Below are 225,081 nucleotides of genomic sequence, written 5' to 3'. Positions count from 1 at the left end.
GCGTTTGCTGACAAACCAACGTTCCCACCTCCCACGACACGGAGGCCGCCAACACGATGAGACGACTTCAATAAATACTAATGAATTCACAATGTTAATGAAGATCTACAATATTCTAGTTATACAAAGATAACTCCAAAACCCGGTGACAGGTTGGTCGAAACAACTGTTCTAGCTTGAATAACATAATTCTTGATATAATTTTATATCGCGTTCGTCATAGTACGTTCAGTATCAGCACAACGTATTCCGACCTTCGAACAGCGGAATAACATTACATCAAAAACATAGTGTACGTTTAACAACCTGGTACATACTTTGGTAACTCAAAATTAGATTACAATAGCTACCTAAACTTACTTTGAAGATAGAAAGTTTGAAGTGACAGATATTTCAATGTAATAAAGGAAAGTATAGCGAAGTATGACGTAATTCTCCATTTAAACATGTTCCCCGTTAAAATTCCACTAAGCGACTACGCTAGTGAGGAAGCTACAAACTTGAAAACTTTTTATATTCTATGTACTTGTTACATACACATAAGACTTCAACAGCTATTGCGGTTACAATGCAGAAAAGAATACTGAGTCAACTACATAATTGTTTACTCGTTTCGGTTTCAATAAATAGTATATGATGTTGATGTGTATATGTTATCACTATAATATACATAATTCTCTATAGCGAGGTATGCACAGCATACCGCTCTATGATTTAATTATTGACTTCTACAACACTAGGTAGTTTCGTTCGTTACACTACGTGAAGTTGGCAGTCGAATCACACCGCTAGTCAATCAGATACTTCTCATAATAGGTATATAACAAATATAATTTTAGTATAGTAAATAATATTAATAATTATAAACAATATTATAATTTACAATACAATATATAAAGTTAAACAATAATATCATCACAGAAATAAGTACACGGGTAGCAATATTTGCTTACGTTTAACAACAATTATAATAATTATAAATTCAAACAGCAATCAAACAAATGCATCACTTACTCTTACTACTAGATGAAATAATAAATTAATACAATTCTAGGTGATTGATTTCTGATCTGTGACGCCGGACGCGCCGGTATTGACTATCGGGTTGGGTGTGAATCGAACTGTTTGTTCAATTCATAGGACCGAGCGGTCGTTGTGAATCGTTGGTGTGGGGCGGTTACTTGCCGAGCTGTTTGATCAGCATGTCGGTGCTGAGGGACTTGGGCCGCTCGATGGGCAGGCCGAGCGCGCGCGACCACACCATCTGCGCGAGCACGCCGAGCGCGCGCGACACGCCGAACATCACCGTGTAGTAGCTCATCTCCTTCAGACCGTAATACTGCAACACATACATTGTCATTAACACTCAAACATTATACGTCATTTTGCTTATAATCTATAAGTAATCTAATCTATAGCATAGAGAAATATAGTAAGACAAGAGTGCTCACTCCATATATCAGTTAGACTATTAATTTCAGTGTCTACATCTAGCATCGAGTAGCGGAACTATGAGTACTGCTACTTGACAATAGATGTAGCACCGACCGGAAAGTCTTATGCTGTTGAGATAAGACTTTCCGGTCGGTGCTACATCTATTGTCAAGTAGCAGTACTGATAGTTCCGCTACTCGATGCTAGATGCTAATAGTCTTTTTGGTACTAAAACTGATGTATGGAGTGAGCAATCTATGTATTTTTTCTCTATGTCTATAGTAATCTATAGTAAGTCATACGTTCTCATCGTGATTTTCCGACATTTTTGTATTATTTTGTCCGCCTTATAGGTTGACTGACTAGACTAGTAAAGAACTGAAGACTTCATGTACATTTCATTTCAAGCTTGAATGGAATTCACGAGACGAATTGAATGGCATGGCATCTATCCATTGATATCAAGTATTTGTTTATTTTTAAACAACTTCCGCCCTCGCGCATATCGAACCATCAGCATTGAAGATAACGACAGAAGTGTTTCAAACGTTTGAATCAGAGGCGTAGAAGCCAATTAGGTTGGCCGTGTCAATTAGGTTGACTCAATCAAATGTATAGTCCCCTGACTTGATAACAACGCTAATCACGGTCACGGTAGAATGTAACATCACACGATCGGTTTGATGAACGACATCTATTAATTTTTCATATTATACAGAGAATGTTTCAGTTGTTCAATTATTTACTAAAAATTATCAATGCAAGTTCTGTCCTTGACAATGGGCTGGATGAGTGAGTCCACTCAAGATAAGGAAATATTGTAATATGTACTTATGTACAATTTTAAAACCATGACACGTTTTGTGGAATACATATAACAATTTAAATAGGAGGTACTTCACGGCTTGTTCCAGTTGCGATAAATTATGTTCCCCTATTGCAAACAATACATTTACATATACATTATGTATTGTTTACAATTTTGTGTTAGCCTCTTAACCTTTTCAACGCCGTGTCAAACACAAAAGCTGTCTCTCAGACGCCACGTCATCGAAGTGTCAAAACTGAAATTGAACTTTATGCATATGCACCTAGGTCTATGTTGCTCTGTGGTCTATGACCGATTAATACGTCTTTGGCGTTGGACCCGCGGTGCGTATATATCGGTCATTGGCGTCCAAAAGGTTAAGTATGTCGTCGCCCGTGATTACGCAAGTCATGGTAAGCGTTCAGAAACGTACCTCGTTTTTCCCATTTCTTTTAATAACTTTATTTTCTTTTCCTTTTGTAAGAATTTGATATGTTTTCTGAAAGAGCTACGAATTTGTATGATTCCATGTACATATGTATATTTTCTAAATCAAATTTCTATTACACCTTATGTGTATAATTGCATGAATTCTATAGTGATTTAAATTGTATTTTTTTTTTTTCATTATTTTCTCGTAATGCATGTTAATTATAAGATGTAATTATTTTTGAAAAGATGTGTCCCGCCGAGTTTGTTGCCGGTCCCATAATGGGATACCCTCCTCCAATTGAGGGGGGATTTAAATCTTCTCGGGGCAGAGGTGTAGGGTTGGAGCCGGTCTACCTAGCTTTATTTGACGTTCATAAGCGCATTGTAATTATGCCTACTGGAATAAACTATCTTTTATCTTTTTACCTGTAGAAGGACGCCAGAGTGGGAGTCCACATTGGGCCACGGGTTCTTGACCTTGCCGAGCTCGGTGAGGATCGGGGGCACCACCTTGTACACGCCGGCGACCAGTTTGAACAGGGGGTCATTGGGCAGGTGCTTCAGGGCGAACTCGCGTTGGCAAGTGTACCTGGTAACAATAATTATCTATTTACTACGCAACACTTTATTTCTTCAGTTTAAATCCTTTTGGGGGTGACTACAAAAGTGAAAACTTGTCAAGTACGGAAGAGAAGGATCTCTTTCTCAAGTACAAATAACTATAATCTCGGCGAAGTGGAATCCAGAATTAGTAAAGAGTAAACTAACGTTTATGGGCGTGTCATTAATAAGATTACAATCGCGTTATGGTAAAATAGTACTTTTTTAAATTCAGTAATAGTACAACTTCGTGCTTGTTAATTGTACAATTTGTACCTTAATTTCGTTAAACCCATTCACCAAAATTACCTCCGATAACCTTCCGTACGGCTCCTGGCTTAAGAGTAGGTATTTGATGGTTTAAATGCCTCGCCTTGCTGAAATTTACGTCCTAACAGATACCTGAGGGAGGTGAAACTCAATCTAATATTAAACAATAGCAATAATAATACTTAATCTGTTTGATTTTAAGCTACGCTGTGACTCTATAACAATATGTAAATTTAATTTATTAATTATAGGTTATGAAACTACTATTCTGTTATTTACAGAATAAAATATTACGTTTAAAGTTTAAAGAAACAATATTAAGCTTAACTGCCGTACTGTATCAAATGTCAAAGTACATTTAAAGGACATCTAGATAATCATGCTCTTTAACCTTATGCTAACATATATCAATCGGAACTACATACTTTAACCCCTCGCTTCTTACCGATATTGAGTTAAAATATCGGCTCAGCAAAGCTAATCGAAATTCAATTTTAAATTTTAAGGAATTTTTAAAGGACGGCAAATGGTCTATATTTGGGAGATAAACGTGGGAGTTGAAACGTTAAGACGCGGTGTGACAATAAACTCATTACTTTATATGCCGATATTAGTAAACACTCGCTTTTCGTACTTTATACGCATGTATTTGTAACATGCTAAGATGAGGCCATTTCTAGGCATTTTAATCTTATTTTGTGTTTTCTTTTATATTATGTATTATCTCGTTAGTTTGTGCTTACGAATAAATTATATTCTATTTTATTTCAAAAAAGATAAAACTATGCTTTCCATCCGTACGCAAAGTAGCTTTCTTGGGTCTGTTACGAGTGATTGATTATAAAAGGATTTCGCGTGAGTATGCTGTGCTCACCTAAGGAGTGTAGCGAGACGATGCATCGCGCGCTAACGCTTCTAATAAAGAAAATCCGAATATCTCCACCATAAATTTAAAGGATGCACAATTTTTTCACCAATTAGGCTTAAAAAAAGGTTGAGAAACCCTTATTTAATTGGTAATTACCTGGGGTCAGTCTTCCTAAGTACGGCGTGTCCGTAGCCAGGCACGACCTGGCCAGACTTGAGCGTCTTCCAGATGAACTCTTTGAGTCCCTCCTCCGTCCAGTTGTCGCCAACCTGTTTGCGAAGTTTCTCCAGCCAAACAAGTACCTGAACAAATACAGTTTATGTTATAGGAAACCGGCGAAACTTTGCCGAGTGCTATGATGTTACACCAGGCGTGGCTCACTCCGCGATTTCGTCGCTTTGCTAAAAGTAGCTAAAAGTACATCCGTTCCACACCAATTTTGGTGGCTAGCCATAGCCGCGCGTGGCGCTGTCGCCACCTAGCGGCCATATCTGTCCTGATCGTAACAGACGCGTTTTGTTAGAGAGTGAGTCTTCTGTACCTAGTACTATTATTTATTATGTGGTTACACTTAGAGAAAAAAGGTGTGTTCACAATCTTGAACTACATATAATAGTAACCTTGTAATATTTACTTAACTTCATCCAATCTTACAGGTCAAGGACTTAACTGGACAGAATCCGGTATATTTATTGCGACCGTACTACGTATATAAGCTGATTTAGTATATCGATTTGTAATCATGCATGTTCTCCAAATATAATACTTGTAATTATGCTACAATACGGCAACCAGCGATTTATTAATAGCAACTAGATTTATAATATTGTCCTTGTAAAAATACGCGTGTTTAAAACAAATGTTGATAACCGATTAGAATAGATAAGATACCGAGTAATATAATGTGACTGTTGACGCAAGTTTCTTTCAGTTTCACATCTCATACAACATTTATCCAAGTATTTCTGCTATTTTCATGTACCTACTAAAATATGTCTGTAATGAAGCTGTTTGATGTATTATTTTCGCCGAGTTGCCATATCAGTTGATCCGTCAGATCCGTGTCGTACTATGTACATACATTATCTAATCAAATATGAGACAAATGTATGTTTATCTATGTACGTGTAAGTCTCAAAGGTTACATTCATCTACGATTAAAATAATTTTGAGTTATATCAGTAAAGTGAATAAATGTACTTTTTAAGTTATAGGAGCTATTATGTAATCAAAATAACGTCGCTAAAGGGTTTATCATATTTTTAGAAATACCAAGATAAATAAGGTGTTTACCTAAACCCAGTTATTTCTTTATAATTAGGTCGGTACGTTTATGTTATGATTATATCTAAATATGCTTGTGTAGGTGGGATGGTTAGACGGTTTTTTGAACAGGTTCGTCCTGAAACCAATGATATTATATAACCATAGATAGGTTATACTCATACTTGAGAAGCACAAAAAATACTTGCATATTATTTCTGTGCCTACGAAGGAAACTGTTATTTTTGATTAATTTTCTCATTCCATCCATCTTTATCACACTCGTTGTTATAAACATAAGGTCGTTTCTTTCTCTTTCGGTGTGCGGGAGCTCGTTAGTACGTGCACTTTTCTCGCTTATCCAGTCGCGTCTAAAGGCAACTTGTCCAATTTGTCACAAGGTAAGCGCTTCAATTTTGGAACGCCTATAACTTATCTTGTGTTATAAATCATTGCCTGAAACCATAGAGAAAAAAATACATAGAGTGCTCACTCCATACATCAGTTTTAGTACTAAAAAGACTATTAGCATCTAGCATCGAGTAGCGGAACTATCAGTACTGCTACTTGACAATAGATGTAGCACCGACCGGAAAGTCTTATGCTATTGAGATAAGACTTTCCGGTCGGTGCTACATCTATTGTCAAGTAGCAGTACTGATAGTTCCGCTACTCGATGCTAGATGTAGACACTGAAATTAATAGTCTGAACTGATGTATGGAGTGAGCACTCTATGTATTTTTTTCTCTATGCTGAAACATATTAATAATTGTTACCTCTTGGTTGGCGAGTCCGTGCAGGGGTCCGGCGAGGCCGTTGAGGCCGGCGGCGAAGGAGAGGTAGGGGTCGCTCAGCGCGGAGCCGACCAGGTGGGTGGTGTGCGCTGAGACGTTGCCGCCCTCGTGGTCACTGCAGAACAACAGCTCTATTATACATCATACATATGTATGTACTTTCTTTTCAGAATACAGTGTGTAAGTCCAATACGGGCAATAAATTAAACCAGATATAAGAATTTACCCGTCTAATCATTAATTAAGAAGTTTTTTAAAGTTACACTTAATATGACTCCGTAATGAATTTTTTTCACATGTACCAAGCAGCAATGTACTGCAAACATTAAGAAACAGAAGATGACATGACATTACGAGATACGAGCTTTTTATTGTAACTGCTAACAAACGTTGACAGTTACTTTAAAAAGCTCGTATCCCGTAACATGTGGTGTATTACATTGCGGGCCGAATTATTTTGTATGGTTAAAATTTTCATTGCATTTCTAAGTAAAATGTATCTCAATATACTTTTTAGGTCCTATGCTAACCACCGTTTAAATATTCGCCCGTATTGGATTTACACACTGTATAATACGCTACATGACTAATTTTTTTTATGGTATCAATCGATCGGGTTTGTTTTTAGGATCAAATGTCTATATGGGACCCACTGCATTAAGGTAAGACAAAAGTCAGAAATTGTAGTCAAAGTCCGACAGTCGCACTTCACTCGCGAAACGCCCTATACAAAACGGCCAGAGGCCGTGACGTCATCGCCCATCTTGTAGTATGGACAAAACAAGAAAATTGCGTTTTTGTCGGTGAAATATTGCGTTTATGTATATAGTTGCTATACAATATTTTTTTGGATGAAATGTAAGGAATCGAATGGTACCCTTACTTTTATCGTTTTTGGAAGTTAATAAAAACTTAAATTTTGAAACTTTCAGGTCCTGTAATTTTGTAATTTTTCAATATTTTATTTTAATATCCACATTATTGTGATAAATTGCTCGTTTGCTATCTATTTTACTAGATTTTGTTATAAAATTCAACATGTGTCATCATCCCTATTGTAGTACAAAACACAAGTCCATATCTATAGGTACTAGTTTTTGTTAGAGCTGGTTGCTCCACATGTATGTAAATACCGCAAATGTGTAATTTTAACTACAGACCAGCCCTACGGTAGCTAGGCTAAAAATCACTTTAGTTACGGAACATTCGCAGAGGATTATGAAATGTGTCCTTTGAAACAAAAACGGTCGCTAAAGCTCAAGGTTGTTAACTCTAACAAAAATATTCTAGACTTAAAATTAAATGGGCGTAATTACATTTTCTAACTTATCCCGTTTAGATTTTCTAATTAATCGAAAACCGTACAAATTCACTGTTATTAAAGGTTGTCTTAATGACATGTTAATTATGTACGTCATTGCGGTTTTCCAGGCGTCATTATTTTATTATACAGATTTTTACGATACGATTAACATGGCATAGTTCCTAAATCTATTGCAAATAAGTCTTTTCAATTTCTTTTAAAAGACAAATTTATAACTACTTATTACATCCTAAGTACTAGTTATTTAATTATAACTAAACGGGATTTATAATCATAAACTTTATTTAGTTATTTATCGTGGCATTGACTCTGTCTCTGAAATGATTTATTTTTTATGTTAATTTAAAAAGATATAAAAAGGAGAACAAATGATCGAATTTATAATATTTCGCATTGCATCTGTTTCATAGAGGCTAGGTACTGTACAGAAGATAATAAGTAGATAAGATAACAAGCAGTTATAATACGGCACACAACCAACAGCGGTGATGAAGTTAATGTCAGTAACATTGAAGGACAGAGCACTCTTGACTAGGAGCCTTATAATTTCGCATGGCTGAGTAGACACGCAGCCGTCAGGCACGCTACGACAAAATGCATGCCAATTATTAACATTTTTTCTATTAATGGTTTACAGTGTTAACCTTTTGGACGCCAATGACACATATATCCGCACCGTAGGTTCAACGCCAAAGTATCACAGAGCAACATAGACCTACGTGCATATCCATAAAGTTCAATTGCAGTTTTGACACTTCGGTGACGTGGCGTCAGCGTGACAGCTTTTGTGTTTGGCACGGCGTCGAAAAGGTTAACACCATTTCTGATAAATGCCAGTACATAATTGCTTTTTTCGGTTTAAGTATTAGTAACAACGGCTAAGCAAAATAAGGCATGTCGTAATGTTTATTACTATATTATTTACTACAAAGCGAGTTACGTAAGATTCTTAGTTCTTTCTTTTAGCAGTTGAATGGGCACTTATCGGAATTGTTTGGTCAAGTAACAACAATGACAACTATAAGATTATCACACCATGCTTTAGGGGCTATTCATAAATTACGTCATTTCAGATTCAGTCATGTCTGGACATCGGATGATGGTGGCCTGACGTAGGAGGAAACGGGGTCATTCGAAGCATGATTTTTGGATGATTTTAGGGGGGGGTCAAAAATCGATGACGTAATTTATTGACAGCCCCTTACCCACTGTGAGTGAATCACCGTCTATTTTTCTTACAAGTCACAACAGTGTAACATAAACAAGCAATACATTTTTATGGTTTATAGTCGTTTTGTCTCACGCGGACGTACGTGACAATAATGAACCCTAGCAGTTAAGTGGAACATTATATTAATTGCTAAGCGTCGTAAGTCCGGTATCTGATGCAAAACGACTTAGTCCACGTCTGTGTTTAGTATAATCACACAAAATAAGTTTCTGGAATAGTACCGTACCTAAATTGTACGGGAGAAACATACGAGGCCTACTAGCATGTTTAGTACATGTCTAGTACGATACTGTGCCATGCCTTTGTTCTGACATATCGTCGGCTAAAGTCGAAAAGCTCGTGACTCTATTAAAGAAAAGCGGCCAAGTGCGAGTCGGACTCGCCCATGAAGGGTTCCGTATTTAGGCGATTTATGACGTATAAAAAAAAACTACTTACTAGATCTCGTTCAAACCAATTTTCGGTGGAAGTTTACATGGTAATGTACATCATATATTTTTTTTAGTTTTATCATTCTCTTATTTTAGAAGTTACGGGGGGGGGACACACATTTTACCACTTTGGAAGTGTCTCTCGCGCAAACTATTCAGTTTAGAAAAAAATGATATTAGAAACCTCAATATCATTTTTGAAGACCTATCCATAGATACCCCACACGTATGGGTTTGATGAAAAAAAAAATTTTGAGTTTCAGTTCGAAGTATGGGGAACCCCAAAAATTTATTGTTTTTTTTCTATTTTTGTGTGAAAATCTTAATGCGGTTCACAGAATACATCTACTTACCAAGTTTCAACAGTATAGTTCTTATAGTTTCGGAGAAAAGTGGCTGTGACATACGGACGGACAGACAGACGGACAGACAGACGGACAGACAGACGGACAGACAGACGGACAGACAGACGGACAGACAGACAGACATGACGAATCTATAAGGGTTCCGTTTTTTGCCATTTGGCTACGGAACCCTAAAAATGAGGGATTGGCTACTTTACTCAAGAATACAAGTTACAAACCTCGTAACTCATGTAAGCTTGCGACTTTATCCGAAGCTATATCTTGTGGGATTTGGGCGGACCAATCCTTTCTGTCGTCAATGACGGCACGGCTTAAGGTAACCAACCTGTGGATGTGGCACGGCTTAAGGTAACCAACCTGTGGATGGTGAGGTAGAGGCGCATGAGCTCGGTGAACTTGGGGTCGTCGAAGCCGAGCATGGTGCAGTAGTTGGCGGACCAGTCCTTGTTGTCGTCGATGGCGCCGATGCCCTTGCCGTCGCGAAAGGTGTTCCGGTAGATGGTGGCGGCGATCACGGGCAGCTTGGCGATCAGGTTCATTGAGTCCTCGTACACGTACTGGCGGGAGAAATTATAGACTGTATATTATGTATAAATGTACAGTCAAGTATAAGTTTTTTGTCAAAAATACCACTTTTCATATAAGCTTTTGTCACTGACTCCCTGACTCTGAACGGCCTCCGTAGCCTAGTTGGTAGTGACCCTGCCTACGAAGCTGGAGGTCCCGGGTTCGAATCCCAGTAAGGGCATTTATTTGTGTGTTCATCACAAATATTTGTTCCTTAGTTATGGATATTTTCTATGTATTTAAGTACTTATATGTATCTATATATTATATATATCGTCGTCTAGTACCCACAACACAAGCCTTATGAGCTTACCGTGGGACTAGGTCGATTTGTGCAAGATTGTCCCATAATATTTATTATTATTATTATTTATTATTATTATTTATTACTGACTGTTCTTTTTCTTTCAACAGGAAAACTCATCGAGACAATTCTATCAAACCCAAACATTTGTTGGCGTTGTTTTATTTCAGAGTTCCTATGGCCTCCTCCTGTGTCCATCATCAGATCAGCTCGATGGTACAATAATATTGTATTGTCACTTGTGTATGTGAAGTTTTAGCTCAGTCGAGTCGGAAAGTGACGGACTGATTTGTAACCTAGAAGTTACAGTTAAAGTTAAAACAGTCAGGGGATCCAGACACGAAAAGTGTAATTCCTTACCTCCCAGTACTTGGACTTGTGTACACCCTCGGAGTAGGCTTTGGCAAAGGTGGACTCGCTGTTGAGCGCGGTGACGGCCGCCGAGAACTGGGACATGGGGTGCAGCTTGGCGGGCATGTTGTTCAGCATCGTCACCACGTGCGCGGGCAGCTCGGCCCTGCCAACAACAAGGTAAAATAAGTTTTTGGCAAAAATTTAATTTTTGGCACAAGCTTTTATCGCTGACTGTACTTTTCTTACGACAGACAACTAATACTCATCGAGACAATTCTAAAAACCCCTAACACAATTAGGTTGCGTTGTTTCATCACAGAGTTCCTATGGCCACCTCCTGTCTCCATCATCAGATCAGTTCGATAGTACCATATTATTGTATTGTCATCAGAACTAGATACAGCTGCCAATTTTCATGACGCTACGATCCTTGGAAGATGGTTAAATTAGTTACCTTAGATTCCATTACATGTTAGTTACATACAGGTCGAGAGTTCCTATGGCCACCTCCTGTCTCCATCATCAGATCAGTTCGATAGTACCATATTATTGTATTGTCATTAGAACTACATACAGCTGCCAATTTTCATGACGCTACGATCCTTGGAAGATGGTTAAATTAGTTACCTTAGATTCCATTACATAGTTACATACAGGTCGACCTAATAAAAGCCTGTTAATTACTGACGATTCACCGTATTGAACAATATTTCTGTAAAATTTAAATACTCGGCTATGGTCAGGCTCAGGCAAGCCATTATAATATACAGTCACTTTCACAACTGAGATGAATCTAATGAAAATGTATACATTGTATGTAATGCGATTAAAGGTAAAAAGAAAAAGTCTGGTAAAACAAGGTCTCTTCTGCCGTATAAATGGAGCGTAATACCTACAGACTTGTTTTGTTACTGATTATACTCGTAGTTGATGTCGATCAGACGTAAATAATTTGTTCTGATGCGTGATTTTAGCACACCCGGAAAAAAAGCAAATTACACCTAAAGTGAAGTGAATTAAATTTTCTGGAGAAAATAAAACAAACATTTTACCTTCCGTTGTTTTCTTCAAGTCAGATAAAAAAGCAAAAAGTTTCCTTCGAACCGGATTTGAACCAGTGACCTATGGATGACAATTGATACCTCTACAGTCCACCGCTCTACCAACTGAGCTATCGAAGGTGTATGTGTCTGTGCGAATTTAAGCTACAGTTGGTATCATTTGTTATTCTTAACCCATTCAGGGCCAGCGACTCAGCGTATGGGTCATGCTCAAACAGTTCCGCAGGGCCAGTGACTCACATGTGAGTCCTGAATAAATTCTGATTTAAACTTAAACGAAACGTAATTTGATGTAATAACGTAAGTAACATATAAGCTAACAATCATTTCTATAAGGCATATTAGGATAAAAATTATAAACACGTTTTTTTTAATGAAAACAGGGTCTCGAATATTCAAGTTCGGTTTACTATCAGTGCAATATAGTAAATATACTGAAATTCTAGATACATAATGCGATGCAAGCAAACAGAAAAATCTATATTGAAAAAATACAAAAAATATATATATTTCAGAAGTTATTGACAGGGTTCAAGGTATGGGTCACCGTGGCCTGGCGCTTCTTGTAAAAACTGCTAATGTTTCCGTAGCAGGCTAAAATAAACTTTATTGGCTGGTTTTAAAGCTTATTTCATGTTGAAGCTGTTTGATATTGTACCATTTTACAACTGATTACTGTTTGGATGATGGTAAGCAACAATTTGTAGGAACCAAGCCGTAGTATAATAAATAATATTTTGTTTTGTATGAGGGGTAAGGCAACGAGGATTTTTTCCCACTGTACTTTTATGTCATAATATTTGGTGATCGTTGTATTGTATCTTAGGCAATTACCTACTAACAATGATGTTAAAGTTAATTTTTTTTCGTTTCAATATAGAACAAGGCGGTTGAAACAGTCACCACTAACTAATATGTATTGTATAACAAATAGTTTGTGACAAATATTTACAAGTTTTTTCAAACATCGTGGTTTCTACGGCAGATTAGAAAGTAAGTACTATAATACATTTTAAGTTCTCTATTGTTACTAATATAATGGCGTTTACCAAAACAAAGATAATGACCGACCAGGTGTAAGCTTATCGGACACACTTGGACAATAAACAAGGAATGCATCCGAACGGCGGCGGCGGTATTATCTTTCATGTGGTATTTGTCACAAGAGTTCAAGATGTGATTCATCCCATCCCCCCTATTAGAGATGTATTTTGGAGTAACATGGAAATATTATTTAGTCACGATTTATTCGTTGGCGACTTTATACTCCTCCTGTGCTGTTTAGCGATTTCGTATTTTGTTCATCATAATATTGCATTCGATTTACATACGTATGCAAAATTTCATCTAAATCGGGAAACGGTTCTAATTTAACTTCCAAGATTTGCCCTAAAAAACAACAACAAAAAACACGGCAAGTTAAATAGAATCAGACTAAGCTAAGTTGGCAGCGATTTTGATGGCACAGGCTGAGTACCTAAGTGTAATTTAAATGTCATACTTATATGAAATTATGACGTTTAATATAAATATATAATATAAAAAAAATAATTATAAATAGGCACAGAAAATCGGTGGTTAGTAAAAATGTTGCATAATGCTGTCCAACTGGCCGGCTTCATAAGCGGCGATTTATTTACCGTTCGCGCCAGGCTCGAGACCCATAAGCTGAGTCATGCGTTTTAGCTAAAACGATTTGTATGGTGGCCTGGCGTATTGTGTACGCTCGGCGTTTCGTGGCCATGAATGGGTTAATTTTATTAATAAAGATGCCGACGAAAAAAATACTTGATACTCGTACGCGATGAAATTATTAATATCTATCATACATAATAAATGTAAATTAGTCATTTTGGAAAAAACAGGATACGTTTTATTAATATAAATGAGCGTATGATTGATATTGCGTTCTAAAACCACAATAGTTAAAGCCATTTTCATAACTGTAATTTGTGTCTTGATTCTTCAACTTGAAAATATATTCAAGTTGAAGAATCAAGAATCAATCATTCCGAAACCAAGGATGCACCGATTTGCATTCAAAGTTTGTCTGCATCTAATTTGAAGGCGTACTGCGTTCAAATACGGCGAATACATGCAGTCAGGTAAAACCAAACCTAAAATACGTGTAGGATGTAGTTACCTACTATCGTTATCCACCTTGTTTTAGTATCCACTAGAGGTTATCTGGTCAACCAAAATTTTCCATGCATATTTGATGTTAAGAATGCATGGGGCATACTCTATCCTAAATACCGGTACTAGAGGAATGACGTCAATTGTTTTTTTTTAGTGCAAGTTCACGTAACAATGTCGCCGCTATTTCCTTCCAGAATTTCCTGTTCGCCAAGTAAAGTCATTGTAAGGTTAAGTGAGCGTCACGCGATAGCACCTCTGACCGAGTGTAGCGATAGTGTTTTGCACGCACGGGTCATTCGTTCCCAGAGAACACGACCCGACCATGGAGACAGAGCACGCATTACCTATTATCGCTTTATTTGGCAGTGACATTTTTATACTCACTTCGCTGGAGTCAAGTATTTAACCCAGTATTCAAACGGACTTTGGTCCATGAGTCAAAGCGTATATCGCGCTTAATAGCAGAAATATTGATCTGTTCATGATCAAACAAATAGATGATTACTAAAATACAAAGGTCTCTTCATAATGAAAATAAGGACTATAGCCTAATAAATGTCTTCATGTCTCTATAGTTTAACCACCTCATTCATAAACGTCTGCTAAGTTAATCAGTCGATGATCGTCGTTTGTCCCTCTCTATGGCATAGCGACAGATAGGGACAAATGACGATCATCAACTGATTAAGTTAGCATTAACAGCCGTTTATGAATAACGCCATAAATCTTTTGTTTCTTAAGAGTTCAAATATGTGTTCGACTCCAAATACTGCGCTGTGGAAAATGAATACAACAAGTAAATAGGTTAAACTAAGAGAACACTATTCTATGGGCGTTTTTTTTGTTGTCTCCTACACTTTATAAAAAAAGCGGCCAAGTGCGAGTCGGACTCGCCCATGAAGGGTTCCGTATTTAGGCGATTTATGACGTATAAAAAAAAACTACTTACTAGATCTCGTTCAAACCAATTTTCGGTGGAAGTTTACATGGTAATGTACATCATATATTTTTTTTAGTTTTATCATTCTCTTATTTTAGAAGTTACAGGGGGGGAGGACACACATTTTACCACTTTGGAAGTATCTCTCGCGCAAACTATTCAGTTTAGAAAAAAATGACATTAGAAACCTCAATATCATTTTTGAAGACCTATCCATAGATACCCCACACGTATGGGTTTGATGAAAAAAATTTTTTTGAGTTTCAGTTCGAAGTATGGGGAACCCCAAAAAAATTTTTTTTTTCTGTTTTTGTGTGAAAATCTTAATGTGGTTCACAGAATACATTTACTTACCAAGTTTCAACAGTATAGTTCTTATAGTTTCGGAGAAAAGTGGCTGTGACATACGGACGGACAGACAGACGGACAGACAAACAGACAGACATGACGAATCTATAAGGGTTCCGTTTTTTGCCATTTGGCTACGGAACCCTAAAAATGGGATTTTTTATGTTATTTCTACTCAGAATCACGAGGTCTTTCTATCCTAATAGGAGAAAAAAAAGTGTCCTAAGGTTTTTATTTCCATTACGTCACCATTTTTCATAGACTTTGTACGGTGGTCGCGGAATGGAAAGATCGAAAAATGTATGGAAATTTTGGGACACTTTTTTTCTCCTATTAGGATAGAAAGAGCTCGTGATTCTGAGTAGAAATAACATAAAACATCCCAAATTTGAAAAAAAAGTATATGGGACAACAAAAAAAAACGCCCCTATACTTCATATACGACTATATATAATATTTGTATTGATGTAAAGGCTTACCTCTGGGCCCACTCCTTGGAGATGGCCTTGACTTGCGCTTCTGTGGGAACATCGCCGGTGACGAGCAACCAGAACAGACCTTCAGGCAGCGGCTCTGAGCCGCCTTTAGCCTTGGGCAAGGCCTTTTGGCACTCGGGGATGGACATGCCGCGGAAACGGATACCCTCGTCGGCATCCAGAACTGAGGTCTCCCACACTAGACCCTTGATGCCACGCATGCCTCCGTACATCTAACGAGAAATATACGTTGTTTTTTAAATAAATCTGAGGTGTCTATTATTACATATTTTTTAATACATACATGGAAAACCAACGGCTATAAACATGTCTAAGAGCTACAATAGATTTACAGAGCCAATTACAGGTACACTTATAAACTAATTATATATCATGGTTTAAGGAATTAAATAGCATTAAATACAATGCATACGAGAGACGTGCGAGACGGCTATCAGCACACATCTTAAGTACTTAATTTTCGTTGCAACGTTGATTGAAACTGTGACGCACATGTCACTCCACTCACGTTGTGTACATAATTGCAATGGCTGGATATAAAATAATTAATGGGAAGTTCTAATATATTTTCCTTTATCCACAAGAGAAGTAAATCTCTAAAAGTAAAAGAAGATAGTTCGCGACGCATAAATCTTTCGCAGTTTCTTTACGTATGCGATGAAGCATAATGGAAGACAATATGTGAATTTAAATTTAGTTTTATTCACCCGTGTAAGTATAACACGATTGTAAGTGCTTTCTCTCAAGACTTGCGGATGTCAATAACAGATGTCATCGGTGAATCATCGTAATAATGTGAGTTTCAGCTTCGTCGCGGCCAATTGGTGTTAAACCACATTCCTTATGATTTGACAATTACTTGATACTGCAGGACACACGAAACAAATGCGAAATATACGTAAAAGACGCTGTAAGTCCTTAATCGTAACTTTTGACACGGAATCTAAGTACATATTTATACATTATGAATATTTATGAATTTCGGAGAAAATTCATAATAGGTACAGAAAATTTGATATCGATTCTCGATTTTAATAAGTACAACTTAGGGCAAGATTTGAAACAATTGAAATGCAACTTATTAACATGTTTTGAGTCAAAATCAACTCTGCTGCTGAACTGCTGCAAGAACATTTTGTCTTGCCTACTACGTCTCAGAATCTAGCGAAAAGCTTAGCGGAACCGTACCATTTATCTAAATATACTTTTACTCTCCCTTATTAGTTACTAGCGACTCGTCCCGGCTTCGCACGGGTTAACAAATTATACATAAACCTTCCTCTTGAATCACTCTATCTATTTATCTATTTAAACAAACCGCATCAACATCCGTTGGGTAGTTTTAAAGATCTGAGCATACATACCGATAGACAGACAGGGAAGCGACTTTGTTTCATACTATGTAGTGAAGTGTTCCAGTGAGACTGAGACTTACCATATCGACGGTGACCTCGCCGACTTTAGTGCTGCCATGCTTCTTGCGGAACTCGCGGATCTTCTCCTGTTCCTTGGGGATCTTCTCCTGGAGAACGCTCTTCAGGTTGGTGCTCTCGGCGCTTAGGCCCCGGAGCAGAATCGATGCCGTCGGGCATGCTTTCTGTACGACAGAATAAATACAACTATTAACCTTTTAACCGCCGTAGACTGATATATAAGACATACAAAATCGGGCTCATTTCGCCGCTGTCTGATAAATGAGACAAAACTTCGTGTAACTTCGTACCCCCCTGCGACCCCAGAACGCTCGTGAACGTATTCTATGACGGTTAAAATGTTAATATACGACGTTTTGTACAGCGTACTGACACTCTTTTATAAATATGTATAAATTTAGTAACACATAATTTGGCAAATTCCGTTCATTCGTAGCTTGTAATAAAATAATAAAATTGTAATCTGTCTTGTTCTAATTGTTATTGTATTGTATCTATTGTTTGAAATTTCAAATTCTAAATTCTAAATTAAAAATTGTGCTTGGTAATTTCCAAATTCTAGATTATGCTTGTTATATTTTTAATCATGCTCGTTACTGAATGTTACTGTTACATTCTACTTTTAAATTCAAAATAATTAATAATTGTACTTTCTTTCTCGGAGCAAAGGAATTTTGTAATAACTATAAGTGGAAACTGTTTTGGCTTATGTTCTAACTATATCTTTTACCTTATTGTGTTATTATGTGCTGTATGTTTCCCGAATAAATAAATAAATAATAAATAAATAGTCAGTGACGTTTTTGTGTGAATTGAATTCTGTACCGTCCCGTCAGCCAGGCGACAATAGTTAGCACAGTTTGTCAGAAATGTTATAGCACGTTCTACCAATATGCTCAATAGATGACCCATTTTATGGAAAGAAACGGCCAAAATTGTTTGGTTATTTTAAAAATACAGGCAATATCAGGGCAATTAAGTGACAGTTAAAAGTTGATTCACTATTTTTATAAGTTTTACGTGGTTTTACTAAGTGTTCATCATTATATTTATTCTGGTGTAATCCTTATAAACCTTCAAAAGGGACGCTTTCATAGACTATGATGATCGATGGATCAATCGTGGAACAAAAAGATCGAGACTATCGAGACCTACAACCATTACAATTCAAAGTCAGGCAAAAATGGAATCCAAATGCGGTGGCATAACACCACAATCCACACGCTGGTTGATACCTCAAACAATGCTCGAGCCGTAACCTTTGGACCGACAGTAATTTAATCAAACCGTGATATTGAACCGTTCAAGGTGATCACCTGCCGGAGCGTTGCGATTGAATCAATGAGGTAACTCGACTGATTCGTTAGCGTAACTCGATCAGAGCAATTGTGGGGCAGCGACTCAATCGGTGGCGCCAGGCAAGGGCCGCGCGACCCGCTAATCAAATTGAACCCTACTAATAGATCACTTACATGTTACGGGGCATTCGTATTGTAATTTGTGTTGTCTTTTCTCATAACAATTTTTAGAGGATTAGAAATGCGTTGGTATGGTTAAAGATTTGTTCGTTTTGTTCTCGTATGATAAAAATAATATGATAACAAAAATCTTTCCATTCGAATATTCGTGATGATAGGATGAAAAATGCCATTTTCAATATACTCGTAATATGTACTTAGTAATACCTAAAATATAGAGGTAATAAACAAACTGTAAGTACTTCTTACTCGGTTTTTTTCATGTACATATTAGCCTTGGTTATTTAGAGGAAGTAACAACGCTATGTACAATAGTAGTTTATGCAACAGTGATATAATAAGGGTTCTTAAAATTCAAGGGTCGAAGTTACAAAACGAGACGTAGTCGAGTTTTGTAAAAAAAGACCCGAGAATTTTAAGAACCAATTATGAGCTGTTGCATACATTACTTTTTCTATGACAGCTGCAGCAAAAAAAAAAAAAAAAAAAAAAAAAAAAAAAAAAAAAAAAAAAAAAAAAAAAAAAAAAGTTATTATTAAAAAAAAAGAGTTATTATTAAAAAAAAAGAGTTATTATTTAAAAAAAATTGAGTTATTATTAAAAAAAAAAAAAGAGTTGTTATTGTAAATGAAAACATACCTCTTTCAATCAAGATGATCGGAACTTGTATCTTTAAAAAAAATAAAGCAGTTGTATTATACTCATAAGATGACTGCTAGCAGTCATCTTATGAGCCTATAGACAAAGCATTCAAATGACATTGCTTTAGATATCACTGTCAGTCATTTAATTGACACATTTAAGTGCTGGAGTAGAAAAAATGTATTAGTTCTCCGTACAAATCTTTGTTAACGGAGCACTTATATGTATAAGTATAAAGTCGTGCTGCGAAGGTAAAGTGCAAGCGCTCAATATCAATGTGGCAATCTTTGAAATCGGAGATTTCTCATGGTTCCTCTACACGTTGGCCCAATCTAGTGGTCCAATATGATGGGCCAACGTGTAGAGAGGGTAGTGGTGTCGGTTGGCTTATGGCGCGGCGAATGGCGATGGGATGGCCGCGGTGTCGGTTTTTTGGCACACATCATGGCTCCTCTACACGATGGGCCAACGCCGGCCACTGCAAGGGACGCATCCATGCAGTAGAATGAGATAGCAATATCACACCTTTAATGAAATAATGGCACTGCCAATGACTATGTAAAACATGTTTTAATTTTTTTTTTTTTTTCTATTTTGAATAGTTGACATTACTATGTTGTTTATATTTCAGTTGAAATACTCTGTAATGTGGAATTTGTATGAATATTGTACAAAATTGTATCTGACGTGTACCTGTATTGTACCAATAAAGATTATCTTATCTTATCTTATCACTTGCTCCCTCTAACGCATAAATGCGTCCCTTGGAGTGGCCGGCGTTGGCCCATTGTGTAGAGGAGCCATCAAAGGTAGTGGGCCAGCGATGGCGGTACCCATCTACACGTGGTGTGGCCCAATCCACAGTGCGCGCTCGAACGCGGTCGAGTGTGGACGTTTGCGCTCAGTATCAATTTACGGTTTTTTTATTAAAAATGACGAGTACGTGGCCTCATTATGGAAGTCATGAAGGAATAGGAAATTTACGCAAACAGTACATTTACAATTTAAATAAATAAATATAACAATACATACTAAATAAATGAATATTAGATACATATCTAACTATGCATAGTAAGTACCTACACTGCACAATTTGCACAGCTATGTTGGTAAGCTAGTAACAAAATTATAATATAATCTAAAATAATTAAAGCAAATTGTATGGTAACATGAAATTAAAAAAGATATTTAATTAATTTAATTCTTTAAAAAAAATCTAATATTCATTTTTTTCGGGAAGTATGTATCATCCAAAAACTCCTGCAGCTTCTACGCCATTTTTTTTTAATTATACTTGAAGAAAATATTGGTACGTGGCGTATAGATAAATTGCTGCAACGGCTAATGCTTCCACGTCCATCTTGGAAACCGGATAGATCACAACTGAAATCGTGTAGTTGCGTTCCAACCATCGCATGGCCAACTCATTGGCCCAGCGCTGGCCCATCGTGTAGAGGAGCCATCAGAGGAAAATACGAACGAAACAGCACTAGTAAAACCATGTATTTAAAACGCACATTAACACAGCAATTTACATACATACATACAATTATAATAAACAGTAGAAATAAATAGCAGGTAAACGCATTTACGTAAGAGCCGTGAACCATTTAACGTGTATGTTGCCATGTAACTCGGTAGGATCCTAAAAACTTAGATTACCCTTATTACCATTTTAAACAGGTGCACATATAGTCAATACCTACATGGAAGTATCCGTAGACAGAGTAGCAGTGGCCACAATATTTAATTCAGCCCACGGCTACTCGATCGATGCACCCGACGGCGCTATTCTAATTCGATCGTCTTATGTAACTAATATCACACGGATACGGAGGCCGCGTAAAATATTGTATCACTAGCGTTTTGATACACAACTCTGTACGTCTGATCAGATCCTACACAAGTCTCTTTTAAACCAACTTCCAAAAAAGGAGGTGGTTTCAGCAGCAATAATAGTTGCTAAGCGGGCGAGGTGTTCAAAATTATCATGACGCGACTTCATTGTTAAGAGAATAAGGGTGGAATCACATCTGTCAGCATCGAGCCGCATTTTATATATGAGAAGTTGCTCGTTAGTATGAAGATGCGTACGCATGCTTTTAGCTTTCCGATGCGTACGCATCTTCATACTAACGAGCGATTTCTCATATATAAAATGCGGCTCGATGCTGAGAGATGTGATTTCACCCTAAGAGCGCGTCAAGGTAATTTTGAACACATCGCCCGCTTAGCAACTTCTGATGCTGCCTGTACCACAATATGCCGTGATTTATAAACTGATTTGATTATTTTTAAGCTTAAACCTTCAATCTTAATGATTCCTCTCCACAGAACTGCGATCAAGTAGGTATGGAAACGGACTTTACAGTGCTCTTGGATTTTAAAACTCCTCCACCAACGGCGTCTTGTAAACTGTTATTCCATTTCTCGGTTCGATATAACCAATCAACGATCAATCAAATCGGGTGCTACCGAGGGTGAGCCGCGACGAAGACTAAGTACCATTTGTCTCGTTTAACCCTTGACTTTAATCAAATGTAATTCGCACTTCATCCGCATCCATCCGATGTTGTTAGTGACGTCATGACATGGCCTCGCCAAAAGTTCCGACAACGCTGCCATTTGCCTACCTACTCGTACTTAACTTAATCCAGAAGACATTTTTTCTCCAGTCTAGTACATATAAATTTGAAACCGAGATCCGTTGCCCACAATGATACGCAACGCAATCAAAGATCACACATTCTGTTTTCTACTCAAGGTAAATAACTACTTAATCGATTTTCTCTTTAACATGTCAATTAGTAACGTTTGGTTTGCATTTGCACAACTAGCAATATTCACATGGCTTTAATTGTAAGCCTAGTGTTCTCAACAATAGGCCCAATAGGGCCGGTTCTTTATCAATTTGTCACCATGGCTGTTACGTTCCAAGAAATATGTAAGTGCAAAAGTGACCCATAGCATGACAGGTGATAAAAATGCGACCATAATAGGTGGTCTGGAAACTGGATCTGGAAACGTGACTTCAGTGTGCTCGATAATTCGCTACCTGCGACCGTACCGTACTATCAACAGTACAGTACGGACATTATCAAGTTAATAGGTTCAGTCACCTACGTGAGCGACCCAGTAAAATTATCTGTTATGCGCTTAACTTTTTAACTGTCTAGAGATTGCAAGAACTCGTGTCTCTGAGTCTAAATTAAAGACTTCAAGATGACAATCGTTGACAGAAAACGCCAATTAAAAGCTTGATTTATACAGTTAAAATATTGTTGAATAAAGCACTAGCTAGATTCTTTTTAGGTAGGGAATGCAAAATATGAAATAATTCATTGCCAACACACTATTTCGTCACTTTGTTAACGCAACTTATGACACATTAGTATAAGGTCCCTAGGGACTTTTATGTTGATTGTCACTGTGACAAGGTACGAAATGGTACCGGACATTACATTCTTTGACTGTACATCCGATCCTAAAAAAGGAAATGGGGTAGGCTTCCTGTTATATTTTGTACCTTTTCTAAGCATTAACAATTAAATGTATGTAGACTACTAAATAGGCATTTACCTACTAAAAGTGAACATGAATGACGCGTAGGAAGCCATAACCGCCTCGGCCTTGACATTGAGAGCGTCATATCTTACGACTAGTTAGGGGACGACGCTCGGCGATCATGACCGTTTTTTGTGCTTGACTCTTGCTTTATGTAAACCTTTAGATCGTCACTACCTGCTTGCATTTTGTGTGCAAGTACGGCGAGCCGCAAAACTACATAAACGAAGTAGGAATTTTTCGTTTTTAGGGTTCCGTACCTCAAAAGGAAAAAACGGAACCCTAATAGGATCACTCGTCTGTCTGTCTGTCTGTCTGTCTGTCCGTCCGTCCGTCTGTCACAGCCTATTTTCTCCGAAACTACTGGACCAATTAAGCTGAAATTTGGTACACATATGTAAGTTTGTGACCCAAAGATGGTCGTGTAACGTAAATAAATGAATTTTAAATATGGAGGCCATTTTTGGGGGGTAAATGAGAAAATTAAAAAATAAAGTTTTTCTAACTATATCGTGTTACATATCAAATGAAAGGGCTCATTGTAAGAATCTCAAATATATTTTTTTTAATAATTTTAAAATAAATAGATTAGCGGTTATTCAAGAAAATAGGCAAAAAAATGACCATTCCCCCCCCCCCCCCTTATCTCCGAAACTACTGGGTCTAAAATTTTGAAAAAAATACACAAAATAGTTCTTTACCTATAGATGACAGGAAAACCTATTAGAAATGTGCAGTCAAGCGTGAGTCGTACTTAATTACTTAGTCTTTGACCCTACCCCTACGGGTTTTTTTTATGTTTTCTCCGAAACTACTGGACCCATTAAGGTGAAAATTGGTACACATATGCAAGTTTGTGACTCAAAGACGGCCATGTAACGCAAACAAATGAATTTTAAACATGGGAGCCACTTTTGGAGCCACCTAGCGTTATTGTTTTTGCTACAAATTAACTTCTCTTCTCTTCTCTATTCTTGCTTTTCTCTTTTCTTACTCCTGTGAATTTCCTTCCCTTTCGTCCTTGGTGGTGACGTGGCCCTTCCGGCCACGTTACCAATCTTCTCCCAACAAGAGCAGTCGCTGGTCACAAGGTCGACCAAACTGCATACTAATTTAAAAAAAAAAAAAAAAAAAAAAAGGGAGCCACTTTTGGGGTGTAAATGGGAAACTTAACAAATAAAGTTTTTCAAACTATATCTTGTTACAATTCAAATGAAAGAGCTCATTGTGAGTAACTCAAAAATGGAGGGAAATGCCTCCGGCGCGCCTCACTCTAAATTTTATATCTGCATACATCTAGCAACTACATATATCAAGTTTGGTGTCTTTTTCGTGTAATTCGAGGATAAGGAATTCATTTCTGTGACTAAATTTTCACTCACCCATACAAAAAATACGAGAAATTCATAATTCATAAAAAATCTTTACACTTTTTTTACGAAACTCCTCGACAGAATTAAAAGTATGGGGATTTGCTCTAGAAAAAAAAATACCTGTGAATAGCCCAATTATCCTACTATATATAATAGTAAACTTATCAAACATTTTTCTTTTATAACCCTCTTAAATAACCCTCTTAAAAAATGTTTTGTGTCTCACGGCGTACCCGCATTGTAAGAGCGGTAAGCAGCCTTTAGGATTTTTAAGTATGTTTAGATGATTTCTGATAAGTTGTTATGCTTCTGTACGGCTACCATCAGTTTGGCACTGACATAAACGCCATCGAGAACGTAATTTACTTTCTATGCATCTCGCTCGTACTCGCATATTAGTGCGAACGAGATGTATTATAGAAAGTAAATTACGTTCTGGATAGCGTATATGTCAGTTTTGACACTGTCAGTGACTCATGGTACGGGCTCTGGTTGTAGATAACATTAATAAATTACTTCTGGACTTGATATATATACACATACAAATTTAATTATTTTTTTAAGAAGCAGAAATGTCTGCGACCGATGCTATTATGCTCAGAATAAATTAAAAATTGGAAAAAATACTGTCTTGGGTGACACTTGAACTCCAGACGCCGTGAGTTCAAGTCTCACCCAAGAGAGTAATTTTTCCACTTTTAAATTCATATAAATAAAGATGTTGGGAACACTTTCGCCAGTAGAGTTATTATAATTGTGATAAAATAAACATATTTAGTTCTTAAGATATGTCTGACAAAAAATGCACATAGGTCCGTGCAAATGTGCAGTCAAGCGGGAGTTGGACTTAATGGACGGAACCCTTAGAACGCGAGTCCGACTCGCTCTTGGCCGGTTTTTTGAACTAGTACATATTATAAACCGTAAAACCCTCGTCAAAAATACCTGAGTAAATAGGTACGTATGTAGTGAGCTTGACATCTGTTTTTACGTAAATTTCACTACCTGAGGGTGTCAAAAATCGTCAAAAATAGATGACGTAATTTATGAACAGCCCCTAAGTTGCGAACAGTGCGAACCGAACCGTGCTCATTACCGTAGGCGAGATATTGGGATTTCCCTGCCGTTATAGCAGTAGGTAATCTAATAAATATGAGTTGACCTTACGTTCACGGAAAGCCATTTCCACCGGTTTTCCCCCACTTAAGGCATTAATTTTAAATAGTTAAGGAAAATGTTAGCTGAACCGGCTCCAGCTTGCCTACAGAAATGTTTTAAGCCCTGGCACTAATAGCAATAGGTAAAGGTTTGGACGACGATTGTACTGAGTCTGTTTCATAAACTGATATTGTTATTGACTGTGGAGTCTGTGGATTTTGTAGAAAACAATGTAAAGTGTGATTTTAATTTTATATTCTTAAAATATTTACTTAACCTCAGTGTCTGAAGGCAACAGAGTTGTATCTTACCTAATTTACGCGTTTAAAATTCTTGGCGCAGTGCCAAATTATGGAAGAAAACAGCACAAGTGCGTACCTTTGGTAACGAATGCCGTACTTTCCATTATTGCATGAATAACGGAGTTACGTAACTAATCAATTTGCGTTTATTTATTTAAATTTAATTTATGTTTATCTGTACACATAAGTGTGTACAGATAAACAGTCAGAATATTCGTAAAACTTAAGAAGGCATCTCTACCTAAGTCTAAAGGCATAGATTTCATTTAAACTCATTGACTGTATGGGTTTTTCAGACTGTCATGAAGTTCAAAGTGCACGGTTAGCGTTCATGTTGGTAACTGGTCAACATTTGGGCGCGTGCCGAGCGCCGCACTCACGAGCGTTTATCTTTAGAGCAGGGGGCGAATCAGAGGACACGCATTGCAAATGAATGTCATCGTATCCCAGTCGAGATAGCGAAATCGGAGACTTCTCGAATACATCAGCACTATCGTGATAGATGCTGCGATAATCCCGTGTTATCACGTGGTGCCGCAGCGATGGCACGTGACGACAGCACTGTTGCCAGCTCAATCACTTTTGAAAGGCAAGTTAAAGGAAGCGTTTCACAAGCAACAAAGAGACGACCAATCTTTGATTGTCACGTAGCTATGCTATGCTTACAACAGTTTACGATTAAGTTTGGATTAAGAAAAAGAAACAGTTAACACAAATGCCTTCAGCTCACTTTGACAATTATTTTTCAATTGTTTCCGGGTGACCTTGAAAAATTAGTCTCGGACGTCTATGTAAAGATCCTTGTCACTGGCAAGATATTGTAAGGCAAGTCTTCCGCCTGGCATCGTGGTTTTTAGAGTTCCGTACCCAAAGGGTAAAAACGGGACCCTATTACTAAGACTCCGCTGTCCGTCCGTCCGTCCGTCCAGCCGTCCGTCCGTCTGTCACCAGGCTGTATCTCACGAACCGTGATAGCTAGACAGTTGAAATTTTCACAGATGATGTATTTCTGTTGCCACTATAACAACAAATACTAAAAACAGAATAAAATAAAGATTTAAGTGGGGCTCCCATACAACAAACGTGATTTTTGACCGAAGTTAAGCAACGTCGGGCGGGGTTAGTACTTGGATGGGTGACCGTTTTTTTGCTTGTTTTGCTCTATTTTTTGTTGATGGTGCGGAACCCTCCGTGCGCGAGTCCGACTCGCACTTGGCCGGTTTATTAAAACAATGATTGTTAAATTAGGTACCATCGCCCACACTGTCAACTGACAGTTCATAAACCTTATTACAAAAGGCATAAGGTCCACCGATGGACAGTTAAGAGTGTTGCTGTTTGTACCTATCTTAATCCTAATGTTATTCTTTAGTTCTCCGGCGCTAAAACAATTAAACAAACCTATTTTTGGTCTGTTCAGTATTTAAGTATTTCTAAGACGAGTCCTAATTTTTAACACACACAAACTAAGTAGATAGTTCTCAGCAAAATGTAACCGTCTATCAAATGGGATTAATCGTGATGACACGTGCCAGTTATCTAGTAAGCGCCACCGTGCATGACACTGACACAGATCGCCACGCAAGGGCGCCGGTTTTGAACCACTTGCTGTAAACGTTGTGCGGGTCGGCACGGCAGCTAGTTGAAAATGTTTAAATTTTCTTAAGCACGGCGTTTTCAACTAAATAACACGTTCCAACACCGACCTCGCGCCTTTAAGGAAAATTGTTTAATTAATAACGTTTACTTCACTAGCAGTATCCTTTAAAGCAAAAACGGCACGGTGATAGGCCAAAAAACATGTACTTAGGTCATACTGAAAATTCCTGTGGACTGGCCACTTAGAAAAAAATAAGTTTTCTCATATATCACAATCCAGAAACTTTCAGTATGACCCACGTGTACATATTACACAAGTACACGCTAAATTTAAACCTGCTTTTATTTTATTTGTAATATTATTTGTCTTAAGAAAAGAACCGCGCCCAGAAACTAGTACCTTACTTTTTTCTTACTGTAAATTGTTTTAAAGTGTAAATTATGCACTAGAAATTTAAACTTAATGTACATGCATTCATTTTTACAATAAATCCATTCACTATAATTAATAAAATTTAACAATGCAGGTGCCTAGTTCATGTTTTCATTTAGATATAAACCTAAATAAAAATAACATAAATTTATAAATTGTGACAAAATATAAATCTTATAAATGAAATTTAAGGTAAGGTAGCAAAGTAATCCTTTAAATTACTTCCTTAAAGCTCTACTAACTTACTTATGTATTTATGTACCTATCCAAAACTATTAAATATATCTTAATTAGCAGGGACTGATTAAATTCAACATTATCTTTGTTACCTACATCTATGACTTGTGTAGTAATGCGTAATAATTAATTAATTATCAGCATTGTAGAGATAAAACCAACATAAAATATCTATCAACTCTTTTAATTAAATTTTCACCAGTTTCACCTAAATGAGTATGTTTGAATAAGTACGTATAATTCTTAAGGCAGTTATATCTATTAATAAGGACTGGTGAGAGGAGAAGCGCTGGTGGCCCAGCGGTAAGAGCGTGCAACTTGCAATCCGGAGGTCGCGGGTTCGAACCCCGGCTCGTACCGTTTTTCGAAACTTATCATTTGATATTTACCAGTCGCTTTTTGGTGAAGGAAAACATCGTGAGGAAACCGGACTAATCCCAATACGGGCCTAGTTTACCCTCTGGGTTGGAAGGTCACATGGCAGTCGCTTTCTTAAAAACTAGTGCCCACGCCAATTACTGGGATTAGTTGCCAAGCGGACCCCAGGCTGAGCCATGGCAAAATGCCGGGACAACACGAGGAAGAAGAAGAAAAGGACTACCTAGTTCAAGAAATGGAAAAATACCAGAAATCTTATCAATCTTATCATGTCATGTGCAACTATGGTGATATTTCAAAATTGTTTGTTTAAAAATGTTAAGCAAGATTTTTTTTTCAATTGAAGTAATAGGCAAGTACTTTTATTTTTTTATTAGCATTGCATGAACAACCCTATAAAATCAACAAATTATTAATGAACTGGTTTCCTCATTGGCACCTAAATACAAATAATCCATTCTCTTTTATACAAATGTTTTTTGCATTCTGTTTAATGGCATTTTCTTAAATTCAACTCAATTTTAACTCGTCTCGAGAAAAAGTAAAGATGAATCCTTTTAACATTTATGTAGGTATGTGGATTGATTGTGTGGTGTGTTTCATGATAGCGTCGAAAATGTTAAGCCGATTTTGATGAATGAGGCTACAAACTACGTTTAATGAGACCCTTCAATTTATAAAAAAAAAGAATAACGTAAATATACCTAAAAGAGTTATGTTGGTAAATAAACTTTTTACTTTTTCCTGGTGATCCTGTATGTACTTATAAATAGCTTCTTAGGAGAATACAATTTGGTTTAAAACGTACTGTATATATGTAACCATCGTGATGAAAACTTCACAAACATAACAACGAAAGATAAATTACATAAATTTTTACAAAATAAAATATATAAATGTGACACAGACCTAAACCGTAATCAGCGGTTAAAAGAAATAATTGTATTCGAAACGTGTAAGGTTTTTGATACAAACTGAACGACACTCGAGATAGGACACGCCACCGAATGCCTGACCGGCAGTCGAGTGCTGCTCGCTAAAATGGGCCCGTGGCGCGGAATAATATTGTTGAACCTTATTCATATTGAAGGTTCACTAATTAGCCTAGCATACCTGTGAAGATTCATTAAGAAAGAATCCTATTATTACATAACTTCAAACTCAAAATGTGGCCAAGTAGGTTATATAAAGTATGAGATAACACCAAAAACAGTAACGAAAAACACGGTATTTGCGTTGTTAAGATAAACTTAAATGTGATATATAATTATTTACCTGCACTTCTATTAATTTCGTAGATGTAATTCTGAACAGAGCCATTTTTGAACCCGCCGAGCGCCAAATCTCACGTACCAACCACGCACAACTACTAGAGTAGTTGCAGTTGCAGAGCGCGCGGAACGAACGAGTAATCGATCGCGTTCGAATGAATGGCCAAAAAGACAAGCAACATCACACGACCGGATCTGTCACATGTGTCAATTAGTTGCATTTTGTTTGTATTGTGTTTAAGTTTTTGCTATTCTAATAGATTATTGATTTATTTTAGGTTTGTTCTAAAATATTAACAAATTGTGTAGCATTAGCAACTTCATATTATATACTGAGTGCTAAATATTACACTTTCAATCAAGTCTTTACGTCTAGAGTAGCCTTTATGTATCGATTCCGAACTAAACTTACTCGTTAAAATAGTAGTTAATCACAATAGGCACATATTTTCTTTTATTTGGTAACAAATCATTTTTATATAATTATATTCACCAACTATTTGTAAATCATTTAAAATCTATTTTTTTATTCGGTAGACTGAAATGACAGTTCATAGTATGAACATAAAATGTCATTTCATACTAAGAAATGTCATTTTAGTCTACCGAATTAAAAAAAAAAATAGACTAGTAAAATCAATTAATTAAACTTCAGACTTGTATTTTGATCTGTGGATTGGCAGATCAAAGAGTAGTATAATATATATATATGAGATATAGTTGGTCAACCAAATCTTGTCAGTAAAAAAAGGCGCGAAATTCAAATTTTCTATGGGACGATATCCCTTCGCGCCTACATTTTTCAAATTTGCCGCCTTTTTCTACTGTCAAGATCTGGTTGACCAAGTATATTATACTACTCTTTGATTGGCGGGTCAAAGTTTCATGTGCAATTCGGACCTGACTTAACTGTCACTGTCATTTAATGAATGCTGCCAGCACTAACAACTTTTCTTCAAATTTATGGAATAATGGTCACCACAAACTACAAAGAAGGTATAGTCCGTCAACCAAATCTTGTCAGTAGCAATGTAAAGCAAACTAAAGTAGGGCAACACTCAAAGAGCAGTATTGCGCTAAGAAAAGCAGCAATGTACATCGAACCAAAATATTTTTTTTTCCGCTGAGCGCGCCCTGCGTACGTCAATTCAAATTGTCACTCGCGGTTTATTGAAAAAATTTGAAACATGGACGGACAATTTAAAAGCGATGTTAAAACAATGTTAATCAAAATGATGAACAAATTTGAAGATATCAAAAAACAACGCCCTATCTTAGTGCTTATATTCTCTTTGTTCCCTATCTATGTCTTCTAAAGTTTACTAAAATAAAATCATATCAAAATGCAGATAATTAGATAGTGCATATATTTGTTATTTACAATATAATATGCCACTTGTTAATGAAAATTAGTGTACTCTTCTGGATGAATATGACATACCTGTGTAATTTTTTTGATTGGTATATATTGTACAATAGGATTACATATTAAAAATAAAACAACTGATATTTGGGTGTTTATTTAATTGAAAGGTAAATAAGATAAGGGTCACTTTAGCTTACACTATAATTCAGGTCATTAATTGAAAAAATATAATGAAGTTACCAATGTTACCGGGTCACTTCAACCAAGCATAATACTCTGTAGTATTCTATTGCATCTTTGTAAATAGTCACAACTGATCGCTGAAAATATTAGACATGTGGGCCTATGGACGGTTTCCAGGACACAATTTATGGTCTTGTTGGATAGATTTAGGCATACGTTTTAATTTTATTTATGCCTTTTAACCCTAAAACAAAAAAACTGAACATAATCTTAAAAGTTCGAAAGAGTTCTTCCAGTATGTACTTGTCATAACCTCAATTTTTAGTAATGTTTACCATCAACGAGCATGATTGTACATTATAGGCCCCTTAGCTTTGCTTATTCTTATTTAATGTATTGGTATTTAATGGTGACAGCAGAAATATCTCTTGAAACAGAAACGATTCAGAATGAAAACCAAATGAAAACAAATAAGGTGACGGCTGTCATTCACGGTCCACATTCCACAGATAAAACACAGATGACACGCATTTTGGAATTATTCGAACACAGTGTTGCTAACCCGCGATTTTTCAAATTTTCCGCCTTTTACTACTGACAAGATTTGGTTGACGGACTTTACTATGTCGCTATTACACTACTTTATCGGGTAGTCCATGGTACCGACATGATAAAGTATAAAAGCCGTAAATTACTTCGTACGATTAAAAAAAAGTATTATTTGTCGATATTTTAGCAACACCCCGTGTTTTAAATGTAGGCGCGAAGGGATATCGTCCGATATAAAATTTGAATTTCGGGCCTTTTTTCACTGACAAGATTTGCTTGACCAGCTATATATATATATATATATATATATATATATATATATATACATATATATATATATATATATATATATATATATATATATATAGTAGAGTCCAGGCGAGCTAGGCAAATCGACCGATTTGATCAGGAAAATAATTGGCGCCAATCTCATCTAGCGTCCACACATACACAAAATAAACTATACTCATCCTTTTCTTTTGGGTGCTAGTACTAGTGTAAGACAAAGATAGTATGATTATCTCTGTCTACGTTTGAAAAGAGACAGTCCTTTGACAAACTATAGTACTTTATTTTTTCCGTACATTTGGAGGGTTTTGTGGGGGCGCCGGACGGGCTGGTAACTCACATAAAACGTCAACTGTCATAAAAAAAAGCGGTTATCGGTTTCATGTTTTCATAATTTTCGTTTCGTATCAACAGACAGATAAACACTGAACAAAGGAACGTCGTGCAGCAACAAATATTCGTATTTTTTTATTATCACCATGCGTTTGATTTACTTTATAAGTATACTTATTATCCAAGCGGCGTGTGCCCTGCGATTTCGCCTTGGACGTGACAAAGGTGGTAACTTGGGCGCACCGAATGTTAAAAATGTGGAATTACCCAAAGCGCAGTGGTTTAAGCAAAAGCTTGACCATTTCAGTCCAGCCGATCAGAGGACTTGGAAGCAGGTAAACTTCATGTTTCATTTATTTATTAAGAATTGTGGGTAATATTGTATTGTGTCTGCGAATTCGTCTGCGTAGAATGACGATTTATTTATTAAAAACTATTTTCCGCTCTTCCTCGGGGCTTAAACTATCTCTATACCAAATTTCTTCTAAATACCTACGCTGTTTAGGCATGAAGAGGTAAATAGACATATGTCAGGATTTTTGTTGTTAACTCTTGTATGCTTTACAAGAAAATAAGTCCATAGCCATAGTCAAAAAGTTTGGAGACTTGCTTGCCCCTGCCCCTGCTTCATTGAAAAAAAACAAGACAGTTATGTAATTTTTATTGATTACCTATTTCTAGATGTTCTAATGTTTCAGCGCTATTTTGTAAATGATACCTTCTATGACTTCTCAAACCCTGGTCCGGTTTTCCTGATGATAGGGGGTGAGGGCCCCGCAGACCCCAAGTGGATGGTCCAAGGAGCTTGGATAGACTATGCCAAGAAATTTAATGCTCTCTGCATCAATTTGGAACATAGATATTATGGAGAAAGTCATCCTACTGAGTAAGCATATACATTTATTTTAAATATATTAGATTAGACCACTAACTACAATAGATATCAAACAATTGGTTAAAAATACAAGGTGCAATTAATATTGGATATTACGATCTTACACAAATATGGTTCAGTACTGTTAACTGAGTTTAAATATTATGTCCTGTGAAAAATAGTTATTGTGGAAATCTAAATATGTGCCAAATTACACAAATTTAATTTGTAATTTAAATGTCAACAACTTTGAGTGCTGTAATTGTTAGACCACTTACTATTTCTGGACTTGTAACAGTTGTAACATTATTTACTATATTTTACTACTAGAGAAAATGTGTCAATTTGTGCATTGATTAGCATTTTACCAACTAATCTTCACATTTATGGTTAATTGGTATTAACTGGTTGTGTCTTTATGGCGCTGCTTCACTCTTTGAACTGACTTTTGCAAAGAGTTTGTGATAATCTTGAATTTCTGTGAAATGTATTTGTACAGTCATGCTCCGTGATTGTTACGCCATTTAGGGATCTAGCTAAATCGGACATTTCATAGCGTAAGTATGGAACAACCAATTTAGCTAGAACCCTAAATAGCGTAACAATCCCGTGTGGTGATGAGAACCGTCTGGTACTAAAAATCATTAGGAAGTATGAAGTAGTAATCTACTGTTTTAGTTTTTGGTAAATCCAATAGAAATAAAAAATAACTGTATCCTTTGAGAATCAATCATTTATTGGCTATGATTAATTGATTTTACAAATTAACTTGAATTAGATGACCTGGCCACAAAGAAAAGGAAATACAATGTTCTTATGGGTCTACAAATAATATTGGGCAAGATATTTTTGCTAATGTCTGTTCAGTTCTACAACTTCTTCTTCTAAATCTTATGATTCACTACATTTAATACAACAAATGCGCAAAATGTTTAAATACTTATGCCTTTGGAATTCCTTATTACAGTTATTTATTTATTATTTAATTATTTAATTAATAAAGTACAGTGATATTATTAACTATAATCATAGCCCCGCAAAACTCAACAATGAGTTTGACTGTGGGGTCATCAGTCTCTGGTTAATATGTAACTTAATGTAACTTAAAGTAGGTAAATTAATTACTACAATGTATCATGGTAATGTTTTTTTAACATAGATTTAAATTTGGACTTCTTGTTTTCGCGTCTTATAGCTTCAGGCAAACTATTGAGTAAGTATGGAATTCTTTTTCTAAGTGTTCTATCCCCGTAGTAGTTATTAATTCTAGGAACGGATAGTTTGCCTGAAGTCACAGCCTTTGTGATGTATGTATGATTAACTGGTGTTAAGGAATCCGCTGAGGCATGTGGCATATCTCTGCCCTAGTTAACAATTTATAACAAAAGAACAGTTAAATGCTTTCTTATCATGTTTACATACCTACACATGTGCCATGTGTTGAAGATAATAGCGTATGTAGGACGTAATGCCACAAAGCATATTGTGTATTGGTGATCAAATATCAATTAGCCAGTCACATAAATATAAATTTGTACTTTGTAATAAGTTGTCCAGATTGTCAAAAACCATTTGGATAATGGTTAGCGACCTACTAGGCACGATCGAGTTCACAAACATCTTTACACGCCAACATTCCAAAAATATGTACACTATCTTATTGTCGGAGTCTTAGAGGCGTGTAAATATATTTTTGGAACATTGGCTTGCTCAACCTAAAAAGGCGGCAAATCAAAAATTTTCGAGTCAAAGTGTATTTGTGTGACGTCCGTGTCTTTGAACGGACCAATCACGGCATGGGACTCGCTCACCTCGTCCCCCGCACCCCAGTATTTTTGGCAGCATCGGTTTCATGAAATAATTGCTCTAAACTCCGTCTAGAGGATTCCTAGTCTATGTTAGTTCCTACAACTAACCATTTGTGTCTGGTTAACTAACAAGAACAAGGGTTATCTTATCATAAATACCTACCGTACCATGGGTAAACAACACTGTCACAAACCTGAATCATTAAAATACATATACTTGGTCAAGCAGATCTTGTCAGTAGAAAAAGGCGGCAAATTTGAAAAATGTAGGCGCGAAGGGATATCGTCCCAAAGAAAATTTGAATTTCGCGCCTTTTTTTGCTGACAAGATTTGATTGACCAGCTATACCTAATTTATTTAAATACATACAATACTTGAAACAATAATCAAGTACAGTCACCTGCAATAATATGTTACTCTTCGAAGACCGCAAAAATATCTGACACGATCTTATTTGTAGAGCCATAATTTTCTCTTATCTCTTATTTATATTGATATATGAAAAACTGTCACTGACATATTGGATTTATTTATTACCAGCCGTCCCTAATCGTATCAAGAGTTATCGTGGGTACAAACAGCAACATTCTTAACAGACCATCGGTGGACCTTATGCTGTTTATAATAAGGTTTACGAACTGTCGGTTAACAGTGTGGGCGATGGTACCTAATCAACTCATCCCAGTGGACCCAATGTGGCTTCGCTTTTGTTCCTTGGTTACTTGGGGTCTGTGTCACACACAGTATGACCCTGGGCTCCTTGGCAAGCCAAAATATTAGAAATTTATGGCATTTCGTTCATGTACGCGTATTAGGCCCATTTATAGGTAGATCCTCACGAGCGAGGTTACAGAATTGTTCCATGTAGCACTCGAGAACGTTCCAAATTCCAAATTCCAAATTCCAAATTATTTATTTGTTAAACATAGGTATGTACAACAGTAGGTCTTACATATAAAATATAGTAACACTATGTTTCGCCACATGGCACACAAATACGTCAACATATTGCATTCATATTTTCAGGGACATGTCAGTAAAGAACTTGCAATACTTATCATCGTCGCAAGCGCTGGCCGACTTGGCTTACTTCATACCCGCGATGACCAACAAGTATAAGTTGGCTAAAGGAGTGAAATGGATAGCGTTCGGCGGCTCGTACCCCGGCTCGCTGGCCGCCTGGCTCCGGCTCAAGTACCCGCACTTGGTGCACGCCGCAGTCTCCTCCAGCGGCCCGCTGCTGGCTAAAGTTGACTTTGTAGGTAGGTATAAGGCGTTGGACTAGCCCGCGCTCAGGTGCCAATTAGAATTATACGACCCTTTTTTCGCAGGTCCGGTTTACCTCCTCCTCCTTTGGTTTTGGTCCTTTGTCAATACAGGAAGCATCGGGGCCAGCTTCAAATCTACGGACTATACGTCACATACTACAACTGCTTCAAGCAAGCTATAGTACCTAGTTAGACGGATAGCGTTCAGCATATCGTTCCCGCCGTTAAGTCGATTTTATAGCTACGTCACACTGCCATAACTAGTCCCAAACGAGTAGAGTAAGTTAAATCAGGTAGGTATGAGCAGAAAAATGAAGAGATCTGATAGAACTATAAAGTAATGTTAAGAACACTGACAATGTTTTAGCGCTGATAACATCAAGATCTATAACACTACTAAGTTCGTTCAGTCATTAAATAATTGCTTGTTCCAGAATACTTTGAAGTCGTGATCGATGCGTTACGACAGAAAACTGGGAAGGACGACTGCGCCTACGAAGTTAAACAGGGCCATGCGGAAATCGTTAAACTGATGGAAACCAACCCCACTCTTATTCAACACGAATTCAAGTACCTATATTGTCTAATATACTATAACTAGCGACAGTAGCGACCCGCCCCGGCTTCGCACGGGTTAATAAATTTTACATAAACCTTCCTCTTGAATCACTCTATCTACTAAAAAAAACCGCATCAAAATCCGTTGCGTAGTTTTAAAGATCTAAGTATACAGACCGACAGGTAGACAGCGGGAAGCGACTTTGTTTTATACTATGTAGTGATTATGAGGCCATATTGTTGTAAAATAAAAAAGTGTAAATTTGTTGTAATATGGTTTGAAAGATATACATTTTGGGCTTTTTGGATTAAAGGGACAATTTTATTGTCCTAACAACAATTTTGTTGCTACAAACAACAATAGTTCTATTGCAGCAAGTATAACTTAGTATAAGTGTTTTTATCTGGAACTTATGCTCTTTAAACCCCGCGTACAACATTTTGTACATACTCGGAAATATATTTAAACTTATCTAATTATCTCATTTCCCAAGCTCAGATGGTTATACGGCGTATACCAGGACATCAGGCCCTTAGGAGTGATAAGTTGGAGAAGGAAGGCCACAAATAGATCGGACTGGAGAGACTTGCTTGGCCAGGCTAAGGCCCACCCGCGGCTATAATGCCTCAGATGATGATGATATCTAATTATCTCATTTGCAGAGTCTGCCAACCCTTCGACCGAGCAACAGCGAACGACTTGAACAATTTCTACGACACGCTGGCTAACAACTTCGCGGGCGTCGTGCAGTACAACGAAGACAACCGCATCGGCAGCAACCCCAAGTACAGGAACGTCACTATTAACACTGTAAGTGTAAGGCCTGAGTGGACGCTCGAGTTGGGCGTGCAGCGGGGCGGGGCGTGCGGCGTGCATGTCAAACATTGATATAGTATAAAGAACTGGATACCCAATCAGCCGCCAAAAATGGCCCCACAAAAGTAATGTCAAAACAGATCACGCATCACTTTTTCGTTTAGTCTTGTTTGAAACGCTCAAATGTGAAGTTGTCAACAATTACGAAATGTGCCGTTAAAATATGTAAAAATAACAATGATAAAACAAGGAAAAAGGATGGAATGTATTTCTTTCGGTTAGTTCTTTGGATAGCATTACATAATTTATGTAATCTGGTGGTAATTTTATGGTTTTGAATAAATTAATTTGTTAGTACCAAAGAAGGGATGTCAAGGAACAAAAATCTAATGAGTCGATGTGAGGTCAATATTTTTTTATAATGTTTATATGGAATTCATAAGGAATAATATTATGTTTAAATTCAAGATTTCCAAGAAAACCTATGCGACGTGCAAAGTGGCAGTCCACTTAATTTAATTATAGCAAGAGATAGGAGTGATGCAGTTTTAAACAAGGCAAAACGGCACTTGTGTGTTCGGCCTATTTCCCTGTTTCCGACATATACACCACCAATAAGGGCTACTAATTGTAAATGCTAAACCTGTCTGAACACAGTGACCACAGGATTTTTTTATAAAGTATAGGTAGACTTTACAAAAAAAATACAATCAGTACCTAAATGTCCCCGTGCACCCGTGCTATGAGTAAATGTAGATCTTAAATACACAGTTATTTGGTACTACTTATTAGTAGAATTTATTTCAAGGAAATTAGTATTTAAAGACGTATACGAATTAAAAATTTAATTTGTTTGAATTTGAACCACGAATTAATTTTATTTGAGCTCCCGATTAAATTAAATTTGTTTTATTTATTACTTCAATTGGTTTTCCTGTACAGTAATACATATTAAAGTGTACCAAAGTGACTCCATTCGTTCATTATTCTCGTTTGACGTTGTTTGACGTAAATACGTTACGTTTAGTGCCATCGGACTAAATTTTTTAACAGTGTTGGTACTTATGTTTGCAAATTTGACACTTAATGCTTACGACATTAAGCTCTTTTCTGTACGAAACATTTATCTTGACTCAAAATTTACGTAAGCGTTTTTATCATCAATGCAAATGGTGCGAAACGTCATTGGGATCCACATTTGTTGACGTTTTTGTTCTGCTTTGTGTGTCTATTTCTTTTATATTAAGTCAGTGATGTCAAACAAATGCAAACGTATAGGAGCGGCCTTAGTGCACGCTGCTCACATCACTTGTGAGCCCGACGCCACGCTGCACAACCCGCCGAACGCTCCGCTTCGAGCGTCCACTCAGGCCTTACACTTACACTAAGAAACGTCTGTATGTTCAATTTTTTTTTCAGTCATGATTCATCGGCATCATAGGTGTAAATCTTACAAACATTACATTTAAAATACATTAAAATTAACTATAAACGAAATTAAAACTAAACCTTAGTCAAACTACTCAATTTATTCAACAGGTTTTGGGTGCCAAGTTTCAGTGCCAAGCCCCTCATCTCAAATACAAAATGAACACACCTAGGTTCTTGGCAGTGAATGTGCTAAACGTTCTTGTTGTTGCCGCACATTTTAAGTTTTAGTTATTTTGCTTTAATCGAGGTCCGTAAAATGCCTGGAGTATACACTTGTCTTCATTTGATCTTCAATATTTTAAGGAAAGTGTCAGCAGTTCTAATGCCATGTAGGCGCTTTTTTATTCGTTTTTTTTAACGATGTATATATTTTGCACTAAAAATTAGGGCTTTATTAATCAATCTAGTAACAAATCTCAAACAGTCATCGATTACTGTATTCATTCGACTCATATTGTTCTAATTAAGTACCTCGTCATTTGTTTCAAAATGCCCAAATGCAACTCGGTCACCCAGATTATATAACATTTGTTACCTGGGGCCCGTTTCTCAAAAGCTTGTAACTTGTAATACAAGTGGAAGTCCCTTTCTAACAAAAGCTGTCAAAAAGTGACATCCGCTTGTATTACAAGTTACAAGCTTTTGACAAATGATCCCCTGCTATTTGCTCGTTACAGATATGTAACATGCTTACGGAGGAGACCGCTCGGCCATCACACATGAAGTTGGCCGACTTCAACTCCGTGATACTAGAAGTGGAGAACCAAACCTGCCTGGACTACAGTTACGACAACATGATACAGGAGCTCAGGAACATCTCGTGGAGCAACGAAGGAGGTATGAATAGTTGATACATAATAAATATCACAAATATGTTGGTGTTAGCTAGACCACCCGGTCATCACACATGAAACTGGCCGACTTCAACTCCGTGATACTGGAGGTGGAAAACCAAACCTGCCTGGACTACAGTTACGACAACATGATACAGGAGCTCAGGAACATCTCGTGGAGCAACGAAGGAGGTATGACTAGTTAATCACTTCATTGTATAAAACAAAGTCGCTTCCCGTTGTCTGTCTGTCCCTATGTATGCTTAGATCTTTAAAACTACGCAACGGATTTAGGTGCGGTTTTTTTTAAAGATAGAGTGATTCAAGAGGAAGGTTTATGTATAATTTGTTAACCCGTGCAAAGCCGGGGCGGGTAGTACATAATAAATACTTATCACTCATTCATTCCAATCGTGCCAGCTCTTGTGAATCGACCTACAGTGTCTTCAGTCAAACCCCCACTAAAAACGTTTTGATTGAACTAAATTCTGATTCCTGTTTATATACGAAGTATTTTGTAGAGGCGCAAAGCCGCAAACTAAGACATTTGGAAGCTGACACAAATGCTTGGTGTGTGTTCCAGCCCGCCAGTGGATGTATCAAACGTGCACCGAGTTCGGGTTCTACCAAACCTCTACGGGCACCACGCCATTTTTCGGTGACAAGTTCCCTGTGGACTTCTATATTCAGCAGTGCCAGGACATATTCGGAAAGAAGTTAGTACTGTTTAATGGTTTATTTAGCTTAGGCTGGCAATTTTTATTCCCAGTAGTTACCACCAAAATTTTGTTAGAGTTAAATTCTAATAAAAACAGTATTTAAATAGTATAATATACACTGACTTAATATAAAAGAAATAGACACACAAAGCAGAACAAAAACGTCAAGAAATGTGGATCCCAATGACGTTTCGCACCATTTGCATTGATGATAAAAACGCTTACGTAAATTTTGAGTCAAGATAAATGTTTCGTACAGAAAAGAGCTTAATGTCGTAAGCATTAAGTGTCATATTTGCAAACATAAGTACCAACACTGTTAAAAAATTTAGTCCGATGGCACTAAACGTGACATATTTACGTCAAACAACATCAAACGAGAATAATGAACGAATGGAGTCACTTTGGTACACTTTAATATGTATTACTGTACAGGAAAACCAATTGAAGTAATAAATAAAACAAATTTAATTTAATCGGGAGCTCAAATAAAATTAATTCGTGGTTCAAATTCAAACAAATCAAATTTTTAATTCGTAAGTATACGTCTTTAAATACTAATTTCCTTGAAATAAATTCTACTTATTAAATAACTGTGTATTTAAGATCTACATTTACTCATAGCGCGGGTGCACGGGGACATTTAGATACTGATTGGATTTTTTTTTAAAGTCTACCTATACTTTATAAAAAAAATCCTGTGGTTGTCACTGTGTTCCGAGAGGTTTAGCATTTACAGTTAGTCGATATAAGCCCTTATTGGTGGTGTATATGTCGGAAACAGGGAAATAGGCCGAACACACAAGTGCCGTTTTGCCTTGTTTAAAACTGCATCACCCCTATCTCTTGCTATAATTAAATAGCAGTCCACTTTGCACGTCGCATAGGTTTTCTTGGAAATCTTGAATTTAAACATAATATTATTTCTTATGAATTCCATATAAAAATATAAAAAAATATTGACCTCACATCGACTCATTAGATTTTTGTTCCTTAACATCCCTTCTTTGGTACTAACAAATTAATTTATTCAAAACCATAAAATTACCACCAGATTACATAAATTATGTAATGCTATCCAAAGAACTAACCGAAAGAAATACATTCCATCCTTTTTCCTTGTTTTATCATTGTTATTTTTACATATTTTAACGGCACATTTCGTAATTGTTGACAACTTCACATTTGAGCGTTTCAAACAAGACTAAACGAAAAAGTAATGCATGATCTGTTTTGACATCACTTTTGTGGGGCCATTTTTGGCGGCTGATTGGGTATCCAGTTCTTTATACTATATCAATGATAATATAAATATAGAGTGATTTAATAAATAATTATAAGTCGATAGTGTTTTAGTAAACTGCTTTAAAAGTGACCAAAAATATTGAAAGTTTAGCCGGTACTATTACAAAAACTATATGTAAGGATAAATTAATTAATCCATGTAGATTATTTTTCAAGTGATTTTATTAGGTAATTCAAAATCACTCTATATTTATACTATACAATTTATACTGTTTTCATTAGTATTTAACTATAACAAAATTTTGGTGGTAACTACTGGGAATAAAAATTCCCAGTAGTTACCACTAAACCGAGTTGGTGGTAACTACTGTGAATAATTTTTCCCAGTAGTTACCAGTGGTAAAAGGTGGGAAAAAAATCCCAGTAGTTACCACTGGTAACAACTTAGTGGTAACTAGTAGGAATAACCCTGAATCATAGACCGATTGCATTTTAAATACCTACTACAATCTCTAAAATACGAGAATTGTTTTAATTTGTTGTATTCTTCTTCCTCGCGTTGTCCCGGCATTTTGCCACGGCTCATGGGACTGCCATCTGACCTTCCAACCCAGAGGGTAAACTAGGCCCTTATTGGGATTAGTCCGGTTTCCTCACGATGTTTTCCTTCACCGAAAAGCGACTGGTAAATATCAAAAGATTTAATTTATTGTAGTATTAGAAAAATATGAACGGACGAAATCTCCACTATTTGACAGGTATCATCTGTCAGATAACCGCGTCAGTACACAAAGAAGAATTTTATAACAGCTATTTATATGTCAGGTTCAACAAAAACTTCGTGAACGCCGCCGCCGCCTGGACGAACAACTACTATGGCTCGCTGGACATCAGCATAAGCCGCGTGGTGTTCGTGCAGGGCTCCGTCGACCCGTGGCACGCGCTCGGCGTCACCACGCCGCGGGACAACGCCCCGGCCATCTATATACACGGTTAGTGTTCGATGTATAGTTTGTAGCTTTCTAATAGACCCCGAAGGCTAATCCTATTGTCTACTATACCTGTACTACAAAAACAAAACACCTGAAGATAGAGCAAACTATAATAAATATAATAAAATATTAAAAAAATGTATGCATACATCTAGGCAAATATCAAACAGAAATTACATAAATAATGCCAAGAATATTTCAAAGGCTAGCTGGGACATAATTAAATTAGATACAAAACAGAGTGATAGTTTTAAAACTAGAAAGATTAATGAAATTGATTACAATAATAAAATAATAAATAAGCCAATAGATATTGCAAATGCATTCAATGACTATTTCATTAGCATAACTCATAAAAACGCAAACTCTGACATAAACTTAAGACAATATAATCATGTCCTAAAACATAACAATTCAAACATGTTTCTCTCTCCTACTGATTCAACAGAGGTAGCGAAAATCATAACAAAACTTAAGAATACTCAATCTGTAGGCTACGATGAGATTACGACAAAAATAACAAAGTTAACAGCTGATATCATTGCTCCAATACTTTCTCACTTAATAAACCTAATGTTTGAACAAGGCATATTCCCTGAAGTGCTAAAAGTGTCTATCGTAAAGCCTATTTTTAAAGCTGGGGAAAAAATACAACCAGGTAACTATAGACCAATTACCCTTATACCTATATTTGCAAAAATAATAGAGAAAGCTATGTTTACTAGACTAATGAGCTTCTTAGACAAATGTAACATATTATGTGATCAACAACATGGCTTCCAAAAAGGGAAGTCGACAACTTTGGCTACATTCAACATAATTAATAAAATAGTGGATAATGTAGATAAAGGAGACAATACAGTTGCAGTTTTCTTTGATATGAGTAAGGCGTTTGACCATGTCTCTCATAAACTTCTATTGTACAAATGCGAGAAATATGGCATAAGAGGTTTGGTCTACTCATGGCTAGAGAGTTACCTAAGCAATCGACGTCAAACAGTAGAAATCACAGATCTAGACATTGATAAAATTCAAAAACAATACAGGTCAGATACAAAAAACAACAAAGTAGGAGTACCTCAAGGAACCATCTTAGGACCCTTGTTATTCCTGTTATATATTAATGATCTGCCCGCGATTACAGAACACGAGTGTACACTATTTGCAGACGACATATCTGTTGTCATATCTGATACCTCAACGCTCAATTACAACCAGGTCATTAATGAAACTATCGCTACCATAATGAAATGGCTAAATGATAACAGATTACAAGTCAATGTCGAAAAAACCAAATATATCCAATTTATTAATCAACGGGGTAAAAAAGAAGAACTTACTTTGACTTATAATGACCAAACTTTAACAGAATGTGATAGCACCAAGTTTCTAGGTATTGTTCTAGACGACCGTTGCACATGGAGCATGCATGTGGATAAAGTCTGTACCAGCATTAATAAATTTTCATATGTTTTATTGCGATTATCAAGAATATCTGATAAAAACACTGTCCTTAAAGCATATCACGGATTCGTGGTATCCAATTTAAGATACGGAATATTGCTCTATGGCAATTCTCCGCATATAGATCGTACCTTTATAGCCCAAAAAAAGTGTATCAGGGCAATGTGTAGCACCTCGCAGCGGACATCTTGCAAAAACTTATTTGTTGAATTAAAGTTGTTAACAGTACATTCACTGTATATATATGAAGTCTGTGTCTTTGTAAAATTGCACCCCGACATGTTTAAAAAAAAGGGGGAAATAACCCACTTCAATACAAGATACCCCAACAGATTAGTCCTACCAAAGACTAACACAAAAATGAAAAGTAGCTGCTGCTACGCGATGTGCATTAAAATATTCAATAAGCTGCCTGAGGACATTAAAGAATTACCCCTTAATAGATTTAAAAACAAATTGTACGACTACCTGACCCAACAGTGTTACTACAGCTTAAAAGACTTTTTAAATTGCGATAATGTACAAACTGACTATTAAAGTAGTTTACCTAATTAATTTATTAAGTAAAACCTTGTATATTTTAATATATATTTCATTAGTGACTTATTGTTCTAACTGATTGATTTAATTGTAAGTATATTTAAAATTTCTGACATTTTCATTCTTTGTAACCTACTTATAAAGTTTGTATTTTAATTCAATTTAACGGTTGTTGTTATAATGTTATTATTCTCCTTTTATATTGAAATCTTTTTATTTTATGAATTTCATTATATTTTAAATTATTATATTATAAACTTGCTAAATTATGTTAATTTATTTTGAATTCTATTTTTAAATTGAAAATAGATGGTTCTCTCTTGCCTTTTCCTTTCTTATCTGTTTACATGTAATCTTCGTTAATGTTTAAGCTACATATGTAAATAGTAATTATAAGTTTAGAAATAATTTAGCTATTAAGGAAATAATTTGCATGACTTATTAAAGTCTGAATGTACGCTCACTCAACCATTGTAACACCACAATTGTACTACATTTAAAGCAAATAAATTACTATTACTATTACTATTACTATTACTATTGTTAAGAAAAACCGCTCGTGCCACGTGCCACAACCACCTGCATAAAAAATCGGTACTTCGGTTACCGAGTGCCGGCGAGTCGAACGCTACAGAACCAGTCTAAAATGTGTCATCGAGATGCGTAACAAAGGCGCGTTATCGGAGAGCGCACCTACACTGGTTTTTTGAGCGTCGGACTAGCCCGCGCTCAGGTGCCAAATAGAATAATTAGGACCCTTTTTTGCAGGTAAGTAGCACGTGCGGTTTTACTGAACAATAGACAATAGGATTAGCCTTCGGGGTCTATTAGAAAGCTACAAACTATACTCCTCTTTTAGTGTAAGGCCTGAGTGGACGCTCGAGTTGGGCGTGCAGCGGGGCGAGGCGTGCGTGTTAAACAAATGCAAACGTATAGGAGCGGCCTTAGTGCACGCTGCTCAAACTACTTGTGAGCCCGACGCCACGCTGCACGCCCCGCCGAACGATCCGCTTCGAGCGTCCACTCAGGCCTTAAGCTTTGGATTCCTCCGGAAACGGTGCCGTCATATTACGGCCGCTATATACCGTTGACTGACGTCACTAGAACGTTGTCTATGTAAACAAGATGGCGCGGTTTTCTAGACGGCGTTACGTTACGTTGATTGTCAACGTAACGTAAGATGACGGCCGTCATGACGGTGTCGATAGTTTCGTGAACGTTTTATTAGATAGCGGTGACGCCATTTTGAATAAATGACGGGAGATTTGAATAAATGATTCCGTACTACGATTATTTTCCTCTTCTGATGATATTTCATCCTCCAAGTAAATTATAGATGATCAAGCAAATCTTGTCAGTAGGAAAAGGCGCGAAATTCAAATTTTCTATGGGACGTTATCCCATTGCGCCTATATTTTTCAAATTTGCCGCTTTGACCTTGGTGGCTGACGGTGTGTTATGACGCCGTGGTACTTTCCACATGTCGCCACCGTAAAGACGGCCCTCTTTTGCGGCCGCTATATGACGGCCGTCATATGACGGCACCGTTTTCGGAGGAATCCAAAGCTTTACACTTAAGCTTTTCTCATGAAGAATGAAGGAACTCCAGGATAGTACTAAACTTAAAGGGCAAGTGTCCGTAGGCTTCACTAAGGTCACCAGGGTATCCTGACCCATGTCAAGCACCGTCGTGGTATCAAAACCTTATTACAAAAACAATCCATTTAATCCAATCCAGGCACAGCACACTGCGCGAACATGTACCCTCCCAGCGACAAAGACCTGCCAGAGCTAAAGGCCGCCAGGGTCAAAATCGAACAGCTGCTCTCCGAGTGGGTAGCTTCGTGATCGCGACACGTCGACACCAATACGCTCTCTATTTACTGAATACTCATATTTGGTTTCCTTGTTATCGATAGTCGTGCTTTTATCGTGATGTATGTGAGATATGTCGGGCTAAGATGGCCGGCTCTTTATTTATCATTTGTCGCCATGGCCAGGCGTGGCTCACTCCGCGATTTCGTCGCTTTGCTACAGGTAGCTAAAAGTACATCCGTTCCACACCAATTTTGGTGGCTACCCGTAAGCCGCGCGTGGCGCTGTCGCCACCTAGCGGCCATATCTGTGCTGATCGTAACAGACGCGTTTTGTTAGAGAGTGTGTCTTCTGTACCTAGTACTATTATTTATTCTGTGCCATGGCTGTCACGTTCTAACAAATATGTGAGTGCGAAAGTGACGCATGACATGACCAGTGATATAAATGCGACCATGATAGCTGGTCTGTAGGGCTAAGATCGTCGGTTTTTTATCATCTGTCATTATGCCTGTCAGGTTCTAACAAGTTTGTAAGTGCGAAAGAGACGCATGACATGACAGGTGATAAAAATGCGACCATGATAGCTGGTTTGTAGGGCTAAGATGTTCGGTTTTTTATCATTTGTCATTATGCCTGTCACGTTCTAACAAGCATGTGAGTGCAAGTGACGCATGACATGACAAGTGATAAAAATGCGACCATGATACCGCCGCTGATGTTTGTCAATTACGTTTATATGGCCTTAATGTTAGGCAGGTCTGCATTAGGTACAGAACTATAACCGCGAAAGTCGAAGTTCGCAAATTGCGGGCATCTTTCTCTGTCACTCTAATAAAGCCTTCATTGGAGTAAAGGAGAAAGATCCCCGCAATTTGCGAATTTCGGTTTTCGCGGTAGCCCCTCTGACGTGCCGTCGGAGAAAATTGCGAAATTTTGACTTACAAAAACTTCGCAGTCTTTTATTTTTGTATGGCAAATGGCAATAGAAAGTATCCATTTCTACAATGAAAGTTTCCCTTGTTTCCTGTGAAATTTTTGGAACCGGCTAGCACGAGTTGTTTCTCACGCGCGAGTCCATACTTGAAGTCACGTTAAATGTATCTAAAGTCGCCATCAGATATATCGGAGCGGCCAAGGTGCTCACAAATATCTCAACACGCCTCTATTGTTAAGGCGCTAGAGTGCGTGTTCAGATATTTTTGAGCACCTCGACCGCTCCGATATATCTGATGGCGACTTTTCTACATAGAAACACACTTAATATGTTACCAGTGATAAATTAATAACAACCTAAACAGATGAGATATTTACAAAAACCAGTACTTTACTCATGCGTTATATCGTATTTACACATTTTTGACCATCTCGGGCCTACAGGAAATGAACATATCGGAAAAAATGTTTTAAAAAACACCAGGACATGTTAAAAATATACTTATAAAAATATTTCCAAATAAATACATAATATTGCTTGTTAGCATGTTGTAAGAATGGTAGGTTAGTTAGAGTAATATTATTTCGTTCATCGTGATTGTTGATCAACCTAGACAGATTGGCTCTCTCTCTCTCTCTCTCTCTTGTATTATTTAAACGATTGTTGATATCAGCGACAGTCATTTGTTTTTGTATATTCTGCAACATCCTGATTATTAACTTTTGCAAGTAATAAGAACGGAAGCAGTCTTTTGTTTTTGTTGATCAGATTCCTATTAAGAGTTTGTTAAATAGATAATAAGTAAAGGCTTATATCCAAATAAATCATGTACTTATCTGGCACAAAATGACTTTTCTTTCTTGACTTCGTACTAAAATATATTTTCGCAGTGAATGTTGTAATGTATGGTACAGTCAGCAGCAGAAGTTGCTAAGCGGGCGAGGTGTCCAAAATTATCTTTATGCGACTTTATTGTTAAGAGAATAAGAGCGTGTCAAGGTAATTATGAACACCTCGTCCGCTTAGCAACTTCTGCTGCTGACTGTACGAGTATACCTTTGAATGCAACGCATTTTAAGCGAGCAGAGCGGTAGTGATAACGGTTTTAATCGGTTTATCATATCTGTTATAGTAATTTGGTGTACGATACATACCTATTTTTATTTCTCGTGTTTTGAGTGTAATGTACTTAGATAAAAACACATGACACAACTGATTTGCAAGACCGATGTGATCCCATAAGTGTACTGCGAACAAAGTTTGTGCGGTACACTAATAGTATTTTATGCAAGCGTTGTTTAAGAGGGGTCAAAAACGGCGAGTGGCGTGAGTAACAATTTGAGGCGTAGCCGAAAATTGTTTAAAGACGCCACGAGTATTTTTTGACTCGGTTAAACAACGTTGCATACAATACTTTTTCTACGACCAAACACTTACTTTGAAATAAAATTGTAAATTTAATAAATATTTTTCATGTCATCTAGTGGACTTCTACCTACGGTATCTACCTGTTTTTAGTGATTCTTGTGCTATTACTGATATTTCTTCAGGCGTAGACACTAAGTTTTTGTCTTCATCCATTTTAACTTGAAAGACACACTGTTTTTTATTTAACAAAAAAGTTAAGTTTTCATTCGACAGGCACAATAGTATTCATAATATTCAAGATTCACAATATTCAAGAAGTAGCAAAGAATGGAGGGTACGAGCGGGAAAAGAATGAATGTAATTAAAAAAAAAACGTCTATGGTTCACTTATTTGTCAGATATGACATTCACACCCATAAGCGAGAGCGAGAAAGATATATTTCTTTCTCGCTCTCACTTATGGGTGCGACGAACCAAGGTCGCGTTGCGGTGCGACAGTGTGTTATGACTATAAGGTTGGCAACAATGTATTTTTTAAGTGCCCATTACACGAAGTTTTGTAAGAGCCAAAAAGATTCTGCGTGTATGCACAAATGCTTTTTTAGGGAATAGACTAAAGACTTGTCTTGACAACTTTAAGATAGGGTTTTAAAGATGTGTGCACGACCCTTTAAATGACAAATAAAAGTACGGGAGTAGAAAAAAATAAATAAAAATACAATAAACTGTAACAGTGGAGTTTAATAATACCATAAATAACAAGGGAATACCACCTCGTCTAACAATAAATTGTGGAATTGTTCTGAATATTCACAGAACTTGACATTCATGGCTACGATCATTAAATTCATTTAAAAAAATAGTGTATAATTGTATATCCTTAAAATTAATTACTATAATAAATTATGATAATTCGCTTGAGCAATATGTGGAACAACTGCTTATTAATACATCGTTCATAATATCATTGCATGTGCCCTCGATATAACATTCGCTTAATTACTTAACGAAGGCCTAGTTTAAGGTGCTTAGCACTCTGGATACGATTCGCACGTCGATCCGGTGTGCGAGCGGGATGTCGCTATTATACGTTCACAGCGTTGTCTCGCTCAAACATCGGTGGATCTAAGAATAGGGTTCAGGTTTATAACCCCATTAATTATTATACCAGTAAGTACAAGAACAAAATATTTAACTTCATCTAAATACCTACGCTAGAATAGTCATATTTAACAATCGTCCTGTAAAAACTTAATTAATGATAATTCATTGCTACAGGGAAAGCCTGGTCAATCTCAAATTGAAAACGAAAGTATAAAAGACATCCATAACTGAAGGATTTGAACCCGGGATCTCCAAATTTGTAGGCAGGGTCACTACGATTCAACATTCACTGCAGCTAGTAGATGACACCAATGCCTTAATAAAAATGCCGACCTCCTAGCCTAGTCGGTAGTGACTAGAGATGGGCCGAATATTCGGTATTCGGCATATTTTTTAATATTCGTATTCGGCCGAATAGTTTGGTTCAAACTGCCGAATATTTACCGAATTAACAAATGTTTTTTTTAAGGGCGTCCGCTAGTTAGCGCGGATCGATCTGGTCTGAGACGTTTCCGTTTCTTTTCATAATCATTCTTGGTTGGTCGGGAGGAGAAGGGTCGTAAACACGTTATGAGTGCAGTTGCAGTGCAGTGCTGTTGTCAGCGTTTTAGCCCAACCGAATATTCGGTTTGGTATGAGCTGAACGCTTGCTTTAAGACACTCGCAAGTAAGCGAGCCAAGCGTCATCAGCCCGACACCTGTTCTCCACGGGCACATTACACCTGCCAGGCCTGTGGTCGTGTTTGCCGCTCCCGTATTGGCTTAAGCTTTGGATTCCTCCGAAAACGGTGCCGTCATATGACGGCCGTCATATAGCGGCAGCAAAAGACGGCCGTCTTTACGGTGGCGACATGTGGAAAGTACCACGGCGTCATAACACACCGTCATCCACCAAGATCAAAGCGGCAAATTTGAAAAATGTAGGCGCGATGGGATAACGTCCCATAGAAAATTTGAATTTCGCGCCTTTTCCTACTGACAAGATTTGCTTGATCATCTATAATTCACTTGGAGGATGAAATATCATCAGACAAGGAAAATAATCGTAGTACGGAATCATTTATTCAAATTTCGTGTCATTTATTCCAAAATGGCGTCACCGCTATCTAATAAAACGTTCACGAAACTATCGACAAGGTCATGACGGCCGTCATCTTACGTTACGTTGACAATCAACGTAACGTAACGCCGTCTAGGAAACCGCGCCATCTTGTTTACATAGACAACGTTCTAGTGACGTCAGTCAACGCTATATAGCGGCCGTAATATGACGGCACCGTTTTCGGAGGAATCCAAAGCTTTACACAGCCACGAAAAACGTTGTCGCTCTACCTGACACTGCTTGTATAGTCTGTAATAGACTCGAAGGCCAATGATGATGATGATGATGATGAGTTGAACCGAATATTCGTATTCGGCAAAGTCAATATTCGGCCCATCTCTAGTAGTGACCCTGCCTGCCAAAGCGGAAGGTCCCGGGTATCCAGCCACAACACATGCCACATTGAACTTACTGTGGGACTAGCTAAGTCGATCTGTGTAAAATTAACCTATAATATTAATTTAAATAAAATTATATTTATAATTCGAGCTTAACGCATACAGATAGCTAACACCCTAATGTGAAAGCAAACTAAAATATGCCTAAATAAATGCCTAGCTCACAAAATGGGTACAATTCGAACACCGACCCAGGCCCGAACAATCTGGACGCGACAATCGAACAAGGCTTGGTGTGTGGCGTTATAATCATACCTTTGCTAGATGGCGCTGCCTCTGCACCAAGTATTTTCTGGTGCTTATCGTGCGTTTACAGACCAGACTTTGAAACATGTTTCGTATGTTCGGGTAGCAGCGTCAAGGAAGAAGATTGTTGTCACGAATGCTTATTAAATTCCGCACCTCTAGGTCAGTTGATAGCGGCCCTAAGAGACCGCGCCGATATCTCTCTTTCGTCCTCCGGTAACAGTGATTCGAGCCGCCGGCCCCTTAAATTTAGCTCCATACAGCTGAAAATAACATTTTGGTTTTTATTTGCTGGTTATTGGCTATGTGCGAAGTACGTGGTTGGGGAAATACAAACGACGACAACACACAGGATGAGAAAAATGTAAACTTACATGGGATGACATTGCCATACTATTTGACAGCTGTAAACTGTCAGATAAGTAATGCTTACTGAATTCATGCTAGCAGAATAGGGAGTATTACTGCAATGTTTTGCCGCCAGAGTGCAGCACTAGTGACTTAAGTATACCATAGAGTAACTTATACATACTCTACCTTAAACTGTTTTTGACAAGTTTTCACAGACAATCAACTATGACATTGATACATCAAGGCGGTTTGCACAAAGGGCCTACCGGGGAACGCGAAATCGAAACTCAGCTATCTGCCTCTTTATCGCTCGAATATGCAAGAGTGTTAAGCTTTGGATTCCTCCGAAAACGGTGCCGTCATATTACGGCCGCTATATAGCGTTGACTGACGTCACTAGAACGTTGTCTATGTAAACAAGATGGCGCGGTTTCCTAGACGGCGTTACGTTACGTTGATTGTCAACGTAACGTAAGATGACGGCCGTCATGACGGTGTCGATAGTTTCGTGAACGTTTTATTAGATAGCGGTGACGCCATTTTGAATAAATGACACGAGATTTGAATAAATGATTCCGTACTACGATTATTTTCCTCTTCTGATGATATTTCATCCTCCAAGTAAATTATAGATGATCAAGCAAATCTTGTCAGTAGGAAAAGGCGCGAAATTCAAATTTTCTATGGGACGTTATCCCATCGCGCCTACATTTTTCAAATTTGCCGCTTTGAGCCTTTGACCTTGGTGGATGACGGTGTGTTATGTATGACGCCGTGGTACTTTCCACATGTCGCCACCGTAAAGACGGCCGTCTTTTGCGGCCGCTATATGACGGCCGTCATATGACGGCACCGTTTTCGGAGGAATCCAAAGCTTTAGAGAGCTTAGATAACAAAATGTTGACTCTCTCGTTTGCGGTAGACCCTTAGATTGTTTACTTGTTGTTGATGTGGCGCCCCCTACGCAGACTTTCGCGTAATATTCCCTATTAACCGCCTCACGTAAACCGTAAACATATGAAGTACGTATCGGTATGCGTGCGCGCACCGGTGAAGTATATCGTGGAACGGTTTTGACAAGTTAACTATATGGCGCTGCATGGAATCAAACATTTTATGGATTGGATTGTCAAAAGTTATATAATACTCGACAATGTATAGTTACCACAAAATATCTATTATATGTATAGGTAGCCTTTATCAAGAGGAACAACATTTAACAACAGGAGTATGCCTATGCCTACGCTAAGTCTGCACGCTAAGCGCTTTAGCGCTACGTCAAGTATGACGCGCCCATACATTATCAGTCAAGTTATAGTCATAAGTGCAAACAGCATAGACGGGCTATATCAAATGAGTTTAATTCTTTATACTTTCATAAAAGGTACTTACAGTGAAAATAAAAACACAACGGCTTGCGTCCCGATGGTAAGGTAAAAGATGGCATTCAGGAAACTGGTGCCGAGCGTGGCATTATACACTTGCGAGTATATAATGGAGGCGAACATAGCCACGGCGTTCTCCATAACCGATAAAAATGTATATGCCACACCTGAAAATGAAAGCACCGTACAGATGTCGTGAATTTATTACACACTCGTAATTGTACACATACCCTGGGTTACGTATTTTCACGGAAACGCACGAACGTGTTATGCTATTTCAGTCAGTCTCAGTTCAAAAAGTACTGAGGTTTACTGAATTAGCATGACATATACGAACGTTTCCGAGACAATACGTAACCCAGGGTATGTGTATAATTACGAGTACAGACCGATGCAGTGAACAATCCTTTACCAACGTATTTTCTTGGAAAGGTTCGTATTAGTCATGGTACATCAGTCAACATCAGTACTTTTTGTACTGAGACTGACTGAAATAGCATAACACGTTCGTGCGTTTCCGCGAAAATACGATGGAAAAGGATTATGCACTATATCTGTTACATCTGTATCCAGCGCAGGCCCGAGTGTTCGATCAGGGTAGAGCGAGATTCAAGTTTTGGCACTCCATGCTCAGTATTAGGTTCCGTAGTTACAGGTCCGTTTTTTTTTCAAGATGTTTGTTTTCACAGTATTTGCCATTTTGGCGCCCCCCTACCATTTGGCGCCTAGAGCGGCCGCTCCACTCGCTCTACCCTAGCCTCCTAGGGCCCAACGAAAAATTGAGTATGTAGTCAGTACGGCCCGTAGTCCTACCAGTAGTACTATTGTTTTATACTCATTCAGACCCAAGTACTTAAAAGACTTTTTTTAATGTTATTGTACTTATACAGCACCTTGTACAGCACTTTGATTTTTTTTTACGAACTTGTTAAAGGGCTCACAGACAAAACAAAACAGTCCTTTAGAATTTCGTACACGCCAATTTCGATAAGCGCAAAATTTGAAATGGGTTTTCTATAGGGCATGCAGTACCGGTCCCGGTACCAAGAATTTCATTTCCCGGTTATGGGTATAGCCGGAACCGGGATTCCCGGTTCTTCCCGGTTCTCTAGGCATCTTATGATTATTTTTAAGAAATTGTGTTAGCGTTAATGATTTATTTTCATATAAATTATTGCATAAATATTCGTAAATGACTATTTTATAAAAATAATAACACTTTATTAGCGTTCCAACCTATTTTACGAAATTAACCGGCACACTTTGCCTCCGCCTGGGCTTTAAGGTGTACGAGCCACACGGCCGTCGTTGATGCACACAGCACTATGACGGCACAGATACGATAGAAAAAGATATAATAGAAGGGTCAGAAGGTAAAAATTCAACCCGAGAACGGAATATTTGCATATAAAACCAACTTACTAGTAGAATATTCGAATATAATATCCTAAAACTAAACTAGTAAAAGATAACTACTATTGAAATGGGAATAAATACGCAAACTGATGAGAACCGGGAAGTACCGGTACCGGGTCATCAGTACCGGTTCTTTAAACACTATAAAATTCCCGGGAATCCCCGGGAATTTGAGAACCGGGAATTCCCGGGAGCATGCCCAAGTTTTCTATTAAGTCCTACTGGTAGGACCGTGGTACGCTATGACTACACAATTGTTGTAGGAGCTGGGTCTGAATAAGAAAGTTAATAAGTACTATGGGTAGGACCTTGGGCCTTGGGAGGCTAGATCCGGCCCGGTCTGTATCAAAGTAACGGTAAGTATATACTTGGTCAACCAGATCTTGACAGTAGTAAAAGGCGGCAAATTTGAAAAATGTAGGCGCGAAGGGATATCGTCCCATAGAACATTTGAATCTCGCGCCTTTTTTTACTGACAAGATTTGGTTGACCAGCTATAGTTATCAGTACCTCGTTCACCAGACGGCAGGACCTTGGAGGTCATAGAGCGGACGAGCGGCGCGACACAGGGCCCTAGTGCAGCCACTGCGCCGCCGACGTACAGGGTCTTGGCAGCGGTCGCTTGCGCGTACAAAAAGTGACCGGCCATGTGGGAAGTGGCTCCTAGCATCACTATTACCTGTGGACAAACTATGGATTATCAGCTTGGTTACTCTTGGTTTTACCTATTGATTTTCATGATAGAATAATAATTTAAAAGAAAAAAAAATACTATTTGACAAAAAGTATAAAAAATTGTCAAAATTTGTTTGTTAATTGTTGTTTGTGAAATGTTAGGTCACCATACTATTTTACTAATTGAAGGGATGTTTACAAAAACAACATAACTGACTACACTGGTTGACACCTGAAACGATGTTCTTAAAAAAGTGTCAACCGCTCTAAGCAGTTATGTTGTTTTTGTAAACATCCCTTCAATTGTAGTTATAGTCAATAAATGTATTCTCATTCTTTCTATAGTTGGTCAAACCAAATTTGTCAGTAAATAAGAACAAAAAAAACTAAACACATCCTTTTCTTTTGGGTGCTAGTACTAGTGAAAGACAATGATAGTATGATTCTCTCTGCATGTCTATGTTTGAAATGAGACAGTCCTTTGACAAACGATATTAGCCAAGTAAAAATTAAAATGATTTAATTTGTACTACCTACCATCAGTCGTGCTAATAAATTTAGCCACTGTTCGCTCGAAGAGATTTTTTTTTAAATACCTATCCATCCATTTGAAGGTCCTTTGTCATTTATGCAGAAGAAAATATGAAGATGCCGCGTGCCGTAATTGCATTCAACGTTTATGACTATTTGATATGGAACCTCTATGTCAATACTTTCGTATAGAATAGGTAACGGCGAGAGACTGGCCAGTTGTAGCTTAAAACCGGGACGAGTGGAAAGAGGGGGAAGGCCTTTGCCCAGCAGTGGGACACAACAGGCTCGTAATAGTCCCAATCAGGGATGTCGCGAATATCCGCATCCGCATCCGCATCCGCATCCGCAATCGCGGAACTTCCGCATTATTTTCAACATCCGCATCCGCATCCGCATAAAATCAATGCGGATTTAATGCGGATGCGGATGTGGAACAGGTTGGTACAGGAACGTCTTAGCATCGGCGTAAGTGCTAGACTGCTAGGTAATTTAGTCATTAACCAAAAAAACCTATTAGAAATGAGCAGTCAAGCGTGAGTGGGACTTAATGTACGGAACCCTTGTAACGCGAGTCCGACTCGCACTTGGCCGGTTTTTTGAAATAAAAATTACTAAAATGTAATATTTGACGTTTTTTATGGTACTATCTTGACATCCGCATCCGCGGATGTGAGCCTTTAAAAATCCGCATCCGCATCCGCATCCGCGGATGTCAAAAAATCGGCATCCGCAACATCCCTGGTCCCAATGCCTGCTGCGACCGGTTCATGGGTGTCTATTGTTGCGCCTGTGAACGGGTTCCAGCAGGCGTTCTACATTACATCAAATCTCTCCAAAAGGCCTCCACTTGTTGGATCTATATCCCCACGGAAGCCTATCAAAAGACCAGGATTTATAGGCCCGTGATTCCAAATAAAAAAAACCGGCCAAGTGCGAGTTGGACTCGCGCACGGAGGGTTCCGCACCATCAACAAAAAAGCGGCCAAGTGCGAGTCGGACTCGCCCATGAAGGTTTCCGTATTTAGGCGATTTATGACGAATAAAAAAAAACAATTTTCGGTGGAAGTTTACATGGTAATGTACATCATATATTTTTTTTAGTTTTATCATTCTCTTATTTTAGAAGTTACAGGGGGGGGGGGGGGACACACATTTTACCACTTTGGAAGTGTCTCTCGCGCAAACTATTCAGTTTAGAAAAAAAATATATTAGAAACCTCAATATCATTTTTGAAGACCTATCCATAGATACCCCACACGTATGGGTTTGATGAAAAAAAAAATTTGAGTTTCAGTTCTAAGTATGGGGAACCCCAAAAATTTATTGTTTTTTTTTCTATTTTTGTGTGAAAATCTTAATGCGGTTCACAGAATACATCTACTTACCAAGTTTCAACAGTATAGTTCTTATAGTTTCGGAGAAAAGTGGCTGTGACATACGGACGGACAGACAGACGGACAGACAGACAGACATGACGAATCTATAAGGGTTCCGTTTTTTGCCATTTGTCTACGGAACCCTAAAAATAGAGCAAAACAAGCAAAAAAACGGTCACCCATCCAAGTACTGACCCCGCCCGACGTTGCTTAACTTCGGTCAAAAATCACGTTTGTTGTATGGGAGCCCCACTTAAATCTTTATTTTATTCTGTTAATTCTGTTTTTAGTATTTGTTGTTATAGCGGCACCAGAAATACATTATCTATGAAAATTTCAACTGTCTAGCTATCACGGTTCGTGAGATACAGCCTGGTGACAGACGGACGGACGGACGGACAGCGGAGTCTTAGTAATAAGGTCCCGTTTTTACCCTTTGGGTACGGAACCCTAAAAAGGAGATACAAATAATAATACCGGTGTTATAGTGGTACTGACCGTATCCCTCCAGCGGAACACTTTAGTCATCAGTGGGATGCCGATGAACATGAGCAGCACGTACGCTGTGCTGCTGTACGTCCTGAAGTTGCTGTAGGCGGTCGTGTCCCATTTGAACACGTTTTGGACGTACAGGTACATGAACGGCCTCTCGTCTGTAACATTTACATACTTAACTAGAATTAATCTTTAAATCTCTATATGCATAAGTATATTGTACGTTAATGCAAAAGTAAGTACCTAACAATGGCTGTTTCCTTTTTACGGCTAAACTACGAAACAAATGAACATATGCTAGGAATGAACATATTTTTTTATAATCCAACACACTGAGGGCAGGGAGGAAATAAATTAAAGGGAAAATTTGAGGGCTTAAACAAACCGCTAAGTACTTAGTTCTTCATTTCTTCCACGGTAGTGTACCTATCAATTACGTAACTAGTATACTTAAGTGTATTAATCTACATTTATATTTATGCGATTCGAGCGATAACACCAAGTTTATTTATATTATAAAATGTAACTTGCTCTATAATTACCTCTCTGGAACGTATACAGCGCCATAGATATAAGTAGGAACCACAAAAATACTGTGCGGTGGTTACTCCTCTTTTTAAACAGAGTGAGCATAGTTTGCTTCACATTTTTGATGTCAAAGAAGTCCGCCACCGGGTTAGTGACGCCGGCATCCCGCAGCGACGACTGCTCGAGCCTCGTCTGCCATCTCAGGAACAACAGACAGTGTACTGTCGCCAGCAACATGAGAATACTGTTGATTAGGAACATTATTGTGAATGACCTGTTCACGACGTGCACGTATAAAATGTTACCTGCAACAAAACATGAGTTTAGGAAAGTAGGAAACTTTAGGAAAGTAAAATATTAACCAGGAAAACTGCAAGTCCATCTATAGTTCGTTTTTTTAGCATTAGAAAAAAGGTAAACAATCTTGATGTGTCTTTTATACGTAATTAAAAAACATGTTTTAAAAATAAGTCACGGCAAATATGTAACAATTATGAATCTAATACGATCATTTATATTCTTCTGCTTTCATAAGTATAAGTTACTGATTTTTAAAAAGCGTTATTAAATTAAAAGACATGTCAAGATCACTTACCTTCTTTCTAATGCTAAAAAAAGCGGCCAAGTGCGAGTCGGACTCGCCCATGAAGGGTTCCGTATTTAGGCGATTTAAGACGTATAAAAAAAAAACTACTTACTAGATCTCGTTCAAACCAATTTTCGGTGGAAGTTTACATGGTAATGTACATCATATATTTTTTTTAGTTTTATCATTCTCTTATTTTAGAAGTTACAGGGGGGGGGACACACATTTTACCATTTTGGAAGTGTCTCTCGCGCAAACTATTCAGTTTAGAAAAAAATGATATTAGAAACCTCAATATCATTTTTGAAGACCTATCCATAGATACCCCACACGTATGGGTTTGATGAAAAAAAAATTTTTGAGTTTCAGTTCGAAGTATGGGGAACCCCAAAAATTTATTGTTTTTTTTCTATTTTTGTGTGAAAATCTTAATGCGGTTCACAGAATACATCTACTTACCAAGTTTCAACAGTATAGTTCTTATAGTTTCGGAGAAAAGTGGCTGTGACATACGGACGGACAGACAGACGGACAGACGGACAGACGGACAGACGGACTGACGGACAGACAGACAGACAGACAGACATGACGAATCTATAAGGGTTCCGTTTTTTGCCATTTGGCTACGGAACCCTAAAAACGAACTATAGTCCAGAAACACGTCGGAAAACAATAGAGTTGTAATCATTTCTATGATTACCTACATAATGACGTAACTTTGGTCGGAGAAAAAAAACTAAATAAGTCTACAGCGACTTTATACCTCTTAGTAGGTACTTTAAAAAGTTTAGGCACTTTGCAGCATTAAATATAAGCAGGATTTGCATTACAATGCCGATTGTTTCATAATATGACTGACGCAAGATTCAACAAACAGAACAAATCTGATAGTGTACACTGTTATTGATGTTCAAACTGTTGATATAGCATATACCTACTTCACGTATTATTACAGTAGGTTATAATCTAATACATTTAAACGAGCAATTCTTGTTTATTTATATATATATATATATATGTATATATATATATATATATATATATATATATATATATATATATATATATATATATATATTAATTAATTAATTGAGAAGGAAATGTCAATTTCTAAATGCTGATTTAATAGTGCACGTATAGAAAATAAACTTTTCACACCACCTATTCGGAAAAGAGCTTTTTCTTCCCTGCTAGGATCCCTCCTAAGTGGCACTTTTCCTCCCTGCTAGGAGGGATCAAAGTAACACTTTTCTAGCACACTGTTCTAGCACACTATTTTTACATTATTTTGCACATTTTTTTTAGCTTAGTAGTAATCTGTTTAAGCATCAGACTGTGTCAACACTAAGATTTTTTATTTTCCTCATAGTTGATGTGAAAAGCAGTATGTGTCACACGGTATCAAAATTATTTCGTCTTGGACGTTAACATCCCTCATTACGCTCAAGATTCAATGTACGCCCTTGACGGAAATATATCATTTCGATTCCTTGTAATTGTAACACAAACTACTATTCCTGAAACTGAATTTTGTATGTCGTGGTCATGATCAAGTCCCAAGAGATAATTCTGATATACGTGGGATAATCACTCTTATATTATATCTCTTGATTAACTATTGAATAACAAAGCGTGATTGAATCTAATTCATCGTGTAATGACATAATATTATCTTCAGATTCAAATATAAATTACTTACCAATAAAAACTCCCAAAGGCATAGTGCTTAAGTAAACAGCATCTAATATCCCAACTCTTAGGGTTCTATTTTCGGGCGAAGTGACGTCAGCTATATACGCGAAGACGCCCGCGAATATTGCCAAGTCCGAACCGGTTAAGGCACTAGGAAAAGTGGCCGTATATATCACATAATTTAACGGCCATGCTGAAAATGAAATTAATAGCATTAGCATCGATTACATCCTAATATGTAAACTTGGCTATACTTCTTTATCTGGGTGCACGCTGCTAAAATTGCGTATGATCACAGACAAGACATCCTCCAGACTGAGCATAGTAGCGCTACCCCCTCTGCCACAAATATATGGTAGTTTTACTCCATTTTAGAGTCGAAAGTGTCTTTGTGTGACGTCCGTGTCTGTGAATGGACCAATCACGTCACGGGACTCGCTCGCTCGTCCCCCGCACCCCAGTTATTTTTGGCAGCATCGGTTTCATGAAATAATTGCTCTAAACTCCGTCTAGAGGATTCCTGGTCTATGCGTATGATATATGTATGCTCGTAAGATAGATAGATAAACTAACAGTCATTGGAAATAAACTTATTCAACTGATATCGCGTGAAAATTTCCAAATTCAAACTGGTTATTCAATTGTCTTATTCTAAATTTGTTATCCATATCATAATTAACGTATTAAAAATCAATTAATACTCGTAGTGTCTTACACATACAGTCAGCAGCAATAGTTGCTAAGCTGGCGAGGTGTTCAAAATGATCTTGACGCGACTTTATTGTTAAGAAAATAAGATCGCGTCAAGGTAATTTTGAACACCTCGCCCGCTTAGCAACTTCTGCTACTGACTGTACCTACATCTCAATTATCATTAACATCTCGATAATCATATGTACATATAACTGAGACGCAGACTCAGGATTTCTAAGATAAGAAACAAATATTGTCGCGGCCAGGTTGGTATCAGTCTGACGTATGCCACGCAAAACTTAAATGTTTATCTAGTTTCTAGACTTCATATGACTTGCCTTCCAAAATTTTGCGGATTCGGACAAAAAACTCGTGATAAACGGCCATGGTCGTCCACTTTTCTATAACCCGAGGGTGTTGGTACAAGTTTCTAATAAAATACGAACTATACTTGCCATTCATAGTATTAACAGTAGCCATTACGGAAAAATACAGTTTCCCGAGTAGCCCTGCCAGCAGGATGCACTTTCTTCCTCTCTTGTCGCTATAGGAGCCTAGGAAAAACGCGAGGACAAAAGGCACTATGTGCCAGGCCACGCCGTTCCATTGGTGGAACGTGGAGACTGTCACCTGTAATGTAATTATTATTCGTAGCATACTAATTATTAACCATTAAAAAAAACCGGCCAAGTGCGAGTCGGACTCGCGTTGCAAGGGTTCCGTACATTAAGTCCGACTCACGCTTGACTGCACATTTCTAATAGGTTTTCCTGTCATCTATAGGTAAAGAACTATAGTGTGTATTTTTTTCAAAATTTTAGACCCAGTAGTTTTGGAGATAAGGGCGGTGAATGGTCATTTTTTGCCTATTTTCTTGAATAACTGCTAAACTACTCATCCTAAAATTATAAAAAAAAATATTTGACATTCTTACAATGAGCTCTTTCATTTGATATGTAACACGATATAGTTTGAAAAACATTATTTTTTAATTTTCACATTTACCCCCCAAAAATGGCCTCCATATTTAAAATTCATTTGTTTACGTTACACGTCTTTGGGCCACAAACTTACATATGTGTATAATTTCAACTTAATTGGTCCAGTAGTTTCGGAGAAAAAATAGGCTGTGACAAACGGACAGACAGACAGACGCACGAGTGATCCTATAAGGGTTCCGTTTTTTCCTTTTGAGGTACGGAACCCTAAAAAAGAACAGCCTTTAATATCAATCAATATACCGAAATCGGCATAGGTGGCATGCCTGTGATGTTTGAAATCTTTTCTCGATTACTATTCGGTGAACTTAGGACCAACTGAGTAGTATAACTTACACTTATACAACATTTCATACAAAAATAAATTACCAAATCGTTTTGATAGCCATCTTCGAGAAATCGGTGAACATATTTAAGTAGAGTAAGATGTAAAGATGGGCAACATTTCGACTAAGTAGTAAGTCGCGAGTCGCTACTGTAAAAAAAAAACGAAATTACCTGTTTTAGTATTATAAGCAGAAACGTCGGCAAACGAAGCTTAGAAATAAATTAAAAGTGGAAAAAGGGCTCCTTAAGGCTCTCTATGGTGGAAATATTCGCGGTCCTTGGTGTGGTTTCAGTAGTTCAGTTGGCAGAACACGGACTAAGTGATCTAGTGTTGCGGGTTCGAGCCCCGCCTAAGACAGTAAATTTTTCTACTTTTAGTGTAAGGCCTGAGTGGACGCTCGAAGCGGAGCGTTCGGCGGGGCATGCAGCGTGGCATCGGGCTCACGAGTAATTTGAGCAGCGTGCACTAAGGCCGCTCCTATACGTTTGCATTTGTTTAACATGCACGCCGCACGCCCCGCACCGCTGCACTCAGGCCTTACATTTAATTACCTGTACTTGTTCATTAATTTCTTTGTAACTTGTTATGTTGTAGCAGATCTCTTCGCTGTATCCGTGGTCGACGTTGCAGGCGCGGAACACGTAGAATGTTTGTTCGACGACATTGGTGATCATGTAGGCCATCATGTATAAGAACATGGTCGGTTCCACTGACACGTATTTGTACCATGGGTTTCTTATGGGCTGTAGCAAAAATTAAAATAAGGAAGAGTCGTAATTATGATTGATCTTGCAAATTTTCCAAGTCTAGTACTACTACTAGGTCAATGGGGTATCATTTGAAAGAGCTTGAGTTGTAATTAATAATTATTTTAACTGCTGTCAAGTTACGATTCATAATTTTACTCTATATCATTTACTTATTTAACGAGCAATGTATATAGTAACGGAAAATAAGAATTATTTTGTTCGCAATTTACTTTTTCTAATTTTGGATAATACTGTAGTAGTTAAGTAGATCAAATTCGATATTGATCTACATATTTACCTATAGGCATCAACCATCATCGTCATGACTCCGTGTAAAAAGATATGGAATATTTCATATCACATGATTATATAATCTTTGGTGAGCTATGTGAGGATGCTGGGAGGCCTTGACTGTTTATTAAATTTCACTTCGTGCAAGTGCAAATATACTCGATGGATTTATTTATGGATGCCGTGCCGCTAATAGGTACACGAAAATGGGCAAGAATTTGGAAAAAATGTAGGTGCAGTCAGTTGAGTGACAAAATCTTTACTTCGGACTTTTTTGATGCCAATCGAATCCATTTCTTTTTGGGTTAATAATTACAGAACGACACGCGTTAGGAAGGCCCCTAGAAAAGCAATAAATCATACTCTTGTATGGAAAAAGTAAGATTTTTCATATGCTTTTTTTCTCAAGATCGGTTTTCCTAGGATAGCGGTGCCGTCATATAGCGGCCGTCTCCATACTAAATAATACGGCTAAATATAATGTCTTAGTATTTGTATGGAGACGGCCGCTATATGACGGCACCGCTTTCGGAGGAAACCAAAGCTTTAGCAAAAACTGCTGTAATCATCATCTGAGGCATTACAGCCGCGGGTGGGACTTAGCCTGGTCAAGCAAGTCTCTCCAGTCCGAAAACTGCTCTAAGCAAGGTATAGGTAAAAAGTTTTTGGCAAAATTTAAATTTTTGGTACAGGGTAAATTTTCAAATAGGCATTTTTTGCTGTCCCACGGCTAAAACTCGAAGTCCATAGGACTTAAAGACTAGATATGTATATATTTTCATTCAGTGTATTATAAACTTTAAAAATATAGTACAACTGTACCTTAAATATTATTTGTTTCTGACAAAATCGCATTTGAAGGTCCAAAAACGGCGAAATTTGCCGTTTTTCGCGTGTCCCAGTGGCGGCATAGCCCAATAAAAAAAAATCATAACTTTGGATGTAGGCAACGTATTATTAATAGTTTTATATTTTTATATAGAGCATTTTCTAGAGAATTTATTGAATCATTTTGATAATTTAATGCGTTATTTAATAAAACAAGGGAAGCCTTTTTATCGTTGTCCCACGCGGCACTGTTTTGTTATGACTTAAAGATACCCCCCGAAAATCTTCTTTGTCTATTGAATAACGATTAGATTAACTTTACGACGCAATAGTGCGGTTAGTTGGGCGTCTATCACCATTAAGTATGCAAGCGGAAACAGTTTTATATATGTAAAAACAGGTAATAATCTCTTTCGATATATTTTGGTACGACTACAATGACATTGGTATGAACGCTTCATATGTTGGTACACAGTCGAAATAAAAATGTGTATTTCATAATAATAGTTGCAAATACTGTGTTAAAATATATAGTAAAATAAATAAGTGAATCGGTTATATGGTGTAGGAAATTTCGCCAAAAGATATTATTGACGACATTTGTACGGCTATTTTGACCGTACAGATGTCGATTGTGGCATACAAATGGCGACATAGTGCCATACAAATGTCGAAAAGGCGTCATACAAATGTCGTCAGGGTCTTACAAATACCACAAAATTAATTAATAGTGACATTAACATTTTGATACTGCCATAAAATGACGAAAAAATGCCATATATATGTCAAAAACGCCTTAAAAATTGCTAAATAGTGCCATACAAATGTCCATCTTTAGACGTCCATATCTAGCTAACTATAAAAGGTAGAGTGGTGCCTCGTACAGTATATTTATTGTTGTAAAGAATCCTTCCTAAATCAATTATTATAAATCAAAATTTCCAAAAATAAAAAATTGCCATACAAATGTCGAAAAATCACCCTCTTCAAAAATTGACCCTACAACTACAAGCTTTTTATCGCTGACTGTATTTTTCTTTCCACAGGTACTTTCGAGACAAATCTAAAAACACAATTTGGTGTTTTTGTTAGTTTGCGTTGTTTTATCACAGAGTTACCAGAGCCAGATCTCCATCATCAGATCAGATCTATATCACCATAATCCACGCATGCATTGTCATCCAATTGACATATGTATGCAAAATTTTACTTTAATCGGAAATCGGGAAGTGGGTCAAATATAGCTTCCAAGATTTGACCCACTAATTAACAGGGCAAGTTAAATAAAAACTTGTAAAAAGATATTGTAACAAAAAAACAAACACGGAAAATGTTGAAACCTACATAACAGGATATTTTAAACAAATAACAGTAATAAGCCAGTAAGTGTTATTGACAGCTATGTGATAAGAAGTTGTAACTCTTATCATTTTATGATACAAAGATTATTAGAATGATGCTGGATGTTATGAAACGGTTGTGAATTGGGTCTACGACATGGGTTGTTTGAAATTATTTAGGTACTTACCTACAATGTATACAGTGTGGATCAATTTCCAGGATTCAGGGGAACTATTTTAAATAGCTTAATTGGCTGAATCAATTTTTTTTCTAAAGAAGAGCAAAATATTTACCATTCTTTGAAAAACAAGGGTTAGCAAAAATATTTAAGGAGGAGTAGGTGAAGTGAGGTAGTCCAGAAATAGAATGAAAAATAAGCATTCACTTTTTCAGTGCATATGTATTCAAAATGACATTCAGTTTTATACAAATACACAGTAGGTCATTATTTTCATGGTAGGTAGGTATATTTGTCAGTTTAAAATGTGTATTTTAATGCACCAGTGTTTGGTTTAACAAATCCTAAGTTGGTGCCCACTGAAGAAAACGTTGGACCTGGGGCCCGTTTCTCAAAAACTTGTAACATGTAATACAAGTGGATGTCACTTTTTGAGAGCTTTTGTTAGAAAGGGACTTCCACTTGTATTACAAGTTACAAGCTCTTGAGAAACGGGCCCCTGCTCTGAAGACAATTCACAGCCTACAGAGAAATGAATATGAGGCATGCATCCAAAGTTAATACCCACTACCCACGCCAGTTACTTTTTGAACATTGTTAAGGAAACTGCTCTAACTCCATCTTGTATGTACCTATACATAAAGTTTATCTTATCTTTAAGAGCCCTTTAGCAAAAATACCACGTGCTGTTGTACCTTTCCTTATGTAAAACATATCTATACATTTCTAGGTTTTTTCTGTTTGAGGTGTACAACTAAAACACTTGGGGATTGTCTTGATTAACTAAGTTTTTGGCAAAAATTTCATTTTTGGTACACGCTTTTATCACTGACAGTACTTTTCTTATGACAGACAACTAATACTCATCGAGACAATTCTAAAAACCCCTAACACAATTAGGTTGCGTTGTTTCATCACAGAGTTCCTATGGCCACCTCCTGTCTCCATCATCAGATCAGCTCGATGGTACCATAATATTGCATTGTCACCCGACTTACATGTGTATGCAAAATTTCAGCTCAATCGGAAACCGGGATGTGGATCAAATTTAACTTGCAAGATTCCATTACATGTTAGTTACATACAGGTCGACCTAATAAAAGCGTGTTAAAAAGTAACCCAACCTATTACAAAAAAAAAACAAATATTAACATAGGGAATACTTAGTACAACTTAGCACACATGCATAAACACTTTAAACTTGTTTAGATACCACTACGAAAAAGTTAAGTAGAAAAGTAAAAGTTAACGCTTACCATTTCGATTTCACTAACGTTTTCATCCTGTTTTTGATCCATTATTACATACAACGCCGAGTATTTTATATACAGACGAAAGTACCTACTTCAATTCATTTTAATATTAGTATAATCAGCGATTATTTTAATGTTTCTCTGCCGTTGCCGCCAAAGAGGATAATAACTACTATGGTTGCCGCCAGCAGTGAGCAGAGTGGCATTGGCATCTGGAATGAAATGAAGGAAACCATCAAACCACATTGAGTATTGAGTAGTGTCATTGTGACATTGACGGATTAGCTAGTGTTGCTATTCTACATTACATTTGCTGTAATACGTTCCAAAACACATAGTGTAACCCATGATCATGAACCAAGGTCGAGTTTTATAAAAAAAACAACCGTAGAACGTAGAACCAGAGGGGCTACCGCGAAAACCGAAATTCGTAAAACGCGGGGATCTTTCTCTTTTACCCCAATTTAGGCAAAATAAGAGTGACAGAGAAAGATGCCCGCAATTTGTGAACTTCATTGTTCGCGGTAGGCCCTCAGTTGTCTAGAATAGCAGCCCTTGTTTTTGACGCTCAATTTTAAAAATTTAAAAATTTGATAAGTTTTTATGATAATTTTCCCAAAATCGGAAGTGTCACTCCTTTGACTTGTTTAATTACACCGTAACTTGGATGGTGGTGTTATAAGATTCAAGTAATGTAATACCTTTCTAATAACGATGTAAGGAAACGCCATTTCCAGGAAAAATCCTAAAGTCTATTTTTTTATTCGGTAGACTGAAATGACAGTTAATAGTATGAACATGAAATGTGATATTGTGAACTACCTAATTTTTGCTACACCCTTTCCAGGGTCCATGTATGTAACATCTATACAATGGTATGCAAATAAAGATCTCTATCTCTATCTCTATGTCATTTCATACTATTAACTGTCATTTCAGTCTACCGAATAAAAAAATAGACTTTAGTGTCGCCTATTATACTTTACACGAGAAGAATTCAAGACGATTTATTTACACAAACATCGATTTGTAGCAGCGATACTACAGGTACATACCTATTTTAAATCGAGTTTTAATTAACGGATGGTCGAATTCAGTTATAACTTCCTATGCTGTGCTCCAGTTCCATCAGCAACGTTAACCATGATTTATAACTCAAGATAGGTTATAGGCGTTCCAAAATTGAAGCGCTTACCTTGTGACAAATTGGACAAGTTGCCTTTAGTCGCGGCTGGACAAGCGAGAAATGTGCACGTGCTAACGAGCTCCTGCACAGAGAAAGAGACGACCTTATGTCTAACAACAAGTGTGACAAAGATGGATGGAATGAGAAAATTAATCAAAAATACCAGATTTCTTCGTAGGCACTGAAATAAATATGGAAGTATTTTTTGTGCTCCTCAAGTATGAGTATAACCTATCTATGGTTATATAATATCATTGAACGTTAAGTGAATACTTACCTAATACGTTTAACCAGCGTTCCACTATGTTAAGACCCAGACGTTTATTTTCAGGATATTTTCTCCAACACAATGGAAAGTATATTGGACAGATGCCTCACCGCCAAGACCTTCTGTTTCTGCTTGAGTCCTCGGATCGGCGCCTTCATAATTTCCATTCTGGGGGTGATACCTTGTGTCTGCTATACGCTATTTTGCTCGGATGGTTCCGGCTACTTAGCAATGTACGGCTTACCTGAGCATACAGCTATGGTAATTGTTTATATTTTTAAAACTCTAGGAATTGTATGTCTACTTGTGCATGTATTGCTATTTGCTTCTTTTATCTTTCCTTTTGAAACACTCGTTTTAATGTATCAATGGTTTATAATAACATATCTATTTTTCGATGTTGTTCTCATATGTATAATAGGGCTAATAGCTATGCAAAAAGGTTATCTTTTTTTCGCTATGACTCTTGGTTTTTACGAAATTATTACTTGGCTGATTGTGGGCCTAATCGTTTTACCAGTTGTGAATGGTTACAGACGTAACTTGAACACTGTGTGTTTAAAAAATAAGTGTTTGGATAACAAGGACAATAATTTAAATACATGTGAAAATGTTTAGTGCAATTAAAATGTTATGATTAATTATAGTTTTGTATATTACCTATCCACCCTGTTTATCCATGCACACTACCAGAGACAAGGGAAATCTACTTAATTCTCTTTGACACTACTCACTTAAGTTACAAGATTTGAAGCACACATACCTACTACTAATTAATTTTATAGCGCTTGAAGAGTACTTAGATAGTTCAGACGAGCACCTAGTAAGTAAGTACCTAGGTACATATTTTAATAAATAATAAACATAGTACAATTTAATTTGACAGATTGTAAATAAAGGGGTAGGTAAAGTATGACTCGGTGTAATGATTTAATAAATTTATTGAAGTACTAGCTAGGTAGGTAGTCCTGTATTACATACTTTTTAACTATAATATGTTTTTTGAATATTGACTAGAAAAAAAAGATCACATAAATTTCGATTGAGCATAATATACTGCAAAAAAATATAAAAGCAAACTTAAGTCCCTAACCCTAAAGTCTATTTTTTAATTCGGTAGACTGAAATGACAGTTAATGAAATGACATTTCATGTTCATACTATTAACTGTCATTTCAGTCTACCGAATTAAAAAATAGACTTTAAGTAAGTCTAATCGGCCAACGGCCAATGTTTTAAATCTAACAATCTAAATGCTATCTACCCTCATATTTGTTTTTTACATTGTGTTTATAAACGAAAGCCCAATTGCACGTGTGCAGTAGCGTATCCAAATATATACATATTTTGTATATTTAGGTATATTACCACGCAATACCTAGGTACTGTCCCTTTTAGAGACCTTCACTTATTTCACGTTTAAATGCATGGCTGTAAAAAACTCCCGTGGAGTCTACTTAATTTATTAAGCAAGAGAAGGTTTACTCAGCGAGTAGACTTCAGGTATTTACCTAAATTCGAAAACAGTGAACCAGTTCCAATACTTCCAATCGAACCTGTGTGTCAACCCTTTTACTTTAAGGGCTTGATTTTCATACCTACTTATATATTTACAAAATTACCCTTTGATTGTGAAAATAAATCAAAATAAACATATAAAACCAATAGTTATTTACAGTACTTAAATCAAAGTGGCTGCATACCAAATATACCACCATTATATTGATGTGTACATTAGAATACGAGTAAGAGTAGAGTGGATAGCGTCAGTGGACGTGTCAGGGAAGAGTAGGTCTTCAAGGAAGCCGTGGTTGGACAGGCAACATATGCTGGGCAGCAGCAGCATTAGGCGGCCGAAGCGGGCAGAGTCCTTCCTGGAGCAGTGACCTTGCAGTAGCTGCAACGTGTGCTCTTGCAGAAGCTCGAGATGCGACGAGGTGGGGCCCTCGAAGCAATCTGGAAACATTTCTGCATTCAATCCATCCAATCCAAAGCATCAGTTGTCAAAGCATCAGTTGTCAACTGTCATCCTAGCCATTCAACAATATCAAATAAGCCATCGATTACCTACACTTTTTAGGGTTCCGTAGCCAAATGGCAAAAAACGGAACCCTTATAGATTCGTCATGTCTGTCTGTCTGTCTGTCTGTCCGTCTGTCTGTCCGTCCGTATGTCACAGCCACTTTTCTCCGAAACTATAAGAAATATACTGTTGAAACTTGGTAAGTAGATGTATTCTGTAAACCGCATTAAGATTTTCACACAAAAATAGAAAAAAAACAATAAATTTTTGGGGTTCCCCATACTTCGAACTGAAACTCAAAAAATTTTTTTTCATCAAACCCATACGTGTGGGGTATCTATGGATAGGTCTTCAAAAATGATATTGAGGTTTCTAATATCATTTTTTTCTAAACTGAATAGTTTGCGCGAGAGACACTTCCAAAGTGGTAAAATGTGTGTCCCCCCCCCGTAACTTCTAAAATAACAGAATGATAAAACTAAAAAAAATATATGATGTACATTACCATGTAAACTTCCACCGAAAATTGGTTTGAACGAGATCTAGTAAGTAGTTTTTTTTTATACGTCATAAATTGCCTAAATACGGAACCCTTCATGGGCGAGTCCGACTCGCACATGGCCGCTTTTTTTTAAGTGAGCGTAGCTAATTCCGTCTCCTTACCTTACCTATCAATAGTTACCTACTCACCATTTCTGTATAGCAGCGCTGATTTTAACCAGTCGTATTCTGATTTATCTAATCTGCACTGGGCTATCCTTTTTATGAGGGCTGTTAGTTTTTTGGACTCTGCTTTCGGGTTGGCCGTTCTTGTAGCCTGTGTTGGTAAATGCATATCTTCTGTAAAAAAGAGTGTAAGTAAGTAACAATCTTCTTCTTTTTATTGTGTAATGTGCAATGATGTATGTCTCATACCTTCATCGAAGTAGTATGAGTATTGTGCAGCTGCGATAAGAAAGAGTTCTCGCCAATTATGGTGTAACAGAGGAATTTGCTCCGAAGTCTTAAGTTGCGTAAACGACGGCACTCCATGGAGCCATTTGATTGAGGCCACAAGCAGCTTCGCCGCCGGATCGTGGATCTGTTCTCCTGACAAGGTTAGGCTGCTATCGAAGTGGATCCTCGACTTCTGAGCTTTACTCTGTTGCCGTGCACACTTCTCTTGTTCTTTTATAATACATTCCACTGAAATGTTCTCTGCTCTGGTGGAGTCTAGGTGCACGCGGGTTTCCCCTAGTTTTGATACGACGTGAATCACAGGAGGTTCGCAGTTGGTCGGGGAGCATGGGGCCGTGTTCCTGGTATCTAGAATAGTTAATATAGACAAATACTGTTTATACCTATCATAATATAGCTATACAAAGACACGCACTTAACGCATAAGTTATACATATGTACACCTAATTCGCAGAGAGCCATATGACCATTGGCGTGGGATCCCACTCGCATTGCATTTATAAGGATAATCAGTACAAAGTAGGAAATAAAAAGGTGAAGTAGGTAAGCATCTCGTACTTAGGCTAGGCATTTTAAACGGTAAAAAAAAATTTCATTAAAAAAGCTGAATTAAAGCTGGTCAACCAAATCTTGTCAGTAAAAAAGGCGCGAAATTCAAATTTTCTATGGGACGATATCCCTTCGAGCCTACATTTTTCAAATTTGCCGCCTTTTTCTACTGTCAAGATCTGGTTGACCAAGTACCTATAGCAAAATATGACGGTGGTGTTACAAATTTCTACCTTCTTTGTCGACATTCGCCAAGAACCGATTTGATTTAAATGCTTCCTCCGAACTCGAGACTTCATCTTCCTTGATTTTGTCCGGTAGTTGCGAGTCTGGCTTTTCTGAAGTTGGATGCGGTAAGGATGTTTTAAATTTAGGAGAATTACGCTCATGGTCTGTAAAAAAAACATATAATACGATAGGTTTAAAACTAACATACTTAGTCGTCCATATCAATCAAGGTCGTGAGACTTTAAAAATGTATGTGACTAAATATTATAATTTGGGTGAGTAAAGTTCGGTATTCACTTACTATTGGTAGATGCCGGAGGCGTCATCGATCTCTCAGTTGAGATTACCGGAGGATAGAATATGTTTGCAGGGAAATAACCACTATGCGGGATAGGGTAATGCAACTGACTCGGGAAAAGCGGAATTTTGAACGGATTTAAAGAGCTCAGTGAGCTGGGTTGAGTGCTAAAGAACGGACTTAACTGCGGAAGTTCGGACGGAATCGCTTCAGGAAGTCTTGAGAAATCTTGAAAGGATGTGTCTAAAAACGAAGTGGGCATGACAAGGTCGGGCGGCGCAGGGGTAACGCTGCTATAAGTGTTCAGTTGCGGTAAGGAAGCGAGAGTTAGGGGGGCGGAAGGGGGAAAGAAGTTCGTCTGGCGACTGAAGTTGTATCCTAGCTTATGTAGGGTCAGCTGGTGTTGGGTGGCGACCGGCCGGGGCGCGCGCTCGTGCTGCACAGCTGTTACAAAAAAATATTTGGTTTCTAGTCTGTACCTCTGTATGTTACAGCTAAATGAGTGAGTAATATTTTTACTAGGTTTTGTTGTTCTATATACACATACATTTATTCTCATTCACTCTCCTAATAAAAAATAGGGTAATTCCGGGGTAGTTGGCCATAGTTTTTTTAGGACTCGATAAAAAAATAAGTTTACATGTAATTAAAGAAATATTTACTCCTTCATAAACTTTGATTAATCGACTTTCGAAAATGAAAGAAACAAAAAAATATTTCTATTGCGAACAGCTTGAAAAAATGTAAAAAAAAAAAATTACAATTGGCCATCTTTCCCGAGGTATCCGGGAGTGATGATCATACCATTACAGGAGAGATGGCCATAACATAACTCTTCATTTGAGTGTAATTTATTTTTCATTTTCATTCCCCAAGTCCCTTTTCTTCTCAAGAGCCCGTTTAGGCCACCTAATACCAGCAAACAGTGCACTCAACGCAATTATGGAGGAGAAGAGGCACGTGATATTTATTCCAACCCCTGCAATAGTTATGTTTCTAAATGAACTCCATTTTCCTTTTTTTAATCGTTATCATGCATAGGGGGATGTTGTCACTGATATCTGATAACCTTTGGAATACCTAATTCGTGATAGAAACATCTTCATCAGTTTCATCACTGTGTGCCTACGCGGCCATATGGCCATAATAACCCAGCTTGAACTGGCCATCTCTCCTTTTCCTCCGGGAGAGAAGACCACGCCTAAAATCAAAACAAGTTGATACTCGAGCTTCATTCTTATTTAGGTTAGAACAATACTACAACCGTATACTTTGCACCAAAAGCATCAAATAACACCATTAGAATACGACACTAGCATCACCACCATGTAAAATATGAACCCTCTAAGAAATATTTGCACTAGTCAAAACAATCAACAATTTTACAAGTTTTTCCCCCAAAATTTTGGCCATACCTTTGCACGGGACGTCATGCTTGGGACGTGAAGCGTAGGTACTAAATAAGAACTAGCGACATGTAGCCATCAGAATCATGAAATATTTGGATGGGCAATCTCCCTCTTATGGCCATCTACTCCGGAATTACCCTATCACAAAACGGTTTGTGTTATACAACGGCGGGGTTTTACGAATCAATTAAAAGGGATAATTGCTTGTCGCCACTAACAGCCCTTGGAAGTGACGAAAGCAATCTTATTAACGTTTGAATAAACGTATAACGTTACAAGTGGTTGGCAAACAACAGCACATTAGGGAAGAAAAGTTAAAATGGCGGGCTAGGAAGCGACAGCGAGGGGTTCGATTTGATATGTAAATAAATATGGGTGCGAATGGCGGCTGCGGGCGACGGCTAAGTAAATATTTATGAACCCTCATAACAGGTCAAGATTTGCGCTATTTGTTGTTTTGGCACGTCATCCGTACCTTGGTTGCCTTGAGGTCATATTAAATCTTCGTAAAATTGACAAAATCCTTAGGTAGTTGGTAATGCACAGAAGTTCGGTTTAGGAGGAATTTCATTCAAAAACAGATAGATCCTTAGGCTTGTAATAATAATAAGGCAATAGGTGTATGTTTCTTATACAATTTACCTACATCTCTACAACATCTCTTAAACAAACAATTACCTACTTACATCTATGATAACAAATTATTATTCAGTTCTACTCACAAGACCCCGTTTTCCTTACAACTAAGTAGCAATTAAGTACCTAGGTGACCAACACGTCACCGGCATATTTTCTCATAGTTATTAAGCATGTGTTATAGAATTGATTGAGCGTTTCAGAAGGGAACGGCGAAATGCCCTCGCGTTTTTTCCTCGCCACTTATCGCTTCTCGTGTACCGCAAATACTCGAATGTTTCCTAATGGAAAAGACATGCTCGGAGGAGGCGCTGGATAAATACTTTATTGAGACAAGGGCTCGGCCATGTTCACTATTGATTGCTGTCATGCGCGACCGAAGGTTCATCGGGAACAAGCATCCGTCAAATAAGAAACAGGGAAATTAAATTAAGTTAGAAAACAGGAACCAAAATCGGATTTATAGCTTGATATACATGTGTGAACTTATACAGCCAGCAGCAGAATTTGCTAAGCGGGAGAGGTGTTCCAAATTACCTTGACACGCTCTTATTCTTTTAACAATAATGTCGCGTAAAGATCATTTTGAACACCTCGCCCGCTTAGCAACTTCTGCTGCTGACTGTACAAGTTCACACACCACTTTCTTTCTTAATTCCTATTCTTATGATTAATATAAGTAATTATAAATTTTATTAATGGTAACTCGTGATGACCATGACCCCCGCGATACAGGCCATGCCTAGTGCGGGGTTCACTGTAATGTCTGTAATTCCTGTAAATTGTCAATAAAAATATTGTTATTGTTTTTGCCCCCTGCGTGCCGAGTATTAGTTAATTTGTCTTATACCTTATACAGGATTATGTTACAAAAAGAAACATTCAAAAAAGGACAACATTTTTTTATTTTCGGAAATTCTTAACAAAAATTAAAAGTTAAAAAAATCATAACTCGAAAACTACGAAAAATCGGATAACATACATGGGGCATATTCTGATAGCCCACGATGTGAGGAATCTAAAAAAAAATTTTGGACGTCGAGGTTTGGACCACCCTGTATGTAACGCACAAACGCACATATCAATAGTTAGTTTCGGGAGCAAACAGAGATGGTGCTTTCAAACGAGTTTCCATAAAATGTATCAAGAGCGCTCTCGTGGGGCTCTCATTACCTAATATAGTTTGTCAAAGGACGTCTCGTTTCAAACATAGACAGAGAGAATCATACTATCTTTGTCTTACACTAGTACTAGCGCCCAAAAAAATAGGATGAGTATAGTTTTCTTTGTTCTTATTTACTGACAAATTTGGTTTGACCAACTATATAGTGTACTTAAAGTAAAATACTCTTTGGTGTAGGTACGTCGCCATAAAAACAGAATGTCAAACATGAATTCAAAAGTGTAATTTGATATGAGCCTATGAGCGCATTTTCTGTAAATTAAATTTATTATGTTTAATGTTTATATAAAAGTGTAATATTATGTACCTACATACGATTGACATGTTGTCTACGGGGCCAGGTCTTTAGGAGGTCCATTGGCCTATCACTGTTTTCTAATGAGAATGTTTTCTAATAAAATCATAATAGCAGGAGACTGACTTACCATCTTTTTTCATGTTAATACGCAGGTACTCATGATGAATGAAGGCTTGATAAAACGTTAAACTGCTTCCGAGTATCTTGCAAAGTTTATATTCAGCAAGCTACTTTGAGAAAACCGGCGATACCCAGAAGTTGTCGATTTGGAAGATGTTTTGTGTCGGAGAGTCATTAACAATATTGACAGTTGTATCGCTTTTGGCTTGCCTACCCTCTTGGCGTAAGGTTTCCAAAGATATCCAGTCAAAAGATTTCCTCAAGCGTGTAGTAAAGAAGATAAGGAGATAGGTAATGTCATGCATTTCGTTTTTGATATACATTTTAACCGTCAGTTGTCTCACCTGTGCCCCCATAGTTTTCCGCAAATGTTTTACGAAATGCCCTTTAAAATTACCAAAATGTAAGAGCCAATGCTGCCCTCTCAAAAGAGAGGGTAATACCTACCCTTAAAGTAAAGAAAGTACATGTACGAGGGGCGTTCAAAATATTCTCGGTATTGATATCTTACGACCTCTTCTAAAATTTCTTTCGTTACTGGCCGCTAAGGTTTATTCATTGACATTAAAAAAAAGTATAATTCGAACCGAGATAGTCTTTTGTTTTTCTGCAATTGCTGAACAAACATGAACATCCTGTGCGAATTGACAATGTTAACTAAATTAGAACATCGATGCGTGATAAAATTCTTGACAAAACAGGGTAAAAATCAAAAAACCATAAAAGAGGAAATGGATTGTGTTTACCGTGAGTCTGCTCCTTCTTTATCTACCATTCAAAAGTGGTCAAGCGAGTTTAAACGCGGAAGGGAGAGTATTGAAGATGACCCTAGACCTGGCCGGCCTGTAGTAGCTACTTCACAAGAAAATATTGATAAAGTGGAAAAACTTATATTGGAAGATGGTCGAGTGAAGGTAAAATCTATAGCACAAGTAACCAATCTCTCTATTGGTACCGTACATGATATTATACATGACCATCTTAATATGTCAAAAGTAAGTGCAAGATGGGTTCCGCGAATGCTGACTCGGCTTCAAAAAGACATGCGTGTAGCTTGTTGTTCCGATTTTATTGACCTGTGTGGTGAAAATCCTGATGAGGTGCTGCAAAGAATAGTTACTGGAGATGAAACCTGGGTTCATCATTATGACCCAGAGAGTAAACAAGAGTCCATGCAGTGGCACATTAATGGTTCAGCTCATCCCAAGAAGTTGAAGGTCATCCCTTCAGCTGGCAAGGTCATGGCCACGATATTTTGGGATTGTGAAGGAGTATTACTAATCGATTATAAAGAAAAAGGTGTAAATATCACAGGACAGTACTACGCTAACATTCTACGTCAATTAAAGGATGTAATTAAAGAAAAGAGGCGAGGAAAGTTAACCAAAGGTATTCTGCTTCTGCATGACAACGCCCCCGTCCATACTGCTCATATTGCCAAGGCAGCTATTGTTGAACGTGGGTTTAAAACTGTTACTCACCCACCGTATAGTCCGGACTTAGCCCCCAGCGACTTCTTTTTGCTCCCCAATCTTAAAAAGGATCTGCGTGGAAATAAATTTTCTGACGATGAAGCATTGAAGGCGGCAGTGGAGGAGCATTTTTACACGAAAGATAAAAAATATTTTTACGAGGGAGTAAAAAAAATAATTGATCGATCTTTTAAGTGTATGAACATAGGGGGGGAGTATATTGAAAAATAAAAATATCAAACTTTTCGTACTTGTTTGTTTTCATTCTCATACCGAGAATATTTTGAATACCCCTCGTATATATAGAATAAATACAACACAGACAGCTATAAATTTAAATTAAGGCCAGTCAGCGACTTGATGGCCTTTTCGCTAAGCGTGATCAGGCCGCGTAGCCAACGTGCCAATCGCTTACGCTCCGTAGCGATCGAAACGCAACTGTCCCTGTCGTACTAATATGGAAGAGCGATAGAGAGACATAAAGCGTTTCGTTGTCGAAGCGATAGCGATGCAGGCGGCCTAGCCAAGGTGACAGTCGCTTGCGCTTCGCCATCGAATCGCTTTGTCTCTCTTTCGCTCTATCTCTCTAGAATGCTTTTTAATAAAATCTTAAAAGTAGGAGACTGACTTACCATCTTTTTTCATGTTAACACGCAAGCACTTGGAGAAGCGGCACGCCTGGCACTGGTTCCGACGGGTGACGTCCACGACACAGCGTCCGCTCTCCTTACACACGTAGTCTAAATTTCTGCAGGCGACAATTGAAAGTTTACACTATCTACATATACACAGGTGATACTGAAAATTCTTAGATTGGGCCACTTAGAGATCATGCATGACAAAGAGGCACATGTAGCAAAATTTTAACGATTTAACCGGTTGTCATTTTGTTTTCGGGATTGCTGGTAATTTGAAAATTAAAAGTCGGGCGTTGGTAGAATAGGTAGAAATATGATCATAGATATAAGTACAAGTCGTACAAGTGGCACGTCATGTATAATTAAATAAAATGTCAGTCAACATGGTCATGTCAACGACCAATTTCTAACCATTGTTTGCTGGAATGTTACGTAATGTTTCGTCCTTTTGTTGATGTCAATATTTAATTGTACGGCGTCGATATTAGGGCTCATTTAGACGGCGCGCGAACACGCAGGCGATTTTAGTTACACCTTGGACCATTGTGGTCTACAACAATTCAGCCGACCGATCAAATGACGCGATGTACTGAAATTCGAATGCGAGTTCTCGCACCGTCTAAATGAGCCCTAAAGAGATGAAAGCCAAATGATTGTATACCGTCGTATGCTTCGTTTGAAAAAGCCTCTGCACCCGTCGCAGGATGGTACTCCGTAGTGCTTTCCTGAAGCCTTGTCGCCACACACGCGGCACATCGCTTCTGGCTTACTGCCCCCGTCCATCTTCACCTGTCAATATTGATATGAGCATAGCGTATGAACATGACTGTCATTTGTTATATGTACCTATAGCTGGTCAAGCAGATCTTGTCAGTCGAAAAAGGCAGCAAATTTGAAAAATGTAGGCGCGAAGGAATACCTATCGTCCCATAGAAAATTTGAATTTCGCGCCTTTTTCTACTGACAAGATTTGCTTGACCATCTATACCTACTTATACAAAAGCCGACTACAAAAAAGATGACTATACAAACGAAAAAAAAAGAATTATCATAATCGAACTACTCTGTAAAAAGTTATGCGTGGTCATACATAAAAAAATATTTATACGCGTCGACTTGAGAACCTCCTCCGTTTTTTTCGTCGGTTAAAATAATATTAAAATGTAGGTATAATCTTGATCTAATATAGTAGTTTATGCAACAGTGATATAATAAGGGTCCTTAAAATTCAAGGGTCGAAGTTACAAAACGAGACGTAGTCGAGTCGAGAAAAAATAGCTAATAAAAGACATATACCATTCAGAGATATATATATATATATATATATATATCACCGTACCGTAAAATGTGCCTAATTTGCTCCGAAATTCGAAATTTAATTTAAAATTATTATGTTACGATAGGTATGTTAATATATCATGTTGTAACACAATGAAAAAGGTTGTGGTATAATTTTCAAAACACAATTTCACCCATTGGGGACAAAATAGGCACATTTTACAGAACGTGTTGTCCGTCCAACCCGTGTCGGACCTAGCCAAGGAGTTCGCTTAATTTCATTGTATGGGAAGTTTCAGATCTCTGCTGCTAGAGGTTGATCAGTCTGTTAATTGTGGTTGTTAATTTTAACGAACGGACAACGGAGTTAATTTTAACGAACAATGAACATGGAACTAATATGCATAAAACCATTTTTGAAAAACATTTGTCTATGTGCATGTAATGATATAGGTAATCAACCAAAATTAAAAACCCCAACATTATGCGCATACCTAACACACCATTTTCACCACAATAGCTCAATCAAATTATCCGCAAACGTGATGACGGCAAAGAAAGGATAATTTTGAAAAGATATTGCCTCGTCACACGGGGTATTGATAGTCGATTGATTATTCAAATATGCCGTCAGATGCGACATTAGGAGCTAAAATATTAAAAAGTGCTTACGTGTGCTCGTTGTTTAATACGGCAAACGGGAATTTGATATTTGCACGTTATATTATACTCATGGTTGAAAGGTATTTAAATAGGTGGGTACAAAATAAATAAAGATTTTGTTTTCATTGCTATCTGTTGACACGAATAGAGTCGGACCAAGTTAACTCTGCATAGCCTTTGTAATGACAGAGTGTGGCCATGTCATCATTAATGTCAAATTTCTATGAAAATATGCCGTTTATAATTATAATGACACTGCATTTCTTTGTTATGTTCAAGTCGGTGCAAAGTTAGCTTTAACGGACTCTGATTAGGTACACTCTACGTACTTATAGACATACGCCATGACGAATTTACCATATATTAAATAAAATTTTCGTTCAAGAAACTGATTATTATTTTTGTTTCAGTATAGGTATTCCCGTGTTTTCTCTCCCTGCTGAAGTGGTTTCCGCGTCGTTCCGGCGCCTTATGGCGACTTTCCCACGGAGTTCCTGGGGGAACGTGCCTTACGTGCCTAAGCCATTATTTACCAATTACGCTTTCGAGCCAAGTGTGCGTACAGACTTTTTCATTATTTCGCAAGATAACGTATAGTGTAGGGAAAGGTTTCTAAATTTTTCGTCGATGTACTTCAAAAATCAAAAATGGAAGTCGAAAAACTCATAAGAAACTTTCAAGTTTTTTAAAATCCTATCCAATGATGTGCTACTTGTAGATAAGAATGTAAATAAATGTTTTACCTTTACTTTTATATTGTATACCGTTACTAGCGTACGAAATATCCCACTTTATTTATATCTACAAAACTCATAAATGTGCTCAATAATTATTAATTAAACTTATATTTTTTGTCAAAAATACAACGACTTATAGACAGATGAAGATTTTTTTCTACCTTCGAATGACAAAGTCAACATAAAATGAGCTCTATTTTTTACAAGCCCTATAAGTATATTTTATACCCCTAAAATGTAATAGGTGCATTATCTATCTAGATACCGTTACTGTGTCATGGCATTTTTAATAACAATGGTTTCGGGAATATCATATGGCGTGCGCTAGTCACGCGTTAGTATTTAGTGTCATAATCGTATCGATATCGGAATATCGTTCGTAACTAATTGTCAGCAAAATGTTAACATGTTTTCGTAAGCGTAGCGTGACTTTGGCCCACAATTACGCCGTATGTGATGAATTGCGGTAAAATACAACCCTACTATCTTATCAAAGCCGTGTCAAAGTTCTAACCCCATTGACATAAAGTCGATTACCGCTTGATCTAGGACAGAGATAGGTGGTTCAGTATACGTGGTTCGAGATAATTATCTATTCATGTGACGCGTGGCGGACCGAAAATCAGGTGAATGACGGAAAATAAAGGAAATGATAGATTGTTGGATTCCCGTATGGTATAATATCTGTACAGTTCAACTATGACTATTATGACTAGATATGATGTAATTTTTTGAGTCGAAAGTAAGTTGTAATCGAACCTAGAAATAATAATAAAATCTCTTTTTTCATGGCAGTGTTCGGGAACAAATTTTTCCCTTAGGTCGCATGGTCCGATTGACTAGTCCGATCAATCGGAATACGAATATTTTTTTTTCCTGTTGGCTCGATTGATCGGACTATAAGAACTTCTCAAATCCTGTCAGTCCTACTATCGGAGTAATGGGATTTTAAAAGTTCGTCTAGTTCGATCGATCGAACCACGAGGTTGTTTTTTCTTCCTGTTGGATCGATTGATCGGACATAATCGTAGACTATTAAGCTAATTCATATAATAATATATAATAGCATATTTTGCTAATTCCGGATGACACATAAAGGTTATCTAATCTTAACTCATTACTAGACACTGGCATTTGATAAACTTTTCTATATTTTATTTGATGCGATGTCAGTTCATAATGTCAACATCTGATCAATGTTGACGATTGCTTCGCGGTTGAAGTACTCCCGATTCCATATTTGCAAAAAGCCATGATGTTATCGAAATACAACTTTTACCTGCCACCAAATTCACGAGTGTGCCGCGAACATATGGATGCCGAAAACTGGGACTGTATCATTAACGCTAGTACTGTTGTCACGAGTTTCAACGAAACTCACACATCACTCATCAGACATAGTACAAATATATAAGAGTGTTCTGAAGTTAGCACAAATCACTGTAGCATCTGCCTTAGAGTAAAAATAAACTATTATCAAAGAATATGCCTATTATTACAATATATAAAATTTACTAATTCTAATTCACACCGAAAACAGGCTAAATCCATGGCGGTTTTTAGAGAATAAGGGCTCTTAAGATTATTTGTTAGATATTTCCCTCGAAATCACTATTTCGTGGTAGTAAAATTCCGCGTCGAAAGTGAGAAAACACTTTTGAGATGTTGGTAGAATACAAAATTAACCATAAAACTACCGGTCGGACAAACAGGAAAAATAAAAATTGTGTGATCGGATTAAGAGGACTTTTCAAGCTCTCGTGGCTCGATCGATCGAACTAGACGAACTTTTAAAATCCCATTACTCCGATAGTAGGACTGACAGGATTTGAGAAGTTCTTATAGTCCGATCAATCGAGCCAACAGGAAAAAAAAATATTCGTATTCCGATTGATCGGACTAGTCAATCGGACCATGCGACCTAAGGGAAATTTTCCCTCTATTTCTTTATTTAGGTATATTAGTACCGCAAACGCAAATGTACGGTTACTCGTAAAGGTATGTACATTCAAGAGCAATGATGACAGGTTCTTTTGAGCTCTTGTGGAAAAAAAAGATACCAACATGAAAAGTGAAAAAATTACACTGGGACTTAGGAAGCAAGCTAATTAATAATGCTTAGTATTTATAAAACTGACAATACGCGTCAATTAAAACAGCGAACACTTGTCAATAATTAGTAACGTAACAACCACAATACAATTAGGGCTCCTCTAGCAAACATATTGTAGGAGTTATTAAATCGCTGCACCTATTATTATAGGAAGGGTCTCCGTTGCGTGCGGGGCGAAGTCAAAGGGCGAATGTGTGACTGTGACATCAAAGTTGAACCCCGACCCTATCGCCGCAAGTGTATGGAGAGGTAAACATATAGCTTTGGGGATGATTTTTGGCAAAAGACGTTCTGTGTGATTTTCTGCGGGTTACTATATTTACTTATGAGATTGATTTGAAAAAAATATTTAGGCCAAAAGTGTCTGAAAATATAAAATAAGGGTAACGTTTTGAAAAAAAAAACACAAAAAATCATATTACATGGAAATGCTTCAGTGCAGCTGGATTTTGTATTTGAGGGGTATTATTGGCCACGATGACTGATGACATGTTCTTTGCTGTACCTACTTATTTAATAAAGTTTCGGAACATAGATAGCTAGTAGGTACATGGTACAGTCAGCAGTAGAAGTAACTACGCGGGCCTAGTGCTCAAAATGATCTACATACGGACTCTAATGTTAAGAGAATAAGATTCTGTGTAGATCATTATCAACGTGTTATTCTGCTTAGCTACTTCTGCTGCTGACTGTACGAATGAAATCTCTAGTGAATCCTAGTGTAGGCAGGTATATCTGAGATGCTGACTGTACATTGTTTTTAGGAGTTTTGAAGTCAGATTTAGTAATAATGTATAAAATTGTCTCACACGTTAGACTCCGCCCGTATTCATAAAACTTTAAAGGGCCTGATTTAGTTTTAAATTATGTTTTATCCCTTTCTTACATAGGTAAGTCAAAATTACAGATACATATACAAGACCAACGATCCATAGCTAAGTCAAGCCAGTAACGCATTTGTCTGACTAAAATACTAACATGGATAAATATTAATTTTTTTTTGCGTTCTAGATTATTAAATTCTTGTCTAATAATAATATCTGCAGAGCTATCAATTTGATCTTGTCAAATTGGGAATTACAAGGATAAGAAAATATAGAAGACTTATGCCTATACCTAATACCTATACGAAATACCTATACCTAATCTACATACAACGCAGCCGCGTCTCATTAATCTCATTATATGAGTCTTAGGGTCCCGTAGTTAGCTAAGAGCCTTTACATATTTGCTATGTCCGTCTTGTCTGTAGTTTTTTTTTATACAAAATATATATAAATGGGCCCTACTCATGGCCACAGCTAGCCGAGGCGAAGACGTAGCCTACGATGGAGTGAGTCTGCCTAGAAAGTGCCTGTTCACCCTTGATTTGAAGGTTGCCGGGTTATATGAGCTCGGAAATATAGACGCCGGCAAGGAATTCCATTACTTGGCAGTGCGCATAAGAAAAGAGGAAGCAAAGCGCTTCGTGCGAATTGGTGGAATATCTACGACTATCGACGAAGTGATGAAAAAAAATGTAATTAATAATTCGAAAAAAACTATGGTTGATATACAGTCAGCAGCAATAGTTGCTAAGCGGGCGAGGTGTTCAAAATTATCTTGACGCGCCTTCATTGTTAAGAGGAGATGAACGCGTCAAGGTAATTTTGAACACCTCGTCCGCTTAGCAACTTCTGCTGCGGACTGTACATCAAATAGTGTGAAAATATTTTCTATAATAGGTATTCATACCTATCCAGTGAGAAAAATGAGGACTACGTTTGTATTTGGAAGGTGATTTCACGCGGGTCGTCCATTTAAATATTCCTCATATTTAAGTGGACGACTAGCTATTACCACAATAATTTAAGTAGGTATAGTATGTTAAACGACACATTGGTAGGCATAAAAATATAAGAGGTAATTAATTTAAAATACATTCCGATGTTTTGAGACCTATTCTAGCTATCGTGGTCAGAGGTACCTACCCTCGTCAGAGGTTTACCCTGTACTAGGTACCTATTATAAACATACATCGGGGTTTTCGGTGCGGGAATGTTTTACACTAGCCAAATAACGGGTAAAAACTGTAAAAAACGATACTAATTTAACATTTCTAAGCACATTTGGACCTTACTACCTACGTTTAATTCACAGTTTGGTAATTATTTTACAATAAACAAAGTTATAAATACATGAAATCATTCCCGCACCGAAAACCCCGATGTATGATTATTAAATTTATTATAGGTACGTAAAATAATCAAATAGGTAATACATAGTTTTATTTGACTAAGTTTCGGTTCGGTTGCGTACGCGGCCGAAGGGAACTTATCAAAGAAGACAAAGAAAAAGATAAAATACACGAAATTACATAAAACTCGCATTCTGCTCTTAATTGATTATCGTAATTAACTAGATATAGTTAGAAATTTATGAATAATTCATAAAAACTTACCAATTAGGTGTCTTGTATGAAGGTAGAATTCCACACGAATGTACCGTTAGCCGAATGGAGACCGAAGTGGGTGGCCGGGGTAGTGGGCGGGGCATCCACTTACCCCATTGCGGCTGCTGTCATTGGCTTCCCTTTGCCGGTAGGCGTGGTCACCCTTTACTATTCAGTTAAACTTCAGGTCCTCATCGATTAGTCTTTCACATAATTCTGTAGGACTATAATAACTCTGTCTTCTAGTCTGCATTGAAAATACTGGGTTAATACTTACGGCTCAGTTCTGACAGTGTTAATAATAACATTAATAAGTAAGAAAGAAGAATGAATGATAGACGTAGGCAGAACTGGGTGTTAGATTATTCAGAGCTGTATGTAATTACTTTTTTGCATTGAGTAGTTAAGAGAAAAGTGGGCGCAAATGGTGACTTTGGCTGACCGGAAAGTCTAATGCTCAACAACATAAGACTTTCCGGTGGGTGCTAGGTACATCTATTGTCAAGTAGCAGTACTGATAATTCCATGCAAGATGTCGACACTGAAAATATTAGTCTTTTTGGTACCAAAAGTGATGTATGGAGTGAGCACTCTTGGCTTACTTTCTCTATGACCTTCCTTCTTATTGCTTTAGTCGAGAGTGTAGGTCCTAAAATACGGCGTTGCGTGAACAAAAGATTTCCTTTGGCAGGATTAGTCCTTAGGACCAAAGGATAGATTTAAGAAGTGGAGCTACCAAGATTTTTGATGTAAATATTCTAGGGGGGGGGGGGCTCTCTATCTTGATATCAATATCATTTTAGTTACTAGGCCAAGTTTGGTATCGTTTTCGTATAAATCGGGGATGCCGAATTCATTTATGATATCATAAATCATAATGACATTATTCCGAAGTAAAAACATATAAAATATGAAAAAAAAAACTTTTTTCTTAAATTCCTCTTCACGCTTAAACTATTGAACCAATTTAGTTGAAATTTGGTATAGAGATAGTGTGAGTCCCAGGGAAGAATATACTTTTAATCTCAAAAATAATTCCTTAAAGGTGTGAAAAGGGAAGTGGAATTTGTATGGCGAGTCAATAATCGCTGAACTGATTAAGGTAAAATTTGGTATAGAGATAGTTTGAGTCCCGGGGAAGAACATAGGATAGTATTTATCCCAAAAAAATCCCTTACAAAAATGACATATTTAATTAAATAATACATGAAGGTACAAATGAAACAATATTTACATAAAACCTAAAAATAACAACTAAAACTAAATATAAAATATCTCTCCAAAGCTACCCGCTTCTGGAATGGAACCTAGAATGCTGGCGGCGTTGCCCCTTTAAACCGCCAGACACCTATAAGTCTGACCGAAAAGGAAAGGTAAAGTGTAGGATTGTATGGGGAATCAGTAACCGCTAAACCGATTTGAATGAAATCTACATCTACCTACATCTTTGATTTACTTGAAAATTATACTAAACTTGACTTAGAACCTAAACTTAAGGAATTATTAACCTCAGACGACACAGACGCTTAATCCCCCCCCCCCCTCCCCCACCGCCCACCTGCATCAAAAATCTGGGTGGCTCCACTTGTTAAATCCATCCTTGGGTCCTAAGGACCAATCCTGCCAAAGGAAATCTCTTGTTCACGCAACGCCGTATTTGACCTTTTTATGCTCTGAGCACACTCGACTAGAGAAGTTGAGCAGCTGGCTGCTCTGGCTGGCTGTCAGTTTTCTTTTTTAAATTAATACATCTATGATCTATGATTAACACAGTCGACATAAATCAGATTATTTCAAATTAATGTCATCAAGCCATCATGAAAATTTATCCTTTGACTTTCTGATGGTTTAAACACGTTGTCAGTCGAAAATTTATAAAGAGTGCATTTTCTGTAATATGTAATTATTACAATTTTCAGTAAACTAAGTATTACTGGTGGAACAAGCCAGTTTTTATATGTCCTCACTGTATTGATGACAACCAAATTTACCGTTTTGTGGATGTACGGTTTAGAGGGCGCAAATTGTTGTGTTGTCCGGTAAGAATTACCTAAATGTTAAATGTCAAATTAAATTTGTTGGTGTATAATTCAAGCCAGGAAATTAGGATGTAACAAAAGATGTGGCCATCACGCGTCCATCGGTTTATCCCGTTTATCTCGTGCCAACAAAGGTTTATGGTTATTCCAAGAACTTAGCCGCTACCATACAATCGATGAAAATGGAGAGGCAAGCATTCTGCTCGCTCTATATTATTTGTAGTACAAATTCAAGCAACAGAAACTAATAGGCACCCATACAGGGTGGCCCATTTAGATCGGTCAGTATGGGAAAATCTGAAACTATAAGACATACGACGATCTCTTCTTAGGAACCATGTCATCGATTTTAGTAACAAGAAAAACTGCATTCATACATTTAAAAAAATGTGTACTCAGCTCGGGAATCGAACCCGGACGTTTTGAAAAAAAAAAATCTAAAATTATTTCTATTTAGATATCGATTGTGTAGGTCTTAAGCAGTAAATGTTACTATGAAACATGATGTCTGAAATGAATAAAATGCATTGTATTCATATCCTTTAATTTATTTTAGTATGTTTTCGAAATGGCCACCATTTTTTTCAATAAGTACATTTTACATAAAAAAATTTAAATGTATGAATGCAGTTTTTCTTGTTACTAAAATCGATGACATGGTTCCTAAGAAGAGATCGCCGTATGTCTTATAGTTTCAGATTTTCCCATACTGACCGATCTAAATGGGCCACCCTGTATACCTGACATAGATGTATTTATAAACTTGGCATGAACATAATTAGATAGGTATACAATATGTTCATGCCAAGTTTCATGCTATTGGCATGTGGGCTTAAAGTAAGTAACTTCGATTGTATCACGGCGGCCAAGTTCTTGCGACGCGTATTTTAACCGGTGCCGGTATAAACTAATCACTATTATTTATAATGTTTTCGTAGGTTTCTTTCCTAAACGTTGTTATATGGAGTCACGTTAATTTGTAAGTAAATATGAATATATTTGTTTGTAACTGCCTTTTAATAGTTAGAATGTCTATTTCACTGACAGTCGTAGGTACTTTCTTGTGGTTCCTTGTGGTCAGTTAACAGTTGGATGGCTATAACTAATTAATAATACGACAAGAGTAATTAAATACGCGTGTTACCATTTCATTGCGTATTTTTTTATAAATTAAAATAATACATAAAACCTAGAGACTAAATTAGGTACCTACTAAATATATACAGTATTTAAAAAACATGCAACGAAATGGTAGCTCCTGTTACTCTTGGCATGGAATTACCCAGATGCTTTTTATTGCGTGTCTAGAATAGGTACAGTCAGCACACGGGATTGTTACGCCATTTAGAGTACTAAATTGTTTGTTCCATACTTACGCTATGGGATATTCCATTTAGCTAGAACCCTAAATTGCGTAACAATCACGGAGCGTGACTGTACGAGACGTTACATTTTTTTCCTCTGATCTTAGCAGAGCCCTTAGTATGGTCAAAGGGAATTGATTATAATAGAGAGGTAAAATCTAAGAAAAAAAACCGGCCAAGTGCGAGTCGGACTCGCGCACGGAGGGTTCCGCACCATCAACAAAAAATAGAGCAAAACAAGCAAAAAAAAAACAAGCAAAAAAACGGTCACCCATCCAAGTACTGACCCCGCCCAACGTTGCTTAACTTCGGTCAATAATCACGTTTGTTGTATGGGAGCCCCACTTAAATCTTTATTTTATTCTGTTTTTAGTATTTGTTGTTATAGCGGCAACAGAAATACATCATCTGTGAAAATTACAACTGTCTAGCTATCACGGTTCGTGAGATACAGCCTGGTGACAGACGGACGGACGGACAGACGGACAGCGGAGTCTTAGTAATAGGGTCCCGTTTTTACCCTTTGGGTACGGAACCCTAAAACGTACCCCTTAGTTTGATATCTAAAACAGACTGCGTTGTACAGTCACCACACGGGATTGCCATTTAGGGTCCTACCTAAATTGGTTATATCATACTTGCGTTATGGAATGTCCAATTTAGCTAGAACCCTAAATGGCGTAACAATCACGGAGCGTGACTGTACTTACTGCCCCATATGTTTTGCGGTCACTGAATTGTGAAACGTCAACTTTTGACAATCAGAGTGACCGCAAAATTCATGGAGCTGTCGTACAGCGCGATGCCATCTCGTCTACTTGTCAAATTGGAAGCACGAAATCGTCTTAGATTTTACGCATCTTACCTACTCAATCAATGTATGAAATCCATTTCATTTCCAGTACCAATAATGTCCGCTGATTTAATGGCTGGAAGGTACTGTAAACATCAAAATCAAACAAAAAAGTTTCTTGAGGAAGCCTGCACTTTGATAGAACTTGGTAATATTGTGGAGAGTTTAAGACTGGGACACTCGAAACTTTGTGAATCTTGCATTTGTAATGATAATATTGATACATGTAAGAAAGCGGGTAGAGAGTCGGTTGACGAACACGCCTTCACCGCGTGGCTAAAGTCGGAAGTTCGGCATCAAGCAGCACGTCGATCCCCACCCACTTTAACCCACTCGCGCGCTGCTGAATGTATAAGAAAAACCAATGAAGCAAAAAAAAACAAATGCAAACTTCAATGTCTACACTCAGAGGTGCATAAAGATAGTAACCGTTTAAATCGGGAACCAAAAAAATGTTCACGTAAAAGACAAAGTGTACCACCATGTTCTAAAAAGGATAAAAATGTGCCCACTAAAGTGAAAGATAGACGAATAAAAAGACAATCTGAAGCATCAAACATAGATATGGCCAAATGTATGCAGTACCTTTTAAAAGATTTATCAAGCCACGTAAATTCTGGAAAAACGTCAATTGCTCTATTACCGAATACAGAATACTCAAAGTGTAGCTTAAACACTAAAAAGAAGAATAAAGTCGATGGAGTCAGTAAAAGACAGCTCATAAAATCGGCAGACTCAAGACCGTCACTTCAATTAAAGATGAATATAAGACTAAACCCAAATTCGAATGCCATGAATTTACTAATCAAATCAAGACAAAGGACATGCGGGTCGGCGAAAAGTAATACGGACGCAATCCATTTCCGTTTCCCTTCTCAATGCGACTTATCTGTCAACAAACTATTGGCCAATTTCTCAAGCTCATTGTTAACTGAGCGGTCGGTACAAACTCCCTCAGCGCAGACGTCAAAGAACCGAGAAATACAATTCCTGAAACCATATGCGAAAACGCAAGCTGTGTATCAAGTATACGATATTGCTCCATATCAGCAACCTACTGGTAAGTTGAAGGGCATTAGGTCGCATGTAGCTTTCAACATTAATATCGGCGGGCCACCGCAAACCACCCAAGGACGCATGTATACAGACGAAGAGCGCCCATTAACTGCACCTCCATCTGGTAGATTAGCAGCCAAACGCCAAGTTCTCTACAACAATAAAGTCAATATTGGCAGTGGATCGACATCCATGCAACAATCTTTTTCATTAGGTAGGAGCGATTCAGAGTTAGAGAGTCCATATGAGACTGATAATGTATGTGATTGTGCTAACAGTGGCCGAAGCAGTGAGTGGGGCACACAACAATCAGAGTCACCGGTATGCGACACATGCTGCCATGCAAACGCGTTTCAACGAACCAGACAACGAATTATTGATCGAGTCGGGACCGACCCTTCTTTTGGCCGTTCAATGATTTTTTCACCACTCGTCTTTCTCAAAAAATGTTACGATAAATACATATGCAATAAGGTAGAAGAACAAACAAGAAGTGTGGGGAGTTGTACCTGCAGTCCGTTTATTGAGACCGAGAAATTTACTGTTCAAGAAGGAAATGTTAATCCTGGATGTTCATTTCTCGAGAGGTGTTTTGGTCAGTTATTTTTCAGCGATAAGTGTGTAGTATGCACTGAAGAAAAAAAAGTTGGGACGAAATACCGCCCTTTAAAAGCGTACGAGTGTGAACCAGGCACATGTGTTGAAAAAAAGGATTTCTTGGCCTGTTTCAAAAAGTGGTGTAACAAACCCAAACGTGAGGACAAAAAAAAGGCTAAGGAAAAGGCTAAGAAAAAGGCAAAAAAAGCAAAGAAGAAAGCGCAGAAAAAGAGGATTAAGGACAAAAGAAAGTGCGAGATACTCAAAGGTACAAGCCGTTCGAGTTTTATTACTTCAGTATTTAAGAACCCAGAAGAAGATGACGATAGACAAAAGTTGTTGTCTAATGAAGGTAAGCTTTTTAATCCGTTGCACTAAAACGCGTGCATTGCAATACCCACATGTAACCAAGACTTATCTATATATATAAATGCAAGTGTCCTGACTGACTGACTGACTGACTGACTGACTGACTGATTCATCAACGCAGAGCCGAAACTACAAAAGCTAGAAAGTTGAAATTTGCACACTAGGTTGCATTTGTAAAGTGTACAAGAGATAAGAAGCGATTTTGAAAAATTCAACCCCTAAGGGGGTTAAAAAGGGGATGAAAAGTTGTATGGGGTTCAAGTTTTAGTTTAAGCTAGGAATTTGAAACTTTGTGAAAATGTATTATATTAAAAAACAAGAAAACTAATTTCAGCGTTTTCGAAAATTCATCCCCCAAGGTGGTGAAAAAGGGGTTGAAAGCTTGTATAGAGATCAAATATTTTTGTGAGTGTGTGACTTTAAACTTTGTATATGGGTATATTATTATAAGACAGGAAAAGTAATTTCAGCGTTTTTGAAAATTCATCCCCTAACAGGGTTAAAAAGGGGTTGAAAGTTTGAATCCATTACAAATGCTTTGAAACTTCTTAGAAAGGCATAATAGCCGATTACAAAAAAAAGTAATTGCGACGTTTTAGGAAATTCAACCCCTAAGGGGGTAAAAAAGGGGATAAAACTTTGTCTTGGGGTGCAAATTTTATTTTAAGCTAGGACCTTGAAACTTTGCAAAAAGGTATTAAATTAAAAAACAAGAAAACTAATTTCAGCGTTTTTAAAAATTTATCCCCCGAGGTGGTGAAAAAGGGGTTGAAAGTTTGTACGGAGATCAAATATTATTGAGAGTGCGGGACTTGAGTCTTTGTATAAAGCCATATTATTAAAACTCAAGAAAAGTAATTTCAGCGTTTTTAAAAATTCATCCCTTAAAAGGGTTAAAAAGGGGATGAAAGGTTGTATGGGGTTCAAGATTTATTTTAAGCTAGGAATTTGAAACTTTGTAAAAATGTATTATATTAAAAAATAAGAAAACTAATTTCAGCGTTTTCGAAATTTCATCCCCCAAGGTGGTGAAAAAGGGGTTGAAAGTTTGTATGGAGATCAAATATTTTTGTGAGTGTGTGACTTTAAACTTTGTATATGGGTATATTATTATAAGCCAGGAAAAGTAATTTCAGCGTTTTTGAAAATTCATCCCCTAACAGGGTTAAAAAGGGGTTGAAAGTTTGAATCCACTACAAATGCTTTGAAACTTCTTAGAAAGGCATAATAGCCGATTGCAAAAAAAGGAATTGCGACGTTTTAGGAAATTCAACCCCTGAGGGGGTAAAAAAGGGGATGAAACTTTGTCTTGGGGTGTAAATTTTATTTTAAGATAGGACCTTGAAACTTCGCAAAAAGGTATTAAATTAAAAAACAACAAAACAAATTTCAGTGTTTTTAAAAATTCATCCCCCGAGGAGGTGAAAAAGGGGTTGAAAGTTTGTATGGAGATCAAATATTTTTGAGAGTGCGAGACTTAAATCTTTGTACAACGCCATAGTATTAGAACACAAAAAAACTTATTTCAGCGTTTTTAAAAATTCATCCGATAACAGGGTTAAAAAGGGGTTGAAAGATTGTATAGGTTATAATTTTATTTAAAGCTAGGAACTTGAAGCTTCGTAAAAAGGTATTTTATTAAGAGGAAAGAAAACTAATTTCAGAGTCTTTGATAATTCATCCCCCAAGGTGGTGGAAGGGGGTCGAAAATTTGTATGGAACCCAAATATTTATTGGAGTGCGGGACTTGAATCGTTGTATAAAGGCATATTATTACAATACAAGAAAAGTAATTTCAGCGTTTTTAAAAATTCATCCCCTAAAAGTTTAAACAGGGGTTGAGAGTTGGTAGAGGGTTCAAATTTTATTTAAAGCTAGGAACTTCAAACTTCGTAAATAGGTAGTTAGGTAGTAGGTTTTATTAAATAGTAGACTTGAAAATCTTCTTGGGGTTGAGAGAGATTATATCGAGATTATCGAGAACAATTTTATTCAGTTAGGGGCTTGAAACTTCGTAGCCAGGTTGTGAAAGACAAATCTCAAGCGTTGTATAATAATTAACAAATGATTAACAGTCCCTACTGCTATCTTTTGCTGCATAATGTTCTAAGCTAATGTAAAATTTATAACCACCAATATACAAATCCACGCGTACGAAGTCGCGGGCAACAGCTAGTTTATAATACATCTACCAAGGTCTGATTTATTTATGAGTATACTGTCTAATTACATAGTTATAATAATTAGATTCGATAGGGAAACAACGTTTGAATTGAATTTAAAAAGCTTACTTTATATTTATAACTCATCGCTGTGGTGACTGGTGTGTGTGTGTCATTCATAATATGTCTTTACTGTACTTTAAAAAGGTTACTCGCGCCTGGTAACGTAATTTGTATACTGGTTTTTTTAATCCTGTCCCATACGGTAGATGATACATGAAACTATGTGCCCACGAAGTATTTACAGGTATTTACAGTAAAGTGGTTTTTTCTCCACCAGGGGTGGTTTTTTTTTCTTTTCTGTATATACCTACACCTCGAATTGTTTTATTATTTTTTCGTATAACATTCAACGGCTAAAGCAGCAACAATTTTCAACCACCAATACTTATACAGTGTGTATTGGTTACGGGCGATAAATTAAACCAGATATAGACAGTGGCGTAGCGTGAACTAATCTAGTCGTGGGCGAAATCGCATCTGCGAGGCCCATTTCTTTCACTGTGCCCGAAGGGGCCTCGCGCGAGGCCCCTCTTGAGGCGCGAGGCCGTGGGCGACGGCCCACTTCGCCCACGCCTAGCTACGCCATTGGATATAAATTAAATCCGTGTAATAATTAATTAAGAAGATTTTTGACCTTTTCGCCGCCATTGACTGCATATAAAGTTAGTACCTACATTGCGTGTTAGAATAAACTTTAAAGTGTGCTAAAAATAACATTACAAGTTATTTTTAAAAGTCGCTGAATAAATGTTGGTCAGGCTCGTATTACAGGCCACACCGGGTATATCCGTCATTGGCGTCGAAAAAGTTAAGTAAAGAGAAATATAGTAAGACAAGTGTAAGAGTGTTCACTTCATACATCAGTTTTGGCACCAAAAAGACTATTAATTTCAGTGTCTACATCTAGCATCGAGTAGCGGAACTATCAGTACTGCTACATCCCTACACTTAATTATAGCAATGTACCTACTTGCAACTTAACTATACCCGTTCTTCACTACATATGTAGTATAAAACAAAGTCGCTTCCCGCTGTCTGTCTTTCCCTATGTATGCTTAGATCTTTAAAACCACGCAACGGATTTTGATGCGCTTTTTTTAAATAGAGTGATTTAAGAGGAAGGGTTATGTATTAATGTGTTAACCCGTGCTAATCCGGGGCGGGTCGCTAGTAATACATATTATACATGCAAAAGTAACTCTGAGGTCTGTTTACCTCTTTACTTTACTTACGCTTTAAACCGCTGACCCGATTAAGATGAAATTGGTTTTGAAATAGTTCGAGGCCCAGGGAAGGACTTATTATGGTAGTTTTATATCAATCACATCATTCCACGTAGAGTCGTAGACGAAATCGCGGGCAGAAGCTAGTTTAGAATAAGTATATTTGGATTTATTGGGATAACCTCCAAATCCTCCAATAAGATTCAAAATTGATTCGGCCTAGAAGAAGGTTAATGAGGAATAAATTGTTCATTATGTTGCCATATTTGTTGCAGCTTTAATCGTTCTTATTACAACTAGGTAATAGCTTAGGGGTACACGAAAAATTGGATAAGGTGAAAAGTTAATTGTAGACGGCGCTCTTCTAGATTTCCACCAAATGGGACCTTTTTATAAAACTTTTACACAAGGCGTACATTTATTATAAAAGTAACAACTTTAACAATTAATGTTTTTAGGAATAAAAAAGTGCAAGACTGGGAAAAGTGCAAATAAAGAGAAGAAAGAAAAGGAGGGAGCGAAATCAGAATTGGATGAAAAAGCAAAGAAAGGTTTTGCCGTAACCAGACGTGGTTATAGAAGGCTTACTAGAAGAATTAGAGAGAGATACTATCGTAATAAAAAACTCGCGGAAGAGCAAAAAGGTCAATATGCATGCGATTTTTACTTAATGTCCTTAAGAACAAAACCTTGTTTGTGGGTATATTATATGTGTCCAGTGTGCTATCCGTACTGTTTGCAAATGCTGAATCTTTGGAGGCAAGTGTCAGATCTTTTGCTGTTCTTCGTGGCGATTATAGTGTGGAGTCCGTGCATCCTCTGCGCTGAATGTCTCAAGGTAGTGGCCTGTAACATGTGTGTGTCGTAACAAAATTGTCACTTGTTTTTAATTAAATTGTGTGAACATGTTCTGTTTCTAGTTTTATTAGTCTCTCCCATCTTTGAGCAGGTACAGTCAGCATCAAAGTAGCGGTACGCGTCAAAAGTACTACTATTCTCCAATAGCTTATCAAAAATACACATGTCTCTATACAGGATGATTCAGGAGACGTGAGCAGGATCAAGCCTATGCATACAGTAAGTTATAAACAACTGTTTCGTACCAGTATTTGTGAGATTAACTTTAATTTATTTTACACTGTTAAAAAAAAGTTTTAAATTTATTTACGACATTTATGGTCACCCTCTTTGTTTTATCCATAACAAGTGCCAAATTGAATGTCATCGGAGTCGGGTTACTTTTGAAAAATCGTATCTCAGGTGTGACATTTTGTTTTCTTCATACTCAAAGTGCTGTCATAACGGTTAAAAAGGGTTTATCTTTGTTATTAAATGTTGTAGGGTATCCATGATTGTAGATAATTAAATTTGTCCTTACCAAAAAGCAGTGAACGCATATAAACCATGGAAGTATTCTGTCCGCTCAATTATGACCCAACGTAAAGTATTCGATTGTAGGCGGTGCTTACAGACTGTTCGATTGGCAACTTCAGTTCGGCCGAGATGACAGTCAGTGACGGATGGCTAAATTGGTTTATAAAAACTACGTTTTTTTGTAATTAAAAATGTCTTCATGTGTCGTGAAGTGGTGCAGAAGTTATTTTAGTTCATATCAAGGACAGTGGAATCACTTTTCACTTGTAGTAAACAGATAACTTCAGTAAAATTTGGAATAAACATGACGACATTTTTTCAATACTATCGTGCTAAGCTAAAACGTAATAACTGCATACGACTTTCATAACAACATACGACTTTTTAAATTGCGAGGATAATAGGGATGGTTTTATGCCAAATGAAGTAGACTATTTTATTAATTTATGTTTGGTTTAGGTGTTTTCTATATAATTATAAATGTAGTAATAAATTCCTTCGTACAGATTTGTATTTTCCTTTTTTATTTCATGAGATGGAACTATAAAAATACTACCTAGTTATTTCAAATTAATAATCAAATTTGGTATTGTCATTTTACATTACTTTCCATTCAGATTCCCACAAGATGCTATTCGCAGAGAACTATGGAAAAAAGCTGTCCAATTAGAGAGACATGAAATTGAGTGGATGCCTGGCAAGATATCTAGAATATTATGTTCTATTCATGAGATAACCCGTGAGATAATCATACCCGGTCTCCTATATGTAGATACATTTTTTTCTATCACGCTTTCACTGAATTAATTTAACAAATACACACATTATCTGAAAATGTTGATCATTTGAATCCAGCCTCTACTGTCACATATATGTAGGTTCTCTCTCAAGCCATTTCCGTCAGTAGAAAAGAGCGGCAAATTTAGAAAATGTAAGCGCGCGAACGGTTATGGTCCCATACAAAATTTTGCGCCTTTTTCTACTGACAAACTTGCTTGACCGGCTATATACATATAAAATATTTCCATTAGAACTGAAAGTGGGGATTTATTGTGACTCCGCCTGTTCAAATATTTTTGACCCGATTCGTGTACCCATGTAAATTTTGCAGGCTGTATAGCCTGTCCGATTTCTAAGATCAAGTTCGCCATACATTTACTATGGCGTACTTGATCTTAGAAAAACGGACAGACTATACCAGTACGGCTACCATCAGTTTGGCACTGACATAAACGCCGTTGAGAACGTAATTTACTTTCTATACATCTCGCTTGTACTCGCATATTAGTGCAAACGAGATGTATAGAAAGTAAATTACGTTCTCGATAGCGTAAATGTCAGTTTTGATACTGTCAGTGACTCATGGTACGGGCTCTGAACGTGACTTCGCACTGCCATACAGATTGATAATAAAATATACAAAATACTTATTATAGCGGAATACATTTATACAACAATGAATATTTAATTATGTTGAGTTAGTCTGTCATTTAATTTTATAACAACATTTTAACTAGTTATGTTTTAATCTGCATTAAATTATTATACGTGAATTATTTGACTGGTTCTTCAATGTATGGCATAAACCTATCCCTGTCCAAGTCATATTCTAATCAAATATGAACCGCGAACTCTCAGCGGCCAGTACGTACAGTAAGAAGGTTATTAGCGGATTAATGTCGCTGATTGGTAGTTATTGACATTATATGCATTTCATCTACACTTAGCTGTGTACGTTAGTGTAATAGAGACAGGCTCTGTAAACGTATCGTCTTATTTAAATGTAGGCGTAATTGTGTATGTGTGCTAATTTGGCCCGAGAATTTGAACGGTAATGTTCCCAAAGGCGGTTTCCAGTTATATGCTTTCACTGCCAAAAAGTATAACAACAGAGAAAAAAGCGTGATTGTTTTACTTAAATATTATGGTGAACGATTCTTTTACATTTACTGATTGTGTAGGCTTAGTCCTGCTCACGTCTCGTGAATCATCCTGTATGTAGAACAATTAGTCAGTAGAATAAACATATATTTACAACCGAATTGAGATCCTCCTCCTTTTGTAATCTTGAAGTCGGTCAATAGTACATTACTACAGAGGCTGGGAAGTAAGGGGTTGCCGGCCGAATGCATATATGCTTTTCTTAAACATGCAAAGAAATAATAATAAATATTGATTATGATGATAAATTTTTCCTTTGTTTTTTTTTTTTTATAATAATTAGGGGTTTCGTAAAGAGGAACGAAAAGATTATTATTTTTGCACTACGACGCACGTTTTAGGAGATACAGCCCTATAAATATATTTCTTTCCTTTTTTTGTATTTTTATTTCCTTTTTGGGGTTTTTTTAAATATGAATTAGGGGTTTCTTACAGAGGAACGAACATTTGATTATTTTTGCGCTACGACGCACGGTTTAGGAGATACAGCCCTATAAAGATGAAAAAAAAAAGAAATCGAACCAATCGAACGAATAAAGCAAATACTACATAGTTTCTTTAATGGCTGTATGCCACGATGCTGTGTCACAAATATCTGTAAAATTAAAAAAAAATTGTACTTCCTGGCCTAGGACTTCAATTTTGTATTATAGCTGGTCAACCAAATCTTGTCAGTAAAAAAAGGCGCGAAATTCAAATTTTCTATGAGACTATATCCCTTCGCGCCTACATTTTTCAAATTTGCCGCCTTTTTCTACTGTCAAGATCTGGTTGACCAAGTATAAATTCCTTTTTACAGTCTCTCGAGTCGCTCCGCCCGAAACGTGATAACCTATTTCGAAGCCTGTACGGTTACCATCAGTTTGTCACTGACATAAACGCCGTCGAGAACGTAATTTACTTTCTATACATCCCGTTTGCACTAATATGCGAGTGCGAGCGAGATGTATAGAAAGTAAATTACGTTCTCGACGGCGTTTATGTCAGTGACAAACTGATGGTAACCGTACTGTTATATCGCACGTAGCGACGACATTTCATTGCATGTTTGAGAAAAAATACTTTTACTTTTCCTTTTCTCTTTTCCGCACTTGTATCGTAAATAACGCGAACTGTACTGATTTATATCTACTTTGTAAAGTATTAAAGGGTAGGTAGCGGATACTTTTGGCGCGTTGTTTCATACGCATACGCATATATAGGTATGTACTATAAATGCTGACTGTACATCAGTATTGTTCGGTATCTTTATCACACGAACATCATTCATTGAAAGCTTGAGGAATGAAATCCTGTAGCGTACGAATCTGGGGGCACGGCAGTGCCCCCGCTAAGACGAACAATAAAAGGCGGGGCGGGGGCAGCAGGCACTCACCTACCTACCTCTTTTATCGAATCGTTTCGTCTAATTTTTATTAAATATCTGGGAGACCGAGCTTTGCTCGGAAATATAAAATCCCAAAAATTAGCGTTTTCCCAGAGATAAGACCTAGAGCTAGATCGATTTTTCGCCCCCGAAAACCCCTTATATACCAAATTTCATCGAAACCGTTAGAGCCGTTTCCGAGATCCCCGAAATATATATATACAATATAAATAAATCAATATACAAGAATTGCTCGTTTAACCTTTTGCACGCCAATGACCGATATATCCGCACCGTAGGTTCAACGCCAAATACCGATTAATCGGTCACAGACCACAGAGCAACATAGACCTACGTGCATATGCATAAAGTTCAATTTCAGTTTTGGCACTTCGGTGACGTGGCGTCATTGTGACAGCTTTTGTGTTTGACACACGGCGTCAAAAAGGTTAAAGGTATTTTTTTTATTAATTAAACTAGTAAGAAGTATTACGTAGTTGGTCCATGAGGAAAGCATGGTTTTACAAGAAAATCAGAGCCAGCTTACACTAGCGTCTCCGGAGCGTCGGCGTCTACTCAACTCTATGGCTGCTTCTCGACACAACGTTGGCGCAACTGCGCAGGGGGGCGAAAACCGAATTTCGCAAATTGCGGGGATCTTTCTCTTTTACTCCAATGGAGGCGTAATTAGAGTGACAGAGACAGATGCCCGTCATTTGCGAAATTCGATTTTCGCGATTATAGCCCAGCGCCGTTTTTCATACCGCTGACTCGCCACATTAAAATCTTCTCTACGCTTCAAGATTGAAAAAAAAAACAAGTGTATTCATTTTGTTTCACACACCTGTATTTGGGATTAAATGAAAGGGCACCATTATCGCTTTACAAAATAAGCCGATCTAGCGAAAAAGCAGTAGTAAAGTAGGCTATGCTTTAACTATGGCATAATAAAATAATTATTAAATATAGATCTGTTAACTAATAATACAATAAACTTAACTACATTACGTATGTAAAATTGACTTTCTGAGAAGTAGGTAAATATACAGTCCGTGAAATGGAATGCACACTGGTACCTTAAGGCCCCAGTACACAATGGGCCATCGCCGGCCACTCCAAGGGACGCAGCCATGCGGTAGAATGAGATGGCAATATCACTTGCTCCATCTAACGCATAAATGCGTCCCTTGGAGTGGCCGGCGATGGCCCATTGTGTACTGGGGCCTATGATATGCGAAAAAGTAGCTTACATTTAGAATTTATTTTCAATATTACTCTTGCTACAACTCTTTAAAATAACGCCTTTTGGATCTGATTGTTTTATAAATTAATACATGTTGAAGCTAAATGCGAGCAAATTGGCTAGGTGGTATTTATACAAAAGCACAGAATAAGTAATAGTATTATCATACAGAACGGACACGCACCGCCCCGCCCCGACTCGGATTACCTCGCCCGCGACTGGCCGCGACATGAATGTGTGCGTAAGTCGCTCTACTGAGAGCATGTCAGGATTCCGTCAGAAACTCAATGACGCGTGTACAGACGTGCCGCGCACAGATATAAATGCAAATCATTTTTGATGTATGGCGTGTCCGCCCTGTGACAAAAGTTATTTTTAAGAAACAAATATGAACACGCCAGGCTCAGTCGTATATATATTTTAACAAATTTTCTCTCGCACTCGCTTTATCTAGAACGTAGAATACGAAAGTAGTAGAACGTAGAATCTCTCTCTCTCTCTCCGCCTAGCATTATCCCATTTGGGGTCTGCTCTCCTAGTCTTTCTTCGCCGGGACGCTGTCTGTCCGTCCCGGGTTGTTTCAGATGTGATATGTATTTGCAATTTGCATCTTTCATGTCCTTGTTTGCCCCTTCCTCTTTTTGGCGCCGGACTCTGACTTTTTGTTCGGGCGGGCGACGCATTACATGCCCGTACCATCTGTCACGTAGAATATTAAAAAACCGGCCAAGTGCGAGTCGGACTCGCGCACGGAGGGTTCCGCACCATCAACAAAAAGTAAAGCAAAACAAGCAAAAAAACGGTCACCCATCCAAGTACTGACCCCGCCCGACGTTGCTTAACTTCGGTAAAAAATCACGTTTGTTGTATGGGAGCCCCACTTAAATCTTTATTTTATTCTGTTTTTAGTATTTGTTATAGCGGCAACAGAAATACATCATCTGTGAAAATTTCAACTGTCTAGCTATCACGGTTCGTGAGATACAGCCTGGTGACAGACGGACGGACGGACGGACGGACAGCGGAGTCTTAGTAATAGGGTCCCGTTTTTACCCTTTGGGTACGGAACCCTAAAAACGAATAAAATCGAATACTTCCACAACAGTATCGAAAAGAAGAGATATGTTTACGAATTTACGAACTGTACATCTACCTATAGCCTGACCAGTAATATATGATAATTGTCAAGAGGGCGCTGTTATTCTCATGTATAGGGTGACAATTCAGTGTAGTATGAAAAAATTAGTTCCAGTGAAATTCCGCAACATGGCGCACCCTCAATAGATCCTGGTTCACCTATACAATGGGTAAAGATATAACTATATCGCTTTAAATGTTAAATTGTTAGCACGATATTGCAGTTTCGTGGTTTGTTTTATCACTATCACTTGGGCTGTACGGATATGATGGTCGTTCTTGTCTACGTGACAGCGTGATAAAACGGTGTCCGTCACTTTCTTTCCCACGGTGTTAAACAGTGACAGTTATTTTATCACGTGGATAAAGATGGATAAAGCTATCCATAATAGGCTGGCTGATATGAGAGTTCAGTACGGATATGATGGTCGTTCTTGTCTACGTGACAGCGTGATAAAACGGTGTCCGTCACTTTCTTTCCCACGGTGTTAAACAGTGACAGTTATTTTATCACGTGGATAAAGATGGATAAAGCTATCCATAATAGGCTGGCTGATATGAGAGTTCAGTACGGATATGATGGTCGTTCTTGTCTACGTGACAGCGTGATAAAACGGTGTCCGTCACTTTCTTTCCCACGGTGTTAAACAGTGACAGTTATTTTATCACGTGGATAAAGATGGATAAAGCTATCCATAATAGGCTGGCTGGACGATATCATTCGCTGCATTATGACGCTCAATTGACGCTAACGAATCGTGATTGCCAATCCTTGTGGATCCCTACTAGTCGGTTTGCATAGGTGAACGTGGAATAATACGTGTCTAGTCTCTGGGAAAACGATATTATAAATAATGAATCGGATATACCTAGTGTGCAAGGAAGCGTGAACAAAAGGAACGACGAAGATGCTTTCGGATCTTAGGTAAATATTTTTATTTTATTTTACTCATGCTATGCTCATGTTTACACGGCAGATTGCAAAGATGTAGAGAGGACTTTTGCGGTGATTAAGTCAATAGATTTTGTCGCTTTCCTGAAATTCATTATTTGAATATGCTGCGCTATTTATCATTATCAACATACATCGGGGTTTTCGGTGCGGGGAGGTTTTACACTAGCCAAATAACAGGTAAAAACTGTGAATACATTTACTGACATCTTTCGACAGAAGATTAAAACTGTTAGTACGCCATTTGACATTGATCCTTTCACTGATATGTGTTAATTTGATAAATACTGAAATTAACGCCATCTACTCGACAGGCCAAAGGTATTGTGCAATCTTTTCGAGCGTTGGCGCCATAGTCTTTGGCCTACTGTCGAGTAGATGGCGTAAATTTCAGTATTTAACAAATGAACACATATCAGTGAAAGAAAAAATATCAAAGTCAAATGGCGATCTACCAGTTTAAACCTTCTGTCGAAAGATGGCAGTAAATGTACTGTGGCTTCGTAATTTACCATGACAGTAACTCTGTTCTCTTTGACCGAGTTACATCCCTAGATATGTTCAGATTTAGGCTTTGTTTAGTTACTAGGTACATACACATCTCTTAGGTATAGGCCTGCCTGAGGCCAACTGAGGCTTATTTATTCAAGTGCGCGAGAAACTTTACACTCTTTATAGGTGATATAAGAATTCTACTGTTATATAAAAAAGGTTACCACTAAAGATATATTATTCTCAGCTCGCACCTATTGCTCGCACGAAACTACTCAACTAATTTATCAACTCGTAGCTTGGTGCGGTTTACAGAGATGTAGTTTTAGTAAATCTATTTAACGAGATCTTGTGTGTCGAGTGACAAATACCTTATTTGTCATATAAATAGGGTAGAATATTCAAATTACGAATAAATATTTTTTTTACCACACCAGCTAATAAAGGTCCTCTTGATTGTTCAAAAACTGATGAGACAGTTGTATTTTATCCACATGTGGGGCAAAGTAATCAGATGCAAATTTTGGGTTGTTTCCTTATGTTGGCTGGTAGAATTTACTTTTATATGATAAATACTTAATAATATTCATTTTGAATTGTTTTGCTTTGATTTTGTTTGATGTTTAACCCTCGTGCCTTGAAACCCTCGCAACGCTCAAGATTCCATTTTTCGAATCCAATTTTGGAATTTTACGCTTGCTCGGGTATCAATATTAGCACGAGAGGTTAAACAAGAACTTTTCCCCCTTGTAAAACAAATAACTATTAACTTACAAAAATACAATACCTTGTTTTTCGGCTTTTAGATAGCTCGATTTTTTATAAAAAAAGTATACTTACCTACGATATTAAATTGTAAAATTAAACAGAAATGATTGATAAAATGACTATTATTTCACGTATCAAGCTACGACAAAACAGTGTAAAGAATAAATAGGTACAGTTTTCAAAACATTTTCCCACACTTTATTATGCAAGGTAATATACACAGAACAAGTTAGAATGGCGATGCGAGCAGGGTACGTGTCGCCGCCGGTTTTGAGCAAACGCTCGCATGCTACTCGCCCGCGCTGACCGAAAACGAAGTAAACATGCCTTTTTGCGCCACAATAACTTTCAGATTAAGAAGCCAGACATCAAATCTGTCTAAAGGAGGCGTATCCATTCACCAGGCACACAAGTTTTTACTACCGTTGGGCGAGTGTTAGTAAATGTGGAGAGGAACGAGCGGCGACACCGGTTCCGATACTAACTGCGCGCGATAGCCATTCTAACCTCTTTAATAATGTTCTATGGTAATATAGGTACCTAATTATAATGAACCAGATCCAATAAAATATTGATGATAATGTTAATAATCATCTGCCATTGCAATATACATTTTAATTAACTTTTGTTTAGTGATTGTGGAAGTGTGATTGGTAATTTTCCTTAGTCGGTGTTTTTTGCACTGACACAAATAAAAAACAGTACATTACATACCTAGGAGGTGAATTCGTGAATGCCCCAGATCGCAGGTGTTTGTTAATAAATTTGCGATCTGGGGCTTTACGAATTACGACCGTGGTTGGTCTAAAGCAGTGGTTCCTAACCTGGGGGTAATTACCCCCTTGGGGGTAAAAATGGTATTTTACGGGGGTAATAAGCTAACCTAATATAACAAACAATAATACAACAAACGTACACGTTTTATTTTTTTATTACCATTGGGAGGAGGGGTAAAATCAGGTTCCCTAGTTAAGTTATAGGGGTGACCGGACTGAAAAGGTTAGGAACCACTGGTCTAAAGTTTTACGTCTTGCCGTGGTCAGGAAGTGAGATTTTGCGTAGCGGGGAGAAAATCCCACTTACGGGCCTAGGGTGACATAAAATATATATCGTCACTACTAAAAGCAGACTAGATTCATTTATACATATTTACCTACACTACCATGTTAACATAAACTATTCTTGTTTTAAAATCTAATTAATGACTTGTATAAAACTATGACACGCAGTCTTTTATAAGGGCAAGATAGAAAGAAAGAAAGTTTTTGCCTAACGTGCTTTGCCTTTGCGATGAGCGAAAAAAAATTCGGGACAAGCGAAGCGCTATATACCATCACGCTCCGCGATTGTTACGCCATGTAGGGTTCTAGGTAAATTGGACATTTCATAGCGTAAGTATGGAACAACCAATTTAGATAGGACCCTAAATGGCGTAACAAACCCGTGCGGTGGCTGTACTATGACAGCAATCAGCGTACTACCGCGACCAACGAGGGTTAAATAGTTATTTGTACAACAAGAGATCAAAGTTTGATATTTCTTCGAGTGCTTATTTTGAGTCCCGTGCAAGCGAAAGATTCTATAATAGATTCACGAGCGTAGCGAGTGAATCTAATTTAGAATCTTGAGCGTAGTAAGGGACTCAAAAGCGCACGAGATGTAAATAACTTTGATCTCGCGTAGTTCACAAAACTTTTCACCTCAGCAGTGAGAACATATTACAGAACCCGAAAAATGTATTCCTTCTTCATCACTTACCTCTATTCACTCATGTTTTCTTAAGATATACCAACAATTAAATTTTCACCTCAGCATCTCGAACAAGGGTACTTTGCAACTTAAAAACAGTGAGCAAAATCGCATTTTGCGCACTGTTTTTAAGTTCCCTGCAAAATGCGATTTTGCTCACTGTTTTTAAGTAGCAAAGTACCCTTGTTCGAGCTGCTGAGGTGAAAAGGTTATTAATTAGTGTTTCTGTTTCCGCACAATAAAACCCTCACTGGAGCTATAAGTTCAAGAGCTTGTGCTTTCGCCTCCCCCCACAGATCGAGAGGTCTAGCATGACATGAATCAAATCGGGGCGTCCGGACGATCACAGTAAGTACAGATGAAAAACCCGTCACTTAGCAAAACAGAAATTTACCCTTGGTTTTATAAAAGACTGGCGTACAAAAGTTACCATCAGTATAACTAGTTTTGTTGCAATTAGCATCATAAGACCGTTTGTTCATAGTGGCACGTGTGACATTTTAGCATCACGCCATCACGTCAGATCTACGTACTTATGCCATGTGTACCTACTTATGACACTGACATATTCCGTAAGTGTGCAGAGATGTGACTTATTTGAAATACTTGTATTTAAAATGCAAATACAAAATGCAAAATACCTATTTTGTATTTAAATACCTTTTGAAAAAAACTATTTTGTATTTTATTTGAAATAGTTTTTGGGACCTATTTTCTATTTTCAAAATACAAAATACTTTTATCACGACGACGTTTTTATCACACTAACGAGAGGCATTATACTAGCTGTAAAACATTATAAATCTAAATTAATGCTTTTAAAATTTGTCCGTTATAAACCATCATCCTTCCGGTTAATATGAGCAAACAACTAGAAATTTTCACTTTAGATAGAGGACTGATTGACACACTGTTTTCAAAGAATAAAGAGTCTTCAATTCGGATATTCTGAGTAATACTTTTTAATTCAGACTAGGTATTCACTATTCAGAGTACCTTTTATCGCAAAGTATTTGTATTTTTAAAAAGTATTTTGAAAATACCTATTTCGTATTTTGTATTTTAAATACAAATTCAAAAACTATTTTGTATTTTGCATTTGAAATAGTATATCAAGGAAGTATTTGTATTTTGTATTTAAATACTTTTTATAAAGTATTTTTCACATCTCTGTAAGTGTGTATCCCACTGATTTCCTTGGGTTTGCTGCAGACGAAGCTTTCCGATTTTATTGTTAAAGACTGACTATCCACTTGGCGCTGTCACTAGTGTTTATGTGTATAATCGGTTAACTAATGATGCTTTCTTACAAAATATATATCCCAGTTTTTAATTCCTACCGAATTCGGATGAAAACTTAAAATTTTCAGTATAAACTTAGCTAAACTATAAATCTTTTTGAATTTTTTGTTTTAACAATTATCTGACATAAATTATAATACATAATAAAGAAAACTTATTACTAAAAAGAGAAAACAGATAGTTTGGGCGTGGATTTCATGAAATTAGCGCGTTATCGTATACTTAATACTTTTTATAAATTGAAGTTACTTTTATTTACGTATAATTCGTATTTTTTACATAAATACAAGAGTACATAAATACATTTGTACAAATGACAATTTGTACAAATGACAATTTGTACAAATGTATACCTACACACTGATATTCAGAATCAGGAACAATGAATTGACAGCAATTTGAAAATTGTTTTTTTTTTTAACTCTTGTATTTATGCAATTGTTTTTTCACGGAAACGCACGACTTGACTGAAATAGTTACAATTTTTTTGCTGATAGCGGAGTTAGGCTTAGAACGCACTGCGATTAATTTCTTGCGGTTGTAAAGTGTAACGTATGTGTAACGTACGGCATGCTTCATAAGCGCACGCACTTGCAAGACTGAAACCGCAAGAAATTAATCGCAGTGCGTTCCGAGCCTTACAGTGGTTTTCAGAGTTTTGGCAATACCAATACAGTAGTTGATAAAAACGAATGAGGTATTAAAAATATATATATATTATAAAAAAATGAAACATACAATATGCAGCGTATATGTTATAAATATAGGTGGGAAAGTCGAACAGATACCAGTATATCTACATGCACGGATGAAAAGTTCTAAACGTTCATACTCTATATTTATTTTAATCTGCTGCTAACTGTCATTTGACTTCGACGTTCAGCACAGCATAACAGAATACGTACGTAACAAGTGTCATGCTTGACCAAAAAGGAAACAGAAAATAGTGAAATCATGTTATTCAAATAGGAGTTTCTTCATCCAATTACGGCGACCAGCAAGGCTTATAGACACGAGATACTTAACCCTGTGTTTTTACTTTGGGAAACCGGTATTTGATAACTTGACAACACTATTTTGCTGTAGCTGTCCACATTATTTTGTCTTGTCGACCTGTTATTTAAGTCTTTCGGATATAAAACAGACTTAAGGAAATGTGTGTTCGCATAAGAGATCCAAAGTTTAGACAGGCTGCCCTGGGCTACTTGGAATTCTGCTAAGCCGAAAGCCGTAAGTCGACGCTGATTATCTGACTTCACTGTATGCCTTCAATTACATAATATATTATAAGGCAACCAGCGCAACCAATAAGGCTTTTTGTAATGTAAGTTTGAACTTCTCAGCGACTTTCTTATCTTTGGCTAAATACCAAGACAAGGTGTTTGTAATATAAATAATTTAATAATACTTAGGTACTAAATACATGCTTGGAACTTTTAATTATTTAATCTATACCCTATCACACGAACACTATACAAAGACCGCGAGGCATTTATGTCCTCCATACCCTTAGCACCATTATTGTTTAACAAATATAATGCGGTCAAGATCACTGGCACCGAAGCAAGCGTAAGGGCTCAATTAGACGATGCGAGAACTCGCATGCGAGTTTCATTACATTGCGGGTTTTGATCGGTCGGTTGAATTGGGCGTAACCAAACAGTCCGCAATGTAACTAAAATCGTATGCGATTTCGCGCGCCGTCTAAATCGGCCCTAACAAATGAACAAGGCTCGGAAAAACGCGCGTCATTCTGAAAACAAATCATAATTTAGGATCCATTTACGAGTCGAAAATGTTCTTTTACGGTCTACGGATGTCATTGGGACATATTTAATCGTTGACATTTGTATAAAATAAGTCTGTGTTGTATGGAACAGGGTAATGTTTTCAAAATCAGGCGTTTTTCAGAGCCTTGCAAATAAATGAGTAATTATTGGGAAAAGGGCCTTGTGAATCAGTAGAACTTTTAATCGCAACTTTTTGCGTGTTATAGGTACAACACAAATAACAAAGTAGTATATATATTTCCTCAGAATTACATATCTATTTATTATAAATATGTACATGTCTTATACAGACATTAAAAAACCGGATATTTTTGACTTGATACTTGCTCCGATGTAAATGACCCCGTTTTACGTAGCTAAACTAAAGTACATGCTATAAAGTATATCTTTTCAAATTCCTACTAGTGGCGCATTCACGACGACTACAAACCTGTTGTACCAATCCTAATCAACTATCGATATCTGCGCGAATCCTATTAATGTTTTGTCATCAAATTGTTCATTAGGTACGGCTGAATTCTGAAAAAAGAAAAAAAAACCATGTCAGCTAACGGTTTTGATAAGCGTACGCATGCCTAAAGACTAGGTAGAACTCGATTAATATCATAAGTCATAACATTCATAAGTGCAACTCATAATGGTTTTAAATGATATCTTAAACCCTATTTAGGCCCGCATTTGGGTGAATCAACTTTTTCTTGTCACTCGTAGCCATGGTTACGTTCTCCTGGGTCACTCTTTAAAACCTGATTTTTAAGCGTTTAAATCCACAAAACACGCTTTTTGTGATACTTATAAACCCTTTCCATTGAGGGTCGTCTCTATCAAGCGCGTCAGAAGAAGGTGGTGTACAATGTCTTCTAACAAACTGTGCTACTATTGTCTCTTCGGCTGACCGGACAGAATAACAACAAGTAATAGTTGATCCACCCATTTTAAAAATAACAATGGAATGTCAGTCATGGTAGACCCCCTGTTTGTGCTAGTAACGCCCCCTGTGCAGAGTTTTACGTAATATTTATTCATTGACAAACTGGTTACTTTTAAACTGCAATTCTGTATGGCAACATTTAGATAAAAGCGGCCAAGTGCGAGTCGGACTCGCCCATGAAGGGTTCCGTATTTAGGCGATTTATGACGTATTAAAAAAAAACTACTTACTAGATCTCGTTCAAACCAATTTTCGGTGGAAGTTTACACGGTAATGTACATCATATATTTTTTTTAGTTTTATCATTCTGTTATTTTAGAAGTTACAGGGGGGGGGGGGGGGGACACACATTTTACCACTTTGGAAGTGTCTCTCGCGCAAACTATTCAGTTTAGAAAAAAATGATATTAGAAACCTCAATATCATTTTTGAAGACCTATCCATAGATACCCCACACGTATAGGTTTGATGAAAAAAAAAATTTTGAGTTTCAGTTCTAAGTATAGGGAACCCCAAAAATTTATTGTTTTTTTTCTATTTTTGTGTGAAAATCTTAATGCGGTTCACAGAATACATCTACTTACCAAGTTTCAACAGTATAGTTCTTATAGTTTCGGAGAAAAGTGACTGTGACATACACGGACAGACGGACAGACAGACAGACAGACAGACAGACAGACAGACAGACAGACAGACAGACAGACATGACGAATCTATAAGGGTTCCGTTTTTTGCCATTTGGCTACGGAACCCTAATAAGGTTAGAAAGTGTTAGCTCACCAAGTGGAATGTGACCGTCTTGGGCGCGGCGGGCGCGAGCGGCGCCTGCGCGTGCAGCAGGCTCTCGAGGTGCGTGGAGATGGGCACCGAGTCGCGCGGGTCCACCAGCCCGGCGCCGATCAGCTCCGCGGCGATACCCTCCGCCGAGTCCTTGCCATTTGGCTACGGAACCCTAATAAGGTTAGAAAGTGTAAGCTCACCAAGTGGAATGTGACCGTCTTGGGCGCGGCGGGCGCGAGCGGCGCCTGCGCGTGCAGCAGGCTCTCGAGGTGCGTGGAGATGGGCACCGAGTCGCGCGGGTCCACCAGCCCGGCGCCGATCAGCTCCGCGGCGATACCCTCCGCCGAGTCCTTGCCATTTGGCTACGGAACCCTAATAAGGTTAGAAAGTGTAAGCTCACCAAGTGGAATGTGACCGTCTTGGGCGCGGCGGGCGCGAGCGGCGCCTGCGCGTGCAGCAGGCTCTCGAGGTGCGTGGAGATGGGCACCGAGTCGCGCGGGTCCACCAGCCCGGCGCCGATCAGCTCCGCGGCGATACCCTCCGCCGAGTCCTTGCCATTTGGCTACGGAACCCTAATAAGGTTAGAAAGTGTAAGCTCACCAAGTGGAATGTGACCGTCTTGGGCGCGGCGGGCGCGAGCGGCGCCTGCGCGTGCAGCAGGCTCTCGAGGTGCGTGGAGATGGGCACCGAGTCGCGCGGGTCCACCAGCCCGGCGCCGATCAGCTCCGCGGCGATACCCTCCGCCGAGTCCTTGCCATTTGGCTACGGAACCCTAATAAGGTTAGAAAGTGTAAGCTCACCAAGTGGAATGTGACCGTCTTGGGCGCGGCGGGCGCGAGCGGCGCCTGCGCGTGCAGCAGGCTCTCGAGGTGCGTGGAGATGGGCACCGAGTCGCGCGGGTCCACCAGCCCGGCGCCGATCAGCTCCGCGGCGATACCCTCCGCCGAGTCCTTGCCATTTGGCTACGGAACCCTAATAAGGTTAGAAAGTGTAAGCTCACCAAGTGGAATGTGACCGTCTTGGGCGCGGCGGGCGCGAGCGGCGCCTGCGCGTGCAGCAGGCTCTCGAGGTGCGTGGAGATGGGCACCGAGTCGCGCGGGTCCACCAGCCCGGCGCCGATCAGCTCCGCGGCGATACCCTCCGCCGAGTCCTTGCCATTTGGCTACGGAACCCTAATAAGGTTAGAAAGTGTAAGCTCACCAAGTGGAATGTGACCGTCTTGGGCGCGGCGGGCGCGAGCGGCGCCTGCGCGTGCAGCAGGCTCTCGAGGTGCGTGGAGATGGGCACCGAGTCGCGCGGGTCCACCAGCCCGGCGCCGATCAGCTCCGCGGCGATACCCTCCGCCGAGTCCTTGCCATTTGGCTACGGAACCCTAATAAGGTTAGAAAGTGTAAGCTCACCAAGTGGAATGTGACCGTCTTGGGCGCGGCGGGCGCGAGCGGCGCCTGCGCGTGCAGCAGGCTCTCGAGGTGCGTGGAGATGGGCACCGAGTCGCGCGGGTCCACCAGCCCGGCGCCGATCAGCTCCGCGGCGATACCCTCCGCCGAGTCCTTGCCATTTGGCTACGGAACCCTAATAAGGTTAGAAAGTGTAAGCTCACCAAGTGGAATGTGACCGTCTTGGGCGCGGCGGGCGCGAGCGGCGCCTGCGCGTGCAGCAGGCTCTCGAGGTGCGTGGAGATGGGCACCGAGTCGCGCGGGTCCACCAGCCCGGCGCCGATCAGCTCCGCGGCGATACCCTCCGCCGAGTCCTTGCCATTTGGCTACGGAACCCTAATAAGGTTAGAAAGTGTAAGCTCACCAAGTGGAATGTGACCGTCTTGGGCGCGGCGGGCGCGAGCGGCGCCTGCGCGTGCAGCAGGCTCTCGAGGTGCGTGGAGATGGGCACCGAGTCGCGCGGGTCCACCAGCCCGGCGCCGATCAGCTCCGCGGCGATACCCTCCGCCAAGTCCTTGCCATTTGGCTACGGAACCCTAATAAGGTTAGAAAGTGTAAGCTCACCAAGTGGAATGTGACCGTCTTGGGCGCGGCGGGCGCGAGCGGCGCCTGCGCGTGCAGCAGGCTCTCGAGGTGCGTGGAGATGGGCACCGAGTCGCGCGGGTCCACCAGCCCGGCGCCGATCAGCTCCGCGGCGATACCCTCCGCCGAGTCCTTGCCATTTGGCTACGGAACCCTAATAAGGTTAGAAAGTGTAAGCTCACCAAGTGGAATGTGACCGTCTTGGGCGCGGCGGGCGCGAGCGGCGCCTGCGCGTGCAGCAGGCTCTCGAGGTGCGTGGAGATGGGCACCGAGTCGCGCGGGTCCACCAGCCCGGCGCCGATCAGCTCCGCGGCGATACCCTCCGCCGAGTCCTTGCCATTTGGCTACGGAACCCTAATAAGGTTAGAAAGTGTAAGCTCACCAAGTGGAATGTGACCGTCTTGGGCGCGGCGGGCGCGAGCGGCGCCTGCGCGTGCAGCAGGCTCTCGAGGTGCGTGGAGATGGGCACCGAGTCGCGCGGGTCCACCAGCCCGGCGCCGATCAGCTCCGCGGCGATACCCTCCGCCGAGTCCTTGCCCGTCACGAACTCGAACCGTATGTCGTTCAGCTCGCGATGGGAATTTCTGCGTATTATTTTCGTATTAATTAACCTGTCATATCCCAAGGGCTCAAATATGAGCCGTAAATAAATTTTCCAGATTTCCCACGATTTTCAAAACCTCCCACTTCAACTCCCAGTGGCTCAAATGGGAGCCATACTGGAAGACAACAACAAAATTAGTTTTCGGGTCGCGGGATCGGGCAGGTTAATTGTTGTAGGTATTAAGTAATTAATTGCGTATTAATTGTTGCAACTTCCATTTCATACTATAAACAGTATAAACCTAACCATTTCTAAACATCATGAAAACTATACTATAACTATATCCCTATAACATTTAAGAGAAAAACAAGCAACAACGGTTGCACTCCGGGAGTGCCGATAGAAGTGAAAACTCACCTCACTATGTTACCGACGCCCGGTAACACGATACATACGTTTAGCGTAGGTATTCTATTTATTTATTATATATTATTATCATTCTCAAATAAGATCACACTTTTTCATTGACATGTTTATTTACATACTGCCATGACAACGTCAAATTATTCGAACATAGGTAAAGAGTCTCGAAAAGGAATCCGCAACATAAATGTCAAATAACATTGAGGTTTTCTTTATTGATTTAAATGCCATCTAAATGAACCTAACCTAACCAAACCTATCCTATGGCGCGCGCGGCACCCTACCGCTCGAGCACCGCGAGCCGATTATGAGTGGCCATCTAAACCTTACGCCTTACGGTCCTTACTGTCACGTGATCGCCGCGACGCTGTCTCGAGTTTATCATTTTTTTCCCACCTCAAAAAGTGCCCAGGGCCGCTAAAGAAGTTTTCACTTCAAAATATAACGATAAAAGACGTTGGACCATAATAAGAAGTAATGAAGCTTACCTTAATCTTAAAACCAGGTTGATAGTAGGTGGTTCATCAGTAGCGGTGGTGGCCGCGTCGGGCGGAGTGGCCGCTTTCGTCGTGGGCTCCTGTAAGTGATACAATATATTCAATAACGACATTACCTACTGTACCTGTATACGTTACTATTTCAAGTTACAGCTTTCTTTGAACTTGGTTTTATAGCAGAACCTTAATGATTACGTTAATGTAACTTTTTTGTAACAAACTGTGGCGTTCGATATTGGCCGTTAGCATAAAAATATGAATGCTTGACAGCTAAGAGCGTGTGACCAATTTGATCATCAATTCATCACTACATAGCATAAAACAAAGTCGCTTCCCGCTGTCTGTCCCTATGTATGCTTAGATCTTTAAAACTACGCAACGGATTTTAATGCGGTTTTTTAATAGATAGAGTGATTTAAAAAGAAGGTTTATGTATAATTTGTTAACCCGTGCAAAGCCGGCGGGTCGCTACTAAAGTATAATATCTGGGTGACCGAGCTTCGCTCGGAAAACATAAAATAACTCGAAAATGCGCGTTTTCCCAGAGATAAGACCTAGCTAGATCGATTTTTCGCCCCCAAAAACCCCCATATAGCAAATTTCATCGAAATCGTTAGAGCCGTTTCCGAGATCCCCGAAATATATATGTCGAAGAGGGAGAAAGGGAACGCTAATTGTGTGGGGCTATTGATAGCGGGTGGTGGGCATGGTACCTCGATGTATTACTTCACAGCCAAAATAGTAGGTATGCTACCAACGCATGAAATAAACATTCGGACTCGATAACCATACTAGTGCCTACTATATTTCAGTACTAAATAATCAAAACGACCAATCACTATTTGGATTTGATTTAAAATAAAAAGATCACATGAAAACGTTCAAATCTTTATTTCAGTCAAACTAAACCGGTTCCAACCCTACACCTCTGACCCGAGATGATTTAACTCGGCAACAAACTCGGCGGGACACATCTTTTCAAAACAACACATAGTTTCTTTATTTTACAAAAGTAAGCTTCTAATGGCACATAAGAAATCAAAATAACACTTGGAATAAACACTTAGCGAAACGGTTAAAGAAAGTTGGAATCTATAAACTTTCAGAATAATCCTTCAGGTATAAGCCTTCAGGAACGTAGCGAATTAGGCACGAGCTTGGCTAACGTCCGATCTCTAGCGCGGTCCGATCAAGAAGAAGGAAGCCAGTTCCAGCGGCGGAGCCAACCGCTCCCGCCTCCAATTCAAGTTGGTCAACCTGCCTGACCAGTCTACCAACATAACGACAAAAATGCCCACTCGTGCCTACGTTCACTCAAGATACACCTCTTGACGTTCCAAAGCCTTCTACCTGTCATCTTAGTTTAACAATACGCCAATAGATGGTGGCGTTATTCACTACGCAACTTTATTATTTCGTTACAAGCAAATAATACGTAGCCAAACATTGCTAATCGACTTTATACAGGCGTCTAACTATGAACTGTAATGCTGTAATACGTCTTTCTGGTGTCTCGCTCCGACATATATATATATAAACAAGAATTGCTCGTTTAAAGGTATTAGATAGGCCTCACCTCCTCGGAGTCGCTCCCACTGGAGTCGGCCGGCTGGAGCCGGTTCATGGGCCGCCGGTCCGGCGTGGGCGACGACTCCTCGTCGGACTCGTGCGGCTCCCCCCCCTCGTCCTCCTCCTCGCTCCACACCCACTCGCCGGTGACGGTGCGGTGCAACCGGCCCGACGTTCCCGGCTGCCTTTTGCTCGCCTGAAAGCCGCAACAATAGTACATTATTGCAGAGGCCGGGAAAGGGCAATTCGTGGATGAGTTTCGATTTTGTTGGACGACGCGAAGCGAAGTAGCGACTAACTAAGAGAGGCAAAGGACGCCCTAGAGATCGCTGGGTTAATGATATTAAAAAAACTGCCGGAGAAAAATGGATACAGAAAGCCCATTCAAGGTCAACTTGGAAACTGTTGGAGGAGGCCTTCACCCGTCAGGGGCCTTAATTACCACTAATATAATTTACAATTAATATTCATTATGTAATAGTTAAGGTAGATTAAGGATGAAAATAAAGGCTTAATTAATTATCGGCAGGACGCCTAGAGCCTATTCCATTTTTTTTGTAAGTTTTTGGTAAAATGGTTTATAATTTCGAAATCTTATGGTTTTGTTTATATCGGTAACATTCGATGACTTTCAACGTCTGTTGTCAAAAATTACTCCTTGCCAGGAAATTAAAATAGTACCACTGAAAATCCGCAACATGGCGTCTGGCGAAGGCTGAATAGAATCTTGTCAGGCTATACATATGTAAGTATTTCTATATATCTATTAAGCTTACTGTGGTGGTGTGGTGTGGTTGATTTGTTCTATTCTTTTTTTCTAATGTCCATTCATACTCTTATCAAAGATTCAAGTATTTTTTACTAATATTTCAAATATACTCAAATTTATGAATCCCCTTTAAGCGGAAATAGTTTTAATCAAATAAAACCACATACATAAATAATTTGTTTATTCGATATCATTGAGAAATTACAAATTATAAGAAATATAAATAATAATAAGGAAGCTTCAAACAAGAAAAGTATTATAATAATATAATTCTTAGTAATAATCAACTGATTAGCACTAGGTTTTTTACTCTAGACTGAGCATAGTAGCGCTACCCCCTCTGCCACAAATATACGGTAGTTTTACTCCATCTTCGAGTCAAAGTGTCTTTGTGTGACGTCTGTGTCTTTGAACGGACCAGTCACGGCACGGGACTCGCTCACCTCGTCCCCCGCACCCCATATTTTTGGCAGCATCGGTTTCATGAAATAATTGCTCTAAACTCCGTCTAGAGGATTCCTAGTTTATGCGATGATGGCCCGGTATGATCCTTGCTCCAGTTAGCCTCCTCGCCTTTGCTCTCGAAATCTTCTACCGCTTCCGTTCTTCGTGCGATTTTTGACGGCGCTTGCAAAACTTAACACCTCTTCAGAGTATAAACTTTGCCGGATGGCGACACTGCGCAAGCCGAAGAGCATCTGATCACGAAGATTGCTTTCCGCGACCTCGAATCGACAGTGACAAGCCAGCTTCCATAATTCCACTATGTATTGAGAAATACTTTCTCCTCCGAGCTGCTGCCTCTGACGAAAACGGAGCCTCTCGATCATATACAACGGCCTTGGCTGGAGATGGTCCTTCACAGCGTCCACTTGCCCTATAAAGGATGACTCACGTTAGCCCGGACCGTGTCCGGGCTGGAGCTTCCGGAGCTTCGTTTTCTATGGAAAGCATCAGGTGATCACTTGTCATGTGTCATAGAAAAGTAAGCGCCGGAAGCTCCAGCCCGGACACGGCCCGGTCTAACGTGAGTCATCCATAACTCATATAAGCCGGCTTCTGAGGGAAAGTAAGGATGCACATCAGTTCGAAGGCTGCGTCACCTATACTAGCGATCAGCATCGGCAACCACAGTTCTTCTTTGGTGCCGTTTACCTTGAAGAACATCTCCAAGTGGTCGATGTAAAGAGCCCAGTTTCCGGTGGTTACCGAAAATTCACAAATTTTTCCCAACAAGATTTTCTTGAGTTGATTTTCGCACAAAAAATAAGTTATTTATTATGTTTTTGATTTCTATGTAAGGATTAAACGTGTCAAGCCTAAGTCGGGTAAATTTTTGCATAAATGGTGCAGCCGCTTTCGATATCCTGGCCGCTTTATTAAACCACATCATTTTCGTTGAGCTTAAATATATAATAGCCGTTTTCAAAAACAGGGGCGTTTTGAAATGCGGCGGTTCGACGATTAGCCGGATTGAATGCGGCTGAATGAGAATCCGCCGGAATGTAATCGGCGCCATACGTTCTTCAACACAGCTAGCCGTAATGTAATACAGCGAGTCATTAGCCGCCGCTTTGACAGTTTTTAGTTCCCATTTTTAACACTCGTGGCGCTGCCTGACATAACAACAACAAACTATGAAAAACGCTGGGGTGTCCATATAATCTGGAGTTCGTCGGACTGTTTCTTTTCAAAAAACATTTCCATCGCAACTTAACTAGACCGCGGGGCTCCTATTTCTGAGCGGTTTGCCCTTCGGGCATCTGAAGGTACCTAACGAACCTGACCTACCTACCTATTGATTTAGCGAGACGTCCGTGAAAACATTACACTTTGGGGAAAAAAACGTAGGTAGGTAAGTAGGTTAGGTTCGTTAGGTAGCTTCAGATGCCCGAAGGGCAAACCGCCCAGAAATAGGAGCCCCGCTAAGCGGGGCTCCGTCTATTTAAGTTGTGAAGGAAATGTTTTGGAAAAGAAACACATGTAGTGCGGTGGGACCATGGTAAAAATAAATAAAATTGCAAATTGCCTTATTGAAGAACGTATCGCAATGACAATCCGGCTAATCGTCGAACCGCCGCATTTCAAAACGCCCGTTTTTGAAAACGGCTAGCCGTAATGTAATACGGCGGATTATACGATCTGACTACGACATATATATCACGGGATGCACCCACTTACCTTATGGACTCGTGTTTCCATACTGGGACCAATCGCGACTAGTGTCTGGGTCAGATACTTCCTATCTTTAGCCTTCTTGAAGAAAGGGTGTTTAAGCAGCTCCGTGGCAGTGGGCCGTTTGGACGGATCCTTTTGTAAACAATCCACAATCATTTTTCTGAATGTTTTTCCGTAGGCCTTGTACTGGTCTTTTTCATCGGCTCCTAAAAATAACCAACAATAATTAAAAAAAACAACGGGTTGCACTCCGGAAGTGCTGGTAGAAGTGAAAACTCAATTACTACTGCAAAATGTCTGCAGCACTATGTATAATTGAGGTTAACGCCATCTAGCGTTATTTGGTCGCATTACTTGAAACCCCTAAGCACATCACTGTTAGTACTCGAGTTATATTAATACCAGTTAGAGGGAAACTCACTAGATGGCATTTAAATCAATAAAGAAAAACTCAATGACATTACATGTAACAGGTCCGTCTTACGGTCACGTGATCTCTCGCGAATTTAACATTTTTTCCCCACCTCAAAACGTGCACAGCGCCGCTAAAGAAGTTTTCACTTGAAAAAAAGAAAAAATAGGTCAATCTACTCTCTTCTTTTTCTCCGACCACGAAATATTGCTGGGACTCGCGGGCCATGAAGATGCGCGAGTGCGATATCAGTATAATTATGAAGTAACAACAGATATATGCAATATAAAGGTCAATGAACGAAAGGCTTATGGGTTATGTAACAGCCCTATAGAAGTTATTATTCTGCTACGTAACGCAATGCAAGTGGCAGCGACTCTATTATATTAAATAGGTATTTATTGTAATGAAAATCTTAGGGGCAATTTTACAGACTTTTAATTTTAATAAAATGTATCATTTTATATAACTTTACACTACTTTCAGCTATAGTTCGTTTTTTTAGCATTAGAAAGAACTTGAAAGAAGGTAAGCGATTTTGACATGTCTTTTAATTGAAAAACACTTTTTAAAAATCAATAACTATTACTTATGAAAGCAGAAGACTATAAATGATCGCATTAGATTCATAATTGTTACATATTTACCGTAACTTATTTTTAAATTGTGTTTTTCAATTAAAAGACACGTCAAGATTGTTTACCTTATTTCTAATGCTAAATAAAACGAACTACATATAGATATGTAGGGGTACATAAAAGCTTGTTTTGAGAATGATTTAACCGCAGATCGTAGCATCGCGTTCAAACGAGGTTTCAAATTGCCACACACAATTAGCCGTTCCACTTTGTGTTAATCACAAAGGCAAGACGGTCCTATTGATTTTGCCGGATGGTATCTCATTGACAGCGTTGACATCAATTATTTATTAAGCAATTGTCGTCGCGACAGTATCGAACGCACGCCTGTTCATTTTCAGGCAAATAGGTTAAGTGTACGGCCTGAGTAGACGCTCGAAGCGGAGCGTTCGGCGGGGCGTGCAGCGTGACGTCGGGCTCACGCGTGATGTGAGCAGCGTGCACTAAGGCCGCTCCTATACGCTTGCATTTGTTTAACATGCACGCCGCACGCCCCGCCCCGCTGCACGCCCAACTCGAGCGTCCACTCAGGCCTTACACTAAGAGATAGACCTTTCCGATTTTGATGTTACGATGTAGTATGTGTAGTATGCCTCACCCACACACGTACGTAGTGGTAGTATATAATAAATAGCAATACGCGCAATAATAGCATGTACGCGTTAGTTTAACAGAATATATTCGTATTTAGACACCAACAGTTGTATCATTGACGCCACACCTTACATGGCGATCCTGCCAGTGCGGCCTCGCGCTGCACTGGCAGCGCGCTGCGCTTGCCAGTCAAGGACGTGGACAAAAATTAAAATTTTAAGCTAAAGGACTATGTTAAACAAAATTGTGTCGGACATTTGTGATTAAATCAGAACAAAGTGAAAATGGGATAAGTGAATATATTAAAATCGTGCATAATTGGACAGTAATTGCCAGGACTGGATACATATTATTTAAAACGAACTCTACACGCGGAAGGTTGTTGTAAAACATTGGTGGATGACTTTATTGCGGATTAGTAACATAAAAACGGTAAAAGTGGACAGTTTTGATACTTCAACAGAAAGAATAAAAAGTAAAATGCTGACGGGGGCAAAGCTAGTAATGATGGTTTGCAGCAGGGAGTTGTTGGTATCCTTGGTCGAGTGTGGCGTCTGGAGGTCCAGGGACTACAAGGAAGGAGTAGGTTGGTGTGTGGAAAAACGATAAAGTGATAAGTGTAGTTTAGTGCTGTGCCGTGCAAAAAGGGACATTTAATTATTTAAATTGTTTATTTTTTATGTTAGCTCCATAGTTCAATTTTTTTTTAATAATACTTAGATACCTACATTTTAACGTTTTTGTTGGACTTTATATTAAAGGTCCGTATGTTAGTTTTTTAATGTGACTATTGAATAAAATCCTATTTTAGTAAGTATAACTATGCCGCTTGATGACAAAACCATAATATATGGGTGGTCTAAAATACATATAGGGATTGCAGAACCGGTACTGTTTAAAAGAACCGGGATTTTCGGTACCGTGCAAAATTGGAACCGGGATTTCCCGGTATTTTCGGTACTTTCGGGACTGCCTTCAAAAACCAGTTTTCACATCAATTTTCAGTAAAAAAAAGCGTAAAACGACCACGAATCTTTCTTAAAACAATAAAAAAGTAGCACAGTGAAGGTACACACTTCTTTTGTACTATAATATGTATATTTAACTCACACAATCATGTTTTTTTCCTAAACTACATGATAGTTTTACTATCTTTGTTGATTGGCAAAAACTGAATTGTGGCTCAGTATATCATCATTTTTTTTAAATATGTAAGACGTTTTGTGAAAAAGGATAAAAAATTTGATAATTTTCGCATGCGTTCAAAATGGGCTGTGGACCTTTGAACATATAATAACAGAACTATCAATACGACAAATCAAGAAATTATTCAGCCAGAATTATTAATTCATTTAAAATATCATTATCATATGTGAGTTTCTTATACCGTGTTTGAAATTGAATTAAAAATAGTATTTTATTAATTACAAAATTGTCTCTATTTTTGCTTCTAGTTAGTATACAAATATGAAATAACTAATTATTCGTGTAAAATTATTTATCGTACAAACATTTATGCCCTTAACTTAAGTATTAAATTACGCAATTTTATATTGTCGGCATTGTCAAACCCATTGACTTTTTTTTTTTTAATGTAGTGGTCAGCCGTAAAAGTATTACCATCAGTAGATATGAGCGCCGCGCCGGCGCGCCGCCGCCGCCGACAAAATTTTCGCGCCGCCGCCGCCGACGCTGCGCTATCGGCGTGGCATCGGCGTGACCTTGGTAGTTACTACTACTTTCGGAATCAGATAATATATTTTTAATCGAGTTTAGATCATTAACGGCGCCACTTCGAATAGTTTATAGGCATTCAAAAGGTATTATAGGCCCATATAAAGTCTATTTTTTTATTCGGTAGACTGAAATGACAGTTAATAGTATGAAATGACATTTCATGTTCATACAATTAACTGTCATTTCAGTCTACGGAATAAAAAAATAGACTTTAATTAAAAAATATCGAAGGCAAATGCAAACTTATATGTCTAGTAACCGCGCTAGTAGTCTTGGGGAAACGAAATTATTTAATATCAATTTTAACATCAATATGCTTGTAATAAACATACTGATTTCCTTCAATTTTTATTGTGGAACGTTCCACATTACAATTTATATTGTATATATACGAGTACACTAGACATATGTCAATCACAATGAAAAAAATAACTGTGATCAACTCTGGCTAACGTGAGACTCGAACCCATATCTTTGGATTACCGATCCAATGCATAACTAATTTTGTCAGCTAACCATCCGTCATTTACCGCGAATTTAACCATTGCAAGCATGGTTAAACGTCTTTAAAAGGTATTAAATGGGGTTAATTTAGAGATATTAAGCGTTTCCACGTCCAAATGTCCGGCCGTTGGCTTCGCACGGAAAGGCGTCGGAATCGGGTCTCAAATATACTTGGCCACTGTTCAAATTTCAAGCTTTGCTCTCTCGCAGCTCAATCTTTGGCCTTGCATCGTTCGCATGGAATTAAGCCGCTATCTGAACCTGCAAGTTTTTGGCCCTGTTTGGAGCTCAACTTTCGGCCTGTTTTAAAACGCTTGAGCATTGGTCCTTATGCGATCTTAGCTCCATTGTAGCTCGGCCTTTGGCGTCGCACGAATGCGCCCGCAGGAAAGCTCCAGATCTTTAACACTATGGCTTCAGTCTTTATCGGCCTGCGCCCTCGCTCTGCTCTCTTGCAGCTCGGCCTCGCACAGAAGCGCGCCGCAATCAGCGCTCTAGGCGTTCGGCCGTCAGCCAAGCTTACACTTGGCGTTCGATTCTTAGCTGTATGCTTACCTGCAGCTCATCCTCTGGCCTCGCATTGGGAGGCGTCGAAATCAAGTCTTCGGTGTTACATGGAGCTCGGCGTTGGGCCTCACTTTTTGACATAAATTGGTTTTGATGAATCGATATTGGTTAATGACGGAGCTCGATTTTCTTTGGACTGTCGACAAGACGTTTCCCTGATACAGTCAATCTGCAATTTTTAACTTAGCACAAAAGATAAGGGCCTCGCTAAGATCTTCCGGCCAGAGCCTCGCCAAGATTAAGACCGCCTCTGATGCCGCGCGATACCGCTTATCCACAGTTTATACGATATCAATTTTTTTCGTACCATTATTCAATAAATTATCCTTGAAAATAAAAAATGCATTTATTTCATAACTTTCTTACAGCAAATACATGTTTTTTCGGTAAAATTTTGGTTTGAATTCTTTTTTCATTAATCGAAGGTGTTTCAAGGCCACGCCGCCGATTCGCCGCCGCCGCCGACCAATTTTGACCGGCGCGCCGCTGCCGGCTATATGCCTATCGGCGCTCATATCTAACCATCAGCCTTAGATTGATAAAATATATTTATTTTCTTTATAAAACATGATATTTCATGCTAAGTAACAGAAAGCAGTCAAATATTGTACCGGAAATTTTAGTCCCGAAAATCCCGGGAGTACCGGGATTTTAATTTTGAAATCCCGGTTCTTTGCTTGGCTCTAAATCCCGGGAATTCCCGGTACTTTCGGTACCGGTATTTCCCGGGAGCAAACCCTAATACATACATGTGATAGTTTCGTTTTATTATATTTCATATATCTTATACTTAGTAAAATGACATGCTTTTATTCCTTATAACTTACAAATATGGCACATAACATAACGGCGGCGCGTGCACTCCTTAAAGGGATCGGTATGCGGCGTCTGTTATTTCATCTCTAATTTCATAGTTCGTGCACTGATTTAAATTACTTAAACATTATTGTAATGTTATAATGATATTAAATTGAAAGAATAAGTAGTAAGTAATAATTAAAATATTTCAAATCTCAGATCTTAAAATATAAAAGTATGTCAGTACCGACTTTTAACCATAAGTACTTTATTTTTAATTAGAATTCGAATTGTGTTTTTTTTTATGATAGCGAGTTACAATTGTATCGGACAAGACTTTTTTTTTTAATTTACGGATCTGACATATTTAACAAAGAAAATAATGACCAAGTATTATAATTATGGATATTATGACTTTTAAAGTAAATAGTGGTATTGCAAAGAAGATCTGTGGTATTGTAGGTATGGGCTTGTTTAATAACAGATTTAACGTTGGTTTTTAAAGAGGGCAAGTTTCGTATAAATGTTAGTAAATGAATGTTTGTGGTAAGTTTAAGAAAGGTAAGGAATGTGAAATAATGGATAGCATGGTTGTCGATTGTATTATTAGTAAAATGGAATTTGTATGTTATTGGAAAAGTGATAAAATATTGATGTATGGGAAAACTTAAACACGTAAGTTTTTCAAAGAACGATTAGCCTGATCAACTAAGAGTTGCTGAAATTCTTATATGTTAAAGTTTTCATGGTGTTTGAGTTATTATGTGGTTGCATTTTGAGTGATGGTTTATTTTGAGTGGGAAATGAAAGAAAGTCATTGAAAAATAAGTAATTATGTACCTATCGCATCTTCGGTGGCCCGAGAGGCGGCCTTGAGCGATTAGGTTAGCAAGGGTACGCCAGGATACAAGGCAGGCACGGAATCCTTGGAGGTCTGACCATGATTCGGTCGAGTATCAATCGTGGAGACTCCTTGGACACACGGAATGATATTATATATGTATGTGTTAAAAGAACTGCCTGTATGAATAAATAAATAGTATGTGTGCGCGCTTACAAATAAATATCCTTGTATCCTGAGCAAATAAATAAATAATTATAGTAAGGTCGGCCGACCACGTATGTAAAAGCGTTGCGTACCCTTGATCTTTGATTTCAGTGAAGCATAAAATATGCCACTATAAATGAATAAATTAAATAAAATAAAACAAAGAAAATATATTTAAATGAATGACGTCATAATAAAATAACTTGCAAGGAACTGATAATGTACAATAAAAAATTAGAAATGATATTATAAGGTACCAATGACGAGTAACAAACCTATGTTTGTAACTAAGTAAGACTTAAAAGGACGAAGAAACGAATTGTATTGACGAATACACTCCCAAATTTGGAAATAGTTCTTGTAATTTTTTGAATTTAGTTCAATAAATATGTCTAGTGTAGTTTTTAAGTGTTTATCTTTTTTTTTGTGTTTTCATTTTTATTAGAGTTAACATATACATATTAGTAGTTTTTTTTAATAAATTTTGTTTATCATTAATTTGAATATATATTTTATAAATAAGTAAATGAAGTTATTTTTGTGTATTTAAGTAGGTATATTTCATAGAGTAAGTTATATAACGGTAATTAAAATAAAGTGGTTCGATTCGTCATCAAGGCATTCATAAATATTTGCTTATATTATAATTTTGTATGCCATAATTTTGCTAACAATTGTATGTTTTGATTGTAAGTTAAATTGTTTTGATTTAATAAGCACATTAATTTCATCTGTGTCTAATTTTCTTTTAAATTTGAATTTATCTACTTACTGCTTTGATTGTTTTCATGTACAATCCTTTTTTTTTGTAATCATTGTTTTACTACAATGTATTCAATGCTTACGTAAAAAAAAAAAAGATTAAGTTTTATATTTTAATCATTTTTTTTTCTTCAAGGGGGGAGGTGTAGTATGTGTAGTATGCCTCACCCACACACGTACGTAGTGGTAGTATATAATAGCATGTACGCGTTAGTTTAACAGAATGTATTCGTATTTAGACACCAACAGTTGTATCATTGACGCCACACCTTACAACGATAGGACGAACAATGATAAATATCATATTTACTAGCAAAGGCGGAAAATGTGAATGCCGATACAACAATGCTAATATGGTTCAAAAGGAGTATGTTCCTATTGATCTGTACAATGCTTGACTTCGCACGTGAAATGAAATGCACTTCCATGGGCGTAGGCAGGGGGGAGCAAAGGAGTTCAAATTTCACGTACAGTCAGCAGCAGAAGTTGCTAAGCGGGCGAGGTGTTCAAAATTACCTTGACGCGATTTTATTCTCTTAACAATAAAGTCGCGTCAAACTCATTTTGAACACCTCGCCCGCTTAGCAACTATTGCTGCTGACTGTACAATGTATGCCTGTCTTCTCTTCCCCTAGGCCTTTGGTGAAATCAACTTGCTCCCCCTATAGTTCATTGGTTGGCTACGCCCTTATGCATTTCCAGGGCTAGATAAAAAAGCTAATATGGTCAGGCGTGTCTCACTCCGCGATTTCGTCGCTTTGCTACAGGTAGCTAAAAGTACATCCGTTCCGCCCCAATTTTAGGGAAAGCCATAAGCCGCGCGTGGCGCTGTCGCCACCTAGCGGCCATATCTGTGCTGATCGTAACAGACGCGTTTTGTTAGAGAGTGAGTCTTCTGTACTTAGTACTATTATTTATTCTGTGATATGGTGGATAAAGTTATTTGCTCCTGTTGCTCTAATTTATACGTGCACTACATTTTACTTTTACTTTAATATTAGTCTAGCAAACCAATTTTGTCAGAAGCCTCCTTGAAAATGTAAAATTTCACTCCCATAAAAAAATTGAAATTCGTGCGTTTTTCTACTCACAAATGATTTTCAAAACTAATATGTAATAAAATCTTCAAAACAAAGTGTATTTATTACCTGTGTCAATGTTGGGCGGATCGTTCTGTAGAGTAAGCATTAGTACTTTCATCGGAGGATACTTGTGGTACGGGGCAGTGCCAGTAGCCATCTCTATGGCCGTTATGCCGAACGACCAAATATCAGCTTTGAAATCATATCCATGATCCTAAAAATTACACTTCTTTAAACTGTATTCATAAGTATCATCATCATCAACACCAATAGGTACTTATAATAGGTTTTTCTTTGCCGTATCTAACCCCTTAAACTTTATCGAAATTGTTAGAGCAGTTTTAAAACAAAATTACAAATATACTCGTATACAGGCTGTCAAATCTATAAGGCAGTGAGGCCCCCTAGAAAAGATAGTTAATTGTTATTTTCACCAGCCAGTCTAGAGCTCCATTAAGCTAAAAATTTAACTTAATTTGGCGGTTTTCAGCGTTTTTGCCACTTTCTTATAGATTAGTGAATCTAGTTCGTAAGGAGGCATTTAAACCAAATCTTTATTTACTGCACTAGAGGTATTAATTAGAAGTAACATTTTTTTTATTCGCTAAATTAAACTCTTCTCCTTTTTAACCGACTTCCAAATCTAAAAGGAGGAGGTTATCAATTCGGTTGTATGTTTTTTTTTATACTTGACTCTGATGATACTAACTTGCTCCATAACTTCAGGGGCCATCCAGCACGGTGTTCCCACGAAAGTGTGCCTCACTGGCTGCCTTGAGAGGTCTCTGTCGGTGGCCAGCCAGGCTGAAACACCGAAGTCTGCTATTTGCACGGTCCCATCCTCGCCTAGTAAAATGTTACCAGCTTTTATATCCCTGCAAATTCAGGTAAATCTTTCGTAATATCATTCTCTACCTAATTTAAATTGACTTTGACACCAGAATGCTTACTGCTACTTTTTGCTTAGTCTATTTAAATAGAAGTTTCTGTGGAAAGGTTCAATCAAGTTACTTATAAGTATTATTTGCATAGCCAAAATTATATATTTTTCTCATATTTCTGTACATTAAGTATGTTTAGCACAGTGTGACGTCACAGTTACGATATTTTGATTGAGTTTCCTGAGGCTTAATTTTCTTATTGATTTAATGCAATTATATACTAAGATATAAAAACGTGCACTGTACAGCTCAACCAATGTGGTACCATTTATTTTTAGTAAACACAAGTAAACATTAATAACGAGTGATGCTGATTAGCTATGTGTTTTGTGTACTGCTATTTTTAGCAACCAAAATGCCTACATAACATACACACAATGCAAGAATCAGCAAATCTCTAACATAAAATAAATGCCAGCTTGAATACTCAAAATGAATAGCCGGGACATTGATAATATAATATAATAATAATAATGTGAGCCTATATACGTCCCACTGCTGGGCACAGGCCTCCTCTCATGCGCAAGAGGGCTTGGGCTATAGTCCCCACGCTAGCCCAATGCGGATTGGGGACTTCACATACACCTTTGAATTTCTTCACAGATGTATGCAGGTTTCCTCACAATGTTTTCCTTCACCGAAAAGCTTGTGGTAAATATCAAATGATATTTCGTACGTAAGTTCCGAAAAACGCGACCTCCAGATTGAAAGTCGGACGTCATATCCACTCGACCACCACCGCTACTAATAATATTAATAAAATATATTCGCTATTGATAATATTAATAAAATAAATTCGCATAAGCAGCTGAGCTGGTAATGGTTTTAAGTTCGCAATAAGTTGCTAGTCAAAATAGTCTTTCGCTTAGCCTTTCATTTACCAATTTTAACCTCAATCCAAGATCAAAGGTGAAAAGTAATACTAGAGATGCTGACACAACAGAATATTTGATTACACAAAACAAAATCATGCTATTGTCAGGTGTGGCTCACTCCGCGATTTCGTCGCTTTGCTACAGGTAGCTAAAAGTACATCCGTTCCACACCAATTTTGGTGGCTAGCGGCCATATCTGTACTGATCGTAACAGACGCGTTTTGTTAGTGAGTGTTCTGTACCTAGTACTATTATTTATTCTGTGCTATTGTCTTATAAAGCTAAGTTCTTGGACATCTTTTTTATTTATATGCTATAATGTTTGATTTCCAAAGTTTTCAATAATTGCCGCTCACTGGAGCTATAGGTAATACTTTTTGCTAAACTGTAAATTCGAATAGCAAACAGCAAAACATATTGCAAAAATAACTACTCGCCAAGCATATCAAATGAAATATTAAAATTAAGTTAATAAAATGCAATTTTAACGATTTGTTTTGAAGCTTTAAGCCAATTACGAGTATTACAATGTATTAAAATTCAGTCATCTGGAAAATATGTGATAATAAATAAACTTTAATTGTAATACATATTGAGCAAAGCACCATTAAAGCAAAATAATTATAACGCTACGTAAGGCAAAATAATAAATTTGCGCTATTCATTAGTAGTTTAGTGGCTCTGTGAACCATAGAACTATTAAAAAAAAAAACAAACTGAGTTGGCAAAAAAACTCTATACAATTATTGAATGTGGTCACCAAATTTCATGAGAATCTATTGAGAAATGCAAGCTGTATGAATGAAATTATGCCCAAGCTAAAAAAGACACCTTTGCTTTCGCTCGGTCATTTATTTATTTCACTGATAAGTAACTGGTAAAACATATTTTTATTAAACAGATTGGCACAAGGAGTTCAAACCCACAAACTTTCAAAAGTCAAAGCCGCACACATTCCGGCTGCAGTGCTTGGTGAAGCATAAAATAGCCACAGTGTCTGAGTAACTAAGTCTTACTGTCATGGGTTGTAATCACAACACTGGTTGAAATAGAATTATCAGAAACTGCAATTACCTGTGAATCTGCCCGTTGCTATGGAAGTACTCCAAGCCTTTCAATACTTCCTTGAGCACGGTAGCAATGGTTGCCTCATCAAATACTCCATGTTTGCAGTTTGTCACTTTCATCTTATGCTTTATTACATCCAAAAGACTTCCTCCTAAAAGCACTTGTTATTATTGAACATAATATAGATGTGCATAATATTTCATCATCATTATCATTTATTCAGTAACAATATTACATTGTGTTTGAAATCTTAAATCTAGGCACATGCATACAAAATATATTACAAAAACCAAACATCATAGCCACCATTCATCATTCATCTTCAACAAATAAAAATAAAATTAAAAAGTCAACAAATTAAAAGTCTCCAAAATTAAATAAACATGAATGAATAAATTAAAAATAATAAAGAAAAATGTCAATGAGTAAAAAGTAAACTGAATAAATAATATAATTAAAAATCAATTACATGTCAGAATAAGAAAAAAATATTAAGTAAGAAAAAATGACAAAAAGTAAATAAAAAATAATAATAATTAAAGTTTCCAAAGTTATTATTTTATAAACTTGAAACATATTTCTTAAGATATTATAAAAAGGAGAGAAAAATAGATACAAAATAATTAACTAATTGAAGTTAGCATTAGCATGTTAGCATTTAAATATTATTATTAATTCCCTATGTCACAATGAAAGAATTCTTCAAGTGTAGGTATACAAACATTTTTGAAGTAAAAATACATTTAAATGTATCGGGGTCACAAATAGATTTGAGCTCAACTGGCAATTTATAAAAAACTTTAACAGCTTGGTAGCGATATTTAGTCACTTCAGCTTAGTTTGTTAGTGACCATGGCTATGAAAACTTGTGATCCTAGAATGGAACTATCCGGTGGCGAATGCACTAGTCCCAAAACGCACTATTAGTCAATACACTCTAATTTCGAAAGCCCCTCTTCTCATAAGAAACTAGGCCCAAAATACCATATTTCCAAAAAGGCTCATTCTCGATTTACACGAGAACCATTGAGAACTAGTCCCAAAATACACCTTTCCCAAAATACCCCAAATTGTGTTCACCTGTGCGTGGCGTAATACTTTATTCTCATAATGCGTAGGTCTCAAAACACTCTAGTTCCAAAATACCCTATTTTTTTGGAATGTCTCTTTGTGACTGCTTTCAGCCGTCACAAGTCATTTATGGCATTATTTAATTATTTAATGCCATAAATGAGGGTAGTTTCTCGCCCACCTAATTATGATAGTTCCATACACTGCTTTATCAACACAGGCATTAAAACACTCGTGTGTATATTGCCCTTCACTTTCACTATATGCACTTTCGATATCAATTTGAAATTTTCTGATATCTGCTATATTTACGGAACTATCGCCGAGCAACACTTAACGATTACACCATGTATAGCTCAAAATAATAATTAAATAAATCCTATTTTTGAAAAAAAAATTTTAGGCATCAAACGGGTAATGATTACGGCTGAAAGCAGTCACAAAGAGACATTCCAAAAAAATAGGGTATTTTGGAACTAGAGTGTTTTGAGACCTACGCATTATGAGAATAAAGTATTACGCCACGCACAGGTGAACACAATTTGGGGTATTTTGGGAAAGGTGTATTTTGGGACTAGTTCTCAATGGTTCTCGTGTAAATCGAGAATGAGCCTTTTTGGAAATATGGTATTTTGGGCCTAGTTTCTTATGAGAAGAGGGGCTTTCGAAATTAGAGTGTATTGACTAATAGTGCGTTTTGGGACTAGTGCATTCGCCACCGGATAGGAATGGAATTACATTATGGGTGGGTATTTGTGTGATTAATAAAAATATTTTCTCCTGAGCTATTGGTGTTTTGTTTGTATCTAAGTATTTTATTATCTTATAACCTTATTTTAGTTCGGGACTAGGTTAATATGTATAAGATTTCGATCAGAGGGCCTACCGCGAACCACATTTGACGTGTTGCCTCTCTGTCGGACTTGTAAATCGTAAATAAGTGTGACAGGGAGGCAACACTTCAAACGTTCATTAGATAGCTGTGTTCCATATTTTAAAAAACTTAATCTGTTGACTCTACCGTGCCTCTTCATATTTGAAACTGCTGTTTTTGTAAAAACAAATCTGCATTTATTTAAACAAGTGTCACAGATATTTAACAGAGATACCTACCGTGCCGACAACCTTTGTACAGTATTTTCACGTACTGCATTAATGCGAAAAAGTGTGTTTTGTCTGGCAAGCAAGATCTTTAACAAAATTCCTATAGCTCTAAGAATGAAACCATTGCACTTGTTTAAAAATGACCTGAATAATTTATTAATTTCTAAGTGCTATTATTCGTTGCCAGAGTTTCTTGGTGACACTTTAAATTAGCTTGTAAGTAATTGGTGAATGGAAGTATTGTATATATGCATGACTTTTTTGACATAAAAATATGAATAGATTTTAATAAATAATTATGAATTTGTAATACGCGCAATTATGATTAAGTTATTGTATAATTGATTAATTTCTTTAGTTAAGTATATTTGCTTGTAATAATGTAATTTAATTGGTATGTGTATACCTAATTTCAAATTTGTATGCCGGCCGGTGAAACATAGCGTTCTCAAATACTTTTTGTACCTATCCAACACTGTTACCTATGTTTACAAATAAATTAAAAAAAAAAAAAAAAAAAAAACGTAGTTCGCAGTAGGCCCTCAGATTGCAATATGATTGCCTAAATATTTACACCTAAGTAATGTTGAAAATGGTCTTACCTTCAAGGAGTCTCAGCACAAGCCATAATTCGTCGTTCACAACAAAACTAGTATAGTATGTTACTACATTTTCATGGTTGCAGCTTGACATTGCCTAAAACCATACCAAGGCCATTAATATTAAAAGGCATTAATACATTTTAACATGAACCTAGTATTTTAACTGGACCAGGCATGAGGGGTGGGGGGAAATGACCGAACGGGATAGTATGTATCTTTCAGTAGGAGTAGCAGCAAAAGCGCTATTATTGTTTGTCCTTGTCAGTGTCAGATTTTTTTTTATTCCCCAACATGTATTATGGTGGGCAACAAATAAATTCGACCAATCATAGTGTTGCATTGCCTGTTTTGTCCCTCACGGAGGCACGCGTATACCACTTCTATAGGATCCTACCTTCTATGCATTTAAAAAAATATAGTCAAGAATGTGAGAAATTAAGGACCTGTATTTCTTTAAGCAGTTCATCCATTGACGTATTCCATTTCTCCAAATTGATTCTCTTGATGGCACATTTCTCCTGACGCGGTATGCAAAAGGCCCCATACACAACGGCGGTAGCACCGACACCTTTGGAATTAACAACATATTTAAGAATTAATTATCAGTTTACTAATTTAATAGGCGGCCGGAGTTCAGGCAGACCGAAAAGGAGATGGCGGGACGACTTGGACGCATTCTACCCCAAATGGTGGGAAAATGCCGATGACAGGGTTGAGTGGAGAAAACGAGGGGAGGCCTTTGCCCAGCAGTGGGACACTAAAATAGGCTAGAGAAAAAAAAAAATTCATAGGTAGCTGTTTAATAAAACATCTGTCATCTAACAACTGCAATTTGACAAGAACTAGGTTAAGAATATGATTATTGGAAAAAGTAACATTCTAGCTCAACTTCGTTTTCTTATATCGGTTTCATAGTTAGATTATAAGTAGAACATAATGTAGTCATTGAAATCTATTATAACAATAGCAAAAAAAGTTTCTGAATCATATGGGACTCGACTCATTTGACAGCTCGAGAGATCACTTGCCGACAACAGAGAAAATTGTGCATTTATGAAACAATACGATAATTAAAAGATCTTAAATTAACATTATTATTCAGGTTCTTTGATTAATGCTTACCAATAACGTCTCGCAATTCATAGTCAGCCTGACTATTCGGCCACAAACTTGAGCTATTTGCACTAGCCGCCATTTTGCGATTGAATAATGTGCAAAATTTCGTTGAAGAAAGGCGCCGTGCAACTCGCGCATACGATGACAGTGTGCGTGACAGCGACGAATTGTGCTGATCGCACGATCCAAATGATTTCTGAAATTTAGTAATGATTTTTTAAAAATATTCAATATAATTCAGAAAATCATTTATGATTACATTTTGTAGGCATCTGTACGAATTTTATAAAAACAGATCTTGGTCAAGCAGATCTTGTCAGTAGAAAAAGGCGGCAAATTTGAAAAATGTAGGCGCGAAGGGATATCGTCCCATAGAAAATTTGAATTTCGCGCCTTTTTTACTGACAAGATTAGCTTGACCAGCTATATTAAAGACTAGTCCAGACAGCCGTAACACACTCCCGCACCGCACCAAAGTCACGGTGAGAGCGAGAAAGAGATCTCTTTGTCGCTCTCACTTATGGGTGCGGCGCACCGTGAATGCTTTTATTTTCGGTGCCGTCAACCGGGGTGAATAGGGACAAAACTTAAAATATGATTTTCTACTAAAAATATATACTTGGATAAAATGTACAGTCAGTGACAAAATTGTGAATTCATAAAATCGTTTCAAATCAAAAGCTTCTTCGAGACCAACCCAAGCTAGGGCACTAGAAAAGTCTAAGTAAAAAGAATAAGTAGGTAGGTAGTTATAGCTGGTCAAGCAGATCTTGTCAGTAGAAAAAGGCGGAAAATTTGAAAAATGTAGGCGCGAAGGGATATCATCCCATAGAAAATTTAAATATCGCGACTTTTTTTACTGACAAGATCTACTTGACCAGCTATAATAATATTTGTTTTAGGGAGCAAAGTTTTTGTTTAACCCCTTATCCCAATATTGAAGTCCGAGTAAGCGAAAGACTCCAAAATTGAACCACGAGCGTAGCGAATGGTTCGAAAAGTTGAATCTTACGGGTTAAACAAACTTTTCTCCTGAGTGAAACACTACATTTTTCCCCACACCAACGAGAAGAAAATACTAACTGATGTAAAACGTTACAAATCAAATTCAATCGAACGTTATTAAATATTTATCATTCAAAATATTATTTCTTTCGATTGTTTATTATAGGCGATAATCCACCTTGTCTCGTAGATAGATACGTTTGCTGAAATGTATGAGTACCTGAATGGGGTTGGCCGGTCGAAGTATTTAGTAGATGGCGCCATCATAGCTTGTTCTGTCAATACCTAGAATTGTGTCAAATTTTTGTTTTTTTTTTAATGCCCTGGATGCCAGCACTTTAAGCCAAATAAAGGGGCAAGCTATGATGGCGCCATCTATGCTAACCTTCGGGTCTCAAATTACCTGTCTGAATACTCCATATACCCCTGATGTCACTACTTCTCCGCAGACGCTCCTGAAATAAAAGATTATAATTAGGTAGTTATTTACCTAACTATAGTCCGTCAACCAAATCTTGCCAGTAGCAATGTAAAGCAAACTAAAGTAGGGCAACACTCAAAGAGCAGTATTGCGCTAAGAAAAGCAGCAATGTACATCGAATCAACAGTTTTTTTTTTCCGCTGAGCGCGCCCTGCGTACGTCAATTCAAATTGTCACTCGCGGTTTATTAAAAAAAATTGAAACATGGACGGACAATTTAAAAGCGATGTTAAAAAAATGTTAATCAAAATGATGAACAAATTTGAAGATATCAAAAACAACTCCCTATCGTAGTGCTTATATTCTCTTTGTTCCCTATCTATGTCTTCTAAGTTTACTAAAATAAAATCATATCAAAATGCAGATAATTAGATAGTGCATATATTTGTTATTTACAATATAATATGCCACTTGTTAACAATATAAGTTACTCTATGCTTGTTAATGTAAATTAGTGTACTGTTCTGGATGAATATGACATACCTGTGTAATTTTTTTGATTGGTATATATTGTACAATATACATATTAAAAATAAAACAACTGATATTTGGGTGTTTATTTAATTTAAAGGTAAATAAGATAAGGGTCACTTTTCGACTTGATTGCGTTGTACACGTACATAAACCGCCATAGGTAAGTATTGTCTGAAAAGATACTACCTACTACGAACGCCTTATATTGGGCAAGATTTAATCCTGCAACAAACATGTATGGATTAGGTAGATATTGCGAAAGAACGGCGATATAATCAAGGCTCTTAATACTGTTTAAAAGGTTTACCTTTGTAAATAGTCACAACTGATTGCTGAAAATATTAGACATGTGGGCCGGACATATGGACGGTTTCCAGGACACAATTTATGGTCTTGTTGGATAGATTTAGGCATACGTTTTAATTTTATTTATGCCTTTTAACACTAAAACAAAAAAACTGAACATAATCATAAAAGTTCGAAAGAGTTCTTCCAATTACTTGTCATAACCTCAATTTTTAGTAATGTTTACCATCAACGAGCATGATTGTACATTGTAGGCCCCTTAGCTTTGCTTATTCTTATTTAATGTATTGGTATTTAATGGTGACAGCAGAAATATCTCTTGAAACAGAAACGATTCAGAATGAAAACCAAATGATCAACATTCCACAGATAAAACACAGATGACACGCGTTTTGGAATTATTTGAACACAGTGTTGCTAACCCGCGATTTTTCAAATTTGCCGCCTTTTACTACTGACAAGATTTGGTTGACGGACTTTAGGTACACTAAGGTAACTATAGTCCGTCAACCAAATCTTGTCAGTAGCAATGTAAAGCAAACTAAAGTAGGGCAACACTCAAAGAGCAGTATTGCGCTAAGAATAGCAGCAATCTACATCGAACCAAAAGATTTTTTTTTCCGCTGAGCGCGCCCTGCGTACGTTAATTCAAATTGTCACTCGCGGTTTATTGAAAAAATTTGAAACATGGACGGACAATTTAAAAGCGATGTTAAAATAATGTTAATCAAAATGATGAACAAATTTGAAGATATCAAAAACAACTGCCTATCGTAGTGCTTATATTCTCTTTGTTCCCTATCTATGTCTTCTATGTTTACTAAAATAAAATCATATCAAAATGCAGATAATTAGATAGTGCATATATTTGTTATTTACAATATAATATGCCACTTGTTAATGTAAATTAGTGTACTCTTCTGGATGAATATGACATACCTGTGTAATTTTTTTGATTGGTATATATTGTACAATAGGATTACATATTAAAAATAAAACAACTGATATTTGGGTGTTTATTTAATTTAAAGGTAAATAAGATAAGGGTCACTTTAGCTTACACTATAATTCAGGTCATTAATTGAAAAAATATAATGAAGTTACCAATGTTACCGGGTCACTTCAACCAAGCATAATACTCTGTAGTATTATTGCATCTTTGTAAATAGTCACAACTGATTGCTGAAAATATTAGACATGTGGGCCTATGGACGGTTTCCAGGACACAATTTATGGTCTTGTTGGATAGATTTAGGCATACGTTTTAATTTTATTTATGCCTTTTAACCCTAAAACAAAAAAACTGAACATAATCTTAAAAGTTCGAAAGAGTTCTTCCAGTATGTACTTGTCATAACCTCAATTTTTAGTAATGTTTACCATCAACGAGCATGATTGTACATTGTAGGCCCCTTAGCTTTGCTTATTCTTATTTAATGTATTGGTATTTAATGGTGACAGCAGAAATATCTCTTGAAACAGAAACGATTCAGAATGAAAACCAAATGAAAACAAATAAGGTGACGGCTGTCGTTCACGATCCACATTCCACAGATAAAACACAGATGACACGCATTTTGGAATTATTCGAACACAGTGTTGCTAACCCGCGATTTTTCAAATTTGCCGCCTTTTACTACTGACAAGATTTGGTTGACGGACTTTACCTACCTACCTAAGTATTTGAAGTGTTTATGAAATAGAGGCGGTTGAATTCTTGGACAAAATATATACTAGACCATCAGGTTCAACCTGACAGGTTGTTCGCCTAAATAACTGAACTGATTTTGGTAGAAATTGGCATGTACGAAGCTCAAATCCCGAAGATAGACGACCAGCTACTTTATAGATTGGGAAATAATACAGACCGTAGGTAGAGTCTGTGCGGAAAGAGTCGTGGGATGTATTGGGCCCCATACATTTCACGACTCTTCTCTTTCCGCACAGACTCTATAGCTACTTATATAGATGGTCAAGCAAACCTTGTCAGTAGAAAAAGGCGCGAAATTCAAATTTTCTATGGGACGGTATCCTTTCGCGCCTACATTTTTCAAATTTGCCGCCTTTTTCTACTGACAAGATTTGCTTGACCAACTATAACTGCGATAGTTAATAAAATCTGTTATTAACTTTGTAAGTACATATTATGGTGCTACTTTACCTGGTCCTGGCACAATACGTAACTAAGTATGTCGAAAATGTAAAGAGCCATATGTACTGTAAAACGTTATACAATACACGTGCGAAAAGGTAATTTGCAACTCGTGTCGATTTAACTCCCTTCGGTCGTGTTTCAATTTAGCGCCACTCGTTTCGAATTTCCTACTTTTCGCACTTGTATCGTACCTAATATACTATTTCACTATTAAACCACTGAAGTAGAATAATATGAAATTGAAATGTGGCATCTTTTAATGTTGAATAATATAGGCTACCGTAAAACGGGGTGAGTAGGTTTTGCGGGGAGAGGTGGGTTATGAATGGGGAGAGAAGGTTTGAGAGGGGAGTGAGAAGGGATTTTAAGGCTACTGCTACAAAAGTAATGTATTTCAATTTAAAATGGAGCTATAGTAATTAGTAGGTAATACGCATAATAAAAAAAATCGATCCAACAATCTTCCCCAAATACGAGGCACTACGGGGTGAGGTGGGTTTTCCTCTTTATCGTCAAAGTTATGAAATGGAACTACCCAAAATAAAATAAAAACTAAATTACAAACGTCCGGAACACTTATTATATGTATACACCATTCAGTTTTCATATGTAAAAATAAAATGTTATCGAGGTTTGAATTTCAGTTTTGACTCTACTCACCCCATTTTACGGATACCTTTTTTATTTCTGAAACTCCGTTCTTTGGGAGAGGAAATACCAAAATTATAACCTGGCAAAGCCGCGGGCACGGCCTAGAATCCAGTTTGATTAAAATGTACCTGCGTTATTAACTGATTTTGCTTTTGTTTTTTTTTTGTTCATTTTAACGAACGCAGCATTAAACTGGCTTTGATTTCATTTAGTTAATTGACACCACAATCAGTTTTATTTATAGTATCTAAAGAGTTCTGTTAGCATTTGATAGCCGGATTGTCGGGGACAATTATCATGATAACGCTGGGTTAATCCCGTTGTTGTTAAATCTGTTGACTAATAAGCGAAATTAAACTTGTTGCTCGACGTTAACATAGAGTGGATATATACAATTCTTTTTTTATAAAGTACCTAATCCTAAAAATGCTTGCTATCTACTATTTGCTTCGGCGTAGTAGGCAAGTTGTCTTGTTTATTATTTGGCGGGAAACGGTACGCGGCTGTAGGTATACTAGCTATGCTGACAAGTAAAATACTGTAAAAGTTGTACGGTAAAGCGAAAAACAACTGAAAATTTTAATTTACAATTAGTTAAATACTTTGGTCTCTTGAGAACAAAACTTGGGGCGGTGGTATTTTCATTACAAATATAACTTCGTAGGCCTTAATGATCTAGTCAACTTAGATATAAGCCGGGAATGTTCATTCAGGGAGGTTCCCTGTCTTCTAACAATAGAGTTTGTGTTTGGGGCTGTCCATAAATTACGTCATCTATTTTTGACGATTTTTGACCCCGATGTCCAGTCCCCCCTCCTAATTTGAAATGACGTAATTTATGAATAGCCCCTATGGTGCTTTGCTGTATGAATACTACAGTTATCCCTACTATGTCCAACGTATGGATTAATTCCAATATTAATGAAAACACTCGGACTGTGGTTACTGATCTTCGATAATGCTTGGTTATATAAAAAGGCGTCCCGGCGGGTCCCGACCATTCATAACGGCAACCTATTTAGGTTAGTTCACAGTGAAAGTTTCATTATCTCTAAATTTAGCTTCGCGATGTCTACAGCAGTTTACGTTTTGATGTTGAAAGTAAGTTGAAATGCTTTTCTTATTTAGAAAACTCTTTTTGTTTATTTGTAATCATCCATTCTCATATTTTATAACCACTTACAACTAATTCAAATTCAATAAAACGAAACCTACATAAATTAACCTTTATAATATACCTAAGGGTAAGGGGGTTTTAGTTAGTTTTGATGTTATGTAGCTTTAAGGATAGGACTTTATTAAACATGTCTTTTCCTATAAAATGTTACTAGAGTCTGTGCGGAAAGAGAAGAGTCGTAGATTGTATTGGGCCCCATACATTCCACGACTCTTCTCTTTCCGCACAGACTCTAACCTACCTACACACATACTCGTACCTACACATTTGCACCGGGAACTATGGTACTATATGTACGGTATGGTAGTTAAGCTTGTTCGACTAGTTACCTACAACTTACAGAAAAATCAAAATAAAGTAATAATAGTCATATGAGACTTGACACAATCAAGAGCTCATTATCCCCGATAGGCAGATAAATATATGTATACATATCCTTCACGGCTCTATGTATGTGTTTGTGTTGATTGATGAGAAAACTCTCTCTTCATACGCTTCATAGATAAACAATGCGCCTCTTCAGAAGATGAGAAATTAAAAGGAAATTCAGGTAGGTATATCATCCTCTCATCGGGCGAGAACTCGAGAATCCACTATTTCGCGGTAGATAATTTTGATGAGGTTTAATAATATAATGACTATGCCACACTTTGTCACTTCAATGTCTGTGCAGAGTTAGCTCTGAAGAACACTAATAGATATTGTAGTCACAGTGGTATCGTAAGTCGTAAGAAAGATATATAAAGAACTAACTATGCAGCAGTTAATGTACCTGTCTCCAAAGTGAGTGTTTTTAAAAAGTTGCTCGTTCTCCAAGACGGGCTCCATTTTGAAGTAGCCGCGGTGACGCCGGCGCACCTCCACCCCTCGTGCCCTGCTGAAAAAAAAAACAGATATACTTCCTACCTTTATAATGGCAATATTCAGAGGATAGTGGACAGTCTTCACACATTCATCAATTTATTTATTATTACCACACTTTAAATGTTTAAATTATTTAAATGAAATCTTTGAACGTACCGTAAAATGGGGTGAGTAGGTTTCGCGGGGAGAGGTGGGTTATGAATGGGGAGAGAAGGTTTGAGAGGGGGGTGAGAAGGGATTTTAAGGCTACTGCTACAAAAATAATGTATTTCAATTTAAAATGGAGCAACGCATAATAAAAAAAAAATCGATCCAACATTCTTCCAAAATCACCTTTGTATGAAAAGCCCTCTCACCCCAAATACGAGGCACTACGGGGTGAGGCGGGTTTTCCTCTTTATCGTCAAAGTTATGAAATGGAACTACCCAAAATAAGATAAAAACTAAAATACAAACGTCCGGAACACTTATTATATACACCATTCAGTTTGCATATGTAAAAATAAAATGTTATCGAGGTTTGAATGTCAGTTTTGCGCCTCACCCCATTTTACGGTACGTAATAACTCTCAGCAAATCTAATTTAAGTATTTTATATGTATTTAAAAAAAGTGTAACATACAGACTGGCGTACCCAAAGACGTCTAAAAACTTATTTTCCCAATAGATATTATTATTAGTCCAATCTTGAGATAACATTTAGGACTCCTGGATCAGAACGTAGCTAATGATACCTAGATATATATCATTACCTAAATCAAAGATTGAGTAATTTTAAACTACTTGTTGAGAGACGTGGTGACTGTAGAGCTTGTAGAGTCATTCTGTAGAGGCTACTACAGTACTACTAGTATATTGGTACTTAGACGGCACTATGGTAGAGGCAATATTTTTTTAACCATTTGAAGACGATGTAGACGAGTTAATACCTACTCGGATCATACATATTTTATAGTAGATACCTATGCTGATTCCGGTTCGTTACAGCCAAATATCATAATAACGTGTTCCTAAAATATCAGAATGTCAAAACAGATTATTTTTATAACGTCTAAAGCTCGAAATAACTTACGCCTACTTCTAAAATTACCGTGTTCTTAATATGACTATAATTCATTTAGACTCTATCGCGTTTTGATAAATTTTCAATTCAACTATTTCCCAAAATGTCTAAAACTTGATTATGTTTTGATGAATTTTCAATTATACCATGTCCCAAAATGTCTATAACTCAAATTAACTAGATACAAAAACGTCACATTGTCAAAATATCTAAAACTCAGTATCTATGGAAAATATTTAAAATTATGTTGAAGTAATTAAATTAATTATCAACGGCATCCCAATTTTCGTCTTGTTATTGTTACTATTTTTATTCTGTACATTTATAAATACGTAACGTAACACTAAAAATACTGCGTGGTAAAATTTTTAATTAGGTATTATGAGACAGTGTCATTTTGATCTTTGGGCCTGTCAACAAAACGCTTTTTTGAATTTTGGTAATTATGAAACTAATGCATTTTCACTTTCAGTCTTAATATTCGGTATTTGAAGTTATTGTTCATTTTACCAACTATACCATTTGGATATCGGATGTAATGTGTAAATGTTATTATGACATTTTATTGTAGGTATTGAAAATAAGTCAATTTGGGAATTTAGGCATTTTGGAACTAAGTCAATTTGAGATTTAGTAAAATATGTAAAAAGCCATTATGATATTTGGCTGTAACGAACCGGAATCCCTATGCTTAACTCGTTCGCATTCTTTATTGTAGACATCGCAAAGTCGGAAGTGTTCATTAATACGTAGGTACGTACATACATACGTGTTACATACGTACGTTTTATGAAGAGTAACATTCGTGGAAGTGGAAGTGCTGACAGAAATGGCCAGAAAAACCAAGTTTAATTAAGTAGGGAGAAACTAAATCTTGTAAGACTCATAACACTCAAGTTGCTGTCAACGCTGATTTTTAATTCCTACATCTTGACCATCTTGTTATGCAAAGGTCCCTACGTTTTGCATGCGATGCGTCAATGTGATCTATATTTAGCACACGCAGGACCTTAGTACTTACAACAGGATGCGCCAAGGCGACGACAATTACGTCCGATTTGATTCACAGCTCAATATTTATTGCCCTAAGCAAAACAGGATGATATTTTTTTATTGGGAACGTAATATTTACCTACATATTTCATATATATGTACCCATGGTTGATTGATGAGAGAGAGACTCATGATCTTTAAATATAAATAAAGAAACTTAAAAAAGTAACGAACATCTTTACTTCCAATAAATAAACTAATACAAATTTAATTGATACAAGTTAATGTGTTTAAAAAGAATACCTAGTACATATATGTCTAAATATATGTCCCTGTCTAATTTTTAACTGTCGGTCCAAAAAATAAAAACACTTTCTCATAAGTTTTAAAATAAATAAATATTTTTTTAACAGTTTTTGAGTTTTTAACAATACACTCTTTTAATTAGAGTAGGTAAAAAAAACATAGATAACTCACTAAAGTTTAACGCATGGAGTAGGTACCCTAATGTTATTAAATATCCTCACCCTTTTACTATTTATAATTTATTTATTAATAAAACAGAGATTAAATAAGAAAATAAATAAATACTAAAATTTATTCCCCTTTGCACCCAGTACAACTCGCGGAGGTCTTTTAGATTAAAATATTTTAATATTTATATATATTTAAGTTATTTTTGTATGATGTTTTATATACCATTAACCTTTTCTTAAATAGCTGTATGTTATGAATAATAAATTTCCTTTCATTACCTTTATATATTTTAAGTAATTTGTAAATAATTATGATGCCAATATTATGAACTGATTAAACCAAGCGCATGCACAGCAAAAAAAAAAACATAAATAAATAAATAAATCATAAATCTAGCCCTAAATTAGCCTGAGGCGTTGTTCCCAGGACACTGGCCGCGTTCTCCCTTTTCACAGTGAGGCTGAGTTTTTGTGCAAAAAAATGCGCGCTCGTAGGTCGCCAGACACCCAGACTAGTTTGGTAGAAATTTCTTTGACCATACCAGCACTCTATAAAGATAATATATGTTTTAAAGTAGGCAATTTTAAGTTAGGTATATTAAATGAAGTCTGCGGACATCGTACTATTTCAAATATTTGTTCTAAAGACCTTGTATCATACCTAGGCATCAAAATTATGACCACTCTGAACGAAAGAGATTGTAATGTAGTGTCGAAAAGAAACCTGATTTAGCCGAATGTTTAATGCATTAGTTTAAAAACAAAAGCTGATGAGTAGGTCTTAGGTCTTGCATAAGAATCTAAATTGCTAACCGGCAGTAGGTACCTATATGTATGTGTATTATAGCTATGTTACAACACCTAGATTAGGCAATCTTTGGTTACGATTATATATTGTATGTTTCTTACATTTTTTTTAATTAAATTGTTGCCACTGAAGTAAAGTATTGTAAGTCGCTCATTAATTACTCCTTTATTTATATTAATTTATTTTCATCACACTTGTTCAAATATGTAGGGACTCGTAATTCTCATAATGCGTAGGCATAGCTGGAGTCATAGACATAGGAGTAGAATAGGTACTTAATTAGGTCCCCAAATCGCACACACATCAAGAAAGTAGGTACTTATGTTTGTTAATATAATAACCAGATTTTACTGAAAACTATTCTGCGGGATATCAATATGTGCTGCATGCTGCCAAATTTCCATGATTTCTCTAAAGCCTTTTAACTATAAATGGGGGTCGAATCAGTGGCTTACCTTTGATTACTATTGAACTCGATACCCTGTATAACTTTTATCGTAATTAACATTTACTTATCTTCAAACTTTATCAACAACATATATTTTTATATATAACAACAGCGAAAAGCAAAATAACAGCGTATTCAAATTTCAAACATCAAACATCAACATTTATTCAGCAAATAGGCCACAAGGGCACTTTTACACGTCAACATGGAATTTACATACAGCAAAAAAAATACATCTACAATTATAAAATACAACTTTCTAAGCCGCAAATATAAAATCAAACTAAAGTATTACATAGAGATGTATAAAGTCTCTAAATGTCGAATTACAAAAAAAAACGCTATAACAATAGTATTGAAAAAAATAACACAAAGATACAAAACTATAATCTAAAATTATTTAGAGATGTAAATGTCTCTAAGTGTCATCATAACTAAAAGATTACAATATATAGTAGTTAATCAAATTATCCTTAGAGATGTATAGGGTCTCCAAGAGTCAAAATCCTGTGTACCTAATTAAAACATTCATTAAGTAAGAAAATGACAATAAAAATATAATAGCATACGAGAACCGAATGAGGTGTGTCTGTGTCCATGTCATTATCCTCAAAAATAGAGTAACTAAATATAATAGCTCGTGTTAGCTTAAATAGACCAGTCTCCACAAACAGCACCCGTTCACGAGTATGACGCGTATCTCAGCCATCGCTTCTCTCAACCTTCATTCGGGAAAGTGGCGACCCGATCAACAACGCCACCGTAAGCAAAGACTTTTAAGCGAGCATGACATTGTAAACTCGAGTGAGGAAACCATGAGGAAACCCATTCAAGCAACGGAGTTTTTACTCTCATTAATAATTTTGGCCATATAGCCCTTATCCCTTAATATAATATTTTCCAATACTGACAAATATTAATATATTAACTATATATTATGTTTGTAGCTCGGTTATACGCTTCACTCACTCCCAAGCATATTCAAATAATGAATTTCAGGAAAGCGACAAAATCTATTGACTTAATCACCGCAAAAGTCCTCTCTACATCTTTGCAATCTGCCGTGTAAACATGAGCATAGCATGAGTAAAATAAAATAAAAATATTTACCTAAGATCCGAAAGCATCTTCGTCGTTCCTTTTGTTCACGCTTCCTTGCACACTAGGTATATCCGATTCATTATTTATAATATCGTTTTCCCAGAGACTAGACACGTATTATTCCACGTTCACCTATGCAAACCGACTAGTAGGGATCCACAAGGATTGGCAATCACGATTCGTTAGCGTCAATTGAGCGTCATAATGCAGCGAATGATATCGTCCAGCCAGCCTATTATGGATAGCTTTATCCATCTTTATCCACGTGATAAAATAACTGTCACTGTTTAACACCGTGGGAAAGAAAGTGACGGACACCGTTTTATCACGCTGTCACGTAGACAAGAACGACCATCATATCCGTACTGAACTCTCATATCAGCCAGCCTATTATGGATAGCTTTATCCATCTTTATCCACGTGATAAAATAACTGTCACTGTTTAACACCGTGGGAAAGAAAGTGACGGACACCGTTTTATCACGCTGTCACGTAGACAAGAACGACCATCATATCCGTACAGGATTTATATTGCTCGGACATGTGGATTATTTGGATTGTAATTTAATGATTATTACGATGATGCAGTTTATTCTAATTTATTTATAATCTTAATCAATTACAAAACACATAGAAAAAAGAAATAGGTAGGTATTTAATGGACAGTTTCGTGGGGATCATTTTTTCCTTCTGTTTGAGTCAAGGCACATAATATGTACCTATAGGTATTTATGCTTTTGGATCAGTATACAAAAATAAAATAAAACAAATATTTGTGAAGACTGCGACCACACAAAGTTGTGGCAATGTTCTGTTCTGTAATGTACGCACCTTAAACTCGGCGGGCGACCTAACGTGGGCGGACCCTGACTGTGTGCTCATTTTCTGAGGTCCCTGTGACTCAATTTTGATGTATCCTAAATCACCACGTAACAATACCCATTTTAAATTAAGACCCGATACAGACTGATTGCTTCGGTTGTCTGCTGAATTACATCTCAAATGCAGTTTTGTTTCAACAATGAATCTGATTACCTACTTAACAGTTGAATAGATTTAAAAAAAAGCGGCTAAGTGCGAGTCGGACTCGCCCATGAAGGGTTCCGTATTTAGGGGATTTATGACGTATTAAAAAAACTACTTACTAGATCTCGTCGTTCAAAGCAATTTTCGGTGGAAGTTTGCATGGTAATGTACATCATATATTTTTTTTAGTTTTATCATTCTCTTATTTTAGAAGTTACAGGGGGGGACACACATTTAATCACTTTGGAAGTGTCTCTCGCGCAAACTATTCAGTTTAGAAAAAAATCATTTTTGAAGACCTATCCATACCCATAGATACCCCACACGTATGGGTTTGATGAAAAAAAAATTTTTGAGTTTCTGTTCTAAGTATTCTAACCCCCAAAATTTATTGTTTTTTTTTTCTATTTTTGTGTGAAAATCTTAATGCAGTTCACAGAATACATCTACTTACCAAGTTCCAACAGTATTAGTTCTTATAGTTTCGGAAAAAAGTGGCTGTGACATACGGACGGACAGACAGACAGACAGACATGACGAATCCATAAGGGTTCCGTTTTTTGCCATTTGGCTACGGAACCCTAAAAACCTGCCAAGTGCGAGTCGGACTCGCGTTCCAAGGGTTTCGTACATTAATTCCAACTCACGCTTGACTGCAATTTTCTAATAGGTTATCTATAGGTAAGGTACTATTTCGTGTATTTTTTTTCAAAATGTTAGACGCAGTAGTTTCGGAGATAAAGGGGCCCCCATGTTTCAAATTCATTTGTTTACGTTACATGTCCATCTTTGGGTCACTAATTTACATATGTGTACCAAATTTCAACTTAATGGTCTAGTAGTTTCTGAGAAAATAGGCTGTAACAGACGGACAGACAGACAGACGCACGAGTGATCCTATAAGGGTTCCGTTTTTTCCTTTTGAGGTACGGAACTCTAAACATTTTAGGTGGCCATACAAGTTCGAGAGATCGGTGCAAGTGGTGCAAGTTATATTTCGCCATAGTTATGATAATATTAAATTCGTCTGCAGTTTATTAAATTGCGTAATAAAATATCGAAACTTTGCCATATCGAATAACTAAACGATCAAAATTAATTGCTTTAGAAGTTGCGACTTGCGACCGATATCTGAAATGTAGAATGCTATTATTTGCTACAGGCAGTCTGGACGTTATGTTGGGCATCGTCGCTGACGGGTCCCGAGGAAGCACGGGGCCTGGCCGAACATATCCTGGCCATACCCAACGCCGAGAAGGTGCTCAACTCTGTGCTGGGTCAACTGGAGTATAATCGGCATAAGGCAGAACAGCGGTACATACAGGACACGGAATGTGGGGAGGTTAATAAAACACTTGCTTTAACTTTTTTTCTTAGTGTTGAACAAATTTATTTAAACAGAGATCAAATAACAAATGATCATAAGTCTAAACCTAAATTAGCCTGAGGCATTGTTCCCAGGTAGTGTTTTGGATAAAGTACCTATTTAGGTACCTACATATTGTTAATTCACTAAAATTTCTGACATTTTCGTATTCCGGCCGCATTCACTAACGGCCAAAATTCCTGACGTCTGGGTAACCCTATTCCCAGCACACTGGCCGTGTTCCCCCTCTGCACAGTGATGCTGAGTTTTTGCGTAAAAAATGCGCCAGACATCCAGTTTGGTAGAAATTTATTTTACTAGTTTTTTGGTGTCTGACGACCAAGGACCGACTTGCTTTAACTTAGTAATAATTATCTTTACAATTTATTTTCTTCTTAATATGTCAGCTCCCACGGCTCATATATGAGCCAGAACGCTTATGGTGACGTCATATCGTGGGACTTGACAGGTTAAACAAATTATTTCAATATAATGTGATAAATACATGTAGGTAATATGAAAGAAAAATTATAAACTAAAATTAAAAACTACATAAAGCTACAACTAAAACATAAACTAATTAGTAATTATAATTATATTACAATCCCTCATAGACTCTATCTATATAACGAACACAATTTTCCGAATTATAAAGCTAGGATAATTTCAGTTACATAATGAGTTAACAGAGTTGGTTTACAGGTCCTGCCGGAGTATACCGAGTTCATACAGGATGGCCGCGAGAGAAACTCGCGTCAACTCTTTCAAGTATGTACTTAAAATTGTACAATTTTTAGTATGTACCGTAAAATGGGGTGAGTAGGTGCAAAACTGACATTTAAACCTCGATAACATTTTATTTTTACATATGCAAACTGAATGGTGTATATAATAAGTGTTTCGGACGTTTGTATTTTAGTTTTTATTTTATTTTGGGTAGTTCCATTTTATAACTTTGACGATAAACAGGAAATCCCACCTCACCCCGTAGTTCCTCGTATTTGGGGTGAGTTGGGTTTTCATACAAAGGTGATTTAAGAAGATTGTTGGATCCATTTTTTTTATTATGAGTATTACTATAGCTCCATTTTACATTGGAATACAATATTTTTGTAGCAGTAGCCTTAAAAATCCATCTCACCCCCCTTTCATCCCTTCACCCCCCATTCATAACCCAACTCTCCCCGCGAACCCTACTCACCCCATTTTACGGTAGATATTTATCCAAGTATACTGCATTGTTTATTTACATACAGAAGCTATTAGTACTAACGTATAGCAATATTTCAGAATACATACTAGGTGGTTGTACTTACTTCCCATGTCATTTTTGTCTTGATTCCCTATTCTTTTTCGACATCGATTATATTGTTTAATAGGTATTAAAAAACTACATACAAAATTAAAATTAACTAAAACTATCTACCTATATACACATATTTACAAATAAAAAATGGGAGCTAGCTCGGCGCCGGATGGAAGGGTGCCCAGAAGGCTGGTGGCGTTGCCGCGCTGAATAGCGATGCCGATTCGTTGGGCAAGGAAGTAACCAGCCCTCTGGTCTCCCGTAGCATCAGTGAGACGCTACGCTAGCCCCTTAAAAATGTAGTGTGTAGGTATTCAATATGAGTTAGGTTTCATACAAATGTAACATACATAAGTACCTACTGGTTACAAAAATAACATTATTAATAGGAGAAGTGTCAAAATATATACAGGGTGATTCAGGAGACGTGAGCAGGATTAAGCCTACGCATACAGTAAGTTATAAAGATTAACTTTAATTTATTTTATACTGTTAAAAAAAAAAAGTTTTAATTTATTTACGACATTTATGGTCACCCTCTTTGTTTTATCCATAACAAGTGCCAAATTGAATGTCATCGGTGTCTGGTTACTTTTGAAAAATCGTATCTCACTCAAGTGTGACATTTTATTTTCTTCATATTCAAAGTGCTGTCATAACGGTTAAAAAGGTTTTATCTTTGTTAATGGAATGTTGTAGGGTATCCATGATTGTAGATAATTAAATTTGTCCTTACCAAAAAGTATAACAACAGAAAAAAGCGTGATTGTTTTACTTAAATATTGTGGTGAACGATTCTTTTACATTTACTGATTGTGTAGACTTAGTCCTGCTCACGTCTCATGAATCACTCTGTATATATGGCATAAAAATAGCTCCGTAGTTGCGTAAGCAGTTTCATATGTTTGTATTTTTTGTGTTATAGAAACATTCACCTCTGTGCCATTTGGAAAGAAAAATCCGGAAACTCAGTACCACTGAGTACGAATACCGGCCCGCCTACTACGAGGAGGTTCGGTGTGTTGCATCGGGGGACGGCGGTAGCGTCTCCAATGAAGTACTTAACATGTTCCTTTATATCTACTGTATCCACTAATAAGTAATAACAGAAAATATGCCTAATAAAAAAGTCGTACTTTGCTCTTACTATAGAATTACCTATGTAAGTATTTTAGTTCATTTCGGTGATGTTTGATTTACTTAAACGAGTTTGTATTGGTGCTAGCATATTTTACAATTTACAATTACAATTTTAATAGGTACCTATGTAATATTCTACTAATTGTTCCAGATATGTTCTAGTCTCGGCTTGTCATGTGTGCAATGGAACAAAACTATTCATTTGACCAGGAGACGATATACAAGGTGACTATTTTCATGTATTCTGATCTGATTACGAATATGTTCAGTAACCACAACCACAGTAGTAAGATCTATTCAAATTGGGTACCTACCGAAAAATATTGGTAGACCGTTTAGGGCAATAAGTAGGTAGGAATCAACGTCTAGGAAGCGTCTAGGGCTAGGTTACAAATTCTAACAAGCAATCATAAATTAAATGAGCAGATAAAATACTATCTCTACGACTAGACATATTTAAAAAAAATATGCTCGTCTGAGCCCTCGGTTATGTCACTGTTTGTTTTATAGTACAATATAAAAATGCTATGCTATTGGTATGCAGGGTAACGATTGTGACTGAAAATAAATGAAACTTTGACATGTTTTCCTGATTTTATGGGTCAATTTCACCAAACGAGCATTTTTGTCTAATTCCCATGGAATTTTGAAATACCAACATTACACAAAAAAAAATATGCTGATAATTTGATAAAAAATATAATAAACATTAATTTTCTTATGGGGTAAAAATATTCATAAAACTATAAAAGTTATTTCAATTTAAAGTTTTGGTCAGGGCACGGGAATTAGTGTGTCCATGGGAATTAGATTTTACTAGCACGGAAATTAGAACATGGCACAGGAATTGTTTTCTTAGCTTATTTTGGTAGTTAAAACTATTATTTATGTATATTTTAATCTACAATAATATACTTCAACCATACTGAAGCGGCATCGAACATATTTATCTACTTTAATTTTAGTTTCGGACGACAAATCTACGAAAGTATGATACACTAATAACTACGTATTTGACTAATAGTTTCCTTGATTTTAATGGCAACTAATCTCTCTTTCTTAGTAAAATATATATATTTCAAAACAATACTTTGAGTAGTTGCGTAAACATGTCCGCCTTACATACAAAACTATTCATTAAAAAGTGTCATTATGTATCTGCATGTAGATAGGTACAAGGTGTATGATCTGCTTTATGGCCGTATAGGAAATGATACTAAGAAATAAATAGGGGCACAGAGAGAAGAAGTTATTGTGTAAGTTAATCTGAAGAAATCGAATATGCTGCCTTCATAAATTCATAACACAAACAATTGTTTAACCACATATGAGGTAAGGTGGGGTAAGACTATCACCGGGGTAAGACTATCACAGACAGACAGACATGACGAATCCATAAGGGTTCCGTTTTTTGCCATTTGGCTACGGAACCCTAATAAGGTATCTAATAGTATTACGGTTTTAATACTCCCCTGGCATTAAAAAAATAACCGACTTGGTTTCACATTACATCTCAAAACTTTTTTTGTAGTAGAAGAACTGCGTTGCGAGACTTGCATCTTTTTACATGTAATGTTTTTGATAGGATCCCATCTCTTTTTGTAGGCTGTCCTTCTTTTCAGGTAATCATACCCATACCATACTGATACTATGTATACACATATCATAACTATATACATCTTTATTCATACTCACATCGTACATCGTAGTGTACCTTTACTTTCCCTACTAATTGTAAGAACTAAAAGGTAAATTTGTTATCGCATATATTTCTATAGGATTACAAACTTATTTATGCAGTTATTAGATCTTTAGAACGTGACTAATATTGCAGTATTATTAGATTTTTATTGGCTTAAAAAGCTTAAACCTGAGTGATTGTGTCAGTGACAAAACTAAGGGATTTTAAAGTGCATTAATTCTTAGATTACATGTTCAAATTAAATGTTATTTTGACCGTGCCACTTTGTTTTGCTCGACTTGGCGGCGGCACTGCCGTGTCCCCAGATCCTTTGTCCTTCCCCGGGCCTCAAACTATCTCCATGCCAAATATCATCAACATGATATTGGTTCAGCGGTTTAAGCGTGACGAGATAACAGACAGACAGACAGAGATACTTTCGCATTTATAATATAGTAAGAATAGGATATATTTAATTTTTCTTGTATTAGAAAAGCTAATTTATAACAACTAATCTATTAAACGAGCAATTCTTGTATATATTTCGGGGATCTCGGAAACGGCTCTAACGATTTCGATGAAATTTTGTCATATATGAGGGTTTTCTGGGGTGAAAAATCTATCTAGGTAGGTGTTATCTCTGGAAAAACGCGCATTTTTGAGTTTTTAGGTAGGTAGGTACCTATATGTTTTCCAAGCAAAGCTCGGTCTCCCAGATATTTAAACTTTATACGGCATACGCTGTCAGCTGTCAAATTTACAAAAACAAAACATTGCAAATGTGATTCATTTTGTTTCATGTAACCTTAGGTACAGGTATTATAATATGTAATAATTCCAGAAATAGTTTTATGTTTATATAATATTTTAATGTTATAATATGATCAATGAATAAGGTAAGGTGGGGCAAGACTAACAGTACAAGGATTCCATACAAGTGATAGTCTTACCCCGGTGTCGTCTTACCCCACCTTACCTTACGTATTAAAATTGCCCGGGTTATTCGGGTCGATCCTGTATGTAAGTACTATAGTACTTATACTAAAAAACTATTCACAGATTTTTGTGCATTCTTTATGATTTCCTTAAATGTAAAATAGAAAGATATACGTCGTATTATTATTACATATAATATATATTCAATGCCAATATATATAAGTAATAATAATATGACGTAAACATTGCCAATTAACTTACAGTGCCCCCAATAAAAGATTTGTTGACAATATATGTAATACTTTCTAATTCCCGTGCCACTTAATCAGCTGTTTTAGGTAAATTTGTTATGGGAATTAGGGCACGGAAATTAGAATTCGTAATAAAAAAATTCTCCAAAAATTTAAATCGTGTTTGACCAAACTGTTATGTTATCGCTTACATAAAGATACATAATGGGCTCCTAAATATGACAATTGCTATTGAAAAGCTATGTGGAAAATAAAATTTATAAGGGGCATCGAAATTAGAAAAAAATTGTCGCCCACCCGGATTCCGAAATACTTACGCGATTTGCTCGAACACGCCGCGGCTTGACTTACATCCGCTTGCTTTAAGAGACAGCCGAATACTGCCAGTACAGGTGAGGCGGGATACGAGGCGGTTCAAATACAAACGTCGGCTGTCAGAGCCCTTTGAGTTTTGCCGACGAAATTTTACTCGCGCGCTCGGACAAAATTTAAACATCGATCACGAGTTATTTACCACAATGAAGTTAATAGTATATGTGCTCAGTGATAGTAAATATCATCTAGTTTAAGTATTTGACACTAAATTAGTGATACTAATGTAGAATTTTTCGTAGGATTTTTCATTATGCTCAAAAGTAGATTCCGGACAGGGCACGGGAGTAGTAATTTGAGCCTTTAGGTATTTTTATGTGTACTCTAAAAACCAACTAATCAGTGAATTCATATGGAACTCGGTGTGAAAGTGTGACTTCTTTATGTAAAAAAAAATTGGTAAGTATTGTCTGATGCTAACCCGCGATTTTCATCACGGACAGAAAAAAAATCGTGTTCAGAAATTGACCCTTATGTATGAAGCCAAATTAAACCTTTTAAGGTTGTGCTTGGAGTCTGCCCTTGCAAATACAGTCTAGTTTCCGTGTGAATTTTTTCGTGACATTTGCCCTTGATAAAACGTGTAAAAATTCTGTATAAAAATTATAATTTTGCGCTAACCCCCTCTTAACCAAGAAACCAAGCCTGACCAAGTGACCAGTAATATATGATAATTGTCAAGAGGCCGCTGTTATTCTCATGTATAGGGTGACAATTCAGTGTAGTATGAAAAAATTAGTTCCAGTGAAATTCCGCAACATGGCGCACCCTCAATAGATCCTGGTTCACCTATAAAAAAAATATTGTTTCAGTGACTGTTGGGAGACGAGAACTCTTATCATCCCAGCAGGGTGCGAATGTCTGTGGTCGAATCAGAAGCTCGGCGACATATCTCTACACATTTGAAAATTACAACTTGCTTCTTGGGATCTGTCAACGTTGAACTAAACAATCAAGCCAAATAAATAAATACGTTTTAACAAAAAGATGTTTTTACTTAAACTTAAAGTAGGTACCTACTTCATACGTAGGTATCCAACTTAGTAGCCCCTGAGCCTAGCCAAGTGGCATTTGTTTATGAAAACATCAATAATATATGTAATAATAGGTACATTGTGCAACGAGGGTAAGGGCATGGTAAGGGAGATTTTGTAAACGAGGTCTATAATTCACGACAGCCACAGGCAGACAGCTGCAGCTGGAGTGAACTATAAGGCCTCGAGTTTACAATATTCTTACCCCCGGAGTTACAAAATGTTTATCATCACACTTGCGAAGGGAAAACTAAATATTAAGTGAAATAATTATTAAATACGGTGACATTTCAAACATTCGTCCGCCATATCATTTATTGACAGGTTACGTATCGAAGGCACAGACCTTCGGCATTCAGCCACGATTGAAAATTGTGTAAAAATATTTTGCAATTGAATGCATTTTGTTAGAATTTTCTTAACTTCTTACTACCAAATATTATTATTTTTCGTAAAATCATCAATAGGTGCCTACTAATTTTCATAAATAAATCAATAATGATTTTATACAGATCAATCAACGTGAAAAAAAGTACAAATTAAAACAAGAATGCCCGTTTTCTCCGTTGTCAAAAATAAATTAGAATATTTTGGAAACTATGTACTTTTTACTTATCTACCTATGCGAAATTATAATAACTCAATCGGAAATGACAAGATGTGATTAGAAATAGATATTTATACGAGACAAGTGGCATTAAATTAATAAATTAATGTTGGTAAAATCCAAGACGATTAAACAAACCGGTCGACAGAGACATAGGTAACCTAGGTAAGCTATAGTGTGTCAAAGGTCTGTTTGATTTCAAACATAGAGAGAATCATACTATCTTTGTCTTACACTAGTACTAGCACCCAAAAGAAAAGGATGAGTATAGTTTCTTTTGTTCCTATTTACTGACAAGATTTGGTTGACCCAGTATATAAGCTAGCTAGACAAATATATGTGTCCATGTATATATGTGCATTAGAGTCCATATTTAATACAAACTAGACCGTTTTGCCCGCCACACACGCGTGATATACCCGTAAAAAGCGCGCCAGCCACTAAGTATTTTGAAGTTGTTTCGGAAGCGACTTTACATTAAATAATAGCGGAGGCTGCGCCGGCGTCAGTCCGTTTTGACAGCGCGCGAGAGAAGGCTGCATAAAGACTCTATAGTGACCGCTATTCTTTACCGCGCGAAAAGATACGGTGAGTTTTTTTTTACTTATGCAACGATGCTCTGCCCTAATAATGCCGAAAACTTGATGGTTTCACTTTCGTATCCGCTAGCACGAATTTAATAAAAGTTATAATAATTAGGTATGATATGTATCAATGATTCACTTTTTCATCGAGTTTTCGAAATGCATTTTTCGTTCCAAATTAATTAAATGTTATTTATTGTTCGGAGTTACGTATATTCAGTAAGTAAAATGGAGACCTCTCATTATTTGAAGACTATTCTAACTATAAAGGGATAAATTCCTATTTATCCATTCATTAATGCATGTCGTAGGTATCTAAACAATGATAATAATCGTTAGAGTAAGGTCACTATTATTATAGCATAACTTCACAGAAGGTAGGTACCTATTTATAACAACTAGCTGTAAGACGAGTGTCATACTCGCATGAGAAGAAACGAAACGAAGTGATACGTATTATGAATTGTAAGTGTACCTTGTTTTTATACGTACCGTTTGTTAAAACAATAAACAAAAACATAAGCTAACAATGCAAAATCTGGTTTGAAGGCCAACCAAAAAATGCTTAGATTTGCCTCTTCTTTTAAAATTATAGTACTAGTAAATAGGTACAGGCAGCATGAAAAGTAACGTATCAGACTATGCGTCAATAGACTATTCTCTTATAGCTTAACAAAAAGAGATATGTCTCTATATAGTTAATGTAGAACAATTAGTACTCGTTGCACCTACAGACGCATGTGTCATATGTTACTTTAAAAGTCATAATTTCATAGAAGCTTAACGTTGCTTAAGTCCACCATTTGGACCTTCATGTAGATGTAGTGTGCATTAAAGAATAAATATATAAATTAAATAACAACACTTCTATATATGGAAAAATATCGAGGGTAGCAGACACTTTTGACTCGTTTCATACACTGCCATTGATGCTGACTGTACTATTTGCTATAATGACTCTAATTTGCTACACGCATTATCAAAACAAAACAAATGACAGTCAAGAGATCGTTTGTGCAGTCCGCATGCGTAACTTTTGGTTTGGGTACCTATCAGCTGATGGTGACTGTGTACTACACCCGCCGAAACGGTCCAATTAACTTTCTCTTACAACGCGAAATAGCGATTAGGCACCCAAATTGTTTTTCGTAACAACAACTAGAAGTTATGTAACACAAACAAATAATCGTCTGTATCGAATTTAACAATTTAAAAACATACACTCGAAAACGATGAAAACGCGGAAATCTCCGTAGGTACATAGTCCCAAGATGAAGGCTATTTTACTTCTATGGGATTTGTGAGGCTTATTATTTAATTATGAAGAAACCATAGGTTTATTGCTCTCATCCACTTCAACTCACTTGTTACTATTGTACGTACCTACAAGATACGCTCTATTTTTTATAAGTACAACCTTTTATTGCTGACTGAACCTTGTATGAAGGGTCCACGGAAAGAACATGTCTAGTCACACTAGTGACCAGGTATTATTTAACTAAAAATAAAGTTGTGTTACGGTTCTTATACAGTGGTAGCAAAAGATATATCTAATAGTTCATTAAGAGCTCTTCATTTTGAGATAAAAATCTCATTTTCCGAAAAATGTGACTAGACATGTTCTTTCCGTGGACCCTTCATATGTTCTACGCGTCTATCAATTCTTCCTTGATGCCTTTCCTTTTTACAAGCTTTTATTTAACTTGCCCTGTTAGTATGTATGTTAGTTGGTTAATCAACAACGTAGGTATTCTATTTATGTATGGCATTAGATATACCTATTGATTGTTTTAAACGCTGAATGGTAAAATAACGTATATATTTATTTATTTTACTGCAACATTTTGATTTAGTTTATAGCCTCGTTTATCAATTAGGTAGGAAAGCTCTAGTTACCTAGTGTAAACTGTAAAGTCTTCTTAGTCATTACAATGGACATAAGTTATTGCAGTTAGTTGATTAATGATAAGTATTTTCCTACCTACTCTTCTAGTAACTATAAATTATAGTACATGGAGCCCATTGGAGTCCAATCCTTTTGATTGTCAAAAACGCAATATACCTACACACAAATTAGCATATTTGATGTATTGAAAATAGTCGTTATTTACTTCGAAAATGGATTTAAATATCTGAGGAAGCAATATATGATCGCGTTTATTAGGTATACAATATCATATATGTTACTTTCACCAATAACTGTAAAGTGTCATTTTATAGAACCACATAGAACTTGCTAACTATGTAAACAAAAGTCACTAGTAATATCAAATTTTTTGACAGTTTCAATATTGGTGATTTGTTTACATAGTTAGCAAGATCCATAGAATGACACTTTATCATATCATATCATATCACGTCCGATTGTCTGTAGTAGAGACGAAATTCAATATCTCTTCTTTTTTCTTTCACTCTTGAGAAAGAAACATTTCTTGGACTTTCCACGATAACAACAATAAGTGCAAAGCGAAAGTTTAAATGCAATGCGATTATGTTTTGTTTTTAACAGTTATACTTAAACACTATCCACAAAAATTAAGAAAGAAGAAGGCTGGATTACAATATGCTAAGGTGATAGAATTAGTGAAAATATCTGGGAGACCGAGCTTTGCTTGGAAAACATAAAAACTCAAAAATGAGCGTTTTCCCAGAGATAAGACCTAGCTAGATCGATTTTTCGCCCCCAGAAAACCCCAATATAGCAAATTTCATCGAAATTGTAAGAGCCGTTTCCAAGAAATATATAGGTATATAAATAAATAAACAAGAATTGCTCGTTTAAAGGTATTATAGTGTGAAAACAAGTAGTTTCTGCTTTAACTTCAATTAATATTTTCATTCGATACTTGAAAGGGGGTCATTGTTAATCTGAGAAGTGGGTCGAATGTGGATATGCCTCAACGCCTAGGGTAACCAAATTAAGCTAGATGTCTCAAATTTCAATTAGGTACCTAGGTACCTACCCAAGTCAAGAAAACGTAGTCATATCACACAGCACGGGCACAGGGTCATTTTTCTCATCCTGACTATTGTCTTGTCACTAACGACACAATGTCTAACAGTAATTTTTAATGCGTGCAGATCAGGTGCAGATTGGCTTTATTCATTCAAACAAACATAAATATTGAATAAATTAATACTTAAATCTAAATCTAAAAGCAAATCTGCTTCTTTTTATTTAATTTCCTTATTGCATTCGAATTAAACGAAAAATTAGAAAATATAGATGGTCAACCAAATCTTGTCAGTAAAAGAAGGCGCGAAATTCAAATTTTCTATGGGACGATATCCCTTCGCGCTTACATTTTTCAAATTTGCCGCCTTTTTCTACTGTCAAGATCTGGTTGAGCAAGTATACCTACATATTTACATGTTGTTGTGTCATTCAACTCTGATTACAAATTTTGACAAGCATGCATCTTAATTGACCGTTGGTAATATAGTCGTCACGAATTCAGTGGTTAATTCAAGGCAGCGACTATTTCTTAGTCGTGTTTGTTTACATGTTATGGAGTTAAATGCTATTTATAGCTATCGGCATTGGTATATCCAATTTATATCGCTATATTTCGTTTTTTTTAGCATTAGAAAGAAGGTAAGCTATCTTGACATGTCTTTTAATTGAAAAACGCTTTTTAAAAATCAGTAACTTATACTTATGAAAGCAGAACAATATAAATGATCGTATTAGATTCATAATTGTTACATATTTGCCGTGACTTATTTTTAAAACATGTTTTTCAATTAAAAGACACATCAAGATTGTTTACCTTTTTTCTAATGCTAAAAAAAACGAACTATAAAAGCGAGTCCACATTTATGTTTTTTCGGCGTGTTACGAAATATGTATTACTTTCGTATGAGACTGCCCGCGACCTACTCACTGCCACAGTATCAGGGCCAGACAGATCGGGTATTTTATTCCGCCTGTCGAGCGGTCGCCTCGCACCAGAAGCAGTGTGACCTCAAGATTCATTACAACTTTATTTACAAGTACACCAGTATAATTAAACTTTGAAAAGAAAAATGGAAATCATGATGTTGTATCTAAAAATATAAGTAACAAAATTGCCCTAGGTTGTTATTGTTATCGCTAGGTAGGGTATTTGATACGTTGTTGTTTCTAATTACTAAGCTAAGTACTACTTAGCTAACCATCGTACGTTATTTATAATTGTTACAGTTCTAAATTTGTGAATTTAGTCGAAGACAGAAATGACCATGTCTCACTATTAAATTTGAATAAGTATCTAGATTTAAGTTAGGACTACATGTTGCTAAAAATGACAACGATATTTGGTTTTAGGGGCTCTTTCTCTTGTCAATAATACATTGAATTCAGGAATGAATCAACTTCTAATCATAACTAAGACCATTAAGGGCTACAAGTTGTCTCGATTATAAAACGCATAGGTGGATGCCTAATTTGAATACTACTTAATATGTATTTCCACTTATGCAACTGGTGAACGTTAGTTGGCTTGACCCCGGATTAAATGATCATTGCTCAAGTTCCCAAAAATAGTAGACCGGTTTACTTAAAAATACTATACGTACAGCGAAACATAGTAAGGGTAGGTCGCTAATATTATTATTAACATAATTTCGCTAATGTTTCGCGCATATTTCGACCCGTTTGGAGGGTCCTTGACAGGAACAACACCGGCATGCAGAAAAGGGTCGGCGGAGTCGGAGACTGTCACGTGGTTTTGTTTGTTTACAAATTGCAAATCAGCCAGCCTATTATGGATAGCTTTATCCATCTTTATCCACGTGATAAAATAACTGTCACTGTTTAACACCGTGGGAAAGAAAGTGACGGACACCGTTTTATCACGCTGTCACGTAGACAAGAACGACCATCATATCCGTACAGGCAACCAAGAAAGGACATAGTATCCAATTATTACCTATAGAATAGATTTAAGATATAGGTTAATAATAATTTGAAGTTATCAAATTCGTTGGTAAAGTCAGGGTATTAGATAGGTAAGTAAAGTGTCCTGATATGCCTTTTAACATTCTTCATTTGTTTCTCCATGACGTGATATTTTATACTCTTCATAAATCATTCGGACGCTACTGTGAAACTTTCGTCGAACTATAGGTACGCACATGACGAGTCTGGTATGCAATGTGTGTATAAATCGTTAGTGTTACATTAGAGTAACCCACACTTACTTTTGGGGCAGCCAATGGGCACTCATTGAAAAAAGCGGCCAAGTGCGAGTCGGACTCGCCCATGAAGGGTTCCGTATTTAGGCGATTTATGACGTATAAAAAAAAACTACTTACTAGATCTCGTTCAAACCAATTTTTGGTGGAAGTTTACATGGTAATGTACATCATATATTTTTTTTAGTTTTATCATTCTCTTATTTTAGAAGTTACAGGGGGGGGGACACACATTTTACCACTTTGGAAGTGTCTCTCGCGCAAACTATTCAGTTTAGAAAAAAATGATATTAGAAACCTCAATATCATTTTTGAAGACCTATCCATAGATACCCCACACGTATGGGTTTGATGAAAAAAATTTTTTTGAGTTTCAGTTCGAAGTATGGGGAACCCCAAAAATTTATTGTTTTTTTTTCTATTTTTGTGTGAAAATCTTAATGCGGTTCACAGAATACATCTACTTACCAAGTTTGAAGAGTATAGTTCTTATAGTTTCGGAGAAAAGTGGCTGTGACATACGGACGGACAGACAGACGGACAGACGGACAGACGGACAGACGGACAGACGGACAGACGGACAGACAGACAGACATGACGAATCTATAAGGGTTCCGTTTTTTGCCATTTGGCTACGGAACCCTAAAAAGTAGCCCGAGCAATAACATGTATTTTTATTTTAAAATCTAAGTAAATAGGCAAGTATGTAGCGAAAACCAACACTTCCCCTTTTCCAGTAGGTACCTAATGACTTAAGTTAGTGGTTAACTACTGTATTTTTGTAAATGGTTATATTATAATTTACATATTGTCGCAATAAGTATACTCGTATCGTTGAGTAAGGCCCGCCCTCAAAGCCCTGACATTCTTTACCCTACTGAAGGTTGTCGATCCAATATAGTTTTATTAATATAATAATCGCATTTTAGAATTTGATTCACAAAATAATAATTAAAACAAGCAACAACGGTTGCACTCCGGGAGTGGCGATAGAAGTGAAAACTCATCTCACTATGTTACCGACGCCCGGTAACACGATACATACGTTTAGCGGAGGTATTCTATTTATTTATTATATATTATTATCATTCTCAAATAAGATCACACTTTTTCATTGACATGTTTATTTACAGGACAACGTCAAATTATTTGAACATAGGTTAGGTAAAGAGTCTTGAAAAGGAGTCCGCAACATAAATGTCAAATAACATGGAGTTTTTCTTTATTGATTTCACGTGATCGCCTTACGCCCCTTACGGTCACGTGATCGCCTTACGCTGTCTCGAGTTCATTTTTCCCCACCTCAAAAAGTGCCCAGCGCCACTAAAGAAGTTCTCACTTCAAAAAATGCTGTTCACCGTCGCTAATATGTAGAGTGCACAGAAAGATTTTGTAAAATTTTTTTTTCTACTCCAGCACTTAAATGTGTCAATTAAATGACTGACAGTGATATCTAAAGCAATGTCATTTAAATGCTTTGTCTATAGGCTCATAAGATGACTGCTAGCAGTCATCTTATGAGTATAATACAACTGCTTTATTTTTTTTAAAGATACAAGTTCCGATCATCTTGATTGAAAGAGGTATGTTTTCATTTACAATAATAACTCTTTTTTTTTTAAATAATAACTCAATTTTTTTTAAATAATAACTCTTTTTTTTTAATAATAACTTTTTTTTTTTTTTTTTTTTTTTTTTTTTTTTTTTTTTTTTTTTTTTTTTTTTTTTTTTTTTTTTTTGGCTGCAGCTGTCATAGAAAAAGTAATGTATGCAACAGCTCATAATTGGTTCTTAAAATTCTCGGGTCTTTTTTTACAAAACTCGACTACGTCTCGTTTTGTAACTTCGACCCTTGAATTTTAAGAACCCTTATTATATCACTGTTGCATAAACTACTATTATAGACAAACCTAATTAATTTCTTACATCATTGTACAAGTAGGTACCTACATTGTAGTTTGTAGTTACAATCATAATGCACATATTTAACTATAGGGGCATTTCATATGAAGCGGACAGGGAAAAAAAAGTGAGGTTCCCGAATTTGTTTATATTTGGTTTAGTTCTTCTTCTAGTAGGTATAAAACCGGACGCCAAATATTTTTTATATATGACGTTTATTTTAAAAATTATGAGCTTTTCAAAAATTACCGTAATTGAAATTCCGATTTTTTGAAACTCGAATATCGAATAATTAAAATATATAACTTATTATTAAACCAAGCGTTTTTTATAGAATTTTTAATGATCTTTTCAGCGAAGAAATCAATTTTGAAAAATAAATAAAAAATAATGGTTAAAACCGGAAGTAAACTTTTCGAAACCATTTTTCGAAAACTTCAACCAGTTTTAAAAAAAAAAATTAATCTCAAAATATAGCCCTAAGTATGTACAAAATACACTAGAAGTTGCAGAATGGGATCTCCATTGGTTAAGACAATAGGTCAATAAATGTACATACATGTCGCCCTGAGTGCGACGTACCGTACTGGTATACATACATATAGCAGCTGTTTAGCTTATAAGAACATATATTCAGTAAGACTGCTGGTAAATTCTAATCATAACATACAAATACTCTTTATTGCACACCTCATTACAGAAAACAATACGGATTATACAGGAAGAAGAGGTTAAACAACAGGCGGTCTTATCGCCAAAAAGCGATCTCTTCCAGACAACCTTTAGGTAGCGGAAATTAATAAATTTATGTCATGTCAGTAGGTGTTTCATATTCAATATAAGAATTTTAGCACAGAAAAACACAATACAAAAACAGTATAACACAAATAAAAATAAAATAAAATAAAATAAGATACATATACATACACATATACATACACAAATACATACATATATATATATATATATGTGTAAATATGCCAGCTATAGGGAAAAGGAAACAGGTAAAAGTATTACGGAGCAGATAAAAAGTGAAGTTTAACGAGTCTCTTGAAAGAATTAGGAGACTGGGCGCACCTTACGTCTGCAGGCAGAGAATTCCATAGTCGAACAGATTGGAAAGTGAAAGAATTAGTATAGAATTTAGACGAGGATGACGGGACAGAAAGAAGAAAATTCTGGGAGGACCTAACCGAACGGAGATAGCTGTAACGGTTTTTGAGATAGCGGGGAGTTGCGGGGTTAAAATAACATAATGAAATAAGAAAGTCAACAATTCTAACCAGTTTATTTCATAATTTTTATTATTTTACAATAAGAATCTTTGCTAGAGCTCGTTCTTTTTACAAGAAGACAGTCAGTTTTTGGAATAAACGCATGAAACTTTTTTGTTCCTGGAATCGTGACTGCGGAATCAAACCTGGCCTGCAAAAATATCCTCTGACGTTGAATATCGTCTTTAGAGCAATAGTAGATTGCCGTTTGCTTCAAAGATGATTTTGCCCAGTCATACAATCGCATTGGTGAAATTATTGATCTACTTGGAGGTAACTGCAAACTTGCACGCGTCGCCAAACGTTTCAGGTTCCCTCCGAGACCGTCGCAGGGCCCTTTACCGTGAGATGTTGCGTGAAAATGTGCCTCTGCATTCGTATTAAAATCATCCTTGTAATGAATAAGATTAACAAAGTTAAACCTATTTTTAAAATGTTGTGAGGCACCATCGGTTATGTATATGATTTTAGATGCAACTATCTGGGGGCACGGTAGTGCCCCCGCCAAGACGAGCAAAGCGAAGCGCAAGGGCACTACCTACCTTTTCTCGAAGCGCTTCGTCGTTTTTTTGAACCCTCTTAACTTGGGTTTGGATTATACCAGATAAACAAAACTCTCGGGATATGATGTCAATAGTGGACTTATTAAGCATAAAAAAATTCAATTGCATAGCTCTTATACTTTGGATTTTATGAATGTCTAAAAAACCCCGATTTCGTCACTGACTCATTCACTCACTGTTGATCATCAAAACCTCAAGGGTACTTCCTGAAGCTGAAATTTGGTATGTGAGATAGTATTAGTCCACAAACAACAAAACAATTCAAAAACTTGAAATTATTAGCCCCTAAGGGGGTGAAAAGGGGGGTGGAATTTTGTATGGGAAATCGAAACTGGTTAGAATTGTTGACTTTCTTATTTCATTATGTTATGATTAGAATTTACCAGCAGTCTTACTGAATACATGTTCTTATAAGCTAAACAGCTGCTATATGTATGTATACCAGTACGGTACGTCGCACTCAGGGCGACATGTATGTACATTTATTGACCTATTGTCTTAACCAATGGAGATCCCATTCTGCAACTTCTAGTGTATTTTGTACATACTTAGGGCTATATTTTGAGATTAAATTTTTTTTTTAAAACTGGTCAAAGTTTTCGAAAAGTTTACTTCCGGTTTTAACCATTATTTTTTATTTATTTTTCAAAATTGATTTCTTCGCTGAAAAGATCATTAAAAATTCTATAAAAAACGCTTGGTTTAATAATAAGTTATATATTTTAATTATTCGATATTCGAGTTTCAAAAAATCGGAATTTCAATTACGGTAATTTTTGAAAAGCTCATAATTTTTAAAATAAACGTCATATATAAAAAATATTTGGCGTCCGGTTTTATACCTACTAGAAGAAGAACTAAACCAAATATAAACAAATTCGGGAACCTCACTTTTTTTTTCCTGTCCGCTTCATATGAAATGCCCCTATACCTATAGGTACATATTTAATATGTTGCTTGGCGTCTGTAAGTATGAAATGGTTCATGTTTTTGGTCAAAAACTCAGGGTCAACTTTGCGATGTTTTTCTATGGATATTACATTGTCCTACATAATTTTATAAACTACCAGGTAAATTCGTCACGTATGAGAGGTTATTTGTGCGTTTGTGCTCTTGTGTCATAGCGTAGCGTGTAGATTACAAAATCCATAAAATCAGCTAATTTGAAATCAAAGGAAAAATGGAAACATCCACATTCATTCGTTTAACGTATCGGAAGGTCCAATAATGCAAATTTTGCCCGAAGCGGTAAATTTTCCACTTTTCACGAGCGTAGATAGGTACTTTACGTCTTTACTAAGTAAAAATAAATTATTTAAATCTTCAACTTCTTAAAAACGCTGGTGAAGGTGGCATTTATTCTTAACATTAGGGGTCAACGGGGTCAAGGATATTTTTTTCATTGTTTACCAGTAAATTAATTAAAGAGGTACTTGAGCTCCTCTGAGTAGATGTTCATTTAAGTCGATGGTAGAGCTAGACCAAGCTAAGTTGGCAGCGATTTTGGAAGCCCAGACGGTGCAAGTGTTATTTAAAAGTCATAATCTTAAATACGTTTGACATTTAAAATAACATTATAGCACCGTCTGGGCTATCCAAATCACTGCCAACTTAGCTTGGCCGAAATCTAGCTTAATATTTTGGGGCAAAGACTAGTTATTGTTACATAATACTTAACTCGTGGGGTTCTCTAATGAGTCTAATGGTAGCCTGTACCTTAATAAATGAGGAGGGTTATTTCCGTTACCTACTTTCGGATTCGGAAAATTTCCATAAAGCGATCCAATCATTCATTATTACCACAAAGGTCAGTCAGTCAGTTTTAAATAGTTCCACCTTGAAAATCTCTGCATCGCTCCACATTGCGTCATCTCCAACGACTAAGGTCACCAAGACCCCGCCTTTTACCTTAGCGGGACAGTGTTAAGTTAACGTTAAGGAGTATAACTCACCTGTTCTACCTCGGACAGTTATTTCTTTAAAGATTAAAAAAAATGGCTGTAATTTTTTTTTGTTTATCCTAATATCATAAGATATAGCTGGTCAACCAAATCTTTTGTCAGTAAAAAAAGGCGCGAAATTCAAATTTTCTATGGGACGATATCCCTTCGCGCCTACATTTTTCAAATTTGCCGCCTTTTTCTACTGTCAAGATCTGGTTGACCAAGTATAGATTAATAAACTATCTAATAGGTAGGATATAAAATTAAGGGATTGGGTATACATATTTTGATAGGATAGGTTGACGAAAAAAAAGGGAAAACTGTCCAAGGAAGCAACACTCGAATCATGATAGCGAGAATTTGAACTGTCACGGAATAGTGAAATTTATTCCTTCCTTTCGTCGTATCCTCATGGCTGAGGGACGTGACGCGTGTGGACATCACTGAAAAAAATATGAGCCATCGAGCACACATTAAAATGATTTTATTAAGATTAACATAAGTTGCTTTTATTAATTTTATTCACATTTATTTTTTGCACGAAAATATTGTCGCTTCTGGCTGGCGATCGGTCATTACTTAATACGTGTGGCGTTTGTTCAAGTTCTTGTTTGTTGTTTGCTTAAGTACGATAACTAACATTTCCGTAGTTATACCGTAGTTTACACGGTGATTTAAGTTTGTCTTATCTTGTGAACTGGTGCTCATCTTATATCTAGACAGATATAGGCATGTAAAATTCAAAATATATCCACGCTTGCGCATATACCATACATCGGAATGATCAGCAGTGATCGTTAATTATAGTAAAAATAAAGGTTTTTCTTTATTTTTTTCTAGGGAGAGGATTAGTTAAGGTTAATTTTACTGTTATTAACCCTAATTATCTATTCCACCTAGAGTAGGGCATACAGATGCTTTTAACCAACATTGCTGGAAAATTAACGATCACTGGTGATCAGATACAATAAAACTGTTTAACTCGTTACTAACTTAAACCCTTTTACATATTTTCAGTTTATCGTGCATTTATGTATTTAAAAAATAAAGTTACTTACAGCAAATCTGCCAATGGACAATCGGAAAATCGAAAATTCATAGAAACGGCACGAGAAATGAGCTTATAAAAAGAAGGAATCAAAATTATGGTATAGGTATAGAGCTCTGTAAAAGTTAGCTTTAGGTTCCCTTAAATTTGCGATGTCTACAGGAATGACGCGAACGAGTTTGCTAAAATGTATGATACAACTACCTAAGGAATATTTGCACCGGAACCGGATATACCTAAATAAAATCGGTTTTGCATAATTGCGGTCAGACGAGACTTTGTAATTGTAAGTAATATGAATTAATTACTTTGATAGATATACTTTGTTGTTTGTTGCGATATGTATATGGACCTACTGACATGAATATTTAAACAATGTGTGTATCTACAGCACCTGCACAACGTACATACAACAATAAAATAGTTAAACCCACTTTTCTTCGGTCATGTAATAAAACTCCCCTTGGGTAGTTAGTCTTAATTTTATTGTTCTACATATTAGAACCATCACTTTTTGTTAAGCTGTTACAGAATGGTAGATATAAGTATATATTTTTGACATCTTGTTTGATCCGCTAATACTTTTGATGCTGACTGGAACATAATTGACGTTTTTAAATTGTATCACATCTACTATAAATTTAAGTTAAATCTTAAATCATGCTACAATATGACGTGTAAAAAACTGTATTTCTTTTACGAATAAAAATCTGATATCTGTTAGAGACAATATTTTTGAGATGTTTGTAAGAGGTCGTAGTTTTATGAATAAAGTATTTTAGTGCTACCGCCGAGGTTAACTGCCGAAGGCTGACAAAACCACGACAGTAATTACACTTGCTGACCCCATATTTACATAAAAGTCATCTAAGCACTAAGTATTATACGTGACGACCGTGGTTTGAGTTTATTCTTTGGTAGCGAAGTTCAGGGTTACACATTTCTGCCTAAGAATAAGCCGCTGTCTGTTGTTTATATATGCATTGACGATTTGAAAGTTTTATGATTAAGAATTGCTTGTTCCGATTTTATAATTAGGAACTACGTTTTTTTAACCTATTGAACGTCCGACGGCGAAGGAATTTGCCGTACCCCAGACGCCAGGCGATCGCGATTATTCAAGCGAAATTGAACTTTACGGAATCCCGCGTTAGTCCCTATTGTATTGGCGAAGCTGTCGGCTCAGGCTGTAGCCGTCGTTGGCGTCCTGGGCAAGACTTTCCGCTGACGGCCACAGCCGACTGTGGCAGTCAAAAGGTTAATGGCACCTTTTTAAGCAGAGACACTTTCCATATAGGTACATTTTCGTACACTCCTGCTTGGTGCTATCTCCAAGTCACTGTTCGAGTTTCATAGCAATATAATTATGCGCGTGCAATAGAGATGAGCAGTAACAGGTGGATCAATGTAAAAAAATCTACATGAAAAGCGCCTCTTTACAAATCGCCTGATCCCTGGGGTGAGCTACTTTATCAACGGTCCTATATACATATATGAAAAAGTACAAAACCTACTTTACTTTTCATTCCTTTGCCTTGAGAGACGTAGGTCCTCTTAAGTGGCTTAATGTTTAATGTCACAGTAATTGAGTAACTAAAGAGTAACTATGTACGTCCCTGACCGGTAAGAAGTCAATTTTGACAGTTATGAATTTGACCCTTTATTATATGACTCTAAAGGCTAGCGCAAATCGGGTAGTACGTACCTATATTCTTCCCTAATTTCAATTGCGTCAATATAATTTTTTAATGCTCTGTGACCGGATTCGGAGCATCGCGGAGGATTGTTAAGTACTCCGCTTCATCGACGAGCACATAGAGGATACCGCGGGGGTAGGAGCCGGCACGCGGCATGCCGCGGCATGCTTCGAGGTGCTCCTTGGTGCGCCGGCCGCCAGCGCCGCGTCGGCGAGCGCTCGCGGGAGATTTTACCTCGTCGGTCAAAATTAACTTCTTATAGCTGGTCAACCAAATCTTGTCAGTAAATAAAGGCGCGAAATTCAAATTTTCTATGTGACGATATCCCTTCGCGCCTACATTTTTCAAATTTGGCGCCTTTTTCTACTGTCATGATCTGGTTGACCAAGTATAACTTATACCGACTATGATTTAATTGATGGATAAGTTACCTACATTATTATATCTTTTTGACAGAAAATGGAGTCCACGCCTTCAGTTAGAGAATTCTACAAGGGCAGGAGCATCCTGGTGACCGGCGGCTCTGGCTTCATGGGCAAGGTGCTCATTGAGAAGCTGCTGTACACCATCCCCGACATCGGAAACGTATACATATTAATCAGGTCGAAGAGGGGCAAATCTATCAAACAGCGCTGGGAGGACATGCAACGGTCCCCGGTAAGTTAATATTTACTTTTTATTTGACTCGTTAGTGAACAAACAGAACAAACTTTCCCAAAGAATTATCGGTTTTTTGCCTCGTAAGCCCTTAGTATATATAGTTGGTCAAACCAATTTGTCAGTAAATAAGAACCAAAAAAACTATAAGTTCTCATTCTTTTCTTTTGGATACTAGTACTAGTGTAAGACAAAGATAGTATGATTCTCCTATGTTTGAAATGAGACAGTCCTTTGACAAACTATATATTATTTTCTATTCGTTCAAGATACATACATATAATGCGTTCACTGCATATAACACATACATTGCTTGTATTAGTACCTTTAAGGTAATCGTTCACAAAGCTCCAGTGTCTGCTCTCGCGAGGGAAAGATACAAACAAACCACATATAGGTAGGCACAGTCACCTGCAATAATATGTTACACAACGAAGGCCGCAAAAATATCTGACACGATCTTATTTGTAGAGCCATAAAAGCATGTCACATATTTTTGCGGCCTTTGAAGAGTAACATATTATTGCAGGTGACTGTACCTACTTAAACAAACGAGATGATAATTGTCAGTTTTTGAACATTTGCGAAAAATGATCATAGGTATGTGTCGCTCATATTCGTATTAGTTATATGTATATGTGCAAAAATTGCCGCAATTTATGGAAACTTTAATGAGAAAATTCTCAATGCAAGATTCCACTTACAAAGTTACCGTTCAGATTAGGGATTATTACTCAATTTACATTTACGTAACATTAATTTAACATTTACGTAACTCATGGGCCTCTATTTCATATGTCATAGAAATCGAAACTGTAGGAAGGTTTGGCAATAAGTGCAGAAAAAAAACATATCAAGAACATTTCATGGGAACTTGATAATCTCACATCCATAACATTTACTGGCAGATCTTGACAGTAGAAAAAGGCGGCAAAGGGTATAGCCGGGTAAGCATGGCCAAACTGCCCTTAGCGAAAAAAACAATTTCCTTTTACTGGATTATTAACCTATATATAAGTAGTGCTTTCACCAAATATTAAGCCTCAAATGCTTCAGATTTAAAAAAAAAAATTACATATTTTATGTAGAATTTAATAATGTTTAACATATATTTTTTTCAAAAATTAAAATCGGGATTAACAGTGTGAGAAACTCGAATTTGTAACATCCCATAATACTCTCTCTTCATACAAGCAAAGCTAAGTAGTCATAAACGAATGAAGTATATTGTGAACGCAGTCTTTACGAATTTGAATTTAGAATGTGACGTATTTTATTCATCAAAGGAACAGAAATTTTTCAATCGTTAACGCTCTGTATAAAATTCGTGCCTATTTTCCTGTTCCCGCGCTCGCCCTAGCCGCATACAGCCACTGAGTTTAAGGTCCGCGCTCAGAAAAATAAGTCGCGTTCTAAATTCAAATTGCGTTGGGAATATACCTTTCTAAAGTCTATTTTTTTATTCGGTAGACTGAAATGACAGTTAATAGTATGAAATGACATTTCATGTTCATACTATTAACTGTCATTTCAGTCTACGGAATAAAAAAATAGACTTTAGTATAACGTACAAGTTATTTTGTATGTAGAGAAGGTATTATGGGATGTTACAAATTCGAGTTTTTAACACTGTTAATCCCGATTTTAAATTTTGAAAAAAATATATGTTAAATATTATTAAATTCTACATGAAATATGTAAATTTGATAACTGTCGCTATCTCGCATGTATTTTTTTTATTTTTCTGAAAATTTTCATGTAAATTTTTTACTATTATTTTAAGAGATAATTCAATATTATTTTTTTCAGAAAGCGATCTTAATTGTATTTATAACATACCCAAATTACAAAGAAATCGGATTAGTAACTTGGCTGTAATAAAATAAAAATGATTTTTCTTTTTTTGCATTTTTTTTTAAATCTGAAGCAGAGGCTTGAGGCTTAATATTTGGTGAAAGCACTACTTATATATAGGTTAATAATCCAGTAAAAGGAAATTGTTTTTTTCGATAAGGGCAGTTTGGCCATGCTTACCCGGCTATACCCTTTGAAAAATATGTAGGCGCGAAGGGATATCGTCCCATAGAAAATTTGAATTTCGCGCCTTTTTTTACTGACAAGGTTTGGTTGACCAGCTATACTTTATGTGTTTCAGGCTTTCGAGAGAATAAAAAATGAGAAAAAGAGTGCTCTCAAGAAGATTGTACCAATCCAAGGAGATGTCCTCTACGAGGACTTAGGTGTCTCAAGCAAGGATTTGGATAACATGTCCGAAGAGGTGTCGGTCGTGTTCCACTTGGCCGCGACCTTGAGGTTAGAGTCGCCGCTAAAGGACAGCGTGGCAATGAACACGGCGGGAACCATGCGCGCTCTGAATGTGGCCAGGAAGTTTAAGAAGCTGGATATGTTTGTGCACTTATCGACAGCTTTTTGCTACCCTGATTATAGAGTATTGGAAGAAAAGGTATGGGTTCCATGTTACTATCGTCTTTGTTACTATAGATAAAAATTGATTTTTTACAAATAATCGAGAGCCTACCAAACGCGAAAAAAGACTACAAGCCATGATTAAGATAATTTAGAAAGCGTTAGAACTAAGATAGATAACGTTAAGATAAGATAACTTTATATGCTCACATCACTTACGAGTAGGTGGTAGGTGGTAGGTCACCTATAATTATTAATAGGTGGGTCACATAAAAGACGACTCACGTTGGCGCACACATTACATACAATATCTGCGAGACCGAGCTTTGCTCGGAAAACATAACAATTCAAAAATGCGCGTTTTCCCAGAGATAAGACCTAGCTTGATCGATTTAACCCGCAAAACCCATATAAGTACTTAGCAAATTTCGTCGAAATCGTTAGAGCCATAATTTTGTATGAGGGGACTTAAGGATGACTCACGTTAGACCGGGCCGGAGCTACCGGCGCTTACTACTTTTCTATGACAGATGAAGATTGACAAACGAAGCTCCGGAAGCTCCGGCCCAGACACGGCCCAGTCTAACGTGAGTCATTCCTTACTCATGTAAACAAAAAAATATTAACAGAAAATGAGTTCGGGGGGTGATCGGGCTATTGTAGTTTAAAATAGTGTAACCTTCAGCTTGATTATGCGTCTCGCGGAGTAGGTAGTATTTTACAAATAAACTAAGCGCCTGCGTCGCTGACTGCGAGGCCTTGAGAATTTAATTAAATAAATAAATATTATGGGACAATCTTACACAAATCTTTAGTCCCACGGTAAGCTCAATAAGGCTTGTGTTGTGGGTACTAGGCGACGATATATATAATATAAAGATACATATAAGTACTTAAATACACAAAACATCCATAACTAAGGAACAAATATTTGTGATGAACACACAAATAAATGCCCTTACCGGGATTCGAACCCGGGACCTCCAGCTTCGTAGGCAGGGTCACTACAGACTAGGCTACGGAGGCCGTTAAAGGAGGAGGATTTCTAGGTAGTGTTGAGATCCCGATTAATACTGGAGTTCAATTTCAGTTCCATTCTCCAACCGCGGACGCCCACGATATTATGCGCCTGTGCGACTTCCTAGACGAGAAACAACTGGATCTGCTAACTCCGTCCCTGTTAAATCATCATCCGAACACATACACATACACCAAACGACTCGCAGAGAGTTTGGTCATGGATGCGTACCCTGAATTACCTTGCGTCATTGCTAGACCCACGATTGGTAAGCATAACCCCCTTATTTATAAAACTTTCAATAAATTAATTTATGTTTTATCCCTTTCTCATAAATACCTACATAGGTAAGTCAAAATGACAGATTACGACAAACGATTAATTTAATAGTTAACCCTTAAATACATGATTTTTTCGTTTTGCCCGAAATTAATATATATATATCACATAATTGTTTGCCGTTTCTAAGAAAAATAGTAAAAAAAATTATATCATCGATTTTCACTGGGAAATCAGTGTTAAAAGTTGCATAGTCTAAATCATATTTTTGGAAATATATAGCTATTAGTAAGGGGTATAGGAAAAATCTTAACTGCCAACAGAAAGGTACACTATTTGTGATGTTCCTATGATAAAATTTGTAAATATAAAATAATTACAAACCCCGAAAAATCTGCCCAAAATCACATACTAAAAATCATCAACTTCCAGGTTTTTCCAAGTTTTCCGACATTTCGTCTATAAACAAATGTAACTTTTATAAATTAAAATAGTGCGTAAATTTATGTAATAATTCGGAAAATTTATTAGTTTTACTATTGAAATAATATACAAGAACAAATAGAATTTGTTTAATAATGCATAACATTTGATGTTTATGTTGTGTGTATAAATGCATCACTATGCATTTAAGGGTTTCTAATTGAGGCTCATGTAGCGCCATAAGTGCAAATGAACAGTTGACACAAGCAGAAGATAAAATTGAGTACCTAGTTTAAACAAGTACCTATGTAGCTGTAAGAACCATGTGGTGGGGTGTCCATATGACTCGATTCCTACCAGTTTACCATCAGATTACAGCTTGCCTATTTTTGTAACTAAACAAGGTGCAAGAGGTTTCTACTTTTAAATTAGAGGTAAAACGTATATTTACATTTTATATTATATGGCTACCGATATGTACCTATTTTGAAGACTGACCACAAATACCTACTAGCAGTTTTTGAATACTTAATGATACCTACCAGATTACCTAGTTTTTCTAAAACCATGTAAGACTAAAAACTGCGCTTCTAGTAACCTACAAATTTTAACTCTAAATACAGATTAAAAAGGCGATAGTGGTCTAACTTGATAACTTCCACGTTAGTCTAATACATACCTACATTTTATACATGCATTTATGCATGCATTGTAGGTACCTACTTAGTACTTATCTACTAATATACTTAGGTAACTCTTATAAAAAGTTCCACAGTTGAACATACCGGAAGCTGTAGGTATTGTACTGTAGTATCTATAATGGCATTTTGATGGAACAACGCAACCAAATAGCATTATTTGTAATCAAAGTGTACTCAGCGGTGAAGGTATATCTATAGTAGGTATCTACGTAATATTTATTCGAATTCGAAAATACAAGTTTTATTCGAAGAAGAAGAAGAAGTTTTATCGAGGTTTGAATGTCAGTTTTGCCCCTACTCACCCCATTTTACGGTAGCTTTCGTCCCGACATTTTAACGAAGGTAACACTGGCCGTGGTCGCGAATGGATCTTCATAAATATGTCTCTTTCAGTGTGCCCGTCGCTCAAGGATCCCGTTCCCGGCTGGGTGGACAGCCTCAACGGGCCGGTGGGCGTGATGCTGGGCGCCGGTAAGGGCGTCATCAGAACTATGCTGTGCGATGGCAGCTTGAACGCGCAGGTCATCCCCGTCGACCTGGCCATCAACGGCCTCATCGCTCTCGTAATGATTGAAGTGACGAATAAAACAAAGTAAGTGTAGGTATAATACGACTTCTAGACACGAAGTCATAACTATCAAGACATCTCAAACAGTTAAAGGTTTTTTCAAATCTTTCTTTTCAAAGTACCTACCTACTTAGCACTTGATACAACCATTGGTTTGGATTTGTGTAATAGGGCGTTTTTTTTTGTTGTCCCCTACACTTTTTTTTCAAATTTGGGATTTTTTATGTTATTTCTACTCAGGATCACGAGCTCTTTCTATCCTAATAGGAGAAAAAAAGTGTCCCAAAATTTGCATACATTTTTCGATCTTACCATTCCGCGACCGCCATACAAAGTCTATGAAAAATAGTGACGTTATTGAAATAAAAACCTTAGGACACTTTTTTTCTCCTATTAGGATAAATTAATATTAATGATGAAGAATTTAAAATTCCTTTGGTGGCAATTCAGGTCAATTCAATAGCTTTTTTAATCTGACGAAACCCATTCCTCTCCTTAGTTTGTTGAGGATAAAGCAACTTAGACTGAAATTTTCTTAGGTAATTTAGACTAGAGTATACTTATTCTACTGCAATGATTTACATTATTTCAGATCCGAACACATACCCATTTACAACTTGAATGGAGGACACCTAAAACCAACCACATGGGGAGAAGTATTAGATATAGGGAAGAAGTATGCCCGAGAATACCCCTTGGCTTGGCCGTTGTGGTACCCCAACGGGGACATTACCACTAACTACTTTCTGCACGAAACAAAACGCATTCTCTTCCATTTGGGCCCGGCTTATCTCATTGATTTTCTTCTTTTAATCACTGGACAGAAACGATTGTAAGTATAAATTGAAAAAGTTACATGTGTGACTGAGATGCAAATTTAATGTAAATTGAATAAGGATACCTACCTTTTGACGTCTCCTCTATAGAAGTCTTTGTCGGTCGACAACATTTCAACATTCTGCTAATCATATAAGCATTATCTTGTATAATGAATGAGCAATAAAAAAAAAAAAAAAAATAATAAAATAAAATATCATTTATTTCAGGCAATAACTAATAAGAGTTAATAACACTTAAATAACGATTAAAGACAGCAGCTAGTATGTAATAGAACATTTCAAAAAACCATTTGCACAACCGGGTTTTACCGCTCACTTCTCGATAGACCAAAATTGTAATAAGCGACAGCGACAGGTTACCATGCGGTTATTGTCTAGTTAAGCTACAAAGCTTAGAGCTTATATTAGTTAACCTACAGAATTATGGTTATTTTAAATAAACGAACTGATCTTGTAATAACTATACATTGTACTTTGTTTACAGCATGATAAGGATACAAGATAGAATATCCCAAGGGCTGGAAGTGCTGCAATACTTCACCACGCGAGAGTGGTACTTCCCCTGCCCTAACTATGACGCCATTCATACAAAATTGTCAGACGAAGAAAATGAGTTATACTTAACTTACGTAGAAGATTTAGACAGGGAAGAATACATGATTCAAGCAGTGGAAGGCGGACGCCAATACTGCCTGAAAGAGGACTTTACGAAAGTCAAGTACAACAGAATGTACCATAACTTGTGAGTAATCGTCTATACCTCTAACTAGTTAAAATCAAATTTTACAATTTACGCAGGGTTTTACAATGGTTTTTCTATAACATGTTACTCAGGCCTCAGAACTAGAGCCTCCGTGTAAAAAATAATTGCATCCAACTTGAAATTCATAAAATACCTATACAAAATAAAATAATATGTAACAATTTGCAAAGCACAAACGTCGCCGTCGTACAGTGGGCCGAGAAAGTGGTCTACCAGTTTTGACAAAAGTTTCTGCGAGATCTAACGATCGCTAAGGTTGACAATTGTCACTGACATAATATTAAATCGACCTTGTTGTCTCATGACGTTCAAACGAACCTCAACCGTAGGGTACCGTGGTAGACCACATTTGTGGCCGACTGTACATGCCTAACTTTGTTTCCCCAACACTCATGTTTGACAATCGATTAACATATGATTCTTTTTGCAGCTTGTTCGTGTTGGACATCATACTAAAGATAGTGTTCTTGTGTTTCGTCTTTTCGTTCTTCGCCGCCTGGTTCCAGCCAGTCCGCTACGTGTTCTCGTTGGGCGAGCCGGTGGTGCAATACTTACCTTTTCTGGGCCCATCACTCAAATCGGACTAATCTACAACTAAAAAGCTCATTCACAATATTAAGATGGTACGAGTTTTGTTTTAGGGCGAGAATCTTATGATATATTGTCGTAGGTGGTGAGGATCGAGAAAAGTGGTTTGACTACAAAACTGTTAAGTATAATAAAATTTTGTTTGCGGATTACGTCATGTACAGTAGGCTGCAGAGTTGACTAGCCCCATGCATAGAACTCTGTTTGCGGGGGAATAAGTTACCTATCTCTGCAGCTTAATGTACTCGTAGGAATATTTGTTCTTGATATTCTCGGAACCAACACTGGCATTCGATTATGTTTACACGGAAACATTCTACCTTCAAGGTTATGACTTAATGTTTTAAGTACCCTCTACATACTCGTAGAAGTTTGTATTCAGGGGGCGTCAACTGTCAACTACCTCTACAGTTACAATAGTAACGAAGGTTAAAAATTTCAGCTGTTACTCTCTGCAGCTGTTACGCAGCATCAGCTGTTACTCTCTGCAGCTGACTGTACTTAAAATTCTATAGGTACCGTGAAACCGGGTGGCTTTCAAATATTATGGCCGTTTTAAAACTATCGAAGTAACTTCAAATTTTCCTAAAGGCACCCCGTTTTACGGTAAGTACTTATACATAAATTATGACGCAAAAAAAAAGCAAAAAGTCAAGACTGAATGAATACTTTTGCTTTTGGTCTCCATACATGAATGATTGATGATGATATTCATTTAACTGCACCCTGACTGAGTTCACAGAAGCTACAAGCCGGCAACTTTGTTACTTACCAAATATTTAATATATGCAGCCATGTTTCATTGTGATATTGTAAAATTTTATGTTTTGTTATATGTTAATAATGTTTAATTTTTGTGATGTAATATTTATCACGCGTTGGACACACGTCTGTAAGTGATATGTATGATTGTAAATAAATAAATAAATTTTAAGATGGGTTCACTCGATATGAAGACTAAAAGAAATGGGTGGGACTGAATATTAATTAGGTATATAAGTAATGTTGTTATGCTTAAGGAGGAAGGACAACTCGTAAATACATAGGTATTGTAACCACAGTCGAAGTTATAAGTATCTCAAATTCATACAATGAACTTTATACAAACTTGAGGTGGCGATTTGTGAGTAGGTAGTTAGGTATGTTTCTTCCTTTCAGCTGTGCTTTCAGCAAGTCTCTTCTCTTAGATAAAGTAATACCTGCTCGCAGCAGTGTCAACGATTAAGTAGGTACCTTAATACATATATTTCTATACATCTCTTTCAGTTACATGGGAAAAAAATATCGATTAGGTAGGTAGGTATAAAAAAATATTTTATACTATACTATAGTTGCCACTCCATTTCTTGACGCCGCGCCGACACCTACCTAAATTGTCTTTCCTAGTTAGCTAGTAGAGAATGCTATTTGGCATTAAGTTCACCCTTTGTACATTTTTGTATACATTTTGTGCAATAAAGCTTAAATAAATCAATAATTATGTTAATCAAATATACATACAAATTAGTGATTAAATTGGTGATTATAGTGATTAATTAGTGACCAAGGCTATCGAAAAGTAAAACGCGGAGTATGTGCGTACAGGTAGAGGGTAGGCTATTATTTTTGTAAATAGCAACACTGATTTGGTACCTCGAATTGGCGGGAAATTAGATATTGTTTCATACTTGCACAATTTAAAACAAGCGAAGGATTTGGGCGGCTGTTTATTCTATATAAAGAATGATCAAGGCTCGTCCACGTCAAAGCACTTTAGCCCTTTAACCGCCAGAGTCTGAAATATAAGACATTACATATCCAGCTCATTTCGCCAGTCTGATAAATAAGACAAAGATCTGATTTGGTTTTTACAGCACATTTATAACTCCCGTAACTATTATGCCAACCTTACTCTGCGTGGTACAGTCACCAGCATAAATATATGACTGTGGGCAGCCGTGCAAAAATATCTGAAGCTCCATTGGAGCCATAAGTATATGACGACACTACCTCGGTGAAAATATGTGATGCTTTGTGGCCGGAAAAAATATCGTTAGTCTGTATCCGCATAAATATCGGATCGGGTCGCTTAAAAATATTTGATTACTCATAAAAATCAAAATTATCTGATTACTCTCATCGGGCATAAATATCAATTTCGAAATTTGGAGCGAAGTAGGCACATTTTACGGTAGCCTAAGTGTCAAATATTTTTAAGAAAGTGGGTAGGTAAGTATTCCATTCGGTGAACGATAGGTATTATAGTCACTTTGCGATTCGTTAACACACTATTAATCTTTAGGTTTTTTTTGGTGTAGGTATTAAAGTTATACACCTATAATCGGCTTATTATAATATGTTAATTAACCAACCATCTTATTAGACCGGTCGGGACAAGTGCACCCATGGGATAACTGCGTCTATTCGCCAATTAAGTACTAGTATGGCGTAAGAGTTGAACCCTTTCTCCGTGATCGCACTTTCCGTCTATAGAAGGGCTGTAGAACCCACACATCATACTGGTACGTAATTGTCGAATAGCCGCAGTTGGCCCATGAGCGAACTTGTCCTGAGGAACCTTATTTAGGATTAAACAGCCTTTCACTATTATATTGTGGCACGGGGTTATGATGATCTATTAATAAAAAATATTACAAAATTTTATATTTTTGTTTCTATTACATGCCTGCGTTGGCAGCGTCTTGTTTTAACTTTTGAGGGGCGTCCATTAATCACGTCATATTACTAATCTTGGAACCATAGTGATATTTTCAGAACCCTACTTGCCCTATTTTACCAGCCCAAAAGTATCTACATATGTTCCAAGTGCGTATACTCATTCGCTTTTTCTACTAGAAACTGATGAGGTTGGTTTCCACATGATAAATTGACGTCCTAAGACTACTAGCATCGTCTCCATATTTTTACAGCTTCCAAGAGCTTTGGTGATATTGTGTGCCTGGTAACCTGCAAATCGAACTCGAGAGATGAGCTTATAAATGCGCGCCAATAGGTCGTTAGTCTGTAGTTTTCCTATTTTATGTATGTATGTATATACTAGTATATTAATGACAGGCGCATCTGCACGGCAGGCGCACTTCGCCCCCCTCACCTGTGAAATGTGTGTTTATCTATTTGACTCTCGCTAACATGGCTATAGCTGGTCAACCAAATCTTGTCAGTAAAAAAAGGCGCGAAATTCAAATTTTCTATGGGACGATATCCCTTCGCGCCTACATTTTTCAAATTTGCCGCCTTTTTCTACTGTCAAGATCTGGTTGACCAAGTATAGATATCCCTTACCAACCCCACAGGCCCACAATAAAGGTAGGTATAATATTAAGGTAAGTGATTAAATAACAATAAAGTGCCAAGAAAACGGTAATATAGCGAGTTTATTCACGTACGAGACCAGTTAACAGTAAGAAACAAGTACAATTTGAAAAAACCGAACGGTCTATAAATACACAACAACAATAACCAAGTAGACATATTCTCATATCAAATTTGATTTTAATATAAACTTACAAACGAAAAGTTATTATACATTTTAACTTATTTAACGGATAATGTAAACTGCAAGCGTACGACATCTATAACTATTACTAATATATCGTATGCATTTAATCTATAAATGAGTAGGTACTTATAGCAGGGTATACACAAAACGACCGCCCAGCTGGAATCATAGATGCGACATCGTATAAAAACTAATATTTAACAAGATGCAACTTACAATAAATGTGACAGATAAAGAGTTATACTTTGTTTTGTCTGTCATAATCTCACTTTACTACAATGTCCTTCATGTTAATATTGTCAAACCGAGTTTTTAGTTGACAAGTTTGGTAGCAAAAACAAATACCGATCGTACATTGTTGCCAGCCATTTTAAAACGTTTATTCGTTGCTAGTTAAGTCTATTTTTTAATTCGGTAGACTAAAATGACATTTCTTAGTATGAAATGACATTTTATGTTCATACTATGAACTGTCATTTCAGTCTACCGAATAAAAAATAGACTTTAGTTAGTTGAATGCTTATGGACTTGAGCGCCGACGGGCAAACGTCGTTTTGTGACCCAACCTACGTTAGGCCCTGGTCTCCTATTTTATGCTATACGCGGCGTCTGACGTTAGCGTCAACGTTCCTGACCAAAAAAGACGCCAACGTCGACGTGTGAAAGAGATCACACCAATACATCTCTATAGTAAGTATTATGACGCAGACGCTATAAGTGGCCGATGGCGTTTATAGGAGACCTTGGCCTTAGATTTACTGAGTGGCGTTAACGATGTCGACGAACTCGGGCTTGAGGCTGGCGCCGCCGACGAGGAAACCGTCGATGTCGGCGCATGACGCCAGCTCCTTGGCGTTGGACGCCGTCACGGAGCCGCCGTACTGGATGCGCACGGCGCCCGACACTTCCGCGGACACGTTCGCGGTCAGCCAGTTGCGGAGGGACGCGTGTACGTCTTGAGCCTATAGGTGATATTACAGATTCGTCTCATAATTTGTACTTTGGAATAATAAAATTGTGATCGGTAAGCGCCACTTGCACCATCCCCCTAAACCAGGGTTAAGCGGTTAAACCGTTAACCAAGTGTCAAATTGTACTGTTAACCATGGTAACTCCAGGTATAACCAGTTAACCTCGGGCTAGTGAAATGGTGCAAGTGGACCTTAGTAGGCAAACGGGACACTTATGTCGCGAGTTGCGTAAGAAAAATACACTGTCGGAAAAAAACACGCTAAAGAACCTCGGCAAACAATCGTTTTTACACAATTAAAAAAAAAGCTGTAATGTAAAGAATCGCTTTTGTTGTTGTAATAAAAGGTTATACTCGTATTAATTAATTTACATAATAGGTAGGTACAAGATATGTAGGGATAACCATATAGTTTTTAATTATTAACAGCAAGACTGACCTGACTGAGCATACATAGCTGGATTTTATCGCAGCAATAAGGTTTACGAATTATTAGTTGACAGTGTGGATGATGGTACTCGTAATTAATTACATTTAAAACAACTATGAAAATATGTACATATTTACATATTTTGGAGCTATTTGCTCTTAAAATAGTTTTTATTCTAAAGAACCGAGAAAAAACAGTAACCGGGGTTAGGTTGCACAATCTGCTCATAATAAATGTTTTGAAGTCGTCCTCGGCCTAAAGAATGACGTACGTACTACGTATCTTACGTTACGGTAATTCATATTTATGATAATCATGATGCTAGTATGTACGAATAAAAAAAATTCATAATACCTAACAAAGTAATCCGTTGAAGATGTTGCATTAGTTACTATTTAACTACCGAGTAAATACGTAAGTGACGTAAGTCGATGCAAAATGGCACCTTATGACACTAAAAAAACTTGTTTATCTCAATAGTTTAATGATTCAAACTGGGTTCAACAAAACGTAAAAACAAAATTCGAGTGTGAATAAGGCGCCGCCTAGTGGGAATTAGGACGATAATTTACGTCTACATTTTGTTTTTTTTTTAAATCTTTTCTTTACTCTACAAACCTTTGTTACAGTTATATTTCAGTTAGCAATAATAAATTAACTAAAAGTCTTCACACTTAAATATAGATAAATACATGAAATTATTAAGACTTAACGTACAAAAATATTTACATTTCGTGTAGAGTCTGCGATAATAGGTTAACTTTTGTGAATAATAAAACATGATTCATTATTTTTATAGTAATAACATGACTATAGGTATGACGTACCCACTTTTGTTTTTTTACTTTTCGCTAGCGTTTGTCATCTTAGCTACGACCGCTGTTTACCTGTGGCAGTGGCAGTCTTCCCGGTGCCGATGGCCCACACGGGCTCGTAGGCTAGCACCACGCGGTCCCAGTTGCTGCCGATGGCGGGGATCAGCGCCTTCGTCTGCCGGAACACCTCCTCGGTCGTGCCCGTCTCCCTCTGTTCCAGGCTAGTTTGTTTACCTGCTGAGGCGAGGCGGTCTTCCCGGTGCCGATGGCCCACACGGGCTCGTAGGCCAGCACCACGCGGTCCCAGTTGCTGCCGATGGCGGGGATCAGCGCCTTCGTCTGCCGGAACACCTCCTCGGTCGTGCCCGTCTGCCTCTGTTCCAGGCTAGTTTGTTTACCTGCTGAGGCGAGGCGGTCTTCCCGGTGCCGATGGCCCACACGGGCTCGTAGGCTAGCACCACGCGGTCCCAGTTGCTGCCGATGGCGGGGATCAGCGCTTTCGTCTGCCGGAACACCTCCTCGGTCGTGCCCGTCTGCCTCTGTTCCAGGCTAGTTTGTTTACCTGCTGAGGCGAGGCGGTCTTCCCGGTGCCGATGGCCCACACGGGCTCGTAGGCCAGCACCACGCGGTCCCAGTTGCTGCCGATGGCCGGGATCAGCGCCTTCGTCTGCCGGAACACCTCCTCGGTCGTGCCCGTCTCCCTCTGTTCCAGGCTAGTTTGTTTACCTGCTGAGGCGAGGCGGTCTTCCCGGTGCCGATGGCCCACACGGGCTCGTAGGCCAGCACCACGCGGTCCCAGTTGCTGCCGATGGCGGGGATCAGCGCCTTCGTCTGCCGGAACACCTCCTCGGTCGTGCCCGTCTCCCTCTGTTCCAGGCTAGTTTGTTTACCTGCTGAGGCGAGGCGGTCTTCCCGGTGCCGATGGCCCACACGGGCTCGTAGGCCAGCACCACGCGGTCCCAGTTGCTGCCGATGGCCGGGATCAGCGCCTTCGTCTGCCGGAACACCTCCTCGGTCGTGCCCGTCTCCCTCTGTTCCAGGCTAGTTTGTTTACCTGCTGAGGCGAGGCGGTCTTCCCGGTGCCGATGGCCCACACGGGCTCGTAGGCCAGCACCACGCGGTCCCAGTTGCTGCCGATGGCCGGGATCAGCGCCTTCGTCTACCGGAACACCTTCTCGGTCGTGCCCGTCTCCCTCTGTTCCAGGCTAGTTTGTTTACCTGCTGAGGCGAGGCGGTCTTCCCGGTGCCGATGGCCCACACGGGCTCGTAGGCCAGCACCACGCGGTCCCAGTTGCTGCCGATGGCCGGGATCAGCGCCTTCGTCTGCCGGAACACCTCCTCGGTCGTGCCCGTCTCCCTCTGTTCCAGGCTAGTTTGTTTACCTGCTGAGGCGAGGCGGTCTTCCCGGTGCCGATGGCCCACACGGGCTCGTAGGCCAGCACCACGCGGTCCCAGTTGCTGCCGATGGCCGGGATCAGCGCCTTCGTCTACCGGAACACCTTCTCGGTCGTGCCCGTCTCCCTCTGTTCCAGGCTAGTTTGTTTACCTGCTGAGGCGAGGCGGTCTTCCCGGTGCCGATGGCCCACACGGGCTCGTAGGCCAGCACCACGCGGTCCCAGTTGCTGCCGATGGCGGGGATCAGCGCCTTCGTCTGCCGGAACACCTCCTCGGTCGTGCCCGCTTCCCTCTCTTCCAGGCTAGTTTGTTTACCTGCTGAGGCGAGGCGGTCTTCCCGGTGCCGATGGCCCACACGGGCTCGTAGGCCAGCACCACGCGGTCCCAGTTGCTGCCGATGGCCGGGATCAGCGCCTTCGTCTACCGGAACACCTTCTCGGTCGTGCCCGTCTCCCTCTGTTCCAGGCTAGTTTGTTTACCTGCTGAGGCGAGGCGGTCTTTCCGGTGCCGATGGCCCACACGGGCTCGTAGGCCAGCACCACGCGGTCCCAGTTGCTGCCGATGGCGGGGATCAGCGCCTTCGTCTGCCGGAACACCACCTCCTCGGTCTTGCCCGCCTCACGCTCTTCCAGGGTCTCGCCGATGCACGCGATCACTTTCAGACCGGACTCCAATGCGTGGGCAACCTAAGAGGAAGATTTCCGAGTGTTACTAGCTGCATGTTTTAATAAAATATGAGGATACTCATAAGATCCAACTTTTTAAAAATAAAAACGAGTTTGCTTGTTTCCTGTAATATGTAGGTGGATACTTCAAATGTCAGAGAGTTTTCGAACGAACATCGAATTTGCCATTGATACATATGTACGCTCTCACCTTTAACAACAGATTAACCTTTGAGTACAGTCAGCAATGTTTTTAGGTTAGCATCTCTCCATATAAAAATGTACCTACGTAGGTGTGCTAATCTAATGGTTTTGCTGACTATGTACATGTGTGAAACAAAGGACATACTCAATAATCTTCTATGGTATGGTAGTATTAGTTGAATATTAGAACGGCGATTACCTACATTGAAAATATAGAGCGGGCCAATAACGCGCGATGTAATAATTTAATTAAAATTAAAAAAGATTTCAGAAAGTGACGATAATAAGCAAATTTATGAATCAGAAACAATGTCCATTGAACATCAAATGGATGTCGCATGCAGTTACCTTCTCAGCGACTAAGTCGTCCTTTTCGCCAAAGATTGTTCTTCTTTCCGAGTGGCCAAGGATCACCCACTCGCAGCCCACATCTTTGATCATTGCTGGCGATATTTCACCTAAACAAAGTAAAAAACACCTTCTAATTTAAAATTTGGGTGATCAATGTAGTCGTAGGTCGTCGTTAGTATTTATACCTAACTGCCATCAAACTATTTCGCAGTTTGGCAGTCCTATTTGAATGTAACTGCTATGTACCGTGTCTTAAAATAAAATAAATAAAAATATCTATATGCTTTTATGGAGTAGCAATAATTGATTCACGGTTTTGATGGCTGAATAGACCGATGCGAGAACACAAGTTGGCGGCATATGGTACTAACAATACATACATCACCTGTATAATAAGTGCACAATGAAGCGCGCAAAAATATATGACTCGCTTTTATTGCTATAGAAATAAGATCGTCTCAGACATTTTTAGTGCTTACGTTGCAGGTGACCGATGTGATGGGTGAGATTATTTACGCTCATGGACAAAGACAGTTTGACGGCATATATATAATACTTTTAGGGCACCCGCTAGCTGGCACGGTTGCACGGAGCGGGTGAGTGGGTTAACGAAAAATACTATGTGCAACGCTAACTAGCGCGGACGCGTGCGACGGATTTTACCTACAATGGCACCCGTGTACTCACTGGAAACAACTTTTATCTATACATACAATAAGTGTTTTAAATGAGATAGACTTTGTTCGGAAAGAGAAGAGTCGTGGAATGTATTGGGCCCCATACATTCCACGACTCTTCTCTTCCGCACAGACTAAGAAATAGTCATATCAACATTATCAACATAGCTTTTAGACCAAACATGATGATATGTAGTAATATGTAAAATATATAAGTAAGGTCTATATGGGTAAGTGTGGCTTGCCTTCACATTGGGGCCTGTTTACACATTGATTATTCATGTAAACACTAATCGCGTGTTTCGCAACTGTCCAGGATAGCGCCCAGTTTGTCTATAGAGAACACCAAAACTGCTTACTATGGATATTTCCACTCGATTCTTACGCAGGGTGTAGATCTCTGGTGCACAGCGGCAGATCGCGACAGAGTATTTAAGATGCAAAAACGAGCCCTGCGTATAATCGATGGAAAACCATTTGACTATCCGGCTCAGTCTTTGTTTAAAAAACATAAAATTTTAACATTACCGTCTGTATACATATTGACTGTGTGCATCTATGTAGAGTCAAATATACAAAATTACAAATCTAGCGCTAAAAATTGTGACACCTCGTCGCGACCACGATTCCACGATTACAAATCCCAAAGCATCGACTCGCTAAGTCTCGACGATCGCTTGACGTCATGGGACCGATTGCCTACAACTCCGTACCTAATGTCATCAAAGACTCGACTAGCGATGCAATATTCAAAAAGAAACTTAAATCCCTTCTAATAGATCAGGCATACTATCGTATTGTAGACTTTATGAGTGCGCCGGTGAGAGATTGACCCAGAACCGTTTGAGAAACAGGTTCTATGTAGTACCCACCTACCTACAAATGTTACTTGTTTATTACTTGTATTTAATTATAAAAACATAATGTACTTACTCAATAGTTTTAAGTTTATGACGTGTAAAATGTAACTATGTTTATATTTACCAATAAAGTCTGTATTTCTGTAATGTGTCAACAGGCCCCAATGTGAAGGCCAGACACACTTGTCTTGACCCTACACAATTATATTTAGAAGTAATTAACTAATAGATGGTAATACAATATTGCATAGAGTCAGACCGAGAAAAGTCTGCAGCGATTTTGATAGCCCACGCAGTGCAAGTGTCATTTTAAACGTCAAACTTCTATGAATTTATGACGTGTAAATAACACTTGCACTGCGTGGGCTATCAAAATCGCTGCAGACTTTTCTTGGTCTAACTCTACGGATGTGAGACATAGGCACTCAACAAAGAGCACCGAGACAGGCTTCAGTACTGCCAAAGGTCTATGGAACGAAATATGACGGGAACACGCAGACTAGACAAAATTATAAATGAAGACCTGAGACAAAAAACAAAAAAGACCGATATACTCACTAAAATAGACCAGCAGAAGTGGAGATGGACTGGCCACATGTTGAGAGACAAGCAGTAAATGGAGTAAGATCCTAACAGATTGGTACCCAAGAGGTTGCACACGGAGACAGAGGAAACCTCGAACAAGATGGGAGGATGAACTCAATCTCACAGCGGGCCCAAAATGGAGAAGAGTGGCCCACGACAGACCCCAATGGAAAGAGCTAGAGGAGGCCTTTGCCAAGCGGCACACTGAGCTTGGAGACATACTCTATCTCAGAACAAAAGGGCTTAATAGATAGAATGCAGTATTACCGCATAGCATAATGTAACAATTTAATAAAATACTATATGTTATCCAATTTTTGGTTTGATTTGTTGGGACAAAGTTCATGATGATGCACCGTACACAATAGGCTGAGCGTTCAAAGGGATGAAGAATAAATTATTAGAGGTCATAGATTGTAGTTAATATTATATAGTACTGACCAGTAAACGCTCCTTTAGCGGTCTTCCAGCAGTTTTGGGCAGCTGCACTGATGGTGTCAGGAATGATGCTTTTCACATAAGCAAGGTAGATGGCAGGCACACCAATAACGACCTAAATGATCCAGAGAGACAAGTATTTATTACGGCTTGGTCTAATTACACAGTATATGGGACAATTTTGGCCCAGACATTTGGCTCACGGGAATATTACAAGCTAGTAAAATTAAAGGATTATTGAGGTTTAAAGACTTTAAAGGAATCTAAAGTGCACAGAAAACTAAAGACTGATCCTACAAATATATTCAAACAATCAAATCCCTTTCAGCAATTACACATAAGAGCTTTGCTATGGTATTCATACAAGTTTCAATCGCAGCATAACAATATCTATGTGGTCACCAGTGGCGGATTTAGTCTTTGCCGCCCTAGGCCCCAGGCCCTGTAGTAGGCACTAGCCACCCCTTTCTTTGCCGCCATCATATAAACTGCCGCCCAAATATCTAGCCTCCCTAGCCTAGGGCCCCCATGCCCGGGCCTACTCGGTCTTGACCAAATCCACCACTGGTGGTCACCTAATACGGTTTTGCCATTGACATAGATATCTAGGGACTGGCTTTACGGGCAATAATAATGAGGCATGATAGGGGCCAGTACAGCGGTGTGAAATCGCTACAACCCGATTGGTTGACGAGTTCGTATTACGCGCGCTATTGGTTAGACTGCACGATTGGCTGGAATTCGTGGGTAGCACTGCTGAACTAGTACGATGTTTAGTGCCCCATTAGCCCGTCCTTAGATATTATACGTCAAAGGGTTCTGCAGACTCACCTCAACATTGGGGTCCAGAGGACCTTTCTTCAGGTTGTTGACTATCTCGTTGATCTGGTTCTTGTCACCATTCATCTTCCAGTTTCCGCCGACAACGAATTTGCGACCCATGATGCTGTTTATCTAAAAAGAGAGCCAAACTAAACTTTCGTGCATGACAATGAATTTACTCTAATTATGGCTCTTAAACATTTTAAAATATAGTCAATTAGTTTCAATTGGACTCCGGCTGAAATATAAGGCGGAAGTTGAAACACACCCACCGGGTTTTGTAATTATGTCTTACGATAAACTATTAATTGTGATATCGTTATGCAACTGTTAAGAAGCCAAATATCATTATAATTAATATGTAAAAAGAATACTTACGATTTTAACTATTCAAATAATAATTCGCCAAATCCGGTTCGACCGCAAGCGTTGCACAAAAGTGAAGATAAGATGACCTTTTGGTTGGTTTTCTATCACAAAAGTTTTAATCAATGGCAAAAACATGGCAAAAACAAAATCATACTATCACCTGATTGGATAAAGTGAAGTTATTTGCTTCACTTTATCAATTTCAGACCAATTACATCAAATGTCAAATAAAGTTATACAACGAGAGCATACTGGGTGTAAATGTCAGTTTTGACCTTTATGACATTGGAAAAGGTATCAATACGTTACCTATTACGCAAAATCTTGAGTCCAACACTTAGTAAACTATTTCTTTAAATTTATAGAATTACATTTTAAATGTTCATATTTTCTCAATGAGTAGTATTTATACTTACTAACTTATACTGAAAGGATGAATTATACTAAAGTTATGATTCAAAATTTGTTAAACATGTGTGGCAAATATATTGGCAGAATGATGGGTGGTCAACGGCCAAAAGAAACATTAAAAAAACTACCGGTGTATTGTTGGTGTAACGGACGATAACAAAATACACTCTCAGCAACAATAATTTAAACTAAAACAGTTGAATTGAATGATAAGTGGTTAATTCAGTTTCCATTGTTTGAAAAGCATTTCTGTAACAGTCACAGATATCAACTATAGGAAATAACAGTGCTTTAAAAATGAGCGAATCAGAGGTATGTTTTTGTGCATTATAATATTTATTATGCTCAATAAAATAACACTGATAGCATGTTTTTCATCACACTATTAGAATGGTTGAATTTCGCTTTAATATTTTAATTCAAATCTAATATTACAGGAATCAAGGCCTTGTCAAGGTCTCACTGCGTTACACAATATCAATAGGCGCACTGGCGGAGCAGCGAAAAGCGGCAAGACCAAAAACAACCTTCTGGATTACTTTCACCCAAGGTACGTAAGTCTGAAAAAAAACTTACTGTTTTTGCGAAGGCCTAGAGTTGCAGTTATTAATACTAGTTGTCTAACCGCATAAATGACTATCTGTGTACATACTTGAAAAGCTTTACACGCTTTCCTGAATTTATTAACTGACAACAGGGACACAGTAATACATAGAACTGAGATGGAGATATCACTTGTGTCTCATATACATCAGCGCCCATGTTATCAGTTACTGAATTCAGGATTGTGTGTAATGCTCCTTAAATAGTCTTGTATTCATATACTTTAAACTGAAATTTGCCTCTTAACTCAGTCTGTATAATTGACACATAGATACTGAGTACCGGGAACCCGCTTGGTGGGTTCTCTGTTCACCATCGCTTTTGTCTACAAAGCGGGTGGAGCTCTACGAAAACGTTAGCAGTGAATGTGTTAAAAGTAGAGATGCCCCGAATAGTGGTTTTGGCCGAATACCGAATATTCGGCCACTCTCTCGGCCGAATACCGAATATTCGGCATGAGATGCGAACATTGTGAGTCACAATTATTATGAAAACTGTTCGCCAACAAAGCACAACGTTTGCCAAGATATATTTTTTTGTAAAACAGAACTAATGAATGTAGTTTAAAGTCAATCAAATCAGACCAATGATAAAAATAAAATATTTCATAATCAACAAATGTTTAAAAAAGCGGCCAAGTGCGAGTCGGACTCGCCCATGAAGGGTTCCGTATTTAGGCGATTTATGACGTATAAAAAAAAAACTACTTACTAGATCTCGTTCAAACCAATTTTCGGTGGAAGTTTACATGGTAATGTACATCATATATTTTTTTTAGTTTTATCATTCTCTTATTTTAGAAGTTACAGGGGGGGGGACACACATTTTACCACTTTGGAAGTGTCTCTCGCGCAAACTATTCAGTTTAGAAAAAAATGATATTAGAAACCTCAATATCATTTTTGAAGACCTATCCATAGATACCCCACACGTATGGGTTTGATGAAAAAAAATTTTTTGAGTTTCAGTTCGAAGTATGGGGAACCCCAAAAATTTATTGTTTTTTTTCTATTTTTGTGTGAAAATCTTAATGCGGTTCACAGAATACATCTACTTACCAAGTTTCAACAGTATAGTTCTTATAGTTTCGGAGAAAAGTGGCTGTGACATACGGACGGACAGACGGACAGACGGACAGACAGACAGACATGACGAATCTATAAGGGTTCCGTTTTTTGCCATTTGGCTACGGAACCCTAAAAAGGGTCTTCCTATTTAACAACTTTCCAATAATACTTTTTAAATATATGTAAAATACTGTGTAATTTTTCTTTTTAGTTAGGGGCAACAGATATTCGGTATTCGGCCGAATAGTAGGCAACATTCGGCCGAATACGGAATGTTCGGCAAAGTGGCCGAATAGGCCGAATACCGAATAGTTGCCGAATATTCATGGCATCTCTAGTTAAAAGTATTGATAGGGGCACTTTGCAGCAGTGATGAAAAAAAAAACAAATACATTAATTATTGCAACCCTGTCAATTACTTTATAAGTTAACATTATATTTACAGGGACAGTGAGCATAGGAAAAAAGTGTCCAAATCTACTCAAGTAAACAGCACATGGATTACAGAAGAAGATATATCAAGTGATGTCCCTAGTGAACATTTTTGGGAAAATGTAGCAGAGAAGAGGCGGTATGTAATTTCTATGAATAATTGAATACGGGACGAATGGTTTAATATTGCCATAGAACAAGATGCATGGAGGCCTTTGGGCAAAGGCCTCCCTCACTGCTGGGCAGCAGTGGAACACAACAGGCTAACAAAAAATAAGTTTAAGCCGTCATATGCCGGAGCGCCGATCCGCGTACGAGGATAATATTAGAAAAAATAATTACGGCATACGACATTAAGACATATAGCATTAGAAAGGAATAGCTGACATTAAATTAGTATTAAAATATTTGTAAATAGAGTTATACGTAGGGTTTGCACGACGGATCCAAAATGTAAGGGAAGAACCGCGGATCCAGATCCAGATCCGAATAATTTAATACATTTCGAATCCGGATTGCAAACCCTAGTTATATGGTTATTGAACTGATGTGGATTTGCACAATGGTGCAATGTGTGAAAGACAACTTTATGCCTGTATAAAACTTTATGACTGTGACTTTATGTGTGTGTGTGTGTGTGTGTGTGTGTGTGTGTGTGCGTGTGCGTGTGTGCGTGTGCGTGTGCGTGTGTGTGTGTATATGTGTGTGTGTGTGTGTGTGTGTGTGTGTGTGTGACTTTATGTCTGTGTGTTGTGTGTAGCGTAGTTATACACCATAAAAGTTTAAACATAAATAGTTAGTAAATAAAAATTTGGTACAGGACTCGTATTTATTAATTACTTATATAGTTTCCTGTGTCTGCTGAAATTAATGATTTCATCCATTTATTTAACCTTAATTACACACTAATAGACATACCTACTTTACAAAAAGGCAGACTTAATGCCATCAGGCATTCTCTACTAGTCTTCCATTGATTGACTAACAAATAGATGACAATCTACATTTTACATGTAAAAGAATTGAACTCTCCATGTTTTAATGTTTTTTTTCCTCTAATTATTGTTTCAGTGTGGCCTTAGAAGAGGCTTTAGGCGAAAACGAGAGGTTGTGTAAACTTTATGAATCATTGTCAATAGAAAATGATCAATACAAAACTTTACTTGAGGAGGCTAACAGCTTTGTGGAAGTTTTTAAAGTGAGTGCCAGTACTAATAAAACTGTAGATATTATTTTCTTTATGAAGCAAGAGTAAGGTTAATTATAGCACTGGGCACAAGCTTAGGTACAAACAATTTGTTAAAGACCAATAGTTATTTGTTCTTCAAGGGGCAAAGTTATTGTTTAACCTCTCATGATATACCAGGGCAAGCATAAGATTTCAAAATTGAACCACAAGGGTAGCAAATTTGAAAGAACTGCATCAACTTATCTTGCTATTCTTGTGCATAAAATGCAATATTTCTCATCAGTTTTTGAAAAATAAAGAGAGCTCTTGCAAGTTAGTGTGGTAATATTTTTTTTTAATGGGTCTGATTTAAATTACTTTGCGCCGCAGTACCCCTTTCCCTGGGTCCCTGACTTAATATAATAACTTCTTCTATAAGTAGTATATCATAATTATGTTCTCAGTTCCCAGATCTGCAGGGAAAGACTTAAACTCAAATGAAATTGTTATATACCTACTGATTTTATCTACATTTCAGGAATTAGTTCAGGATAATGCTGATGATACCGGCATTGACGTTGGAGACTTGAGTACATCTGCTGAAACAGAATGAATTCTGAAGACTGAGTAGATTTAATGTGTATGTTTTTTTTTACAATTTGTCATTTTGTGATTTGCCTTATTGATGTACCTTATTAATAAATAAATATTGTCTTTTATTCTAATCGTGTTTTATTGATAACTTGGGCCTTGTTTAGCTCTAAAACTGTTTTGCCGCCCTTTTCTACTGACGGAAATGGCTTGGCAGACTTTAGTAACTAAAGTTTAGTTGATACTCCGTCAAGGGAACGTAAACTAAGTATTTTAGAACTGGATGGAAATAATCGAGCGTAATGTTTGAATGATCCTGATCCTAAATCTTTTATACTTTATCCCTACCTGTTACGGTCACACTAGTGACCCTACCTAAAGAGGTGCCGGATTAGAATCCTGGTTAGAGCATTTATTAGCAAGTTTATAATGATTCGTATATGTTAATTATAGCTGGTCAACCAAATCTTGTCAGTAAAAAAGGCGCGGAATTCAAATTTTCTATGGGAGATATCCCTTCGCGCTTCGCGCCTACATTTTTCAAATTTGCCGCCTTTTTCTACTGTCAACATCTGGTTGACCAGTGGGTTGACCAAGTATATTTACCAATGCATTGACATAGATATCTAGGGACTGGCTTTACGGGCAATAATAATGAGGCATGATAGGGGCCAGTACAGCGGTGTGAAATCGCTACAACCCGATTGGTTGACGAGTTCGCATTACGCGCGCTATTGGTCGCAACTAGTTGAGTAGTAGACTGCACGATTGGCTGGAATTCGTGAGTAACACCGCTGAACTAGTACCATTTTTAGTGCCCCATTAGCCTGTCCTTAGATAGTGTATTATACGTCAATGTACCAATGATATTTTAAGACTGGCCAAAGATGCACGGACTTTTAATTCCGTACGGACTGACATGTGCAAGCGAGACAGCGCTATGCGTGTGTAGAGCGACGTCTCGTTCCCACCTGTCATTACGTGCGGATACCGAATGAAAATTATAGCTGGTCAACCAAATCTTGTCAGGAAAAAAGACGCGAAATTCAAATGTTCTATGGGACGATTTCCCTTCGCGCCTACATTTTTCAGCCGCCTTTTTCTACTGTCAAGATCTGGTTGACCAAGTATATGTGCGTTTGTGGTTAGCCTTATGATACCACAGATGTTGCAATTTTTGTAGTTTTCGAGTGATAAAATGACAGACGATAAAGCCCTTGCTACACGGTCGCCGACAAGCCTTCTAACCGTCTGACCTTGGTCTGTCCTTGATCAGTTTTGGTCAAATTTTGTTGGAAACAACTGTCTACACGGTCCGTCCAAACCAAGGCCACGCGGTCTGAGGGGCTTGTCGGCGACCGTGTAGCAAGGGCTTAAAATCGGAGAAGATAACATGTCTTGTCTGTGGCATCGCACTTATGACGTGTTCCGTGCCGTGGTTCGTTCAGTTCAGTTTCAGTCGCTTCTTGTTATTTGCATTATTTTCATTTGCACTCAGGTACTCCTAATGCAGCTCGTAACTGTACATAGTTGAGTGGGGAATTGATATACAGATTTTAATTCAAAATAGTAAAGTTGGACAGTTTTATTAACAAGTGTAAGTCGTCCTTAAACAAACATCATGCGCTGTCAGTTTTTTTGGAAGGTCTGTAACATATCTTATTAGTTAAGTACCGGTTTAATTTTAATGCTATGATTTACTTTAAAAATTCCTACTAATTGAATTACCTACTTTAAATTATTTTTTTGATAATAGTTTAGAAGTTAGTAGGATCTATTTTTAGAATTACCACCAATTTATCACCGGCTTCATTAACTTTACGATTAGGTATTTAGGTCGAATTAAGTAATATTTTATACTGAGCTCGAAGAGATACAACGGTTTTTAAATATGTATGTGGATTAATTGATATTCCTCTTTTCAGGTTTCTGTATCATTACTGCTAATATTGGCTCACATATCAGTCCAAGCGAAAAAACAAAAGACATCAGTTATTACAGGAATAGATGAAATAAAAGAATTTAAAAAGTTACTTAGGACTAAGACAAATGTTCTGATATTGTTTGTAAGTACACTTAAGCAATCTCAGAGTGTTACGGATGTGTTCAAGGAGACTGCAGATATGATGAAGGGACAGGCAACACTAGTTATTGTTGATTGTAGTACTAGGTAAGTCTAACATAATAAATTTAGTGTCCAACCAAAGTTCTGGTTTCGGTCTATAAATCATGTTTTGCAAAGGTTCAATTTCAGCCTAAAATAGAGCAAAACTAAACCTACTTTGGTTTTGGCAAAAAACCGGTTTTGGTTGGACACTACTACTACAAATTAAAACTTCCAATTTAGAATTTATCCTGCCACAAACAACTCATGGTCTACCTAAGTTTTTCAAGCTTGTTTTAACTCTATATTTGGGCATTATCCAATACCAAGTATTAACTGTAATTCCAGTTCTAATAAACAGATAATAAATATCTTGCTGCATTTATTGTTTTCAGTGAAGGCAAGAAATTATGTAAAAAATTAAAAATATCACCAGACAAACCATACACTATAAAACACTACAAAGATGGAGAGTTCCACAAAGATTATGACCGCAGTGAATCAGTTAGCTCCATGACAAACTTTCTCCGGGACCCTACTGGAGACCTGCCCTGGGAAGAAGACCCAGAGGCTACTGACATTTACCATTTGCAAGATGGAGAGGTAAATATTTTTTCATCACACTCACTCAGTAAATGTGGAATTGCACGCAGGCTTAGCGGGAGTAATAGAAAAAGTGTTTTCCCTAGGGAGTAATGAAGTTTAGAGTACCATATTTAACAGTTTTTGTCTTTATACTTCATTTTTGTATCGCAAGTGTGATGAAAAACGTTGTGTGTAACTCAGGGCGTAATAATATTGCAAACTCGAACGAGTCTATAAATTTAACTTACTCTCGTTTGCAATATTTAACTTACGCCCCATGTTGCACAATGTCCTATTGTAGAATACTGTTACTGTGTCTCATGGAACTTTTTTTTGGGTTTGGCTAGACTGAGACTTAGAGTCTGTCTATGATGGGAATGACTTGGCATTAGCCAGTGACTTTGTATGGGAGCACCATACTTTCTGTAGTAATTGGTGTCCAAACTTAGCAGAGACAATATGTCTCATGTACGTAAAGTTTGCACAGCAGGTGTGTATTGGTTGTTGACAATATAAATTTATTATTATAAAAAAACATTTTCCACATTATCTGCATACTTGGCTAAGTTTGCACTGCCTTTATTTGTCTTGTCATTACGGTATTTAATACAAGAAATACTTTATATTATATTATATTTTTAAGCACACGGCCCGACTTATGCTAAGCGATCGCCAGCAACTCCAGGGTGTAACATAATTTTAATTCTTAAATCCCTTCTAGCTAAAAAAATCTTCACTTTCGATGCTAAAATAGGTACCTGATCCATAACGCTTGCGGCAATTAGCAAGTTTAATAGCTTTTGCGGATAGTCGAAGTGGGGCCTCTCCCTTTCCTCATTTATTTGGGTGAAAAATTTGTTATTTAACCTTTGTTTTATTACTTTTACAAATTATTTGTAGAGAACATTCTTTGTTTTTGAAGTCTTTCTTTAAAAGTCAGCGATGCAACCGGAAATAATATGTAGGTAGAGTCTGTCTAAGCTAACTCTAAAGCTAAGCAAAGTGTGGTAGTACCACTTTAATAATCATATATACTGTATTATTTTCGTGAGAGTTTGACGTTTATGGTTATTTTTCACACTCTGTTACTGTAATTAAACTCTTAGATGCTTTTTACCACAATTCGTAATGCATTGTATACGAGTACGTTGCGTACGTGGGCTCAGTTTGTCCCTACCTTTAACCAATTATGGCTTAGTTTTAACATTTTAAACCTCTTCTAAGGGCTCAAATTGCTTTATTTGTAGTTTGAATATACTTTTGTAACCGCCAACAGTCGAGTCCAATTGTACGTTTTGATAAATAATTATAAATATCATCATCATCTATAGGTAACATTGTAGATTCTCGCGGCGTTATACGGGGGTTGGCAATCTTATTTATTTACTCTGATAAAAAACCCATAGTTACGAGAGCAAACAAAATCAGTCTTATTAACATTACGAACTGTGGGACTGTACAAGTTTGCAAAGAAATAAAGCAGTACGTACCCACATCTGAATGTACATATTTGCATTTAGATTTGCACAACTAGCATGCAGAATGCGCAACCGCTGTAACTAATTGAACGCCATTGTTTTAGCTGGGCTTGAGCGAACCCTTATTTCACGCTGATTAGCGAACCAAAACATTTTACTGTTCGTTGGGGTGACTGCTATATTTAGTTAGAGTCTGTGCGGAAAGAGAAGAGACGTGGCATGTAAGGGGCCCAATACATTCCACGACTCTTCTCTTTCTGAACAGACTCTATTGGCCACTACATAGTAACTGGCCGCTCTTAACAATAAGGTTTCAATTGGCTTGTTTCTTTCTGATTTAATAACTATGTAGTGGCTAATAATAACTATAGCAGTCACCCTATTAGGAATTTAAGTTTTAAAATGTTGTATGAGAAGCCTTGCATGAACATTTTTACGGGAGTCAATTGATGAGCCTAGAATTCATTGAATGGTCCCGAAAGAAACCGGACGGACATCTTGAAGTACGTTACGTTAATGTCTCTGCACCAAAAAATGCTCTGAGGGCCTACCGCGAACCACGTTCGACGTGTTACCTCCCTGTCACACTTACGAACGAATTTACAAGTGCGACGGAGAGGCAACACGTCTAACGTGGTTCGCGATAGACCCTCTGACCTCGCGCTCGCGACACAAATTCTAAATTGTTTGGGTTTTCAATGGTTAGGTTAGATCCTACGGTAGAATGGTGGTGATTAAAACAATTAATTTCAGAGTGTCCTTTGTAACTTTCAAATTAATTAATAATTTTTGTATATTTTTAAATTTCAGGCACTAACAAAATTTTTAAAAAAAGGTGCTGCTGCCTACAAGAAATGTTTGATAATGTTCTACGCCCCTTGGTGTGGTTACTGCAAAAGCATGAAGCCAGACTACGTGTCGGCGGCCGGCGATTTGAGGGTAATTATATATTATATATTACATTAATTATATTTATGTTTAACCGTCACTTCCGACGCCTTAAAAAAATCTATTGGAACGTTATATATACAATTGGCCTCTTTGCTAAGTGGGTGTGTGGGTTACAGTTAGAAATAGACAAGTACCTACACTATCTCGCGCATGAGATATTGTCGCGGTGCGTGCACTAGTGCTAAGCCTATTGGCGAAATATAACGTATAGTTCGAACACGAAAGCTTAAGGTTCGTATACTGATGAAGGGTGGGGCGGGCAGCATGCGGTGACATTTCACATCCTCGGACCTCGTGTTCGAATTGTAGATTTAGAATAGGTACGAAAAACTCGCACCCACGCAGATTTCGCTATGAAACCCTACATCTAAGATCTATGATTTGCCTGACTACATACATGTCTGATAATGTGATACGTGTTTTAGGGTGAAGCTCTGCTGGCCGCGATCGACGTGGCCAAGCCTGGCAACGCCAAGATCAGACAGCTGTACAACATCACTGGTTTCCCCACCTTGCTGTATTACGAGTAAGCCCTTTGTACTAATTACATAAATTTTATTTGGAAGATAAAATAATTGTAAATAATTGAACTATTGAATACTCTGTACCTCGACATGTAACAATTGTTGTTAATAATATATTTCATTTCATTTATTTAAAAAATCGGTCGTTTACTAATTTCAATCATACTCGGTTTATTTTGCTGACGTTCAATAAATGGGGCCAAAAATGTACTACACTTTTGGCCCCACAATAACAACTAAAGTAGTGATTATAAGCTAGTCTTTATAAATTACTCGTAATGACGTCTCATTTTTTTCGGAATTTATTCATTTATGTGATACACACAATCAGCAGACATCGTAATATTTTTGGAAAATTTCATTGCAACTTTGTTGTGTTAAAAGGGATCTGTATACCCATTACCATCTCTCAAGACATACACTTTTTAGCGATTAGTAGCACTACATAGAAATTGACTAAAGGTACGATGTCTGTTAATCAGGAAGGGGCAGCTGAAATTCCCGTACAACGGCGAGAACAAGAGGCAGGCGCTCGTGGAGTTCATGAGGGAGCCAACCTCGCAGCTCAAGCAGAAGCCAGAGGCCGCTGACGAGGGCTGGTCCGAGGACTCCGACGTCGTACATCTGACAGGTGGGTCATACGGTCAAGGAACGAGAAGTGCTACTTATGTACCAATACAATAGGGATGTTGACATGAATCGCGAATATATAACATGTTATGTTTTTACCATAGCAGGGAATATTAGAACGCGGAAAATCATATTTTGCAAGTGTAAATATGCGTAATAAATTAATTAAAAATAATCAAAAGTATTTAAAATAATGCCCAGTATCACGTGACTGCAAACGCCAATCGGAGCTCGTGACGTAATCACAGTGGAATCACCAAAGACAAGTTATAAAACCTGCCTAAGTGTCTACAGATTATCGTACCGAAACGCGATCTTGGTGCGGTGCGGCGCACGAATCGATAGTGTGTAAGGTGGTGCGTTAAGGACGCAGCTATAAGTTAGAGCGAGAAAGAAGGTTGCTGTCCGATGCGGTAGTGTGTTAAGGCTTTTAAAAAAATGACTGACAGCAGTTTGTTTAAAACGCCGTTACGTCAACAAGGTCACGTGACAGTTTGGAGCGTTTAGGCGCGAAATTTAAACACGAAACTTATTATACATGTTTTTTTATTCAAAATTAATGAATATATTTTTTTAATATTTTTTTCTGTAATTATTACGTGTCTATCTACAAAATGAAACCAGTTCCAAAAAAATGTCAACATCCCTATTATGTAAAATACAATACAACACAATGCATGACAGAAGCGATGGAATCCGACCGCGTCCGCGAGGAGCCGACCGGCTTGCGGCCGTACAAATGTGAAATGCGCGCACACATGGGAAAACGATTAGTCGATTCACTTATTTATGGGTCACCCTATCAATGACTATTATTAGACAGTATTGGGAGCGATAACTTTGCTCAACGTGATTAATGTTGAAAAATAATTAGGTATCAATATCATTATTAATCATGCTAGAATTTTTACACCAACTTGTTCTAGTTTATCCAATAATTCTTCATCGCGTCTTGTTGTTCTTAAACAAACGCATATTAGAGTCTGTGCGGAAAGAGAAGAGTCGTGGAATGTATTTGGCCCCATACATTTCACGACTCTTCTGTTTCCGCACAGCCACTTTTACAAAAATGCTGGCAGGTACAAATTATACCTCTAATATGTATAAGTTACTCTATGTTCTCGATAAGTTGCTGACAGCTGACAAGTTGTCACCAACGCCGTTCGTTTATGATTTTTGCAAAAATGTTTACAAAGCTTCCAAATAATCCGTTTAAATCGTGTGGTGGCTATTATACGGTGACACGGTGCAAGCGTTTATAAAAATAACCAATTATTTAAGTTGCTGAGATGTGTGCATCAACAGCAAGAATGGCATTACTAAGTATAGGTACAATTTACTTGTGTGTAATGTTTTATCCTATCCTGAAGGGTTAGGCTCTAACCCATTTGCAAAAGCTCAGTAAGATCTTGGTACAACTATTGTGAAAGCTATCAAAAGCAGAAATATTAGACGAGTACCTAATAACGCACATTTTGCGAAAGTGACTAATTGATAATTGACTATGTACCTACATATTTAGTAAATACTATTTACGTAAGGGATGTTTTGCAAACCAGACGGGAAGTTTCATGATAGATTCAGTATCATTGGGACATTTCTCGGGTGGGTTAGGTATTATAACGCTTATCCGTCTTTAAGTTACATTTGTTTATAATTTCAGTCTTCCAACTTTGTAAGTAGATATATTCCTTAGCTACCACGTAAATAAAAGCTCCGCTCCGCGTAGCGCCTCCTCGATTGCCAAGCTCTACTCCGTCTTTAACCCTCTCCAGTTCGATTTGACGAAGTCTGTAGTAAAAGAAGACCCCTTTGCACCATGTAATGTTGACATGATAATAGGGTATTTGACTGTACTTAAAATAAATTATTTTACAACTTGCATGAAATAAAGCACCAGAAGATTAATAGACAAACGTAGACAGCAGTTATTTTTGGACACAATTTCTATTTTAAAGCCGTGATCGTGACGTCACATGCTAGGGTTTCATATAAATTCCATAGTAGCAAAATCGTTGTTGACAGTTCGAAAGAAGAAACTGATTTGACTAGTAGTCAAATACCATAATTACACATCGGTAACTCGTGGCATTTAGGTATTTTTTAGTGGTTTCTTTTTCTCGACTCGTATAGGAAGAACATTGTCACATCACTAGTCTGTTAGAAACTGTCAAGTGCTACCTAAGTGCCACGAGTTACCGATGTGTGCTCATCACTAATCATGCCGGAACCACACTTCGCTATGCGTTATTTGTTATGCGCGTTATTCGGCCGCATACGACGAAGTGTGGAGGGTTCATTCGTCTATATTTGCCCGCATAACGCATAAGCGCGAATAGCAAATACGCCTATCCGTCCACCTGTCGGTTTTTTGACATACTTCAAAGGACACGAATAAGCCGAATATGCGTCTCGACTGCCCACACTTCGTTCACTCATTCACTCGCTTACGCTGTTCAAAGTCAAAACGCACCACATATGTTTGGCACACCGGCACCAAGTTTGGCACACCCGCACGAAGTGTGGATGCCGTGTTTGTTGTTCGCTCACATAACAAATATTTGAGCGAATACAGCGTAGTTGCATAACAAATAACGCATAGCGAAGTGTGGTTCCTGCATTACCTAAATGCCACGAGTTACCGATGTGTAACCATAATGATAACATTCGGTGTCTCAGAGGCCAACTTCAAGTCCGTGTTGTCGGCGGCCGAGCACGCGCTCGTGGTGTTCTACGCTCCGTGGTGCGGCCACTGCAAACGTATCAAGCCAGAGTTCGAGAAAGCTGCCACTAAGATAAAGTCGGACAAGGTACGTCCAATATACTATCAAACCTTTTATAAATAAATAAATAATAAATAAATATTAATGGACATTTTTACACAAATTGACTAAGCCCCAGGGTAAGCTCAAGAAGGCTTGTGTTGTGGATGCTCAGGCAACGATAGATATAATATACAAATACTTAAATACATAGAAAACAACCATGACTCAGGAACAATTGGAACAAATATCTGCGCTCATCACACAAATAAATGCCCTTACTGGGATTCGAACCTAGGACCGCGGCTTCACAGGCAGGGTCACTATCCACTAGGCCAGACCGGTCGTTCTCTCTTCTCGTTTTATCAAATACCCGAAAGTTCTCAATGGATCAAATGGGAGAATTCTACTTGTTAGGATTTGGAGCAATCGGGACGAAATAATACCCAATTGTAACCAATGGGGACAATAGGGAAGGAATCATTTCCAGTCATTACCACTCTGCTTAGAAAGTGACATTTTAACGCATTTATGTTAACTTCACGTAAGTATAAGAAACTAACAATTCGGTGGCTATTGGACTCATATGATTCATTTCGATGAGTCCAGTTCTTTAGGGGTGCACAACCACAAGCGTGTTTTTAAAAATGAAATTTTTGGAAGATAATTGTAGATTGTAGGCACAGAAAGCAACTTTCTCGCACTTGTTTTAAGGAATTGTTGACTTTCATAAATATGTTACAGACACTGACAATCCAACCTCTAGACTGAGCTTAGGCCAATTATTTCATGAAACCGATGCTGCCAAAAATACGGGGGTGCGGGGGGACGAGGTGAGCGAATCCCGTGCCGTGATTGGTCCGTTCAAAGACACGGACCAATCACGGCACGGGATTGACTCGAAGATGGAGTAACGCTACCGTATGTGTGGCAGAGGGGGTAGCGCGACTATGCTATGTCTAGAGGTTGGATTGTCTGTGGTTACAGATAAAGGGTATACTGGCCGCCGTGGATGCGACGAAGCAACCGGAACTAGCGTCGGCGTACGGCGTGAAGGGCTACCCCACGCTCAAGTACTTCCACAACGGCGAGTTCAAGTTCGACGCCGGCCACGCCAGGCAGGAGGAACAAATTATTAGTTTTATTAAGGTAACACATTCCAGGGGTCGGACAAAAAGTGCGGATGACGTCAAACCACTTAAAGGATGATTTCAAATAGTATTTTTGATTTTCATAAACAATTATCACTTATCATTTATCAACCTGTTTGAAATGAGTAAGTACGTTTTTGACTGACACATTGTCAATCAGATGAACAATAAATTGACTTCGTTATTGTTTAGCTATTGTATCTTCACGATTATATTTAGCTAAAATTCATATTTACTAATGTATAAGAAAACGCTCTAAAATGTCATCTTTACTCGAATATTGTGGCAAGTTTCGTGAAATTTATTTTATTCACTACATCACCCTACCACCTGTATTATTAATTCCATGGATTTATTTACGATTATTTTGTTACTTCATTAATACTACTTTGTTACTACATGTCACACGGAAGTTTAAATACAAACTCAAACATCATCCTGTGTGCAAGAGTCATTTTTACGTCATCCGCACTTTTTGTCCGACCCCTGCACATTACCATTCAAAGTAGTCACACCTACACAACGCCGCGCTTAAGATCGGTTTTCCTAGGATAGCGGTGCCGTCATATAGCGGCCGTCTCCATACTAAATAATACGGCTAAATATGGATGTCGTAGTATTTGTATGGAGACGGCCGCTATATGACGGCACCGCTTTCGGAGGCAACCAAAGCTTTACTGTCTGCGACAGCATAATGACACAATTTTTTTATTAATTTAAATCATTTTCTATTTACAACAGGATTTTAGATAGAAAAACGTCACAAGTGAGTTTAGATTACATATTACGATTAGTTTAGATTTCGTTTTTAACTGTCAAATGGACACCCGGGAGGTTAACACGAGGGTCACGGAACGTCCGACATGAACGCCGACCGCCATATATTTAACCGCGGCCGGCTTCGACCAACACGGAAGGGACGCGGCATTCGCACTATTTCCCCTCTACCTAGGTACAAGATCAACTGATCTAGCGCGGGTAACAAAACTAGTTGCGCTCGAATTTTAAACTAGACCGAGTCCAGACACGCTAGTGAACACAGCAGCAGAAAAAATGCCAATTGCTCGGTTTTTTTGTTGTAAAAAGAGGTCGAGGACATCAAATTTACAAAAAGAAGGTGTTACATTTCACATGTAATATTTTTTTTACATATCATAAGTTTAATTACATTTAAACACAATTATTATATTTTAGTTTCATGTAATTGTTAGATTTATCGATTTTTCTCGCCCAGTACAAATTGCGGATCGGTCGAGCGACAAAATGTGTTAGTGTGCGTGTTGTGATACTTGTGACTCGTCCGTACACAAAAACAGATCGAGGTGTGCAAGATTTGTCTGTGTAGGGTGTCATTTTCTATGTATTTGTGTCGTCATTAAAGATTGGATTTTGTATGTAAGTGTGTGAGAAGTGTGACTGTGTGCACGTTCCCCCCCCCCGCAAAAAATGGCAGAATGATTTGAATGTCAAGATATCGCTTGGGCCTATCCCTTCCGACGTGTCGGAAGCCCGTGTTGATCGAAGGCGGTCGGCGTCAGCATGCGTTTCGTGGGCTTGGCGTGATTGGAACAATATGCGCAGGACCCGAAGGAGCCTCCGCCGCCGCCGGCGCCCGAGCGGCCGTGGGCCGAGGAGGAGTCCCCGGTGCGCCACCTCGGCGCCGCCACCTTCCGAACCACGCTACGGAAGGTCAAGCACGCTATCGTCATGTTCTACGCCCCATGTAAGTATCTCACTCAGCCTTTAGGAAGGAAATAACAAAGCAGTTTTTCTCAAAAATGGACGGCAAAGTCGACGTTGCCGGTTAAAAAATAGGTCGCGAAGTGCGTAGTTTATGGTCATTCAAAAAATTAAAAAGTTAAAAACATTGCAGTCACGATTTCGGGACTGCAATGTTGCATACAAATTCCATTATTTAACAAGTTCCAAACTTTTTAAAACTTTTTTCTACTCCCGTACTTTTATTTGTCATTTAAAGGGTCGTGCACACATCTTTAAAACCCTATCTTAAAGTTGTCAAGACAAGTCTTTAGTCTATTGCCTAAAAAAGCATTTGTGCATACACGCAGTATCTTTTTGGCTCTTACAATACTTCGTGTAATGGCCACTTAAAAAATACATTGTTGTCAACCTTATAGTCATAACACACTGTCGCACCGCAACGCGACCTTGGTTCGTCGCACCCGTAAGTGAGAGCGGGAAAGAAATATATCTTTCTCGCTCTCGCTTATGGGTGTAAATGTCATATCTGACAAATAAGTGAACCATAGACATGTTTTTTCTTTAATTTCATTCATTCTTTTCCCGCTCGTACCCTCCATTCTTTGCTACTTCTTGAATATTGTGAATCTTGAATATGAATACTATTGTGCCTGTCGAATGAAAACTTAGCGATGTGACGAGTCCACTTTTTTTCAATTCGAATCATTCGAATTGATTCGGCCGCTGATTCGAAATCAAAATCGAGTTGACTCGACTCGACGATTCGCGTGGTTCGCGACAAGGTCACAGGCACAGGCGCGGAGCGAGTTGAGACGGCGAGTTACGCGGCAGTTGTTGTAAAAAGAACCTTCAGGGCACGGAATTAAGGTTTATTTTTGAATGGCCATACTAGCAGTGAACTCGAGTTGGGATACTTGGAATGGCGAATCAAGCGGCAGTTGTTGTAAAATGAACCTTCGGGTTACGGAATTAAGGTTTATTTTTGAATGGTCATAGTACCAACTCGAGTTGAGACGGCGAATCGAGCGGCAGTTGTTGTAAAAAGAGCCTTCGGGCTACAGTATTAAGGTTTATTTTTGAATGGCCTTAGTAGCAGTGTGATAGCGTTGACTCGGCTCGGCGAGTTGTTCGCCGAGTTAGATAGTGGTCGAGTTGATTCGAATTGCCCATAGTCTTGATTCGAATTAACTCATCTGTAGGCTGATTCGAATTATTCGAATCAGATAACTCGACTCGCCCATCGCTATGAAAACTTAACTTTTGTGTTAAAAAACAGTGTGTCTTTCAAGTTAAAATGGATGAAGACATAAAACTTAGTGTCTACGCCTGAAGAAATATCAGTAATAGCACAAGAACCGCTAAAAACAGGTAGATACCGTAGGTAGAAGTCCACTAGATGACATGAAAAATATTTGTTAAATTTACAATTTTATTTCAAAGTAAGTGTTTGGTCGTAGAAAAAGTATTGTATGCAACGTTGTTTAACTGTGTCAAAAAATACTTGTGGCGTCTTTATTAACAATTTTCGGCTTCGCCTCAAATTGTTACTCACGCCACTCGCCTTTTTTGACCCTTCTTAAACAACGGTTGCATAAAATACTATAAATGGCCATATCAAATGAAGGCATAGGTCCATTAAACAGCCAAATAGATGATCAGCACTTATTATTATAATGTTGGTACCGCGACTATTTTGGTGTCTCAAATACGTTGGCGTATTTTCAGCAGAAAAATACACTTCTTTTTTTTTAAAGGCGGCAAGCAAATCTTTTTAATGGTTTTACTTTTTTCTGTGAAAATTAGACCGTTGCTTCTGTAAAATATTTCTATTTCTTGCACCATTTTTGAGAAAAGCACTATATATGACTCGGCTGGAAGGCTACTTGCTGGCTTCGGATTCAATTAAACGGACTCCCAAGGTCGTCCGTTTAAAACGAATCCTCAGCCTGCAAGTAGCTACTTCCGAACCTCGACAATAATGTACTATTGAATGATTCACGGTGGTTTTGAGGTAATTACGGTTCAAATCCCGGTCTATATAAGTCTAATTACAAAACAGTTTATCTTAACCTTTTCCACGCCGTGTCAAACACAAAAGCTGTCACTCAGACGCCACATCATTGAAGTGTCTAAACTGAAGTTGAACTTTTTGTATATGCACGTAGGTCGATATTGCTCTGTGGTCTGTGACCGAATAAACGGTCTTTGGCGTTGAACCTACGGTGCAGATATATCGGTCATTGGCGTCCAAAAGGTTAATGCTGGCCAATATTTACGGATTTTGAAGGCATCATAGATATGTTATAAAGAACATTTATAGTCGCCGCAACATAAGGTCACATATTTTACAGTTACAAATTGACCCTTATATATATATGACTTTAACGCTATCAGTTAAACGGTAGATCTTAGCTCCATATCTATACGGTTGAATTCATAACTGTCAAATATGTGATCCTAGAAAAAAACACTGTAGTAACTGATGTACTTGTTTATATCGCAGGGTGCGGGCACTGTAAGAGCACGAAGCCCGAGTTCGTGAAGGCGGCGGGCCGGTTCGCGGACGAGCTGATGGTGCTGTTCGGCGCGGTGGACTGCACGGCGGAGGCCAGGCTGTGCGGCCAGCACGCCGTGCGCGGCTACCCCACACTCAAGTACTACAGCCACTTCGACCGCCGCGTGCAGGACTACACCGGGGGCCGACAGGTACACCACTCTAGTCTAGCACCACTGATGGGGAGCGTTCAAGTATTACGTAACGAATTGGGGAGGGGGGTCTAGTAAAACGTTACGTTGCGTTACAGGGGCGGGTGGGGGTGTTTGAACTACGCGTTACGTAACATTGTTTTTTAACCCTTCAGGTACTTTACGCCACACATTTGTAGCCTTACGGTAAAAAAATGGTCACTTGGTGGTTACGTAACGTTTTACTAGTTGTACAGAAAAACGTTACGGCGCGTTACAGGAGGAGGGGGGGAAAAATGTCCAAAAATTGCGTTACGTAATACTTGAACGCTCCCTGAACAAGGCTCGGAAATACGCCCGTCATTTATAAACACATAATTTAGGCATAATTAATCATAAATCCATTTACGACTCGAAAATGTTCGTTTACGGTCTACGGATGTCATTGGGGCATATTTAATCGTTGACGGTAAAAAAAAGTCTGTGTTGTACGGAACAGGGCAATGTTTTCAAAATGACGGGCGTTTTTCCGGGCCTCGGTGATGACAATCGTTTATCGACAAACGCCAATCTAATAGTAATTTATAAACTGTGAGTTTTAACCTCATTATCTCACTAATGCTTTAAGAACTCGATGAAAGAAATTTGTCTAAATAAATAAAATTTAATAGGGATGATGACACATGTTGAATTTTATAACAAATTCTAGTAAAATAGTAAATGAGCAATTTATCACAATAATGTGGATATTAAAATAAAATACGGAAATGTTACAAAAAAACAGGACCTGAAAGTTTCAAAATTTAAGTTTTTTTTAACTTCCAAAAACGATAAAAGTAAGGGTACCATTCGATTCCTTACATTTTATCCAAAAAAATATTGTACAGCAACTATATACATAAACGCAATATTTCACGGACAGGAACGCAATTTTCTTCTTTTTGTCCATACAGTCCATACTACAAGATGGGATCTCAGGGACCTTGACGTCACGTTCACTTGTCCTTTTGTTCAGGGCGTTTCGCGAGTGAAGTGCGACTGTCAGACTTTGACTATAATTTCTGACTTTTGTATTGCTTTAATGCAATGGGTCCCATATAGACAATTGATCCTAAAAGCAAACCCGATCGATTGATACTGTTAAATCCGGAAGGGATTCAACTAACTTTATCTATGGGAGAGCTGTAAACCTATTATGCATAACTCCTACTGCCCTAGTCAACCCTAAACAACCCTAATTCCCTAGTCCTACCATAGATTCAGTTTACATATAAATAAATATAATAAACAGGGATGTCTGCACCTTTGCGACCTACGGGTACAGACGGAAGGTTGGAAGGATATGGGTAAATGGGTTTTTGGATAGTCACTGCTAGTTACACAGACTCATGCAACTAATTAAGGCGTGAAGGTGTCTTATGCCACAGTGACGGAGAGTAACCTGGTCGATGAAGTAAACACGGAGTCCAAATGAGAAAAGAGGGTTTATTTACAATGATTATTCTATTTATACAAAAATTCTGCATATGAGTGATTCTATACAATTAAAAGTTACGTTCGTGTGCGTTTCCGTAGTCGGCGGTTTTGTTGTCCCAATTTGCTCTGCTGCTGAAGTAGTCGTATGTTCAACGCACGTGAACAGATACCATAAATGAAAATTAGTCATGTAGATGTAGCCTATTGTCGTTGCAGGAGGCAGACTTCGTTTCGTACATCCACACCGCGATGGGTGAGACGGCCCAGAAGGCGGCGGCGTCGCCGCAGGCGGCAGGCTTCGGCGGCAGCGTCACGCTCGCCTTCGACGCGGACTTCGAAACGACCATCGGTTCCAGCAAACCGGTTTTCGTCATGTTCCACGCCATATGTGAGACACGTTTCATTATTTGTTGCGACTTCTATTTTTGGATGGACGAGTCGAAGGAATGGGCTTGCCAGTAGCGGTATGTTTGCCTTCGACTCGGACTTCGACCATGATGGGTTCTAGCTTCCCCGTGTTCTTGAATGTGAGTCTTATACATCGACTCGTATGGCCTGCACGCGCATACGAGTCACGCACTTTTTTGCGTAATCTTTATTACCTTTTCACACCACCTATTCGGAAAAGAGCTTTTTCTTCCCTGCTAGGAGGGATCAAAGTGGCACTTTTCCTCCCTGCTTGGAGGGATCAAAGTAACACTTTTCTGTTCTAGCACACTATTTTTTCATTTTTTTGCATATTATTTTTTTAGCTTAAATAATTGATCTGTTTAAGCCTAAGATTGTGTCAACACTAAGATTTTTTATTTTCCTCATAGTTGATGTGAGAAGCAGTATGTGTCACACGGTATCAAAATTATTTCGTCTTGGGCGTTAACACTTGAATCCCTCATTACGCTCAGGATTCAATGTACGCCCTTGACGGAAATATATTATTATGATCCCTTGTAACACAAACTACTATTGTTACTCACTTATTACACACAACAAAAAAAACACTACATCGGGATTAAGCTTGTAAGTCGCCATAAAAGCGTAAACGCAATTTCATTGTTGACATAACTTCTTTGTTCCAGGGTGCGATCACTGCGTCGCTGCGAAACCGGCCTTCAGTAAACTAGCGACGGCTCTCAAAACCGAGAAATCTCCAATAACAGCAGTCGCGGTAGAAGCCGACAAGAACCCGAAGGCCGCCGACCTGGCCGGCGTAGAAACTTTGCCCACCTTCAAAATATTCGCCAACGGCAAACTCGTCGCCAACTACGAGGGAGACCGCTCCGTCGAAGACATGTTGAACTTCTGCAAGTCCCATGCCACAGTAAAGGACGAGTTGTGATCGTTGTGATATTACACAGTCTTTTTACTGCAAGTCATGGTGCAGTATCACTTGGATCAATACTACTCCTTATACTTATTTATCGTTAATAACATTATGTCGTTAGTGAGCGATGAAACTATTTTAGTAGTCGCATTTGTAGTTGATGACGTCCTGTAACTGGTATTATGTTTTAGAAATTTTAACACAGATATTGCATATTGTTTTTTTTACATTACAGTAACTCCAGTTGGAAATTTTACCTGTCTTTTTCGCAAACATCTCAAAGTGAAGTTCTGGAGCGAGGTAAATTTTATCTGTAGAAATGGGTAAATGAAAAAGAAACCGTTTTTATCCACTGTAATTATTTAGTAACTGATTTTTGTAGTTCTTGTGTTGAATCTAGATTTTTTTACAAGTTTTCCTTTTCGACCCATACATTTTAATTTTAGATGACATCAACTGGTATGGTATGTAAGGACGGTAGAGATTGCAAAGTTCCCATTATACAGGGTCTAATTACGTGATCATTTTACTCTGTTACTGTCGTTGTATTTTATAGTATTTATAGTATTACATTGTACGAGTAAGTACCTATATGAAAGATTGAATCGTAAATGTCATAATTAACAGTCATATATCACAATACCTATACGTAGTAGAAGCCATTTTGTCCACCAAATGGTAGGTATGTTTTATCGTATCAAGTTATCATTGTACAAGTCATCACAATCATATTTTAATTTAGACAAATATATGAATCTTAATCAATTATGCTTTAAACTATCTAAGCACCTATAGTATTTGAAGGCGTATATATTTTACTTTCCGTACTACCTCGTTACAGAGATCCATTATACCTTGTGAAACTGATGTGACCCATAGAATAATTGTTGCCTGGCAAAGATGGAAGTCAACAACTCCGTCACGGAAGTCCTTCGCCACACTAGCATGCCGATCCGTGTTAAAGCACAAGACATCCTCCAGACAGCATAGTAGCGCTACCCCCTCTGCCACAAATATACAGTAGTTTTACTCCATTTTCGAGTCAGTGTCTTTATGTGACGTCCGTGTAACGGACCAATCACGGCACGGGACTCGCTCACCTCGTCCCCCGCACCCCAGTATTTTTGGCAGCACCGGTTTCATTAAATAATTGCTCTAAACTCCGTCTAGAGGATTCCTGGTCTATGTGTTAAAGGGATGCACAAATAAAGCCACGGTGTTGGCTACTGTACCGCGAACGGCGCCTTAGAACGAGAGGTGCTATCCCCAAAAGAAGTGGTAAACTTGAATACTGAACTTGCTAAGGAAGAAGGCAGTGCGTTGTAACAATAAGTGTGTTTCTTTCTTGCAAGCTTGCCTTCGTGTAACAAGGTGTCTGTATACGCCTTTCGGATCTTAAAATAATGTAAACATAAGAGTTAGCCCTGCTAGTACTAATAATCATCGATTTAACTCGATTCACAGCATTGTTACATCCCTGGAATACCTTTCAAAGATTATATGTATATGAGTATTGCTTGTAAATTGTTAATATTGACTGAATAATTGTAGGTAGATAACGAAATTGCGTCAGTACAGTTTTTATGCAAATTGTTTTCATTTATGCGAAGGAAAGATCCTGATCTGAATGACTATTTACTCTCTAAGAAAATTGATCTCTTTTGCTAAAAGCTATAGAAGCTAAAGTCTTTATAAAGGGTAATGTACGAAAAATTGGCTAAGTTGATAGCCACACAATCTTCATCTTTGTGATTTTATGTTACATTACGTGTTATGACGAAAATGAAATGTTCCAAATTGTCATATCTCATTCATTACATCAATTTTAGTATTTGATAGGCAATTACTTGTATTCGTATAATTATGTATCTCTAGCTCTTGATAATCAGCTTCTGTTTTGTGACTGTCTTTTGTTTTTAAATGGATTTAGTCTGCAGAGAAACGCTGCATAATAAGTTATCTACGTGGATTCCTTGTTAACAATTTTGAAATTATGTCGTATGCATTCCGTAAATACTAGTATTATTTATGTATTTATTTATACACGATTACTGTACCTTAGTTGTACAAAATTGATTCAAAATCTCATTTCAAAATGTTGGTAACAAGCAGGGATGTTGCGGATGCCGATTTTTTGACATCCGCGGATGCGGATGCGGATACGGATTTTTAAAGTCTCACATCCGCGAATGCGGATGCGGATGTCAAGATAGGTACATAAAAAACGTCAAATATTACATTTTAGTAATTTTTATTTCAAAAAACCGGCCCAGTGCGAGTAAGACTCGCGTTCCAAGGGTTCCGTACATTAAGTCCCATTCACGCTATACTGCTCATTTAAATAGGTTTTTTGGTTAATTACTAAATTTCCTAGCAGTCTAGCACTTACGGCGATGCTAAGACGTTCCTGTACCGACCTGTTCCACATCCGCATCCGCATTAAACTCCGCATCGATTTTATGCGGATGCGGATGCAGATGCGGATGTTGAAAATAATGCGGAAGTTCCGCGGTTGCGGATGCGGATGCGGATATTCGCAACATCCCTGGTAACAAGTACTAAATGTAACATTAAAAGTACAATAATTGTAAATTCTAACATAATGTAAGTGAATTAATGTTGTGAATAAAGGATATGTTACTAGATTTAATGAAACAGATTCTAATCTCTGACAATATCATTAATTTTTAAAGAAATGCATTTGCGTACATATTATAAGATTATTTTTCTACCGGCAAGCCCATGGCTCGAATGCTGCATTTATTTGTTATCTCAAGATTTTCGCAGGCTTGGGCTTCCAATAACGTACTTATTTTTGCATCACACATAAGTTTAGTTTATGGTTGACACATATTTGTTATACCTTTATTTTCTACCTTAATATAAACAACAGTGATCGTTAATTTTCCAGCAATTTTGGTGCAGCATAGTAAAAATAAAGGATTTTCTTCAAATTTTTTCTCGGGAGAGGATTGGTTAAGGTTAATATTACTGTTATTAACCCTAATTATCTATTCCACCTAGAATAGATGGCATACAGATGCTTTTAACCAACAATGCTGAACCAAAATTGCTGAAAAATTAACGATCAGTGATAATCAAACACTATTCTTCTAAAAATTGTTTTTACAGTACATACTTTCCCGCACTAGTGCGGCAATTAGCACTTTCCGTATCTATGTCGAAATTTTAAAGGGCCATAATGTACTGTAAAACATTGTACGATACACGTGCGAATAGGTAATTCGCAACTTGTGTCGATTTAAAACACTCCCTTTTCCTCTTTTCCGCACTTGTATCGTAAATAACTATTTCACAACACCTATTCTTCCCTGCTTGCCGTAAATATGTCATTTTGCTACATCTTGTCACACAATGTACTATTTTATAAAGACTCCATTATATTTATAAGGGTCTATTTTTGAAAGATCTGGCCCCAATTTCACCACGCCGACATTTGTCAGAGACATATGTCGGGTGACAATTGTCAAGTGACAGGTGACAAGTGACAACTTCGTAAACTGTTTTTGTATAGAAGTGCTTATAAACATGACAGGCATTTAGTTACAATTGTCCAATTGACAATGATTTGGTGAAACAAGAGTAGTTTTTATAAGTCGACATATTTGTCTATTTGTCGGTAATTCTTGACATGAGATCGGAGCTGTGTCAGGCTTGGGTGACAATTGTAGTGTTTTCGTTGTTAGCAAACCCCGTTATCATTGTTGCAGTTCATTGAAAATAAACGTTGGCAAAACTGTGTACCCTAAATTCGCCTTTAGGGTACAAATAAAAATCGCTTTAAATCGCTTTTAAATTCTTCTTAACTAGCATTAAATCATAATTCCATTAAAATTGTAATTGTTGCCTATGAAGGCGTTTAGTAATTCAACATTTAGGATTTGGAATAAGTCTCAGTATAGTTTTCATAATTAAAAAAAAATTATAATGCGAAGTTGGGGACCGGTAGCGAAATTGGGTATGTTTAGGTAGGTATTGTTTTTTTAATAATTTACTTGGGCGAAGTTGGGCACTAACAGTAAAGTTAGGGTTTTGGTTAGTTAGAAAATGAATCTCCGCGAAAGCAGTAGTGGTGATATTCTTATACAAGGGAATATATAAAGTACGAATAGATTCCTACTTTGACGTCACTGACTTTGCATTTGCAGAAAAAATTACTTAAAACAAACAAAAAAATAATGCTTTGACGCCTTGTCAACAAATAATGTAGGTATACGCTGCATTAAATGGGGTCGGGACACAGATGGGATCTCAATCAATATCATGTTAGTGATGACAACACGGCACATCGAAAGCAATTAACGATCTCTTGTGAAGAATTGACAAATATGTCGACTAGTAAACATTACCCTTGTTTCACAAAATAATTGTCATTAAATTTAAGATGGACAATTGTACTAAACTACCTGTCATGTTTATATGAAGTTCTATACAAAACAATTTACGAAATTGTCATCTGTCACCTGTCACTTGACAATTGTCACTCGACATATGTCACTGACAAATGTCGGCGTGGTGAAACAAAGGTCTGTCATTTTTTTGACAATTGTCGTACCTGTCAGCTTGGTGAAATAGGGGCCTGGTTAATTTATTTTAATTGATAGTCTTCTGTCAATCGCTAACTAGAAGTATTTGTGGTGTAAAAAATATATTAGATTTTATAAAATAAGTATTAAAATAAACCTTAATAAAATCGCAAAGTCGTAATGATTTAATGTTAACTATACTCTAATAATACTTGATAGTAGAAATGTTTGACTGTAGGTACTGACTTACCTAGCATGATATTTGTTTTCGAGGTGCTTTCATCTCACTACGGATGCATTTTAAATTAGGCATGTGCCGTTATAGTTACGTGGGAAATTAGTTCAGCAATTATCTTTCGCTTACATTCGCTTTGAATGCTTAATTAGGCTGTGACGTCATAATAGCTTGTTACAAAAACAGAAAAAGTATTTAACCCCACATGATGGTATAGAATAAACGTATCAAATTCTTGCAAAGCGTCACTACTGCCGGTAATATAAATATAAACTGAGAGTGATTTCTCTTTGAGTAAGTTTTGGCAAAAATTTAATTTTTGGTACAAGCTTTTATCGCTGACTGTACTTTTCTTACGACAGACAACTAATACTCATCGAGACAATTCTAAAAACCCCTAACACAATTAGGTTGCGTTGTTTCATCACAGAGTTCCTATGGCCACCTCCTGTCTCCATCATCAAATCAGTTCGACAGTACCATATCATTGTATTGTCATCAGAACTACATACAGCTGACAATTTTCATGACGCTACGATCCTTGGAAGATGGTTAAATTAGTTACCTTAGATTCCATTACATGTTAGTTACATACAGGTCGACCTAATAAAAGCTTGTTAAAAAGTGATATGGGTGCACACATCTTGTACTCAGAAATATGTCCCATAGCTTATGGCGGCGAAATAAAAACTATGGGACATATTTTTGGGTAAGTAGTATGTGCCCATATTTGTACACTTGACTGTACTTACAATCAGCGACAGGGTCTACCCGTACAAAACATACGCAAAATATAAAGCCGTTAGTTCGCTATCTCGCTGCCGGCACAGAATAAATAATAGTACTAAGTACAGAAGACTCACTCTCTAACAAAACAAGTCTGTTACGATCAGCACACTACCTGTAGCAAAGCGACGAAATCGCGGAGTGAGACACGCCTGCTGTCGGTCGGACTTTAGTGATCTGTAATTTTACTTTAAATACATTTTTAACGTTTACCATATTATATACGTATTATACTTTATATTTAAAAGTTCCTTGGTGTACTGTGTTATGAACATAAATATTCTAAAAACGATAATAAACATATGTGTAAGCATTGTAAGTTGTTTTTAATTATTTACTACATTATGATGTAGTATCAGTATCCTTAATCACTACATAGTATAAAACAAAGTCGCTTCCCGCTGTCTGTCTGTCCCTATGTATGCTTAGATCGTTAAAACTACGCAACGGATTTGTTGCGGTTTTTTTTAAATAGATAGAGTGATTCAAGAGGACGGGTTATAATTTGTTAACCCTAGTCTAGTCGGTATCGGGTCGATAGTTAGGTTATATTACTTCTTTTAAGTAGCAGTCTGAACGTGTTGCTAGCCAGCGTAACATATGACCATTGACCAATCCTTGACAAGGTATAGGTACAGTCAGCAGCAGAGCTTGCTAAGCGGGCAAGGTGTTCAAAATGAACTGGACGCATCTTTATTATTTAGAGAACAAGAGTGTGTGAACCCGCCCGCACCGCACCCGCTTTGCGTCTTTTACTGCTGTCTAAAGAGAAGCATTTTCGAACTTTTTGGCAACTTTTCGCCACTTGCACTTCTGTACAGTTGCCAAATTAAAGTACGAGGTACGAATATGGGGTTGCCAAACGACATTGAAGTTGAAAATGTTCCCAGTAGAATAGCCTATACATGCTTTCCAGGTTAGGTTTACGCGGTAGCACAATGGTATCGTATACCATCGTATACTTATTTTCAAACACGGTGGGTACGGTGGCAGGTGTCATCTCCATATCATTTAGGTATAAGTTTTATAACCTTAAAAAATTGTATTGAGATGAAATCTGTCAGCGTAGGTACCCTTCCTGTTTGAAAAATACTATAGTAAGGTTACAATTTAAAGTGCATTTAAAAATAATCACCAACAGCCTTAGATTTCACTTTGCAGGGACTCAGTTGTGTATGGAATATTATCAATCCCTGTTTTTTTAATTAGCTGTGCAATAATAAAATTAATAGAATATTTTAGCATCGAATGTATAGTATAGGTACAATAAATGTTAATTAATAAATCGTGCAAATACAAATAAGGGGGATGCGACCACGTGTGTCGTATCACAATCAATAATTCGTTAGGTAACTAACACGGTTACTTAAATCGTGTATTTTACTTAACATATCATAGATAATCCGGAACACAGACATCGCACCAATCGTAATCAGAACGGTAGCAGAAACACGACGTTGAGAAACCGATGATAGCTCCGACGAGCACATCCTCCCAGTGGTGGTGGTGATCGAAACACCGACTGACCCCTATAGCGGACGCCACCATCAAGGGCATTGAGTAGCACAACAGCTGCGAAGCCCAGCTCTGCTCCTCATATAACACTATATTCCTCTCGTACATAAACAGGCTTACCATGCCAAGAGAGGCGAACGAGAGACCGGTATGCCCGCTTGGAAAAGATTTCCTCCCATCCATTATATCTCGCAAATTACCCGTACACTGCAGATCTGTTTTGATCATTCCATCAGGGAAGCACCGATAGTAAAAATCCGGGCGAGGTCTGCCAACGGTTAGCTTTAGAAACTCCGTAATAACAGCGGTGATTGATATCGACTGCGACCACATTAAAAAAACATCTACGTTGTCCCCGAAGTCTTTCGATAACAGCCAAAAAATTGCGAGTGGCTCGAAAATGGTAAGGACCGCCATGGTCCAATTCGAAAAGGTGGAGACGCGGCGAGGTTGTTTATAGTCAGATAATAGTTTTCCATGAGGTATGTCCCGTATCCGAGGTTTTATTGTCACTGCCACGATGCATACCACGATCAAGAGAAATGCCCTTAAAAGTAGCTGTCGTACTATTAATGCAGAATCAGTTAATGTTTTTGATACACATATGGGTCTATAGGAAAATGACGAGTTAGCCATTGACTCCGGTTTAAGAGCCAATGGCTAAATAAATTTGGTTTTATTTGTGCATTTTGTCAGATTGAATTTATTTACATGTCAGTTGTCAAACACTAGGTACTGTCGTTCTGCCACAGTGCTACTCGTATCTATTAGTTTGTAACTCATAATATTGGTTAGGTTAGGTATAATCTCTTTGGTGCCTTCATGTAGTTTTGACTGCATTGTTTATTTAATCACTAGCTTTTGCCCGCGACTTCGTCTGCGTGGATTTAGTAATTTAGGTAGGTACCTATTACTTTATCCAATCTGCGTTTTGCTGATAAACATACAATCGTCGACCCCCCTTTTCACCTCCTTAAAAAACGATTTCTTGAATGAAAACTAATTTCAACTAAATCGTGCACCAGCGTGCTACACCGCACGGGCGAGACAGCTCCTATCGACAAAGTTTGTTATGCAGTTGTTGTTGAGTCCCCATAAAAAATTCCACCCCTTTAAGGGATGATTTCTGGGATAGAAACTATTGTATGTCCTACCTCGGGACTTACTTTTTACTTAAGACCTGTATCACCTGTGTTCTACAAATAAAATTTACTTTACTTTAAACAATCTCTGTACCAAATTTCATCTACATCGGTTCAGCGGTTTTAGCGTGAACAGACAGACTTCCTTTTATAATATTAGTATGGAAGTATGGATTTAATTTGAAGACCCAAAGAAGACCTCTTCATTCTAACGACATCTAACATTGTAGGGTTCGAGGGAAAATTAAATGTATCTCCACTTAGGGAAGGTAGGTAGGTATCCTAAAAATATTTATAAGTATGTATAAAAAGTAGGTCAATATTGTGAATAATCCGGATACGACAGACATGGCGAAACTATAAGGGTTCCTAGTCGACTACTGAACCCTAAAAATGAAGGTACCCATACAAAAATAATTATTACAGTTCTAAATTGAATGTTACCTAATACAGATCCTTATGAGAGACGAGGATATATGACATACCGGTGGCGTGAGGTATGCGGCTCCAACATTAGGCCCGGAGTAGGTATAAAGTACTTTAGGTCATACTGAAAGTTCTTAGGTCATACTGAAAGTTTCTATATATAACATTTTCTTTTATGTTATTAACTTGTCTTTACTTTTTCAGACAATATTTACAGATAATTATCAATAAATCAATAATGGAAAATGTAATTAAGAATAAGTGTTAATTTAATCTTATCTCTAAGTACCTACAATGTTTTGACGTGTAATGTATCCGTGCATATACGAAATAAAAAAATATGAAATAAATATGAAATATGATAAAATGTTCTTTATAGAGTCATCCTGAAAAGTATACGACCCAATTTCCTTAGGCACTTTTCATGAAAATTTGGGGCAGGTGCATGTGAGGGTAGGTTTTTTTTACTTGACTCGTTTGCATATCTAAGGATGTCTGAATCTGTTGATATGCAATTTAAGTGTTGTAACTTATTATTATTGAGCACAATACCTAACTAATGATAATAGTTTAGAGAGTCGCTGTTAAGACGTATTTTCGATTATCATCCGTAAGATTAATATAAAAACGACTAAATTTATACAACTTACCACAAACAGTTGCACGAGAAGTGGGCTTTATTATAAGATAGCACCTGAAGCCGGGCATAAACTTGTTGTTGACTGAGGCACATTGAAAGTCGTAAGTACACAATTGTAGGATGAAAAATTTATAAAATACTTACCCTAAACATACAATTTTCGAACTGCCATTATAGGTACCTAAATACACATCATACCCAAATAAATTGTACCCATGTCAAAAATTGTTATAAACAAAGTGGCTCATTATATAATATTTCAGTATTATACTACTTATAGCACATATCAAGTTCATTTAAATATTAATCTCGGCTCAAACTCGCTTCCGTCGCGCGTCGTATGGTTCAAAGGAAAGTTATATCCCTAGACATAAACATCGCTGAGACACTTTCATTCAATTTACGTTTTATCGTGTTAGGTATACTCCACGCATGTTGGGCCGGCCGGAGTGTTTGTACAGTCGCCATCAGATATATCGCTTATAATTGTGTCCCAAACTGATTGTATTTTCTGAATTTAAGCCATAAAGTGTGTTCCAGTTTAATCAAGTGTGTGGATTCTCAGAACCATTCACTTCCAGTTGTAGCAATTTATTTTAACTACTACTTATACCTACTTACCTACCTAAGGTTATGTCATCTTGGAACCGGGCTGTCTTAAATTCAAACTTTAATAGGTACCTACGTGATTTATGAAATAGTGAACGAAAATCGAAAGTACGCATTTTGTACGCGTTTGCGTTAAGTGTCATTTTGGATGGGATTTTGAGTTCCCAAAACTCAAAATCCCATGCAAAAATAGACATAGCGCAAACGCGAACGCTCGTCACCCTATCGAATGAAATTTACACTAGACTGAACGCGGACATAGTACAAGAGCCCAAAAAACATAATTTAAAAACTGTCTGAAAAAGTATATATATGTGTTTCATACCTGACCTGACTCCACAGTCTAACTAAACGTAGTTTAGTGGAGATTTGTCCATAACAAAAATTCTAACTTCTTATTGTAATAAATAACTAATAATAAACGCATTCAAGAGTTTAACTCCGATTATACATAGCGTTGCGAAATAGACACCAATAAAGACACTGATGTGGTGGTATTTTGAGGGTTGGACCTGAAAATGTTGTTTTACCTTAAATACCGACGAAGTCACAGGTAAAAAACCCACGCAAAAACAAACAAGTGTTCAGATTGATCAAAATAAATAAAATTCCTCATGGTTCGACGGTCGAACTACTTAAGTAGAATTTTAGAGTTCGTGGTTTGACGGTTGAACTTCTGGAGTACCTATAAAATTCCTTTTACATATTTTCAGTTTGTAACCTGCGCTTAACTTAACTAGATTGTCAGTAGGATAAAACGCGGAAGAAAGCTAGCATAATATGTCGTAAGTGGCTAATAAATAAAAGTTCTGTATAATTACAAGCATTCTGCTTACATATTATTCCGGTTTCGCAAGCCATCGTAAGATGCCAGCGCGGTGCACTGCTGACCCTATTTAACCAGACGACGACACCTTTGCGCTCGTACATGGATCTCTAATTAGTCTTACCCATCAACCGTTAAGGGCACTGCTCGATAATGCAGTCCTGCAATCAATCATAGACGTTGAAAGGCTACATGCCTGAAGCACCGGTCGAGTAAGCTAATTTACAATCTACTTATATTCGTATCCTTAAACGGACTCGCTTTTCAAGACCTATTGGATTTTTCCAGCGGTCTATTGAAGAATGTACTAGCAGAACAGGTTGTGCCGGAGTCAAAGCCATGTTTATCGGCGTTTCCTTACTTCCTCACTCGAAACAAGTGCACTGCCCCGAGACTAAAACACTTTCTATTCATTCTGCGCGTCTAGTTCTCACACTGAGTGTTTGTTTGCAAAAAAAATATGCTTTTTTCATCGTCACCTTACTAAGCCTTACTTATACATAATTATATTGTCATGTATGAGATGACATAAAAATACTTTCAAGCATTTATCGACCCAGTTTTGGGGTTATTTTATTGCATTTCCTCCTTGTAACAAATATCAAAGTTTTAATCGGCATCGCCCTCATAGGTAGCGGCAAGTTAACTTCTTCGGAATTACCTACATCACAAATATCACAATATAAATACTGTATGGATCATAACATGGCGGTATTTTCCATGAGTTATGTCAGAGGGCAGCCTCCCGTCGCCGGAAAGAGGTCGCAAGCTCGCCGACGAGTGGGCGCAGGGCCCGCGATCGCGATCGGCCTTATGCAATACACAACTGGGCACGCCGGAAACATCCTCTCAAAAATAAAAGTGAACGTGCTAACGTAATCGACAGTATGTATAATTATTTGTGATATAAAATCATCGCGCGAAATCCCGCCTTAATGATCCGACCTGATGAACGTTGATACCCATTATGTCAGACGATAGTAAGAGTGAAAATCGTATGTGGTCACGTATGCCGGGTCATGTACCCCGATTGTGACTCTTTTTGCAGCTTATTAATGCCAGTTCAGTGGCAATGAACCGCACGATGTTTGGATAAGCTGGCGCTTAATCGACACTGATGCTTTGGTGCGATCTGTGTCGAACTCTCGGTTTTACTTTATCGTATTATTTATCAATCGCTATCGCAAGGCAAATACTTTCACATAGAAGTTATCTTATATTTGGTTATTTAACTTATGTTATGCGCAAGGCACTGTTATAGTTTGTAACATATAAATATATGTATATTGTATAAGTTAAACATATCTACTATTACATCTACAAAGTTAAGCACGTATGTTATCCTAAGTTTATCTATCCTAAGTTTATGTAGCTAGCCTCATTGGCCTATTTACAAAATCACTGTTTGACCAGCTGAACTCCATAACTTTATAGGACATCTAGATGTGGTTAGGTCAAGAACCTCGCTTAGTACCTAAGCCCATTTTAAGTAAAATATCTGGTAGACCGAGCTTTGCTTGGAAAACATATAAAAACTCAATAATGCGCATTTTCTCAGAAATTCCCAAAAAATAGCTAGATCGATTTTTCGCCCCTGAAAACTCCCATAAAGCAAATTTCATCGAAATCGTTAGAGCCGTTTCCGAGATCGCC

At 37.6% G+C, this 225,081-nt stretch overlaps 10 protein-coding genes, 1 long non-coding RNA gene and 1 other non-coding gene across 12 annotated transcripts; 5 read left to right on the top strand and 7 right to left on the bottom strand.

The window, feature by feature from the left end:
* Positions 1-546: 546 nt before the first annotated feature.
* On the bottom strand, positions 547-30,068 carry LOC134661464 (probable citrate synthase 2, mitochondrial). The gene is made up of 9 exons (XM_063517571.1): positions 29,904-30,068; positions 17,467-17,628; positions 16,014-16,243; positions 11,053-11,209; positions 10,179-10,378; positions 6,453-6,585; positions 4,569-4,714; positions 3,101-3,263; positions 547-1,339 (listed from the first exon to the last, which is right to left on the bottom strand). Exons 1-9 carry the CDS (start codon positions 29,946-29,948, stop codon positions 1,178-1,180), a joined length of 1,398 nt encoding a protein of 465 aa, XP_063373641.1. The 5' UTR covers positions 29,949-30,068; the 3' UTR covers positions 547-1,177.
* On the bottom strand, positions 12,141-12,227 carry Trnay-gua (transfer RNA tyrosine (anticodon GUA)). Its single transcript is given in 2 exon segments — positions 12,141-12,176; positions 12,191-12,227. It is a non-coding gene; the product is annotated as a tRNA-Tyr (tRNA).
* Positions 30,069-32,714: 2,646 nt separating the features above from the next.
* Positions 32,715-47,079, top strand: LOC134661890 (putative serine protease K12H4.7). The gene is made up of 9 exons (XM_063518116.1): positions 32,715-32,953; positions 33,317-33,504; positions 36,328-36,563; positions 37,004-37,139; positions 37,791-37,938; positions 40,053-40,212; positions 40,792-40,924; positions 42,998-43,164; positions 46,907-47,079. Exons 1-9 carry the CDS (start codon positions 32,765-32,767, stop codon positions 47,014-47,016), a joined length of 1,467 nt encoding a protein of 488 aa, XP_063374186.1. The 5' UTR covers positions 32,715-32,764; the 3' UTR covers positions 47,017-47,079.
* Positions 47,080-52,211: 5,132 nt separating this feature from the next.
* LOC134661463 (probable peptidoglycan muropeptide transporter SLC46) lies at positions 52,212-67,914 on the bottom strand. The gene is made up of 9 exons (XM_063517570.1): positions 67,840-67,914; positions 63,748-63,939; positions 62,326-62,500; positions 61,185-61,370; positions 58,914-59,204; positions 58,375-58,529; positions 55,801-55,969; positions 53,882-54,041; positions 52,212-52,401 (listed from the first exon to the last, which is right to left on the bottom strand). The coding sequence occupies exons 1-9, from the start codon at positions 67,879-67,881 to the stop codon at positions 52,302-52,304; spliced, it is 1,470 nt and encodes a 489-aa protein (XP_063373640.1). The 5' UTR covers positions 67,882-67,914; the 3' UTR covers positions 52,212-52,301.
* Positions 67,915-71,004: 3,090 nt separating this feature from the next.
* On the bottom strand, positions 71,005-112,008 carry LOC134661460 (nuclear receptor subfamily 2 group E member 1-like). The gene is made up of 8 exons (XM_063517560.1): positions 111,875-112,008; positions 79,763-79,890; positions 79,096-79,211; positions 73,349-73,789; positions 73,053-73,211; positions 72,229-72,618; positions 72,004-72,153; positions 71,005-71,246 (listed from the first exon to the last, which is right to left on the bottom strand). The coding sequence occupies exons 2-8, from the start codon at positions 79,882-79,884 to the stop codon at positions 71,008-71,010; spliced, it is 1,617 nt and encodes a 538-aa protein (XP_063373630.1). The 5' UTR covers positions 79,885-79,890; positions 111,875-112,008; the 3' UTR covers positions 71,005-71,007.
* LOC134661265 (uncharacterized) lies at positions 97,071-99,424 on the bottom strand. The gene is made up of 2 exons (XR_010097943.1): positions 99,311-99,424; positions 97,071-97,422 (listed from the first exon to the last, which is right to left on the bottom strand). It is a non-coding gene; the product is annotated as an uncharacterized LOC134661265 (long non-coding RNA).
* Positions 110,471-146,857, bottom strand: LOC134661476 (serine/threonine-protein kinase OSR1-like). Its single transcript, XM_063517588.1, has 14 exons — positions 146,803-146,857; positions 141,813-141,917; positions 136,200-136,251; positions 134,798-134,987; positions 134,119-134,243; positions 133,676-133,769; positions 130,905-131,049; positions 128,724-128,889; positions 128,081-128,228; positions 119,876-120,078; positions 116,933-117,121; positions 115,348-115,436; positions 114,275-114,476; positions 110,471-110,682 (listed from the first exon to the last, which is right to left on the bottom strand). Exons 1-14 carry the CDS (start codon positions 146,817-146,819, stop codon positions 110,608-110,610), a joined length of 1,800 nt encoding a protein of 599 aa, XP_063373658.1. The 5' UTR covers positions 146,820-146,857; the 3' UTR covers positions 110,471-110,607.
* LOC134661472 (uncharacterized) lies at positions 140,864-155,841 on the top strand. The gene is made up of 6 exons (XM_063517582.1): positions 140,864-140,964; positions 148,982-149,161; positions 149,888-149,953; positions 151,417-151,548; positions 151,783-151,856; positions 155,684-155,841. Exons 1-6 carry the CDS (start codon positions 140,932-140,934, stop codon positions 155,775-155,777), a joined length of 579 nt encoding a protein of 192 aa, XP_063373652.1. The 5' UTR covers positions 140,864-140,931; the 3' UTR covers positions 155,778-155,841.
* A 15,285-nt stretch (positions 155,842-171,126) lies between these two features.
* LOC134660867 (putative fatty acyl-CoA reductase CG5065) lies at positions 171,127-178,966 on the top strand. Its single transcript, XM_063516710.1, has 7 exons — positions 171,127-171,355; positions 173,511-173,819; positions 174,873-175,068; positions 176,597-176,795; positions 177,364-177,603; positions 178,095-178,352; positions 178,804-178,966. Exons 1-7 carry the CDS (start codon positions 171,158-171,160, stop codon positions 178,958-178,960), a joined length of 1,557 nt encoding a protein of 518 aa, XP_063372780.1. The 5' UTR covers positions 171,127-171,157; the 3' UTR covers positions 178,961-178,966.
* A 4,246-nt stretch (positions 178,967-183,212) lies between these two features.
* LOC134660870 (triosephosphate isomerase) lies at positions 183,213-190,815 on the bottom strand. Its single transcript, XM_063516714.1, has 5 exons — positions 190,682-190,815; positions 189,854-189,965; positions 187,288-187,397; positions 186,550-186,756; positions 183,213-183,422 (listed from the first exon to the last, which is right to left on the bottom strand). The coding sequence occupies exons 1-5, from the start codon at positions 190,790-190,792 to the stop codon at positions 183,216-183,218; spliced, it is 747 nt and encodes a 248-aa protein (XP_063372784.1). The 5' UTR covers positions 190,793-190,815; the 3' UTR covers positions 183,213-183,215.
* Positions 190,816-191,597: 782 nt separating this feature from the next.
* LOC134661052 (geminin-like) lies at positions 191,598-195,437 on the top strand. Its single transcript, XM_063516950.1, has 5 exons — positions 191,598-191,764; positions 191,890-192,002; positions 193,568-193,693; positions 194,626-194,752; positions 195,261-195,437. The coding sequence occupies exons 1-5, from the start codon at positions 191,750-191,752 to the stop codon at positions 195,333-195,335; spliced, it is 456 nt and encodes a 151-aa protein (XP_063373020.1). The 5' UTR covers positions 191,598-191,749; the 3' UTR covers positions 195,336-195,437.
* Positions 195,438-196,814: 1,377 nt separating this feature from the next.
* On the top strand, positions 196,815-213,025 carry LOC134660987 (protein disulfide-isomerase A5). Its single transcript, XM_063516874.1, has 12 exons — positions 196,815-196,958; positions 197,239-197,483; positions 197,813-198,020; positions 200,291-200,419; positions 200,857-200,957; positions 201,438-201,586; positions 204,265-204,395; positions 205,335-205,496; positions 207,080-207,221; positions 209,724-209,926; positions 211,598-211,769; positions 212,458-213,025. The coding sequence occupies exons 1-12, from the start codon at positions 196,935-196,937 to the stop codon at positions 212,715-212,717; spliced, it is 1,926 nt and encodes a 641-aa protein (XP_063372944.1). The 5' UTR covers positions 196,815-196,934; the 3' UTR covers positions 212,718-213,025.
* Positions 213,026-225,081: the final 12,056 nt, after the last annotated feature.

The sequence above is a fragment of the Cydia amplana genome, chromosome Z, assembly GCF_948474715.1.
Source record: "Cydia amplana chromosome Z, ilCydAmpl1.1, whole genome shotgun sequence".
NCBI lineage: Eukaryota > Metazoa > Arthropoda > Insecta > Lepidoptera > Tortricidae > Cydia > Cydia amplana.
This window is presented reverse-complemented; position numbering and strand designations above follow the sequence as displayed.

What these genes read in the sequence shown, in the direction of transcription:
- LOC134661464 (XM_063517571.1), bottom strand. Translation starts at nt 29,948, where the DNA reads ATGGCTCTGTTCAGAATTACATCTACGAAATTAATAGAAGTGCAG. An exon ending in ACAAGTCCAAGTACTGGGAG is followed by an intron (nt 10,379 to 11,052) that starts GTAAGGAATTAC and finishes TTCTCCCGCCAG; the next exon opens with TACGTGTACGAGGACTCAAT. An exon ending in CTCTACCTCACCATCCACAG is followed by an intron (nt 6,586 to 10,178) that starts GTTGGTTACCTT and finishes GTTGTTCTGCAG; the next exon opens with TGACCACGAGGGCGGCAACG.
- LOC134660987 (XM_063516874.1), top strand. Translation starts at nt 196,935, where the DNA reads ATGCGCTGTCAGTTTTTTTGGAAG. An exon ending in CGGCGGCCGGCGATTTGAGG is followed by an intron (nt 200,420 to 200,856) that starts GTAATTATATAT and finishes TACGTGTTTTAG; the next exon opens with GGTGAAGCTCTGCTGGCCGC. An exon ending in CGTCATGTTCTACGCCCCAT is followed by an intron (nt 207,222 to 209,723) that starts GTAAGTATCTCA and finishes TTTATATCGCAG; the next exon opens with GGTGCGGGCACTGTAAGAGC.
- LOC134661460 (XM_063517560.1), bottom strand. Translation starts at nt 79,884, where the DNA reads ATGGACGGGGGCAGTAAGCCAGAAGCGATGTGCCGCGTGTGTGGCGAC. An exon ending in TTCAAACGAAGCATACGACG is followed by an intron (nt 79,212 to 79,762) that starts GTATACAATCAT and finishes TGTCGCCTGCAG; the next exon opens with AAATTTAGACTACGTGTGTA. An exon ending in GGCGAATGTCGACAAAGAAG is followed by an intron (nt 72,619 to 73,052) that starts GTAGAAATTTGT and finishes TAACTATTCTAG; the next exon opens with ATACCAGGAACACGGCCCCA.
- LOC134661463 (XM_063517570.1), bottom strand. Translation starts at nt 67,881, where the DNA reads ATGGATCAAAAACAGGATGAAAACGTTAGTGAAATCGAAATG. An exon ending in ACGTTAGTGAAATCGAAATG is followed by an intron (nt 63,940 to 67,839) that starts GTAAGCGTTAAC and finishes TTTTTGCTACAG; the next exon opens with CCCATAAGAAACCCATGGTA. An exon ending in TACTGTTAATACTATGAATG is followed by an intron (nt 61,371 to 62,325) that starts GCAAGTATAGTT and finishes TTTCATTTTCAG; the next exon opens with CATGGCCGTTAAATTATGTG.
- LOC134661476 (XM_063517588.1), bottom strand. An exon ending in TATATGGAGTATTCAGACAG is followed by an intron (nt 134,988 to 136,199) that starts GTAATTTGAGAC and finishes ACTAAATTTCAG; the next exon opens with AAATCATTTGGATCGTGCGA. An exon ending in TGAATTGCGAGACGTTATTG is followed by an intron (nt 134,244 to 134,797) that starts GTAAGCATTAAT and finishes TTAATTCCAAAG; the next exon opens with GTGTCGGTGCTACCGCCGTT.
- LOC134661472 (XM_063517582.1), top strand. Translation starts at nt 140,932, where the DNA reads ATGTCTACAGCAGTTTACGTTTTGATGTTGAAA. An exon ending in AGGACACGGAATGTGGGGAG is followed by an intron (nt 149,162 to 149,887) that starts GTTAATAAAACA and finishes GTTGGTTTACAG; the next exon opens with GTCCTGCCGGAGTATACCGA. An exon ending in GCGGTAGCGTCTCCAATGAA is followed by an intron (nt 151,549 to 151,782) that starts GTACTTAACATG and finishes TAATTGTTCCAG; the next exon opens with ATATGTTCTAGTCTCGGCTT.
- LOC134660867 (XM_063516710.1), top strand. Translation starts at nt 171,158, where the DNA reads ATGGAGTCCACGCCTTCAGTTAGAGAATTCTACAAGGGCAGGAGCATC. An exon ending in GAAGTGACGAATAAAACAAA is followed by an intron (nt 176,796 to 177,363) that starts GTAAGTGTAGGT and finishes ACATTATTTCAG; the next exon opens with ATCCGAACACATACCCATTT. An exon ending in ATCACTGGACAGAAACGATT is followed by an intron (nt 177,604 to 178,094) that starts GTAAGTATAAAT and finishes CTTTGTTTACAG; the next exon opens with CATGATAAGGATACAAGATA.
- LOC134660870 (XM_063516714.1), bottom strand. Translation starts at nt 190,792, where the DNA reads ATGGGTCGCAAATTCGTTGTCGGCGGAAACTGGAAGATGAATGGTGAC. An exon ending in CGCTAAAGGAGCGTTTACTG is followed by an intron (nt 187,398 to 189,853) that starts GTCAGTACTATA and finishes TACTTTGTTTAG; the next exon opens with GTGAAATATCGCCAGCAATG. An exon ending in AGACCGCCTCGCCTCAGCAG is followed by an intron (nt 183,423 to 186,549) that starts GTAAACAAACTA and finishes TATCACCTATAG; the next exon opens with GCTCAAGACGTACACGCGTC.
- LOC134661890 (XM_063518116.1), top strand. Translation starts at nt 32,765, where the DNA reads ATGCGTTTGATTTACTTTATAAGTATACTTATTATCCAAGCGGCGTGT. An exon ending in ATCAGAGGACTTGGAAGCAG is followed by an intron (nt 32,954 to 33,316) that starts GTAAACTTCATG and finishes CTAATGTTTCAG; the next exon opens with CGCTATTTTGTAAATGATAC. An exon ending in CTCGTGGAGCAACGAAGGAG is followed by an intron (nt 40,213 to 40,791) that starts GTATGAATAGTT and finishes TGTGTGTTCCAG; the next exon opens with CCCGCCAGTGGATGTATCAA.
- LOC134661052 (XM_063516950.1), top strand. An exon ending in CTGGATTACTTTCACCCAAG is followed by an intron (nt 192,003 to 193,567) that starts GTACGTAAGTCT and finishes TTATATTTACAG; the next exon opens with GGACAGTGAGCATAGGAAAA. An exon ending in AATGTAGCAGAGAAGAGGCG is followed by an intron (nt 193,694 to 194,625) that starts GTATGTAATTTC and finishes TTATTGTTTCAG; the next exon opens with TGTGGCCTTAGAAGAGGCTT.